Source organism: Scardinius erythrophthalmus, assembly GCF_964197995.2.
Source record: "Scardinius erythrophthalmus genome assembly, chromosome: 9".
NCBI lineage: Eukaryota > Metazoa > Chordata > Actinopteri > Cypriniformes > Leuciscidae > Scardinius > Scardinius erythrophthalmus.
Window position 1 is genome coordinate 20,129,382 of NC_138229.1, and position 288,358 is coordinate 20,417,739.

At 37.9% G+C, this 288,358-nt stretch overlaps 11 protein-coding genes and 2 long non-coding RNA genes across 23 annotated transcripts; 9 read left to right on the forward strand and 4 right to left on the reverse strand.

Annotated features, from left to right (window-relative positions):
* The first annotated feature begins 12,293 nt into the window (after nt 1–12,293).
* Nucleotides 12,294–20,162, forward strand: cUnh5orf22 (chromosome Un C5orf22 homolog). The gene is made up of 9 exons (XM_081373871.1): nt 12,294–12,520; nt 12,723–12,868; nt 14,259–14,408; nt 14,566–14,980; nt 15,219–15,281; nt 16,403–16,524; nt 16,704–16,770; nt 18,037–18,176; nt 19,383–20,162. The coding sequence occupies exons 1-9, from the start codon at nt 12,452–12,454 to the stop codon at nt 19,528–19,530; spliced, it is 1,320 nt and encodes a 439-aa protein (XP_081229997.1). The 5' UTR covers nt 12,294–12,451; the 3' UTR covers nt 19,531–20,162.
* A 16,087-nt stretch (nt 20,163–36,249) lies between these two features.
* On the forward strand, nt 36,250–37,230 carry mc4r (melanocortin 4 receptor; the record flags this gene model as incomplete). The annotated part of the gene is made up of 1 exon (XM_081373781.1): nt 36,250–37,230. The coding sequence occupies one exon, from the start codon at nt 36,250–36,252 to the stop codon at nt 37,228–37,230; it is 981 nt and encodes a 326-aa protein (XP_081229907.1).
* A 14,858-nt stretch (nt 37,231–52,088) lies between these two features.
* Nucleotides 52,089–52,772, forward strand: LOC308696544. Its single transcript, XR_014030832.1, has 2 exons — nt 52,089–52,207; nt 52,454–52,772. It is a non-coding gene; the product is annotated as an uncharacterized lncRNA (long non-coding RNA).
* Nucleotides 52,773–86,173: 33,401 nt separating this feature from the next.
* On the forward strand, nt 86,174–113,890 carry gad3 (glutamate decarboxylase 3). Its single transcript, XM_081375333.1, has 15 exons — nt 86,174–86,232; nt 99,341–99,492; nt 100,170–100,412; nt 100,485–100,575; nt 101,076–101,188; nt 101,305–101,420; nt 101,691–101,770; nt 101,861–101,915; nt 104,237–104,353; nt 104,431–104,495; nt 105,221–105,299; nt 107,656–107,805; nt 113,018–113,125; nt 113,260–113,349; nt 113,473–113,890. Exons 2-15 carry the CDS (start codon nt 99,357–99,359, stop codon nt 113,644–113,646), a joined length of 1,617 nt encoding a protein of 538 aa, XP_081231459.1. The 5' UTR covers nt 86,174–86,232; nt 99,341–99,356; the 3' UTR covers nt 113,647–113,890.
* A 3,934-nt stretch (nt 113,891–117,824) lies between these two features.
* Nucleotides 117,825–119,108, reverse strand: rnf152 (ring finger protein 152). Its single transcript, XM_081375341.1, has one exon. It carries the CDS (start codon nt 118,993–118,995, stop codon nt 118,384–118,386), a length of 612 nt encoding a protein of 203 aa, XP_081231467.1. The 5' UTR covers nt 118,996–119,108; the 3' UTR covers nt 117,825–118,383.
* Nucleotides 119,109–119,197: 89 nt separating this feature from the next.
* LOC308696546 lies at nt 119,198–124,128 on the reverse strand. Its single transcript, XR_014030833.1, has 3 exons — nt 124,022–124,128; nt 119,474–119,569; nt 119,198–119,366 (listed from the first exon to the last, which is right to left on the reverse strand). It is a non-coding gene; the product is annotated as an uncharacterized lncRNA (long non-coding RNA).
* Nucleotides 124,129–125,151: 1,023 nt separating this feature from the next.
* buc (bucky ball) lies at nt 125,152–129,049 on the reverse strand. The gene is made up of 7 exons (XM_081375329.1): nt 128,569–129,049; nt 128,343–128,400; nt 127,866–128,021; nt 126,265–127,767; nt 126,089–126,190; nt 125,840–125,950; nt 125,152–125,754 (listed from the first exon to the last, which is right to left on the reverse strand). Exons 2-7 carry the CDS (start codon nt 128,347–128,349, stop codon nt 125,723–125,725), a joined length of 1,911 nt encoding a protein of 636 aa, XP_081231455.1. The 5' UTR covers nt 128,350–128,400; nt 128,569–129,049; the 3' UTR covers nt 125,152–125,722.
* On the forward strand, nt 128,793–146,747 carry rnf31 (ring finger protein 31). 2 transcript variants are annotated; one of them, XM_081375326.1, is made up of 24 exons: nt 128,793–128,919; nt 129,093–129,130; nt 129,840–130,039; nt 131,941–132,087; nt 132,172–132,327; nt 132,414–132,470; nt 132,933–133,086; nt 133,200–133,359; nt 133,451–133,596; nt 133,768–133,910; nt 135,260–135,511; nt 135,603–135,917; nt 138,016–138,201; nt 138,457–138,663; nt 139,305–139,478; nt 139,618–139,716; nt 139,883–139,972; nt 140,322–140,436; nt 143,088–143,200; nt 143,414–143,524; nt 143,677–143,725; nt 144,184–144,280; nt 145,598–145,760; nt 145,845–146,747. In XM_081375326.1, the coding sequence occupies exons 3-24, from the start codon at nt 129,842–129,844 to the stop codon at nt 145,893–145,895; spliced, it is 3,183 nt and encodes a 1,060-aa protein (XP_081231452.1). In that variant the 5' UTR covers nt 128,793–128,919; nt 129,093–129,130; nt 129,840–129,841; the 3' UTR covers nt 145,896–146,747. The 2 variants fall into 2 exon arrangements, with proteins under 2 accessions (XP_081231452.1, XP_081231451.1); XM_081375325.1 differs by lacking the exon at nt 128,793–128,919 and having other exon boundaries at nt 129,053–129,130.
* A 19,257-nt stretch (nt 146,748–166,004) lies between these two features.
* On the forward strand, nt 166,005–230,977 carry xkr4 (XK related 4). Of its 2 annotated transcripts, none has more exons than XM_081375330.1 (3): nt 166,005–166,744; nt 217,626–217,825; nt 228,066–230,977. In XM_081375330.1, the coding sequence occupies exons 1-3, from the start codon at nt 166,065–166,067 to the stop codon at nt 229,016–229,018; spliced, it is 1,833 nt and encodes a 610-aa protein (XP_081231456.1). In that variant the 5' UTR covers nt 166,005–166,064; the 3' UTR covers nt 229,019–230,977. The 2 variants fall into 2 exon arrangements, with proteins under 2 accessions (XP_081231456.1, XP_081231457.1); XM_081375331.1 differs by having other exon boundaries at nt 166,048–166,744; nt 228,408–229,694.
* A 2,454-nt stretch (nt 230,978–233,431) lies between these two features.
* On the reverse strand, nt 233,432–241,712 carry tmem68 (transmembrane protein 68). 4 transcript variants are annotated; one of them, XM_081375337.1, is made up of 10 exons: nt 241,606–241,712; nt 241,231–241,285; nt 239,306–239,703; nt 238,277–238,444; nt 237,193–237,386; nt 237,058–237,118; nt 236,797–236,936; nt 236,411–236,474; nt 235,019–235,222; nt 234,129–234,648 (listed from the first exon to the last, which is right to left on the reverse strand). In XM_081375337.1, the coding sequence occupies exons 3-9, from the start codon at nt 239,631–239,633 to the stop codon at nt 235,065–235,067; spliced, it is 1,113 nt and encodes a 370-aa protein (XP_081231463.1). In that variant the 5' UTR covers nt 239,634–239,703; nt 241,231–241,285; nt 241,606–241,712; the 3' UTR covers nt 234,129–234,648; nt 235,019–235,064. The 4 variants fall into 4 exon arrangements, 3 of the variants coding, with proteins under 3 accessions (XP_081231464.1, XP_081231462.1, XP_081231463.1); XR_014030831.1 differs by lacking the exon at nt 236,411–236,474 and having other exon boundaries at nt 233,486–234,648; XM_081375336.1 differs by having other exon boundaries at nt 233,486–235,222.
* Nucleotides 241,713–241,763: 51 nt separating this feature from the next.
* tgs1 (trimethylguanosine synthase 1) lies at nt 241,764–263,535 on the forward strand. Of its 2 annotated transcripts, none has more exons than XM_081375328.1 (13): nt 241,764–242,175; nt 242,858–242,916; nt 243,590–243,756; nt 245,093–245,711; nt 248,527–248,662; nt 248,859–248,945; nt 249,037–249,217; nt 253,202–253,550; nt 253,694–253,855; nt 259,560–259,703; nt 261,158–261,374; nt 261,571–261,649; nt 262,649–263,535. In XM_081375328.1, exons 1-13 carry the CDS (start codon nt 242,066–242,068, stop codon nt 262,760–262,762), a joined length of 2,424 nt encoding a protein of 807 aa, XP_081231454.1. In that variant the 5' UTR covers nt 241,764–242,065; the 3' UTR covers nt 262,763–263,535. The 2 variants fall into 2 exon arrangements, with proteins under 2 accessions (XP_081231454.1, XP_081231453.1); XM_081375327.1 differs by having other exon boundaries at nt 241,801–242,175; nt 253,691–253,855.
* A 90-nt stretch (nt 263,536–263,625) lies between these two features.
* Nucleotides 263,626–275,667, forward strand: lyn (LYN proto-oncogene, Src family tyrosine kinase). 4 transcript variants are annotated; one of them, XR_014030829.1, is made up of 14 exons: nt 263,817–263,945; nt 267,502–267,635; nt 267,790–267,841; nt 267,933–268,029; nt 268,111–268,209; nt 268,293–268,396; nt 268,480–268,629; nt 268,853–269,005; nt 270,232–270,414; nt 270,505–270,581; nt 271,635–271,788; nt 272,002–272,133; nt 274,493–275,066; nt 275,378–275,667. XR_014030829.1 is itself a non-coding variant. In XM_081375334.1 (13 exons), exons 1-13 carry the CDS (start codon nt 263,912–263,914, stop codon nt 274,693–274,695), a joined length of 1,572 nt encoding a protein of 523 aa, XP_081231460.1. In that variant the 5' UTR covers nt 263,626–263,911; the 3' UTR covers nt 274,696–275,667. The 4 variants fall into 4 exon arrangements, 2 of the variants coding, with proteins under 2 accessions (XP_081231460.1, XP_081231461.1); XR_014030830.1 differs by having other exon boundaries at nt 267,502–267,578; XM_081375334.1 differs by having other exon boundaries at nt 263,626–263,945; nt 274,493–275,667.
* Nucleotides 275,668–276,122: 455 nt separating this feature from the next.
* urod (uroporphyrinogen decarboxylase) lies at nt 276,123–284,165 on the forward strand. Of its 2 annotated transcripts, none has more exons than XM_081375339.1 (10): nt 276,123–276,289; nt 277,221–277,333; nt 277,413–277,492; nt 277,580–277,642; nt 277,726–277,923; nt 278,025–278,186; nt 278,305–278,442; nt 281,499–281,599; nt 282,790–282,856; nt 283,241–284,165. In XM_081375339.1, the coding sequence occupies exons 1-10, from the start codon at nt 276,267–276,269 to the stop codon at nt 283,403–283,405; spliced, it is 1,110 nt and encodes a 369-aa protein (XP_081231465.1). In that variant the 5' UTR covers nt 276,123–276,266; the 3' UTR covers nt 283,406–284,165. The 2 variants fall into 2 exon arrangements, with proteins under 2 accessions (XP_081231465.1, XP_081231466.1); XM_081375340.1 differs by lacking the exon at nt 276,123–276,289 and adding an exon at nt 276,822–276,853 and having other exon boundaries at nt 276,996–277,333.
* The last annotated feature ends 4,193 nt before the right edge of the window (nt 284,166–288,358 follow it).

A 288,358-nucleotide genomic window follows, 5' to 3' on the forward strand; every position in this document is an offset into this window, starting at 1 on the left:
TTTTAAAACACAGTAAAATCAATAGTTTTTGTCAATGTCAAACCAATTTTGTGATGCTTAAGTGAATTTAAGCATTATTATATACAGTATAAAATGTAGCTTTTCATTTTAAGCTTAAGAAAATGAAAAGGTCATTATAGGCTCTTTAAGAAATAGTTTGCTTAAAGAGTTTCATATTTGTCATAAATTATCGCTATCCTTTTAGTTGAGAGCAAAAGGTTGTATAACATTTAAATATGCAAAAAAAGTATATCAGTTATCCATGATTTAATATCCTATATATATAATATATATATATATATATATATATATATATATATAATTCTGTATTATACATTTTAAGGCCAGATAAGTAGTTTGTTGAGGGTTTGTTTGTAGGGAAGGACTACACGCCTGTGCACATATATTCAAACGTGCATACCTATAGACTGAACTCGTAATACGCATGTGCACTCCATCAGCATTCTCACAGGTTCGCGTTTTTGAAGTTTGCGCAGAAAGAACTTAAGAGTTTTCTGTTAGAATGGTGCCGTGTTAGCGGCCCCTAAGTTAATATCTAATGATCGTTGTGACGGAAGTGAATCAATCAAAACTAACTTTAGCTGGACATTAACTTTATTCTCGAGCTGCTATAAAGCCAAAACAATCTATGTTACTTTAATTTTCTATATTCAATGTAAAGCCGCTTTGGAACAATCTACATTGTTAAAAGTGCTATATAAATAAGGATGACTTGACTTGACTAGCAGCTTTAGCCAATCTTAATAAGGGATAGTTCACACCAAATTGAACATTCTGCCATCATTTACTCACCCTCTATCTATCTAGATAGATAGATAGATAGATAGATAGATAGATAGATAGATAGATAGATAGATAGATAGATAGATAGATAGATAGATAGATAGATAGATAGATAGATAGATAGATAGATAGATAGATAGATAGATAGATAGATCTATCTAACCTTGAGACTGAACTGTACACATACTGCACGAATATAGAGGCAAATTCTGAAACCATAAGAGGAGATTTGGATTGAGTTGGACCACAGCATGTTCTCTCCTTGTGTGGTTGAACCCCCCTCTGTTTGAAGCTCTGTTGGAGAGCTCATTAAAAATATGATGGACACTGTCCTCTGCTGGTGAGACAGTGAAAGTCTGGTTTTATAGCAAATATACTACACTCTGATCCATATGTGTGCTACAAAACCAAACATAAGATCTGCCATATAGCAGCTATAATCATCATGTGCATCATCCGCAAAGCCATTTGGCAAATTAGTGTTACTAATCATGTAGCCTTGGCAAACATGGTGAGTTTTAAAAAAGGCTACAAGCTTGGAGTAAAATTCAGCCCTCAGATACCCTTAACTCTGAGATCAACTTTACGATTGTCAAGTTATGAGTCTGCAACTGACATGCAATAAGTTTGATATATCCACCACCATCAAAGTTCAAAGGATACACACAGAATCTAACATAACAGCTTTATTAAATGCTGAACAGGAGAAGGAGGAAAACGGGCAAAGGAATAGAGATTTAAATGTTCTTGAAATGAAATGGCCAAATCAGACGAATCAGTTAAGAAAACAATAGCTGCCCTCATAAGACTTGTATTTCTGTACTATTACATTCTCATCATCCCTTACTTTACTCTTCTTATTCATTTTAAGATGATTTTTGCATTAAAACTGACTACTAATCTAGCTGTACGTGTTTTTTTATGCATAGTGATGCTGTAAAGGTATCAGTCAATTTTCTCCAAAGCTGAATTTTTTTTGATAGATTACCATCAATAGATTTGTCAATTATGTGTTTAAACATTATAGATTAAGGCAATACGTTGATCTGCAAGGTGGTCCGAGGTGTTTGTGAGGAATAAATGGGAATGAAATATTGGGCAGGCAGCCTCACTCCTCCCTTATTTTCCATAAGTCATCCACCCGCACGACAAAGCGACATCTAATACCGCAAAACAATTTTATGATATCTATTCAATCAAGCATACATCACAATGACATATCAGCCAGTTACATATTTTATACATTCACCACCACTTTTCAGATAGGTGGCATAATCAAACCAAAACAACAGAGCTATTTTTTGACAAAAATCCAACCATCATTTCGATTTTTCCAGCTAAACAGATGGTTTCAGCAAGGATAGATATCAAACTGTCATGTCTTCTAGCAGCTGACTATGGGATTTCCAAATCTCTCTTAACAAAAATATGAAAAGATCCTCTTTTGTAATGGTATAAGATCTTCACATGATAAAGTTGTACAGCTGAATTATTCAGGCTCTCTGGGATGTCTCTGCCCCTGTCTAAGCAGAAACTTGAGTAAGTACAAGCTAATACAGAGAAAGATAGGGAAGAGCACTAATCTTGGCATAAGATTTCCTTTTTAACAACTCTGCACACAATAATACTGCCAAGTCTGCTTCTTTATAGCATCTGAAACACAACATGGATAAAAAATATGCCTATGTTCAGACTATAATTTTTATGTATTATTTTTGTTTTGGGCTTTTCTGTCACTTTTATTCTTATGGATTAGGGATGAAAGACAATGGGCTTAAAATGATGGAGAGAAGAGGAAAATAAACAGTAAATGTTGCAAGCTAGAATCAAACTTGCAGCGTTCACAGCTACAACACATCTCCGACAGCGCCAGCTAATCTCCGTGCTGTTCTTTCTCCTAAAGCAGTGGTACATTATGCACTGAAATACATCAGATCCAATAAGCTAGCTACCTTTAGCCTCCATATGCATTTGGGTGATGGGCTGCAGGAAGACAGATTTGACAGGGCTGCAGGTTACCATAGTGAAACATTCACTAGAATCACTGTGATTACTGTGTCTCGGGAAGAGAAAAAGTGTTGAAGCCCACTTCAAAAATTCTCTTGGACTCAGTTGTGGAGCCCCAGCATTTGAGCACAGTCTTGGTGCTGTCTGTCGCACTCCCTCCAGTCAAACCGCCACCCACTCACCTACACTGGACTCTTTGAAACTTCAGCCAATCAGGATGCCCCAGGAGGCATGTGTCCTCAGTGGTGGCGGATGTGACAGGGGCATTCATGCGATATGGGAAGAGCTGTAAAGCAGAAAATAGACAGAGGGAGAGGGAACGAGAGAGACACAGAATAAAAAAGAGAGGGAGAGATATAGCATAAAAAGAAATAGCAAAAAAAGCAGTTAAAGAAGGGAGAGAGCATGGCTGTGAAAGAGGGAACGAGCAATGAAAAAAGGAGGAAGGAGAAAGGGGGAAGGGATGGGAGATAGACAGAGAGAAAGAATGGGAACATTCTTCCTTCAACACCTCACTGTGTTTCTAAAAATAGAACAAACCTGCAAAGATTCTGGGACCTTCTTGACATTGATAAATTTTCCCTGCTCTTTAAAAGGGCACAATTTGCCCGTGCAGTGGGCCATGATGTAGTCTGCTACTCAAAGCCTATAGAAACAGCCCATTAAAATGTACGAAATCTCGTTCTTTCGTAAAACAAATCAAATGTGCTATGATTAACAGTAAGATCGATGAGACCTACAGAAAACAGAATGCTCATAATGATTGTAAAATATAGCATGGGGGGAGTTTGCAATTACACTGTAAAAAATTTGCTGTAGTTTTGCAGCTGTTTGCCAGTAACTTACTGTAGATTTAAATTTATGTCATTTACTGGCAACAGTTTGTTCAAAGTTAAATGAACATTAAACATTAACAAGTCTTTGTCTTTAAAGAATAAAATTATAAAATAACAATCTAATGCAAAGCATTCTGGGAACCAGAAATCTTCATCAACATTTTTCTGTTTTTTTCCTTCAGATTTTGGTTCCCAGAATGCTTTGCATGAGGATGTTATTTTAGTTTTATTCTGTAAAGATAAAGACTTGTTAATGTTTAATGTTCATTTAATTTTGAACAAATTGTTGCCAGTAAATAACATCAATTTAAATCTACAGTAAGTTACTGGCAAGTAGCTGCCAGTAATACTGTAATTTCTACAGATTTTTCTAACAGTGTACGTTTGAACCCAGCCAGCACGTTTCAATGGCGTTTTCAAACATTTCATTTAATATAAATGTTAAATTATAAGTTAGCACATATTTTCAAATAGACGCAAAACATTAATATGTTCATATGAGGAGGTTACCATAGCAACAGTACACTGCTCCGATGGCAAATCAGTAGTTACAGTGGTAGTTTCTTACTTCATAATAGATTTACAAATCAGACAACGTTTAGGATAGGACCTAAAAAGCTATTTGGGTTGTTCGAGACCATGTGAACAGAATGTGATCGAAAAATAAACAGTGAAGTGCAGTGTTTTTTTTTTTATTAAAAAGGTTTTATATATTACAAATCTGACCAACAACAATAAGCTGATAATTATTTACATGTTATGACTGATAACCGATAAATGGACAATATTTAAATTCTGTAACTTTTGCGTAAAAAAATAAAAAAAATTGCAACCCTTCAATGTAAATTAAAATGTATAAAAAAAAATGCACAAAAAAGTGCATCACAACATTATAATGTATGAAAAATGTATATTCATTTTTTATTTTTTTTATTGAAACGGATTATCAGTGTTTTTAAAAATGATTTTTATGTGAAGGTAAGGAAATGAGAATGCATAATTATATCCAACATTGAACAATACTGATCAATTATAAAATCTATAATATCAGCGATAATCGCTGTAGTTGTGCATCCCTAGTTTTAGAAAGAAAGAAATATGCTTACTATCATCTCATAAACCTCCTTGCACTATTTTGCAATAATGACTCACTTCGAATAGCACATTTCTACAAAAGCATCAGTATATGTTGCATAATGCTACATCTATGCCACTAGGTGTCAGTTTAAGCCTAAAATGAATCAAGCTGTATCAACCAGAGCAACAAAAAAAAGCATTACCAAGTACACCTTCCAACCGTGTTGACCGCCTGTGAAGTCATTATATTATACATTCTTCAGCAGAAGAAGATACAATATACATCGCAAAGTGAAGCCTTTGGCAAGGCAACACAAAACAGCAAGATGATGGAAAACGCCTCAAGAACCAGCTCACATGCAATGTATAGAGAAAGAGAGAGAGATAAGAGAGAATAAGGGAGAGGCCAAGAGAGACAGCTGGAACGAACAGGAAGAGAGCATGGAAATCCATCAGCCCATCATTATTTATTCAGCAGAGCCCTGACAGAGAGTCAGAGCTAATAATCCAGCTGAAGTGAATTGAGCACCGTGTGTCCTAAAGAGCAGCGAGCAGCACTGCACCGCTTCACTCGGCAAATCAGAGTGGCACAGATCATGGTGCTGAGTTGCACTGACTGACTGACTGCACAAAGTTTCCACCTTCTTCTCTCCACCTGCCTCACCTACTGTGAACTTCCAGGCAAAAGTTTGAGAGAAAGCCATATAACCCGAGGAATAATTCAATAAAAGAGCTCTCCACAGCGCCTTCCGCTCCAGTGTGAGCTTTCCACTAACAAACCCTCGGCAGCTGACGTGAACCCAGGGCCAGCAGACGAGCTGCCCCCAGACGTGGGGAGGGATGAGTGGCGGCGAGCCCAGCGTGCAAGACCTACCACCTTCATCATTAGATTGGGTCAAAGCCAAAGGCCTCTGCATTAATCATGGAGGAGATTGAGCACTGCATCTAGCAACACGTGTACGTCGATATATTCCAATGGTGTGAACCCTACAGCATCTCTCACAGCTCCCAATTAGTCGGTTTGGTGCCGTACCATGTGATATATGTTGTACAAGTGCTAACAGCTTACAGTCTAATTAAAGAGTCAAGGCTATGCATCAGCGCTCATCAATAATTTCAATGAGAGCGAAGCTAACTTCCCCAACATGGTAGAGGAGACCAAATGTACATTAGTAACTGAAAGTATTAGAGTATAGGTTACAGCATTTGCAATTAAAAACAAAAACAAGGACAGCATTAAATTACATTTAAAATGTACATTTTTACATTCTAAGCAAAACATTTCAGTGGTATCGTCTGTGTAAAACTTGCGGCCACAATGCTTTGGCGTTTTGGTTGGTTGACAGGGTGTTACTATTGCGAGTTTCTACTGCGTTCTTAGTGACGAACATTTATAACTTAGTATAACATTTATAACTTTTTTTGTTGTTGTTGTTGAGGCAACAGTACACTGCTGTGTACTGTACATTGATGTGTACAATACACTGTACCTTCTGGTGAAATTACAGACTTTTCTCCGGTTGCGTATGCCAGACTTCTTCAGTCATTTAGTCCACTTAAACCCCGCCCCTTTCTTACAATCACAAATCTGCCATTATCCAATCACTACCCTACCTTTTTTCTTTTTCGATAATCTGTTTCCTTTGGATGTGCATAACAATATGAAAGAAAATATCTGTTGCTACTTTTGTTACATAGCTACTTTACGTGTTTGTCAACCAATTGGGATATTTTGGCAGATATTTGGCACAGATTAGTATGTGTCTAAACAGCAAGAACCCAATAGATTATTAATTTTTTGCATACAATCTGATTCCCTTTTTATATGCACTTCTTAATTCAAGACATATTCTTATTGCACAATTTTATGCCATTTTTTTTAATAACCAATGTAACTATATCATTCAAATTTAATTATGTCGGTGCATGTCTAAATCTATGTTATAATATGTAAAGCAACTGTGAAATGTATTTTGCAGCAAGGAGATGGCAAAGACATACCACATTAAAAACAATTAGCATAAACCAATATGTGCACATTGAGTCTTTGATACACTTAAAGGAGAACTCCGGTCAATTTTAACATTGAGCTAATTTTTTTGTAAATTTGGAGTGCTGTCAATACATAGAACAACGACAAAAATCGGTGTTGCCTACACCGTGTTATCCTGTTTTTAAAATTTGCACCCTGTTGACTTCAATGGGGCAAGTTCTAAACCTGCTTCGGTCAAAGTCCACAGTAGTCGATTGTCGAGTTCATGCGCATAGGTTATCACGCGCGTGAACTCGACAATCGACTACTGTGGACTTTGACCGAAAACAGAAAATACAGGTATGAGCGCTGGCTGAATTAACATCATTTTTATTCATATCTTTCACATCTACTGCAGTCAGATTCACCCGTGTTAACTAAAGGAATCACTCACATGGCTGGGCACTTGTAATGACACATCAAGGATGTTAAGAGGCTAAAAGCAGGTTTAAAACTTGCCCCATTGAAGTCAACAGGGTGCAAATTTTAAAAACAGGATAACACGGTGTAGGCAACACCGATTTGTGTCGTTGTTCTCTGTATTGACAGCACTCTAAATTTACAAAAAAATTAAATTGACCGGCGTTCTCCTTTAAGGCAGGTTTTGTGAGCACATATTTGAACATTATGTGAAGGCCATGAGAATTATTTCATTCAACTGCTGTGCAAAATCGAAATACAGCAAAAGAAATGGTATGAGCAACAATCTCCAGTATTTACAGAGGAGAAGAGCAGGAAAAGAACGAGCAAGTTTATTCAAAAACTTCAAGAAGCATTTGAACCATTTTTAACCTCTCCAACTGCATAAATCGCCACCTAAACAACCTACCTATGCAGCTGCAAAGGCTTTACATGAGCAGGTAACTACAGCAGACCACAGGGACACATGCTTTCCCCTCCTGTATTCACTTACGAATAACCGTGCTTTCCTATAATGCATCAGTGAAATTGCTAAGAGTGAAATCTCAGAAGAAGCCTCCCTGGACTTATCTCTGGGTTGATGATGCAATAGGGCCAAGAGACTCGAGCAATGCAGCATTGGTAATTTACTTCAGCACACATCCCTTATCATTCCCCTCCCTGGAAATAAAAGATCACTCGTCAACAAGGCTACATACGTTTAAATTCCCGGGCATTATTAGTTCCAAAGCTCTCAAATGGTACAACAAACAACATTTCCATTACCAAAAGAGAGAAAAGCAGGAAAGCACCTAAGAATATTTCCCCTAAGACACATTCATCCTCTTCAACAATATACCAAGAAAATCCATTAGCCTTATTACTCACTGTCTTTTACTGGGCTGTACCTGCCAATTCCAAGAGCAAACTGCAATGTATTCAGACACACACCTCATGTGCATTTCAGTAATGATCTGCAAGACTTTTGGGTTTGGAAGCATGCAGTCTAGATCATTGCTGAAGCCTTACACAATGCCACTAGTTTAGATTAAAAAAAAATACTTCCTCCAAAACAGGTAAATTGTAAAATTGCCAGTAAGAACTGAAACAGCGTGTCCCTGAACACTTTCTGACAACGTGGTTTATAGTGCACTCATGCCATGAGAGATTGAATTTTATTCATCACAGTAACAAGAACAACCTCTCATATTGTGCGGGTCCTAATAACATGCTTTCGGTGATGAGAGAAAGCTTGTTAATGCTTCAGAATTATGTGTAGTGCTGCATTAATTCAGTCTAAAGCATGACCTTAACCGCAAGCAAGGTGTATCAACATATTAGGAGCATACACTTTCACATAGTGTTTGAAAACACCAATTCTATACTTGTTAGAAAAATATACAGTACAAATCTGGAGACTTTGTGAAAAAGAGGTACAATTTAGCACACCTTTTTTTAAAGATATTACTAAAATGATACTTTTAAAGAATATTTTACTTTAAAATAATAATGTGAACAATGCACTTGATCAATGTTAATGTTAATTGTTAATTGCAATCAATGTTAATTGCAATGAAATGAAAATGTGTTATAATTTAAGTTTATTATAGTTTAGTTTACTAAATGTGATTTCTATTGAAACTTGCATGTCATGTTTTAAAATTTGGGGACTGATTTGTAGTTTGTACCACCAAAGTTGAGTTTTCGTATTTTTCGTATTTCCCAGTCATTTCCTATGTGGGTAATTTTTGACAACGAAGGAGCCAAAGTGCAAACATATCTGAGTCATGTCCATGATTTTGTGTGTGTGTTTGTGTGTGTGTGTGTGTGTTCACATAGCTAATGTGACAAAGTCACCAAGTGTCATCCCATTCCGATGAAGCAAAAAAAAAAAATTTCAAAACGTACAATTTTTCTGTCATTTCTGACCGAAGAGGCCCAGCTGGTTAAGAAATCTATTCTCTTAAAGTACACACGTGGACTTTTATTTCATTTATATTATATTATCTACAAAGAACAGGTTTTTTTTTTTGTTTGTTTTTTAAGTTTTAAAGTACACTACAAGTGCATGTTCAATAAAATGAAGTGCACTTCTTTTTCTCAAGAAAATAATACCTCCAGGTACATTGATTTTGATATTGATTTTAAGCAAACAAATGCTTTCTTTGCACGCATTTGTTAATAAGAGATATTGGTCAATTTCCCATTAAAAAAACCTCATTCACACCACAGTGTTTTGCAATATCTGCTTCCCAAAAATCAGGCATATCAGATGGGAGGAAGCAAAACTGCTTGACATCACCATTAAGTCTAAGATTTACTTACTGGCTTTAAATGTATTCACACATTGATTGCTTCTTGTTTTGTAGCTAAAGCATTTGTAAATTGAATTCCTTTCACTCCTGTAAAAGCAATTTTGTATAGTAGCCTACTCATAAATTATGTAGAAAATCTGAAAATTACTTATGGATTATAGGTGTTTACGCAACAAGATACATCTGTGTTTATTCTGAATGTGCTAATGTTTAATTGCTTAATTGCATATCACTGTCTTTCAAAAAACACTTAAACAAGAGATCAGTCTGGCTGTCAGTCAAGAAACTGTCTGTGGAAAATAAGCAACTGTACATGAAGGGCAATTAACACACAAGTGACCAGGAGACCATCTACGACACCAGCCATTGAGTGAGGCATAAGTCGTGCCTGGAGTCTGCTAGAAGCCATGACAATGATGGGTCCGTTAAAACAATGTAATTGTGACTGTTGTTGTCCTATTGGTTATATTTCTCGTTTTCATTTTCTGTCTTGTATGTACCTCCCAACACCTTTTCTATTTTGGAAATGACCTAATTGGTTCCCAACCCTACAAAGACGTTATGCCTTCCTATAATAAATATGATAAGTCTCACAGTGGAAAGTTATTCTAAATGTTTATCCATGTTTATACTAGATAGAAGATGTGTGTGCTTTCTATTCAGATGGAGAGGTCTGGTTTTGTTGCATCATAGATGGGGTTTTGTTGTGCAGCAGGCTAAAACAAAACCTGAAACTCTTGTAATAAAACTGGCATCTGATGAAACCTGAGTCACGATGATGTTCCTTTAGCATATTCTATTCAAGAGATATGCACTGAATGGCCTCAATTTGACTTGGCATACTTTACTCAAAAACATTTGCATATTTATATTTTCCACAACCCTTTGTTAACTTTATTCAATGCATAGGCCTACTGCACATCCATGTTTATTATTTATTGTAGATATTTCTTTATTTCTCACATTGATCGACTGTGGCTGTTATGACTTCAAAGGCACTCAAAGGCGAATTGTACAGTACAGTGGGATTTGCGAAGAATTGATTTGACTGCCTTGACTGACATGCTCAAGGTGACATGTTTTGGGTTTATAATCTAAATGTTGAATGATTGTGTTATTCAGGGAAGAAAAAACACTTCAGGGGTATAAAATTGAGAGATATACCCAGAACAATATGTGAAAACTCAAGGGAGTGAACTGAATACTTCCTGAAGGCACTATACATTTCATAAATGTTAAACTTCAGCTCAAGGACAGCCAGTTCACTCTTCTGGAGTAAAATTTGCCAATGCAATATTGATATATAACTGACAGACCAATGCAAGAGCTGTCTGTAGATCCGTATAGCGGCTTCTTCGCTTGAGTTTTTGTGACCTGTAGACCTATGCTTTTTTCTTGGCATAGTTTTATTTGGACAACCACATAATAGCAATGGCACTGCTGAATCTCCTCTATTTGTACACTACATGGCTAAGCCTAATTACATATAATAACTCAAAGTGATTTACATTGACTGAGGCATTCAACTCAAAGGTTATTTTAATTAACATGGATGACTGAATATATTGTGAGAAAAGGGTACCCTCAAATGGGTGCATATTAGTAGCTTATATGATACATATTAGTATCTTTTCAGGGTACTGCCCCAGCAACAAGCTGTTGTATACAAATAAAATACTTCTTCATTTTTTCTAATAGTGAAGTTATGCTTGGGTTAATCTCTTTAACAAAACGCTGTTTTTATTTTATCCTCAGTATCCATTACTGCGATGTAAATGAAAAGTGATTTACCTTTGAAAGGTTGAAAGGTTTGAAAGATTGGGGAAGACACCCCCCTTAAGAACAATGTGGATTTACTTTTAAACTTTTACTTTTAATCCTTTAAACATATTTAGATATATGTTTAGCATACAGGATGATGATGCATCAGCCAATGTGTTTGCTAATTTAGTTGTTATACCACAAAATGGAAAATATTAAAAGAGGAGTAAGAAGCCCCCCTACATAAACTTTTACAGAATTAATAAATTGATATAATTCTTATTAATATTTATAGATATGTTTTTTAAGTGTCATTAATGTAGAATATTAGGCTAAATAAACTATAGCATTTAACATTTTATATTGACAATTTAGTTAATAATAATTGAATAACCAATGACAGACAAAGCACAGTAAAAGAGATTCATCTGAAAAGTAAAATTATTCTTTGACTTATATACAGGCATATAAATATTTACTTATTTAATTGGCCATATTTTAATTGAAGATTGTCATAATAGCAACACTATATGCCAATTGAATGATTTCACTCAACTAACCTAGGCTATAGGTTTTAATGAAAGCAAATATGTCTGAAATCAAATCTAGGCTACATATAATTCATGGAAATACTGAATAATAACCTCATTAATTACAATAATTATTCATTATTAACATAACTTTTACTCCACAATTCTAAAAACATTATGTTTCCTCAAATCCATTATTAACAAATAGACACACAAAAAAACACTTTGATATTCAACGAACATAATATGTCATAGATCACTATTTTCCAGAGAACCTCAAAACTGTTTCGACTGACTAAATCTCACAAATGTTGATATTCAGATGAAATGCAAAATTAAAAATTGCGGATAGCCACTGGAAAATATTTCTGATTTACTACAGTATCAACCCCATGCTGTTCCTTACATGTGTTACTTCATTTCCTCTGTGGAACACAGATGTTTGCCATTTTATCGCCACCACATCATTAAAATCAGAAACATTTAATCTGAATAATTCAGCTATATTACCTGTCTCAGGCTGGCTTGTCGTAGGAATTCAAAGATTGCTCGAGTTGTTTCCACCCGGTCGAAAAACAAGGACGCACAGTGCACCACTTGCAGCGGCATATCATAACCCTAATTAATCTTACAAATGCTGTTATAGTTTAAAACAAGACAGGAATTAATAACCACTCTTGGGGGAAAAAAATGAGCACTCCTCCGCAGAAACGCGTGTATCCTAAACTACCTGTGTGGATTGTGGAGGATCATCATGAGGTAGACAGGACATAACTTCAGTCCTTGCTGATTTGGGGCTTTAAGTCTAACTCCAACTAACGTTACTGTAATTTAAATGACTGCATATAAACAATAAAATAAAATAAGACAGAGGTTTTGAATGATATGTCACCTACTAAACGTGTAAAGCAATTATGAAAGACAAAAATAGTTATTGAAATGTAATTTCCACCTGCTTTAGGTTGTACAACACATATATCGTGCCATCGGCTCTAAACATATTCCTATGAAGGACATTAAAATGGTCCATTTGGACTCACATCCTGATCTCCTCATCCCTGTGAATATGCCTGCTGATACGGTGTATGACAAAGAGACTCTGCTTAGGTGAGTTTATAAGGGTATTTCATCAACTTTGGATGCTTTTATAGATCAGAGGGGTTTTGTTTTTAATTAAAACAGATTTAATTATTTTACATTAATCTTGGAAACATTTTACTGAGATCATAATGTATTTTTGCTACTTTTTAATTTGTAAAATACATTGTATGTACAGATTTAGTTTATATATATATATATATATATATATATATATATATAATATTGTCATATATATATATATATATATATATATATATATATATATATATATTTGTGTTATTCATCATTTCCAATCAAGTTATACTTTTGTCGAATTATCCGCCCTCAAAAATGAAAATAAATATTTAATTGATTGTATTATGCTAGCTAGGCATAATGATTTAGCAGGAGAAAGAAGTCATCCATGTTATTCCAAAAACATTTAAAATGTCTTTTTTAACCAGATAATGCTATACGTCATTTGAAATGTGGTGGAAATGGTCTTGAATCATGATCTTTAGAGATATTACAAAGCATTGTTATTTTTGTTTTTATACATTTTTTAATTAGTTTTTATTTTTATATTTTCCATTTAAATTTTCATTTTAGTTAGTTTTAGTATTGTGTTGTGTGTTTTTGTCATTTTTTAGTACATCTATATAGTTTTTATTATCGGAAATGTTGCCTTGGAACTAGAAGAAATAAAATAAATTCACATTTTTTACGTTTATTTTATTTCAAGTAATGAAAATGTTTGTTTATGGTTGTTATTTGAGTTGTTACAAAGTTGACAAATCAGTAGACAATTATTGACAAAAAGTTGACAAATATTGTTGTTTTTATTATAAATGATTTATCGGTTTTTATTATAAATGATTTATCGGTGTACATCATTATGTTTATTTATTTATTTTTTCATTTCATGTGCCCTCATAATCTTTAATCAAAATAACTTCCCCTCCCTCTTGCATCGACTCTTCTTCTCTGATGACTTGTTTACTGGCGCGAGGGCGGGACAACCTGTCACTCACATGAGATCACAGCAGTAGCAAACCACAACGATCCAATCCATTTCCAGTGGACAAAATCAAGTTCCGCCCTACATTGTTTTCTTAGTTAAAATGCTGGATATCTGGTTATGGACTTGGATATGTCACAATAGCGTAGAAAAGACTACCGCAACTTCTGCTTCATGCCAGTGTCTACAAAGCCAAATGTGCTCCTAGTTAAAGAGACACCCATAAATGCCTGTACAAATGAATAAAAAACATGAATACTCCTCCGTCTATCTATTAGAATCAGAGAAACTTTAAAAAGGCAGTTCATGCTGTTGAGACTAAACCCCACTGGTATGTGTTCACATTATTAGTTGCAACAGTGAATATACAAATTGACATGTTTTTGTTTGCTCTTGCAGTGAGCTGAGCATAGAGAATTGGATTATGCCAATGGTCTATGCTGGACACGTATCCCATGTAGCTTGGTTGCATCCGTACTGGGCTCAGCAGATCAAAGAAGGGGAGCACTCCATGTGTGTGGGGAGAGATTCAGCCACGACCACCATCAGGTCAGGTGCAGCAGATCAGCATGTAGCCATGAGATGGCAGCAGACCTTCATTTACTATTAATAAGAATGAGAGACCTCCACGCTGTCAGGAAAAATTGTACTGTTAGAATCGTGTTTAAAAAAAAAACATTCATAAGAAATCTCTTTCTCTTTGCAGGGTGACAAGCAGAGACGATTACTTTTTGAGTGACGCTCTTTACGTTCCGCTGGATCAGCTGGAAAACCCCCAAAAATTACATTTAGATGTCATTCGAGTGGATCCTGCCAACAGTTTGCAGGAAAGAAAGCATAAAGATGGACAAAGCGGTGCTAAAATACCCAAAGCAGCTGTAAAGGAAGACGGTGATGTGCCGTTCAAAAGGGACAGCCCGTGCACTTCCTCTTCTCAACCGCTTGATGGCAGCACAGCATCAGGAGACGTCACTGACACGGTCATGAAGACTGATGAGGGCTCAACCAGCTACATCACTGACAAGCTTTTAGCAGTTATAGAGAAAACTGACCCTTTCATACTTGACATTGACTTGGATTTTTTCTCCTGTAAGAACCCTTTCAAGGAGATGTATACACAGGTAGAGTGAGTCAAGCACACAAACCTTTATAGTCTTCTTTTGTTTTCCCTCAAGCCTTTGAATGCTTTGTTTTGTTTACATTCTCACACCTACACACTGATATAGAAAAAACTTTATAGACAAATGGAAGGTATTGATTCACGGTTTAAATGGAAATGGTTTCTTCATGACTCATATGGAGTCAATATCTTTATATATCTATATTCAATGTCTGTTTTCCACTGTTGTCATCTGACAGGAAGAGTATGACCTTCTTCAAGAGTTATACAGCTTTAGCAGGCCACAGCAGGATCCAAATGAGGTAATGAAGATTCCTAATCAAATGTAGCATAACTAATCACGAGGCATTCATTCAGTCGTGACTCGAGTGGCTTTAGACATTCCTAGACACCTTTAGGGAGTGAAGCTAAATATCTCTTATTTTTAAATATAACTATATATAACTCCTTATTTTTCCTATGTTTTATGTCTCTTGATTTGTTACATTTGTACATATGTCTTTCATTTATTTTTCTTTCCAGCACTTTGGTCCACTTCGGTTGTTAAGTTAATGTTTAATTCAACTTATGTGTTGTAAAAATTGTGTATATATTAGCTGTTACAAATGCTTTTATCAAAATCATTGAGAACTGTTTTATCATTTGTGCTTGAATTGTTGAAATCTTATCACATTTGAATGCTGACAAATACTAGGGAACTGCATCTGTTTTGCATTTTTCTAGTTTAAAACTATTTTAATTGCAAATTATATTATCGCATTACAGTGAGAGAGTAGATTCAGAGGTAAACTTAAATTACTTAGTGTTGTCACAATCACAAATGTACAGTAGGCCTACACTACCATTCAAATGTTTGGGGTTGGTAATATTTTTTTAATGTTTATGAAAGAATTATCTTATGCTTACCAAGACTGCATTTATTTGATAATAAATGCAGTAAAATGCACTGCACTAATATTTTAATATATTTTAAAAACTAAAACATTTTTGTGATGGCAGAGCTGAATTTTTAGCAGTCTTTAGTGTCACATGAAGTCACTCTAATATGCTGATTTTGTGATAGCGTGATACTTTTTTTTTTTCAGAATTCTTTGATGAAAAAAAATCAAAAGAACAGCATTTATTTGAAATAGAAATATTTACTGTCACTTTTGTTCAATTTAGTGTCCAAAATCTTACTGATCCCAAAAAGTAATGTACTTCATTTTGCTTAGTCGCATAGAAATAGTGTAGAATCTTAAACATTTATTTTTCATGCAGGTTTATATCAAGGTATAAATGCTATCCTCTATGTTCAATGTGGTCTCTGGCTTTTGGACCTCATTGTATTATGGCGAATACGGGACAAGAAGGCACATTTTCCAAGGTGGCAAATACAGGTACTTTCAAGGTGGTCTTTACATTTCCATTTGTTGGTTTTCAGGAGGAGCTTTTAGATTGTGTAGAGAGACGCACACACCAGCTCGAAGACCTTGAGGCTGCATTTGCTGACCTGGTGGAGGATGACAGCCAGGAAACTGTTGAACGTTTAGCAGCAAACCCAAGGTATGCATTACTGATCTCATTGAGAATGTAGAGCTGTGCTTTTTGATTGTAGCTCCATATCAGCTCACCATTGGACTCGACTGATTGGTATATGGTCGATGTGTATTTGATCAAGCAGGAGATGACAGCCTCATGCATTGATTTTTTTTTTTTTTTTTTTCACTTTTCTTTCTTTGCAGAATGCAATCTCTAGTCAGACTTGTACACAGCCTTAAGAATCGGACACAGTCACCGGACTATGAAATGGTGAAGAGTGTGTGTGTGTGTATGTGTGTTTTAATCATGTATGAAATGTCTGTAATTCCAGATATCTCAAATAGTTCTTAAGCTTTCAGAGACTACACTGATGTATGTCTAAAAATGGAATTAGTTTCCTCTTTTTTGACCTTTAAGTTCCTCTGGCATAATTGTAACCCAGTTGGCAGATGAGATCCATCTATTTTACTGTAGAGAATGCATGCAGTTTTCAGAAATGTGGCTCATATCCATTCTAGTCACGTTGTTTCTGTTTGGGGTCAAGTTGAAATTGAACAATGTTAAAATAAAATAAATAAATAAAAATAATAAGCTGTCATATGAGACCCCAAACATAAACAATGCAAAATATTTTGATGGAAGATGTTTGAGGTACTGTATATTGTCAAGTGAAACATCTATAAAGCCTCCTTTTCAATTTAAATGACAAGAAAAATATAATATATATAGTTTATGATAAAACCTTAAGAAAAATAAATGTAATTCAAGACATACTTTACTTTCTTAAAACAAGTAAATATCTTAGGTAAATATATCTTGTTTCAAAGATGTTTAGATATTTTTTACGAAAAATGAGATGCACAATACTGATTAAAAAATAATGTTTTGCAGTGATAGGGGAAAAAATGAAGTATCAGCCTGATATTTAATTAAGTATGTTTTTGAGCTATTGACAGGGTTCCTACACAGTTTTATCATACAAGCAGTGTTTTCATGGCAAAGATTTAGTGATCGTTTAGTAATTGTCAGACATAACTGAATGAATTCAAGGCACACATTTTCATTATGCAAAACTGTGAGTCGCTTTTGAACTTCACTGAACGAATGTGCCACTCAAACCAGCAACAAATAAAGGAACAAACAATCATCTCAATCCGACTGTACTTTGCTGTCTGGTGATTGTGCAACATCAAACCGCATTTACAATATAAAAGTGATGTGTCAGAGGTGAATATGTGGATGCAATACAGAGTTTTTGGTTTCTTTTGATCATGGAAGTGCATTCATGTTCATCACTTCAAAAAATATAAATGTTGTATGGACTGTTTTTGTTAAAAATGGTCTAAAAAAGTCTACAGAGGTTCGTAAATTTGAGTCTGGAAACATTTTGAAATGGAAAATGTGTAGGAACCCTGTGTTGAGGGTCCCCAAATAGAACATGAACGATAACAAATTTGTTTCATTTGGTTTGTAGTGCCGAGGCACGTTGTCAGCGCCACAGACTGATATAATTTGTGCCTGTGGTGTTGAATCTAGGTGCATCAAGCAGGCTTGACCTGTGATTTCTCTGAGCTCCCTCACCACATCAGCAGTGAGGAGGAGATCCAGCAAATGATCACGGCCGTGCAGCTCTTCCTGGAAGCTCTGCCCAAGCCCACCATTGTCACTGTATCACGGTACATTAGTCATTAGAGCTCATAGCTGTCTGTTCTGTGTCTCCTTTTGAAAAGTACATTGGGTCCTTTAATCTTTCACTAATGATTTGTAACATCCTCTAGGGTTAACAGCATTTGGTTTTGTTTTTTTCCCCTCAGAGAAGCATCAGAAAATCATATTTCTTGTTTTCTTTTCAGTCTGCATTAATTAGCATTGAAATGTATGATTTGATGAATGTTCTTTGGCCCCAAAGCAGATGCTTGTATCTGTGCAGTTGAGGCAGATGGTGTTATGTGAGACTTGTGTCTCAGTGATCTGTTAGTGTGTTTTTTAATGAGAATAGACTCAACATTACACTCATCAATCACACTCTTATCTCTGTCAGTCAGAGGGAGCTCAACACTTCATGGTCCAATATTTTTCATTATCTTTTAATACCCAGTTCTCTGACTGATGGTGCATCACCATGGCCGACATGCACCATTCTTTTTATTTATTTAGTTCTTTTTTTTGAGTGGCTACTTGTGATGGTCCTAACCATAATGCAAGAGGACCTGTGTTAAAATGATATTAATATATATATATATATTTCAGAACAAAAAAATTTATAATATTTTAATATGTATTTATTATTCACTTCAAAAGTCTGAGGATTTTTAAATGTTTTTGAAAACAGACTTATGCTTACAGAGGCTGCATTTATTTGATCAATATACACTAAAAACTGTAATATTGTAAATTAATATTATTGCGATTTAAAATAACGTTTTCTATTTTAATACATTTTAAAATGTAATTTATTCCTGGTATGCTAAAGCTGAATTTTCAGCATCATTACTCCAGTCTTTAGTGTCACGTGATCCTTCAGAAATCACTGTAATTGTTGAAAACAGTTGAGCTGCTTAATATTTTTGTGGATGCCATGATACTTTTTTCAGGATTCTTTAATGAATAGAAAATTCTAAAGAACATGTATTAATTTTATTATTAATATTATTATTATAAAAGTTTTTAGTGTCCATTTTGATCAATTTAATGTCCTTGATGAATAAAAGTACTAATTTCTTCAACACAAAAAACAAAAACTGGCCAAAACCTTTTGAACAATAGTGTATGTACGTGTATTATTGTTTATATATGTGTGTGTGTGTGCGTGAAATCAGCTGATATAATTTCCATCTTGTAATATACAATAAGATTTAAATGTTTCTTCAATTTCTTGTCAGATCCAGTTTGGATGAGTATTGCCCAGCGGAACAAGTGGATTCCATCCAGAACAGTGTACTGAACATTCTAGAGTCCCTCTTCGGCTGCTTAGACGTTCACAGAGAGTATGAATCAATATCATCAGAGAGCACATCACAGACCCCATGAAGACAACAACAGCTGCGGCACATTCTTTATCAAAGGCTTTTTTGAGATTGGCTGTGTACTCATTGGTATTGTCTGCATCGAGTACATGTGTAATAAGGTTAAGATGTATGGATGCAATAAGGAATGTAAATGAGCTTCCAGCTTGAAAATGGGTTTTTAATTTAAGAGGTTTGTAGTATATATTTGAAGTGCATTGTTTCCTGATATGAGATGGAAGGGTTACATTTGGAATTAAATACCGGGTTATAATTTTTCTGCATTGTCTCAAATTATTTTTTATTTACACTGTGAAGTAAAAACCCTGAGATTGTCATAAGTATTCTATGCTGCAGTCATTCATTGTGTATCCATACTTCAGTTTGGGAATAGCAGAAGCATTGATACAAGACAGCACATTTCCCCTCATCCTGTGTGGCCCCTTGTGCCTCAGCTGTCTTTGTCTGAAGCCTGAGGCGATTACCAATTCATCTGAGCTTTGTATGTGGCACCCTGTGCTTTATTGCTCCACACCTACAGACTTCAGAACTGCCACGAATATGCCTGACCTGACTTTAAATTTCACTGCATGATGAACTGTGCTACTGCTAACAAAGGAATAGTAACCCCATAAATGAAAATTCTGTCATAATTTTCTCATCCTTGTGTCATTCCAAGTTTGCATGGCTTTTTTTTTTCTTCTGTGGAACATATAAGATATTTGTAAAAAGCCTTTGTTTTGTTTTGTTTTCCATAAAATGGAAGTCAGTGGAGTTCAGGGTTGTTTTGGATCCCATTGACTTTAATTGTATGGACAAACACAACAGAAATTTTCTTCAAAATATCTTATAATAGTATAAAGACATTCATACAGGTTTGGAACGACATGAGGGAGAGTTAAAGATAACGATTTTTTTTTTTTTTTTTTTTGTCGAACTATCCTTTTAACTTTCAAAGTTCTATGAAAGTTAATGTATTAGTCTGATAACTTGCCACAGTATATAAGTCATTATACCAGGGTAAATTATCAGACTAATACATTAACTTTCATAGAACTTTGAAAGTTAAAAGGATAATGCAGGATATAGGAGTTTGACATTGTGGTGTTACATAAACTCACAGTCCAGAGGGTGTAAGGAGACATTGGTCACAATTACCAGTCACTTAAAAAGCACCGGCTGATTGGTTGCTCGACTAATCGGTGGAGACAATGGTTCTACAACAGCAATTGGACTGAATCCTGTGAAAAAGATTATTCTACAGTATCCATGTAGTTGCATCTACAGCATCCTCAACACTACATGACAAGAACGCATTATCAACTCACTCTAAAGGCTCAAATTAATTCAATTACATTTTTAGCATGCATTGACTCAGCTGGATTTGTATTCCTAATAAATAGTTTTTAACGCCTACTTGCAAAGATAATCGGGTTGTCTCTCTGAACTGATTTCAGAGTGTGATAAGCATCATCATGCTTGTAACAAATGCTGAACAATGCATCACTTGACATCAGTTAGCAGGTCAATAGCAGGCCGCATCAAAGCTGCTCTGACAATTACTAATATTCTGTGCCATTACTTATACAACATCTGAGTTTAGAGAGGTACATGCATACAAAAAATGCTTTATTCAATTTACTTCGGATGAATACAAGCTTCCATGATGAATTAATATGACCTGCCATTTTAGATGCTCTCAGGAGAGCAACTATGACGCATGCTGGTTTTCTCTACCCACATTAACAGTATTCTCAGACTGAATAATGAGTCCTATCATTGGTCTAAGTAAATGGTTTGCACCGAATAACACAGCAGCTGAATGTCTAAATTGTTTTAACCCTGAACTCAACCCAACACTAGCAAGTTTTTTCCTCTTTTCTGACTTGTGTACCCTACTGGAAACAGCAGTGGTGATCCGTCACAGGTCCTACAGCAATACAGTTAAATGTTGTTGTTTTTGAACTCTTTCTAATGTTCATAATGTTTATATAATGTATAATTATATAAATATTTGATTTATATTCAGAATACTAATCTAAGAGGTCAGCCTAAAGGCAAACCGGCCAATAAGAATATGCAAATGATTCACAGTCATTTGTTTCTTTCAAAAATGTATCTTAAAAAGGCTCAAAAAATGAATAAATAAAACCGCATGTCTCCTGAAAAGGAGCTCTGATAAATAAGGATGTCCAAGATAATGAAAAGGAGAACTACTTAAACAATAGTCCAAAACACAAGTGCCAAATTCTTGAAATTCTTTGTGTTCCTGGTAGTTTCATACATTTAAAAAAAAAAAAAATAATAATAATAATAATGTTTGAAATAAAGCATAATCTTTGCACTTTGAGTACACACAACTTAATTGTTTTTGAATATATATATTATATTTGGAAATATGTTATATTAATATATATATATATATATATATATATATATATATATATATATATATATATATTTTTTTTATTGTTGTTGTTGTTGTTTTTTGTTCTTTTAATGTAGTTTTTTTTTTTACATTTATCATAACATCATGTTCCTGTTTACTTTAATCTGGATAGAATGTGCTTTTTCATTGAAAAGAATAAATACTATACCGTATGTGATTATATTTTAAAACTCAGTGACCTTGACTCATCAGTCCTCTCTCCTTCATGGTTTTCCTGTGTCATGATATATTAAAGTGGCTTCCTGCATGTTATGCCACACTGACATTGATTTGGAGGTCAAATCGTTTTCAAGTATTTATAATATTTTAAAACGATATTGCTTCTCTCTTTTTTTAAGATGATGATTTTTGCATGAAAATGATGAAATTCCAGCTTTTTAAACCTGCTTTTTTTTCTTGTTTGAACTTTTATACAGCACCGACCAAGGCATTTTTTTAATTCAAGCATCTTAAAAATGATCAGACTTTTAATTCAGAAATTGAAAATATGTTCATCATAGAAGTGGTATTCAAGTCATTTTCATTGTCACTAAATGTATTTTTTATCTATTTGAATAATAATAATAATTAAACATTTGTGTGACATCAATTACAAACAATTATCAAATACTTTTACCTGAGGCAGAGCCAACAATAAAATATGCTGCGTCCGAAATCGAATACTTCCCTACTATATAGTAGGAAAAAAGGTACACCAACAATGTAGTCCAATACACATAGTATTTGAAAAACAGTAGGCGAAAAGTATCCGGATTAATACTTTCGCCGAGATTCTGAAGTGTGCATTCGATGGACACTTTACTATCCCATGCCGTGCACATAACAGAGACGCGCACAATCCGCACATACATAACAGAGTCGCGTGATGATGGCTGAGCACCGGATATTCTAGCTAAACAGGCCTTGAAATTGGATGTGGTTAACATCAATGTCCCAATGTGCAAAGCTGAAGGGAAATCTATTATTCAGGAAAAAGTGATTAGGATGTGGCAAGAGCAGTGGGATAGTAATGATACTGGCAGACATCTTTACTGTGTGCAAAGAAATGTGGGAGGGGGTAGATCTAGGGATGGAAATCGGAGGGAAGAGGCAGTGTTGACACGTGGATTGGCCATTCGGGTCTCAATAGATCTTTGTTCCGTATAGGGAAACATCAGACAGGAGTTTGTGATTATTGCGGACAGCCAGAGACAGCTGAACATGTCCTAATAGAGTGTAATAATTACATGGAAGAGCGAAGTTGTTTAACATCAGTCCTATATAAAGAAGGGAAAGCGCTTACTTCAGTTAATCTATTAGGAGATGTATCTAAAAGTGTTAAAAATCAAGTTATGAGGTTTCTCAAAAATACGGGGTTGTTCTACCGAATTTAATATGTACATATTTATATCATAGGTATGCGCATAGGTGAATAATTCCCTCTGACTATTCTCGACGACCACACTCATATCCGGTAGATGGCGGTAAATGCACCTTAAGTTGGTCTGCCAACCGCCAGTTAAACTTAAAAAGAAGAAGAAGAAGAAGATGAAGAAGATGGCTGAGCACCAAATTCGAACGGCACCCTCTTCGTTGAAAGCTAACGTATGGAAAATTGGCAATTTCATTGTGACCTATTTAGTATGTTTTGTATGAGAGCTGCTTTCTGTATTGTTTAGTTTTAACATCAATATGCTGTAAACCGATCTGTTATACGCAGGCCACGTTATAGCCTACTGCCCTGCAATTATGTGCAATGTCAGTCACAAAAAGTTACATTTTGACTGTGCTCTCTGCAGATGTTTATTCACTTTTTTTGTATAAGCTGTTTTTGATTGTGGTATACAGCAAACATTTCAAGTCATAACTCTTTATTATTTAGTTGTGAATTCATAAGAGCGGCTTTGTATGTTAGGCTACTAATTATTCAGAATAAGTCCACAATCATTATGTTTGTATGAGAGCTGCTGGTACATAATTCTATATTTTTGAACGAAAACGGTTTGTGAATTTGCTACAGCAAAATGTTTTTTGTCTGAAGAATTATATTGCTCATTGGAAATAACAGGAGGATGTTGGTTAGAAGTCTATTATTAAATGCTAGAGATTAATTTACTACAAGTACGCTGCTAGTACAGGCACACATTTATTTTCCTGTTGGTTCTTTGCCATGTTGGGACATATGCTGGCAAATGTAACCTTACAGTTGACTTGCCAAATCACTTCTTTTATTAATAAAATTAATATAGGAAGTATTGGAAGTAAGTTCGTTATGGGTCCTCATAAATACTTTGCTTTAAAAGTACAAAGTAGTAAAAAAAACAAAAAAAACAACTTAATAATCGATATCGTATCATAATCGCAATCGAATCGGATCGTGAGGTGCCTAGAGATTCCCACCCATCAATCGTCGACAAGAAGAGCAATTCCACCCCCAAAAAATTAACAATAATTTACTGTTTATAAGCGACAACATGATTATGAAACTTAAAAGGTGAAATTCAGAAAGAAGTGCATTGTGTCCTTTTTGCACAGTATAAATAAATGAAAAAAAAAAAATATTTAAGAACTTTACTGGCTCATAATTTTTTATTAGAGCGTTTGAAAAATGAATGACTTCCAAAATGTATTTGCACCGTACTGAATTTGGCCCCTGTATGTAACATGTGGCCCCTTAATGGCCCCTGTGACAGAAAAATCCTAGAACCGCCACTGGTTCCAGGTGTAGAGCATGTGGCATCATCTTTTGTTTGTGTGATGCAGTGCTGTAGCTTGACATTCTGGGAACTCTGACATGCTTTCTGTTAGCTTAAGCAAAATAAGAATTTGGCCAGGTGGAGATGGTAATCCCACCATTTATTATAAAATAAAAATATTTCTTGGTATTTTTTTCATTAAAGCTGTCTTATTTCTAATCCTTGATGTTTGGAATTCAACAGAGACAAGGAGCCGCATGTGGTGTTCAGTCAATCACAACTTTTTATTGGCTGCCCTGAGCATGGATTGAGTAACTTTTATGAAATAAGTCAGACAATTTAAGCATCTCGCAATCCCCCATCCCCCAAACGCCCACAGCAACAACCTGCACTGGGACCCGAATACCCTAGTTACATCCCTGCTTGGGACCATCTCATAAAGGAGACTATAGCTTAAAAAATTTGATACAGCTAGCATTATACATTACTATTTTTGGGCCATGGCCTAAGTGGCAGAAAAATAGATTGGGTTTTTAATGGAATCATGATGCTTAATTGTACTAATGTTTGTGCTTATTGTACATTAGCTACAGTGGTTTAAGGAAAGAGGATAATCAGATATTTTAAGTACTCGGTAAGAAGCACCTGTACAGTTTATGTTCACTTTGGTCAATAAATAGTCACATTTCATGTGCCCCCCCCCCCCCCCTTAATTTCATTAGCACTTTCCACAGTTGCCAGTGACTTGATTGCTATGTTTTAACGGTTGGTTAAGGTGAGTGCTTTTATTATTTTTATACTCCAGCAAACAGCAGCTCTCATGATGAAAAAGCACATACTATAATCATACAAATATAGCCTGGGTTTTCCCATGCTGCCTTGAGCGCAGCACGATTTTGTTCACGCTGCTAGGCAGCCTGGATACCATGGACCAGATTTTCCCCTCAAAAAGGGAACCAATCACAGAACGGGGAGGGAGCAGCAAGACGCTGAAGACGTCTATGCGACACACCAAAGCAGTTTGTTTACAGTGAGGAAAATAAGTATTTGAACACCCTGCTATTTTGCAAGTTCTCCCACTTAGAAATCATGGAGGGGTCTGAAATTGTCATCGTAGGTGCATGTCCACTGTGAGAGACATAATCTAAAAAAAAAAAAATCCAGAAATCACAATGTATGATTTTTTAACTATTTATTTGTGTGATACAGCTGCAAATAAGTATTTGAACACCTGAGAAAATCAATGTTAATATTTGGTACAGTAGCCTTTGTTTGCAATTACAGAGGTCAAACGTTTCCTGTAGTTTTTCACCAGGTTTGCACACACTGCAGGAGGGATTTTGGCCCACTCCTCCACACAGATCTTCTCTAGATCAGTCAGGTTTCTGGGCTGTCGCTGAGAAACACGGAGTTTGAGCTCCCTCCAAAGATTCTCTATTGGGTTTAGGTCTGGAGACTGGCTAGGCCACGCCAGAACCTTGATATGCTTCTTACAGAGCCACTCCTTGGTTATCCTGGCTGTGTGCTTCGGGTCATTAAGACCCAGCCTCGACCCATCTTCAATGCTCTAACTGAGGGAAGGAGGTTGTTCCCCAAAATCTCGCAATACATGGCCCCGGTCATCCTCTCCTTAATACAGTGCAGTCGCCCTGTCCCATGTGCAGAAAAACACCCCCAAAGCATGATGCTACCAAACCCATGCTTCACAGTAGGGATGGTGTTCTTGGGATGGTACTCATCATTCTTCTTCCTCCAAACACGTTTAGTGGAATTATGACCAAAAAGTTCTATTTTGGTCTCATCTGAGCACATGACTTTCTCCCATGATCATCCAAATGGTCATTGGCAAACTTAAGACGGGCCTTGACATGTGCTGGTTTAAGCAGGGGAACCTTCCGTGCCATGCATGATTTCAAACCATGACGTCTTAGTGTATTACCAACAGTAACCTTGGAAACGGTGGTCCCAGCTCTTTTCAGGTCATTGACCAGCTCCTCCCGTGTAGTTCTGGGCTGATTTCTCACCTTTCTTAGGATCATTGAGACCCCACGAGGTGAGATCTTGCATGGAGCCCCAGGTGCAAAAGGTGACGAAAATCAAACAGGTGCATCTAATTTAGGATAATAAATGGAGTGGAGGTGGACATTTTAAAGGCAGACTAACAGGTCTTTGAGGGTCAGAATTCTAGCTGATAGACAGGTGTTCAAATACTTATTTGCAGCTGTATCATACAAATAAATAGTTAAAAAATCATATATTGTGATATCTGGATTTTTTTTTTTAGATTATGTCTCTCACAGTGGACATGCACCTACGATGACAATTTCAGACCCCTCCATGATTTCCAAGTGGGAGAACTTGCAAAATAGCAGGGTGTTCAAATACTTATTTTCCTCACTGTATATCTATGGATCCAACATGGCATCAGCCGTGAAGTTACCTTTCGATGCAGCCTTAGATAGTGTTCTAAGTAGTTTAGAACGCAGGTTTATTTCCTCTTCTTCCTCGTCGACTTTCTGTCGCTCTACATACGTCATCTGGTATAATTGAAATGATTGGCTATGAGCTACGTACAAGTGCATTTGATAGACATTCGTAGCGCCCAATAAACGGCTCTGGGCATTCGTAAACCACGCCTCAAATACGAGAAAATTAACATGTGGTTCCCAGACCACATCTCAATGAGAAGAGGTCTGACGTATAGTACAAAAATGTCAAATCTACAAATATGTAAAATCTATGTAATAAATTAACGATAATAAATCCTTAATAACTGTGATAACACCCAACAGGGTTTGAATAAAGGTCTGTGTTAGTTACTTTTCATATACCACAACCATTATACCTCCCAGTGAGAACCTGTCAAGGAACTGATCAAAGTATATGCCGTAAAACAGTAAAATAAATGAATGGACTTTTCTGACCAATACAAGGTATAGTATATGACAACAAACCAACCAAGTGCTGTGCATTCAAGTGATTCTGAAACTATACCAACCATAACTAATGGGGTTTGGAATGAGGCTCAGTCCTACAGTAAGTGGGCTGCTGACCAACCAGATAATATCAGCTGGGTAGAGGGAGAGAGAATTGTGCTGGTGCATTATTCAATGGTGAGACCTTTTCCCCTACTATTTCCTTTTGTGAAACACTGTCACTTGTTGCTCTGCAAAAGCACCACAATTTGTGTGGACAATGCATTGAGGCATGACATCTTTTTTGACACCCCCTTTCCATTCATCTGCATAATGAATGACCACAAATAAAATCAAAAACGTCTCATCTCTTCTCTTTGTGATTATAATGAAGTATCATTGTAACAAGGTTCGTTGATAAGGGAAGAAGGAGGAGGGAACCAGTGAATTTTTAACATAAAACTTTCAAAAGTTCACACTTACAAATGATTAGATTTGGCGTGCTGTCCGGGGGAGGGCTCCGAGCTCGGAATGTGGCCCAAACCCAGAGTACTCCCCGTATTTCTAGTTAGGATAGTGACCAGGCGAGTGTGAGGAGACGGGGTGGTGGAGGGGATGCAGAAAAAACTGTCGAGGACTGAAGGTGAGTCGACTACGTATTTATAGGCCTCCTCTCATGCTGATTGGGTAGATCATTTGAACGTGCTCCTCCCGAACTTTGTTAATGAAACACCATTCAATGCAAAAATAAACAAACGCCAAAATGAAAAATTAAAGCGGCAGCCTCTCACAGATGACCGCTGCACCAAAATGAACAAAACGCAAAATAAAGTCGAGGCCTGATCCGTTTATCCTTCTGGAGCTCCTCTGTAAGACTCGAGACCGGTGTGGCGCACAGTGCAGGTGATGCTCATTAGTACTTGTGCCACTAGCCTCGCTCCGTTCCCACGACTCTCAGCCCCGCCTTGCTTGCCACAATCATATTAACTCTTTCCCCACCATTGATGAAATTTTCCATCATTTATGACACAATGCAACCAAACTGGAACGTCCCCCTAAAGTTATACAAGGAACCTTGAACTGCAGCACTTTCATAACCAAAAGAGTACAGTTTAGGAATATCCATAATGTTTTGTAAAGGTTCGGGATTTTCGTCACCTTTAGAGAACTTATAGGGAACATTGCGCAAGATCGCAAGAACATCCCCTCCTGGGATATTTATTTCATATTTGGCAGAATATATTTATTACACGGCGCGAATACTTTTTTTCTAGTCAATCTTGCCATCCAGTTGTCAGAAATTTCCTAATATTCTGCATCATCCATGGCGATGTTGCTGCTTAATTGAAACTGGCACTATATTTTCATGTCTCCTATCACACCAAGGACGACCACCATCTTGTAGATATGTTATATTTAAAGGCAACATGGAATGGAAGTTGCGAGAAAATGTGCATTGTGGGAGGCAGTTTCTGGGTCCCATTGACTTCCATAGTAGGAAAAAAATATACTATGGAAGTCAATGGGACCCAGAAACTGTCTGGTTACTGATATTCTTCTAAAGTACATAGATATGTAAATGTATTTGTAGTATGCTTAGCATAAAATAAATGTAATTCAAATACATTTTAATTTTTCACTAGGGTACATCCCTTTACCTAACCTATTCCGAACTTCAGCATCAATATTGTGATGATTTTTTAAGCCTCTGCCCTCCTTTCAACTACAAAAAGGTTTCTGACTATAATTTGATTATCCTGGTTCATAAAATCAGCGCTGGACAGGACACTGTCCCACCAGACTACTTTCACTGGATTCCTTGTTCATTCCGTTGCGAGGAAACTATTTTGCAAATCGCAATTACGTTCAACACATTCTCATACCTAAGGCGTCACTTTTTGTCACTTTCAACCATGCTTCAATATCTGACGCTCAAAGCACCCTTTAGCGTCCATATGTGACGCTTCGGTTATGGGTAGGTTTAGGCGTCATGTAACTGACGCTTTCGGAAGCGTCAATATCTGACGCTCAAAGCACCCTTTAGCGTCAATATGTGACGCTTCGGTTGGGTAGGTTTAGGTCTGTGGTAGGGTTATGCGTCTCATATGGACGCTAAAGGGTGCTTTGAGCGTCAGATATTGAAGCATGGTTTAAAGTGACGCCTTGGGTATGAGAACGGGTTGTTACGTTACATGCCAACATATAAGCAGTGCTATTACGTTGGTCCTTAACCTAATATAAGCAGTGCTATTACGTTGGACCTCATTGTTAATACGTAGGTATTAAACGTAAACTATTTACGAATATTCCATATCATAAAGATATCTGTATATTTCCCCTTTTACCATTTTATAGATTATAAATGTAATATCCCTTAACCCTACTCCCACACCTAAACATACCCATTTTATAGACAATATTAAAAGGATAAAACGGAATGGACATATGTGTAGGGAAATGGCAGTTTTATTAACATAATAGCATTAAAAGATAGTTTGAGCCACTAATCCTACCCCTACCCCTAAACCTAACAATTTCTTAAAACTACGTAACGTTAGGCTACAATTATAAAGAAAAACAACAGACATACACGTTTAATCACAATTTATTTAGTGAGAAAATGTCAAAACCGGTACCAAAAGTCGTTCACATGACGATGTGTCGAAGTCCTTCTGGCAGATATAATAGTTTTGTATAAGGAAACGTTACAGAGCAGAATTTAAATTATTAATCCATGAAAATGTTAATCCGGTTTCGGTTCGTTGTTCGCTCTGTGAACTTGAAGGCGCGCGCGCTTCTCCATTTCAAAATGTAGTACACCAACTTAAACACGGCATGTCGCAATCTGTGACGAAGCATGCGAGAGCCAATGAGCGTTTGATATCACTGCAGTAAAACATGTCGTAATGATTCGGGCGCGATTTTTGAATTTGAATTCACAACAAGTGCGGGATGCCGGGATTTGACGTTTACGGTCGCTGCTGCTGAGAAATTATGAAGATCACTGGATAAAGGGCTGAATTTGGATCTGTTTCTTGCAAACAACGCATGGATTCTAATGATTTGGATTACACCAAGCTAATAAAATTGATGTCTTTTGTGAATTTATGTTGTGTTTTAGTGTATTATGGGTCTAGGAGAAAACGCCTTTTGTGTCTCACGGTAAATAAACCAAATATTACAAAATGGTTAAACGATTAAAGAAGGCATTTTTAAGGTTTTAAAGTGTATTGTTTAACACCATGTAAGTTAGGCTAATCCTCCGAAACGAGTTTGCAGCAGAAGGCACGAACAGAGCGAAATGTTATTATTTATGAGTAACGTTAAACTGTATTAATTAATGCGACTGGAAATTTAATTGATAAGACAATTGAATGCAATAGAGTCAAAACATTAATGCCACGATTTTAATATAAGTTAAATATACAGCATTGGCTGCTACGTGTGAAAAGAAACCCGCTTTGGATGTAGCCTATTACCGTATGTTCAGGACCAACGTAATAGCACTGCTTATATTAGGTTAAGGACCAACGTAATAGCACTGCTTATATGTTGGCATGTAACGTAATTGCGATTTGCAAAATAGTTTCCTCAGAACGTATTTCATGTGATACAGGGTTGCACCCTTCATCCACTCTGGCCATAAAACATTCTAGCTGAAAAAAAATAGCTGGTAAGATGTAATTCATTTCCTATCAACAATGATTGTTTTTTAAAATGTTACAAAATATGCTGTTAGGTTTTGAGAGTCATTTACAATATAGTTTGCACACAGATCGCAGAGAATATATGTTCATTTTAATGTCAACAAAATCCACTCATAGCCTTAGGACGTTTTTAATAACAGCTCATTTGTCTTTGTCTTTTAATCTGACATGCAGACATTTTTATTTCTTTTCAGCAGTAAGCAGCATGTTATCTGCAGATGACTCATCAGAGTGTGGTCACAAGCATGGATGGTAGATTGAAATGACCATTGGCATAACATAGGCATGTCTTCATGGCATGTAGCTGGGACAATGTCGGAATGTTTTGTCCTCTGAAATTGACCTACCAGAAATAAGTGAGTGCCACCAGAACATCAGCAGCCTCCCAGTGAGGTTGAACCCATTACCCTGTACCACCCAACAGGCAGAGATGCCATCACCACCAGAGTATTTTACTTGGCATTCAATTAAAGCATTAGTAAATCAAATAGTCTTTATTCCTTGTCACATAGTCCTATATGTTCCAATACTGATTTTGTTTTCAGGTTTCTTCCTTTATGACAAACCAGCTTCAGGGTCCTCTTTTATCCTTTAAGAAAAGCTGTTTTCACCTCAAGAAATAATAAATACTTTTTTATTACAATTATTAATTAAAAATCTGAATAGTGTTTAGTAGCAGTGTCGATGCCTCAAGAGAAAGCTATTTTGTACTGGCATGCTTGTGAATATTATGCTCTCTTTATGCTGGTTTTATTTGTGAAATATTTCTTACATTCACAAGTAAACAATTGCTATAGAACATTCCTCTTTTTCTTTTAAACAAAACATTCTATGTGCCGGTTAGTTCAAGGACAGGACATACTGCATACATGGAACTGTGTGTATTACAATTCTCAAGGCTTGCTGAAAATAATCTGCAAGAAGGTGTAGCCACACTCATAACTTAAATGTGGTGGCCACTTTGTAGAACAACCGAAACGAAAAGGGTATGGCCTATGCGTAAACATCATAACTTGTAAGAAACCGTTTTGTAATAATATAATAAAAATGGACAACTATATTTCCAGACAAATTGGGACATTTTGCAAAATGCAATAAAATCAAGAATCTGTGATTTGGTAATTCTCTCAATCCTTTATTTAACTGACAAAACTACAAAGAAAATATTTCCATTTTTTTCACTGACCAACTTAATTGTATAAACCAATTTTGATATTTATGGCTGCAACACTCTTCAAAAGAGTTGGGACAGAGGCAAAATAAAAGTGATATCAAATTAATTTTTTGCCTAAAAAGCTAGTTTTGTAAACCCAGTCATAGATTCATCAAAGATGTATTTTAGTCATTTCCAGTGACGCAGAATTAGTAAAAGTTGACTATATTTATTTAATTTATATGTAATGTTCAAATAGTTTTGAGGCATACATTTGTGGCTACTTGTCCCGTGATATAGACGAGACACTCTTGACCCAGAGAGAAGAGGAAGATTCAAAATTAATTTGATTTTACATTTTGCCCCTCCTTGAACTGCCACCGTCAGTGGGGCTGCCCTCCCATGTGCTCACCACCTGCAGGAGGGACCGTAAGGGGCCGATGCATTGTGGATTGGGCAGCAGTTGAAGGCGGGGGCCTCGACAACCCAATCCCTGGACACGGAAACTAGCTTTAGGGATGTGGAACGTCACCTCGCTGGCGGGTAAGAAGCCTGAGATTGAGCGTGAGGTTGAGAGGTACCGACTAGAGATAGTTGGTTCTGTGTAATGTAATGAACTGTTATCTCAGCAAATTCCGTTCAGTTTGTTCTATTCCTGTTTCTCGTTTTTGCTCATTAAAAAACTGTTTGTATTACCTCTTCACGAAGCAGGATTAGCTGTTGTTTGTGCAGTATTCGTAGTGTCTTTTCCCATGTAGTGATCACAGAAAGGGTCAGTCCCTTTAATCAGGCTCTTCTGACTGTAATTGATTTTCTACGTTTGGACATAAAACTGAATGATCAATAGGCTAAAGAGAGAGGAGTCAACTCTGATTCATGAGCCTCATTAAGCATCCGTAAAATGCAAATGAGGTGTTTTGTTAGATGCTGTCAAACCTGTAAATAAAACAACAGGCAATATTGCATGTACAACAGTTAGTTCTGGTCCTAGAATGTGATTGTTTGAGCTGTGTATATTCAGTTCTGACAGCACTGCGAACCAGCCACAGGGTTAGTTTAACCAAAAATGGACCTTCGTTCATCTTCGGAATACAAACTAAGATATTTTTGATGAAATCCAAGAGCTTTCTGACCCCACATAGCAACGCCATTGCAACTTTCAACAGTCTAGAAGGGTAGTGAAGACATTGTTAAAATAGTCCATGTGAATACAGTGGTTCAACCTTAATGTTATGAAGTAACAAGAATACTTTTTGTGCACAATAAACAACAAAAAAAAATAACGACTTTATTCAAGTCAGGTCTTGCAGGTTTGGAACGACATGAGGGTGAATAATTATTGACAGAAACTTAATTTTTGCATGTGAACTAACCCTTTAATGGGTGAATCATTAAATCATTCAAATAGCCTAACCGATACATTCAAAACACTGATTCATTCAGAAACGAAACAAGTGACTGTCTTTATGAGTGACTCTGAATCATTCATTTAACCAATTCATTCAAAACACTGATTAATTCAGTAACGAAATACCACTCTGTGTTACTTGGAGACGAGTAACACTGCTTTGCTGTTTGTAACTAGATTTAAAGAGAGCTTTTTAATACAGTAAATCATGAGATTTTAATTAATAAGTTATCAAATTATAATTTCTCACCAGAGGTAATTAAATGGATAAGAGATCATACCTTGTTGATCGAAAACAGTGTGTCCGGGTAAGCAATAAGACTTCACAAATAGTTATTAATTCTGTTGGTGTACCCCAAGGTTCAATTTTGGGACCGTTGTTGTTCAGTTTGTACATTAATGACCTGCCGGACGTTTTTACATCTACTGTTAACTCTCAGATGTATGCTGATGATACGGTTATATACAGTATGTGCATGCTTAAAGCAAAAAGCAAGCTGCAGAACAATTATCAGCAGCAATGGTCAATGTCTCTAATTGGTTAAAAAATTCATGTTTTACATCTTAATGTTATAAAACTGTATGTATGTTCTTATCAAAGACTGCAAACAGAGATCCAGATTCGGATGTCATAGTATCAGGAATAAAATTATCAGTAGTCCATGAGCACAAGTATTTAGGCATAATAATAGTCACAACTTACATTTAAAAAACAAGTTAAAAGATTTGGGAATAAAATTAAATTTAATCTGGTTAATTTTAGACACATTAGAAATAATTTAACCTCTGAGGCTTCAAAGTTGTATGTTAATGCCATGATCTTTTCACATATGAATTATTGCCTTATCAGTTGGACACAGACAGGGAGTGGACTACATTACAATCAATAGAAAGACTCTATATGCAGGCTTTGATAATATTGGATAAAAGGTCTAATTTATCATCATTGTAAAATTTTAACTAAATATGATTTTTTAAATTGGGAAAATATGATTAAATTTGTGGATATTTTACTTGTGTATAAACTGTTGCATGGTATGGCCCCATCTCCACTTAATGAGTTTATTAGACAAAATCATAAGCCTAACTCATCTAGTAGAGCCACTACTAGAGGGGATTGAGTGCTTTTGGGCAGTCAGATTTTTCTTATAGAGCTGCACATGACTGGTAAATACCTACACTGTTAGAAAAATCTGTAGAAATTACAGTATTACTGGCAGCTACTTGCCAGTAACTTACTGTAGATTTAAATTTATGTTATTTACTGGCAACAATTTGTTCAAAATTAAATGAACATTAAACATTAACAAGTCTTTATCTTTACAGAATAAAACTAAAATAACATCCTCATGCAAAGCATTCTGGGAACCAAAATCTGAAGGAAAAAAACAGAAAAAGGTTGATGATGATTTCTGGTTCCCAGAATGCTTTGCATTAGATTGTTATTTTATAATTTTATTCTTTAAAGACAAAGACTTGATAATGTTTAATATTCATTTAACTTTGAACAAACTGTTGCCAGTAAATAACATAAATTTAAATCTACAGTAAGTTACTGGCAAACAGCTGCAAAACTACAGCAAATTTTTTACAGTGTACAAAATTAAACAATATTACATCTTTTACTTCTTTTTCTGCATCCATATTACAGTGGTTATTGGATAATCAATCATGTTTTCATAATTTGTTGGTCATGCTTGTTGGAATGTGTTTTTATATGGTTTTATATGTTTTATTTGACCATCAACCTGCCAGGGACTACAGATGAAAAAGTCTGGCACATTTACATTATGGACTTGAGTGCTCATGTTAATTAATTATGTGCGTTGTCCCTTTTAAAATAAATCAATTCAAATTCAAATGTGATATTGCTTAAACACAAACATGCTCACAAGGTAAACTGAATGCTTGTTACTTGAGTCACTTCATTATTTAAACGACATGCCACCAAAATGCTCTAAGAAAACAACCTCTTTAGAGTATTTTATCTGTTAGACAGAGGCAACGGCATTCATACTTGCCTTCACTCATCATTGCTGATTGGTGGAGAAAGCTAGGGGAGGGGCCTACACTCAGCAAGCCAGACCGTGGCTGTGGGAGCAAGAGTATCTCACTCGCCTGCCTGCCAAGTGCTGGGAGCACTCTGGAGACTGAATGCCTCACTCTGAATACTGCATATTGCATGTGTGCACTTCAACAGAGTCAGTGTTTATAGATTCAGTCAGATGTCGCTGTCTCCTATCCTCTAGTTCACTGTCTGCATGTTTTTATCATTATTTTTTATCTGGTGCTCTTATGTAGGAGGCTCTTGCAGCCCTTTGTTGGATGTTTTTGCTGCTTTGGAGGAAGAGTTATCACAGAGGGGAGGTGAGGGATGTTTGTTCACTATCCACTTTCTTTCTTTTGGTCAAACCACTGACCACAGATATTCAGGGAAATGAACACCTCATATCATCATGGAATGCATCATTCATACCGGAATCACAGCCATGGAGCTCTGCCGGTGGGAAAGCCTGGTCAGGGTGAGAGAGGATCAGCCTCAGGATGCTATGAGCAGCTGCTCATCTCCACAGAGGTCTTCCTCGCGCTCGGGCTCGTCAGTCTCCTGGAGAACATTCTGGTGATTGCGGCTATTGTCAAGAACAAGAACCTTCACTCTCCCATGTATTTCTTTATCTGCAGTTTAGCCGTAGCAGACTTGTTGGTCAGTGTCTCCAATGCTTCAGAAACGGTCGTGATAGCGCTCATCACTGGGGGCAACCTGACCAACCGCGAAAGCATTATCAAAAACATGGACAACATTTTTGACTCAATGATCTGCAGCTCGCTGTTAGCCTCCATTTGGAGTTTGTTGGCCATCGCGGTGGACCGCTACATCACGATCTTCTACGCCTTGCGCTACCACAACATCATGACCCAGCGGCGGGCGGGCACCATCATAACCTGCATCTGGACCTTCTGCACGGTCTCCGGAGTGCTCTTCATCGTGTACTCAGAGAGCACCACCGTTCTCATCTGCCTTATCAGCATGTTCTTCACCATGTTGGCACTCATGGCCTCGCTCTACGTCCACATGTTTCTTCTAGCCCGGCTGCACATGAAGCGCATTGCTGCCCTCCCTGGCAATGGCCCTATCTGGCAGGCAGCAAATATGAAGGGGGCCATCACCATCACTATCCTGCTGGGGGTATTCGTAGTATGCTGGGCTCCGTTTTTCTTGCACCTCATCCTCATGATCTCCTGCCCCCGGAACCCCTATTGCATCTGCTTCATGTCTCACTTCAACATGTATCTGATCCTCATTATGTGCAACTCAGTCATAGACCCTCTTATCTATGCCTTCAGGAGCCAAGAGATGAGGAAGACCTTCAAGGAAATCTGCTGCTGCTGGTATGGACTGACCTCTCTGTGTGCGTAAGGTTTTCTGTTCGATGTTAAGATACTGATTGTGAGACGTTGGCTTACAAGATAGCACAAGACAACAAGTGGATGATGCTGAGAATGTAGGAGATCTAATTACACTGCATAGCTGTGCACATTTATTTGATGCCCAGAGAAAGCTGATACTATGGCTGTGCTGACCATAAAAAAAGAAACCTCATAATCCACTAATTTGATGCTAATTTGAATGACTCAAGGATTCGGTACAAATATTTTTAATTAATTTACATATTGTTTTGGTGTTTACATATTGTTTTATATTGTTTGGTGTTTATAGTGTTTACTATATATATATAAACCAGACTCGTTCATTTTATCTGCTGAATAAGACATCAAAAGTGCCAATATTTAAAGCATGAAATTTATGCTGTGTGTTGTGACTCAAGCACATGCACAATGTGCTTGGCAACTGTGATTATGTTCGATTAGCAGGTTGGTACTTTATTATCCAGCCCAAGGACCATTGCAGCTTGATACATGTGTTTCAGACTGCATTTATTTTTATATTTTGTAAGTTAAGATCATTATTTTTTTTGCAATGCCATCTGATTGTGCAATTAAAAAAACATAAAAATGAGCAATTACATGCCTCATCAATTTTCTTGTGGATTTCGCTCATATTACACTGTCTTGGTTTACATTTCCTTTCTTTCCTCTGTGTCAGTGTCATGGAGCTCAAAAGGTAAATCTCCATATCATCTAGTAGATGATTGCCTACAGGGTCTTAGAAGCTATTTATTTTGTTAGTCTTTTTTAAAGGTTAACCTATTGTGCTGCATAGTCTCTCATCTCGTGCAACTAAGAAAGGATTTCTATCTGTTTGCACATTCACATGCTCTCATTTATATCCCTGATTCTCCTCTCTTCCAATAATATTACTTGACCTTTAAATCAAAGCCAAATCCACTGAATGTACTTATGATTATGATTATATTATGATATTCTAAATAAAATATAAATAAAATATTATTATTTCTCTCAGCATGTTGAGGTCTATAGTAGCCTGGATAAAGCCATCATTTGGCATTCCTGTTAGCATAGGCGGAGGGTAAACCAACTCTAGGTTAAGGCTAGATGCGATTCCTCCTTAAAAACACATTTAAATAGAATCTCATGAAATAGTTACGTGTTGCCTATCAACAACCTACACATCACAGCATAAACGCTCTTGTTATTAAAGTGGTTATGTTCGCAAACCACTATGATTTGTACAGGCAAGCATATGCGTGATTTGGCATGGCAGCCAGATTGAATAATAAATAGCCTATTTCCTAATGCAGCAATACATACATTCTCTTCAAATTCTGAATGGATTATCGCCCAGAAAGCGTGCATAAAAGTGCTCGCTTTAGTCTATAATCACCAAGCTGTCACTCATCTTAATTCATCGTGATCTCACAAAGTTCTGCCAATCGATTAAGCTGACTTTACAATGAATAGGCCTATCTTATTTAGCTTACATAATGTCGAATTTTTTTTTGTTACAAGTTACATTATAACGAGAGGATTAGAGTGTGCAGATCTAAGCACTGAACGAAAACTCCAGCATTTTCAGTGGTAAGGGGTTCCAACATAAACACATCTGATTGGCCATTGCATTCAAGAAATCATCAGATATGTTTGTGATTGGCTACATTGCTCAATGCTGCAAAAATACGTTGTAAATAGAAAAACCTATTTATATTAGCTTCAACGCTCTCAATAGCACAATCACCAAATCTGTTTGTTTATCAGTTTATGATGTGAGCATTCGCAAGAGTGAATATAGTCAGAATTCAAAGTTCAGCTTGCACACTGAATTCAACATTCGGTGCTTCAGCAATTACTAATCTTAATATCTCTGATTGGCCATTGCATTCATAAACTCAACAGCGTCGTGTGTGTGATTGGTTATAGTGTGCAACACTGTAAAATGCTAGAAAAGTATGATGCAACATGAGCAGATCTAAATTGAATGCCCCAATCGACACTTATAATTTAATTTTCATTTTAATGGGATGGTTCAGAGTAATTTCAACCTAGGGTCCTTTGCACTATGACCTCGAGCGAAACATCCCCCCCCCCCCCCCCCCCAGAAGCTTTTTTTCCCTTGGTCGAACATGATTAAAGTTAGAGCTTATTTAGAGATATCAGCCGAATGGCTTAGTGCAGGCGCTAACGACTGGGCGTTGTTACACTACATCCTTATGCATCGCTTTCTGCAGGACTTTTACAGGCTTTTCCGAAATCACAGAAGTGACCTTTACGAGATACAACCTTGTATCCATTAGCGCTTCTGGGAGGGTGTTTGTTGAAATTACTCCGAACCATCCCTTTAACTTTATTACTAGATTTAGTTTAAATGTGCAGTTGCATTTTTGGCCAAATATTAATTTACACACACGCTCTGCCTAATGGCTCAGCTGGATTCCTGACCCTCTGTAAATACACAATTTTAATTCTGCCATCTTTGACTATGGACACTTTTTCCTAATTGCCTGTGGTTTTGAGCCAATCACCTAAACTGTATCTCTCTGGAGCCACATTGAAAATGACATGACAAAACCAATTAGCTGATGGCACTACAAGCTGGTGACACCAACCCTTCACTAGTTGTGACATGTCATAATATGTATATATATTTGGAAAATTAGGAAAACAGCATGGCAGTCTGATGGAAACCTATATATCCTATTGTTACAAAGTTCTTTTTTCAGTCTTCAATGAAATGCTGGAAATGAAATGCTTCTCACCCTGCAACACATCTATTCATGTAGACTGGTGTTAAGTTTGTCTTGGTCACACATTAGCATGTGCAATCAATTAATAAAAATGTACTCGTTTTAAAATAAATTTAATAAGATATTGCAATGTCTAAGATATAGTGCTCATTATATGTTTTGTATATGTTACATAACTCATAAAAGTTATTTAGAGACTATACCCTTGACTGTTGCTCCATTACATTTGGTTAAAAAAAAGAAAAACAGATTCATTATCAGGTCACCTCTGAGTAAAATGTATCAGTTTAAGTGTGACACAAAGCCCTTCTTTGAGCTTTCTTTCTCCCGATAGTGATTACAGTCCATTTACATGTATAAGTCTCATTAAATTTCAAGATTGAGTGTATCAGATTGCTGCTTCATAAGTGCCTGAAAAATCATCTCTTTGGTCGCAGTTCACATTTTTATCACTGAATAAAACACCTTCTCTGAACAAGTGACATGATAAATGCTTCTGCAACGTACATGGTAGATTTACACAGCATGAAATGCTTTCTAGGTCTGCATGAAAAGATATATTAAAAAAAAAAATGCAAATTTGTACAATGGAGACAGTTTCATCCTGTACAGGGAAGGAGATACACAAGGGGTTTCTCTATATTTCTGGAATTGATTGAAATTATTTGTGAAAGGCTCCTTTTCTTAGCATTTTAAGCTTGACTTTAGAAGTATAATTTTAGTCATTTATTTGGTAAAGAAAGAAGGAGAAGATCCAGCAATGAGCCTAAGAGCATCATGATTGGTCTTGACGATAAAACCCGCCCTGCACTGACCTGTTGTTATTTTTTTCTTTTTACACTTGCGTGTGTTATTTCTTTCCCAAAATCAAACTCAAATGAAGTTACAAGGTTTTTCACCAGCGGATGTCAGAGTTTGTGTTTTGTCCGTCATTAGAACGGCCATGACTCCCTTTTGAGGCAGTAAGTGCATCGGATTAAGTTTTATCAACTTACAGGTTAAAAAGATTATTGTAGCTATGTGGGTGCTCAGTTTTTCCTGTCGTTTAATACATTTAGGCCAAAATGTTGTGTTATAAAAAATGAAGTGCTTTGCACATGCTGTATTGGCTATGACTTACACACACACACTGTGCTTTGAATAAAGAAAATGCTGTATTTATTCAAAGAACCAGTTTTTTTATTTACCCTTGGCTGGGTTGCACTGCAAACAAGCAGAGACAGTGTCCAAAATGTGGGCACCGGATTTAATTCACGGTTGAGGCGTGTGGAGCTACTGAATGAGGTTTTGCTGACAGTTTAAGGATCCAGTCGAGTTACGAGCTTTAGTCACTCACCATCATGAACAGAGCTGTGGCAGCAGTTATTAAAGGAGAACTCTGGTCAGTTTTTACATTGAGCTCATTTTTTTGTAAATTTGGAGTGCTGTCAATACAGAGAACAACGACAAAAATCGGTGTTGCCTACAACGTGTTATCCTCTTTTAAAAATTTGCACCCTGTTGACTTCAATGGGGCAAGTTTTGAACCTGCTTTTAGCCTCTTAACATCCTTGATGTGTCATTACAAGTGCCCAGCTAATGTGAGTGATTCCTTCAGCGTGAACACGGGTCAATCTGACTGCAGTAGATGTGAAAGATATTAATAAAAATTATGTTATTTCAGCCAGCGCACATACCTGTATTTACCGATCAAGCGTGTGAACTTGACAATCGATTACTATGGACTTCGACCGAAAACAGGAAGTAAATACAGGTATGTGTAAAAGAGGATAATATGGTGTAGGCAACACCAATTTTTGTCGTTGTTCTCTGTACTGACAGCACTCCAAATTGACAAAAAAATTAGCTCAATGTTAAAATTGACCGGAGTTCTCCTTTAAGCTTCCTGGGCTCTACCATCTCTCAGGACCTGAAGTGGGACAATCACATTGACTCCATTGTGAAGAAGGCCCAGCAGTCACTAGCTGAGGAAGTTCAGCTTGCCACAGGCACTGTTGATGTAGTTTTACTCAGCCGTCATTCAGTCTGTCCTCTGCACTTCAATAACTGTCTGGTTTGGCTCAGCTACAAAACCAGACATCAGAACTACAGAGGACGGTTCAGACTGCTAAGAGGATTGTTGGTGCTCCTCTGCCAACCCTCCAAGAACTTTATACATCCAGAGTGAGATAAAGGGCTCAGAAAATCACCCTTGACCCTCACTGGATTTGAACACTGTGCAAAGATCAATATCACTTATATTTATTTGACAATACCCTACTTCTTATTCCATTATTTGTATATAGCACACCTGTACATACAAATTTCTCCTTTTTATTTAAATATATACACGTGTCTTATTCACATATATATATATATTTTTTTTTTTTATACTATCTCTGTACTGTTGTCTCTGTTTACTGGAAGCTTCTTCGGATGTCACTACAACAAAATTGTGTGTGCAAACACATAATAAAGCTCTTTCTGATTATGAATTTGTGATTTGTGAGGCTTTTTGTCTATTTTAAAGCAAATGGCATTGCAAAACCAAAATAAATGCATGCGCTTTTATGCTCAAAGAACCAAACCAGCTCAATAAATGGAGTCACTAAGAGCTATCTGAATACCTGACAAGAGACTCCATTAAAGGAGAACTCCGGTCAATTTTAACATTCTTGATGTGTCATTACAAGTGCCCAGCCATGTGAGTGATTCTTTCAGAGTAAACACGGTGAATCTGACTGCAGTAGATGTGAAAGATATGAATAAAAGTGATGTTAATTCAGCCAGCGCACATACCTGTATTTTCATAGGTAACTAAACCTATGCGTGTGAACTCGACAATCGACTACTGTGGACTTCGACCGAAAACAGGAAGTAAATACAGGTATGTGCGCTGGCTGAATTAACATCACTTTTATTCATATCTTTCACATCTACAGGGCTCTCAAGTTTTACCAAAAGCTTGGAGTGAGATCACATGCGGTAAGGGGAGGAGCCCTAATGAAGCCACGCCCCCATATGTCCCCGCCCCCCAATTTTACCCATTGTTCATAATTAACCAGCCCAAATTGAAATTATAACAATTGGTAAATCTGATAAATGACAGAGCAATTGATCACATCAAATATACTCTTTAATGTTATATTTCAAAATTACAAATAAGTTATACAAAAATTACAAAAATATAACAAATTGCTCCAAACAGTTTGGAAAAACAAATCTTTTTGCATTTTGAATGTCTAGTCAAAATGGTATACCGGTAATTATTTATTGTGTGGTGCATGGGACATTGTGAACAAATGACATATTAGAGTATTATTAAGGTGTGTGTGTGTGTGTGTGTGTGTGTGTGTGTGTGTGTGTACACAAGAGTACACACTCCAGCTTATGAAATGTGTTTTGTGTTTGAAAAATACAAATGCAATGGCAATGATTAATGTATGTTTTGACAGGATATAAAATATTACCCAGAGCACTCTGCTTTAATACATAGCATTAATGTAACTAGAAAGACTATTAATACAGTATAATATAGAATTTAAAATAAAATAAACAAATTTAAATGTATTTAAAATAAAATGAAGAAATACATCTTCATTCCTTCCCATACCCACTAACATTCCCTTAGTTTAAGAAAACGTAAGCTAGCCAAACTGAGCCAAAGCTTCTGGCCTGGTTGCAGAGTAGTTGTAGAGTTTTTAACTGCATTAATAATAATGTAAACGATGGGCTATATATTAAATGTTCTAGCCTAAAAACGTTAGACGAGCTTTCTTCCAACTTACCTTCTCCATTACGACGTGTGTTCGCGCAATGTTGTTGGTTACCTAGTAACGAACGTCCGGTGGCCGAGAATGTTCCGTCAACTTCCGTGTGTTCGCGCATCTGTGTTGCCTTGTAACGAACGCAATACGTGCTGAGATACGTGCTGGCGGCAGGAAACTTCACTTTGTGTGCCTGCGCCTCGTATACAACGTTATATATAAAGCTCGCAGGACAACTTGGTTGGCATTGCCTTTTCAGCGTGAGAAATACACGGTGTGGCGTGTGAGCGTGTGAACTGGTTGAATTGCGTGTGTCTCACGCCCAATGCGTGAGACTTGAGAGCCCTGCATCTACTGCAGTCAGATTCATCGTGTTTACTCTGAAGGAATCATTCACATGGCTGGGCACTTGTAATGACACATCAAGGATGTTAAGAGGCTAAAAGCAGGTTTAAAACTTGCCCCATTGAAGTCAACAGGGTGCAAATTTTAAAAAGAGGGTAACACGGTGTAGGCAACACCGATTTTTGTCGTTGTTCTCTGTATTGACAGCACTCCAAATTTACAAAAAAAATAGCTCAATGTTAAAATTGACCGGAGTTCTCCTTTAAATTCTGCTGAGTATAGAGCATACATCTCCTTAATGGATTGATTTTTACATACATTTTGACTTCTGTGATAACAGCATCATCCATCTGGGCTCAGCCAGAGAATGTCTAATAGGCTCAGCTGAGCTGTTCAGCATGATGACATGCAACCACTGAGCCAACTGACACTATCATTCCATATGCTGATGACTGCGCTGTGACAGAATAACTAATAGTGGTAAAGGCAGATGTGTGTATCAGTTCATTGTTTTATTTAGGCCTAGTTCAATTTATGAATGAAAAAATATATTTTTTAATATATATTATATAAGATTGATCAATGTTTAAAGGACAAGTTTGGTATTTTACACTTAAAGCCCTGTTTTCAGATCGTTTCTGATGAAATAGAACGGTTAAGATTGAAATTTGGACACATGCTGCTGTCCCGAGAATTTTCGGTTTCTGTGGTAGCTCACACAAAAATCGCTGCAAAAGATGCTTTCCAACAGGTGTTTTACCATTCGTTGTAAAACTGTGGACCTATTTTTCCAAACGCCTCACACCCGTACATTCTTCCGTTTGGATAGCGTAGCCTACGATACTGCGACTGCATAAGACTACAGAAAGAATACAAACAACCCCATTTCCGTTTCCGGCGACGGAGTAATACCGTACCTCACAGCACATCCAATATAAGTCAATGGAGTTGGACAAAAACTACGATAAAACCTGTTGGAAAGCATCTTTTGCAGCGATTTTTGTGTGAGCATATCAGTGAACACCCCTGACCACTCGGTGAGTTTCACGTCTTTGTAAACGAAAGTTTAATACGTTTTAGGAAGGATTGTTCCAGTGCACCCATGCAACCATTGTGTAGGTGGGGGGGGGACGGGGGACGGGTGCTACAACAAAACCCAAAAATACTCGGGCCAGCAGCATGTGTCCAAATTTCAATCTTAACCGTTCTATTTCATCAGAAACGATCTGAAAACAGGGCTTTAAGTGTAAAATACCAAACTTGTCCTTTAATCATTTTGACCTAATTAAAAGTATTTTCCTTTTAGTACAGACAAAGAGAACCCAAAATATTAATATCAGATATTATATATTATAAATATAATACATTTAATTAATATTTTGCCTGTTCGCCTTTCTGAGTCCTGAAGCAGTGAGTTTGCAGGACATTTTGTTGTGCATTTTATGTTTATTTTTTCTTGTGTGGACTTTTATGTTTAGTTTGTTTCCGTTTCACGTTTTTAGTTTTGTAGTCTTTTTGTAGTTATTTTGGTTCTCCTTGATTGTTTGCACCTGTTCCTTGTTATTAGTTTATAAGTTGTTTCTCGTATTATTGTTGCTTGTATTCCTCCCCTTCATGTTTCCTGTTTTGTTAATCGAAATACCTGCACTTAGTTCCTCGTCTGCCTGCCTTCCTTGCCTCCTTACAATAATAATTAGGCCAAAGTAATGCAAAACATTCATTGCTCTTTACAACATTTATAATGTAGAATATTATAATATTAGCTTTGGATGGAAACTCCAATTGGAATTAATATTTAAGAGACATTCCGAAGGGGAATGAAAGAAAAAAGGCAAAAACTTATTTAATTATTTTTCTAAACCAAACGAACCATGAAAGTGAGAACCAGTTTCAATTACTCCTGCAAGATAACTAGGCTAATGCCGTATTATGATATTCACAATCACGGTGAGCCGCTGAGGAAAGTCTATTTCTGCCTTACATTATTACTTTGTAGGAAAAGGGAATGGCTGTGAATAAAATGTATCCATTAGGGAGTTTAAACGCTGTGGGAATGGTGTTCTCTGAGATGCTTGCCTGCATCTCATCGGAGTGATATTTAGTGCAGATGAGAACATTCAAATACTGGCACAACACCCCCTTAAACATAATGTCTGACACACCTATGAGATGGAGTTTCCAAATGACATTTAGCCTAGTCTCATGTAGCCTATATACAATTGCTTTACATCACACATTTTAAATGACTTAGTCCTAATATTGGATTTTGATTGACAACCATCATCAGGGCCCTTAAGCCGGGACACACTTAACAACTGTAAGGTCGATTATGAATGTAATTTGATACTTACAGTACAACTGATCATGCCCAAACGTGCTGAGTCGCGTTCAGTCGGTGTTCACAGTTGGTGTTTAAAATTTGCTGCAGTCGTGGAAACAGTCTGTAAGTATGTTCAATTCAGTGTTTCAGCAGGTCGTTAAGTGTGTCCCCGGCATTAAACAACGTTAAGAGATTTGATTCACAGTTTCTCCTTATACACATTCATAAAATGGACTTTAAGCAACTTTATGTTGCTTTGGATAAAAGTGTATGCCAAATGAATACTTATAAATTTTCCAGGCTGGCTGGAGTGTAAATTAATACTGATCAAACTCCATAGGCCTACATTGCATGAATAAAATATTATAGTATGTTTTCCATCATGTCATTTAGCTGATAATTATGCTAACGTGCACTCTCTGAAAGCTTGAAATAGCCTTGATTATTAATGACAGTTATAATCTTTTTGATTACCAACCCAGCACTTGTAAACATTTGAAATTGATAAAACAAATCACGCAGTGCCATTAATCACGGACCACAGCTGTCATTGTGAATGAGATTTTTCCCTGGGCCTGGATGGGGGGAGGGGCCACTATGGGAGGCTCATCCATTAAACATGTCCCAGACTATCACTGTGTGGTTTGAAAAAAGTATTATCTGTAATGAAATTTGGACATACAGTACTACGTCAATCACTGTCATTTGACGTGCAGTCATTTGCATCAATTCACAAATCCTCTGGTGGTGGCCTCACTGCACGCCACAGACTGTCCGCGCACTGCACGTCCGCTTTAGAGTTCCGCCTTTTGCTTTCCGTCAATATTACGTTAATAGGAAAAAATATATATATATATATATTTTTAGAAAATCGATTTTTGACATTTGACATTTTTTACATTTGTGAATTGATTCAGAATCGTCCACGTCCGCATCGCGATGCATCTAAGAATCGATTTTCCCCCCACCCCTAGGGACGGGGGCCAATCAGGGGCCAATCAGATTTCAGCAGGGGCCAGGGCCCCTGTGGCCCCGCCTCTAGAACCGCCCCTGGAACCAAGACAGTTACATCAGAATTCTTATGGCTACAACTTTGCCTTTAACATCCTATTATCCTATCTCACACCTCAGGCTATAGGCAACCAGAGGTCCTCCATTCTAACTGGTGTTTCATACTGAGCACCCAATTACTCTCTCTTCAATCTTCTACAAACTATTAACCTGTCACAGCTCCATTATAAAAGCATACAGGGTCAGCACTCAAGAAATATGTCCAGAACATCATACAATGGTAAATTGAGTACAACCTGACCCTTAGCACAGAGCAACAATATAGAGCATTGTGAACTTCAGGAAGCCACAGAAATCACCTGCAGGGATGCATATTTTTTAGACCTCCACCACAACATGAGCACATTTACTTCCTAATAAGGCTGAAAAAAATCTCATAATAAGAGTGAAATACTTTATTATGCAGAATATTAAAAATATAGACATGGTCAAAACTCTGTGGGCAGTGAGCCTAAGTAGATTGTACAAAATATCAGCATCACCAGGCTTACAACATTTTGCGGAAATGCAGCTCTGTCTGTTTGGTCTTCAAAACCAGACTGACAAAGCTCAACCAATGGGGGGTGCCAGTGAAATTGAAAAGAAAATGAAAACTCAACTTAATCTCATCTTATAAACAACCATCCAAACCTTCAAAAGGTGATTGTACATAAGAGCTTATGTAGAGTAACCTGTTGAAAGTATTCAGTTTAATTAAGTTAAATTAAAACTGAAATTATCTCTTTTTTTGAAAGTCACACAAGATGAGGCGTCACAGATTTTCAAATGAAAAAGAGTTAAATAAGAATATCGTAAAAGAGTGACGGAATAATATATGACATTCTGAAATGACCAAAACATTTAAAGAGTTTATTCTGTTTTATGTTTAATTTTTTTTTTAAATTAAAAGCTACAGGATCAGTACATGCAGTAATTTAATTAGCTTTTCAAATATGTGGCATTTTTTATCAAATATAAGTCAATTATGAAAGATACACTGTTAGAAAAATCTGTAGAAATTACAGTATTACTGGCAGCTACTTGCCAGTAACTTACTGTAGATTTAAATTGATGTTATTTACTGGCAACAATTTGTTCAAAATTAAATGAACATTAAACATTAACAAGTCTTTATCTTTACAGAATAAAACTAAAATAACATCCTCATGCAAAGCATTCTGGGAACCAAAATCTGAAGGAAAAAAACAGAAAAAGGTTGATGAAGATTTCTGGTTCCTAGAATGCTTTGCATTAGATTGTCATTTTATAATTTTATTCTTTAAAGACAAAGACTTGTTAATGTTTAATGTTCATTTAACTTTGAACAAACTGTTGCCAGTAAATAACATCAATTTAAATCTACAGTAAGTTACTGGCAAACAGCTGCAAAACTACAGCAAATTTTTTACAGTGTATAATAGTGTTTTCTCCTCATGGGCTGCATGCAAAAACAAACAAACAGTGCAACCATTTGAGTCTATTTAATGAATTGCTCAAAAACAACAAGTTACTGGTTTCTGGCATATCTTTCACTGAAAAACCTCACCGAATCCTTCAAAGTGGCCTACTGAATCAACATCCAAATTACTGAGTTGCATTGCAACTTGTGCAATCCAATTCACAAACAAATGTCTGTTTATGAGTCGGTTAATTTATGAATACCTTAAAAAGACTCACCATTTCAAGAGTTTCAGTCGACATATTCTTCTGTCAGATCCTTAAATGAACTCACCGAATCCATCAAATGCACACTTAACTTATGTTTTGAAACTGATTACCTGTTTAGTGGGACCTAAAAGTTTGCCAGCTCTGCTATAAGATACTGTAGGCTGAAAGAGCTGTTATAAGAGCTTCTGACTGAGAGACTAGAAGTGGTTGTTTTAAAATATAAAACACTTATGATTATGCAAAATATTAATAAGATATTGAAACACATTTTAATTTCTTAATCTGATCTTAAGCACGTGATCTGATTTTACAAGACACGACCTTATACAAACATCAAGACATTTTTTCAGACATCAAAATATAACTATTCTTCACACCTAACCACATATCTGTGTATGTACCGTTTGCAGAAACCATATCCTGTTAGCCTCACACTTGCCACATGTCACATCTCAAATATGGTTGTGTCCAATAGAGATTCTCCACACTATTTATTTTACTTATAGACCACCCACTCACACAGAACATACCCATGTTCTTGACATCAGAATATCTCAGGATGTATAGTAGAGTAGGAACTTTTATGTATAAAAAAGTATGTATGTATTTTTTCTGAAATTTTATGTATCAAAAAGCACACAAAGTAAAGCTGCTAGAGTGCACACTTATATGTTATATCATTCTGTGGGACATAATATTTTAACAATTTTTTTTATAAGGCTAATTTTAGAGCTTGCATTTAAGTATCCCAAATTCACACAATTTATAATAACAATACAACATTAAATCTGTTAGGGGTTACAGTTTAGGACCCAAGAACCAGATGTTTGAAAGAAGAACCGGAGTTAGAATTATAAAAAAAAAAAAATTTAGTTTTACTGAAGATAGTTTGCAGTTTCATCAGCAGAAGTCAGCTTCAAGACTCACACAGGAGTTCGTAGGCCGCCCCGCTTACAGTTACAAAGATCACAGCAGTTATACCATTTCCAAGGTCTTAGCTATGTCATTGAATGATTCTGACTGGCATAGAAATCGATAAACATTTTCCACACATATACAGATAGACAGAATCATATCTCCATAGATTATGCCGCTGACACTCGGACCCTGAAGTTAGGCACGTCGTGACCTTCCAGGTCGCAATTTTGGGTGGCTGGGCGCCAGCATGTCTCGAACAACAACTCAGTCAATCTCCAACAATGCCAGTGGTTCCTTAACCTGTAAGCAAGAAGACTAACACACACACCGACACACATCTTTTCCAAGGTTGGATTTGGCCAGGCTCTAACTATAAACAGGAGTCTCGTCTCAAAACATCAAGATAACAAGTTCTTTCTCTCAGGATAGGGCACTTTGGTCTAAATGGAAACTATATTTAACTGAGAAATGGTCCCTTAAACTATAGACTTCAATGACCCCTATATGTTTTATCATGTTGAAGACCTTTCTCAAACACAAAACCAGTCCCTATTTCATTTCTGGAAGCTGGGATAAATAGGCAAGCAATGTTACTGCATTCAAATATCAAATACAGACATTAAAGAATACATGAAAATAATATTTCAGTAATCACACTGGTAACTTCTATAACAAAGTAAAATCTCCAGAGAAGTCATTCAACTCGTTTGATATTTAGAAGGAAAAATATTGATTAATACCTTGATTATAATCACTCATTACATATACATTGAAGCAGCAGTGGATTCCAATCCACCCCCTTAAATCATATTTTAAACATTTATGCGTTATGTGACAAAATTACAGATTGTTTGGAAATTATGCACAACAAAAAAAAAGAATTTGCCTTGATTTATTTTTCAATATTTAAATTTTTAATTTCTTCAAATATCAAGACTCTTGTTCCATCTCAAGCTCTTCACTCTCACTTTTGTGTCATTGGTAAAGGAATAAAATAACTTTGGATAAATCTTTACAACAACAGCAAAAAAGTAAAATAAACTGTATGGCAAAATTGCGTGTTGTGGTGGAAGTTATGCCACAACTGTGGCATTGTCAGGTGTATGTCAGTTAGTTTACTTTGCCCTTTAATTTGTTGACACTATATCACAGCTATATTGGAAACACAAATAATTTCAGACCCATTGCTAAAAAAAAAATCTTTGTATCCACACTAATAGTAGCTATTTTGAATCATGACGGTTTGAAGATTCTTTCAGCTCCACTTTAAATCCTGGCAGATGTGATGATTGATTTGGGCTAAAATTGCATGGATTGATGTTCTCTTCCTGGTTCCGTTCTGTCACTGCTCATTAAAGTCATCTATCCCTTTAATCTTAAATCCAGCACAATTAGGTGATTTAAAAAAAAACTTAAATTAGGTTTATTTATATCACTTTACACCATACACATCAATCTAAACTATGATGATAATTGTATAAGGACTAAACCAAGACTTTTTTTCACAGGAATTTGAACATTTCAAAAAAAAACGTTCCCTTTATACGAGAAGTTGTAGCCTTAGAGATAGGAATAATTGTCTTATTGCTACTAGAGATAATACACAATCAAAAAGCAATCTACCATGTAGGTCATGTCTTTCACTCATATATTTTTGTGTCTGCACTATCACTGTAAAAAATTATTCTGTGGCTTAGTAAATATTACAGAAATTTTTAACTTTATTAACTTAATAAAATCTCTGTATATCGTTTACTTGATTGTTTGAGTTAAACATACCAAAATAATTGAGTAAAAATCCAACAGTTAATTTTATCTAAAATTTACAGATATATTTAAGTTTTTTTCAATAAAATAATTTAGTATTTGACTAACCAATTATTTCTTTATAATATACTTAATATATATGTGAAATTTCTATCAAAATATTTGAGAATGTTTAATTAAACTGATCTGTTTCAAGAAACAAAAAAATTACTTAATTCAAATCAATATTATTAATATATTTAACACGCTCTTAAAATTGAGTAAGTTTACTCAATTAAAACAATGCCCCCCCTCCCCCACCCTCTGACGTGACGAAAACTCGACGGTTGGAGTGAGCGTGGCTGTTTGAACTCTCCAGTCAAGAACAACAGCTCTCTTCTCAGCGTCGCAGATTTGGTGCATTTTCACTGTGAAATTCAGGTTGGTGTATGTTTTATTTTATCTATAAAATCATTACTGTGCTTTAAATCATATTTAATGCAAAACAACATAGCCTACAGAGGCGTAATTCGACACCTAAACGAGACGAGAGCCGCGTTTGTCTTTTTGCGTGATTGAAACGCTTTGCATAAACACATGACTGACTTTCATAATGATAATGAATATAATTATTATCATTTGGATGATAAAATGTCCTCAGAACTATCACTTTTTGTTTATTGGCAGGTTATGTCAGTCGCTCGCAGTATATTTCGGCTGTGCCTCAGACAGTGACTGTGAGTGAAATGCAAGACGGCGGTATGAAGTTCAAAGTTCACCCGCAGAGCGCGAGTCTGTCTCCGGCACGAGGACCAGCGCAGATTCGGTGGATATTGGATAACAGAGTGGTTGATTACACTTGAATTTGGCTACCTGAATGTTTAAATATTTCATTTTTACTTGTTAAATAAGTTTAAATGCAGGCAATATTGTATACATGAAAAAACAGTCTAAAATGTGCTGTATTGCTGTACTCATTGAAAATAAAGGCCAATGTAATGTATAATGGTGGTTGTCTGGAGTACTATTTTTACAAAGGTTTAGAGAAAATAAAAAAGTTAATATTACTCATTAATAAAAACAGTTAATATTACTCATAAATATTGTTTTTTTAATGTTTAAATGTTAAATTATTTCTACTCAATTTTATTTGTTAATGTACCAGATGCAGTTACTCAGATTTACTTAATTTTTTTACTTGCATTTACTCAATTCATACAGTATATTTCATTGATTTCACAGCTTTAAAATTTACTCAATTTTTTTGAGTGTAAAAATGTTTCACCAATAAAATTGAGTAAATAATAGTTAAACTTTTTACAGTGTACTGTCCTAAATAAAGGCACAAAAATTATTTCTTAATGAGAAATAATATTTCTATCTTTGCCCAATAAGTGCATACCATGTTTATATCCTTGACAAACCAGAGACAAGGATTTTTTCATTGTCGTAATATGACAGTTGTTTCAGAGCAACATTTTATTTAGAGATAAACTCTGATGGAAGCAACTTTTCCATGACAGTAGTGCTTGTTGGTAAAAATTGGCAGTTTGACTGGTAATTTTTTTTTAGGAAGACAATTACATCTCAAAATAACTGAAAGACCCTAAACCTGTCACGTAATGGCGGCTGTAACGAGCGTGTGACTATATGGAATCAAACAAATAGTCTTTATTATAGATCCACAAGGAAAAATCAGGAGATAAACGGAGAAAACACAAAAATTAAATACAGAGATCGGACCAAGAACTAGAAAACACTTGGGGTATGAAGGTATGTTTACACGACAACGATGTAGCCTACTAAAAACAGACAGATCTGCGAAAATGACTAAAAGGGCTGTATTATATGCATGCCAGGACAGTAGATGGAGATGTCACTTTGTTAAGAAACACCTTGCAAACATATGCATGTGCACCATTTTCACAAATTAACGTTTTTGTTGTTTACATGAAGACGGTGAAAGCGTCGTTTTCAAAACCTTGCACTCTGAAACCCGTTTTCAAAAGTTTGCATTTTCAAGCTCCCAAAACGCCGTTGACGCGTAAATAAACAGCCAAAATGCATAAGTTTTCCGTATTCAGTTGAAAATGGTGTCGTGTAAACATATCCTAAATAACCAGACTAAACAAGGGTAACTAATGAGTTAATTTAATAACAGGTGAACAGAATTTCTCCTTCTCCCCATTCATATCTGTCACAATAATTTTAATTTATGCTTTACCTTTGCATTTTAAATAAACCATACATCTCACATATTTCAACAGGTATTCCAGAAATATAATTATTGTTCAAAGAAACTTCAAAGAGCTGATTGAAGAAAGATTAAGCGATAATTTAGAATTCAAGGGGGTTTCTCCGCTCATAGCTCCTCTGGAAGCTTCCTCACTCTTCGCTCCTCGCCTCCTCGCTGTAGAGAATTGAGATGTCCTTCAAGATGGCTTTCTTTGATTGTTTTCCAGATTACAGGCTAGAGGACAGGGGAGTGAGGAAACTAGGGAAGCATCAATTTGAGCATTGAATTTGATTCAACATATAACAAATAGTAATACACTCAAAATGTAAAAAATTTACAATCTACTCAACTTTACTGCAAAAATAGTGTTCTTTTAATTCAGCTAAGAGGTCACACTGTGACATATCGATCTACTGGTCACGTCTTCATGTGATGCAAATTCGCAGGTCAGAGTTCACAAAACTTGAACTTTGGAATGCCCTGAAATGTGAAACTTTTCGCATGAGCTTGCATTTCCGGTCTGACTTATTCGCATACGTTTGAATGGAAGTCATTGGAACGAAAAGTCCAGTGTGACCACCCCTCAAGGACCCCTGGCCTACTACACATTGGGACACTGATGACTCTTTTTCTGGTGACATGACAACGTCCTCATTGTACAACTTGTACAATTACTGGTGTCATTGTACAACTACTGGTATTTATGAACAAGAGCAGAATTGAAAGGAGCCTCTTAAATCTGAAATTGAAAAGAGCCTCTTAAAGATGCCCGTGAACCGATCATCTCTTCTTTCTAGTTAATTTATAGCATCAAATAAACATGAAAGAACATAAGAAGGAATGTTGTTTTAACCACAGAAAGACATCAGTACACTCCATTTTTCAAGTTCAAATCCTCCAATGTTAATCTACTAACTCTACTGATTGCTTTGTCAGACAAAAATGGCGGATGCCGGATTATGATTGGTCAGATCGCCTGTCAATCAAACTCCCTGTGAAGGGTCAATTAGAGAATTGAGATGTCCTTCAAGATGACTGAGTTCGATCGGTTTCCAGGTCGAGGGCTGGAGGACAGAAGAGCGAGGAAACCAGGAAGCATCAATTTAAGTACTGAGAAGCACCCAATGCTCCCTTACCATAAATTACTTCATATTTCTGAACCGTGAAACATAAAACGCATGAGCCATTTCAATAAATATAATGACACACGATAGAAGATTCAAAAAGACAAACTGTTTTTTTTATTATATGTCAGCATACATGGCTTGACAGTGTGGTAGATTTTTCCCTAAACCTAACTGGGGCGTCTCCAAATCGACATCCAATTGATCTTATTACCTGAGGCGTCTCCAAATCGACAACAATACCTTTATCTGGGGCGTCTTTATACTCTATCTCTTGCGTCTTCAGTCGACAACTGGCCGAGTCTTACTCTAACTAACTTGCTTTCCTAAACTAGCACTAACTTGCTTTCCTAAACTAGCTTACTCCTGCGCAGGAATAATCGACAAACAGACTTCAGCAAATAATGTCCTTCAAATGCTTTAATCACGGCCAGGAGATCTTCCCGGGCAGTTCTCAGGGAATCTCTCCCAAGAAGCAAGGCCGGAGGATCTCAGACAAATTCCATTGAGAATCCCACCAGAAAACACGGATACAACAGTTTTTATAGAATCGAGACAACAAATAAGATTATAGTTACTAACATGTCACCTGGAACTGTCGTCAGTCTGAAGGTCTGGCTACGCGAGACAACCCCTAAGGTAATCTTTTTTTTTGGGGGTAAAGTAACTATTTTTGTTATATATCTTTTGGTGGGGAAGGTATAGTATTTTCTTTCATTTTTGAGGTTGGTTTGACTTGATTTGGCCTCTGCATTTCAGATGTCTGGAGAAATGGTATTTTAATGTTGTCATTTTTAATATTATTGTTACAATATAATACACTTGCTAGTGACTTATATCATGATTAAGATGATTCTAGTTTATCTTTTTTCTTTTTGAATAAAACTATTCATTTAATAAATTGTACAACACGTCTCACGTTTCATTGCACCATCGAATCTGTGTTCCTTGTATTTCTTTGGGTTCAAATCCCAGGGTGGCGTAGTCAGTGTTATCTGGGTTTAATTATACCGAAAATACCGCTTAATCTATAAGAGCTGGTAAGTCCCGCCCCTTCCGTAAAACCCCGCTGGACCTCAAAGTTGAAAAACCGTCAATGCAAGTGAATGGGAGAAAATAATTATTTTCTGGTCCCGTTTGAATTGTGCCATGAATGTGAACATATGTTGTCTGTGAATTTTTTATATAACTTTTCATGTTACGAGTTTGACAGTATATGGTATGATTCTTCGGCTAGCAGTTGTGGAAAAGACATAACGAGAAAGACTACATGTCGCCTATGTGACGTCACCCCATAAAGTTGACTTACCCCTGGTTTTCACCAACTTCAACGATTTTGTCCTCTCCCTAAAAGAAGGCAGTGAAGTGCACCAAAGACACAGCCATGTTTAGCGGGATCTGTGAGCTAGTCCGTGTGCTAGTGTGTGGACGTTTCAAACGCGTCGAGAGTTGTAGTCCACAAAGTGCTCTCACACAAAGTCTAACCGTATCAAACTTCTACCCGCTAAATTGTATCATTCTTTACACGAAAAGTTATAGAAAAAATTCACAGACAACATATGTTCACATTCATGGCACAATTCAATCGGGACCAGAAAATAATTATTTTCTCCCATTCACTTGCATTGACGGTTTTTCAACTTTGAGGTCCAGCGGGGTTGGCCAAGAGGACGTTTGACTGACATATAACGCAACCAATCACATTTAGTTTTGTTCCGAGTCATGTTTAGGGGCGTGCCAATATAATGTCGATGTCCCTACAATAACAGACCGGTGTGCATCTAATAAATTATTCATTCAAGAACAATGGAGCCGCAAACTTAACATACTTTTAAAAATCCAGCGTTTAGTTGATCCTGGTAAGCGCTCATTTGTAAACACAGCGGCTTTCTTCTTCCACGAGGGGTTTTGGCGTCACGGCATTTGTTTTCCAGACGGACCGTTAAAGAACGCGACACACACGTCTCGCGGACATCCTGTAGAATTCAATCAATTCCATGGGCGTGACGTCTGAGGCTGAGACTACCTTAGGGGTGGCAAACTAGCTGGAAGAAATTGTGCTCTCAACCACATAAGCGTGCACAGCAAACAATAGGAAGAGGTGCTCAAACCCTGGTGCACCAAACTCACAGCAATGTCCTTCACCTAGCCTCCCCCTCAGCGCACTCAGCCTTGGCTCAAACTAAAGAAAATGAAGAAATTTGTGGGTCCGGTACAAATACAAAATAACCAAAATCATTCACATAAGAAACAAAAATATAATGTTTGACAGAGTCAGTTGGCACATGAATAACACGTTCTACCTCGCTGGCAAACCCTGAGATTACTCAATGGGAGTGACTGTTAGATGGGCGCACTACAAACTGGTAGATGGACGCACCACTCGGCCCTTACAGCCCAAGTTACTCTAATCAAACCAAACTTCAATACAAAATTAACCAAATGAAAACGATCATAATATAATTTTAAAATAGGAAAAATAACCCAAGTTAAGAAAAACAGCAGTGCGACCTGCAGTTAACCACCACGTGATACGCGGAAGACCTATGAAAATCACGCATATCAAGGTGTTAGCATGCAATCACCAATGTTTCACTAAAAGCTTTCAGTGAGCGCTCGACGCAACTTCCAGGATACGTCACCTGAATGGCTACAGCAACCACTTCAAAATAGAAAGAACACACATCCTATAGACACTTTAAAAGGCACAATATGTAACTTTTTTGCTTTAAAAATAGCAAAAATCACTATATCTATGTTGTTTTTTTTTTTAGTTGTGTACTTACATTATCCCGACTGTTTCCAAAAACTTTCAAACCAGGAGAAATTTGTAATTTAATTCGAAGACATGTCCCGTTTCTTTATTTCCGTTTTGTCGCCGTCAATGGCGTCATATCCGCGTTGTCCCTGGTTTCCGCTCGTGCTGCCATAGCAACCAGAGCTATGAACCAGAGCCCTCTGATAGTAACCAAAGCGACAGACGTGGAGAAATGTGTAGTTCGCAATGTCTATTTGCACGCTGTTGTTGTTGTTTCGTTCAAACATTATGGACCATGGCAAGCAGACTTTGGATAAAAAAGGAGAACTAAAACGAGAATCAATATCAGCGTGGTGTTTTTGAGATGCTGAGAGCTCCCATAGACAGTATATAAACGAGAGCTCCACGTCCGAGACTTCGACCGCTCCTACATGTACTTTATGAAAGAGGTGAGTACATTTACATAAAACTAATCAATGTTATATAGTTCAACAATGATAAAATGTCAGAAAATGATCTGTATGTTATTCTAATGTTGATCTAGCTTACTGCTAGTCTCATACAGACAAACTAACACATTCATTTCAACACACTCAAATGCAGTTTAGTGTGATAGTGTAATGTTAGACCAAGTGAAACAGCGTTGTGTTACTTCACAAGTTTAATTTGTCTAATAAACTGACCTGTGAGTAGTAATTCTGTGTGTAGTTCGGTAGAATGAAATGTCCATATTCCTTTTATATCCACGGGACTCGCGTCGCGTTTGGAGCTGATAGCTGTCTCTTAGCAATCCCAAACTGCTTCATATCACAGTCATGATAAAAACATCGATGTATTCAGTCATCCATAAACATTATTAGATCGGTCGGCTTGACGTTGACGACAAGATCCATAATTCTTAGCAAATGTTGTCATCAATCTACACCTTTGTTATTGTAAATAGGTTAGCGACCCCTAGTGGCGAAAAATGCCATACTGTCTGTTTAAAACATACAAAACCGCGCAAAAGCTCCTCCACCACCTACTTCAACTATAGTGACACTGGAGACCGGAAGAGTGGCGGGCACGACAAAGCCTATGTTCTAGTGCCTCCTGTCAACGCATTTAAATACACAGGCCCTAATTATGCCATATACACATTCCCATATGAGGGTAACCAACGCGAAGGGAAAATCCCATACTACTACACAAGCATACCAGACTGCAAGGCCTGCTGGGATGTGATTACAGAATGCCTGCTTGAGAAAACAAAACTGCTCTTCAACTTGAACTGTGCACTGGAGGAATGATTTTCAATAAACCGACCCCCTGCACTGAAGTGTAACCATTAGACCTAGGAATATAAGTGTGGTGCAGCCTTTTTATGACTACATTAGACTGAATATTACAGAAGGCTAAACCGCAGGCCAGCTCTTACATTTTTGAGCATTCTGGAGCCATATTGCATATATCCAGGGTTCCTGAATCTAATGCCAGCAGCACATAGGCCACATTCAGACAGTAGCATTAGAATACAGTTCTTAGCCCTGTTTTCAGTACATAATTCGGTTACGTTCACAACTCACAACTGTAAACCCCACTCACAACCCATTTTCACAACTGCTGTGACGCAACCATACTAAACAGATAGCTGTCCCATCTGTACCTGATTGCCACTAAGGTTTTTCACACTTAGTTAACCCTGGGTCATTTCTAAAACACGGGTAAATGTATTCCTAGGTTATCTTGCTTTTTGTTTCATTTTATTGTTCATAATTTACCCGGGGTAAACAATTAATCCTAGGAATTCATATGATCCTGTTTCACACTGTTCATTTCTAAGCTACGGGTTACATTTTTATTGGCATATTTGCAGTTTCAGTGTCATTGATTGGATGAACTCAGCACTCAACCTGTTTAAGGCTCTTGCATTCCGCATCTTCATATGCGATTGTGCGTTCAAGTCATGTCGGAAAGATCATATTTAAGAGTTCAACACACATGAATGCCACCACAAAGTCGTAAATGTGAGAAGGATTTTCTTTAAGCCTTGAGTTTACAAGTTGGGGGTGTGTCAGTGAGAAACATGGCTGCCAATTTTTCTAATGACAAGCTATAGGGCTGCACGATTAATCGCAATAAAACCAAACGCGATTTGGCAAAGGCTGCGATTATTTTATGCGCAGCTTGTCAGTGGAGTGCGGCTGATCGGTAGTAAATACTGCTCCATCTGAACGCCAGAGGGCGCTCTCGTGCAAACACGATAAATATGCCCCGCCGCAGAAGTACAATAATGCGCATCATTCCAGGAAATCCCTATCGCTGTAGCTGAATAAACAGAAGATTGAAACGATTTGATTAAACATGACTTATAAAAACACGACTGCCTTATTCTGTGTAAGAAGGCACATCATCTCACAGAAGGATGAGCTCAACTCGTCGTTATGAAGTAAGTTTGGAGTAAATGCATGTTATTAAATGTTGTCTGTTGTTGGACAAGAGATTCATAAATGCTTATGTTTTGGAAAGATGTTTGACGCGTGTTGTTTTTTCAAATGCACGTTATAAGTGACTCAAACTCACAGTGCTTTCAGATGGAGCAGCGTTTACAGAGCCGTACATCAATGACAAGCTGCGCATAAAAAAATAAAATAATCACAGCCTTTGTGATTTTAAAATCACGATAACCCATCTCGATTTAAGTGTGATTACATGTAAATTGTGATTAATCGTGCAGCCCTAATTACTATGGCTGATAATTTTCTTAATCGCAGACTATTTTGGTGCTAGGCCAACTAAGCTTTGGTTACAGAGTAAGCAGATGTTTACTGAGTGAGCTGTACACAGTCCAACATTGTTTTTCGACACCGGAGCAGCTGTAGACAAGAATGTATCATAAGCGATTGAGGTGTTTTGTTGTTGTATTTGCGGTTGGCGCTGGCTTGTTTCTGTCCACGATAATGCTCTCTGGGAGATCTTGATGTTTAGGCAAGAAATGCTGACACTTCTGGTTTGCGTCTGATTTTGGACTTACGCCTCTTAAATCTTGCGCTCGGAGTAAGCAAATTCAAGATGCTGACTTTGAACCAGAGATTGGTTCGTGACCATCTTTCTAAGGATGTGTACTTCCACAACCAGATCATCAAGAGACACAGGAAGTTCCTCAGGTTTGCTTTAGGAACAAAGCTTACCAATACTGCGTTCCTCCATTCGAACGGGCTCTGGCTCCTCATGCGAGTGTATGGACGCACCTCTAGCCCCTTTGTGGCTCCAGGGTGTCTGGATTTTGAATTACCTGGACTGATTTTAGCTCAATCACAGGGTTCAACAGGAGCTCATCGAGACTTGGTACTGGAAAATTGAGGAGTCTAGGATTACGCGTAAACTTTCAAAATGTATTGTATTTTTTAGGCGTGGAGCCGTGGACTTGGATTCTTCCACGATGCAGGCACGTCAAGTCCACGCAGGTTTATGCCGCAGACTGATTGGTCTCATTCAGTTGTGCCTGCTCCACATGAGTCCATTCCAGTGGTGGATCAAGAGCCAATGGGATCTCGCCTCACTGCCACACTCTCTGCAGAGTTGTGATTACACGGTTTTCACGCTTGTGTCATTGGACTAGGTGTAACAGGTATATAAATTATACTGTTAAATGTATGTATTATGTATAATTCACACAAAAGTGCTCATTTACCTATACCTGATATAGCTGCCTGATTGAATTGTGAGTTATTTCCCCCTTTTAATTGTTGTGATGTCATCATAAGCCAACATCATTTCCTGTTCTGTATAGTCCTCCTCCCTTTTGCATGGTTAACTGCATTGAAAAGGTATAGGCTTATCTCTGACTGATAATGGAAGTTTTTTTTCAGCAATAGGATTAAAATCCTTGATGGGTAAATAAATCGTCTGCTCTGTAGTGGAAGAAAAGAAGTGGATACGAGGGGTAATTTCAGGAGTACTTACTTACAGTGGTGTAGCAAGTCAGTCCCAGGCCCATATGCAAAAAAAATTGTACGGGCCCACCCTAACCCTGCAGACGTTCACTGCAGCGCATCAAGAAATTTCATACCAAACAAAAAAAAAACACCCAACAACTTTTCACAACCAGAACGCCTGGCTAAAATAGCCAAGGCTCAGCCAATGTCAATAATAAATTGCTTCATGCCAACACAAACGATCTTGGCACAGCAGCAAATGTGAAAGCACAAAACTACTCACTGTAGTTGCATTCTCCAGGCCTTTCTTTCGGGAAATTCATCCCTGATTTCCTTGGTGTTTAATTCACAACTTTGTGCATATTCTCAATGAAAAAGATAGTTTGTTCTGCGACATGGTGCTCCGCAATTTTTTTTGAAAGTTTTGAAAATACGCACTTCTCTGAAGCAACAGTAACCTCTCACACACGTGACGATGCAGCGTTTGCACGTAGTGCAGCGTCGTTCTACGGCAGCCGCGGGGTGCAACAAATAACAATTTTTTATCATTTTACCCACATATCATAATCAATCATACTTTAATACCCACAGCACGATGTCATAAAGAATTATAATGATCATAATGATCTACAAGAAATTACAGAGAAATTAGAAATTACAGAGAAACAAGAAATTACTGCACATGACATGCATACAAAAAATATATATTTATTGTGGCCACAAATTAAAAATTAATTCTCTCTTTCTATTGGGTGGCGGGCTCCCATTTGCACGTGCATACCCAGACACTATGCCACAGCCTCCTGATGTGTCTGATGAGACAGTAAATGAATGTTACAGCGGCATCTAGCATCTTCAATGCTAGAAGATTGAAATGTGTTAGAAATAAGGAAAGGATGGATAGTTTGGCAGTCATGTTGCAAATTGATGAGGGGAATTTACCAGCTAGAGTATTTCTTGGATATGTGAGGGTGTGACCATATATTTCTCCACCGCTCAGATGCTACAAATGCCAAATGTATGGTCATGTAGCAGGTGTTTGCAGAGGGAAACAAAGATGTACGAGATGCAGTGGAGATCATGAATATGGGAAATTTGGAGTAACTGTAACTGTGGGGAAGAACGCAGTACAGGATGTGGAGGATGTAAAGTCAGGAAAAAGGCAGCAGAAATACAGAATGTCAGGATTATGGAGAGAGTATTGAATGCCGAAGCAAAAAGTTTTTCAAAAAGTTAAGCAAATACAAAATGGAACAATGCGACCAAAAGAGATGGCGTCAAATGTGCTAGGAGAAATGTAGAATCAATGAGAAATTATAGTAGACAAAGTCAAATTTATTGCATTTATGGCAGATGTAATAAACTGTTCAGCCCAAACAGAGAGTAGAACGGAAAGGATAAAAATCATGATTAGGGCAGTCTAAAAATACTTGGAAATTGAGGGATTTACAGTAGATGAGATAAGTGAAATGATCAAAGTGCAAACTACAAACGTGGTGGATCTTAATGCTGTTGACAATTATACAATGGAATGCAAGAAGTTTATTAGCCAATGGGCAAGATTTTAAAAAGTACATTGATGAACTAAATAGTAAACCCAGTGTTGTGTGTATACAAGAATATTGGTTAAAGCCACAATTGAAATTTATATTACAGGAATATAACGTTATACACAGAGATATGGAATTGGAGGTGGGGCAGCAACTTTTATAAGACAAGGAATAAGATTTAGGGACATAGAAGTGAATAAATTGCATGAATCAGTGGTAATAAAAGTCTGGACTGGGACACAAAATATAAAAATAATTAATTATTAAAATCCATGCAACAGGTTGAGTAGAGAAACATTGGAGACAGTTTGAGGAACTGTGGTAAATTAGTGTGGTGTGGATACTTTCACAGCACGATGTGGGGTAGGGTAAATAATGATCATAATAGGAATATTATAGAATATATGCTGGAGTGGAGCAGTTTACTGTGCCTGAAAGATGGAAAAGGATTGATGTAACCCGTGGTCACTATTCTGAAATAGATTTAACGTTAGTATCAGAAGACTTGGAAAGGAAATGTACATGGGAAGTGTTAGAACACAGTACTACAGGAAGTGACCGCTTCCCCATTTGTTGTAAAATAGGATTAGAAGTGGAGCAAATAGGTTAAAAGAAATTCTTAGATGGAGGTTTAAAACTGCTTACTGGGAGAAATTCAAAGAGATGTGTGAAATAAGAATGCTAGAAATGGACGAAACATATGATTATATAGAGGAATATAATGAACAATTAGTTCAAATATTATATAATCTAGTGTTGTGGAAATAATTCTATTCGAAAAGTGAGGAGGAAGGAGACAAATACAAAAACCTTTGAAAAGTCAAAGTATCAAGATCTTTTATTTCTTGCAAGAAATTGGCAGTTCACATACAGAGAATGTCTGTCATGAGAAGAGCAAAGCTACTTCCAGTTGGCATCATTATATACCCTTAACACATCCTGGGTCCGTTGCATCCAGTCTTGTTTACCTTAAAAGGAAACATCTTGGTTCAAGACCCCCCCTGTCTCACATAAATTTATCTAGACAGCACAATACCTACGTCTGCAAAAGTTCCTGTTTTTAAGCTACTTGGTTTTCACACATTCTGCCTATCGCTATTTTGATCGAAGCTGCTCAAATCTACGCACATGCTTTTCACACTTCAAGTACAATAGGTCACTTGAAGTGCACATTGTCTCTTTGTTACTTAGTCTTCTAACCCAGAACATTTTGTTCCCGCAAGCTTGTCTTCACTTATGCATTTCTAAAAACTTGGTTACATATCTTCAATAATGTATTTTTAGCTTATATGATTATATTTCTTTAACTCCTTCACGAGTACAAATACATGTTCAATGTTAAATGTCTTATGTCAAAACCAGTGATACACATCTAAGAGTAAAAGAACACATCTATAAGTGTTAAATGTTAATACAAGTGATACACATGAGTAAAAGGTTCACATCTATAAGTAAAGAACACATCTAAGTAAAATGAACACTTCTAATAGAAAAAACACATCTAAGAGTCAAACACATGTCTAAATGTAAAATTTCCCTTACAATCCACCCCATGTTCATTTTCAAAGAACATACACACTAAATTTGACATTTACTTCTCCATAATCATAGTAATTTACATCAAGTAAATTTTTCCCATGGCTACTTCATTTCTTAGTCAAACGCATGTTCGCTCTCATTCTCATATTCTTCAGTCTCGGGCACTGTGGCATCCGCCTCAGGTTCCCTACGTATCATTGTGACGTACTCTCCTGTAGTTATTCTAACCATCGTGGTAGACACTGTTCTAGCAGTGATTGTAGAGATACAATTTATCAAACATGGGATCATCAAAATCAAAATCAAAATCAAACATGCTATCGGCATAACAGTACTTATTACCCATTTAGTCCACCCCTGGAGGCCAGAAAACCAAGCATCCAGAGAAGATGACATTTCTGGTGGAGTGGCCACAGCCAGTTTCATGTGCTCTATTATGTCTGTTACCTTTTGATAGACGTCAGGCAGATTGAAGCAACAGGAAGTCCCTAACATTTTGCACACGCCCCCTCGCTCTGACGTGAGGATGTCGAGCACGATACGATGTTGTACGACTGCCTGTCTGACGCCTCTAAGTTCATAATTCAGTTGTCCTAAAGCATCTTCAGTTTCGTTAGCTAAGCGTAATACCTGCCAGGCTAAGCCATTTATTTTTAACAAGCTGGCAGCAGTACCTGCCCCACCAAGGAAAGACCATCCGGTCATCGATATTCTACTTGTCCAAGGATTCCAAAGTTTGGTACCTTGAAACATTATCGGTATCTTTTCATCAGCTAAGCTTCTCTTTGATCTCATAGAAGTTTGCTTATAGTCGTCATTTTCTTTATTTACATAAACGTCCGTTCCTATATCTAAAAGTCCTGGATAACAGCACCCCATCCAGTTCTTAGGAAGGGAATGGAAAGCAGTTTGACCGCAGACCCATACTGTTCCAGCTGTAGTTTCTCTTAGATCATCGTCGTTACCTGGACACGCAATAAACACACCATCTGATGTTATACATTTGTTATTATGCATTGTTATCGTAGTTTTGCAATGGGATGTACCTGTCATTACTGCCCCTCTTTGGAACTCTAATTTGCATAAACATACGTCGCCTAATTGCGGTTTTACTGCCCATACATTGTCAAAGTCTTTGGTACTGTGTTCTGATGGATTCTGACACGCAACCCCCTTTCGAGACATTGATTTGTTTTCGTCAGTGTTTACTCCATTCAGTAATTTCCACATAGCACACGGAATTAATCCTTTTAATTCTCCTAGATTAGTTGATCTTAACGGATGAACCCTCCAGGTCCTATCCATTCTCAGACACCACCAACATGATTGATTAATTTCCAAAGCTTGTCGTTGAAGTAAACTTAACATACATGCTCTATTGCCCCCACATTGTATTCTGCTATGTGCAATAGTCGTGTCTTCATGATGCAAATTAAACTGTCTTTCTAATTCAGCATCTTCTTCTTCAGGTATGCTAGAATGAGTTATCAGTTCAGACAAGCTATGGGTTTCCGTTGGTGGATCTACCATTGTAATGTCTATTGGAACATAAGTGTCAGTACCTGCTGTCCACCATGCACAGAAAAATTTTCCTTCCCACTGAGCTGCACCATCATTTCCTGTTGACAGAGTGACTTTCAATTTAATTTTACGGTTTTCAGTGATTTCTTCGAATTCAATAAGACCTGAAATCATCTTTCTGATTTGACTATTAGGTGATTTATAGTCTGCTCTCGTCATTAAACCATCAAGCATAGCATCTTTATTACCCCCGTATACATCTAGCCATTCACATGGTTCTTTACAAAAATACATGGCTTTGCCCCATTTGCTCAAGCTGGTGGGATTATACCCAGGTCCTGCTGCTGAAATAGGATCACATATTATAATCAGTTTACTTTCTTTCCCCTTTGTCATTTGTACCTGTATACTACCATCCTGTGCTAGACCCATGGTCAGACTAGTTAAGAGGATAAGATTTAGTAGCATATTCCCACAATTTACAACCTTGCCAGGCAAGAAAATGTTGTTGTGAAAAAGATATGAGTCCCTTTTCTCTATCTATTGTTGGTCTCAGGGCAGGTCTGGTGGCTATTAATAGACAAGTCACTCCAATGCCCTCACCATCAAAACTCCACAAAGTTCTTGACTCAGTTCTAATGATTCCTAGAATGGCTGAATCGTCTTCAATTAAAGATTCGTCCTCCCTCCAGAGATGATAGTGTTTGAATTGGAAACTTACAGGATGACAAGCCGCACCCTTTAGTTTGTAACCTGTTAGGTACTCGTTGGCTGTATATGGAATTCTTCTTCCGTTGCAGCTACCGCATGAGCTGATGCCTGGGATTCGTCCTCCGTTGCAGCTACCGCATGAGCTGATACCTGGGATTCTTCTTCCGCTGCAGCTACCGCAGGAGCTGGCACTTTCCGACAGTGCGTCCCGTGAATCCACGGAGCCCTCTCCTCGACTTTCACTGCAGTGTGAGTTGTCAGCAAAACTTGAAATGGTCCCTGCCACCGTTTTGCTCTCCAGTGTTTCCGCCTCAGATCCTTTATCAGCACGAAATCACCTGGTCTGATGCTGTGCAGGGCTGTCTCAGCCGGTTCTGGAGCCGCTGCCTGTACCTGTTTTGAGATATCACAGAACACCTTATCCAGTTCAACACAATATTGCAACATGTCATGTTCACAAAGAGTGGTGTCAGGCAGTGGTCTAGGTTTGTGTGGTTCCCAGCCCATGTGAGGTGGACGAGCAAACAGAATCTCGAATGGTGAGAGTTGTGCTCGCCCCCTCTTTCTCATTCTCATATAAGTCAAAGCAATGGGCAGAGCCTTAGGCCATGAGAGCCCTGTCTCATCGCAAATTTTTACCAGCTTGTTTTTCAGAACCTGGTTCTGTCTCTCTACCGCTCCAGCTGATTCTGGATGATAGGAACAAAAGTGTTTCCAGGGTGTACCCAGAAACGCTTCAACTGCTGAAATTGCACTGTTCACAAAATGCGAGCCATTATCACTTGATAATCTCTCAGGAATTCCCCATCGTGGGATTATCTCCTGTAGGAGTAATTTTGCCACCCCTTGTGCATCTGCTTTTGATGTTGGTAAAACTTCAACCCATCCTGAAAAAAGATCTACAGCAACTATGCAGTATTTCTTCTTATCTGATTGTGTCAACTCAATATAATCAAGCATTACATGTGAGAATGGTCTTGGTGGCCTGGGATGCCCCGCCTGTCTCATTGCCTGACCCCTGGCCACATTGTTCGTTCCGCAAATCAGACACCTGCTGCAAAAATCTGCTGCCACTGTGGAAAAACCTTTGGTAAACCAGTTATTTTTCATAATGGAAAACATTCCTGTCTTGGAAGCGTGGTCCAAACCGTGTGTCAGTTTCGCATATGCCTGAAAGAAATGAGAAGGTAAACATGGTTTTTCATTGGGGCCCCACCACTGATTATTTTTATACACACAGCCTGCATCTCTCCATTTTCTCTTGTCATCAGCAGATGCATGCTGCTGCATAGCTTCTATGTCCCCTAGTTCCTCATCCAGCCGTGCTGCTGTGGTTATCTGAACAGGAAGCAGAGCCGCAGCCTTTGCAGCTAAATCAGCTTGTCTGTTTCCTTTAGAAACATCATCACTGCCTGAAGTATGGGCCAGACATTTGCACACTGCCACTTCTTTTGGTAACATCAAAGCATCCAATAATTGACCCACTAGCTGGTGATTCAATATTGGCTTACCGTCCGCTTTCAAAAACTTTCGATGTCTCCACAACGAGCCAAAGTCATGTACAACACCAAAAGCATACCTTGAGTCAGTGTAAATTGTAACACGTTGGCCACTTGCCAATTTGCATGCTGCAGTCAGAGCAACCAATTCAGCAGCTTGTGCAGAAAAATGTGATGGCAGTGGTTGTTGTTCCAGAACCTCAGTTAATGAAACAACTGCATAACCTGCTCTGTTCTTGCCAAAAGCATCTTTGCTGGATGATCCATCCACAAAAAGAATCATATCACTGTTGGGTAAAGCCTCGTCTGTCAAGTCTGGTCTTGGACTACATATCTGTTCCAAAGCTGAAACACAACAGTGTGGTTCTCCGTCTTCCTCTGTGGGGAGCAGATTTGCGGGATTCAAAACATTACATCGTTTTACAGTAATGTTAGGCATTTCTAGCAGCACAAAATTATATCTCAGCCAGCGAGCTGCAGATAAGTGAGAAGTCTTTTGTTCTAACAAAATCAGAGACACAGCATGTGGTACAAGCAGTGTTAAATCACTGAAACCCACAAAATCTCTGGAAGCCATCACAGCTCTCTCCGCTGCCGCCACAGCTCTCAGACAAGCAGGAAGTCCCCTTGCAACTGCGTCTAACCTGGTGGAAAAGTACGCTACAGGTCTCTGTCTCCCAGCATGTTCTTGTAACAAGACAGAAGACATATAACCATCTTTTTCAGCTACTGTCTGCGTAAACTTTTTCTCTGGATTCGGAATTCCGAGGGTAGGAGAACTCTGCAAAGCTTGTTTCATTTCGCAAAAAGCCCTTTCTGCCTCTTCGGTCCATGTCAGTTTGTCAGAGGCTGCCATCTCCTGCCCGTATATTAATGCTGACAGAGGCCCTTCCTTTTCACTGTAGCTAGGAATGAATGTTCTGCAATACGAAGTCATTCCCAAAAACGACATCATTTGCTTTTTCGTGATCGGTTTAGGAATGTTTTGTATTGCAGTGACCCTTTTGTCAGATAATGACTTCCCATTTGCTGTCAACACGTGACCTAAAAAGGTAACTTTGGATTGATTTATAGCTACTTTACTTGGGTTGACCTTGTGGCCCCGTTCTGCCAAGTAGGTTAACAATGTGATTGTAGCCTGCTTACAGACCTGTTCGTTTGGACAGCAAAGTAACAAGTCATCAACATACTGCAACAGAGCCACGCCAGGTGGAAGTATCAAATCTTCTAAACTGCGTTTTAAAGCTTCGTTGAATATTGTTGGACTTTCACAAAAACCCTGACACAATCGTGTAAAGGTGTATGCTTTACCATTGAAATTAAAAGCAAACCAAAATTGTGAGTCAGGATGCACTGGAACGCTGAAAAAAGCATTCGAAATGTCAACAAGTGTGTAACACTTAGTGTCAGCCGGAATTTGAGCGAGGATCGTATAAGCGTTCGGTACGTTTGGAGCGCGAGCCTCCACGGCGTCATTAACCGCTTTAAGATCCTGGACAAATCTATATTCAACAGCTTGATTTGCGTCCCTAATTTTCTTTACCGGAAAAATGGGAGTACGGACAGGTGAGTCCGGACACTCAACAATGACCCCTTTTTCCAACAAAGAATTAAACACTGGCGTAATGCCTTCAATCGCTTCCTTTTTCAATGGATACTGCATTTTCTTTGGTCTGTAATCAGATTTAGGTTTGATTCGAACAGGCTCACAACCTGCAATCAGACCCACATCATACTTATCTTTAGCCCACAGACAACTCGGAACTCCCTCCAACCCCTCAGGGATGATAGGGAGATGCAATAAAGTCAGACCGTCAAAGTTCACTTCCTCCTCCAAGACTGTGACTGATCTCAAACCTCTCAATGTTTTATGACATGGTTGTTTAAACCATCCGGTACTTTCACTTTGGCAGATCATTCTTTGTTGATCTATTATGACCCAGTCGGTCAGTTCATGGCACTTGGTCATGAAGGGACCTGCGTCACGCCATTCAGCCTTCACTGGTTTAGCCAGTGAGATATGAGGCTGTGCATCTTCCACGTCATAAAACATTGCCTGTTTGTCAGTCAGTTTCACCCCCAAAACACACCAGTGGTTTGTCCAATACAAGTAATCTGTCTTTATATTTTCCACCTCAACATTAAACCAACGCTGCTCAAATTCATCATCAGGTTCAATGCTGACATGTGAAGTACAGTGCAGATCTGAGTCATTCATAAAATCAGATGATGACAACACTCTGTCATGAGCCTTTGTGGTCAGACACGTGTTAGAAACTTGCCATTCATAAACAAACATATGGGTTTCCTCTGCTTCTAAATGCAGCATTCTCATGTCAGCCTGAAGCCCCTTAGCAGTACAGTGAACAGAAATACCCAGTTTGCACATTAAATCTCTTCCCATCAGATTAACTGGACATGACTGAGAAATCAGGAAACGGTGCTTGAATTTTCTCTCATTAATTGAACACTCAAACGGCGTTGAGAATGGTTCAACAACCACATGACCAGTAGCACTTCTAGAAGAAGTCATTTTCCCAGAATATGAAATAGGTTGTGTTAATTCTGTTTCTTGAATAATGGAGTTACTCGCGCCTGTATCTAACAAAAATAATAATGTTTTGTCCAAAACATTTACTTCTATCAAAGGTAAGGAATCTTTAGCCCTATAGAAAACATTAGCAAGCACTTCTTCTTTGCAGAGAGCAGAGTCAGAAACGAAAGGAGAATGATACTTATCTGATGGAGAGTCAGGAAACCCGTTGCTCGCACCCCCCTCCTCTCAGTCTGCCTGCCCCGTGTTGAACGCCGCTTGCGGGCAAGTGTCACGCCAATGTCCCTTTTGTCCGCAGATAAAGCAAGTGTCCCGATCTGGACGCTGCTGGTTTTGTGTAAAATGTCTATCTTTTCCACGACCTCGTCCTCTGCCTTTTCCCCCACTACTACTTTGGTTGCGTAGATAGTGGTTTTGCTTGAGATTGTTGTTATGCAGCGCTATCAGAGCTAGAGTAAGATCTTTGTCTTGTTTGGTGATTTTGGCTGTTTTCTGCTTCTTGATGATTGTTTCGTGATGTTTTGCATGTCGTCTGATTTCAACTGTGGAGGCCAGTTGCCATCCAACACAGCTTCTTTCAATTTCTTTTGAAATTTCTCTGTCCATTCCATCCATGAACAAAGTTCTCAAATAGTCATCATAAGGATCAGACCCCATAGCTTCTGCATTCTGGCCTGTTGGTGGTGGTCTTTTTTCGATACCACCATGGCGATCAAAGCACTCTTTCAGCCGAAGAAAATATGCTTCAGTGGTTTCATCTTTCCCTTGAATGCATTGACGAACTTGGTTAATGTCCATCGTGCGTGGAAATACTTTCTGTAAAGCGTTGATGATTCCCTCGACTTTAATTTTATAGTCACCGTTTGTCTGATGGTTGTAGTCGACATGTATCATTCGGGCATCTTCTGGCCAGTGCTCAGACATTTTAGCCATCTGCACTGCTCCATATCTCAAAATCAGTAGTCTCCACAGTTCACCGAGAGTCGGTCTGAATTCTCTGCAGAAAAGAGCTAAATCAGCCCCCAGTTTTGCCCCACCTGCTTCGATGTTTGGCAGGTGTTCAGAAGCTTGCTTCAGTTCCTCTTGGGTCCATGGTCGCATCACCAGAACCGATCCATTTGGTCCCGCCACTTCGAGCATCGGTGCCTGAAAATTCTGGAGACTTTCGTCGTCATCGTCGCTTTCACTCTTTATCTCTGTCTCTGAATCATCAGTCTGATAACGTTGGTTTCGCAGGGTCTGTTGCCGCCTTAACGTGGCTCTGGTCAAATCTTGATCAGCTTTTCTTTTTTGCTGCCTTCGTGAGTGCAAAGTCAATTTTCTCATGTTTGTGCTTAGCAGGTCTTCTAAGTCTTTGTTGCATTTCTGCTGCTTGGCTTCTCTGAACAGTGCACCAGAGCGCGTTGTCGATGCGTCACTTCTTCCTTCCTCTGTTGGAGTGTATTCGGGCGGCGGTGCAGTTGGTGCGCTGGCTTGCACCTCTCCCGCAACTTGAGCAACATCCCCCGGGGCAGGAAAGAGAGCAGGTGGTGGATGTCGAGCCGGATATCCCTCGTCCTCCACCGTCATTCTCGCGTAGTGACCGAAAAAGGGAGAAGAAGAGTCAGCAATAGCACTACAGTCATTTTTAAGATTCAATAGTGCTTTCTTTGAAGCCTCCTGTCTTTCCTCATCAGAGTACAATGGTGCGATAGCCCGACAGACTTGTTTTTGTTGTCTGCGTGTTGCTTCATCCAACCATTTTACTATGATTTCACCACATTTATCATATTGCTCTTTGTCCTTCTTTTTTACAATATGAGTCGCCCAATTTATTTTGGTTTGAGTCAAATGTGACACACTTAAACCCCCGTTAAACCCATATTGACTTATCAAAAACGGCACAAAAGCATGATACCAGGTTCCCATTATTTTATCCATTGCTTTATATGAGCCCTTAGAGAAATTAACCTGTTCCTCCACGCTTTTCGAATTTTCATTACCCATTGGGTTTATCTACAGTATTTATATTTGCGTATTTGAATCTTTTCTCTCACGTGGTCACCACGTTACTTTATTTACTGTGTTAATTCTTCCCCCCAGCGTGGCCACCACGCCTGCCTAAATTCGTCAATTTAGGACTTTCAAAATGCCCACACCCGTCGATGTTAGGTCTTTTTCCCAAACAAGTGCTTTCTTAAAATGTCCGAAAATTACTATCAGGCTTATTTCGAACAGCCCCTTGTTTGGACGCTTGAGAAACCCTCTTTCTCAAACTCTGGCCCTTCTGGGAAAACAATTAACACCTGGCATTTGAGACTATTACTTTCAGGCTTATTCTCAAATCCTTTTGGAAGTTACTTTCAAGCTTATTCCAAAACTCCTGACCCTTTTAGGAAAAATATTCAATACGCAAATAATTTTCTTATATCTTATTTACCACGTAAATAATTTTCTCTCACCGTCTTTTGATGACCTCGTGAGTTCAGTTCTGGGAGTACGTTCACCTCCGTTCGTCGTGATGAGTAGAACAATTCTCTCTCCTTAAACTTGAGGATTTTGAGCCGCAGAGCTGGTCTCTCGGGATGATCAATTCAATTGTCCCTCTATCACGGCGATCGGTTGGTTCACGGTTATCCCATCATCCTCGTCGCCATTTGTTGTGGAAATAATTCTATTCGAAAAGTGAGGAGGAAGGAGACAAATACAAAAACCTTTGAAAAGTCAAAGTATCAAGATCTTTTATTTCTTGCAAGAAATTGGCAGTTCACATACAGAGAATGTCTGTCATGAGAAGAGCAAAGCTACTTCCAGTTGGCATCATTATATACCCTTAACACATCCTGGGTCCGTTGCATCCAGTCTTGTTTACCTTAAAAGGAAACATCTTGGTTCAAGACCCCCCCTGTCTCACATAAATTTATCTAGACAGCACAATACCTACGTCTGCAAAAGTTCCTGTTTTTAAGCTACTTGGTTTTCACACATTCTGCCTATCGCTATTTTGATCGAAGCTGCTCAAATCTACGCACATGCTTTTCACACTTCAAGTACAATAGGTCACTTGAAGTGCACATTGTCTCTTTGTTACTTAGTCTTCTAACCCAGAACATTTTGTTCCCGCAAGCTTGTCTTCACTTATGCATTTCTAAAAACTTGGTTACATATCTTCAATAATGTATTTTTAGCTTATATGATTATATTTCTTTAACTCCTTCACGAGTACAAATACATGTTCAATGTTAAATGTCTTATGTCAAAACCAGTGATACACATCTAAGAGTAAAAGAACACATCTATAAGTGTTAAATGTTAATACAAGTGATACACATGAGTAAAAGGTTCACATCTATAAGTAAAGAACACATCTAAGTAAAATGAACACTTCTAATAGAAAAAACACATCTAAGAGTCAAACACATGTCTAAATGTAAAATTTCCCTTACATCTAGCAAAAGAAGTTATTGGAAAAAAGGAAGGAATGAAAGAAAAGAAAGCAATACCTTGGTGGACAGACAAATGCAGTGATGTCATCCGAATTAGGAACAGGAGGGTCAGAAGGTCTATATCTTTTGATGACCAATTAATTATAAGACAGGGATGTGATTTTTCCGGATTAATCCGGAATTCCGGATTTTCCGACCTGAAAATGTGATTTACGTGAATCATGCAGATCTGTAAAAGAAAAAAAAAAAAATGGGGGGCGGGGGGTAATCTCACAGCCGTCACCATGGTAACCCGGGACGGAACCACATTCGCCGCGAATCGCGGCCACACCGGGCGGCACGTCAACATGGTTACAGATGGCAGAGAGATGCAATCTTTCCCCGCCCAGCGAGTGCTTGAAACCCCCGCTGTCTCGTCCCACTTTTGGTTTGTTTGGCTTCCCATACTTGAAGTGCGTCAGAAACAGAGCGCGCGCGCGATCAGTTGTTGGTAATTTGTTGTGTAGCGTGCGCGACGCCGCATCCAATGTAGACAGCATTGCTTTTTTTTTTTTTGAGGGCGCTTAACACACAGGCTCGTAGAAAAGGGGCCTGGCAGCTCGCGCCAGTTTCTAGACGCGGTGAAAGTTTCCTGATTGTGACGGATGGCCGAATTTACATGACACATTATAAATGAGCATTATAGTCTGCGATAGATACAGTGCCAAAAAGAAGAGGATAAAAGGGGATAAAGACAGAGGTAAAGTGATGTAGTGAATTAACAGTTTATCTAATTGCATAGGAGTAAGATACTATAAATTCATGGCAGTTATTTTTACCTTAAACTTAATGTTAGCAGTTGTTCCGAGTTCTCCATACTGTGTGATTTTGTTACAATCATGTCAGTTTTAAGACACATTTTTTATTATCACTTTTTTATTAATGTTTTACTCTACAGTTGTGCAGTTTTGGGGGGAATACAGTACAGGCCAAAAGTTTGGAAACATTACTATTTTGAAAGAAGTTTCTTCGGCTCATCATGCCTGCATTTATTTGATCAAAAATACAGATTTTTTTTATTTATTGTGATATATTATTACAATTTAAAATAATTGGTTTTCAATTTATTATACTTTAAATTATAATTTATTTCTGTGAAGCAAAGCTGAATTTTCAGGATCATTACTCCAGTCTTCAGCTTGTGACATCCGGTCTATCACATGATCCTTTAGAAATCATTCTAATATTCTGATTTATTATGAGTGTTGGAAACAGTTCTGCTGCCTAAAATATTTGATGAATAAAAGGTTAAAAAGAACTGCATTTATTCATTTATCCAAATATTTCCTATATAAATCTTCTTTACTATCACTTTTTATCAATTTAACACATCCTTGCTGAATAAAAGTATTGATTTATTTCAAAAAAGAAAGAAAAAAATTACTGAACCCAAATTACTGACCAGTAGTGTAGATTGTTGTTACAAAAGATTTCTATTTTTTTATTTTTATTTTAATTTTATAACTTTTTATTCATCAAAGTATCCTAAAAGTATCACAGAATATTAAAAAATATTAAGCAGCAGAACTGTTTCCAACTTTGCTAATGAATCATCATATTAGAATGATTTCTAAAGGACTGGAGAAATGATCCTGAAAATTCAGCTTTGCATCACAGAAAAAAAATGATAATTTAAAGTATAGTCTAAAAAATGGAAATCCAATTATTTTAAATTATTTTAAATTGTTGATGGCGCACTGTTGATGGCGCACTGTTGATGGCGTGGATTAGACACTTGTCATTGTTGTTATAATTATTATTACTACTATTATTATACTATACTATTACTATAGTATAGTAATTACTAGGCGCAGTGGATTAGACGCTTGGCTTTGATTTCCACTGCGACGCATCCACCAAATAAGTTGTCATTTGTCATACTGTACAAAAAAAGTTGCATGTTGCACAACTAGCTGTAAAATAAATTAAAATATATTTTTTGTTCAAATAAGTTGTTATGGGTCTTGCTTTACTATCCGTATAGATCCGCCACCAGTTTGATCGGCAGGGCGGGGGGATGGAGGGGGGGGGGGTTGTTGGGGGTCTTAGTATATTTTCCTGCTTTTTTGTCCTTAGCCAATCACATGCCTGATAAGAGAGCACAAGCGGTTGTAAGGAAAGTTATCCGAGCATGTAAAAGAGATTACTAGAGAAAATTATGTAATAATATTGGAGAAAAAATAGAAGTCAATGAAATAAGGGGTATGATTAGGCAGATGGGAGGGATACAAAAATATAACAAAATACCATTTCTAATAAGCGAAGAAAGACCAATAATAAAGGATACTGAAAAAGCAGAGGTGCTAGCACAAACTTTTGTTAAAGTGCACAGTAAAAGCAATATTTCTGATGAAATGAGAAGATAATAAAACCCTAATAAAAAATAAAACCCTCATATTAAAGCACAAAGAGGTTCCTCTGGTTGTATGCTGGATGTGAAGTTTATACTTGCTGGATTTAGACAGACATCACCAGGAAAAGATGAGATGTAATGATTAAGAATGTCTCAGACGCATCACTAAATGTTATTTTGTCCCTTTTTAATATGGGAGTAAAGTAAACTTCCATCTTCTTGGAAGCATGGAATTATTGTTCCAGTTGCAAAGCCAGGGCAGGATCACTCACAAGCATCCAACTATCAGCCCATTGCTCTAACATCAAATTTATGTAAATTAATGGAACGTATGGTCATGAATAGGCTTGTTCATGTGCTAGAGAGTAAAGGACTAATATCTCATTATCAAAGTGTTTTTTTGGGAAGGGCGAAACACTCTGGATGCAGCTCTTTGTTTGGAAGATGATATCAAAAATGTACAAATAAATAAAAAGGTAATAGTGGGAGTTTTTTTTTTTTTTTTTTACATCAAAAAGGCATACGACATGCTATGGATAGAAGGTTTTTTAATTAAATTAGACAAATTGGGCATTAAGGGCAGAATGTACAATTGGAGTTTTTTTGGCTGACCGAATTATACAAGAGTATAGTTTCTTCTTATTCAAAATGAAATTTAATAGAAAATAGAACACATCAAGGGAGTGTATGCAGCCCAATACTTTTCAACATAATGACTATTGATATTCTCTCAAACTGGAACGGGAATAGGAAGATCGCTGTTTGCTGATGACGGAACATTACGGATGAAAGGACGGAATGTTTCATTTGTAGGGAAAAGCATGCAGACGGCAGTTGAAGTGAAAAGATGGGTGTATAGTGTATAGATCTGCTTCAGCAACGTTATTGAAAAAAGATAGACATTATTCAATTACAAGCCTTGCTAGTATATTGTGGTGCATTTAAAACCGCAGTATCAGCAATTCTAAAGCTAAAAAGATGCTGATGGAGTGTTGGGAACATACTGTAAGTCAAATAATACAAGTTTTGGATGGACTGTACAAAAAGAGGCTGATGATATAAGACTGACAAGAATCGATTTAAGTCCTACAGTGACAAATCCGACAATACCTCCATTCCAATGCCTATGGTTGACCTTAATAGTAGAAATTAATAACAAAAGGGATATGTTCCTAAGAATAAGGTTGTACAAATATACATGGATAAAAATTATAGTCAGGAAATTGAAATATTTACAGATGGATGGACAGACCCTGATTCAGGACATGCAGCAGCTTTAGTATGCATTCCCCATTTTAAAATTAGAATTCCATTTACCATTTATCAGTTTACTCAGCAGAAATAACCCTTCTGATAGGTCTTCATTGGGTGGAGGAAAGTCAGCCATTAAGAACAGTCATTTGCTCAGACTCATACTCTTTTTTAACAAGTTTATTAAGTGTAAGTCTACATCAAGATATATTATATGATATTCTACAAAGCATGTTAAAAATTTGCCATATAAATTACGTATATCATTCCTATGGTACCGGCACATGTTGGGATAGAGGGAAATGAGGAAGCTGATCAAATTGGCAAGAAGGCACTAAAAACACTAACATAGTTATAAACATATTACTAAGTGAAGCAGAAGTGAAAGGAATAATTAGAGGGACTATGATTTTGAAATGCCAGATTTTTTCCCCCAAACCAGTTAAGCGAAAATCACGCCCTGCAGCTGATTCCAAAGATTTCAATGGTCATGTTAATCACAGTACTGATTGCCTACACCAAACAGTGATCCCTAAACCTACCCGACCCGTCACTGTACCCTTAACCAGTGAAATTAGCTGCAGAGCACCTGATAATCTTGTTTAATTATTTGTTGCTTTATTGTAATTTTTGTTGCTTTTATATTTTCACTACAATCATGTGTATGATGCTATTTTACTCGCCTTTGTGATTATTTTTGTCATTTTACCCTTTTTGAGTTATTCTTTTGCCTAAGTATGTGGAAATAAAGAACATGGTGATCACATGTAGCCTACATCATATTAAGTTTATAGAGAGAACAAGGGTAATTCACTCAAAGAGGCTGCTTTTATTTGTGTTAATTATCAGATTTAAAGACCCAGCCAAACTACCGCATGCTGTCCTGTGTCTGTCCTCAAAGTCACAACGCAGATAAAGTTTCATAACTACTGTAGTGTCGCTGGCCGCACATCACGCTGTGCATCCCAAGCCACCGGTTACATAGGCTCCCGTTCCTTTTCAGAGGAGTCCAGCTAGGTGCGTTTGTCGTCGCAAAACTATCACTACGGACACATCCCTTAATGGGCTGGGGGAGTCTATCAAGGATGTCCGACTTTTGGAGATGCTGGCAGTGTTTCTGGCACTCAAACGGTTCTTACCCCATCTGAGGGGGCTATACTGGTCAGGACAGACAACATAACTGGTCTCTACCTGAATCGCGAAGTACGACTGCATTCCTGTGTCTTTTGGGCGCAGACCAAGCAAGAGAAAGAGCATCCTGACTCATGGAAACAAGTGAGTCAGGTGAGTACATCAGCTTAGGAGACAAGGGAGGAAGTTTTGTGTTCTGAAAGTTACAGTACGTTTTTGAACTTTTGAATAATGGACTTTTATCTCAAAGATCAAGAAATATTGAATTTGACAGAAATGCTCAAACTAAAATAAATGTACTTATTTTGTGAACTGCAGTTTGTGCCCTAACATTTTTACTTGGTACTACATTTTAACCTAATTCTAACTTTATTTTAAGTAATAATCTGAAGTAATAGTCACGGAATGGTAAAAATAGTGAAGCGAGGATTCATGTGTGGGAAAGAAGGAATTTTAATAAGTAATCAAAAATAAAACAAAACTACAACAAAAACTCCCCGTAGGGGAAAACAAGACAGGCATCTGGCATAACTGGAAACACAAGGGAACATAGAACAACGAACCAGCCTGTACACAAACACATTACAAACCGGGAGTGTCGGAGCTCTGTCACCAAACCAAGAGACAAACCAGACTCAGAAGTGACAGAACCCTTAGACTACCCCCCCCCCCACCCGACGAGGGACACCAAAACTTGCATTATTTCAACTCATTTTTTTTAAATAATAATTCATTTTTTATTATACTTATAGGCTACATTTATTCTATCTATTCTAATTATAATAGGCTACTTATATTTATGTATTATACTTATTTTTAATTCTTAATAAAAATGACAAAAATACAGCATATTTTGCGAACGCACCTCAACACAACAGCTTTTACGGGTGCTTGTGAAGGCATCAACAGGTAAATGTAGACTACTTTCAATAAATGGTCAGATATATTAGAAAACTTTTAGCTGTGTTGCTATGTGTCATAAGAGTAAGCAACTGAGCAGCTAACACTATATTATAAATCCATCCAATGTGCACCAGGTGCATTTTTGACACAACGCATCACCCAGCATACAAGTTAAAAAAGTCACCGCTCACCATTGCTGCATTCCTGTGCCTTTTGGATGCAGACCAATTAAGAGAAAGAGCATTTTGACTCATGGAAACAAGTCAGACCATAAGTAGGCAGTTTGTTTCTTGATATTGTGAGTTATGATACTACGGAGTATCAGTTTTGTGTTCTGAAAGTTTTTGAACTTTTGAAGAATGGACTTTTATCTCAAAGATGAAGAAATATTGAATTCCCTTTTTAAAAGACAGAAATACTCACACTAAAATAAATGTACTTATTTTGTGAAGTTTGTGCCCTAACATTTTTACTTGGTACATACATTTTAACCTAATTCTAACTTTATTTGAAGTAATAATCTGAAGTAACTGTCACGGAATGGTAAAAATAGTGAAGCGAGGATTCATGTGTGGGAAAGAAGGAATTTTAATAAGTAATCAAAAATAAAACAAAACTATAACAAAAACTCCCTGTAGGGGAAAACAAGACAGGCATCTGGCATAACTGGAAACACAAGGGAACATAGAACAACGAACCAGCCTGTACACAAACACATTACAAACCGGGAGTGTCGGAGCTCTGTCACCAAACCAAGAGACAAAACAGACACCAAACGAGGGACACCAAAACTTGCATTATTTCAACTCATTTAAAAAAAAAAAAAATTCAATTTTTATTATACTTATAGGCTACATTTATTCTAATTATAATAGGCTACTTATTTTTGTGTATTATACTTATTTTTAATTCTTAATAAAAATTACAAAAATACAGCATGTTTTGCGAACGCACCACAACACACAACACAACAGGTTTTTACGGGTGCTTGTGAAGGCATCAACAGGTAAATGTAGACTACTTTCAATAAATGGTCAAATATATTAGAAAACTTTTAGCTGTGTTGCCATGTGTCATAAGAGTAAGCAACTGAGCAGCTAACACTATATTATAAATCCATCCAATGTGCACTAGGTGCATTTTTGACACAACGCGTCACCCAGCATACAAAAGTCACCGCTCACCACTGCTGCATTCCTGTGCCTTTTGGATGCAGACCAATTAAGAGAAAGAGCATTTTGATTCATGGAAACAAGTCAGACCTGAAGTACTAGGCAGTTTGTTTCCTGATATGAGGTATGATTATATTGAGCCAAACCTTGTCCTTAATCCATCTGACATAGAAGACTATGGCATTGACATTGTAGGTGAATATGATAATGACACAGGGGCCATCACAGTTCCAGAAAGCACTTTTAGAATTAGTGTTGCAGATGCTGATAACCTTCATATTAACCTAATAACCTGATAACCTACTTATTTGTTTTTAACTATCTATCATCACACTACACATAATGAGAATTATGGAATACAGACATTATGGAATACAATTATGGAAACTATGGAATACAGCACTAAATGTTTTTAACTATCTACCATCACACTAGACATAATGAGAATTTACACACACGGCACAATAATTCAGTTACAAACTTTAATTTTAAGATGGAATTTTCAAAATCCATTATATACCACATTTTGAACCTTTTTTTACGATTAAAATGAATCCATAAGACAGTAAATATTTTGTACAAGATTTTCAATATTTTGGTTAGGCCTACGCATACTTCTTACCACAATGAAACTTCCTCGGTCTGTGCCTCTTATTTCTATCATACTGTGCAACATATACATTTTCCAGATCTCATGTCTCCCGATACTCTTAAAGGCAAACCAAATAGACACTGTTTTGAAAAAATTGACAGTACTGTTCTGGAATGATTGTTTGTGGCACATCTCAAATAAACAACCATTCTGCTGAATCCACCCATGCAGCCGTGAAGAACAAATCTCCATGCAGTCAGTTTGTGATTAGAGTCAATATGCCTCGAGGAGAAAGAAAAAGGTTTAATTAGACAATTGAAGAAACTGAAGCATATGTAACGTGTAGAAATAGCTCTTTAAGGTAATAATTGCAGGTAATTCTTTCCCCTCCTATAATTTGCAGTTCAATCTACAGTACTACTTGTATAACTGTAAACAACATAATGTTTAGGCAACTTTTATTATTAAACAACAAATCAGTCAGTGATGTTGATAAATGAAATTGAGACAAATACTGGGATGCACTAGCCTGGCTAACGTCAGACCAAGTCTCATTTGAGACTTGGTCTGGGAACCACGTGTTCATTTTCTCGTATTTGAGGCGTGGTTTACGAATGCCCAGAGCCGTTTATTGGGCGCTATGAATGTCTATCAAATGCGCCTGTATGTAGCTCATAGCCAATCGCTTCAATTATACCAGATGACGTATGTAGAGTGACAGAAATTCGACGAGGAAAAAGACGATGGGTCAAAGATTTATTTGTACACGATGGCGTTTAGCGAATATTACCGTTTGTGCAAGATAAACATGAGGGTAGAAGATAACGTCGAGTCTGATGCCATGTTGGATCCATAGATATAAACAAACTGCTTCGGTGTCGTCATCGTCTTGCTGCTCCCTCCCCGTTCTGTGATTGGTTCCCTTTTTCAGGGGAAAATTTGGTCCATGGTGTCCAGACTGCCTAGCAGCGTGAATAAAATCGCGCTGCGAGCAAGGCAGTATTGGGAAACCCAGGCTAGGGATGCACTGCAATAGGAACAATTTAAAAAAATATATTTTCTTACTATTGATTTGTCAGAATCAGTTACAATATTGCATTGTCCAGTTTACATCCCATAAATGATTTGATCCTCCCACATTGTACACTGTTCTTCTTATGAGATGTCCTCTGCAAATCAAAGTTGGGTCCATAAGACGGATCCTCTCTCTAACCCGATGCTTTTAAATCTAAGCCCCCTTCCTCTAATTCTTCCTTAAAATTAAACAAAGAAAATGAAAGTAAAATACATTTCTGGAATATCATTTATAAAAATGTAATTGAAAACAGGTTATTTAAAATATTGTTTAGTTAATTAGAGTGTTTTCTCTACCACTCTGGTTTCACCTAACAAAGTTGAGCAAAGTGAAATCCTTTTTGGAGAGCCATATGCGCAGTTCTCCATGAAGGTAACCTTTGCAAACATTCTTTTGTAAAATGCAAATTGAGTTATGTATGTAAATGCATAAGGATGAAAAGCAGCCATAATAAAAATAGTGAGTATAGGCTTGTTTGAGATGAGCAAAATCTGCGCAGAACCGATCACCGGTGATCAGCGCGAGATGCATGCCGGTTAGAAATGTGTCCAAGTGCGGTCCGCCTTGCTCTGATGTCATGCTGACGTATGTAAAAAATCTCTTGTGAGCGCAAGGCGGACGTGTCGGATTCTGCAGTCGAGCACAGTTGCTCTCCACCGACTGCGCTGATCAAAAGCACGATAGGAAACGACTTGCTTGACGACACAGCTTAATGCTCATTGGTTTAAACAACCATGATGTATTGTTCTCTTTTGTTTGATTTTAAAACTCTGATCTCATGTTTTTATGTGTATAAATAATGTGTATTTGTAAATTATCCCAAACTCTCTGACATTGTGATCTATGGGTTATTTGATTGTTGTCATATTTATACAAATATATATAAAACATGTCTATAATTAAAGTAAAAATGATTGATAAACACGGTCATGAGCTGTGGGTCATGACCGAAAGGACAAGATCCCGGATACAGGTGGCCGAAATGAGCTTTCTCCGCAGGGTGGCAAGAGAGAACTGTCCGTCTTGCCTGTGCTTTTTTTACTCCTCCCCTCACTGCAGCTGCCTACTCTCGCATACATTTCAGGCGAGGCTAGGCGCATCTCAAACAAGCCTTATGTGTTTGTGGTACAGCCGCGGATCAGTTGCGCACTGCAAAGGCAGCATGTGTGAAAACACTATAGCCCATGCTGCACCTGCACCGCATACGCACTGCACACGGAGTATGTGTGAAACGGGCGTTAGGGCTGCGTTTGGGGCTGCGTTTTAGTCCAAAATTGTCATGCCCTTCACTCGCTAACTTCCCTCCGTCTTGTTCACTCAGATGTACGTCGTTGCTTACGTTGCATGAGTGCCCACTACAGGCGGAATATTTGCAATAGGCCTTTTTCACGGAAGTTAGAACGCACATCCGGTTCAGCGTTTGTTGTGTAAAGCGACTTCCGGTCAAAACAACAATGGCTGAAGCAACATTGAGGTGTCACTGTAGCATCCATCATCATCTATCTATCTATCTATCTATCTATCTATCTATCTATCTATCTATCTATCTATCTATCTATCTATCTATCTATCTATCTATCTATCATAACAAGCATCACACAACAAAAATGGCAATAACCTCGTATTTGAGTATAGGGCTCAAAATGAAGTAATTACACTAAAAATACTTTGTTTGCTCTCTAAAAAACAGCTGTCCATTAGCCAGCGTTTTACCAATACATGAAATATTCATATACAGATTAATGTGCAAAGGGACTATTTAATTCAATGAAGTTACCATGGCTGCATCTGTTCCAGGCAAGGTAATGTTCAAGGACTAAACATAGATTTAGCCGACGAGACTGATGGAAGCAACATGGTGAGCTTAATTAAAAGCCATGAAAATAAAAACAAGCTTTCATATATCACTTGCTATTGCCTCTATTCACTTTGCCTAAGCTATTTGCACACCATTTGAAAGACCGAGCTCTGCTGGCCTGCTCTTGCTGAAAGGCTAACTTCCTGTCTTTTTAGACATAAAAAGAAAATAATTAAAAATTGTAGACATACTGTATAGACAAAATTTAATACGACATATGAGTCAAAGACAAAACAAATCTGAAGAGGTTTTACATGTTCCCTCAATACTGTGATACGTTTTAAAAGGTATACACTTCAGTTAAATTCATTTAATGGTGCTTTATAAATAAATTGAATTGAATTGAATTTAAGTTTAAGGGGTTTTACAGTCAAAGAACCAGAACCAGATATGATGAATGAAGAATTATAATAAATTAAATAAAAGATTTACTGAAAATAGTTTGCAGTTTCATCAGCAGAAGTCAGCTTCAAGACTCACACAGGAGTTTGTAGGCTGCCCTGCTTACAGTTACAAAGATCACAGCATTTATACCCTTCACCAAGGTCTAAGCTACATCATTGTTACAGGTTGCAGTTTCTGATTGGCTAAGAAAAAGATAAACATAGTAATTTTCCACACATATACAGATAGATTTAAGCATTTCTCCATCGATTATGCAGCTGACACTTGGACCCTGAAGTTAGGCACGTCGTGACCTTCCAGTTCGCAGATTTGGGTAGCTGGGCGCCAGCATGTCTCGAACAACAACTCAGTCAATCTCCAACAATGCCAGTGGTTCCTTAACCTATAACCAAAAAGACTAACACACACACCGTCACACAGATTTTCCAGGGTTGGATTTGGCCAGGCTCTAACTATAAACAGGAGAGTCCTCTCAAAACATCAAGATAATGCGTTCTTTCTGTCAAGGAGAGCTACACTTTAGTCTAACTGGAAAGTAACCCCTAATTTCCACCAACTGCGGAAACGTCTGCGTTCCGACTCCGACGATCCGCAGCCCTCTGGAGCAGATTCGCAGAGCTTCTATTTTTGCCGGATGCCGGAGAGCTCCACAGCAGTTCAGCACTTAAATCGTGCAGTCATACGTGAATTCGCGAGATCTCGTGCAGGGTCCTTGTGACTTCAGCTGTCAGTCATGGCCACAGCTGTTCCGCAACAAATCCGGACCTGGTGGGTATTGAAGGACGGCGGAGCACGGAGCAGACACGCAGTGGATCCAATCCGCAGCCGTTCCACCGGTGGATGGAAATCCAGGGTAAGGCTTTAGCAAAGAAATGGTCCCTTAACTATTGGCTTTAATGACCCCTAAATGTTTTAACTCGTTGAAGACCTTTCTTAAACACAAAACAAGTCCCTATTTCATTTCTGGAAGCCGGGCTAAATAAGCAAGCACTGTGATTGCATTCAGATATCAAATACAGACATTAATGAATACATGAAAAGAATATTTCAGTAATCACACTGGTAACTTCTATAACAAAGTAAAATCTCCAGAGAAGTCATTCAACTCGTTTGATATTTAGAAGGAAAAATATTGATTAATACCTTGATTATAATCACTCATTACATATACATTGAAGCAGCAGTGGATTCCAATCCACCCCCTTCAGAAGGTATACATGAGCCTAAAAAATACAGCAAAAATGGTGTATTTTGTTAGTTAGGCCTAAATTTTGTCAGTCAGAATTGAGTTTTAAATTTTTATATATAGGAAATATTACTGGTCAAAGAGTTTGTTTTTTCTCCCTGATGTAGCCTACTGTACATGTACAGCATGTCAGAAACAAGCCAGCAGGATTCATAAAGGGGAGAAATTTGGTCTTGCAGAGCAGAGCTACTGTCACTTGATTGCTTCAAGATTTGTCCATCTTCACATAAACCTCCTTTCTGTCAGGACCACTATCATCAAATACGAATATTTAGCATACAGTTTGGATTGGTTCTGTTTTGGGCAGCCTAGCATGGATAAGAGCAGGAAGAGCAGCAATAACCCCCCTTAGCGTAAACAGAACAGAACCAACATGAATGTATTGCACTAGCCGCGGTAAGGGACCTGGATAATGGATAGGGGGCATTGGCCCAAAAAAGGTTGAGAACCACTATAGGTAGACGTGGATTAGCTGAGAGTCAGCTGATGCGAGCTTGACAAACTTGACCTGCCAGAACTAACGCTATGCTTGATTTTTTTTTTTCATGCTTGAGCATCTGTCTGTGTCGAGCCAGTGCAGAGAATGAACACATTCATATCAATTAACAAAAAGAGAGAGAGGTTCTGAAAGTTGATGGCATTTTCATCCTTATGTAATAGCATTGCTTTCACTAGCCGCGTTTCCACTGTCAGGCCAGTGCGAGCCAGGGCTTTAAACGGGCCGTGCTGGGCTAAAGCCTTGGGCCTGTAGCACCGAGCCCAAAATCTGCTGCGTTTCCACTTTCGGGCCAGAAGCTCTGCTGCGCTTCACTAAAACATGGCCGTTACACGCCTCTCTAGAACAACGTCACACAAATCCATCATTTCAACAACAAATGGATGTTATATCAGAAAACTAATCAGAAAGAAATCACTGGAAACAGTGTGATCGCAAAACAAACATGATAAAAATGTTCCCTTTCGAGAGGAAGGCGAGCTTACGCTATGTGAAAATATTGAAGCCAATTTTTTAAAACGCAGTGCAGCTGCACAGCATACACAGATGAGCGACTAGCACGGTCATTGGCTGTGCTGCGGCAACTGCATGAACCTATGGCGAGGTGGCTCAGACGTGCAAACCAATCAGGCCGCTTCGCGCCCCAGCGCGTCAGAGCCCGCCAGAATGGGCATGGCTTATGGCTATATAAGCACTCAGGAACTCAGATTTTATCTCTTTCAGCGAACCCTCCTTCAGGACTCCACTTCGCTGATCTCTAGATAGAAGCCTTCGCCGCCGCCGACAAGCTTTCAGCGGAACAAGCCTTCTGCTTCGCAGCCCACTTTTCTGCTGTGCCATGCGGCGCGCCATATCATTTAATGCCAGTGTGCTCGCCGTCGCATCACACTTTTTCTAAGAGAGCTAAATTTCCGAGGCGTTGCTTCAAATGCCTCGCACCACTTACGCCTCATGCCGAGGCCCTCTCTTCGGCGGGGACCATCACATTCACTGCGCTTCCTGTCTGGGCCGCGACCATGCAGAAGCTGCACTCGCCAAGGGCGGATGCCCTGACTGCGACTCAATGGATCTCCCCACCCTGCGGGCTCAACTGGCTGTTTTCACCGATGACAACCCCGGGCTTCCCGCCTCTCTCCCTTTGCTCGAGCCGCACATAAAGAAGCGCCGTTCACAAAGGATGCCAGAGCGGATGGATGCGAGCTAACACACGCTGGCCTAGTCCTCGCGTGCCTCGCTCTCTCCCAGAGAAACTCCCACGTCGGTCCTGTTTTACAGGCAGACCAGTGCTCCTCTCTGCGAGCAGGGGCATCATCACTACTCCAGCTTGGACTACTGCACATGCCTCCGCTCCAGCGCTGGCTAAAACCCTGAGTACCGGCTCACGTGTGGCAATTTGGCCACTTACAAATCAGAGCGAACCACGGCTGTTTCAAAGCCCTGGCTCCCTGGAAAGCTGGATTATCGCGCTAGCTTATGAGTCTAAGGGCCTTCATTGCCCCTTAGGCGTCAGAGCTCATTCCACGAGAGGTATGGCCTCGTCTTGGGTTTGGTCAATAGGCCTACCTATTGAAGATATCTGTGCGCCGGCCGGATGGGCCTCGCCGTCCACATTTATGAGGTTTTATTACCTGGAAGTTCCCGCTTTGCAATCGAGGGTTCTTTCAATACAAGATGGGTAAGCACAAACCCCTGAGTCTTAGAGCCCGATACATATCCGGTCTTGGTTAAAATCGAACTACAGTTCTCATATACTTTATAAGGGTTTGGCCCTCATTAGGCCCATTCCTTGTTTTTCCCTATACGAAGCCCGTCACAGACTGACTTTTATTGGGTTCATACTTTACCCTTCTATAAGCCTCAGGCATCTTGCCTTCGGTTACTGTACGGAATGAAGTTTAAGCACGCACAGCATTCTGAAAGGGGTTCCCATAGCGTAAGCTAGCCTTACGCAATATGAAAGACCTCTTGAAAGGGAACGTATCAGTTACTTACGTAACCTCGGTTCCCTAAGATGAGGGAATGAGTATTGCGTAACCCGCTGTGCTACTGTGCTTTGATCAGGGGATCGCTTCAGTCGATTAAACCTGAGTTCCTTGGCAAAGAATGGGTGCTTATATAGCCATAAGCCACGCCCATTCTGGCGGGCTCTGACGCACAAGGCATGAAACGGCTTAATTGGTTCCCGCGTCTGAGCCGCCTCGCCATAGGTTTGTGCAGTTGCCGCAGCCCAGCCAATGACCGCACTAGTCGCTCATCTGTGTACAATAAAAAGGGATACATTGATCATAATGAATTCATTTGTGTCAAAATTACACATTCACACAGAAATAAAGTGGTTTATCATTAGGTCTATTTCACAAAAGAAAGAGGACACACTTAAGTTACTTATTCAGTCTAGGCTGTTTCTGTTTATTTGGTAGTTACATCCCAGATATCAAAAATCATCTGGCCCAGATCCGCACAACGGACTCGGGCCGGTGTCTTTTGGCACAACGGGCCAATACCGGCACGGATCCGTTTTTTTCTCATCTGGACCAGAACTGGGCCAGCTCCGGATTCCTTTATGGCGATTTGGCCCAAGTGTGGGCCAGATCTGGTCCAAATCTCTTCTGGATCTGGTCCAGAATCATTCCAGATCAGGGCCAGCTCATTTTGTTGACAGTACACAAACACACTCGCTCTATCTAAGTAGTATACATATCTACTGTAGAATTTCATGAATCTTCTCATTTACATGATCTAATATCTTATGGTCTTATGCCACTGATATTTTTTTTGTTTTTAACACAAAATGCTTAGGCAATAAAAAGTTGAATTACTGTACTTTTTTACACTAAAATACCACCTGATAATCTAGTGTCAGCACTAACTCACAGCCATTACTTCACAGTAAACATGCATTCAAAGAAAAATTATTTGGACAGTAAATTTGACATATTCAAGGGCTTTATCTTTTGATCAATTTTCTATTTATTAAGCATATTAAAACAAATTCACAAAACAATGCAAACAGTGCCACTGTGCATCTTTTCTTTTTATTTTGATATTTTTTGCACAAGTACACACAGTTTATATAAAACACTTAAGTCTCTACTTGACGTTAAAGGGATAGTTCACACAAAAATGTAAATTCTGTAACTAATTACTCACTTTCATGTGATTCCAAACCCAAAAGACTTTCGTTCATCTTCTGAACACAAATTAATTGAGATCTTTTTAATGAAATCTGAGATTTCTTTCCCTCCATTGACAGCTACGCAACTACAAGTTGAACAGTAAAGAAGATTTTTAGCTGAAAATGAGGTCCTTGATGATTCGTATAATGCAAGTCAATAGCTAGAGTCTGTTTGAGAGTCAAAAAAACATATTACAGGCAAAACAAAATTAAAACCTGTGGCTCCTGACGATTTATTGAGGTCGTATGAAGCAAAACAATTGGTCTGTCAAAGAAACTGAACATTATTTACAACATTATTACCTGTAATCCACAGCCTCTGCAAACAGTCCTGTGTCACGGCAGTCTTGTTTTGCCTGTAACATGTTTGTTTTTTTTACTCTCAAAGTGACAGTAGCCATTGAATTGCATTATATGAATCACCAAAGACCACCGTTTCAGCTAAAAATCTTCTTTACTGTTTAACTGAAAAACAGTCACCTATATCTTGGATGGCTTGAAGGTTGAGGGTGAGTAAATTAAGAGCAGATTTTGCACTTTCCCTTTAAACCAGTGATACAATCTCAGAACTTTTCTCAATGTATATTTGAAAGAAAGTTTTTGAATGGGTATTCATGTTGTGTAGTGACATAAGCCTCATGAATGTATTATTTATCCCAAAAAATGTGACATTGATCAAAGAGGCAGCTACAAAGAAAAAACAAACAAAAAATAATGGTAACACTTTACAATAAGTTTCATCAGTTAATGTATTAACTAACATGAATTAACAATGAGCCAAACATTTGTTACAGTATTTATTCATGTTTGTTAATGTTAGTTAATAAAAATCAAGAAAGCTGTTCATTGTTTGTTCATTTTAGTTCACAGCGCATTAACTAATGCTAACAAATCACCTTTGATTTTAAGGTATTAGTAAATGTTGAAATTAATATTAACTAAGATTAATAAATGCTGAAGAAGTACAGTTCATTCTTAGTTCATGTTAACTAAGGTAGTTAACTAATGTTAACCAATGAACCTTATTGTAAAGTGTTCCCAAAATAATTTTATAGAATGAACTGTAAACACATCAAAAACCAATCAGGACAGGTCGGAAAGCCATGGTATTACAAACCACTTCATATGTGCTGTTTAATTCCCATGAGGCATCTGAAAAAGAAAAAAAGACCAAGAAGATTTTAGATATTCATGTAATTGTCGCACTAAATAAAGAATCTGATGGCTGTTCTGCACTGTGCTGTACTTCTTATATCTAAAATGTAAGGCCTCTATGGCTCTTGAACGTTCCTTCCGGCCGCCGTCACGGATCAAAGGTTAAATCAGCGGATGCCGCAAGAACCTATTCCACTATCTGCTGCACTGGTAGAAGACCAGCTACTTACAGCTTTTTTTTTTTTTTTTTTTTTTTCTTACAGCTCCTGTTGAGAAAAAAATATGTGCAAAAAACATCAACCTCCAACTAATAAGCTTCTGAGACCTGATTTATACTGTAGTTCTTCTATAATGTAGATCAGTTAATGGATAAACTAGTAGGCCTATCAATTACTTAAACATTCATTTAAATTGATCAGAATCAGTTATCACATGATCTTTCAGAAATCATTCTAATATGCTGAGTTGGTACTCAGGGAACATTTCTTATTATTATTGCTTAACATTTTTGTGGAAATGGTGGAGAATTTTTTCATGATTCTTTGATAAATAGAAAGTTCAAGTTGAACAGCATGTATTTGCATTTATTAAATTAAGATTATTAAAGCATTTACTAAATAAAAATTCTTTTGTAACATTATAAATGTCATTGACTGTTAATTTCGATCGATTTACCATTAGTTGACAAACTAAAAATTAACTGCACTTCTACATCATTTATTAATCTTTGTTTATGTTAATTTCAACATTTACGTTACTAATTCATTATTAAAATAAAATGTTGTAGGCTGTTTGTTAACCTTAGTTAATGCACTATGAAGTAACATGACCAAACAACGAACAACTGTATTTATATTTACCAACATTAACAAATACAGTGACAAATGTATTGTTCATGGATAGTTCATTGTAATTAATATTAACTACTAATGTTAACAAATGAAACCTTATTATAAAGTGATGGTCTGACTGTGGGAGGCCTTAGCTAAACTAACACTAGCCTATCACTAACATTGCCGCAGTTAAAACTTTAAAAACAGTGAAAATTAATTCGTCAATTACATATCATTACAATCCTCTGGGTCGTCTTCGTGTTAGCATATTCCCTCTGAGAACATAAGAGTTAGGCCTAGCTGACATTACGATTCAATGCCGATCTAAGGAGCAATAAAAACTCCAAAACTTAAGTTTAAATTTGAAGCTAACGAGTACACAATATAATCAATAAGAAATTAATTCATTAATAAAACAGTTTGACCATGTGTGACTTACCTTGGTGAAGTGCTTGAGGTAGGATAGAGACAGAGCGCAACGCGTCATAATCTGAAGACCACGCCCACGCCTCCTTGTCATTTCTTGCTTCTTAACAAAAGACAGAATAATGCCTAAAAGCTGCCATGTGACAAGTGTACAGCAAACAAGCTAAGAAACCCAGAAATAAGTTTTCATAAGCTGTCGACCCCAAAAAACGAGTGTTTGAGGACATAAAAGTGGATAGGCTACAGGCTGGAACGAATGGGTAAATTGTGGGATCCTGACACTCTGTATGCACTAAAAATACACCACATGTGCAGTAAGTAAAACATTTGGTCACTGATGACTCAAATATCCAAATGTCAGTTTTATATATTATATTTCTGTAAGATAAACTATCCTGTGTTGCCGATTACGGTCTCCTCCAGCGGGTGTACGTTAGTTCTCAGAGTAATGAGACACGTGACGCTCTGTCTCAACTGCCTGTATCCACTTTTATGTCCTAAACACTCGTTTTTTGGGGTCGAGAGCTAATAAAAACGTATTTCTGGGTTTTTTAGCTTGTTTGCTGTACACCTTGTCACACAGCAGCTTTTAGGCAGTTTTCTGTCTTTTGTTAGAAGCAAGAAATGACAAGGGGGCAGCCTCTCGCAATGCAAAGTCAATGGAGACGTTTTGATTGTTTTCCCCCCGGGTGTTGGCGTGGCCTAAATACGCTCTGTTTCCCGCGGCCCGCCCATCCGTTAAACCCCAAGTGCAGCCCAAGTGGACCTCTAGGTTGAAAAATCGTCAATGCAAGTGAATGGGAGAAAATAATTATTTTCTGGTCCCGTTTGAATTGTGCCATGAATGTGAACATGTTTTGTGTGATTTTCTTATATAATTTTTCATGTTAAGAGTTTGACAGTATATTGTATGATTATTTGGCTAGCAGTTGTGGAAAAGACATAACTAGAAAGACTACGTGTCGCTTATGTGACGTCACCCCATAACACATTTTCCCTCCACTTGTCAAATCACGGTGCTAATACCATAGATTATATCATATAAAGGCTAGATGTCTCGTCCGCGCTGCTGGCCAATGGAGGTCGACGTCCGCACACGGCGGCCATCTTACGACAGGGTGCTCGCTCACTCGTAACATGGTGCATGTACTTTTAAATAACCATAACTTGCTCAATTTTCTACCGATTTTCAAACGGTTTGGTTTGTTATAAACGTCAGAGATGTAGCTATGAAACTGCATACATATGAAAAATTATACAAATGGACTTCCATATGAAAGAATTATAGCCACGGTAATGACGTTTGTAAGAAACCAAACCGTTTGTAAATCCGTCAAGATTTCACCGAGATAAGAGGATTTGTGTGTATGCTGATCACTCACCTTAAAGGGGGGGTGAAATGCTATTTCATGCATACTGAGTTTTTTACACTGTTAAAGAGTTGGATTCCCATGCTAAACATGGACAAAGTTTCAAAAATTAAATTGTACGTTTGAAGGAGTATTTCTGTGCCAAAAATTGTCCTTCCGGTTTGTCACAAGTTTCGGAAAGTTTTTTTCGAGTATGGGCATGTGTGACGTCAGATGTAACGGAATTTCCTTATATGGGTCCTAAGGGCACTTCTCCGGTAAGATCGCGGGCGCGCGCGCACTCGCAGACCAGAGCAAGAGAGCGAAAGCAGTTCGCCATCAAAGCACCCTGCCCGGCTTTTGGGAAGCCAATATCACCAAAGAAGTGTGTTTTTGGTTGCCAGGGCAAGACAACCCTGCACAGATTCCCAAAGAACCCGGCGTTAAGGCACCAGTGGATGGAGTTTGTTTTTCCTGAGCATAAACGGAGTTGTGTAGACTGTTTGTTCCCTGCATTTTGACGATGATTGTTTTATAAACAAAGCCCAGATCGACGGATTTGCAGATCGTCTAATGCTTAAGGATCGAGCAGTCACAATGATAAAGGTTCGGTGAGTAAAACTGCTTCTATTGTCTCTGTGTGTTGTTACTAGCTCGGCGCGTTAGCACAGCTTTAGCTTCGCCCACACGGCCCGCCTCCAGACGCTCGTTTTTTTCCGGAAAGACTCGGTACACCCTATCTTTCTTTGATAAAAATAATAAAACTAAAGACTTTTTGGAGATATGAAGGATGCAATACTACTCTATAGGTACTCAAGATTAACAGGAGATTGAGTGAAAATGAGCATTTCACCCCCCCTTTAATTCACAGAGCCCTGTAGTAAGATGGCCGCCGGTGATGCCGGAAGTGACTCCGCCTTAAGACATCTAGCCTTTATATGATATCTATGGCTAATACGCTGATTTCACGCAGCCGCCATTTTGAAATCGAAAGTGAGGCTCCGGTGGGAAAAACCCCGGAAGTAAAGATAAACAACAATGCCTTTGGACTACCAACCTGAAGCTGCTGCCGCGATTTACACTTTTGGATGTTAATATCCAATATAGGATATGTATATAGTTAATTCCTGCTTCTTTTTTTACTTTCTGAATTATATAAAAAAAAATATTTTATTTATAAATGAATTTCACTGTAGGCTATATAATCTAAAGTATGAAAGAAATGTACAGTTTAGAATTGACACAACATCATTAAACACAACAATACGCCATCGCATTCGCATCGACTCTCCTGTGATTAAAGGCGACACTTCCGGTTTTCTTCCCACCGGAGCCTCGCTTTCGATTTCAAAATAACGGCTGCGTGAAATCAGCGTATGCTGCGATAATCTATGGAGACAGATCGAGATGCCTGTCCCAGACAGCAGGTGACTGCGAGCCGGATCCAGCCCGGGCCCGGTTTCAGTGGGCGAGAAAAACAGATTCGGGCCGTATCCGTGGAAACGAGAGCGCGAAAAAAAAAATTCTGGAGTTTAAAAGAGGAGGCTGCCACAGTACTCAGTAAGCTGGTAAGTCCCGCCCCTTCCACTAACCCCACTGGACCTCTGAAAAATCGTCAATGCAAGAGAATGTGAGAAAATAATTATTTTCTGGTCCCGTTTGAATTTTGCCATGAATGTGAACATATGTTGTCTGTGAATTTTTAATAGAATTTTTCGTGTGAAGAATGCTACAATTTAGCGGGTAGAAGTTTGATACGGTTAGACTTTGTGTGAGAGCACTTTGTGGACTATAACTCTTCGCTGCCTTCGACAGGTGTTACAATATATTCGGTTCCTGAAATATTTGGTTCCAATGGGTGGAGCTACCATGAATATTTACGAGACCATAGCGTGGGCGGGGCGACAAATACAAGCGAGTGGAACGGAAATTATTAGCGTGAGCGCCTGCTCGTTTTGTTTTATGGATTATTTATTTCAAACAGGTAATAAATTTGAACGAAGTTAATCTTAAACTAGTCGTATATATTTTATAAATAATTCATCGTTTTGTAGCATGTGTTTCAGTAGCCTACTCCGAGTTTACCTGAACTGAACTAAACCTGTAGGAAGCGTTGCAAGACCCACATTAAAGGCATATTTCTCCAAATTTTCCCAGATTAGTTGTTGCTGACATTATAGAACTGTTGGTTTCTCATGAGTGATTGAGATTAGGATTTTTAAAGGTGTGTGATTGCTGTTTAATTAAATATTTACAAATATATTCTTGTGTCTTTATTCTGTCTCCCAAAGTTGTCTGCATATTATTAAAATAGCCTTTAAATTATAGGCTGATAGCTCAAGACGACATAAGAACTTGGAGTTGCATGTTGCATGCTTTGGATGTTGCTTTATACTGACTCAACTGAAAATGTTTTTGATACACAACCTTTACTTTATCAAAGGTTATCATAAATGTTAAGCTTCAGATGCATTAACAGTTGTTTTCTCTAGCAATGCTTTAGAACAGTGGTCAAATTAACTGATAATAATGACTAACCATTAATGATAAAAATTAGGCCTACATCTTATCAGTTTAGTAATGTTATCATTCTAATGTAATCTTTTTGTAAACAAGTGAACAGAAAAAGGCAGGGGTATACCAAAATATTAAGGAAAGGTATATTTACAAATACATATTTGAATAATATAGTAAATATTTTATTAGTCCTGCTGTATTCATTTTGTCCTTGATCCCATTTTTTTCTCTTGTCTAACATTCTTGTTTTTACAGCTGAATATGAATAAAATATGTAATTTTAAGACACTGTATCTTACTATAAAAATAATTTCGAGTTAATGAATGAATGCTTTAAAAAAACATGTTTTTGTTTATCAGTTTTAAACAGTCTAGAATAGATCATATTTAGGTATATATAACTTTATGCATATATATTTATATTATAAAAATTATATGTATTATATATTATATGTATTATATTCTTTAAATGAGAATACTTTTTAATTATATGTCCATATCCCACCACACCAGAGAAACTGAACTCTATGTCTGTGCAATTTACTATTGTACACAGCTTTGGCCAATAAATAATTGGTTCAGTACATATAGTTTGTGAAGCATTCAACATCCAATTAGCTATGGTGTTTTAAAATAATAACGAGTCTCAACCACAATTCATATAAATAAACCTACCCATCTTTGTTGAATTTGTCACTTGGGCTGTCAATATAGATAAGGAAATGTTTAAAACTTTGTATGAATTGAAAAAATCTGGAAAGGTTCCTCATGGTGTTTCTAAAAGAAATTAAAAATATGTCCTTCTTAGAAGGGCACAGAACTTCACAATGAGAGGTGAGTTAAGTAACACCATACTACTTTTCGATGAGGTTTTATACTATATTATACAGTGAGGTTTTTATTTGCCCTATATGCAAACAACCTTAATTTTGTGCATGATATCAATGAAAGAAAATTAGAAATTTAAAAATTAAATTAAATGAATCAATTTGCTAGAGTTTTGTCTCTGTTTTATTACAATTAAGTGCACTTACCTTTGGAATGGTACATTCAAACTACAAATTGCACAAACTGAGTATAAAATTACTTTAGTTGGACCTTGCTATGTATACATCAATACAATTGAAATAATTATCACTTAATTTGACCAATGTTCTAAAGCATTGCTAGAGAAAACAACTGTTAAAGCAACTGAAGCTTAACATTTATGATAACCTTTGACAGTTGTGTATCAAAAAGATTTTCAGTTGAATGTAAAGCAACATTCAAAGCATGCAACAACATGCAACTCCAAGTAGCCTATGTTGTCTTGAGCTATCATCAAGCTATTTCAATAATAGCCTACAGACAACTTTGGGAGACAGAATCAAAACACAAGAATATATATTTGTAAATATTTGTTTAATCATGCAATAATATAGCCTACATTTAAAAAGCTTAATCTCAGTCATTCGTGAGAAACGAACAGTTAGCAGTAGTTTAGGACAAAACGCGATCTGAGGCGCTCACGCTAATAATTTCTGTTCCACTCGCTTGTATATGCCCCGCCCATGCACGCTATGGTCTCGTGAATATTCATAGTAGCTCCACCCATTGGAACCAAATATTTCAGAAACCGAATATATTGTAACACCTGACTCTGAAGAAAGAACAGCCCATTTGGTTTGAATGGTGACATTTGGGTACAAAACACGTGCATAGTCTTTTGCATCACGTATAAATATTTCTACAGTGATCAGAATCCGCATATCGGATCACAAACAGAAGGCATTCAAACATGAAAGTGAGTTTTGAGGTAAATTATTTTAAAAGTCTTTAATGCTGACAGAATCATCCGGCGCTGACTCTCCCGCCTCTGTTCGTAACCACTCCTCAAGCCCGAGCTAGCCCGCTTTGGATAAAGGTATTCGGCGGGCCAGAAAATCATGGTAGTTGGCCCCGAGGAAGCCCCGGCGGCGAGGCTCGATCAAGTCCCGGAAGTGACAGTGGAAACGCGACTGGCCCTGGCACGCACCAGCACGTCCGCTTTTGGCCTGATAGTGGAAACGCGGGGATAGAAAGCCGTGCGCTATGACCTCACCACTGATCTATATAGAATGACAGAGATCAGTGGACCACGCCTATTTTTACTGAAGGTAACAGGTAGTTGATTTTCAACACTGGGGTGGAGGCTGGAGCTTTTTTTTTTTTACTTTCAGCCATTTGGCACAGACTAGATATTAACAGTCAACAACAGTGGATGCCTCAATGAGAAGGTAAACTACATTGACTTGTTGTTCATTATTATATTTTACAAACTTAACTTACAATGTCATTCATACACAGTGCTTTTAATTTCATCATATTCTATATCTGTATAAGTATTTTGTCTTAACATAATCAGTGATTGGTGTTCAAATAAGTGGTTGTTTACTTTGATGTTATCATCATACCAATTCGGTTTTGAATTTTCATTGAAGTGGTATCATGAAATTTCATGAAAGTTTTGTGTGTCAGTGTTGTTATTGTAGAAAAAAACTAAAGCTGAGGTAAACTAAATGTTAGATGAAAACTGAAACTTAAAAAAATGGAATGTTGTCAGTTTACTAAAATAAAATAAGTTGAATTTGATTAACTGAAGTAACAATAATAATATGAAAAATTGACAAAGAACAATATAACTCAAACTTAAACTGAAATATACATCTAAAAACTAATTCAACATGAATAAATAATACAAAATAATAATATGGGTGTTTGAGATGGTGTGCTGATGTGTGTGCAGGTCTCTAGGAAACATTATGGAGTTCACACAAGCTGATAGACGGCATTTAGACAACAGCAAACAGGATACAGGTTCTTTAGAGAAAGCTGATGACGCCCTGAAATATGATAGTCGGCACGCATCCCATGACTTCAGCTGCATCCACAGCAAAGGTACAGCAAACACTCAGATGAAAGGGTGGTGAAATATCTGAGCTTCCCCTTGCATTACAACAATGGTACTAGAAATGATTTTAGAAAAGGAATACAGCCCAGCATTGTTGGATATTTTGTTCTTTTCAGTTTAATACCAAATGTAAAGAATGTGAACTGAAACAAGTTTAAACTTGTTCAAAGCAGGCGCAGTTTGTTCTGTGTGATTTGACATTCAATTATCTATTCAAATATTGTTCCAATGGAGCAAAATTATATAATGTATAACTTTCAATAAGCCGTTTTGGATAAAAGCGTTTGCCACATGAAAAAAAGGTGAATGTAAATATTAATTTAATGTGAGCTTTCAAAAGAGTCATTTTTAATTCTGCTGTGATTACTTCAACAAAGTAAATATTTTTATCCAGTAGAGTGCATTCAAATTATTTCCAATCAGAGCGCTTTTAAATGTGTTTACATTTTCAAATGTAAAATGCAAATTAAACCACAGAACTGTGTTGCAACTGCTCTGGATACAAGCTTCTGTAGAATGTAAATTGCTGGTAGAATGTAAATTGTAACCTCCATACATTGATTGACCAACCTGTTAATGTTCTGCATCTGTTTTCAACTCCATTGTACCTGAAGCACAAATCATCATCATTTGTGAGAATGACGTGTATTTTGTGTTTGCTCAGATCTGCTCCCTGCTGAAGAGGGAGAGGAAGCAACCAAGCACTTCCTGCAGGAGCTGGTAAACATCTTGCTGGCCTACATCAGTAAATCCCTGAAGCGCAGCTCCAAAGTTGTCGATTTTCACTATCCTCACCAGCTTAAGGAAGGTCTGGAGGGATTCAGCCTGGAGCTCCCTGACCAGCCGGATAACCTGGAGCAGCTATTGGTGGACTGCAGAGACACACTGAAATATGGAGTTAAAACAGGTAAGAACAAGCAAAATAACACAGTTGTGTTTAGTGGAAGCTTTTGTTAATGTTGTTTTTTAATGCTGTTAGGCCATCCGAGATTTTTCAACCAGCTGTCAACCGGACTTGACATTATTGGTCTAGCAGGAGAATGGTTGACGTCCACAGCAAATACAAACATGTGAGACTCATTTATTTTCTCATTTAAGTTTAATTTCTTTAACATTCATATTTTAATTATGAAAAGAGAAAATTAATGTAGGAACACTTTGAAATGTAGAAATTTGGTATAGGTATGCAATTTTTGTATTTGACATTCATTTACACAGTTTAGAGATACACTACTGTTCAAAAGTTTGGGGTCAGTAAGATTTTTTAGTTTTTTTAAAGAAATTAATATTTATTCAGCAAGAACACATTCAATTGATCAAAAGTGACAGTAAAGTGTGATCTTGCAGTATTTGTAAGAAAGGAGTGAGTTTTAAGTGGACTAAATGAAGTCATGGCATTTATGACATTTTGATTTAAAAAAACTACATTCATTGAGATATACCGTATTTAAAAAGTGAATTTCCATTTCCATGCTGATTTTTAAGCAAAAATGTTACAGTTCCCACTCTCCTCTATTTCTTCTGCAGTTCATCAGGGCATGTATGAGTCTGAGTTCTTCTCTGCTTACAGGTTCACTTATGAAATATCCCCAGTTTTTATACTCATGGAGGAGGTAGTTCTGAGAAAAATGCATACAATTATTGGATGGCAAAAGGAAGAAGGAGATGGCATCTTTTGTCCTGGTAACAAGCTGAAAGCACAAAAATACATGAAGCATTAATATTGTGTTTTGAAAAATGAAAATGGGAACTATTCAATCATTAGTATTTCATTAAACAGCTAATGGCTTTCTCCGCAGGAGGCACCATGTCCAATCTGTACAGTGTGTTGTTGGCTAGGTTTCATCTCTTTCCGGCAGTGAAGACCCATGGGATGTCTGCGATACCTCGCCTGGCGCTGTTCACCTCTGCGCACGTACATGATCTCATTATTGTTACCTCCACTCTCAGCAGGCGTGCTGTGACAGTTCCACTTACTCAATGAAACACATAGCACAACACATTTCAGCTATTACCTCCTGACCCACTGATTGGGAGGTCAGACGTTACGTGTCACAGCAGTGTTTTAAAAGTCCTGATAGACTGCCGTTAATTCAGATATTTCATGTCTTGTTATGGTAAACCAAAAGGTCAGATCATGTTAGCTGTTTGCCTATGCATGTTTAACATTCGCTTTCCTTATTAGAGTCATTATTCAATCAAGAAGTCCGCAGCAGTTCTCGGCATCGGCTCTGAAAATGTTATAGTCGTCAGATGTGATGAAAGGTAAGATTGGTGGACGGAATCATAAGTTCATAATTTGCAGTGTGTCCTGTTAAACAAGATGAATAAAACGTGCTGGTGTCTCTCTGTGAGGGGGAAGATGATCTCTTCAGAACTGAACTCCAGCATTGATGCAGCAAAGTCTAAGGTTGGTCAAATGAGCTGATATTGAGCTACATATTTAATAATATACAAGTTTGTTTTCGGTCCCCGCCATTTACACGTAACATATCCACATAACATATAACTGGGCATTTTGTCTAAAATGCAGATTACTCAAAATCAATGTCTTATAGGATGCAATATTTCACAGTCTAGATGTAGTAGCCTACTAGATATCAGCTTGTGACTTGGTCCATTTTAGAAATGTGAGATGTGGTTATCCCAGTTAAATTATATGTTTGTAGCATATTAAATTTACCCAAAATAGGCTAGAATCGAAAATCAAACATTAAAAGTTAAAGGTGGTATCAGTGATTTCAGGCCCAAAAATATTTTTATCACATTCATCTAATCTTTCCTAACGATCCGCTAGCTGCCCGCCCCATAAGCATGCCGTCAAAAAAACGCGTCTCTGTAGGCAGCCTAGGCTCTGAGATCTGCACACAAAAACAAATGGTTTGGCCAAACACTCAAAACCAAAACAAATAGTGTTCTAACTAATCACCGACAGGGGGAGGGTGTTGTGAGGTTTTGTGCTCGTGCACGGCTGCACGCGAAGTCAGAGCTGGAGAAAAAGCTGGCTCAAAACCTCACAACACCCTCCCCCTGTCGGTGATTGGTTGGAACACTATTTGTTTTGGTTTTGAGTGTTTGGCTAAACCATTTGTTTTTGTGTGCAGATCTCAGAGCCTAGGCTGCCTACAGAGACGCGTTTTTTTGACGGCATGCTTATGGGGCGGGCAGCTAGCGGATCGTTAGGAAAGATTAGATGAATGTGATAAAAATATGTTTGGGCCTGAAATCACTGATACCACCTTTAAGCTTAAACAATTCTGACCTTCCTCTCTGCTAAACTTATAAAATCACTGTGTATCATATTTAATAGACTGGCGGTCATATAAAACAATATGAATGTATCTCTCCATGTTGCAATTAGTAGTAACTAGGTTACTATGAGATAGTTGCATCACCAACAGATTCATTTGAAAATAAATGCCTGTTCTACCACTTTAAAATAATACAAATACATAAAAATACAAGCTTTACAATATATGCAAAACAACAAATCGTGAGGGTTGGTTATAGACAAAATTTAAAGGGATACTTCAGGTTTTAGCATTAAGCTTTGTATTAGTAGAAAACCTGTAGTATTTTCGAATTACCATGCTTTCCACCCTCATATCCCCCTGAGAGAGAGATTTATGTATTTTTTGTCTGGAAAAAATCCTCCGATGACGCAAAAATCGTCATTTTGGGTCATCGGAGGATTTTCTGGCCAGAGGCTAAAGACTACAGCCAGTAGAAGGAGCTGTTCCGCATGTTTTCAACCCGCCCATAGAGGGTGGGATCTCACTCACAGAATGTACACACAGTGTTAGCTTTGGAAGCTAAGCTAGCAGGCTCTTGTTCTGTGGAGAAAACTGAGTAGTAGTAGAAAGCTGAATAGTAGGGGTTACCATCCTCCTTTTCCCGGACTTGTCCGGCGGGCGAGATCGTTCAAAATGTCCGGGATTCAGCTTTTGCTTTCTGCGGTCGCCATTCATTGTTTACATGCACACCTTTTGTTTCAATCTAACTGAATTCATTCCGATTGGTGAATCTGAATGTAGTGTTTACATGAACGCTAAACAAGTGATCGGTTGATGTGCGTTTTACCATTGCTAAGAAACTTCCCGCTACTCCGTGAGAGATGCGAGACCCGGCGCGTCTCAGTAATCACGCCACCGGCCTCGCGCCGTTCTCCTGCGCATTCAACATAATGAATGGCTACTGTAGAACGCAAAAGCCGAATCCCGGACATTTTGGGCTATCTCGAAATCACGGGCAAACTCGTCACGGAGACTCACTAAGTTAGTAGCCTAACCTTCTTGTTGTTTTCAACTGCGCTCTCTAACTGGTAGGCGTGGCCTCCTAGGGCAGCGAAGCAAGTGCATTCTGGGAGTTGTTGTCTTTCATCCACATAAGCCAAAAATACATTTTCTGGCTTTTCTCAGGCTAGAAAGCTCTGAATTCAAAAATTTCTTCACATTTCTTCTACATAAATGACCTATTTTAAATACACATTCATCTTTCCAGAGGTGAAGTATCCCTTTAAATATAGCTACATTTAAATTGCTGCAGTGCACACATCAACAACAAAAAAAGAAGAAAAAAGGCTATACCCCAATAGCTGTGCATCTTACCTGTGAACTACATGCGAATGTGCTGATATTCAGATTCAGATCTACTCGTTTGGCTTCTTATGAATACCATAAATATTGAATAATTGTGTATATGTCTTTAAAAATCCTTGTATGCTGTCTGTAGGGTCTGGTCCCATTCTATGTCAATGCAACTGCAGGAACCACAGTCTACGGAGCATTTGACCCTCTGAATGAAATAGCAGACATTTGTGAGCGCCATGGCCTATGGATGCATGTGGATGTAAAATGTTTTATTATTATTATAAAGTACATTTTATTAAAAATGATGCAGTGCTTTAATGTTCTCCCTTCATTTAGGCTGCCTGGGGTGGAGGCTTGCTTCTGTCAAACAAACATCGTGTGAAAATGCAAGGAATTGAAAGGTAACCTAAATCAGTAATTTAATTGTATAATGTGTTCCTGTTGCTCAGTGGCACTAGAAACTCCAAGGTCATGGGTTTGATTCACCAGAAAAATTGGTGGCAAAATGTGTACCTTGAGTGCAGCACAAATTGCTTTTTATTAAAGCCTCTGCTAATGTGCTTATTGTTGATGGATGTAAGGTTCCTGTTGACGCGTTACCTGTTTATCAATAAGTTGAAATCTCTAGTTGCTTTTAAATCTTATTGGCTAATGCAAGCATGGTCTCCACCATCTACCTTAAATGTCAGCAGTCGATTCTCTGGACACTTCTTCAACATCCCTCTGTTTCATTTTACTTTAATCAACACAAAGTGCTGCCTTCATTGCCATTCCGTTTGGTGCTCTGCAGGGTGATTCAAGTAATTTCTCTACAATTTTAGCTGCAAAAGGAGTGTGGTGAAAGCACATTGACATTTACTCTGAGACTGTATTAAAGCATATAACCCATGTGTGCTTAAAAACATTTTACTTTCCTTTCTTTTGTACTGATGGTTGGTCAGAACCCGCAATTACAGGATTGCTTCTAGCGTACATCAAACTGATAAAAGTTTCAGTCTAATGGATTCCACCTCCACTTTCACCTCTGTTTCAAAAATAATTTTAGATTTTAAATATGTACTTTAAACTGATGGATTTTTTTTTTAAACATCTAACATCATCATGCTATTCATATCCTTTCAACCAGAGCCCATTCTGTGACCTGGAACCCACACAAGATGATGGGCGTCCCACTGCAATGCTCAGCCATTCTAGTGAAGAGAAAGGTGAGCTGAGATGGACAATTTAATCTATGATGTTAAGCTTAAATAAATAAATAAATAAAGGCCTCTAAGATAAAGAGATATTATACTTATTACTGCTCTGAAGAAGCTGCATAACATAAATGTTTATAACAGCAAGTGTAATGTAAGTTTCACCAGTGTTGTTTTTGTGTCATTGAGATACTATTATAGTTTTTATTAGCATTTTGAATCAGTTTTTATATTTTTTCTGTATTCATTTTAATTTTGTTTTTGTCATTTTTTTATAAAAAAAAAAGTTTTTTAAATGTCTTTATAATTTGTATTAATTCTTTAAATACATTTTTGTTTTAGTCATTTTAGTACATCAAGTTAAACTAAATTAAAATGAGAAATGTTGCCTTGGTATTCAACTGAAATAAAATATATAAGTTTTAGTTATTTTTATTTCAGTTAAAGTTTATTTAATTTGAAGTGATGAAAATGTTTTTTTTATGGTTCAGTTTCAATTTTAGGTAACTAAATGTTGATTGACAAGCTTTACACAACAAGTGTATAGAATTTCCTTAATGTAGCAAGTTGTGGAGGAATTCCAGTGAGTAAAAGAAAGTAATTTCTTTTCTCATAACCAACATAAAACAAACACAACAGTACTATATAAATGCTTTTCACACAAGTAGGCTATGCTTAAACTAAAGGATTTATACTTTCATTAATTTGATATACGCTAGTCCACATATGAAGAAAAACATGCCAATTTACAGACCTGATGCAGACTAATATACACATTGCTGAAGCGGATTTATATTGTCTTGGTCTGGAACGGGGTTTATGCAAGCTAGCATGAAAATAAGCATGATATCTGCCGCGCTGCAGTTCCATTTTTCACCACAGATTTACATAGGGCAAACTCTGAGGCGCGGTGGAACTGGGGAGGGCTCTGGCACCCGTTGCCCTGCTTATTATCATTGTATGCCTGCCAAAGCCATACGCTAAATTTAACGGCTGAATAACGTCTTAAAGTTGGGATAACCTCCAAACTTTCTTAAATCCCCAAAGTTTAGATGTTTAATGCATTTTTTGGGTTGTTTCAAAGACATAACACAAGCTACATACATATTACGGTAACACTTTAGAATACTGTTCCTTCATTAATGAATAACTACACAGGAACAAATGAGTAACGCACTATTATTCAAGTAAATACTATTAGCTTAACAAGTTGAATGTGGTAGTTCATATTAAATAATCAGTAACTACTATTCTTTTCATACATCCCAGAGAACTACAATATACAGGTTCATAATTAACATGAATAATGCATAATTTATAATAAAAGGTAACGGTAACCCACTAGTAATGACACAAGTGTTACTACATCCTTCTTAGGGAACTACTAATTATTTGGATCAGTATTCTAAAGTGAAAAACATGATAACTACCTAATATTGACTGAAGTCTTTGTAAGCTTTTGAGATTTTTGAAAGATTTTGAATAGTAATTCCTTCCGATGGATTTGGCAACACTTTAGTCATTACTAGTGTTTTCCCATGATCTTCACTTTAGAATACTGATTCAAATAATAAGTAGTTCCTTTAAAAAAGATGTAGTAACACTTGAGTCATTATTATCCAACACCTTACAAAACCCTCAAAAACTTACAACTAAAGTCAACATAATTTAGTTAACCAAGCTTTTCACTTTAGAATACTGATCCAAATTATTATTAGTTCCTTAAGAAGGCTGTAGTAACACTTGATTGATTCATTACATTATGAATTATGAACCTGTATATAGTAGTTCTTAGTCTTCAGTGAGCTATGAAAAATAGTAGTTACTGATTAGCTAATAGTGAACTACCATATTCGACTGAGCGCTATTACTTATTAATTTGTTAATCAGAGTTTCTTGATAGTTAATAGTAGTTACTAGAATGTTAATAGTGGGTTACTCATTTGTTCATGTGTAGTAATTCATTGCTGAAAGAACAGTATTCTAAAGTGTTACCCATAGTACTAGTACAAGGTATGTGGACAAGTGCAAAAAGGCTTTGAGTTGTTTTTCAGTCAGAGAGCCTTCAGCAATAATCGCCTTTCAATCAAATAACATCAAAGCCTGTCATTTTTTTAAGAAAATATTTGTGGAATTCTTAAGACTCTTTCTAGAGTTGCCTTAGGAACATTCTTATAAATTTATAATTTTATCTTAAGAATTTCCGTAACTTTTTTTTCTTGGAGTCCTTGTCAAGAACAGAGGGTAGCTTCACTGCTCAGGACAAACCACGGACTCATCCATTATCACCAAAGGCAGCAAACAGTCCTTGATGCTTGAGGAGGTATTGAAAACCAAGGGTTATGTAAAGGTCATGTGTTGTTCTCAGGGCCTCCTGCAGGAGTGTAATCAACTCTGTGCTGAGTATCTCTTCCAACCTGACAAGGCCTATGACGTGACCTATGACACCGGGGACAAAAGCATTCAGTGTGGACGGCATGTGGACATCTTTAAACTGTGGCTCATGTGGAAGGCAAAGGTAACGTTTATGGTAGCTATTACGGCACTATTCAAGACACTGAAAATCTATCACTATTCAAGACACTGAAAATTGTGGGTAATCCATATTTTTATCTCAGAAATGCAGTGTAAGAGAAAAGAAACATCCACATTTTGACCAGGCTTAAAATGGATTCTAAATTTGAGAATTGTGATTCTTAAAGTGATAATTATGCCTAAATGATCTTAAGAGCAATCCAAGTGGAAATAAATTAATTCTAAAAAGTAAGAGGCCTAAAATGAAACCCTGGGGGACACAAGGATGGACTGAGCCAATCTCAGATCTGAAACCACTCATAAAAACAAACTGGCGGTCATAGAGATAAGATCTAAACCAGGTTAAAACAGTCTCAGAAAAACCATAGACGTTTAAGTAAAAGGTTGTGATTGACAGTATCAAAAGTGGTACTAAGATCAAGAAGGATAAGAATGGAGAGAGAACCAGAATCTGAAGCTATTGACAGATCATTGGTGATCTTGACCAAAGCTGTTTCTGTACTATAAAGTTTTCAAAAACCAAACTCAAGGGCCTCAAAGAGATTATTAGCAGTGAGATGTTTGTGCAGCTGCAAAGCCACAACACGTTCTAATTTTTTTGCCAGAAAAGGAAGATTTGATATATCAATAATTGTTTAAACTGTCCAAATCAACATATGCTTTTTTGGAACTGGGATTACAGCAGCAGTTTTCAGTGCTGCTGGCACAATGACAGTGTGCAAAGAGTAATTTATAATGCTGAGAACAGCCAGGCACAAATAGTTAAAACAAGATTTAAATAGGCTAAGCTTGTAGGGAGGGGATCAATTGTGCAAGTGCTGGTTTTCATGTGATACCTTCCTATTCAGCAACTCGGAGTCCATTTGAGGAAAATTAGAGAAAGATGTGCCAGAGTAACTAGGGAAGGCAAGAACATTATTCAACTGTAAAATCTTGTCTTCAAGAGGAGCTGACGAAATCTGTCTGATTAATTGATTTCCATTTACGGAAATGAACAATGTGTGAAGATGATGTACTAGGAAGAGGCAATTCCACGTTAAAAAGGATCGCCAGATGGTCAGAGAGACCAATATCAACAGAGGACAGCTGAGACACAAATGAATTATTTGCGATCACAAGGTCTAAAGCAGGGTTCCTTAAATCCTGGAGAGCCACTGTCCTGCAGAGTTTAGTTATAACCCTAATCAAACACACCTGAACAAGCTAGTCAAGGTCTTCAGAGTTTCCAGAAAATTGCAGGTAGGTGAATTTGATCATGCTTTGAGCTGAACTCTGCAGGACAGTGGTCCTCCAGGGCTGGATTTGAGGAACCCCATAGTCTAAAAAGTATGACCTTTGTTGTGAGTTGAACCACTAATAAACTGTGTAAGATTAAAACAATCAAGAAAAAAGGATAAAAACAAAAGGATTCTCTTAAATTTAAGACACAACATTGACAGCTGGTTAGCAAACTTAAAGGGCACCTATTATGCCCCTTTTTACAAGATGTAATATTGGTCTTGGGTGTCCCCAGAATGCATTTGTGAAGAAAATACCCCACAGTTAATTTATTATAACCATTTGAAAATGTCATTTTTGGGGCCTGTTTTAAAAAGAGCTGTTTTGGTCTATACCACCTTAAATGTAAATGAGCTGCATATCCCCGCCCTGCTGGACCCAGATGATGAAGAGACTCCGGCACAGAATAAACACGAATGAGAATGGACTAAATGTCTCGGAATGGTTATTTGATACATTTATGTACTTACAAAGTTTTAATCGCGTCTCCTTTGCAATTATGGATGTGCAACACACACACACACACACACACACACACACAAACTGTGATAACGTTTGCGCAATTTTTTGAAACTACACACACACACACACACACACACACAAATATTGTGATAACGTTTGCTAAGTACAAACGATTTATTTAATTTTTTTCTTAAGGGGAGGGAGATAGACGTTTATATACTGTCTATGGAGATAGAGCAGACCTTAATTTATTTACATTTGTAATTGCTGCAAAAAAATTATAGCCTACGTGACATAAAACTGTCTGACGTTGTTTGTTGAGACCTCCTATGACGACGACAATAAATAGCTTTAGACACATTTGTTGTTGAACTGGCTGACATCGATTGAAATGACTATTTGCTCAAAAATCATAAAATACACTTACTTCTGGAGGTGACGTTGGATCGCGAACTGTAGGCAACGATCCACACTTGAGGATTAACTTTGACCCTCGTTCACTAAACAGTCAGTCAGAACATGATTCTCGTATTTAGGAAGTTTAAGTGGTGCCTTTTCTTCATAAATAAAATCCATCCGCTGCGTTTTCAGTGGCTCTGATGTCAGTGAAGACTAGTATGTCCATTCTTACATCCCACAACAGAACACCTACACTTCTTATGAGACATTACACACCGGCTGTCGTTGAAACAATGGCGATGGTGTACACAGATCACCGAGGGCGGGGTCTATGCCAAAACCAGATGTCAATCAAATCACGTCGGTGGGGCTTAGCTCAATTCTACGTCACAGTGAGGGAAATCTAGAACAGGGCGTTCTGAGACAGTGCTTATGATTTATTGAGTTAGTAAAAAAACTACTGGGTGGATTTTTATCATTCTAGGGTGGTTTTGCTCACACACTGCCAACACACATTTATGTTCAAACACCATGTAAAAGTGAATTTTGCATAATAGGTGCCCTTTAACAAACTTAGCAAGCTTAATTTGCCTTTTTGTTGGTCTATGTAGCGATAGTTGCTTTAGGGGCAGATAAACTCAACACAAGTCATGATGTAAATGATGTAAACTGTGGTACACACGGAGTGCTGAACAATATTTTTAAGAACAATTTAAAAGAAAACTAAAAGACATAAACCAATAAAAACACAAAATTGATGTTTAAAAAAAGACCATTTGAATTATTAGTCTTTTCAGAGAGACAGGTTTTTTATTTTGGTTTAAAAAGTAGGCTGTTCCACAGTTTAGGGCCGGCTATGGCAAAAGCTACAATCTAGGGACCGTTGAGGATGTCTGATTCGATGACCTTAAACATCTAGCTGGAGTGTTTATACTCAAAAGGTCAGAAAGATAAGAGGGTGGCAGGCCATTTAAAACCTTTTAAAAAAGATAAAAAAAAATGTAACTCCATTCTAAAACAGACTGGTAGCCAGTGCAAATAGAGTAAGACAGGGGTGATATGTTTGTGTTTACAAGTGTCAGACAGAAGTCTAGCAGCTGCATTTTGGACTGTAAGCGATTCATATAAGATTGTCTAATACCTATATACATTGAGTTGCAGTAGTCTAGTCAAGATGAGATGAAAACATGTACAACTCTCAAACTCAGCAAACTTGAAAAAAAGTCTTAAACTTAGCATAGAGTCTTAGCTGAAAAAAAACTTGATTTAACTACTGCATTTACCTGCTTATCAAAAGTCAAAGCAGAATCGAAAACAACATCCACATTTTTGACAGGGCACAATTGCCTCATTTAGATTTAAGACATTTAGGGACAGCCAAGCTTTAATATCTGACTGACAAGCTGTTAAAGCACTCAAACTCTGGTCGTCATTTTGCTTAAAAGGCACATAAATTTGAGTGTCGTCAGCATAACGATGATATGACACTCTGTGTTTATTTAAAAATGGACCCCACTGGGAGCATATATAAAAAAAAGAAAATGGGAGCAAGGATAGATCCTTGGGGAACACCACAAGTCATAACTGATTTGGAGGATGAGCACCCATCCACAAAGACTGAGAAAGTTCTATTATTCAAGGATGAAAAATGATTCCCCCACCTCTACCAGTGAGTCAGGGGAAATCAAACAGCCTATAGCCCACTGGATAAAAAGAAGTACATCGTTTTGTTTGTGCCGTGTTTTGGTTAAAAACAGTAAGTCCAGTTCTCTATCTGTGATATATCCGATAAAAGCAAAGCCTTATTGTTTACTGAACATGCATTAAAGGGATAGTTCACTTTGAAATTAATTTTTGATATGTTTTAGCTTACCTCAAGGGCATCCAAGATGTAGGTGTCTTTGTTTCCGCAGTAGTTTCAATTTGGATATTTTTAGGTCAAACCGTTCTTGTCTGTCAGTCATATAATGCAGGTCGATGGTCACTGTATCAAAACACAAGCACAGAGTCCAAATTAAAACAATTCCCCATCGTCCAAATTAAACAATTCCCCATCGTAAGTACACATTGATGGCCTAAGACACGAAACGAGCGGTTTGTGTGAGAAAACGAACAGTATTTATATCGTTGTTATCTCTTGAAAACAGCACACGTCTAAATGATCTGACGGCGCGGGCGGGTATAGATATATACATAGATGTCGCCTTGGCTACTGCAGTTCATTGGAACGAAACCGTAGCCAAGCGACATCTAGTGTATACATCTATACCCGCCCGCGCCGTCAGATCATTTGGACGTGTGCTGTGTTACAAGAGGTAAAAACGATATAAATACTGTTCATTTTCTCACACAAACCGCTCGTTTCGTGTCTTAGGCCATCAATGTGTACTTACGATGGGGAATTGTTTAATTTGGACGATGGGGAATTGTTTTAATTTGGACTCTGTGCTTGTGTTTTGATACAGTGACCATCGACCTGCATTATATGACTGACAGACAAGAACGGTTTGACCTAAAAATATCCAAATTGAAACTACTGCGGAAAAAAAAGACACCTACATCTTGGATGCCCTTGAGGTAAGCTAAAACATACCAAAATTTATTTTCAAAGTGAACTATCCCTTTAAATAACGCAACATATATTAACCAGGCTCTGGAACACAGCAGAAGGCAGCTCCGATCAGGCAAGCGAAGATGAAGTACTGAGGTCCGCACCAGTTTGAGAGACTCCTTTAGTCTGTCGCAGACTCATAGGGACATAGATGTTAAAATTAGAAGAAAGGCTGGAACTGTGTCCTAAATTTCAATGAATATACCGCCTTTGTCTCAACTGGCCAGCATTTCGAGTTCATATGTTCATAAAAATAATTGAAAAGTAGAAATTGTACCCCAGTTACAGCCAAAAAATATTCAAAACATATTTGTTATGTAGTATTTTATATAATCATATTCTATTATTCTTTTCTGTGATTTAAATATGACAAAAAAAAATGGCAAAAACAGCTCTAAACCTTGACACACAATAATCCAAAAACATTTTTTCTTTTCTTATACAGGGCTCCGAGGGTTTTGAAGCACAGGTCAACCACTGCCTAGAAAATGCAGAGTATCTTTACTACAAGCTGAAGAGAAGGACAGATTTTCAGCTTGTCTTCAAAAGTAAAGTAAGTGCCAAGTTTTTGTTTACTTTCCAAAATTTTAAAGATGGAAATTTCAACAGTTGAATTTCTGCCTAGCCGTTACATACGCATTCTCGACGTCGGTTTATGATTTTATATTTTCTGTATTTTGATTTCAGCCTGAACACAGTAATGTCTGCTTTTGGTATCTCCCAAAACAAGTGCAAAGCATTCCTCCAGGTCCTGAGCGAGACAGAGAACTTCACTTGGTAGGTCAAAAAAAATTAAGCCTTTTTCATTTCTTAATTAACCAGTAAATAAGGAAGACACATTGGTCTTCATTTAGTCATCCCATTATCTGCTTTACAAGCTGACATTGTGAATTCCCACAGGTGGCTCCAAAAATCAAGACAAAGATGATGGAGGAAGGATTCACAATGATTGGCTATCAACCTCTGGAAGACAAAGTGAATTTCTTCCGTTGTGTTTTCTCCAACCCAGCCACCCAGAGGGAGGATGTGGACTTCCTTTTAGACGAAATTGCTCGTCTGGGCTGTGAACTCTAGTTTGTAAAAGACGTCTTTTTTGAAAAATCACTATTTATGGCCTTCTTTCTTCATATATCTGATGCCAGTTGTCATTACAGTCCTGAGTAGAAGCATTTACAGCTTTCTTTTTAATTTATCTTTGAACATTATTAGCAATTATTAATAATTTATCCTTTGTCTAGGTACTATACTAGATCTCTTTTGCCAAATCTTGTAGCTTTTGACTGATGTAGCATCTGAACTAAATTAAAAATGAGATTTGAAAGACATAATAGTGGAGCCACATTGACCAAAGGAAATAGATGATCACTCACTGATTTTCATTAAACCAACATGCCAACCAGAAGCATCCCTTACACAGTATACCGTGACTAAATTGCACCTGCTCTTAATCAAGTTGTACAAATAGTGTGAATTCTGAAGGGAAATTGGAATGACTTGCTGCTGTCAGATCGCTCAATTGTTTTGCAGTCTACTAGTGCCTCCTGCTGGTGGGATCTTCTAATACAAGACTGTACAAGTATTACGTATTCATATTCATGACATTACTTCTAAATATAATTCTTATATTTAATATACACATTATAAAATATATATTGAAATGAATTTTGGTCTCTGTACATCAGAATTTATTTGCAGCTTGTTGGGTTTTATGCTTTGCTCTGTCCTACACGAAAGGAAATTTATGTGAAAGTGATTTTACACATTATTTATTTGTACACCACCTGCTATTCTTGCTCCATTAGTAATACATTTATGTAACATGCAGGTTCCATCGAATTTAGTTGTATTACTGCAGCACAACCTGTTAGCTGGGATTAATTTGTCTTCTAGCCGTAATTTGGGGAGGAGTGGACCCATCTAATATTTCAATTAACTGCCGTAGCATATAAGCAGCCGCTCCCCTTGCTCTGGCATCAGTTGTTTTGGCATCCCTCCACCTCCCCAGCTCCACCAATATAATTTAGGCATCTTGCTACCATACTCATCATCCAAGCATTAGTAGTCCCTCTGGGGCTCGAGCTAAAGCTGCTTCCTCGAGCCCCTCCACTGCGGACAGCAAGCCAAATATACTTAACCTTATTAGCTTAAAGATTATATGGGCAAAGGAACACATGAAATGACACTCAAGACTGAAAATTGGTCAGAACTTATGTTTTTTTTTTTTTTTTACCCTTTTATCCTAAGCTCTTTGTTCTGACAATATTTGTATCCCTATATTTTCCTAATATAAATTTCAAAAGCAGATGACAACATGGTTGTGCAGAGCATAAGAGGATTTCTGGGCACGTGTGACTGCCAAAATGGATTGTGTCAGTGTTGTGTGTTAATGGCCTGTTAAAGGCCCCATTGGATAGGTGATTTACTAAACTTAGAGGAGAAACCGACATGTGGACAACACCATCAATCATGTACAGTGCAGCCTAGTACTCTTGCATGATTTCAGCAAATGCGTGCAGTTCTGTAGCATGTTGACAGATGCAGGCCAAGGTAAATGAGGTGTGCTCCTTTGGAATTGTTAGGCAGAGCTCTAAATATAGTGGCTGCCAAACATATGCCAAAAGTATGTGGAACAACACCACCACACCCATATTTTCTTGGTGAACATTTACTTTCAAAGCACTGGGGATTAATAAAGTGTTGTTCCTGATTTTACTGCAATAACAGCTTCCACTCTTCTACATTTACACATTTATTCATTGAGCAGACGCTTACATTAAAAACAAAGCCCTTCCACGGGATGTACAGGCAAAGTCTTTGTTAAAGTTATATGTAGCCTTTTCACATTTCTGGGTTTGAAATGTGGAAGTGAACTATAGCAGAAATCTTTTAATAGACATACGCATGAAAGCCCATTTCCACGACATTAATAAATCATAATCAGTTTTGGGGGTAACGCATTACAAGTAACGAGTTATGTAATCAGATTACGTTTTTCAAGTAACTAGTAAAGTAACGCATTACAAGAAAACATCTGAGTTACTTTTTTAAGTAACGCTTGTTTTCCATTTATTGACTGACACCTCTCCTGTCCTCATGTTGAGAGAAATCGTGAAGCCAGTAAGTGCGTGTCATTGTGTGCACTGTGAACACTTTCAAAAAAAAAAAAAAAAAGAAACCTGATTCAGTGTTATTCAAAATCAATTTAAAAAAGGTAGGCTAAATGCAATCTCAGAATATTAGGCAAATCTGCAATAATTGAATATATTAAATTACACAAATATTAATGTATTTAATCTCACTTTATTAACCAATGTCTTTGCTGCTGACCTTCGATGATCCACTTCAACCATACTAATAAGCAAAAATGACTATAAATAAACATCATATTATTATTATTTTTCATTTTTTAACATTTTTACTGGCCCTGTCCCAAATGGCACACTTCATATGCACTTTCAGTCTTGTGGACTTAAAATGGCTGCCGCGTGGGCGTGTCAGTTAAGTCCGTGAGACTGTTGTCCTATTTGTCATTTTAAGCCTCGCGAGCGCCCCCTTTGCAGTCGATATGCGCCCTCGATGCGCACTTTTGCCGAGCCCGGACCGCAGCAGACTTCTTCCCGACAGTCAAAGCGGCATTACGTCACGAAAGTGCGCGACCACGAGTGCTTAGGGTGCCATTTGGAATAGGGCCTAATTTGCTCCAACAGTGATCAAGAAAAATCCACTCCTGCATTTGCATGATTTTCTCAAAAAAAGAAAGGAAAAAAAGGAAATAAATATATAGAGAAAGAGAAAGCCAGAATAGAGAAAGATGTCAAATTTACCTTCACTCAGTTGAATTTGAAGCCCTGTTGTAGCAGGGTCATAACACTCAAAGTACAGTGTTATGTGTACATAAAAAAAAAAAATAAAAAAAAACACACACACAAACAATGTTAATTGCTGTGGAATGCTCGTACATAAAATGTTGTTCTAATGTAAATGTTTGTGTAAGGAGATTGCATGGCTATGTGCATGATTTTATGGACCTGTGAGTAAAGGGTGTAGCTGAATCAGCCAAACCTGTTAATTACAATGTTGAGTACTGATGTATGCTTGTCATTCTTAAGATCTTTGGGATCACTCAAATGTGCTGATGTCTTTAATATCAAATGATTTTTTCCATATACCATGCCTATTTATAATCACACTTTACCAATAAGATTACAATTTAAAAGCATTCAAGTGATGGTCTAAAAAGGAATGCAAAATGTATACTATGACCTTGATGAACAACTGATCACTAATAATAATTTGTCTTGTATTATAATCATTTGATTTGTGTGATTTGTCACATAAACTGCAAAAGCATTCATCCACACATTACATCACAATGCGGAATGTTAAAATGCATGAAACTGAAATGTATGCTATTCCAAGAACGATAGATGATCTTTCCCGCAAAACAGCAAAGACGCTGTCATCAATCAAGTGTGATGGGTAGTTGACAGCTTCTGATGCAAATGGTGAGCCGCACCAGGCCAGAGCTCATCACACATTTGGATATCAATGTACAAATGTTATATTTGCATATCTCTGCAGAACACAAAAAGGAAGATTTTTAGAAGAATGATGGTTAACCAAACTATTGACTATTGTATGCAAGACATTTCTCAAAATGTCTTTTACATTTTCGGCAAAAAAAAAAAGTCATACAGGTTTGGAACTCAATGAGGGTGAGTAAAATAATGACAAATTTTCATTTTTGGCTTAACTATCCCTTTAAGTTTCTTAACACTTAAAGCATTTTTGACACTTGAAAGCAAAACTGAAATTATCTCATGCTCACCAAGGCTACATTTCATGATCAACATGATCAAAAATACAGTAAAACCGTAGTATTGTTAAATATTATTAAAATTTACATTAAATAATTTCTATTTGAATGTGTAATTTATTCCTGTGGTGGCAAAGCTGACTTGTCAGCAGCCATTACTCCAGTCTTCAGTGTCACATGATCCTTCAGAAGATTTTCAGGATTCTTTGATGTACAGGGGGAAACAAAAAGTTTTTCTTTATCACTTTTAAATGATTTAACAAAAAAATCATTACTACAGACTCCAAACTTGAACATTATTGTATTTGTGCAGCTTTTTATGCAGCATGTGTTCATGGTTATCATATTAATAGCTTTTAAATGACATAAATAGCACACAAGTCAATATCTGTTATGATTAATAACCAAATCGATCAGAGACTGATTTTTTCAATTATTTAATCAAAAGCAAATTCAAAACCCACAAGTAAAAAAAGTAATACAGTTTGTTACCATTGAAAACACTTGATGTGGTATTTTAAAGAAACTGCTTCAAATGAAACTCACCTTAAAACAAGGACTCAATTTGATACATATACAGCAATGCACATTATTCAAAGGCAGTGCAGCTACATTATTAACATAGTATGCACATTATTTCATTTCTACAATTTAGTGTTGCACAACCTCTACAAAATGCACAACCCCTACTGACTGTCAATAACGCACAACTCTGGTTTAGTAGAAACCAAGTTAAATTCCCTCAGTTACATACAAGACATGCAAATACATGGAGTCAACACTGCTAGATTCTTTAATGACATTTCTGCACATTAATTGAACAAATTCCACAAGAATGAATGAATCAGAGCTTTCATAAACATTTGAAATACCATAGATTACATAGACATTGCCCTTGACCATCTACCATATATAGTTACAATCGTATTTGAAATCACATAAGAGATTTCAAGCCACATTGGTAGGCCCATTTCAATTCTTCTGTTCTATCCTTCTCATCCACAGGAAATAATAGTGAAGCGTTTGGACACACAGGACATGTTATGCAACACGATACCCAGCAGAAAAATCAAAATAAACGCCACAAGTAGCACAGCGCAAACCCCAGTCCATGCTGTGGTTTTTACCTCCTCCTCCATCCCCTCCTCACCCGTGTCATCTCCCAACATGAGGCTCCGCCCATCAGAGACGTTTACTCCCTCAACGCTTTTAGTGCCAAACCGGCATGCGGGTTGTCCAGGTAGCAGTGCCCCGTCTGCGTCCACAGGGACGGGCAGTAGGTAGCAACCGTTGTTGGGTAAGTGTATAAAGATAGGGGTGTGTTCAGAGGAGTGAGAAAGACTGATAATGGAGAGTACTTCCGGGTCATCGGGAAGATGCGAGACTGAAAGGCCGCTGGGGATGTGTGTCACGCAACGACACCAAGGACAGCGGATCTCCCTTTGGCAGAGCCTCATATGGCTCAGACATACAGAGCAGCAGGTATGTTGGCAGTGCAGGAGTTTAGGAAGGCGCCGTTGGCTAAAGTAGTTGAAACAGATTTGGCACTCAAGCCTGGAGCTCTGGGACAAGGTCTCCATTGACCCTAAAACGTGGATGTTAAACATAAAACAAATCTCCTTGGTTGCTTCAATGACAGTATCCTTGGCGATTTGTAATGCCAGTGCACTTCTCCGTCGACCAGTCGGTGTTGATCAGGCCGTCAGCGCTTTAATCCATGTCTGGCTCTGCCTGTGGAAGTGAGACAAGGACGTTGCGTCAAAACAGACTGTCAAGAATTTAATCCAAAGGAACACTTTTGGCACATACACAAGCAGGCAGAGGGGTTAATTTATTATGCGCTAGCTGTGAGCTGGATCTAAACTCTTGTCAGGCTTGACTTAGATGTAGATGTCCTGGATGAGTAAACAAATCAGCAGGGATTAGGACTGTCCACAGTCACCCTGTGCTTAGACACGGATCGTGATGAATGCTGAGGCTAAATTGTATGTGAATTAAAAACAAAACAACTTATTTGGTTAATTATCTGTGATTACTTCTCCGATTATGTGAAATGACTTGATTGCTTCACGGAGTGATTCTTACCATGGGTTTAGTGCAGATCCAACCAGGGATTTAAATCAGTCAATGAGCACAGCTGGAAATGAAGGCAGTCCTTCCCCATCTAATGATGAAATAACTCTGTAAAATAAAGGAAAATACATGATAATGAAAAACAAAAAGAATAGTTATAGTGGTGCAGGAATGACGTATTTTTGTAGGATGACTCGGTTAGAATCACCCTGGTTCCCTCAACAAAAACCCAATAGGATTTTTCCAGTGGCTTTTGGACTATTAACAAAAGCTTATGATTCTTAAGAGCCTGATTATAAACACAACAAGGCTGTGAGTGTGACTAGTGAGTAGATGAGTTTCTGTTTGGCTGAAGTTTAATGTCCCTGACAACCTCTGTAGTCCCATTTAGCCACTTGTTGTCAACCGCCTTTTACAAAACAAGTTAAATCCGACAGACTGTGATTAGCAGTAGGCTGAAACCATAGACTGAATAAAACAGTCCGCATTTCATAATTAGCGTAACATTTACTAACACAGACTATATTGGAAGTATTCGCTTTAATTGTTCACATGTCCTCAAAAATATGTGTAGGTAATAGGCCTGTATAAAACCAGGCACCTCAGCTCCACCCACATCCCGCCTCTTTGCCCATTTCCGGTTATCTGGGAGTGACGCGCAGCCAAAATGGCGGCGACCAGCTCCGCCCACTTTGGCCTTTAAAAATGCTCTTCAGAAACCTATGGGTGACGTCACAGACACTACGTCCATTGTTTTATACAGTCTATGGTTTTGGCCCAAAAAAAAAATCCATCATCCTTGTCCTTGCAGCACTCTATTTAGGGGTCGTACAATTCATCCATTCTTGTAGGGAAAGTGAGGTAATATGTGCCACTTTTGAAGATGTCGTCTAGACCAGGAGAAATTAGAGGTAAATTTTAAATGGGAAGAAAGCATCTATAACATATGACCACAGAATGTCTTCACAAAAAAGTTTAAATACATATATTTGTTTGGTTTTAGTTACTTATGTTTCCTGTTTAATATTTTTGGCTATACATTTTCCATCTAAATACATTTATATTTCATATTATATATCTTTTTTTTGGCATTGGAAGGTTTAAATTAAATACATTTATTTATAAATTTTACTTTTATTTATTTTACTTTGAAAAATATATTTTCTGTAATATGCACTGTTTACAACATATTTAGTATATTTATTATTTGAAATACATATAGCCAGAAATGGATATACTGAATGGATATGGATGGATATATTATTGCTGTATGATTCTTTTTTAATACGTTTGGCATAAATTTAATTTGATCTGTCACTTTTCACATGTGCATCACTCAACCACAGGCAGCTGTGTAATATGAGTAATTTCTAAATGCATAATCATGTCACGTACAGTAAGGGGGTTTCAGACCTCACCCACTGACACATCTAGTACTCCTCCTCCCTTGACTGCTAATCTGTGTCTTTTGTGCTCTTTTGTTCTGCTTTTTTTTTCTATGCTTTATATCCCTCTTACACTGGTATACTCTTTTATTTAATGTTTTATATTTATGATAATATCATGGAATATAAAGTGTCTTTATGTTTGTAAAATGCAATATTATGTGTTCTGTTATCAATATAACCCTGTAATCAGGGTTGTTTCATTGCCATAAAATGTTGTTCAACCCAATGGGCAGCATAATCCACTTAGAGCAAGTGTTTATGTGCACACATAATGAGAGTACACATTTTCACTGGATGAAAAAATTCCCCTTACAAGCAACAGCAAAATGTGACCTAGTTTTGTTGAGCCCGCAGGCAAAATTTCTGAAACCTGCATGACACATGACTATTAGCATGCATGAAGCTGACCAGTGAATGAGAGTTCAAAACCCCTCCGGCACTCTGCTTCCTTCTGACCTTAACCAATTCAGAGCTTAAAAATGTTTCCTGACCTCATCTAAAATTGATTTGAGGGCATTCGTTTCCTTCAGGTACTGTACAGCTAATATGCATTTTAATTGCTTGGCTCAATGCTTGTCACTAAGGGAGGATTATTCAAGGGAATATTCAAGACTGCAGGTGCTACAAATGTCAATCACCTGAGAAATGAATGAACACTTATCAAGTGACTAAGTTAAAGTTAAAAGAATTGTGTCCACATTCTCAGCATTTCACTCCAGACTTCCTTTTGTTACACTTACAGCAATAACATAATGATGTGACCATGGCATACAAAACAAATCAGTTATCGCAGTGTGCTCTTCTCTTTCAAGTTCAAAGGTTTACACCATGCAAGTAATTGCTCATAGAAGTATAATTTCACTCCATCCCTTAAGGGGAAAAATAATTAATAATGCAATTAAGCCTGCTATTGTGGTATGAATGGACGGACGCCCCTGAGGGCCTGTCCATTATTAGGTGCACGTTATCTTGTGACGGAGAAGTGGAAATATTAACTTTCTCTTTGGGATTTCCAGTCAAAACACATTACAGCAATCTGTTTTATGGACTTACACACACAAATACTTTTAATTTACTAATAAATCTAAGGGGCTTAAAACCGTTTTTGCTAAATAAGACCAGTTTAACGTTTGAAGTCATGATTATTTCATGCTCATCAAACTAGTATCATTACAAAATCAGAAAAAAATGTGCATTGCAAACGGAACAAATGTGGACACTTACAAATCCATCTTGCTGTGATGGAGAATTCAAGTGATCCATAGTAATTCAGTTCCCATGAAAACAACTCCAGCTCAATTTCACATTGCATAATTTCCTTCAGCAATGCTGGTATGGCACGCAGGGGAGAAAATGTGCCAATCTATTAAATGTCCTGCGGGCAAATTTACCAAATCAAATGAAATACTTGTGAAGGTGTAACCTTGCGAACATTTCCTAAGAGTTCTCACTTTTGTACTCGCATTAATCTTTGATTGTATGCCGAGCAAGCTTGCTTTCACCTGCCATATTTCCCTACCTAGACTGGAAATATTAGTGGGTTTTTTCTCACTTTTACTTTAAAACAAAAGGAGGATCAAGTGCATTACGAAATACAATGGAATTTATACACTAGATGCACCTCAGGTGATATTATCAAATGTGAAACTGCTTTTCTGATTTCAGCTTTAAGAAACGTGAACCCCATAGTGGAAGCTTCGCTGAGTGTCTCTCGAAAACTAAGACAATGAAACAAGCAAATAACAAACTGTCAGCTGCACGCTACAGCAAAGCATCAACCTGATGGATGCAGCTGAATCAGGGGATTTGTCAGAAAGGGGACAAAGCAAAAAATGAAAAACGACACTTAAAAACTGAGACTATGTGGCATTCTCAAGGACAATGCGCTGATTTGAGCGGGCAGGGAGGGGAGCCATTCATGCATGCTCTTGGCCTTTACTTTTTGATGCCTTTTATTTTCAGGCAACATAGGACATCTGTGGGATATTGGTGTTAAAACTGTGCACTTCCAACATTAACCTGTGTAAACAATGCAGAAATGTGAAACATCCCAAGGTGATACGTAATTTACGCAGCAAAGTCACACAGATTTTCATTTGTGTTTATTTTTGTACTGAAACACACTGGACTTCAACTCATCTGGGTGTGTTTGCGACAAGAATCAGATAAACATTTAACTTTGCACTGAAATGCTGTCTGAACGGGTGTCAAATTAACAGTGACTAAGTACAACGCCGATCATCTATCTACACAAACACACGTTAATAAGAAACCAAACGTATAGAGAAAAGGCCATTTGAATACTGAGTGGATCAAGCAGCGTCTGATAGCAATGCACTAAGATGAGATAACGTAAGATAATATCAGTGGAATTTACTAATCCAGACACAAGGACACAGTAAAGTCAACCAGCCTCTGATATCAACATTTCTGTTAAAGTTAAATGACATAAAAACAGATTATATGAGCCAAAGGTTGGGTTTTTATAGGGATAGCCAAAATATTTTAACATGTTCAGGCATTATCAGGGCATGTCTGTTTTCAAAGACAAATATATTTAGACTAGTTGTCATTGGCTGTCTCTCAAAACCTATAAAGGTGCCTACATAACATTTCTTGGCAGCGTATGTGCCAGAAAGAGTGCCATGGTAGGACGCTCACTTTGTTTTGACACGCAGCCATTGTTGCGTGCCTCTAAACAATCAAAACAAGACTTAAACCGGAACAGAGACAGAAAGCTGCCCGAGATCATTCTGCTACTATGTAAAAGAGAAAGTAAGTTACCTAACGTACAGTACTACACTGATGCATAATACTACAAAATACAAATCTTGCACCTTGTAACGTTACAGAGGACTTGCTTTTAACAGACTTAATACGTGTGCCCTAATGAAGTAACCTTGAGCGAAGTTTATAATACCGCAGATTAAAAAAAAAAATCGTAATGCAGCAAATATGCATCGATGCAAGTAAACAAAGACTGATAGAACATGTCTTGTAAACTCTGTTTAGGAGTTTAAAAAATCTCAGCGCTAAATGTGATGCGAATGCACACATCGAAAGCCAAGTCGTTTTATGTCTGTATCTTTGAAAGGAGGGATGAAAAACTCACCTTCTATTTGGAGATCTTCTTTGATCAATTCTATGCAAACGGTGAACATGGCATGCAGGGCAGACCGTCTCATCTGTCATACTTCCCTCTGCCTTCTTCAAAGGCTGTACTGTAAACGCTCACTGCTACTCCCACAACGCAGCCAATAGCGAGCGACATCTGCGAAGAGAACAGCCAATAAGGAAGCCCTCTAAGAAGATTGCCAGCGCTTGTCGGGTCTGAACAGGTCTGAACACATTTTAGTCGTTTAAGGCGGATTATATTTGTTACAAAACAAATACGTACTTGCCTTGCACGATAAGTAAAACAAACCTTCTAAATCATATAATCCTCAATTTAAATAAACATTAAACAGAAATATTACGATATATACGTTTCCGTGTTTTATGTCTTTATAGCACTGATGTAGGCTAAATCTTGAAAGGACTAAACTACTGTGAACCAGTGAAGATACTAACAATGCTGTTAGTGAAGTAAAAACTTGTGCATTCTTTAGTAGGCTTATTGCATGACAAGTTGTTTATCCATTTCTATACCACTCCTCTGGGCAAAATAAAATTAAATTTAGAGGAAGCCATCAAAACAGACTATTCAAATGTCAAAGCTGTCATTCAAAGTGACATCACGTAGGCTATCGCTTGCAACACTAAAATAATAAAATCAAATGGAGAATGAGTCGTCTGTGTGACATTGGGCTAATATGGTAGGCCTACTTCTGTTTTTTGTAAATATAATTGCCGATGTCACTTTTGTAAATAGAATTATGGTCAGTTAAATTTAAGACAGCCATCATACAGGCAAAACTTTTTTTGGGATATTTGACTAATTTTACCAGCCTTTTAAGGTCCACTTTACTAATCAGTGTCCAACAGATATTCTGGATCTCACAAGCATGTGTGCAAGCACAGACCAAAAAATAAAAAATTAGGGGAGAGGCAGACCATGGCTAAAACTAGTACTAGAGTTCTCATTTCAAAGTTCACCTGCAACTGAGATGCTGGAATCATGACAAGTCCACACTAATGATCTGTCCCCCACATAAATTAAAAACATGGACAACAGCAGCAAACAAATTTAGTGAAGGTTTTTCATAAGGGAGAGAGAGATTAGAACCACTTACGAGACACGGGTCAAGTGCAATGCCAAGACTTTAATGACACAATAACACTGTACAGACAATTGGAGTTTTCTGCATGTCAACATTACACAATGTATAAAAAAATGCCACAGTAATAAAAACAAGACACATCTGGACTAAGAGTGGCCAAACTGCCAAATTGTCCACTTTATTTCATCCTTTTTTTCCCCCCTTGCTTCACCCCTTAAACCAGCTGCATCTCCAGTGTCAACATTTTTTGAAAAGGTCTCAATGGGCCAGTCCTTGACCATGCAAAAATTCAGAGCCCTTACACACCAGACACAATCTACACCTCCCAGACTGAGGCACATGTGAAAGAGGCCTTGTAGGCATGGGTCAAGGCTTGGTCCAGTGAGAGCAGTCTCGGCATAATATTAAGATGAATGCATTGCACCCAAAATGGAAAGTTAACTTGAGCAATGGAAATGCAGCAAGGTGTACATCACTGTCATACTTTTTAGCTACATACAGTCAAGAACAGTGTCCATGTGTACATTCATAGTGAAGTGCATTTTACACAAGTTTAGGGTAATACATTAAGTATTACAGCAGTGCAAAATAGTTTAGTATCGTGTGCCTCTTTTCTTCATAGCACCTGATGGGACAAAGATGTTGCACAAATAAAATAATAAAAAAAGATTCAGAAGCATTTTTTAACTTGATTAAAACCCTAAACTCACCTCTGCCCCTCTGGCAGTAGGTAAATTCGGTCTCATCATAGTCATCATATTCACTTCTTGGCCTTTGCTGATGGATTGTTTTACAAGTCGGCCTTCTCAATGGAGTTCTCCCTTTAGAAGTCAAAGAGAACAGTTTAAAAGAAAGCATTTGACACTTGCAGTAAATAACTTCAGAAAACTTTAGACATCTAGGTATGCATGGTCTCACTCTCAACATTTAAAATATATATATAATATAAAACATCCTACCTTGATCCTGAGGTCCACTAACTTGCCTCCGAGACCTTGGTTTGGCACCACAACTTGCCCAATTCTCTTGGTCAGACACAACACCCTCTCTCCACTGTCGTTCTAAAAATATTTTTTGCATGAGTTGACCACCTTGTGATGGCATTAGAATTTAAAAAAAAAAAAAACACACTTACCAATACAAGGCCTGCACAAGGAACCCTTTTGAATTCTCTTATCGGCTTTAGCCAGAGCACTATACTCCTCACAGCATTCTCCTTTGGGATGCACCCGAGCCTGCTCAAATACATCACAGCTCTCTTGGCCTTCGCACAGCAGCTTCCTGTGTCTGTGTTTGGCACTGTGATGTCCACAAGAAGGTAGCGCGTGCCTACTGCAACACTTCCTCTTGGAAACTCTCGGAGACTCGCAGTTACTCCGCACCTCTCCTTCGATGTCATACTCGCACTCTTGATCAGACACCTCATTCCTCTCAGGATGGATGTGTTCAGCCATCTTACACATTCCTACCTCATCCTGCAAGCTTGACCCGCAGCACGCACAGGTTTTCTGGCAGACCAAGCAAGTTTTTTCCATACTCAAGAGCTCTTTTCGGGAACGAACCGGGACATCACTTTCAGCCAGCCTGCCACCACCCACATACACGTGCCCTGGAACAAGATCCAGATCCTCCACGTCAGTGGAGAACATTTCATCTCTGGAGGAGAGCTCATCTATGGATGGACTCAAGACACTCTGGCGCTCTTGGGTCACCTGAGGGTAGTAGCTGTAGGAATATGCGCTGCCAACTGAGGAGAGATAGTTTTGTGGAGGCAACAGAGCAGATGGAGAATCAAAGTAAACAAGTGGGTCAATCTCTCGTTCAAGACTGAGGCCAGTTGTAGTCTTATTGCAGGGCAGGCGAAGAATTTGATACGGCAGGTCAAAGTCTTCTGAGAACTTTATAAGAGGTTCCATTGCTGCAGCAGCATCAGTTGACACTATATTCTGCAACTGCTCATCACCTGGTTCCTCCAAATCATGGCTCTCTGTTGGATCTGCAGTGCTTTTGACTCCACTACAAAACATATTGCCAGTTGCACTGGTCACAGACTTCCCATTTTGGCAGCATTTTACATCAGCAACACTCTGCTGGTCATCTTCCTCATTGGCATCCTCTTCCTCATGGACAGAGGAACTGTCAAGGGGCAGCACATCTGATAACACGCATTCATCCAGTACACCCTGGCTAGACTCTGCATCATACGCAGAGTCGCTGTAGGTTGTGGGCCTTGTGACTTCACTGACCTGCTCTTCCTTGCCTTCCTGAGAGGTAAGCTCTAATTTAGAGTCGTCGTTTAAACAAGCCAGCTTCTCTCCCTGCACTACATCAGGGGTAGAGGAAACTACCGTGTTAAGCCCCTTGTCACCTTGTTCACAGGCCTTAAGACTCTCAATTTTGTCTATCAGTTTGTTGACTGAATCACTAGGATCTGTTTGGACCTCAGAACAGGCAGTCTCCCTTTGCATCCCAGCATGTTGAACGTGGTGGCGGACGCGCAAATCGTAGGATGCAACGGAGGGATAATGGGGGTTGATTCTTCTGTAATCGATTGGCTGCATGGGTGCATGTGGAACCACATACCCAGGATACTGCATAAACTGATAAGGGGCCATGTAGGGACGGCCATAGTGCAAAGCTAAAACAAAAGAGAGCGAGAGAGAAAAAAAATTAGAGGAAAACAACAAGCAAAGTCTCAAACAGACTGAAAAAAAAAAAAAAAAAAAAAACACTAACCTGGCCCTGGAAAGCCATAGTGGCCATACGGATTCATGGGCCATTGATACATGAAATATGGCTGAGATGGTGGCTGAACATAGAAAAAAGGTCTGGTGTGGTTTACTGGATGGTGAGGTTGCCCAACTCCCATGGATTGTGAAGTGTTGTTTATGCCTAAAAAAAGAAAAGAAAACTATATAGTATATAGATAATTACAGTGTTCCTGTAGCTCATACAGTAGAGAAGAGCATGGAGTTAACAATGCTCCAAGGTCATGACTCATGGGATTGAGTTCTAGGAACTGCATGAACATACAATAATATTGATAATGTCATCATCTGGTTTAAGGTGGGCTCCCATCCTAACCAGCTTAAAAGTACACACAAAAGAAGTCCCCAAAGAGTTTACCAGGACACAACACACAACACACAGCTAAAAAGCAATAAAACAACTTAAAGCTTTTTCACTGGTAAGAAAGAAGTTTGAGAATGTTACCTTCCATTTCTTATGAGGAGACAAAGAAAGACAGCACAGGATACAAAACACCGCAATACTGTAAAAGACATGCCTGACTCAGAACATTCATTAAACGAACAACATCAGAAAAGGGCACAATTAGCCCATCTTAAAATAGACAGGCATAAACAAACAAACCGTTCAAACATAGAATGCTTTCATATTAAGACAAAAACAAAAACAACAACAACAAAAAAAGACTAACCTTAGATGTGACTGTGACAAAGTGGACTTAAATGTGTATACAGCGAGAGCGACTAACTCTGTCGTAATAACTTTGCACTTCAGATTTATAGATTTCATGCCTGTTTCCAGAGATCCACATTAATGCAATCAAATGGCAGCCAGCAGGTGTACCCAATTTGTCATATTCAGCAAAGCACTCACGTCAGTTTTCATTATCATAAGCAGATTAAGCCATGCCTCTACATGTAACATAAAGTAACTATCATATTATTATTACAATGTTGCTCAATTTATCACGTGTCATTTGTTTGGTATTTCAATTAAATTTCACACGACTTTGTTTTCTGTCGACACTTCTTTTTACATTTCGGTAACTCTTCCTCTCAGTCATTCATCCCTCTTTTGTTATCTACTCATTTATCCATTTATAAGAATTGGTTTGTTGATGAAATGTAGTTTGTACGTCCTAACCATATATATATCCTAACAGTCACAGCGCCTCTATGCGGGTAAAGTTATGTGTGTTATGTTTCAATTTTACAGATGAGTGAATGAGAGCGCTGCTGCTCTGTCAATACGCGGTGAGTATGTTAATATTTATCAACAGCTCATAAAATACTTGAGATAGTTGACTTGACTGCACAGAATTAACAGAGACACATCTAGACGTTTCTCTGTAATGTCGCTGACGAGTTTTTGGCGATATTTCCTAAGCGTTAGCCTGCTAGCTTACGACTATTCTGTGGTAGCAGACGCGTTAAACCAAATGTATTTGTTTTATTTGAGTATATAAATAGGTCTGTCATTAAAGGTTATACAAATAACAACTAAGACCGTAAAACATCAGTTTATCCAGAAATGTATATTGGATTTTGAAGAATGGTGTAGCAAACTAGCTTCGGTCGAGTTGTTATGGTTTCACTTTCCATTCACTAACGTAACAGACAGCTAGCGTATTAGCTAACATGATTGAGGTGCAAAAATATCCATACAGGCTATTTGAATGATGTGACAGTCATCCATATCTATAAATTATTAGCATTAACTGTAAATAAACGAGAAAATGACTCCGTATGTTTGACAAGTGAATTGCCAAACGTGTTGTTGACTCTTGTTTATGCTTCAGACATAATAAATCAGTAAGCCACCTTGTCTAATGCCACTAAACTTGAACTGTAAACCCAACTATAATGTAGTTACTTTGTTTCCTAATGCTTTGGCATGAGAAACGATTGTCACAAGTTATTCAGGCCTTGTGTGTTTTAAAGCTTTGTTGACTTTCACTTTTAGCTATGGCGTCTCTCAGTGATCAGCTGGAGGAGGTGAGGGTGAATGCGGAAGGCAGCTTATCTTCTTCAGTTTCTGCCCAGGAGATGAGGGCAGGGGTGGCAGCCATGGCCAACATCCCTCTCCCACCCTCCAGCAAATATCGCTACATAGCTGCTGAAAGCATGCTGACGGTGAACAGTAGTGGAAATAACAGGAATGAGGTGAGAGCTGGTGTAATGATTCATTTTCCTCTGCAATCCAAATAGTGTTTATACAGCAGGAAGCAATTGTTTGACTTTATGAACCGACCTCTTGCAAAACAGGCATTAAATATCAAGGTATAGGTAAATATCTGATTGCCGGTTGCATAAACCTCTACAAGTTAGACATCAATTTTTTTTCTTTACTATTGTTACTTAAAAACGTAGATTAGCTTAATTTGATACCGAAAGGTAAGACTGACTGCCCCTGACTAACTGCTAGTGGGTCATACTAGAACTTAAAAAACTGTCTTAATATAAAGGCTATGTTTATGCAACCGACATATTTTACAGACATATTTAAAGATATGTCAGCGCAAGTTGCTTTCAGTTAAAACAGCTCACACATTCATTTTAGTCTTGGACTAGCTTAGGCCTAAGCCTTGTCTGTGAAACCGGGGTAGCTACTTTTACATCTTACCTCATACTCTTTCACTGGTAAAGCTGAAGATTTTTTGCCCATTTTTTTATTGTACATAAACAAAATATGTTTTATAATTAAATTCGTAAGAGTAAAAAAACAAACAAAAAAAACAGTAGGCTAACGCAAGGTACACAAATAAATGGTGGGGTGTTTCCATTCATCTTCCTGTAAACTAACTTTTATCGTCCCACCAAATTTGCAGGCCTGTTTAATCTCCATAAAATATAATGATGGAAAATATCCACAAAGAAAATCACTTTTAAATACTTAGGCTACTTAAAAAAGTAAGGTTTTGTCTTCATTATGGTTGTGCAAGACTAGTCGATTAAACGATAGCCTTCTGCTGCTAGTCGACTTGAAAATACTATTTTTATTTATTCATTTTTTTGCACATTTAATGTTTTGCTTTATATTTTTCTAAGGCAGTGTTTAAATTACCGCCATGTTGTTACATTTAAAAATTTATAGATTATTTTGAAAAGTGTTTATCTGGAGCAGAAAACTAAATTTCATTTTACCTCAGATTTTGCATGCATTAGTTTTCTCTGTGGCATTCACGGCGTGTTCAGAGAATATAGTGTCAACTCGTTAGATGAGCAATGTGAGGGAGTTTTTTGACAGCCTATACAAAACTTATATCTCATGTCAAACTAGTAATAACTATTAAGCTTGCTTTTAGGCTTTTATACTACCGGTTTTGAGAGACAGCACGGTATGAGATGTGTTTGACTAGTCGGTTGCAAAACTTTTGTTTAAATGTTAATAAAATTAGTTGTTGCACATGCAACAGGTCATACGCTTCATACACTTACATTTAAGGATAAAGAATTTACCCAGAATCAACATTACATTAATGAAAAATTCTGCTTTTTTGTCTTCCAACAACATTCTGATAGTTTGTAGAAATAGTAGGCAGTGACTGAACCTTTGTTTTCAACCACTGTTAAAACTCAAGTGTCATGTTTGGGTTCTGTGAACAGTGGAGTCTGCCTTCTTTTATTTCATTGGTCATCTCAGTTATTTTGACATTGACGAGCGATGTTAGACTGCTTAGGCATACCTGCCTAAACATAGATCTTTTTTTACTTTTTGCCAGTGCAGCAGAATAGAATTTTTTTTTTGTAGGGACAATTTGGCCGTATCTGATTACTGGGGGTAAATGTCTATGGTGGTTACGGCCCTGACCGTATATAGTAGGAATGTTTGGGGCTATTTTGGCAGTGTGAATGACTGACATAAAGCGCATAATAATGCATAGCGCTGGGTAATCTGTCACTGTTTCCTCAGATGTTTCTAAAGATTGGTCCTGTTTCCACTCATTTGTATGCACATAACATTTCTTCCTAGTTCATTTTTACCCACTGTTGTTGTTTCTAGGTTGTAATGTATTCTTGTTCATACTTTTCTGTTTTACATTAATATCTCCTGATCCTTTTAGTCCCTCAGCCTCCTGCAGAAACTTTCCACCGCTCTTAACATCTTGGAGAAGTATGGCTCCAATCTTACCAACCCCAACAGGCCGAAGTACTGGCGTACAGTCAAGTACAACAACCCTGTCTTCAGGACGACCGTAGACTCTATTCAGGTGTCTGGTGGATGAGATTATGAGGCTTTTGGTGTGAACCATACATAATATTTGCAGTAACTATTCTTTATCTTCTTCTTTTAGGGTGGCAGAGCAGTACTTAACCTGTACGGCTACACCAATCAGCAGCATGATGGCTTGAGCTTTCCTGATGATGTTGTCCAGCCAGATGTTGAGAAGGTGGCGTCAGTGACTCTTGAGATCATGTGTCTTCGTATGGAACTGGACATGCTAATCAAGGTCTGAGGCTGTGAAGTAAAAGCATATTATGAATTCATCACAAATGAACGTTAAGCTCACATATAGAGTTTGTTCCTTTTCTGTAGGGCACCCATTCTCATCCAGAGTTTTTTGAAAGACTTATTCCCTCGCTCACTGTGCAGGTAAAGTGTTTTTTTGTTGTTGTTGTTGTTGTTGTTGTTGTTTTTTTCTTTTGAACTTTCTATTCATAAAAGAATCGTGAAAAAAAGCATAGCTGTATCCACAGAAATATTAAGCAGCACAACTGGTTTAAACATTGATTATAATAATAAGAAATGTTTCTTGAGCACCAAATCAGCATATTAGAATGATTTCTTAAGGATCATGTGACACTGAAGGAATAAATTACATTTTAAAATAAATTAAAATAGAAAATAGTTATTTTTATAAACACTTTTACAATATTAATGTTTTACTGTATTTTTTACAATATTAATGTGTTACTGTATTTTTATCCGATAAATGCATCCTTGGTGAGCATTTCAAAAACATCTTGCCACACTTTTAGAGAAAAGTGTTTCTTTTAGATTTCTTAGCTTTTTTGCAGGTCACTTAAATACAGTGTCCATATAATGTCTGTACAGGATGATGATGGAATCAGCACAGATGCAGTTGCAATCTCTCCTAGTGAGAGACCATGGGAAAAACAAACTCCCTCATCTGTGTCTCCTTCTCAGCCTAAATCTCTATTCAGTCCAGCTCTTGCTCTCTCTTCTCTAGTGCCATCTACACAAACAGGTAAAGACATCATGTTTACCAACCCTGGCTTTCCTTTTAATGAATATCTTTTATTGTGAGTGTCCACTTCTATCGTTTCCATTCTACTTCATTGATTTGCAATTGCTTTGCAGAAAACTGTACCATATGTGGCATCTTTCCAGTGTCTGCTCACTGCCCCACCTGCACTCAGCGGCTATGCACAGAATGTGACCGGCTGTATCACTCCCATTCAGGACGGTCCACACACATCAGGATCCCTGTAACTTCCTCAAAAGCCACAAAACGGCACAGGTTAGCAATGAGCAATTTAAGATGTTGAGAGGACATGTTTGTGTAGAGGATTTTGCCAAGCAAATCTGTATGTCTTTATTTTTTTCCTTAGCTCATCACTGTCAACATGGCAGTGTAAATACTGCACTACAGTAAATACGTTGCAGCAGGTTTTGTGTGAAACCTGTGATCGTCCCCGTCTGTCCTCTTCTGCTCCATCTCTACAGGAGGAGCCATCACAGCCTTCTACAATATCTGGTTAGTCTGTGCGGTTTTTTTTTTCTGTCACTTTTTCAAATCTAAATGGACCATCAGTCCTGCTTGACCTTTTGAAACATCAAGGTGGTCATTCAAACTAACAAATAAACTCCTAAATTTGAATATCATTGTGTTAATTCTGGTGTTTTGTGCATTACTTTTGTCAATTAGAGTGGCAGTGTAAAAGCTGCACAGTGGTTAATGCTGGCAGCAGCATTCTTTGCGAGGTGTGTGATCGCCCCCGTCTGGCCACCCGACCTCCTGTCGCGCCCTCACGTCCGACCCCCTCTGCCACAGGACTAATGGACAGCCAGGTGCCAATATTCAGTACATTCCAAATTCCAAAATTTTCTGGTTTCGTTTCAGTACAATAGGGGCTTTCTCGCCTGAGGAAACTTTTTATAGTTCCTAGAACTAATAGCACAAGTACCCACTTTTTGGCGTGTTTGCACCGCACAAACTGGGAACGCTTTTAGTTAGGAATCATGTTGGGGGAACTAAATTAGCTCCTACTTAAGATTAGGGTCCAACCCAGCACAATATGAACTACTAGTGACATAAGTATATGCTGACTGGCTGAACGCATGTGAAACACCAGCACCCGCCATGTACACTCACAGTTTTCAGCCTACATATTTACTCCACGAACTAACTCTACAAACATGGAAAACAGTGATAGATGGACCTCTCAACCTTTATGCTAATGAGAAAATCCAATGTGACTTTGAGGGGACCAGGCAAAACATGATTATGTATTTCTGCTCAGCTAGCAACATTGGGAATTAACCACATGGCAAACGCTAATATTATTTCATATACTGTTTACTTTCTTTGTATAACAGTTCAATCTAATAACATAATAGACAGGACTGTTAAATAGATTGTAAACTAATGAAGATGGAGCATGGTGTGCTCAGGCTCTGGCTTTTTCAGCGGCGTCAAAATAAAGGTCACTTTACAGTTTCTACTGGCGGTGCAAATGCTACCAAGAAAATGGTCCAACTTGGGGAACATTTAGTTCTTGGGAACCGCTCTGTTGGCTAGTGCCTATAACTAAGTTCCTATAATTAGCCGGTGCGAAAGCCCCTATAGTTATTAACACTGCTATATTTTAAAGTTCATCATTTCTGTGCTAATAACATGATCGATGTTGCACAAAGGAATGTAGTTCAGTTTTATTAACTGAGTTTTGTGCCGTTAGTGGTGTAGAACTTAAAACAAGTCACCTTTAAAGGGATAGGTCACCCAAAAATGAAAATTTGGTCATCATTTGCTCACCCTCAAGTTGTTCCAAATCTGTTTGAATTTCTTTCTTCTGCTGAACTCAAAAGAAGATGTTTTGAAGAATGTCGGTAACCAAACAGTTGATGGGCCTCATTGACTTCTATAGTATTTTTGTTCCATACTACTGTATGCTTCCAACTGTTTGGTTACCCATATTCTTCAAAATATCTTCTTTTGTGTTCAGGAGAAGGAAGAAATTCGTACAGGTTTGGAACAAATTGAGGGTGAGTAAATGATGATAGAATTTTAATTTTTGGGTGAACTATCCCTTTAACCTATGCATATTCTGATTTGTCATTGCTAAAGAAATGCAGTTTCTCCTGAGTTTTATCCTGAATACAGGTTCCTGTTTTGACTCCTTTTTTTCTATCTCATTTAGTGGATTTGCCAGTTTTGTACGTACGTCAACCACACACCATCAACTGTATGCGAAATGTGTTGCCTTTCAAAATCAGAACCTGCTCTATCACCCTCTAAGCCCCTCCCACTATCTAAGCCCCTCCCACTCTCACCGGTCAAGGATGTAACACCGCTTTCAGTCGCACCTAAAGTCATGCCTTCTGAGGACCCTGATTTGAAAAGGCAAAGACTGATGAAGGAGGAAGGGCTTAAACTTATTCAGCTTATTCGTGTAAGTCTGATTTTTTTTTTATGTTTTCATTGTAGCCTGGGCATCATCCTCAGAATCTTTCAAGCATTCTTATTGTCTCTGTCCTTCTCAGGAGGGAGAGAAGAAAGGAGTGAGTCCAGAGGAGGTTTATACCAGCATGTATGTGTCAGGAAACAGTAACGTAATGCCATATGACTGGCTGAAGGCAGAGCTACCGCATGTGCTTGATGAGATCTGTGTGATGGCTGCGTCCTGTCAGCAAGAACCCAATGCACAATCAAACTCTTCAGGGGGGAACGATGGGCAGGATGGAGAAAAGAGCAATGCTGTCCCCTTGTCCAGGGCAGAAGCCAAACGGGCCTGGCTGGCAGCAGGGGGCGATAATGAGAAAGCTGTTAGGCAGGCTCTTAGAGACCGCAGAGTTAAAGTGAGTTCTTAACAATCCATCCTTTATATAATAACTTTTATTAACATTTACAACAGTATTAGAATATATAATGCTTAACATTTCATTAGTGAATGTACACTGAAATTGTTAGATTTATATATTTTTTTCTTATCTGACTGACATCAGCTACAGGCCTGTTAAGCATTATATATTTAATTATGTCATATATTTTTTCTTATATTATTACACACACACACACACACACACACACACATATATATTTATATATACACACACATACATACAGTTTTAATCGAAATGATTCAACCCTCATTGCAAATCAGGTTTATTGGCAAAATTTACAGACTTTCAGCTGTTTGCAGTGAACAATTCAAACAAAAGTAATTGAAATGGCTCAACACAACAAACGTTTCAAGTGGTTTCCCCAAATTCAACTGAAAATGCAACTTTTAATGACTTCTGCAGTCTCAAAATGATTGAACCCCTTCATGGCAAGCATCTTTACACCCTTTTGCTGTTATGACCTGCTGCAAACAAGCGAGATATATAACCAGACACCAGCTTCTGGCAGCGTTTCTGAGGAATCTTAGGCCATTCCTCATGAAAAATGGCTGGGTTTTGCTGCAACTGCCGCCTTCAAATCCCACCAGAGATTTTCTATGGGATTCAAGTCAGGTGACTGTGATGGCCACTGTAGAATCTTCCAGGACGACTTCTGCAACCAAGCTTTTGGAATTTGAGGTATGCTTGGGATCATTGTCCTGTTGGAAGGTCCAATGACGCCCAAGCTTCAGCTTCATCACTGACGGCATGACGTTTTTTGCCGATTTCCTGATACTTCATTGAATCAGCCTTCTACACGCTGCAGGTTTCCAGTGCCAGAGGATGTAAAGCAACCCCAGAGCATCACCAAGCTCCCAACATGCTTAACTGTAGGCAGTGTTCTTTCAGCATATGCTTCATTATTCTTCCTCCAGACAAACCGCTGATCCATAGGGCTGAAAAGTTCCTTTAGTTTTGTTTAGCAGAATCCCAAAACTTCTGTGTCTTATATATATAATTTTGAGCACTTTTCTTGTGGTTTTGGGTCAGTAGTGGTGTACGTCTTGGAGTTCTGGTATGCGTTTAGTACTCGCCATACAGTGCAAGCTGAAACCTCAGTGCCTGTTGTCACCAAGTCTTGCTGCAGGTCTTTTGCAGTCACTCGAGGTTTTTTCTCAACCTGCCTTCTCAGAAAACTGGTTGCAGCCATTGATGGCTTCCTTTTTCTGCCCATCCAGGTAGTGTAACCACTGTTCCTTTAACTTTGAATTTGCATGCTATGCTTCCAACAGTGTCTCTAGGAACATTTACTGCATTCACTATCTTTTTGTATCCTGATCCTTGTTTGTGAAGGGTGATGATATCTTCTCTTAACTTTTTGGACCATTCTTTTGACTTATTTCTAAGTCAAATCTTATTGACTTATTTCTGAGCCATATTTCTAACATGCAGTCAAACGTGACACTCAACAAACCTAGCCAGTTCAGATTTTTCATGTGTTCTAGCTCAAACACACCTGGTGCAACTAATGAAGCCCTTGATTAGTTGCATCAGGTGTGCTTGAGACAACACCTGTTTTGCAGATTTGTGCTGTAGTAAGAAATTTTATTCAGGGTGTTGAATAATTTTAAGACTGCAGAAGTCATTAAAAGTTGCTTTTTTTTTTTAAGTTGAATTTGGGGAAACCACTTAACCACTAACACTCACTTGAAGGACATTTTTTAAATCACTAATCATTTAATTACACTGTTAGATGTAAATTATCTTTTATTAGATCTCAAAATGAATATTCATTTTCCATATTGTACATTATAATGTTGTGATGCCTAGTTTATAGTGTTTTATTTTTTTTTTATTTAGACAAAGTAATGTAGAAATTTAATATTATGTAAACTTTCACATAATTAAATTATGTAATTATTTCTGAAATATTTTCATGTTATGGCCAATAAACCTGGCAACATTATTAGCTTATCCGTATAGCCAGAATCGCATAATAGTGTATTTCTAGTAAATATATCTAATAAAAATGTTGTATGCTAAATATGACATTTTGTCTGTTTTTCTTTGTTAGGTAAAAGAGCTTGGCTCTCTGGGATTTAATGATATAACCCGCTGTGAAGAAGCCCTGAGGCAGAGTGGAGGGGATGTGAGGGGGGCTCTCGTCCTGCTGCAGCGCCCTTTACTGGAGCCATTCCATCAGCGCATGTGGAGCGACGAACCAGAGCCCCCCATTGACATCAACCATCCAGATAAACAGGTGACTGGCCTTTTACAATAATGTAAATAATGAATGCTTCACTGAGAGACTGCATTGCTTTCTCACCACTAGATGTGCCAAACAGTTTTTGCAGCTTAATCTGCATAATCTTTTGTGTGATAAATAAATAAATATATATTTATCTTTAATTAATTGCATAATGCTGGCTGCTGAATATATTCAAGGTGGTCATTAGCAAATTGAATGTTATGTTATCAAACATTACTGAAGTTATTTATCCTCTGTCTGTGTAAGCATGTTTGCCGTAGGCTGCTAGCAGTGTTTGAGCTGCCCAGCTGGGGGCGTTGTGAGCTGGTTTTGTCTTTGCTGCGAGACCCTACAGCTACATACACACTGGAGGATGTGGTTCAGGCCGTGCGTGAATCACCTGACCGGGACTTCATACGCCGTGTGCTGAACAAGGAATGCCCTATCTGCCTGTCGGTTTTTCCCCACAGCAAGGTACTATGCATCACCTCAGAATCTTGTATTTTTTACACCAGAGTGTCCTTATCTTATATGTACTCATACTGTTAAAGGGACAGTCCACCCAAAAATGTAAATTCTGTCAATATTTACATATAAGAACATAAAAGAAGATCTTTTGAAGAATGTTGGTAAATAGTTTTGGTTCCTATTGACTTCCATTTTAATTGTTGTCCATACTACTAAAGTCAGTGGGATCCACAACAGTTTGGTTACCAACATTCTTCAAAAGATATTTTATGTTCCACAGAAAAAAGAAAGTCACACAGGTTTAGAACGACATGAGGGTTAGTAAATGATGATAGAATTTTCATTTTTGGGTGGGCTATTCCTTTAAAGGGATAGATCACCTAGAAAGCATCTGATATCAAGTGATCATTTACTCGCCATTTTGCTTTTCCAAACCTGCATAACTTTTATTTCTTTAGTAGAATGCAAAAGAAAACATTTAGAAAAATGACTACCTTTGGACAGTTTATATTGCATGCAGCCCAGTCTTACTGGGTCCTTTTCATAAATGAGCTCTAAATTGAAATGCTGTTGCATTTTTGGCAAATATATGTATATGAAAGCACCTTACATTGAGTCAGGAGTCTATTTTTTGGTGTATTTTTCAGATGCAGTCGCTGACATCCTGCCAGTGCTCTGTGTGCTGTGGATGTTTCAAGCAGCATTTCACCATAGCGGTGAGGGACAAGCACATCAGAGACATGGTGTGTCCTGTCTGCACAGAGCCTGACATCAATGACCCTGAGCACCTTAACAGCTACTTCTCCACTCTGGACATACAGGTACTGCAAAAGAGCAAAAAATAAAGATGGTCAGTTCAGTACTGGGACTTGAGTTGGAACACAGCAGCATATAACTGGGCTTCAAGCTACTCACTGTGATATCTGAAATGATCTTGTGTGTGTGTGCGTGACTGCCCAGCTCAGGGATTGCCTTGAACCAGACGTGTACGATCTCTTCCACAAGAAGCTGACTGAGCAGGCTCTCATCAAGGACCCGAAGTTCCTGTGGTGCAGCCATGTGAGTGACACTGCACTTCCTAACTCTCTCTGAGAGAGCACTCTCACACTCAAATAGCTGTAGTCTCATTCAAGAGCATTTACAGTGATCTGAAAAGAGGTGCATGATGTTAGGAGTCTTTATTTGCATCTAGTGCATCTCTTTTACTCTTATCTCGTTCCCACAGTGCTCATATGGCTTCATCTATGACGGCGATCAACTCAAGGTCACCTGTATGCAGTGCAGGAAAAGCTTCTGCGCTCAATGCAAAAAACCGGTAAGTGTTTTCAGAAAGCAAGAAACAGATCTGCGGTGACCTCGCATGAATATAGGAGATGAGCGTCTGATGCAGTCTAGTGAATCATGAGAGAGTTTGTTTCAGATGAATATGTATGTGTAACAAAAGAAAGTTTCAAAGATTCATTCTGGTGGATCGTTTTATTGAACAGAAAAAAATTCTTAAAAAAAGATTCTCTGACTTCTGTCCCTATGGAGCATTTTAGTTATTTTTTGTTTGTTTTTTTAAATATACATTAAGGTGTATTTTGTGTCACCTTGATTGATATTACTCATTAATTTAAAATGTGAATGGTAATGAGTGTCTTATTCTCGATCGCTCTCTGCAGTGGGAGCCGCAGCACGTGGGCCTCTCGTGTGAGCAGTTCCAGCTGTGGAAGCGAGAGAATGACCCTGAGTACCAGAAGCAGGGTTTGGCCGGATACCTGCGTGACAATGGGATCAGTGAGTCACCTTTAGATCTTCTCTAGAAGCCTAATCCACACCTACCCACTAGGGCTGAACGATACATCGAATTTTCATCGTCATCGCGATATGAACTCGCGCGATGAACACATCGCAACAGACAGCCTGACACGATGAATAACACCTGGTTCAGATTACAAGATTTTTGTGTCTGTTACGATAGTCACGGTGTCAGATTACACGATTTTGACTCCTAAAATCTTGTCGTGTCATGGACAAGAAACATGTCAGGCTACACGTTGCTTTCCGACCAGTAATCGCGTGCCGTCACACGCACACATTCACTCGTAAACATTTACTCGCACACACACACACACACACACACACACACACACACAGACACAGACACTAGGGCTGGGCGATATGGAGCAAAAAATATATCTCGATATATTTTGCTATATCTCGATATACGATATATATCTCGATATCTTTACAGGAAAAATAACCCCCCAAAAACTACTGCAAAAACAAATATGCCAAATACCACAGTCTTTTTTTATTGAAGTGCAAATTGGTAGGCTGTTCATGTAGGAACAAAGTGCTTCTGCAACATAAAAAAAAAAAAAATCCCTGTATACAAAAATAATAATTTAACTGTAAAATAAAGGAAGAAATAATACATATTGCACTATTTTTAATAAACCTGTATAGAAATATCATTACTAATTTTGGCAAATAAAAAAAAAAAATGCCATATATCCCCCAAAAACTGCACAACTGTAGAGTAAAACATTAATTTAAAAAAAGTGATAAAAATGCATCTAAAAATTGACATGATTGTTACAAAATCACACTGTCTGGGGCCGCTGGGGAACTCAGAACAACTGCTAGCATAAAGTTTAAGGTAAAAATAACTGCCATTAAATTATAGTATCTGACTACTATGCAATTAGATAAACTGTTCATTCATTACATCACTTTACCTCTGTCTTTATCCACCTTTATCTTCTTCTCTTCTTTTCGGCAATGTATATAGCAGAATAGGTAACTTAGGCTAATGCTAATTTATAATGTGTCATGTAAATTCGGCCATCCGTCACAATCAGGAAACTTTGAACGTGTCTAGAGCTGGCGCGAGCTGCCAGGCCCGTTTCTAGGGGAGCATGTTAAGTGTGAGTGTGTTAAGCGCCCTCAAACAAAAGCAATGCGGCGAGAGGCGACGCTACACAAAAAAATACCAACAACAACTGATCGCGCGCGCGCGCTGTTTCTGACGCACTTCAAGCACTCGCTGGGCGGGGAAAGATTGATGTGCCTGACTCCGGCTCACTCATTCACTCGCGCGCACACACACACACACACTGTCCCTCGCTCACTCACTCGCGCTAAATCGCGTAATCCAGGCAGGTAATAAACGTTTGACCTATCACTCACGCAAATAACCTATTAAAGCACTAAGACATGGGAACAGTATATTCTATTTTACAATGTCTATTTAAAAAAAAATCAGGAATTGTTGTTAGCTATAGCTGACATTCACATTTGAATATTTATCGCAAGTCATATCGTCATCGCAATATTAAACAATGTTATCGCACATCGCAGCTTTTCCTCATATCGTGCAGCCCTACTACCCACAGCTAATAATTCTGCCCCACTCTGACTACCAGAATTAACCTTAGAAAACATGTTGTCTGCTCATACAGTCTGATTGTTTTGTTAGTGTTTGGTCAATTGGTGAAGCGAAACCAAATCAAATATAGTATTTCTATATTTAAGTATTTCTCACTAGAAGGCATTTTTATTCACACTTTGTGAGAGAGTTACTGATCGCACAATAGTTGTTTGTAGTGTTACATCTCACTGTCTTTCTCTGTTCTATTGAATCGATCCATTGTTCTGGTGTCCTTTTTTTTTCTGTAAATGTATTATCTGTACATCTGTTGGATATAGCAATTTACTGATTAAGTATGATGAAATATAAAAATATAAAGTTCCTATAGGTATAGATTTTCCATCCATCCATCCATATGGGTTTAGAATTGTTGCATTTTTCCAAATAAATAGATTAATATTCACAAATAAATGTAAAGAGATTAATATTTTTTTTTTTATCAAATTCACAAATAAAAAGATTAAGATCCACAAATAAATGTAAAGAGTTTCACATAAAAATATAAAATTCACAAATAAATCAAATGAGATTTGAAAATTTTTTTATTTATTTTTTTACAAATGTTTTATTATTTTACTAACACAACTCTGCCTGGCATTTATTTGTGAACCGCTTTCTGTGCATTTGTAAATCGCTGCACACATTTGTGAATAGCTTCTTGGGCATTTGTAAATCCCCTCACGCATCTGTGGATTTTGAAACGCTTCTAGCGTCGACGTGCAGACCCAAAAAAAAAAAATTATATATATATATATATATATATATATATATACACTGTTTCTGATCCCTTGGATTTACCTGGATTCCTTATAAATTGTTAATATTTTACAGTAGTCAATTTGATGATAATCACGTCAATAGACAAACATAGACTGCTTGACTATGTAAATTATGTTTTCATGTTTTTATCGAATGCAAAATGTAAACATCCACAGTATGGGGTGGAAAAACTCACACAGCCCATTCTTTCTTTTATACAAGGATTTTATCTATTGTTCTTATGTCTGTCTTGTAGCTTGTCCTAACTGTAGGTTCCAGTATGCTCTGGCCAGGGGCGGCTGTATGCACTTCAGTTGTTCCCAGTGCAGGTATCAGTTCTGCAGTGGATGTAACAACCCTTTCCACACAGTGAGTTCCTGTCTGGTCTTGTTGTCCTCGAATTATTTGTGCCTATTTGTATCTCTATGTGCATGTTATACGGCTCTGTACGTGACTGATATTCAGTTTGAAGCCAGCTACGGTTGGGCTAAAAGTAGCAGCCTTCTCCGGAGCACGATTTCTTCTCTCCTTTTTATTCATCCTCTTTTTCTCTCACACTCTTGCTCACTCCTTCTCTGGCAGAAGTGTGCAGTGAACCAGTGTACTGTGACAGGTCTGCATGCCCATCACCCCAGAGACTGCCTCTTCTACCTTCGAGACTGGGAGCCTGCCAGGCTTCAGGCCTTACTGCAGGTACACACTCGCGCTTTAACACAGGCACACACATTTCCTCCTACACATCCACACGCACAGCACTTGTGTGCCAGGATTGGTTGAGAAATATCACTTCACATCTCTATCGTTTTGTTTCGAATACTTGTTTGAACGTCATTTTGTTTCCTCAGAAAAAGGCAGTGAACTACAATACTGAAACTGCAACAGGAGCACAGACTGGTATGTCTTTTAGTATCAGTGCTTTTTTTGTTTAGTTTATTCTGACCATGTGGCCATATTTTAGTCTGACTTATCTCCCCCAGTACTTCTGTGATCTGTTTATCTGTGTCTGTCTCTTCATCTTATTTGTCCGTCTCAGTCTTAAAGTCTAGTTTGCTTCCAATTTCACTCTTTATCTCAACTGCCCAGTGGAACAAAATCGCTTTTACTGTAATGAAAGCATAAAAGCTGAACATCCTAAAGCAATGCACTGTTTTCCCACTAAAACAGCCGTCCAATTACCGCTTCTCAGACCAAGGCTATATTTGTACCATGAAATCGTTGTCAAACACACACATACACCTACTCCTTACAGCTTTATTTCACACTCTGTTCCACTTCTCTTTACTGAAAATATCTCCCTCAAAAACCGCCTTTCCCCCCAAATGCATCCCTGGTTTTTTTTTTTTTTGCGTCAGGTGTGTGTGGAGTGATCGAGCAGAAAGATGAAGGGCCTCGTCCGACTGATTCGCCGTGTGGGGCTCAGACTCAGCCGGGACAGGCAGGACTCTGCGAGTGAGTAACATCGTTGTTACCATTTTGACTGCTCCCTGCACTCTCAAATCTCTCAAACTCATCTCAATTTTTTTTATCAATGGCGTTGTAGGGATTGTAGAGATCGGAAAAAGTACACGAGTACTCAAATTACAGCCCATTGATTTAACTCAACTTGATTGCTTGATTTAACTCTACTCAATTTAATATCTCTCTCTCTCTCTCTCTCTCTCTCTCTCTCTCTCTCTCTCTCTCTCTCTCTCTCTCTCTCTCTCTCTCTCTCTCTCTCTCTCTCTCTCTCTCTCTCTCTCTCTCTCTCTCTCTATATATATATATATATATATATATATATATATATATATATATATATGTATATGTATATGTGTGTGTGTACACTCACAAAAGGGTGTGGATTATTTTTTTACATGTTTTATTCATCATGACCTTCACAAATAAAAACAACTTTTTGAAACATAAATACAATCGCCAGAAGTAAAAAGCTAAAGGTAGGCTATAAACGAAATACAGTACAGTTTCATGCCTATAATGTCACCAACACTAAGCATCTGACAACTCTTTTGACCTTTATTTAATGGGGTTATCGGATGCCCATTTTCCACAAGTTGGTATGATTCTTTCGGGTGTTCATGTAAAGTTTGTAATATACTGGTAATATAATTGTAATTATTTGTTAATAATTGGTTAATAATATAATTTTAACCAATTAAATAATTATATATAATAAAATAATATATATATATATATATATATATATATATATATATATATATATATATATATATATTAATTATGAGTGGGGTATTGCTGATGTATTTTATATTATAGAATAAAATTTGAAAATGTATTTAGCCTGAAACCTGAAGCCTGTTCAAAATACCCATTGTCTTTGTGACAATAGAACCAGAAGGGCAAAAATGCATACTCATTTCTTGGCTTTGGACTTATTCTTGCAGCACACTTTAAGAGACAAGCACCATCACATTTTTAAATACTTGGAAAGTGCAAATGCAAATATGCAATATAGCAAAGATCAAAAGTACAAAATTAGGAAGATCAAATGTGAGCTAAAGATCAAATGTGAGCTGAATTTGTAATCATGTTTGAATTTTGACCACAATATGCTAATATATCTAGTCTTATGTGGGATTGGTGAGACACTGGGAGAAAAAAACAGCAAGATGCGATGGCCAAAGACATCAAATGCTTTAAATATAAATAAAAAAATGGTGAATACAGAAGATGGTGTACTTGACAAGACATTGACACAAATGCCTCTCCCTACTTTTTAGGGGTAAATAAAATTGTGTTGTATTTCAGTAAGCATTATCGAGAGTACCTGGTCAGCCTCATTAATGGCCATTCTATTGACCCCGCCCTCCTTTACTCTCTGGATGAGCTGATCGTGGCCTGCAGGAGATACCATGTGGACGTCACACAGGGGGAAGGAGAAGATGAGAGAGTATACTTTGCCAGACTTAAGGTGGGCTGATGCTGTCCTTTCTTCAGTCTATAAACATTACCTCTTTTTGGTAGTTATCAAACTTTCTTTACCTCACATCTGCAGAAACTCATGGATGACGTGCCTCTGGGTGACAAGGTCCTTCGCAAGAAGTGAAGACGTTTTTACTTTGTTCATTTAACCTGTGCTGACTATTTTACCCACGTGCGCCTGTAGCTCCGCTTTATGATCTGAGCTGAGAGGCTGGCAGAATTTTAAACACAGTGCTTCCCTGTTCTCAATGTGATGTAGTTGCACACATTTGCACAATGCACACTGTTTTTTTTTTTTTTTTCTTAAGGTTTTGTGTTGGGAAATTCTTCATTTTAATCATGTTTTTATTTTAATCACCCTCTAATAGCGTTATAGCTGTAGCTTGATTAAATTATCTATAATTTAAATTGGTTAATAATTATTGGTTAACCAATTAATTTTTTTATATATATATAATGATTGGGGTATTGCTGATGTATTTTATATTGTAGAATAAAATAAAAAAATGTATTTAGCTTGAAACCTGAAACCTGTTCAAAATACCCATTGTAATGCACACACTGTTTTTAGTTTTTTTTTCTTAAGGTTTTGTGATGGGAAATTCTTCATTTTAATCATGTTTTTATTTTTAATTACTCTCTAATAGAGTTATAGCTGTAGCTTGATAATAAAAAAACTGACTAAGACAAAACACTTTGACAGCTATAGTAAAGCCATTTATTGTTTCTGTGAATGCTTACAAACAGGTTTTATTTCATTAAGTACATTTTAAAATTAAACAGACAAAAATCGTAAAACAACAGCATTTTAAATGATTTTATGAGTGAACTTTCTGTTGATTGTACCTCAGGCTCGTCGTTATCAGTTTATTCAACCAAAAACAAAATCTGCACATTGATGGGTGTCAAAAGACGTACAATCATGGGTTTATATGTACATATATATATATGATTAAACATAATTTATAAAATGTTGAATCTAGTGAGTCTTTGTGTTTCAACGAGAGCAAAATAATAATTAATTACCAAAGCAGTAAAACCACCAGTCATGTTGATGTCACTCGATCAGCATCTAAAAGACATGTTCTTCATTCCTATTCCATGCAATTGTGTCACGGTTGTCTCTGAGATCAGAGCCCTTAAAACACATATTTGCTCATCAAGTCTTAAAGCCATTTACAGTGGGGCTGTAGTCAGGGAAACCACTGATCAATTTCTATTTTTATTCTGAGGACATTTGTGCAGCCAGACATTTTTTAATATAATTTTTGATATGCATGATCATGGAAAAGCACTGGCCATTTTAGCAGAAATTAAAGGCACACACAATGAGAAAATCGATGATATTTTTTTAAGAGGTCATTATTCTTGGCAATGAGAATTACATGCACTGTAAAGTTTTATGATGCTGATTGGTCACACATGCAGTGTTTGAATTTTTCCCCTAACTTTACAGTATTTGTTGCCTTAAATCTGCCATCACTTTAAAAATCATGTTACATATGTAATATAATAGTCTGTTTTACTGAGGTTCACCAATGGCAGGTTCTTCACAAGCACACTTAACCTCTCAGCTGTAAAATATTGTATTTCCTATCAGGATATACAACCAGCCACTTATCTCGCCCTAATGAGGGTGAAGCACAAACCGCTTGCAGTTTGCTGCATGACAAGGTAAGATATAATTAATGGACACACACACCTTTGTCTGACAACTATTCTTTTGAGTGTTTTTCTATAACCAAAACCTTGATAGCCATAATCTAAAATGAATCGTAGTCTGTGTGTTTTAGGCTTGTTTTGCCCTATTGCTTTGATTGGCTATGCAGAAAGCATTGACATAGGAAATGCATGATGGGATATGGTGACAGATGAAACCCCATGAAGTGCTGAGGAAAGACTGACACATGGTTTGAGGTAATTGTCTGTGTGAAAGAGGTGAATATTGATAGCAAAGCTTTTAGCATTATCATTCAGAGACATTTTGGTAACACTTTAGAATAAGTTACATTAGTTCATGTTTTTAATGCATTTACTATGGTTAGTTCATGTTAGCTCAGGTATTTAAAATATTAAAACATAAAACATTGTTAGTTCATGGTAACCAATGGAACTTTATTTTAAAGTTTTTTTTTTTTTTTTTTTTGCAAGATTTCTCATGTTTTGATCATTTTAGCTTCGGTACAGAATCAGCCAAAGCAAATAAATGCTGTTATTGTGAGTTAAATGCATGTTAAAATGCAAAGATAAATGCAATCGGTTACAATGCATCACCATTACATCACACTGTCTGCAGCTGAGGCCATAGTTTAGAGTTGTATCCTCCTGAATCAGAACACTCGTAGTGGCTTTTTCCTCCACTATTACGACAGTTGTGGCAATCTGTGATGTGACGCCTAACTTGTTTTGACAGATGGCCTCTCTGGTGCGGGGACCTGTGTCTCTGGGGCTTTTGGGATAGATGAGGTTCAGGTCTTTAGCAGAGGAGGGAAAAGAAAGAAAGAAAGAAAGACAGAAATCTACCCCAGCTCAGCTGTAATTTTGCTGAAGTGTTTCCACATCTCTGACAGCCAGAGCTGCCACTCCTTTAGTGAAATGGAGCTAGTGTAGTGTGCAGTCACAAGATATCTTTATAATGAGCTCTATTGCTTATTTTCTTGTTGCCATTTCATATTCTCATTGATTTGCATATTTCAATATTTACTTCCTTATTGCTTGATTCACTGGTGCGTGTTGTTTCAAATATACTTTTGAGTCTGCTTTTCATGGTCCAGTTGATAAAATCAAGCCCTGCCGGGCCTGCCCTATACTGAATATCCCGTTTCACTTGGAAATATGTCCAATAATGGAAGTAAACTGGGTTGTGATTGCCTTCATGTTGACTAAGGATTCCTGCAAGCTCTTAGTGTAGCGGTGTAGATACTGTATGTGTACTGTATGCCCTCAGTAGACAGATGGGACCAGGAAAGGGGCCCTAGGAAATGGGTTATATAAATCACTAGGATCATTCTGATATGTCTTAAGGCCGCCTTTCTTTTTTAGTTCTCAAATCTGGAGTGAACCATTAAGAGACTTGTACACGATGTACACCAGTGGTGTGCGGTGATGTTTTATCATTTATAAGTCCTCACATTTTTATATATACAGTGAGGAAAATAAGTATTTGAACTCCCTGCTATTTTGCAAGTTCTCCCACTTGGAAATCATGGAGGGGTCTGAAATTGTCATCGTAGGTGCATGTCCACTGTGAGAGACATAATCTAAAAAAAAAAATCCAGAAATCACAATATATGATTTTTTAACTATTTATTTGTATGATACAGCTGCAAATAAGTATTTGAACACCTGTCTATCAGCTAGAATTCTGACCCTCAAAGACCTGTTAGTCTGCCTTTAAAATGTCCACCTCCACTCCATTTATTATCCTAAATTAGATGCACCTGTTTGAGGTCGTTAGCTGCATAAAGACACCTGTCCACCCCATACACTCAGTAAGAATCCAACTACTAACATGGCCAAGACCAAAGAGCTGTCCAAAGACACTAGAGACAAAATTGTACACCTCCACAAGGCTGGAAAGGGCTACGGGGAAACTGCCAAGCAGCTTGGTGAAAAAAGGTCCACTGTTGGAGCAATCATTAGAAAATGGAAGAAGCTAAACATGACTGTCAATCTCCCTCGGACTGGGGCTCCATGCAAGATCTCACCTCGTGGGGTCTCAATGATCCTAAGAAAGGTGAGAAATCAGCCCAGAACTACACGGGAGGAGCTGGTCAATGACCTGAAAAGAGCTGGGACCATCGTTTCCAAGGTTACTGTTGGTAATACACTAAGACGTCATGGTTTGAAATCATGCATGGCACGGAAGGTTCCCCTGCTTAAACCAGCACATGTCAAGGCCCGTCTTAAGTTTGCCAATGACCATTTGGATGATCCAGAGGAGTCATGGGAGAAAGTCATGTGGTCAGATGAGACCAAAATAGAACTTTTTGGTCATAATTCCACTAAACGTGTTTGGAGGAAGAAGAATGATGAGGACCATCCCAAGAACACCATCCCTACTGTGAAGCATGGGGGTGGTAGCATCATGCTTTGGGGGTGTTTTTCTGCACATGGGACAGGGCGACTGCACTGTATTTAGGAGAGGATGACCGGGGCCATGTATTGCGAGATTTTGGGGAACAACCTCCTTCCCTCAGTTAGAGCATTGAAGATGGGTCGAGGCTGGGTCTTCCAACATGACAATGACCCGAAGCACACAGCCAGGATAAACAAGGAGTGGCTCTGTAAGAAGCATATCAAGGTTCTGGCGTGGCCTAGCCAGTCTCCAGACCTAAACCCAATAGAGAATCTTTGGAGGGAGCTCAAACTCCGTGTTTCTCAGCGACAGCCCAGAAACCTGACTGATCTAGAGAAGATCTGTGTGGAGGAGTGGGCCAAAATCCCTCCTGCAGTGTGTGCAAACCTGGTGAAAAACTACAGGAAACGTTTGACCTCTGTAATTGCAAACAAATGCTACTGTACCAAATATTAACATTGATTTTCTCAGGTGTTCAAATACTTATTTGCAGCTGTATCATACAAATAAATAGTTAAAAAATCATACATTGTGATTTCTGGATTTTTTTTTTTTAGATTATGTCTCTCACAGTGGACATGCACCTACGATGACAATTTCAGACCCCTCCATGATTTCTAAGTGGGAGAACTTGCAAAATAGCAGGGTGTTCAAATACTTATTTTCCTCACTGTATATATGTGTGTGTGTGTGTGTGTGTGTGTATGTATGTATGTGTGTGTGTGTGTGTGTGTATATATATATATATATATATATATATATATATATATATATAATATGTGTGTATATATTATATATAAATGTATGTATAAAATGTAATGTCCCTGTTACACTTAATAGTTAACTATTAGTTGACTGCTCGATCCTTAAGCATTAGACGATCTGCAAATCCGTCGATCTGGGCTTTGTTTATAAAACAATCATCGTCGAAATGCAGAAAAAACAAACTCCATCCACGGGTCCCTTAACGCCGGGTTCTTTGGGAATCTGTGCAGGGTTGTCTTGCCCTGGCAACCAAAAACCCAATTGACTTCCCAAAATTGACTTCCCCCAATTGACTTCCCAAAAGCCGAGCAGAGCGTTTTGATGAGGTACTGCTTTCGCTCTCTTCTCTCTCTGGTCTACGAGTGCGCACGCGCCCGCGACCTTCCGTGAGAAGTGCCCTTAGGACCCATATAAGGAAATTCCGCCACATCTGACGTCACACATACCCATACTCAAAAAAAAACTTTCCGAAACTTGTGACAAACCGGAAGGAGTATTTTTGGAACAAAAATACTCCTTCAAACGTACAACTTAATTTTTTAAACTTTGTCCATGTTTAGCATGGGAATCCAACTCTTTAACAGTGTAAAAAACTCAGTATGCATGAAATAGCATTTCACCTCCCCTTTAACATTATTGAATATATACAGTATATATCCACCTGGTGAAGCATCATAAAGCAAGGTTATTTCAACTGCGTTGTGAAACGGAGAGCGTGCGCAAACGATAATTGTTGTGTTTGGCTGTGTTTGATGTTTTGGACAAATTGTGTATTTTCGCTTGTTTCGGAACTATGTTAGCCTAGCCCTAGGTCACTAAAATAGGCTGCAGTGTTCTTTGTAGTGTCCGTGCAGACTTCTGTCAACAAACAGAGTTTGTGAGTGGGGTCAGAACAGCAGGAGCTCTTTAACATGCACTGCACCTCTCACTTGACCTTCATTATCTTGCAAAACCAGAGAGCAGCGAAAAGCAAATGTAGTGGTGGAATGCTGATCAACCAACTGTATCAAAATAAATTGGCACCAGCAGTTAAATTAAAATGACAACATTTAATGCTTCAAAAAAACTTAAGCACCATTTAATATGTGAACTACAAACCTTTGTGATGAACAGATACATCCTGACTTGATTACATTTTATTAGTTGAAAAAATCCCTTCCATTTCAAGCATATCCTAAAGGGGGATATAATATATTTTGACTGAATTCATTATATTGAAATGAGCAACTGGGGCTTCATGCTTGCTGACTTTCTGACTGGCATTATCTACACCGCTTTGACTTTCTAGGCTGCAACTATTATTAAGACACTCACGTCTGTTTTGGAGCTGTGCAGTATTCAAAAGTTGCTGATATCCCACAGGACAATCAAATGCTAGAGAGAGGTAGGACAAGGGGTGAAAGGATACTGTTTGGATAGCATTTGGAAAGCTTTCTGTGATGAAAAACACAGCTTCTGGAAACTGTCCCACTCAACTTGATTGTGGAAGCAAATCTATCACTCCCTAAAGTCAACATGAAACAAAACTTCTCCCTATCACCCTGTTTTCTAAAAGCACATTATTGATCCTATTGTGAACAATTCATCCATGCGTGTTTCAGTTTTTATTCAGTTCATAATTCTTAATCAAAATGTTAGAACTCGATCTTCTGGTGAAATGACTTCTCTTTAGTGACATATGTCGGATGTCTCAATTTAGTCCGCTTAAACCCTGCCTCTTTCTTTCAATGGACTGCAAGCTTGCCCTACATTTTTGTCTTTCTCGATAATCTGTTTCACTCGGATGTATGTCACAATACAGACATTTAATTTTTTGGTCGCTATTCCATTTCATCGCAACTTTAAGATCACTTGAAATCAAAGTTTATTCTGTTTTCTTTCTGATATGCCTGGTCTTAATGTGAATGATTAGCTAATTGGTGGATTTAGTCATCATAATCCTTGATCAAAACAGCAGTTTGCTCGTCTTTTGAAATTTTCTTTTGAAATGTACCGATAACCAAGTAGCTATAATATGAGTTAACGTGCATTTGGTCTAGCTCCATTTTTTAAAAATTCTTTTCACCTTTCAATCAAGCTGTCATGTATGAAATCTAGTCCCACCCTATTTTTTCCACTTTAAATAGGCCTACACATCCAATAGCAGAAGAAAAATAGGCTGAAAACAGAAATTCACATCTGAAGTGGAAGACAAACACAAGCTCCTTTAAAGGTACAGTGGTGCCAAAAAGTATTTGACTACTCAAGCAACAATTAATAAATTTTTGATGTATTTGGATTAAATAACAAAATATCAAAACAAGTGCTATTTATAAGAAATATGGCGCAAGCAGTTTTCAATCAAAATATTTAAACAAAATTAAGTTTGCTACATTTCAAAATATGAAACAAATATGTGACCCTGGATCACAAAACCAGTCTTATGTTGTGGCAATAGCCAACAAAACATTGTATGGGTCAAAATTATAGATTTTTCTTTTACGCCAAAAATCATTAGGATATTAAGTAAAGATCATGTTCCATGAAGATATTTTGTAAATTTCCCACCTTAAATATATAAAACATTTATTTTTGTGAATGGATGCAGCACTATCGCCAATAGAAATGAACAACTTTAAAGGCAATTTTCTCAATATTTCGATTTTTCTGTACCCTCAGATTCCAGATGTTCAAATAGTTGTATCTCAGCCAAATATTGTCCTATCCTAACAAACCATACATCAATGGAAAGATTATGTATTCAGCTTTCAGATGATGTATACATCTCAATTTAAAAAAATTTACCCGTAAGGTTTTGTGGTCCAGGGTCACATATAGGCCTAATGCTTAAAATTAAAAAGTCTCGTCACTTTCTGGTTTGCAAACGTTTCTGAAGAATGTTTATTGTTAATACACATGCTTCTTGATGATTATTCTGCTAGGACTGCTAACTTCACACTCCTATGAAAAATGACACTAATTGGTTAAGACTAATTTAAAAGGTGGCTCAGAAGTTCATTCTGAGAAAAGCTACCATTATTTCTTTGCAGATGCCACTTGGTTTGATATTTTGCACACTATAATCAAAAGTTTGGAGTTGGTGAGATATATATATATATATATATATATATATATATATATATATATATATATATTTATTTATTTTAAAAATAAGACTTTTATTCAGTAAGGAATGCATTTCTATTTCAAATAAATTATGTTCTTTTGAAATTCCTATTTATTAATGAGTACTGAAAAAAAAAAGAACATGGTTTCCACAAATATATTAAGCTGCAAAAACTGTTTTCAATACTGGTAATCATAAGAAATGTTTCTTCATCACCCAATCAGCATATTAATGATTTCTGACAGATCATGTGAAACTGAAGCCTGGAGTAATGATGCTAAAAATTCAGAGTTTGCCATCACAGGAGTTTATATTGTAAAAAAATACAATAAAATACAAAAGCGTATATAGTTATTTTAAATTGTAGCTAGTTCACAAATAGTCACAATATTACTGTTTTTACTGTATTTTTGTATTAAATAAATGGAGCCTTGGTGAGTATAAGGAAACATCACCATTTGTAATTATTTCAGTGTTATTAATATTTGTATTATTATTTATAATATATCATTTTTTTTTTTTCAAATTGTGATGCACTGGTTTCCAGAGAAACCTTGGTTGAAATCACATTCCAGGGGCAGTCAGAGTACCGGCAACATGTGAGAAGTGATTAAAATATAGAAGTGCCTGTACTGCGTGCGTACCGGTGTGTACCGGCCTGTTTTGAGCACTGAGCGTAGCAGGAGTGCACCGAGGATATTTGCAAAAGAAACGGTTAAGTTTGAACTGATGCGTGATTCTCTCCAGGCTTCCTCCTCCTGTTGCCCCACATGAACCCTGCACAAGCTCCCTGGGGCTCTGACCATCCACGCGTATCTGTCCCTTTCCCTCACTCTCTCTCACTGTCACTGCAGGGGACCTTGGCACGAAAAGCCATTTCTCCAATATGCATGTGCTCAAACCATTCCATTAATAATTGGAGCTGTGGGTGCCCATTTTAACAACTGGACGTCTCAGGGTTACCCAGCCTGGTTTCTCTCATGTGAGTGATGCGGGCGCTAGGGCCCTGTAACCTAACAATCTCAGAATCAGAGCGGATGAGCCACTGACTCTATAGAGTGTACTGTGGGGCTTCAGCTCTTCCTGTGCCTTCCAAACACAGATGTGTGGAATATGGACCTGACAATGTGACAATTTCTGTGATTATCTCAGACGCCTGATGTTATGCAGCATAATGACACATAATTTTTCATCAAATTAAGCCGCTGAGTTTGAGTCAAATTATCATTCTCATTACGGTGGCTGTTCACCCATGACAAGGTTTTAAATATAGTGTCTTAAATGGCCCACTAACAAATGTAATTTGCACACATGCTGTACAAGACAATTCTGTTTCAATCATGTGGCTTCTTCTCCTCGCTTTCTGTATTTAGCTATAGATGACGAAATTTCATTTTGAAATGCCATGGCAATTAAGGCTGAGCTAATGAATTGTGCGGTCCCCTGTGCCCAGTTGTGGCTTGACATATTTCCTCCGGTGCACTGACCATGGGTCGCAGCACCATACATCAGCTTGACAGGCTCTCAACATGCACATATTTGTTCCTATACAGCAGCCTCACAAAGTATTTGGACACTTTGACAATGAACCCATGCTTACAAATGCGTGTAATTGCAATTGAAACAATATATCAGTGGCATCTGCAAGCAAATGATATAGACTTTTACTTTTAATTTATTTTGCATTTACTTTGAAGGTGATATTTAGTGGATATCAAGTCATTTTCTATCAAGTTCACATTATGTGCCCTAGAAACAATACTGTATTTTTTCTTACATTTTACATACATTTTAAAATTAAAGTTTTAAATGAAAATGTTATATATATATATTTATATATATATATATATATATATATATATATATATATATATATATATATATAAATAAAATATTATTATTATTATATGTAATATAATCTCATTTTTTATGTTTTGTAGGCTATATAATGTGAAACTTTTTAAAAGCATTTTTTTTGGGAAAATTGATTTTGTGCTTTTTTTTAAATAACACTTGGCTTGATATTTTTTGTCTTCATTTTGGGGCTACTGCACTAATATAAATATCTATCTACATTGAAGATAGATGTTTAATGGCTTTAAACATTAATGGCTGCATTAAACAGTAATATTCAGAAATATTTTTATGATTTAATATATATAGTCTTCAGTGTCACATGATCCATCAGAAATTATTCTAATATGATGATTTGGTGCTTAAATTGTAAAAAGTTCAAAAGAACAGAATTTATTTTAAACAGAACATTGTTATTGACAATTTTGATGCATTTAATGCATCCTTGCTGAATAAAATTAGTTTCAGCAAGGACCCCCCCACCCCACCACCACCACCACACACACAAATCACACACACACACACACTTTTGAACGATATTGTGTATATTTCATTTAGACAGACAAAACATGTGACAGGTGACAGACAAATGATAATTGAAAAAGTAGCATTTGCATGTTGAAAGCGATCCTTATAGTTCTTTATCGTATTTTTCTTGCTCACATTCTCATTCTTATTTCCATAAATTGTTGTCATATGGATGTACCATATGCTGGCATTACTTGCTGAAATATAGCATGATTATTTTTAGGAATGCAAGCGAAAGCGTGATTTACATATTGATGTTTGCGTTTACTCTCTCGGCAGATGCCACGTTTCCAAAGACATTTATGTCTTAGTGCTTATATTTATGTGCACTTTTGCTATAATCCTTTGCTATTAACAACAAAGTGTACAATGCAGTCGCAAACATTACAGTGACAAAGTGGTTGATACAAATCGCATAATGAGGTGAGTCAAATATTTAAGTTGGACCACAAAGTCCCATTAAGAATGGTCACAGGCTATAGGGTTTGATAATGGCTTGTGGACAGTAGAGATCCAGGGTGTTGGCTGCATTATAAGATGGAAATAGCGTCTCTTGAATTTATTCTGGCTGCTGTGGGAACCCAGTGCAGTGAGCTGAGCAAAGGCATAATGTGCAAGAATATGAATTTGGCAGAAGATGGAGAATGGGGTTAAGATTAAGAAAGATATCGAATGGAATTTTTGACAATTACAGATGTAGTAATAAAGCTATTTCATCTCTTCAGAATATATTGATAAAAGTACATAAAGTCATATGAACCACTTTTATGATACTTTGATAGTGCTTTTTTTGTGGCCATTCACATTCATTTTATGTAGTGGCCAGGATATTCTTCAAAATTGTGGGTGGAAATTAGAAAAGAAGAAAGGTACATTTACGTCATTATTTTTTTACTATATAAATCCTGCCTTTTAGTAATCACCCCATCATTACTGCTCCTTTTTATATCCTAGTCATCTGCTGTCCTGTTCCCTTGCCTTCTCCACTAATACCATTTGCACTTATATGCTTTTTAAAAATAATTTATGCTTCTAGTTAAAAATAGCTAACAGCATTTCATTATTTGTATTTGTACTCTGCGTAATGATAAATATTAATCTAATTTAATTTAAAAGGCAAATGTCCAAGGGTCATCTGTGGATTTAGTTTTCCATATTTTCTGTGCTGCATTTAGTTTAGTTAACATTTTGTGGAGGGACTCTCACAGCCATGGGCTGATGTCTGGACAGAGGAATCATGGCAGAGAGCATCAGATATTTTTAGTGGGTGGATGCACACAGTGGTATTGTCTGCAGACAGCATGCGACATAAATGATATTGCCTTCTCGTGGTTCAAACAATAGATTTATGCATTCAACAGAGAATAATGACAGTATAATCAAAACAGTAGTTCACCTTATTTTTTATAATATATATACACTAAACCAAAATGTTCGGGGAAAGTACTTTTTAAAAATAAATGTTTACTTTTATTCAGCAAGGATGCATTAAATTGACAGTAAAAACATTTATAATGTTACTTAAGATTTCTATTTCAAATAAATGCTGTTCTTTTGAAATCTCAATTCATCAAAGAATCCTGAAACAAAACAAAAAAAAAAGCCGCATTGCTGTTTTTAACATTAATAATTATAAGAAATGTTTCTCGAGTACAAAATCAGCATATTAGAATGATATCTGAAGGAAATGTGACTGAAGACTGGAGTAATGATGCTGAAAATTCAGCTTTAACATGACAGTTTATTGCAATTTTACTGCATTTTTTTAATCAAATATATGAGCAGATTTGGTCAGAAATTAGTCAAATGACTTACTAAAAGTCTTACAACCCCAAACTTTCAAATAGTGGCGTATATAAATACATATTGGCAGAATATTTAGGTGAACTCTCCCTTTAAATCCTTTTAAAATCCTATTATGGGACTCATCAAATGTATGATACTGGTACAGCTCAGTAGATTGAATAAGAATAAGAATAAGAACTGATAAGAATGTAAATGTGTACCTTGAAAAAGTCGCTTTGGATAAAAGCATCTGCCAAATGCATAAATAAATGTCAGATTGGCCATGTGATTTGTATTTAGATGTGGTTCTTTTTCTATTGACAGTGGGGCTGTTTAACTCAGTGTAAATATTCTCATGGCAGGGCATATTTGGTTGGCTGAACAAGCCCTAATGTGTCATCCTGTGCTTTACAGTGACTGGGGGGATTTTAACTCGCCTGTCTATGAAGCATGTAGAGGCCAGTGGCCCAGTTTCTGCTTGACAACTCACTGTATAAGAATCTCTTCCATGGCTCTGTCACAATGGGTTGCTGTCTTACTAGAAGCTCATGCACAAAACCTGAGAAATGATGGTGTGTTGCTGAGCAACTACAGGCTGTCATTCATGTCACAGTTGAAGCGTCTACAGAACGTTGCCATATTTGATTGAAATGCAGCATTTCACTCTGTGTGAAACGCTAATGTTAAGCTATACTAGCACGAAGGTTGCAGGTTAACCCACAATAGTTACTGAAACCGCAACTGTGCTTTCATGTTTGCCTACAGCAAATTATCAATGTCTTTAACCCATTTAACCTTTACATTTTTGCTGAACGGTGAATAACAATAAGATCCAAGTGATGTTATTTTCAGAAGAGAATCGCATGCTTCAGAGGACTGCATGCAACAGCCTTTTATGTTTCCACACGGCTTGTTGCAATGATCTCTCTTCTTTTTGTTATACATGTCATGACCGGAAAGATCATGAACCAGAGGTTTTATATGTGCCGTGATGGTTTTGCATGTCTAGCTCTGAAGGGGAGAGCGAGTGTGGATGGATGAAGTCTGTCTGATAATGCTGATGTATGGAACCAAGTGCCACAATACATTCATAAGGCTGAGCTTCTCTGGCATGATTTTCTAGTGCTGTGTAATAATGACAGCCTGTGTAAACATTGCTCAATGTCACAGCTAACTATCTATCTATCTATCTATCTATCTATCTATCTATCTATCTATCTATCTATCTATCTATCTATCTATCTATCTATCTATCTATCTATCTATCTATATATATCTCTATATCTCTATATATCTATCTATATCTCTATATATCTATCTATATATATCTATATTTATTACATGGCTTGGCTGAATTCCAATATAGAATGCGGTCTGTTATTTCTTTATAACAGACCGCTGCGAAGTATAACAGACCGTTGCCATGAAAAACAGCGCGTTGCTATGGACGCGGAACGGACTATTTTCTTTAGCGGAAGCAATACAATCGTTTTTAAATCAATAACCCCTTTTTAAATCAATAATTCGCGGCAAAAAATATTTATTTATTTTGTAGGTAGCCATGTAATAAGCGGGATAATGTATAGTGAGCCGGTTGTTATAGTGAATAACAACCCCTTCAGGCTGATTCAAGATCCCTCCGCTTCGCGTCGGGATCCCGTTCAGCCTGTCGGGGTTGTTATTCACTATAACAACCGGCTCACTATACATTATCCCTTACATATATCTATATACAGTGCCTTGCGAAAGTATTCGGCCCCCTTGAACTTTTCGACCTTTTGCCACATTTCAGGCTTCAAACATAAAGATATAAAACTGTAATTTTTTGTGAAGAATCAACAACAAGTGGGACACAATCATGAAGTGGAACGAAATTTATTGGATATTTCAAACTTTTTTAACAAATAAAAAACTGAAAAATTGGGCGTGCAAAATTATTCGGCCCCCTTAAGTTAATACTTTGTAGCGCCACCTTTTGCTGCGATTACAGCTGTAAGTCGCTTGGGGTATGTCTCTATCAGTTTTGCACATCGAGAGACTGAAATTTTTGCCCATTCCTCCTTGCAAAACAGCTCGAGCTCAGTGAGGTTGGATGGAGAGCGTTTGTGAACAGCAGTTTTCAGTTCTTTCCACAGATTCTCGATTGGATTCAGGTCTGGACTTTGACTTGGCCATTCTAACACCTGGATATGTTTATTTGTGAACCATTCCATTGTAGATTTTGCTTTATGTTTTGGATCATTGTCTTGTTGGAAGACAAATCTCCGTCCCAGTCTCAGGTCTTTTGCAGACTCCATCAGGTTTTCTTCCAGAATGGTCCTGTATTTGGCTCCATCCATCTTTCCATCAATTTTAACCATCTTCCCTGTCCCTGCTGAAGAAAAGCAGGCCCAAACCATGATGCTGCCACCACCATGTTTGACAGTGGGGATGGTGTGTTCAGGGTGATGAGCTGTGTTGCTTTTACGCCAAACATAACGTTTTGCATTGTTGCCAAAAAGTTCGATTTTGGTTTCATCTGACCAGAGCACCTTCTTCCACGTTTGGTGTGTCTCCCAGGTGGCTTGTGGCAAACTTTAAACGACACTTTTTATGGATATCTTTAAGAAATGGCTTTCTTCTTGCCACTCTTCCATAAAGGCCAGATTTGTGCAGTATACGACTGATTGTTGTCCGATGGACAGAGTCTCCCACCTCAGCTGTAGATCTCTGCAGTTCATCCAGAGTGATCATGGGCCTCTTGGCTGCATCTCTGATCAGTATTCTCCTTGTATGAGCTGAAAGTTTAGAGGGACGGCCGGGTCTTGGTAGATTTGCAGTGGTCTGATACTCCTTCCATTTCAATATTATCGCTTGCACAGTGCTCCTTGGGATGTTTAAAGCTTGGGAAATCTTTCTGTATCCAAATCCGGCTTTAAACTTCTCCACAACAGTATCTCGGACCTGCCTGGTGTGTTCTTTGTTCTTCATGATGCTCTCTGTGCTTTAAACGGACCTCTGAGACTATCACAGAGCAGGTGCATTTATACGGAGACTTGATTACACACAGGTGAATTCTATTTATCATCAATAGTCATTTAGGTCATCATTGGATCATTCAGAGATCCTCACTGAACTTCTGAAGAGAGTTTGCTGCACTGAAAGTAAAGGAGCCGAATAATTTTGCACGCCCAATTTTTCAGTTATTTATTTGTTAAAAAAGTTTGAAATATCCAATAAATTTCGTTCCACCTTATGATTGTGTCCCACTTGTTGTTGATTCTTCACAAAAAATTACAGTTTTATATCTTTATGTTTGTAGCCTGAAATGTGGCAAAAGATCGAAAAGTTCAAGGGGGCCGAATACTTTCGCAAGGCACTGTATCTATATATCTATATATCTCTATATATATCTCTATATATATCTCTATATATATATATATATATATATATATATATATACGCTGATGTCATTAAGATTGAATCTTTAAATGGCTGGTTTGAGTATGAAGGGCTGTGGAGCTTGGTACAGTCTTCTCAAGGAAAAGAGCCTGTTCAGATCAATAAGAGAAGACAGCTGTAATTATATTGAGGTAGCGGGGAGGCCGGTCTCCACTGAGCAGAAAACGCTTCTTAATAGCTAACACAGACAGCCTCTGATATTCAGGACCAGCCTAAGCTTGAACCAGCTCAAGCCCACAACTGACAGTGCTGGAGTTAAAATTGTAGTCAGTAATGTACTTCTTATTAAATTCCGACTACTTTTTGATTACTTTTGACCTAACTCTGTAATCACATTGACTTGAATAGGATGATCTTGTACCATATTGATATAAATTTAGATTTATATCAATATTAGATTTATAAGAGAAAGAAAATATATTCCATTATTTGTTTTCAACAACATGATGTGCATTAAATATTACATTATGTCAGGCTTTCCCAGACTGGGGTTCATGAAGGAACTGCAGGGGTTTGTGAATTTAATGAAAAGCTATTAAGTAGGCTATAAGTCATACAAATTTAAAATAACAATCAAAATTATTTACCAAAAAAGATTTTTTTTTTTAAATGTTTAACTGCATGTCATATGACCATTAACCGACATCAGAGAACTGTGAACCATACTGTTTATTATTATTATTATTATTATTTAATTTTATTAATGACCCAACTTGTTAACTTAATATCTCTGGGGTTACTTCAAGTAAATATATTAGAGCTGAGGTTCAGCTGACAAAAAAGTTGGGGAATCCCTGCACTGCATGTAAATATGAAATGATTTTAATGTGTTTAAAAGAAAAAATGGAATACATAGTTAAATGACTCACTGAGTCCAAATAATTCATGTTCATCAGGAGCTGATTAGATAATGTTGAGAAAACGCTTCTTAAAATAGGGTGACCATATTTTAGTTTTCAGAAAACAGGACGGGGGCGTGGTTTGAGGAGGCGTGGCTAAGGGGTGGGGGTGTGGCTGGGGTGAAACCATCAAAAAATACTTGACAAATGCATTCACAACCTTGTTGTGACATAGGCCACAACCTATGTTATTGTACTTTATTACATGGCTTGGCTGAATTCCAATATAGAATGCGGTCTGTTATTTCTTTATAACAGACCGCTGCGAAGTATAACAGACCGTTGCCATGAAAAACAGCGCGTTGCTATGGACGCGGAACGGACTATTTTCTTTAGCGGAAGCAATACAATCGTTTTTAAATCAATAACACCTTTTTAAATCAATAATTCGCGGCAAATTATTTATTTATTTTGTAGGTAGCCATGTAATAAGCGGGATAATGTATAGTGAGCCGGTTGTTATAGTGAATAACAACCCCTTCAGGCTGATTCAAGATCCCTCCGCTTCGCGTCGGAATCCCGTTCAGCCTGTCGGTGTTGTTATTCACTATAACAACCGGCTCACTATACATTATCCCTTACTTAATACATAAAGGAATACATCCTTTCCATTCAATGTTTGGCCCGCAAAAATAGAATACTATTAAAAAAAAAGGTTTAGCTTGTACCTTTTACATGATGACACTATTTCTTTTCATTGCCATAAGCATAGGTTAAAAATCTACTGCTAAAATAAAAAATCTACTACACTATTTAAGTAAAAAAATAAATAATAATAATTCAATCCTCCTGTTGTTCTCTCGTAGCCTATACTTTCTTTATGTGGTCTTCTAGGTCGCTAGCACCTGTATTTGACACTGACACGTGCGTGCCAGCTTTGCTGTTCATGCATTCTGCTTTACACGGATCCCGACCGAAATGAAAACGCAGGAATTTTCTCTGTAAATCATCTGTGAATTTACATTTGGGCTTTTTTTTACGCTGTTAGTTACATCTTACCCTATTTTTTACAGTCTATATGATCTTACCTCGCACTTGACCGCAAACTGAAGCGTCGAGTCACGCTGCTAAAATTCTGTAAACGTAAAGTCCGCCTACTTTGATTTGATTGGTCAATGTCAGAATATTTGAAATGACAAGCAGTGACAGACCAATGATGAGGCTGAGATGAACACACACACACACACACACACACACCTCTGTTTTCTGACGTGCTCTCTGCTTGCCGCTGCGAATCGGATTGAGGAACGCGCTGATTATAACAAGACGGGGCGAAGCCGAAGCCGGTTTCATATGTTTTGTGTGCAAAGGCAAGCGTATATTTAAAGTAGGCCTACACGCTTAATGGCCCAATGAAAAATAATGAAAACCAGGACATTTTCATCACTTTATAAAAAAACAGACAGGACGGCCAGGACAGGACGTGAAAACAGGACATGTCCTGGGAAAACAGGACGGTTGGTCACCCTATCTTAAAAGTGAATGATTTTTGTAAATCCAGTGATCAAACGCTGTGTGGGTCTCAGTTGTCAGTGTCGTGTCTGTGCGTGCAATTTTACAAACCTGGAAGACCTTCTGAACATATAAGCAGTAGACTTCTTTAGAAAGGAAGAAGTAGAATCAATGAATCGGGAATAATGTTGCCATTGTGAGAAGAATGTTTAATCATGTAATCAATAGAAAAGTAACTGTAGTCTGATTTAATAGTATTTTAAAATGTAATCATCTAATTACAAGTACTTTATTTTTGACATTTTACATAATCCAGATTACATCTCAATCATTACTCAGCACTGACAACAGGTGATGGCAGTCTGTGTGTCAGTGGGGCCTGAAATGGACCTGCTAAAACATTGCCCACACGTCACCACAGGCTGCTAACCCCTGCCTGTCTGAAGATGACAGATGGCATCATTTCTGAAGCTCAGGTAACACACAGGCAGAGTGGCTTGGCCATTGAAGGGCCTGGCTGTATTATGCGGAACTAAAAGCTGGTAAAAATATTCAATATTCAAATGTATATTTCCCTCTAACTTTGTTGTTTGCTGTCCTTCTCACTTTGTTGTTTCAAAAGTTTCAGCAGTATTTAAATAAAGTTAGTTTGTAAATTTGTCAAAATGCTCTATCTCGCGAAGTTACGTTGGCCTGACGTAATCTAGTCTATATATATATAATTATATTGTGTATTTAATCTCTGTTGCATCTCTGATGCCATTGCCAGTCTATTATTGAAGTCGATTCACGACAGCCCACTTATGTTGACGGTTTGACGCCATCTGTTCCAGTGCCCAATCCCAAACAGCATGAGAAGTTTAAGACCTGAGGCGTGATTAGATCGTGGCAATCAGTGTTAGAGCTGCTTACGTCAGAGCCTCGCTGATTTATCTTTTCTAACGTATTTTTGTGGGCGATGTACCTCATTAATTCATGTGATCCTTACCTGGCAGCATATGCTGGTGTAATATGCTAATTTTGTCCCCGTTAAACTTGAATCAATACAATATCTTAACACCATTCAGTGTGTGTCACTCATAGTGGCTGTTTTTCAAAGCAGCCACTCGCTTTAAGTGTAACCGGCGAGCAGAGGGCGTGTCGACAATACATCGCCGTACTCAAGGGTGCCAATAAATTCAGTAATGACGCCAGTTAGCCCACCCAGCACAATACGCCTGATGGCACTGGAGCGTCCTTCGTGATATATGGAGCTCAGACGCGACTCGTTGTTTATGGCGGACCTTCTGCATGGCCCACAATGAGACATAATAATGAACTGAGACTGGGAGCTTTCCGTGGTGCTGAACCTCTAACCATTATACGATACGAGAACGCGTTTGTAAGATTTTTTTTTTACAGGTTTATTTAGCCTATGTTCTCTTAGCTGGTGGCAAAAATGCCCATTGTTATTGTTTAGATTTAAATGTGACAATACGGCTTATATTTATTTACCGATAACGCAACGGATTGAGTCTGTCTACTGTGAACGTCGAAGCTGCACGTTATAATAGAACGTTACTAAAACACGGACAAATCATTTGTAATCTCGTTGACTTCAGCAACTGTTACATGGATGGATAACTCGTATCCAACTTTAACGGAAATCCATTGCATTTGTATACAAAATTTAATTATATAATAATAATGATAATTATTATTAATAATAGCCTATTATGTTAGCATTGATACAACTGCATACTATTCTGAAACAAATAGAAACGTCCCCATCTGGGTTTGAAAGGTCAAAAGTATTAAAAAAAATTAACGAATACAATTCACAGAAATATAGAATATTTGTTACTAAAATAATTTTCTTTCAGACGGTTTAGGAATGATAAAGTGTCTGCAGTAGATGTGCAACGCGTGAAAAATAGAAAACCGCCACAACGGACGCTTCCTAGTTTTTATTATAGGAGCTATTTACTTTTTAACGCGCCGCTTGTCTCCGCTCTAGACAGGGTGTTCAATTTTGGGTGGAATTCGAATCGAAACTGCACGATTACAAATGCCATAGCAACCGAGCAGTCACTGTACCGCTGCCGTAGACATAATTTTTTATGCACGAATGTGGAGTTAGCAAAAGGCTGTGCTGCAATAGCTGGATATTGAACACCATGATGTGCGCCTGAAGAAGAGTTGCAAAGCAATGATGTCATAGTTTTAAGTAGGAGCCATGGGAGAGCATATGGTTCGTACCCGCTACCGAAAGGAAGTGTTGCTTTGTTATGAGCAGGCGGCGCTGTAGCTGGCGGAAGAGGAGGTCGCCCAGCCCAGTGTCTCTTCGCCTGGAATAGAGAAGCCGAGGAGAAGACGCGAAAACGGTGGGAAGACAAAGCTGCTACAATGGCCGCGAAATCTGACGGGGTGCTAAAGATGAAAAAGAGCGATGTAGCATTTACGCCTTTGCAGAATTCGGATCACTCGGGTTCGGTTCAAGGGCTCGCTCCGGGATCGCAGCCGGATTCTGGAACCGGAGAGGCGGACTTCGTTAACGGCGAGTCGCGGTGCTGTGGCTCAAATTCGACATGTCTCCGCCTCAGCAGGGAGCAGCAGAAATACACGGTCTGGGACTGCCTGTGGATCCTCGCCGCAGTGACGGTGTATTTCGCGGATGTGGGCACTGATGTTTGGCTTTCTGTCGACTATTACCTCCGCCGCGACTACTGGTGGTTCGGGCTTACGCTGTTTTTTGTGGTGCTCGGCTCGTTCTCAGTGCAGGTCTTCAGTTTCCGATGGTTCGTGCATGATTTTAGCACCGAGGAGAGCTCCGGCGGCGGCGCGGCGAGCTGCTCTCACATGGATGGGAAGCTGCTCAGCTGCTCCGCTTCGCACGGAGACGTTGGAGCCCACCCGTCTACGCCTCAAAGACAGGCGTCCACGGCGAGCAAGAGCAACACCACAAGCAACAGCAGCAACAGTGCTACTGCAGCCCGGAATAGTAAGACACGCACAGCATCCTGTTCCCTCTGTATCTGGCTGTTGCAGTCCGTCATTCACATCTTACAGCTCGGACAAATCTGGAGGTAAGCTATTATTTTCAGTGGCACTTGTGATTTGAAGAGCTGAGGTCGCGTTTTTATTGCTTTCCTCTTAAAAATGCATCACGTATTTTGTTTAGAGCAGCGTGGTTGAATGACACACTCCAAGCATGTTCTTGAGTTTGGACTGGTTGACACGTTAAGGCCTACACACACACACACACACATTGTGTAGGCTGGAGAGCTAATTTATCATCCTGTTTTCACTGTAAAACTCATGCTCATATTCATGGTGGATCATAAAATGCTTGGCATCTATCTTGCAACAGAGCAAGGAAAGTAAGCACTTGTAGTGTTTTATTTTTAGGTGACCTGACTTACACAATGAAAAAAGATTTCTGGATTGAAACGAGCTCGAATGGCTGAAGAGTTCATGAGAATAGTGTAGACGTTCATTGACTCATTCCTTTCAAATCCATTATTAATGTAATTGAGAATAAACCTCATGGAGAACTAAATGCTATTAGTGGGTTATTGATTGCCTTGTATGAAAAGTAGTTGCAAATATTTCCCTGGTGGCATCTTACGGTGCATGAGGTTATTGGCTCACCCATGAAGTTGCATTCTCTTTGCAGGTCAATACATTCATTTGCCCATAGTTGTACTCAATGCTTACATCAGTGACAGAGCTAATGAACGGGATCACAGAAACCTATTCAGTTTCACAGCGTCAGCCCATCAGGGTCTTCGAAGGCTGAATGAGTTCTGATCAGCATGTTCAATAGAGTGATATTCCATGTACTCAAGTCTTTGACCCTGAGGGTTGTATGTGGATGCTGTCCAAACAGCAAAGGATGTGGAATTGCTAAATTGGAATGAGGCCATCAAAGCTATTGTCTAATTTATAATAGTGATTGCAAAGATGAGGTACGTTGTGATCAGCCTTAAAGACACCATTATGAAATCACACGCCGCTGTCATTACTTACAGATGAGGTATTTTCAGAGTAGAATGGATGCAATCTGCTGTCTTACAGCTGGTTTGGTTTGGGCTCCCATATTTGTGTCCAGTCAGCTCTGAGTTTAAAGAATGTTGTTCGGCGGGAGTCGCTATTTGCTAATTAATTAAAAGCTAGTAGTGGGAAAGCTGAATGGAATGAAAAAAACCTTGGCGGGTTATTTTTCTTTTTCTTTTTTTGTGTCATCCTGTTGGTGTCACATTGTTTAGGCTTCTCTCAGAGGGGGAGGATTGTTGAGACATGCGCTGCACGTGGCACTGTGCAAAGGTTCACCAGTCTGGGGACATCTCACAAAGAAAAGCAATTTAAAAAAAGCTCGCTTCACTAATAAAGTTCTTGATAATCAACAAAGGAAATGTGTCAGGCTAAGTGATAGAATTGGAGATTGATTGTGCAAGGTGAAGGTCTAGGCTACATTTAGTTGTCACATATTGATGTAGCCTATATAATATATAATTATGTATTCCCATAGTAGTGTGCAGGAAAAACCCTGTAGGATTGAGAAACCTCTAAACCTCTAACTGTTGTATTGCATAAAAGTATTTTTTTACAAGCACTTACATATGACCTTTAATTCAAAGGAATACACATGCATAAAGAGATTTTAGGTTGACATGATAGATTTTTCAACCATTGTTGCTGAATCATGCCATCCTGTATATCTGAGCTGTTTGACACAGGTTTTTTTCATTGTGGTGCTGCGAAATTAACATTTGAATGTATTGTGAACATGCATTTTTGAGTCTCCACATCACTAAAGCATGGTTATCTGACCGTGCTGAGAAATCTCTACCGATTCACGTTTTTCTCTCTGAGCTCAAAATCATTCGGCACCCATGGTGGAAAAGCACTTTTATACAAAGTCGGACTATTTATTATGCATAAATTTATAGGTTTTTTTTTTTTAATGCTTAAAAGTACAAAACTTACGTAAAAAAGTTTTTATTAACAATAGATTTAATGTCAATTAAAATACTCAACAAGTGAAATATTTTCATTTTTGAACAGAAGTTAGCTATTCTGTTACTTGGCCAGTATTAAAGACTCTGTGTGGTTAATGCACTTTGCTTTGAAAATATTTTTAATTTTTATTGTTTTGAGACTTTAATTTTGTAATTTGCATTTTTTTTTCTCATACATTCTAGACTCTAGAATTTCTTGTTAAGCTGCTAGACTTGTTTTTCCATGGACTAAAATCATGTCTTGAATCCTTGTCTTACATACAGCACTTAAGTAAAGACTAAAATTATCTGAAGGAAGATGCTTAGGCATTTCTGAAGCATGGCAACCTGGCACAGTAACTCTTTATAGGGTTATATACGTAACCCTAAAACGGCTTCTGTCTCTCCATTAAAAATCCAGGGAACCAAAACTTAAAAGATCCAAAAAGGTTATAAAGGTGCCGTAAAATTAAACCATATGAATCAAGCGGAATAAATTCTTAGTCTTGTGAAGAGATATGATGCTTAATATGATGAACAGATTTAATTTAGGCTTTTATTCATATATAAACAAGCATCAGAAACAATTCTGTGTGCTGGGCTAAATGCGCTTGTTGTATGTGCGTACATATGATGGTATTTTTATCACTTCAGAACTCGTGAAGAGCTTGAAATGTGTGAAGAAGTCAAAGCAGCACCAGGAATTCCTCTGTTACACACACAAACGAAGATCTGTACCGAACTGTGATGGGCAACGTATGTCCTATGACGAGAAAAAACTGGTATGCTTTTAGCATTCTGTCCTTTTTAGAGTCATATCTTGTGACATCACATCCTGTTTTTGTTTCGTAAGATGTCTTTGGTCCGTATTGCGTTCATATTTCACTCTTCGCTCTAGAGTTTGTTTGGAAGCAGACCGAGACCCACCTTTTCAGGGCTCTCGCCCCACTTGGTGCACACCAGGGTTCAGATGGCAGCGTTCACACCAAGTCTGGATTAAACTGCTCGAATTCTTATCCATGGAATGCACCACTTCGGGTATTTTGCCAGTGTTGTGCCGAATTCTGACACCTGCCAAATTATTACCTCCCTAGTATTGGTAGGTTTAGGATTAGTTGTGGGGAAGGGGTTAGGGTTAGGCAATCAGGTACTGATTCAACGAGGGGGGTAATAATTTGGCAGGGAATCGAAATTCGGCACAACACCGGTATCGGCACGGGTAAATTGAAATCCAGGATTTTTTAAAATCCAGCACTCGAATATAATCAAGAAATTGTGACAGCCCTAATATGCTTAATATGGATTTGTTTTGTCACCTTTTATAATTTTTTTGATCTTTTACGTTTTTGTTAGCCTACCTGAACTTTCAATGGAGGGACAGAAACCTCTCCGGTTTCATTAAAGATATCTTAATTTGTGTTTTGAAGATTAACAAAAGTCTTATGAGTTTGGAATGACATGAGGTTGAGTAAATGATGGTAACATTTCAATTTTTGGGTGAACTAACCCTTAGGGTGCTTTCATACTTGGTTTGATTACCTGCTCCGAACCCGAGTTCAATTGCTCCCCCCTCCCCCTGCCCCCGCTGGACTGTGTTAACTCGTATTATATTATTTGGGTCCAAACCGCGGTGTGTTTGCATCATTAAAGCAGCAGCTATTTACCCCGTTGCTTGGTAACGACAGCGCAGGAGAAGGCAGAAAAATGCGTAGCGTTGCTCACCTCCCTTTTATATTTTTGTTTTTGAATCATTGGTTTTGTTTCCAAAGCTTCAGTATAACTGCACTTGTGTCTATCTGCTGCGAATGTACTTTTAAATGCTCTGAAGAGTGCTGAAGGCCGACAGATGCCGACCAGCTGTGTGAATTGGCCTTTAGTAGACAAACTAAAGTCAGGAGATATGAATTCCATCTTAAGACCACTGCATATTTATGAAATTCATATCCACACATAAACCACTGTCTTATTCCTTTCAAATGTCTTACAAGTTAATTATTTTTAATTGCAGGTAATTAATTAAGCCCCTTATCATTTTGAAAGCCATTCTGTTTATGTGTTTCTGCATGTGAAGTCTTGCTGATTGTGGTCTACATAATTGCACTGCAAATGAGCAGCATGCACCAAACCACTGTGTGCTTGCCATTTGTTATTGACTACATGCTGTGTATATGCATGTATATGGGTCTGAATAAAGTATGAAGCATTTATGGTCACACAGTAGGAGTCTACTTGGCACTGGGGTTATTAACGTCCCATGCTTTTCCCCTCCATGATGACCATATACTCGTCTGGTAAAGAACATGGGTGCAGGTCACATAGACACTGCACTTCATTGCAGTCGCTCAGCTAATATTTTATTGATGGTAGTATTGATGTAATACAGAAAGTAACCAAAGATGGATAATACCCAGCTAACAGGGAACATGCTCAGCTAACATTCTGGCAAGGGTTTCCTAAAGTTGTGAACAAACATTCTTCCAGTAACATTAATAGAACATTTGTTCAAAGTTTTCTGGTCTTTAATAATGTTTTACATTTACATTTTACATTTAGTCATTTAGCAGACGCTTTTGTCCAAAGCCACTTACAATTTAGGGCTAAGTTAAGCGAGTCATCGTGAAAAGGTAAAAACAACGCAAGAAGTGCTCAAAATACAAAGTTCAGGCATTGTTCACAGTAGCATAAGCCCGACAAGGGAGAATTAAAGGACTCTATTTTTTTTATGAGGTTAAGTGCTCACGGAAGAGATGAGTTTTCAGTTGTCTTTTGAATGTTGCCGGGGATTCTGCATTCCGGATGAGGGTTGGGAGAGCATTCCACCAGCATGGAACCGTGAATGAGAATGTTCTGGAAAGTGATTTTGTGGCTCTCCGTGGTGGAACCATGAGCCGTCGCTCATTGATCAATCGTAGGCTTCTGGTAGGGATGTAGACTCGTAGGAGCGAGTGAAAGTAGAAGGGAGCTGACCCTGTGATAGATCTGTAAGCAAGCGTCAATGCCTTGATCTTGACGCGAGCAGCGAGTGGTAGCCAGTGCAGAGAGATGAACAGAGGAGTGACGTGGGCCCTTTTTGGCTCGTTGAAGACAAGACAAGCTGCGGCGTTCTGGAACATTTGCAGAGGTTTAGTTGCACATGATAAAAGTCCAGCCAGAATAACATTGCAGTAATCAAGCCTAGATATGACCAGGGCCTGGACGAGAACAATAATGTTCTCAAAACAGTATTTATGGAGTGTGTTTTTTTCTGAAATGTTTTAGCTAGACGTTCATCTAACATTTTTTTTTTTTTTTTAAATGTTACTACTTGTTTCAGAAAGCATTCAGAAGTAACATTCCTATAATGTTTGGAGAATGATAAAACGGAATCAATGTTTCCTTAATGTTCTCATAACCAAGAAATAAAACACTTTAAAGCATTTTAAAAACTGGGCATTTTAAACGTTTAGAGAACATTTCAGAAATAATGTGTTCATAACATAATGGGAACATTAGCAAAACATTCTTAAGCCCCTTTCACACAGAGATTCCGGAAAATACACGGATAAAGTGACCCGCGATTTGACCCGGGTTCGTTTGATTTTGGTTCATTCACACTGCCAGTGATTTTCCGGAATCAGAGAGTGCGTTCACACACAAACCGTAAAAATCCCGTAAAGACACGTGACATTGATGTGACTTAATGTCTCATTAGCGTCTTTGCTTATGAGCTGCGATTTCTCTTGAGAGAAACCACGCTTGTACATTTTTTTTTCTCTGATTCGATCATAAACTTGCGCATTACGTACCATTTCACAGCTGGCGAACGATCCCGGCTTCAGCGTCATCACTACGACACGGCATTATTATGGCTTTTGTTCACACAGCGCGCGTTCCGGGACTGAACACCGCAATGTTACTAGGTACCCAACCCGGCATCAATCCCGGTTCGTCTTTGCGTTCACACAGAAGGCATTCTGGCAATTTCCCCGCAATTTGCCGGGATCATTGCGCTGTGTGAAAGGGGCTTTAGTTATCTGGGTAACTGCTTGTGTTATGAAGCCAAGGTGTAAAATGGGGTCCTTATATCAACTGTAAAGAGGCTCCTTTCGAAGCATCAGTTCTCCAGTGAAGCCTAATTTTACCATATTAGGTATGGTAAAAGCCTAAATTACCATAATTAAGTTAAACATGGAGATTTATGCCAATGAGTGTGATTTTATGTATAGCAATGCAAACAAATGGCACAGCTGAACCAGGCCATTGCTATTTAGTTCTATGTCACCCATCCTCCCACCCACACTGTCTGCCACATCTCACTGAGAGAGAGAGTACAGGCAACATGTAGCCTATAATTTAGAAGCAAGGTGGCAGGTATTGGCACGGAGGAACATGCATTAGACCAGTCCAGAATTTACACTTAAGGGTCGAATTAATGAGCCATTACGCTTAAGCATGCAGAACACTGTGCCTAATTTCATAAGTTCTCATTTAAATCTGGTCTTATTTTAAGCCGAGATCCTCTGTGAAGTGTGTTCTCTGAGAGATGTCAACACACCAGTTAGGCGAGTATTAAAGGGATAGTTCACTTTGAAATTAATTTTTGATATGTTTTAGCTTACCTCAAGGGCATCCAAGATGTAGGTGTCTTTGTTTCCGCAGTAGTTTCAATTTTGATATTTTTAGGTCAAACCGTTCTTGTCTGTCAGTCATATAATGCAGGTCGATGGTCACTGTATCAAAACACAAGCACAGAGTCCAAATTAAAACAATTCCCCATCGTCCAAATTAAACAATTCCCCATCGCAAGTACACATTGACGGCCTAAGACACGAAACGAGCGGTTTGTGTGAGAAAACGAACAGTATTTATATCGTTGTTATCTCTTGAAAACAGCACACGTCTAAATGATCTGACGGCGCGGGCGGTATAGATGTATATACATAGATGTCGCCTTGGCTACGCAGTTCATTGGAACGAAACCGTAGCCAAGCGACATCTAGTGTATATATCTATACCCGCCCGCGAGCGGGTATAGATGTATACACTAGATGTCGCCTTTGCTACTACAGTTCATTGGAACGAAACCGTAGCCAAGGCGACATCTATGTATACACTATACCCGCCCGCGCCGTCAGATCATTTGGACGTGTGCTGTGTTACAAGAGGTAAAAACGATATAAATACTGTTCGTTTTCTCACACAAACCGCTCGTTTCGTGTCTTAGGCCGTCAATGTGTACTTGCGATGGGGAATTGTTTAATTTGGACGATGGGGAATTGTTTTAATTTGGACTCTGTGCTTGTGTTTTGATACAGTGACCATCGACCTGCATTATATGACTGACAGACAAGAACGGTTTGACCTAAAAATATCCAAATTGAAACTACTGCGGAAAAAAAGACACCTACATCTTGGATGCCCTTGAGGTAAGCTAAAACATACCAAAATTTATTTTCAAAGTGAACTATCCCTTTAATAATCAGATGTTTTTAATCACATTGCACTTGTCATGAATTACACTTAAAGAAACAGTAAATCAAAATGGAGGGGATATAATAGCACTCATGTCAAACTCAAACACTCAAAACAAAATACGACGAACTAAAGCAAACATAAAAAGCACAAAAAACAGTCTAGTTTGTAGTAGTAGGAACCTACAAGGCAAACATATACTTATCTTTATTGATCGAACCAAGCTTGAGGAGATAAAAGCTTATTATCACTTTTAGTATCACAAAATAAAAAGAAACTTGCAGTATAAAAGTTAAAGCCTCTTTAAGAACAAAGATTACTCCAGGCTGTCTTGAAGCAGCTCTCACATTAGAGGTAAGTGAGATCAGATCTGTGTATAGCTGCTTACAGCTGGGCTATGAACTTCTTGTGAGAATCTAATTTTCATTGAACTGTAAAACACATCTAACAATACAAACATTTTAACAAAGCTCAATTTTATGCCAGTAACAGGAATTCCACTGAGAAACGGGATAATAGAGAATGTGAGGGGGTCATTTCATTCCATCAGCATCAGAGACACCAAACAGCTTAGCAGTTGGTGGTCATATTTTAAGGTTTTAGAGGAGTATGTTGAGACATTATCCAGCAGATAGGCTTTTTGTTGTGGGACAAGATTTAACAAAACCAAACGTGGATAAATAAAGCACATTAGTTTAAGCACATTAGTATTTTCACCCCCCAATTTTTTTTAAGCCAGTTATTAATATCATTAGCTGTAGTGTGTCAGTAGGAAATAGTTTACATTCTCAAACATTCCTTTTTCCATTAATTGTAATAATACGGTGATATTTTTGCATGCACTAGAAGTCTGACAACAGTATGATCCACACAGAGATCTGATCTCCCCATCATCGAGTCTGTCTGTGATTACATGAAGAAACAGAAAAAACTGAGACAGACTAAATCCAGAAGAATTACAGGAACATCACCAAGATGCTTGATTGACTAAATTAAGACCCGGGAGAATAATGTTTACTATTAAAAAAAAACGTAAAAAAAAATATACATATAAGTACGATACACACACTAGTTTGGGGTCGGTTAAAGTCTCTTACCCTCTGTAAGGCTGCATTTATTTGATCAAAACTACAGTAAAATTGGGAATTATTACAATTAAAATAACGGTTTTCTATTTTTTAAAATGTATTTTATTGCTGTTATGCTATTACTGCCATTGCATACAGTGTCACATGATTCTTCTTAAATGCTGATTTGGTGGTCAAGAATCAAAATTTAAAACAGCTGTGCTGCCCAAATACTAAAACCTTGCTTTTTTTTATAGAATTTTTTGTTGAATAGAAAGTTTAAAAGAACAGCATTTATTTCAAATTTAAGAGTATATCTTTGTAAAAAAAAAATCCCTAGTTTGAATTGGCTTGATGCTTCTGTGCAAGCCTGTTGGCTATTATGTCTCCCCCTGTCACTATTGATAAACATTGATGAAATGCTACAGTTGTTGGTTGAGACATTTTAAAGTACTTTGTAGGCTCGTTTTGATATTTTTTTTTCGCCTTTGTAGAGCTGTAAAGAGAGAATCTGTGTCATCTCTCAAGATACATTCTTGCTTTTAATAATCTGAGAAGTGATGAACATTGGAGGGCCCAAATGCTCAGGCTGATGCAAGTAGAGGACAGCATATCTCAGGGTAGAATAAAATAACTGGTTTCTAATTTTTAGATAGTAAATCGTCCAAATGCATCTGCTCGGAGCGCTGGGCATGACAAGTCCCCCCCGGCAGCCATTGTTTGAGTGTGCTGGTGCTGATGACCTGTTTTCTCTGAGCTGGGTGTTTAGAGGTGGAGACATCAGGAGGCATCTCACCAGATGCAGCCCTGCAGTCCAACCTCGCCTGGCATGTCCTCTCTCACACCCACACCCCAACCGCACATTTATAATTAATGTTGAAAAATACAATTATAATTGTGAGCATGGTTAATTTAACTAACAAACAAGTTCAAAATGATTCCATCTGTAATGTATATTTGCAGGACCTGAGTTGAAGCGTTTGTGGACTGATTTTCTAGCTTTCCTCACCTTTCTCTTATCTGAGAAATGGTGACTGGTGGCTGAGGGTGTTAGACTATGTTAATGATTTGTATTTATTTTTATACATGTCATCCAACTCTATGAAAAAAAGCTCAGACTTAATCGTTTTTTCATCAGGAATTGCCATTTGTATTGTGGTAAGGTTGAGTCATTTGGATATGAAGTCTGATATTGCATATATATATATCCCCCTTTTGATTCCTCTAGGTATGCTGTATGATCCAGATTAGATGATAATTGGTCCTCATCATGTGCCTGCAATTTAAACCACCTCTACATGCTTAGGCTTTTATGCCCTCCGTTGTGTTTTAATGCTTATTGACTTGTTTAATTTTGTATTGAATACACTGTTCGTCCCTGATTATTTATGTGGGTGGTAAAGAATTATTGCTGATTGCTAGAATTTTTTTATAAGCTGTGAAATTGCTACACATTCAGACAGAAATGGCAGAGAATGGCACTCTTGAACTGTACTTTTATGAAGGATGTACAGTAGATGACCTCTGTTGAACCCTATAATAATGAAAAAAGCTGTTTGGGGCTCAACACCAGGATGTTAACAGCCTTTGCTTCACTCGAAGCTGAAAATAAGTGAGAAGGTGGAAATGGAGCCCCCTTCAGCAGCCAAAGTCAATAAAGAACAGCTCTGTGCCCTATCATATCCAGATCCTTTGGGATTCGACTTCAGGATGGGTTTCTCTGAAAAATTAGCTTGTGGACGGTGATCAGATGAAGATTAAGATGCTGATAGAAAGTTAAATATTACTCAGTTAACCAATTTGCTTCTCATCGCCTCATTTTTGTCAGGTTACCTGTTGACTCAGCAAAAAGGAACAGTAAACAATGTGTGGGGTGCCGTCACCGTGTTGTGACCAAGACAGCACACCACACACTAAGGTTGCATTTACACTGCAAGTCTTAATGTACAGATCCGATCTTTTGACCATATCAGATTTTTTTGGCCCGCCTGTTTACATTCACTTTAGACAGGCATCCGATATCTGTTAAGCCTACGTTAATTCCCGCCCTAAATCATTGTCAGTGATCGCTTTACTTAGCATGCTTTACTCTGACCGAACGGAAATATACAGGAAAATAACGCAAATTTCTTTATCGACAGCTAGTTAGATCTAGAATTCTGAAGTGAAATAAAGTAGCGCTGTAAGATTACATTTTGAATGAATAGAGATAGGGAGAGAGAGACAGAAAGATAGAGGCCTAATAGTGAAGCTTGTTGGTTTAATTTGCAGCAAAGTTATCACCTCATTTTGAGAAATATAATGTAGCTTTAAGTAGTGACGCTGTTTTATTTATAAAACTCATGGGTTATAGATTAAAAAACAGCTCCTGAATGTTTCTGTGTGTATAAAGTTCCCACCTCAATAAAAAAGCTGCAAGCGCATACAGGCACATCTGATTCATAATACGGCTATAAAAAACAAACGTGTCGCCCTCACCTTGTGGTGGCTTGAAATTCAAGGGGGAATCGTATAGCCTACGTATTTAGACGTATGTCGGATGTTAAAATATCGGATATGTATCTGGCTCAGATCGGAAAAATCGGATCTTGTGCGGATGTTTTTGCTCACACGTGCAACAAATTCCAATCTGTCTCATCTGACTCCAATCTGTGAGTACAAAATGTTTTGTGCCGGTGTAAACGCAGCCTAACAGATTCCATTCACAAACAACCAGAGTCCTGACTGTGAACATGTGAAATGGCAAAATCTCTCATGGTCAAGCGTGACTTTAGAGTAAACAAATGTTTAATTACGATAATAATAGTGTTTGGACTGCTTTACAGAAAATTTGCAGGGAAAAAAGAAAATGGTTTGGATGAAGTCTTGTTATGCTTCCGTCTTCCATCAGCTCGCTTTCTGATTGGGTGTTCTTTCATTCCATGTGACAATCTACAGAGTGACAGTCTAAGCTACGTCATTGCTTACAGGTTGAATGATTCTGATTGGCTAAGAAATTGATAAACATAGTAATGTTCCACACATATACAGATAGACAGAAGCATATCTCCATAGATTATGCCGCTGACATTCGGACTCTGAAGTTAGGCACGTCGTGACCTTCCAGGTCGGGGATTTGGGTTGCTGGGTGCCAGCATGTCCCGAACAACAACTCAGTCAATCTCCAACAATGCCAGTGGTTCCTTAACCTGTAACCAAGAAGACTAACAAACACACCGACACACATCTTTTCCAAGGTTGGATTTGGCCAGGCTCTAACTATAAACAGGAGTCTCATCTCAAAACATCAAGATAACAAGTTCTTTCTCTCAGGATAGGACACTTTAGTCTAAATGGAAAATATAGGCTTTAACAAAGAAATGGTCCCTTAAACTATTGGCTTCAATGACCCCTATGTGTTTTAACATGTTGAAGACCTTTCTCAAACACAAAACCAGTCCCTATTTCATTTCTGGAAGCCGGGATAATTAGGCAAGCACTGTTACTGCATTCAGATATCAAATACAGACATTAAAGAATACATGAAAAGAACATTTCAGTAATTCAGTAACTTCTATAACAAAGTAAAATCTCCAGAGAAGTCATTCAACTCATTTGATATTTAGAAGCAAAAATATTGATTAATACCTTGATTATAATCACTCATTACATATACATTGAAGCAGCAGTGGATTCCAATCCGCTCCCTTCAGTAAATATATTCAACATGTTGGACATTTACGATTAAAGATCGGTGTGTCGGGACCAGTGCCGCTTCTAGCCATTTTGGTGCCCTAAGCATAATTCCTTTATGATGCCCCCCACCCCGACCCCGAGAAAAAAAACGTTTGTTTTTGCCAGTTTAACTTTTTATTACCAAACATATGACCCAATACCAATAACACAATAGCAGTATCACAGTATAAATACAGGGTTCTCAAGTCTCACGCATTGGCCGTGAGACACACGCAATTCAACCAGTTCACACGCTCACACACCACACCGTGTATTTCTCACGCTGAAAAAGCAATGCCAACCAAATTGTCCTGCAAGGTTTATAACGTTGTGTGCGAGGCGCAGGCACACAAAGTTTCCTGCCGCCAGCACGTATCTCACGGCCAGATTGCATTCGTAACTAGGCAACATAGATGCGCGAACACACGGAAGTTGATGGAACATTCTCGGCCACTGTACGTTCTTTACTAGGTAACCAACAACATCGCGCGAACACCCGGTGTAATGCATTGGTCAAAAAAAAAAAGTCAGTGTTAGTTTTTTTCTTTTTCTGACAGACCAGCCCATGAAACACGTAGATCAGCGGCCCATTGGTTCTTTTCTTGATTGACGCCGGGCTGGCTCAATCACAACTTTAAACGAGTGAGCGAGCGTGCAGCAGTGTCAGTGTGTATCTGTCAAAATAGTCAGCGAGATGGAGAAGAAACGCAAGGAATGTGCAGAGAAATAGCGTGAAACAATAGAAACAGGCCCTTAAAGCAGACACTGTAAAATGTGTCAAAATATACAGTATGTTTTCTGACCTTCATCAGCTCCTGTTGCAGATGATGATAGTGAGGAGGACCAGGAGAGAGATGAGAAAGTGTAGAGCCTGCGGTATGCCAATGCAGCTTATAGCTTGTTTTTTGGATTCATCACTGTGGAGTATAGTTCAACTGTATTAATAAATGTCAAATTTTTACTTATTTCATCTGTTAACTCTCACTTGTTCCTATACTCACTCATTACATGGCATTAGTGGTTTTAAGGAATAGGAGTATGCATATATTTAAGGGCGTGCAAAGATGGGTGGTGTTTATGATCATATAGTGGGCCAGTCTGGGCCAAAATGCCCGGGCCGATTTTTTGTCCCAGTCCAGCCCTGCTCTTGTGTACACACACAAACACACACCTTAATACTCTAATATGTAATTTATCACAATGTCCCACCACACAATAAATCATTATACCATTTCGACTAGACACATTCAAAATGCAAAAAGATTTGTTTTTCCAAACTGTTTGGAGCAATTTGTTATATTTTTGTATATTTGTCATTTTGAAATATAACATTAAATAGTATATCTGATGTGATGAATTGCTCTGTCATTTATCAGATTTACCAATTGTTTTAATTTCAATTTGTTCTGGTTAATTATGAACAATGGGTAAAATTGGGGGGGTGGGGACAGGTGGGGGCGGGGCTCCGTTAACCGCATGTGATCTCACTCCAAGCTTTTGATAAAACTTGAGAACCCAGAGGCACGTTCAAGTTCAAAACGGCGCGCAACGTTTTACTACGGTTTCCGGGTTGAACATCATGTTTCCTGGAAACGGCGTGCACCGGTGTGCAACGGGGTTTGAGATACGTTTTCTCTTGTTTGGTGGGTGTGTCAGAACTGCAGTCCAATCAGCAGCAACATGTATATAAAGCACGCGGTATTAAAGTGATCTCGCACAATGGGTTCAAGGAAAGTCATTTACAAATGTGTTCGATGCAGCTCGGTATACGCAACAACTGAGGATATTAGAAGACATGTTTATCGTAAGTTTTATTGTAAACATATAGGATATCAACATAATGATGTAGTTGTTTATATTTTTAGCTTCACTGCAAGTGTACGACATTTGGTAGGCTATAGAAATAAACAATGGTAATTAAGTGCTTTTCCTAAAAATGAGAAAGAAAATACAGGGTATTAAAACAGTATGAACCACAAATAAAGTCAGTATGTGAGGCTAAATAGATGTTTTAGTCTGAATTAGGTAAGATGTGTGCTTCCATTTCAGTTTCAGCAATCCCTTCACTCGATTGGGATGTTCTCTTTTGTTCTGGGTGGCAAGTGCAGTAATCGTAACATCGGGCATATTTTGTAGTATTAAACACATATTTATACCGACTTCATCAGACTGCGAAAATTCTTCACAAAGAACACAAAGAATGGCCTTCTCAGCTGCCATAGTTGCAACTCTTGCGTCATCAGAACAGTGTGTTCAACGCATCACTGTTTCTGTTTAAAAAACGTTGTGCAACGTCTTGTCGGGGCTGAACGCAGCCCTGGTATCAACTTAAGAACACTAAAAAGAGAAAGTAAAATCTTCACAGCTTTGCTGACTTTGTAAACATATGTAGAATAGCCAACACACACTACACATTTGCAAACTTTTCTTCAGTAAACAGAATAGCAAAATAAAATAAAAACTATCAAAATAATCCAGACATGTTTTTCCCAAATTCAATGTCACTTTGAATAAATTACATTTATTAGACAAAATATTCAAACAAAGAATCTCATACGGGAAAAAATTATAAACATTTAAAACTGAAAGCATGGCAGCCAAAGAGTTCTCCCCCTTTATTACTTATTCATCAACTATTTGATAAATCTAATCTAATCTAATAAAAAAGCATAATAGAATGAGGTGCAATAATGCACACAATTAAACAGTACTGTTTGCTTTATATCATTCATAATGACATTTTATATTTTTTATATATTTAACAGGAATTGTTAGCCTACCATGTGCACTGCACTGACTGCTAACGTTAACTGTTACTGAGAAAGTATTAACCACCGTCACGTCAAAATAAACCATAAACTACTGCTCAATATCTAAAGAAAGATAGTAGCCTAAAGAAAGTAACAGCTAGCTGGTGTCAGTTATTTGTAAAAAAGGTAGTGTTTAACAGTAAAATCTCAATTTAGCTTGCACCCAAGTTATAAGTTATTATAATAACATAGTTTGCTAACATTAACGTCAGCAAGTTCGAGGCGCGTTAGCAGCAGCACATTTCCCTTATTTAAAGCCACAGTATAGAATTTTTCTCCACTAGGGGTCGCTAACCTCTTTACAATAACAAAGGCGTAGTTTGATGACGCAACATTTGCTAAGAATTATGGATGTTGTCGTCAACGTCAAGCCGACCGATCTAATAATGATTATGGATGACTGAATACATCGATGTTTTTATCATGACTGTGATATGAAGCAGTTCAGGATTGCTAAGAGACAGCAATCGGCTCCACACGCGACGCGAGCTCCCGCGGATATAAAAGGAATATGGACATTTCATTCTACCGAACTACACGCAAGTGCAGAATTACTACTCACAGGTCAGTTTATTAGACAAATTAAACTTGTGAGGTAACACAGCGCTGTTTCACTTGGTCTAACATTACACTAGCACACTAAACTGCATTTCAATGTGTTGAAATTTATGTGTTAGTTTGTCTGTTTGAGACTAGCAGTAAACTAGATCAACATTAGAATAACATACAGATCAGATTCTAACATTTTATCATTGTTGAACTATGTAAAATTGATTAGTTTTATGTAAATGTGCTCACCTGTTTAATTAAGTACATGTAGGAGCGGTCGAAGTCTCGGACGTGGAGCTCTCGTTTATATACTGTCTATGGGAGCTCTCAAAGTCTGCTTGCCATGGTCCATAATGTTTGAACGAAACAGCAACAGCGTGCAGATAGACATTGCGAACTCCACAGTTGTCTGCGTCTGTCGCTTTGGTTAATCAGAGGGCTCTGCTCATAGCTCTGGTTACCATGGCAGTACGAGCGGAAACCATAGGCGGAAACCAGGGACAACGCGGATATGACGCCATTGACTGCGACATAACGGAAATAAAGACACGGTCCGTGTCTTCGAATTAAAATATTAATTTCTCTGGATTTATAAGTTAATTGGAACTGTCGGGATAATTTAAATACACAACTCTAAAAAATATATAACATAGATATAGTGATTTTTTATATTTTTAAAGCAAAAAAAATACATATTGTGCCTTTAAGAATGATTAAACATGGACTTACCTGCAAGTGATGCATGGGCATCATCTCGCAGTTTCTTCTTTCTTTTCTCAGATTCTAACTCGCTGTCTTTTAGTGGCCATTTCCAAAAAAGTTGCCTACTGTCTGTCTGTCAAACTTCGTCCGCGCGAACGCGTCCTTCGCAAAGGCGCCAGCGCGAACAACCGGCACGGACCATCCAAAGCGGGGGGCGGTACTTTCTAGACTAGAGCAATTAAATTATCTTGTTCCCCCTTTTTTGTTACATATACATGGCTAAAATGTGCCTAATAATATTTCTATAGGCTAATGAAATAATATCGGCATTATAATTTTTTTTTAATTAGGCTATTTTTGGTGCCCCCTCAGCACTTGGTGCCCTACGCACAGCCCGTGATGCGCGTGGTGGGAGCGGCGGCGCTGGTCGGGACACGTTCCTCCGAGTAGATTCATTCACTCTTAACACAGCTCACACCACAGGGAAATCTGATAAGATGATCTGTAGAACCATTAAGATAATCGGGACTTTATCTAGGAATGTCGGAAGGGGAGAGCTGGGTCCAAAATCGGCCCAATTATCTTGTAGTGTGGGTGCTTTTAGATGCTCTCTAGGTGCATGTTTGCATTATAATGCTTTGTTTTGTTTGGCTGAGAGCTGGTGACAAGGGAGCGATCCTTCTAATGTCACAACTACGAGCAAGGCCCGGCGTGGGTTGCCCACCTTGGATGAATATTTAACATTGCGTGCTGTGAGAGACCTGACTGCCACCTCTTGCATTATTTACCACATTCCGGCTTGTCAGGCGGTGCGTCTCCCAAACTACCTCACTGCTTAAAGTGACCGAAAAACACTGACAATGAATCCATCTTACTGTTTAACACCATTTCATCGCCAGTATGAGTAGATATCAGAGCAGCAGCTTTGCAAGAATGACCGGAGATTCACTTGTAGGAAAGGAAATTTATAAATGACCATCCGTGTCTTTAGGTTTCCAGATGTTTCTCCTAAGAAAAGGCCCCATAATCTTGCATGTTTCCTTAGAGTTTCAGATGAGATTGCAACAGTGTGTCTCAGATTTGCCAATATTACAAAGTCTGCAATCAAAAACAGATATGTTTGTTTATAGACAAATATAGACATATCTGGGTTTTCTGTTTAAAATTAAATTTATTTCTGTGATGGCAAAGCCAATATTCCAGTCTGCAATGTCACATGATTCTTCAGAAGTCTTTCTGATATGCTGATTTCTTATCATCAATGTTGAAAACAGTTGTGCTACTTAATATTTTTGTGGAAACCATGATACATTTCCCAGAATTCTTCGATTAATTGAAAGTTCAAAAGAACAACATTCATTTGAAATAGAAACCTAACTTTATAAATGTCTTTACTGTCACTTTTGATCAATTTAATGTGTCCTTGCTGAATAAAAGTATTAATTTCTTTAAAAAACAATTTGTTCTGACCCCAAACATTTGAACAGTATAATAATCTACCATATTTGTGTATTGGGTACATTAGCACGAAATATTATAAAAATGATTAAGAACTCAAATCAAAATGAGTTTTGTGACTTTTAGTCCATGTCTGCTAGATTTGAGGTCATTTTCATGCCATTATATTGATTACATTATTTTTTTTACCTAAATTACACGTTTATTTACATTTAGAAAACCATGCTTGTCAAGCGTCGAGCTGCTGATCTCATGTGTGTCTGTGGAGACAGAAGTGGCAATAGTTTGTGTGATGCAACTGATGATCAGTCCATTGAGCAGCTGCCCAGCTCTCCATGGCCCATCACTCCTCATTTGATCTGTTTCTTGAAATCAAGTGAAAAATATCAGGACACTCACTCCATTAAGCTCTCTTCAGAGAGAGAGAGAGAGAGAGAGAGAGAGAGAGAGAGAGAGAGAGAAGGACTCTCAAGAGCAGGTACAGCTTTTTCACAGGACTGTCACAAGATACAGCAAGGATGCATTAACTTGATCAAAAGTGAAGTGACAGTAGACATTATGTTATAAAAGATTTCTATTTCAAATAAATGTTCTTTTTAACTTTTCTATTCCTCAAAAAATCCTGAAAAAAAAAAAAACACAGTTTACAAAACTATTGACAAGAAATGTTTCTTAAAGGTCCCGTTCTTCGTGATCCCATGTTTCAAACTTTAGTTAGTGTGTAATGTTGTTGTTAGAGTATAAATAATATCTGTAAAATTATAAAGCTCAAAGTTCAATGGCAAGCGAGATATTTTATTTAACAGAAGTTGACTACATCGAACGGCCCGTTTGGACTACATCCCTCTACTTCCTTCTTTAATGACGTCACTAGAACCGTTTTTTGACTAACCTCCGCCCACAGGAATGCTCCCTCAACTCTACCGAAATTCGTTTATGTACTTGCGTTAATAACTTACTGTGTTTACTCAGCTCTTACGGTGATTTTCTTAAGTAAAACTGACGCTTCATCTTTTGTGTGATGTACAATAAACTTTATTAAACTCATCAGTATATGTTTGATCATCATTCAGACAGCAGACTTGTAGGCTATTAATAAATAATGGATACATACAAGCAGATGACAAATACGTTATAATAACCGTAATTAAACTACTAAACTATACCTGTTTCATCTCTATACAGCACTCTGACTCTGTAGGCATTATTGTCCGACTCGAAATGAACACCGTTACTGAGAGTTTCTGATATTATCATCATTCCGTGAGATGAAATTGTCCTGAGAGACTGAGCGCGAGCTCATGAAGCTCCGCCCCCTGTGTCGTCCAGCAGCACCTCATTCGCATTTAAAGGGCACACAGTAAAACAGCGCGTTTTTCTGAGCCCCAAAAAATGACAATTTAAACATGCTGTAAAAAATGATCTGTTGGGTATTTTGAGCTGAAACTTCACATACACACTCTGGGGACATCAGAGACTTGTTTTACATCTTGTGAAAAGGGGCATAATACGGGACCTTTAAGCACAGAATCATCATATTAGAATGATTTCTGAATGATCATGTGACACTGAAGCCTGGAGTTATGATGCTCAAAATTCAGCTTTGCCATCACAGGAGTGAGTTAAAATGTATTAAAATAGAAAATGGTTATTTAAAAAACTGTAATAATATTTAAAAAAATAATTGGTTTCATTGTTTGTTTTATCAGATATATGCAGCCTTGGTGACATCAAATACATCAAAATCTTTTAAGTAAAATTTAAAATGTAAAGCATTTGACTGCACCAATAATGTATATTATACAGTGAGCATCAGTGAGTACAGTAAACATCATGACAAAATATGAAAATGCATTAATATGCTACTATATCCATGTGTTTATAAGGCAGGCTTAACATGCATCATTCAATTTTATACAATAAGTAACAGGAGGTCCCTGCCTCATCTCTCTCTCTCTACCAAGGGATTCTTCGCCTGAAAATAGTTCAATACACGGGTCTAAAATGCTTTAACATGTTTCAGACTGCAGTACCAGCAAAATGTTTCTCAGAGTATGATAGTATATTTAAGTATCAAAGCACAGTTTGTGTATCACACAACAGATGTAAAGCAGCAGAAAATAAAGAATAAATTTATAAAATAAATAATCTGAAGATGCAGAAAAAGAGACTGGGTGGACCTCAGACAATTACTGTTTCCATGGCAATAGACATTGACTTGATGACATGGTGCTTGCTCTCCATTACCTGCGTTAATCTGTTTTGCCAAAACAGTCTGGCTGTCTTGTTTATTTGTTTTGTCAAGAATATAAGTATGTGTCTGTATAGTGCAGAATCAGTTCTGGGAGACGGTCATCACAGTTCTAGTGATGTCGCAATCGCATACTGACTAGTAGGTACTACATTTGGTTTGAAATTTATTTTACGACCGTTAAATTAAGTATGTTTTAAATAGTATGAATATGCGTAGGATGAATGAAATTCGGATGTATAGAGCTGGTAAGTCCCACCCATCCGTAAAACCCCAAGTGGACTTCTAGGTTGAAAAATTGTCAATGCAAGTGAATGGGAGAAAAAAATTATTTTCTGGTCCCGTTTGAATTGTGCCATGAATTGAACATATGTTGTCTGTGAATTTTTTATAGAATTTTTCATGTTACGAGTTTGACAGTATATGGTATGATTCTTCGGCTAGCAGTTGTGGAAAAGACATAACGAGAAAGACTACATGTCGCCTATGTGACGTCACCCCATAAAGTTGACTTACCCGTGGTTTTCACCAACCTCAACGATTTTGTTCTCTCCCTGAAAGAAGGAGGTGAAGTGCACCCAAGCCATGTTTAGCGGGATCCGTGAGCTAGTGTCCGTGTGCGAGTGGTGGTGACGTTTCAAACGCGTCGAAAGCAGCGAGGAGTTGTAGTCCACAAAGTGCTCTCACACAAAGTCTAACCGTATCAAACTTCTACCCGCTAAATTGTAGCATTCTTTACACGAAAAAGTATATAAAAAATTCACAGACAGACAACATATGTTCACATTCATGGCAAAATTCAAACGGGACCAGAAAATAATTATTTTCTCCCATTCACTTGCATTGACGATTTTTCAACCTAGAGGTCCAGTGGGGTTAGCGGAAGGGGCGGGACTTACCAGCTCTATATCCACCATGTCATCACTGTCATGTGACATACTGCATCAGTTGCGTTGCTTTACTGTAAGTAGTAGGTCATCCGGGTACTTTCCACCTACTGTTTCCTAAATACTACTGTATATGAATTTGGACATACTACTTGGCTCAAATACTGTTTTTCACCTATGTAGGGAAGCATATTCGGACACAGGGTAGGTCACAGCAAAACAGGATGCAGAAATGTTTAACTTTTCAAATGACTCAATCCAGAAAATAAGGAAAGAAGCCGTTTTGCGTCTCTCAAATCACCCATCCTTTAATGTGCAAGGAGAAATTTCATTTGAGTCTGTTGCTCTGAAATGGAGAGCTCTTAAATATATTTCCCACACCTCTTGAATCTGCTCCACTTAAAGGATGCCTGCTGTTATAGACTAGTTGCTTGCCATATAGTTTGACTGAGCGGAGTTTCTCCCTCAAGCAGTGAAAGCACGCAGGAGTTCATCACGGCACTGATTTAACGGGTCAAAGCTCTGATTATTATGAATCCCAATACACAGAAAATCACTTTGACCCTTCTGCATATCCTTAATTGCTCTCTAGGTTTTGATTATGCTTTTACCGTCTGATATGGGTCATTTGAGATGTTGTGTCATTGGGCTGCAGGATTCAAAGAGAGGCAGAAATGCGAGTTTGCTTGTGAAATGTGATTCATTTGCAGTGTGCGATGCTCTGCGTGGGTGAACTCGAAATGAGTTCAAGAAAGCGCCCAGGCCGCTTTTATTCATTGAGTGTTCTGTCCCATGCATCTTTTCATATCCACTCACTCATGTGAGGACAGACATTTCATGTAAATATTAGAAAATGTTCATTATACAGTGTGATAGGAAATATGTGGCAATAGGAAATTAAACTTTCATGCCGAAATAATGATTCATAAATTACTTGAATAAATAACTAATTTAAAACCAATTGAAAGCAGCAAAATCCCTCCTGGTGGCTGTAAACATGAAATCTGTTAAACTGAACTGTTTATCATCATCATCATTAACAATAATAATAATTCCAATCCAATCCACAGAAAATCCATAATTGTAATTCTAATCTAATAGTAGGATTAGTATTATACACCGAATATCTGTGACCATATCAAACAGAAATTATGCGTATTGTGCATATAATGGGCTTTCCATAAAACGTGGCTGTCTATTCAGTAGAAACACACAAAAAATGAATTCAGTGATGCATGACTAGACAAAACAGCGAAAAAAGTGCTGTGGCGTTTCTTTTTGCCAAAAACTTCAACACCCATAATGCATTTTTGATCTTTTGGCACCGCTCCTCTGTTGATCCGCAAAATGCAGAAGTTGGATCTATAGTTTTAACAAAAGCCCTGAAGCTGTCACAAGTTCGCCAAATGACGCGTTACAGTATGTCAAGTCAAGTCATCTTCATTTATATAGCGCTTTTAACAATATAGATTGTTTCAAAGCAGCTTTACAGAGTTAAACATATAATTTAAGGTAACAGAGATTGTTTTGGCTTTATAGCGGTTCTTTAATAAAGTTATTTTCCAGCTAAAGTTAGCTTTGTTTGATTCACTTCTGTCGCAACGATCATTTGTTATTAAATTAGGGGCCGCTAAGACGACACCATTCTCTCTACACAGACTTTAAACGCGAACCTGTGAGAAACGCTGATGGCGTTCACATGCGCATCAAGAATTGGTTCTATAGTTATTATGTGCGTTTGAATATATTTGCGCAGGTTTGGAATTCTCTACAACCAAGCCAGTACTGGGCTTTCCTTATAAATTTTGATACAGAATTTTATTTTATTTTATCACTTCGTGGTATGTACGTGAAACTAATTTCCCGAGTGTGTGCACGCACACACTACACACCTGTTAGATTTTGACAGAGAAGCTTTTTTTTCTGTTAAGTACGCATGTTGCACAAATGATTAGTGAATGAGACCCAGTATTTGTGTGGTCACAGAGGTGGACTACACATGTGAATGCTGCTCTACTTCCTGCAGTGGTTCAGTTATCTGTGAGAATTGTGCTCATGGGTCGAAACTGTCATCAGTAAACAATGCAAAGCCTCAATCAAGGCTTTTCCCTCAGAGCTTTTCAAGGCTTAGAGAGGATGCAGCGTTTATTGGTGGCTGAGAAGGCAGGCCGCTACAAACTTGAGCGAGATGAATGCACACAGAGACGAGGATTAAGAAGTGTCTGGGAGGAATGACAAATCCCAGATTTCTCTTTTAGAGCAGAAAGAAGCCGTTAACGCCACTCTTGATGAAGTGTAAATGCAGAACGTGTTCAGCGGCGCAAATCTAAGCGAGCCAGACCCCATTGTAAGTTTGAGTGGCAACGCAAAGTATCTCGGTACGTATGAAATATTTTTATGTTTTTGTCGAAGTATGAAGATGTAGGCTATTCCTGGTTATTCTTGAATTTTCTCATCTCGTATCAGTTATGCAGTGCTTCGGTCTCATTGATGTGCCATATCCACACATTCTCATACTAACCTGTAAAAATAGGAATTAGGTTGTGTATGTGAATTCTTGCAGAAAATGTTTAGTATGTATGACTGTTGGAATGGAATAGTCTAAGAGAAGGTTTTCACTTTGTCTTTACTGAACATGCTGTATTTAAACCAGGGTTGTGTGTTGGAATTAAAAATGCCTTTAAATTCCAATTGATTTGAAATTCAGTATAAAACAGGATGCAGAATTGCAATTCTGAATTTGAATCTAAGGAAGTAAAATTTAAACAAATCTAAGTAATTAATTAAAAAAAGCAAAGTTTGTTATAAATGTTTAATGTTTATGTGAAGGTTTGGTTTGATGGATGAATGCATGGATGATGTTGAGATAAATGGATACTGTGTGTGTGTGTGTGTGTGTGTGTGTGTGTGTATACATATACTGTATATATATATATATATATATATATATATATATATATATAGAGAGAGAGAGAGAGAGAGAGAGAGAGAGAGAGATAGATAGGTGGATATGTTGATGGATAGAATAAAATATAGATATTGATACATAAGGACTGTAGATAGATATGGGTAGATATAGATAGATGTGGATAGACATGGATAGATGTAGATAGAGGTGGATGCATATGGATAAATATGGATAGATAGGTGAAATGCCACCTATTGAACTTTGTATTTAGTTTTTATATTCATATTTTTTATTTTTATAAAGGCCTATTTGTATATTTATATTCATCATATTTCAACTTTTGTGGACCAGGATGGAAGAACATTTCATTTCCTAGAATACATCACCTGTTGAATTTTTTTTGAATCACAATTCAATAAATGTGTCTTCCTCTCATTCCAATTCAAATACCACTTGAACTTGGGATGTGTGCTGCATTGCAGTGCATTCACCTTTGAGAATGTGTGTGTGTGCAGTGAGCTAATTACGTCATTCTTGTCCAGCACAAATCACAACCTGGGCTGGTGTGCAGCTGGAGCCCAGCTGGGAAGTACTGGCAATACAACTGTGTGTGTGTGTGTGTGTGTGTGTGTGTGTGTGTGTGTGTTTGTAGAGCTGTGAGCGTGCCAAGCAGCCCAGGGCCGCCATCACATGATCACGCGTTTATGAATGCGCAAGTCAAGGGTGCTAACTGCTACGCTCTGCAGAATAAATTCACAAAAGTAAAGAAAAGTGTTTTACTGGAAGGTTATGCGCATGAAAAAGATTGCTTCGTCCATCTAAAGGCCATCATGGTGATGTTGCGATTTAATTTTCAAATACTCCATTGACAATGGAACTTAATTTCATGCCTCATTAGGTTTATTTGTAATGAAAAGGAAAGGGAAGTACTGATGATAACTGGGACGGGAACCTCAAGTGCCCTTTGAAGTGGGATCTCTGAGTCACATTTGTTTCGGTGTGGAGACTGACCAGCAGAGAAACCCACCTCACACTAGGACAGACCAGCTGTGAAACCACTCCTGTTCTGAGCTACCTTTATTACAATGCACAGTATGCAGGATAGGGCCAGAAATTATTTTAAAAGTAAAATATTTTATTTGTCAGTAAATGGTGAAATGGAAAGTGAAAGAAGCTCCTTTATTGACTATTTCGGGACAAACTAATTCTTACATTTTATTTGAAGTTAAATTTTTTTTTATCTTTTTATCAGAAATGTCCGAATGCAGTTTGAAACACTTCCGATTAACCTATTTTTTTTGCAAGAAAAAAAAAGATTTATATAGTATATTATTAAACAATTATATGAATAATTAATCAAATATTATACGTATTGTATTAGAAATATTAAATAAAAAATATTAAGTGTTTAAAAAATATTTTGTAAAAAATGAAATATTGGAAACAGTCAAAAAAGGGTCAGTACCACAATTGTGGGACAAAGGGTAAGGAATTTAATGTTTAAAACAACTTTTTATGGAATTTTAATTTTACATAAACACTTCTCACTTCATAAAATCATGAGATTTGTGCTTCTGGTGCTTTAAAGAAAAGTGCCAAATTAATAGAAAGTGCAATTTAAAAAAAAAATGTGATGAGATGTCTTTTATTCAGTAAGTGTTGGTTCTCTATAAAGTTATTTATCTTCTGTTTGGACCCATCATCAGATGTGTTGATCTGAGCTGTCTGTCAGTTGGTTGTTGAGTGGATCAGCGGAGCACTGGGAGACTACGTGAGCTTTGGTGGACAGGACAACATCATCATTCCTGATCAATATCCTAGACAGCTCTTGGACAGTGTAGGGGATGGGGTGCTTTGAGTTAAAGTGGAGGATATTGTTTGTCAGAATTAAAGGGTGTCTGCAGTTTTCAGGAGCAAGGATGGGTGTTTGCATATTTATGTTAATTAATATATTTAAAAAGAAATGCTCCTCAACAGGGGGTAGTTTAGATGTAAGGGCAATTTGGAATTCAAAATGAGGGAAGTTTAAACACCATGCTTCTGATTTTAGATTTTTTTTTGTGTATATATAATTAAAAATGTAATATACATTTCAAAATAAATTAAATCGAAAACAGTTATTTGAAATTGTAATGCTATTTCAAAATATTTTACTGCATTTTTTTATCAAATAAATGCAGCCTGCATGGTTGAGCATAAGAGACTTTTCAAAAACATTACGAAATCTTACCAACCCTAAACGTATGAATGGTAGTAAAATATGTCTAAAACTGCTCTAGCAATTTTCAGTTAGTGACCAATTGTGCTACTGTTCACAACCTGAAGCGAATTTAAGAATTGCTCTAATTTGTGTTCAGCGCACCACTAAGAAGGGTTCAGACAGTGGCGTGCACAGCCCTCCTCAGGGGCTGGGGCGGAAGGACCGAAAAAGGCAAAAAGAGTTCCATGGTTTTTTTTTTTGTTTTGTTTTTATCCAAAAATATTTTTGGCATTCTATGAAAAGACGTTGATACAATTAGCAAAACACATCAAAAATAGGGAAATGATGATAAAATTACTAAATATTATTTACTTTACCAAACAAAAGAGTGAGAATCAATAAGGTAATTATTAGGAATTCATGTTTAGTTTTGTTGATGTTGTAAATTTTATGCATGTATTATATGCATGAAAGTGTTAGCTATCATGAAATCACCAACACTTTACAATAAGGTTTCATTAGTTAAATTTGGTAATGAACTGCACTTCTACAGCATTTATTATTCTTAGTTATTTCAGCATTACTAAAACATTATTAAAATCAAAAGTTGAATTTGTTAACATTAGTTAATGCACTGACTGTGACATAACATGAACAAACAATTAACAGTTGTATTATTATTAACTAAGATTAACAAATAGTTAACAATTGTAAATGTGTGTTGCTCATGGTTTATGTCATGAACAATAAACAGATGAACCTTATTGTAAAGTGTTACTATGAAATCAACAATATAAATTCCTTACAATTTAGAGTTGGGCATGGACTTAAAGGGTACATAACATACACAGTTTCACCTAATCTCATGTTAATCTTGAGTACCTATAGAGTAGTAGTGCATCCTTAATATCTCCAAAAAGTGTTTAGTTTTATTATATTTATAAAAGAAAAATACAGCTGAGCTTTCCGATTCTCTCCGGAAAAAGCCGAGCTCCTGGAGGCGGAGCTATAGAGTCAAGCGGTAGCGCTGATTTCCAGCAAAAGACAGAAATCTGATCCAGTTGTACATGAATGGGGTCTTTTCTCACTGGGACCGCTCCACGTTTTAATAGCAAACGATTTGCAAATCCAGCGTCGACCTGGGCCTTGTTAATAAAACATTCGTCATCGTCACTGAAATGACCAGAACACACAACCGCACTTGCTACACTCCGTTGCTGCCCCGGAAAAACAAACTGCATCCACCGTTCCTGTAACGCCGGGTTCTTTGGAAAGCTGAACACGATAAGCTTTCCCTCACATCCAAATACACACTTTTTTGGAGACATTCTTGAACAAATCCTATGCAGCGCTGGCTGCCGATGATTTCCTGTTGAAGCGCGTTGATGTGCGCGGTCTCGCTCTCCTCTGGTCGACGTGTGCGCGGGCGCGCTTTTCCGAGAGAAATGCTCATATAAGGAGTTCCACTCTCATCTACGTCATTAGATCCACGATCGGAAAAAAAACAGCCGAAACTTGTACCAACCCGGAAGTAAGATTTTCGGCACAGAAATTCTCCGTTATTCGTCCAAAATATATTTTTTAAACTACTGCCCATGTTTAGCATGAGAATCCATCTCTTTAACACTGTAAACAACTCTGAATACATGAAACACCATTGTGCCCCCCCTTTAAGATTTCATTTCACTAGATGTATTTCCCTAATCTAATAACATTTGCTATGGCCTTGGATAAAAACAAATAACATTGTCAGGACTCAGAATGCGGCTAAAATCGAGTTATACTTTTATTATAGTTAAGCATAACTCGCATGTTGCCGCAACTTTTACAGTAGCATGGTAGGATAAATGTAACTTTTCCGTATTAGCTTAACGTTACCTGCTGCTCGTGTAGTTTGAAGACTCGCGGCGAACTGCTGATACGTATCGCTGCAAAGGAAACTCCTCCTACCGCTTCACCTCCACCAAATGCTTCCGCCAAAAAACATTTTTATATAATATTTATTTTGTATTAGCCTATTATTGTTAGTGGCAATGGTGTATAAGTGTATTGTTATTTATTCTAATATTTATAATAATAATTATTATTATTTACAATTATCAGAGAGGGGCACAATACAGTTTGAGACAAAATGTAAAATGTCAAATATTGAGGCATATTTGAATCCCTCCCCCACTGGGTTCAAATATGGGTTGATTGATGAACGGCGGTATGAATAAGTATGGAATAGATGAATTCTGATTAGTGTTTTACTGTGACCTCTTTTTTTTTCATTCTTTATCAGCAGAAATACAGATATGAGGAATAAATAGAGGCAAAGGTTGATTTGTTATTCAGAGGCCTTGTTGCTCCGAGACGATCAAAACAGCGTGATTCATTCGTTCTTGTAAGTGGAGTATTCCTGCGAGTCCTCTTTGGTTTACTTAGAAGAACTATTGTACTGCTATTAAATGAAGGTTAATGAATATACATTTCTATTTAATGTCCCATCTTTGCACTTTTATAGAGGGCTGTTACAGAAAATCAGCAAATTCGGCTCAGAACACCGTAGCTCTAACCCAAGTCAAACTGGCTGTGTAACGTCAGTCGGCTTGAAAATATAGAGCAGGTATCATGCTCTACTGCATAATGACACATAAGACAAGGGAAGCACAAGACATGATCACATGATGGCAAGGAAAACACATGACAAATGGGAAACATGACTATGAGAATTTCAAAATAATGGACATGAAACATGAACATGAAACAAAACCCAAAACTAAATGTGACAGTATTATTACAAATTAAAATAACTGTTTTCTATTTTAATATGTTTATACAATGTAAAAAATTAAATGTATTACTGTGATGACAAAGCGTAATTTTTAGTATCTATTACTCCAGTCTTCAGTGTCACATGATCCTTCAGAAATGCTGATTTGCTGCTTTTAAGAGACATTTTTGTGGAAACTTTCGGTGTCTGTTGGTGTCCGTTCCGGTCTCCTTGCCTGTGTCCGTGCCAATGTGCCGGTCTCCGTTCCGGTGTCCTTGCTGATGTCCGTGTCTGTTCTGGTGTCTGTTCCGGTGTCTGTTCTGGTGTCGGTCCCGGTGTCCGTGCAGTTGTCCTTTCCGGTGTCCGTGCCGGTGTCCGTTCCGGTCTCCGTGTCCTTGCTAGTGTCAGTGTCCGTGTCGGTCTCCGTGCCGGTGTCCGTTTCGGTGTCCGTGCTGATGTCCATGTCTGTTCCAGTGTCCTGTCCGTTGTCCGTTCCAGTGTCCATTCCGGTGTCCGTGCAAGTGTCCGTTCCGGTGTCCGTGTCCATTCCGGTGTCCGTGCAAGTGTCCGTTCTGGTGTCCGTGTCCGTTCCGGTGTCCTTTCCGGTGTCAGTGTCCGTGCAAGTGTCCGTTCCGGTGTCCGTACTCGTTCCGGTGTCCGTGCCGGTGTCTGTGCAGGTGTCCTTTCGGACACTGGTACGGACACCGGAACGGACTCCGGCACGGAATGGACACCGCGGCACCGACACTGGTACGGAAGTATCCTGTATATTTCAGCTGGCATCGACACATCAATATTAATCATTTTGTTAATCGCCTGCTGTTGTTAAGGGCTGTTGAATTCGTTATTCATGGGGCTGTGGCCCAGTATCCTGCGTTTCCTTTGGGGCTGTTAGCTGAGTGTGGTGAAGGTGAATCAGGCAGGATGAGTGAGTCGAGGAGTGCTGTGAGGCCACTGGAACGTGCCTGGATGTTACCACAGGCTGAATGTAATTTTCTAAATCACTCATGTGTACACACACTCACACACATACGCTCAAACACATTCACATTCAGACACACACACACACACACACACACACACACACACACACACACACACACACACACACACACACACACACACACACACACACACTCACTCTGTCTTTCCTGCTCTCTCTCTCTCTCGTTGCATTCTCCTAGTGTTTCCTTCACACAGCCATTTCTCTTAATCAGAATGGGGAATAGGCACTGTTTGAAGGAAATCCATGATTGAGTGTGATGATAAAATATTTTAATTACTTAAGAAAGTAACAGCTGACTTGAAGTTGTTCTCTATGCCATGATATAAAGTCTATCTGCTTACAGTTCATAAAGACAGCACTGTATTGTTGTTTCTCAAATATGGGCAAATTCATTCTTAATTAATCAAGTAATTTCTTTATTGACAGATGGGGAGTGGACTGATTTGATAACATTTCTTCACATAAAGTAGCTAGATAATCAAGTTTTTCAACTCCCATGTCATTGTTACAACTAAATGCAGTGGAGCTTGTAAGCTCCTTCCAAACTTTGCAGTTGGCTGGAATTTATTGATATAGCCAACAGTGATGATGCCATTATAGTATTTGAATAGGATTGGTGGTATCTTTCCTACATATATTTATGTTGTATATATACGTATATTATTATGTTGAAAAATGACTGGTCTTGTATTGCAAGCGTATTTAACTATTTATAACCATTTTTACTGCACAGTGACTGTGTGCTGATTTTTATGTGTAGCCGATTGAAGATAAGACACATGGCGAGTGTGTCTTACCTAAAACATCAACGTTATTCTTTTGCTGTCTTCCATTCACTGGTATTTGTTCCAGGAAATGTAAAAGTAGTTTATTGTTTATGGGCAGTGGTGTGCCGTCAGAGCCAGCAGGGCCTTCTCTGCTGGCCCTGTCAAAATAGAATTTTTTTTTTTCTAAAATTAAATTAATGTGTGTCTGAACATGTCTAAATTAAATTACTGTCTATCAGTACGTTACAATTATATTTCCAGAAAGAATATGGTTATTTTTTGTGAGTCTGAGCTGGATTTTACATATGTCATCTAAACGCCGTGGACCAGCACTAGTAGTATAGCTAGCCTTCCGTTGAAGCTGCCGTTTTCCAATTGATCATAACTTTGACTGACGTGTTTTATCAGCCAATCAAATTGTGATGCGTATGACAGAACGCCCCAGAGGCCCAGCGATGTGTCGACGGCTAGCCCGCGCTGATGTCATCGACATGGGTGGGCAGATACAATACATGTTTGTGTACAATAACAATTTTCAGGAAAAATAACATTACGATGTCCAGAAATAAATTTCATTAGTACATTGGGTCATTTTGGGTACATTTGTCATTCTAGATCTACCAATTTTGTTAATACCGAGAATTTCCACGTGAGTAAATCCATTGATAACTATGCAACTTTAGTGTTCGACGATGGTCCAGTGGTAGAACTTTAGCCAAGTGTGTCATAGGTTCTGGGTTCGAGTCCACACTTGTATAGTTCTTTATTTTTATTTTACCGAATATGTTCATCAGTGGTTGTATATCAAGCAAGGCGTTTGTGTGCATTTTGTTTTGTAAGATTTCAACGAATAGAAAGTCTCCGCAACGGCGCTAGATTGAAGCGCGCATCTGAGTGAAAACTGTGCGCGAGCCACAAGAGAACACTGTATCCGCGCCACTGATAACAGCGGCAACGAGCACTCAGCTTGAACAACACATTTCAGCGCTAGAATGCATCTTATTCAACAAACGAAAATTAATGTCCTGCTAGTTAACCGGAGATGTTTTATTTATTTGTATTACTAACTTACATCCGTGCGCGAGATGTTTCAGCTCAGCTTTTATAATGTACAGTGGTGTACGTGTGCGCTGAGGTTGAAGATCAGCTGTCTCGTCGTTGATGTTACGCAGTGCATACAGTGCATGATTGTATTTTTATTTTTTTTTTGGGGGGGGGGGGGGGGGGGGTAGATCGTTACTGAAGGCCCTGACTGAAACCCCACGGTACGCTACTGTTTATGGGACTTACAGGACAACATTTGTGTGCATCTATGAGTGAGTTTTATGTACAATCAGAGAGAGAGAGAGACCTCTATTTTGAAAGTCTAAACATTTGAACATGTTAAGGAAGTCCTTTTTGAGAGTTTGCAATAAACCTGTCCCTCACCAGTTTCTTTGTGTGGTTTAACCTGAAGGCACGGGCTCTCTGTGCATTTAATGAGGGCTACATTTGCCAGGGAGGGAGCCTACCCAGCAGCCCATGTACTAGGCTGTGTTTGGTCACCGCGTGCCTGTCATATTTTTCTCCATTGTTCTTGCTATCTCTCCTTCATTTGAGAACTGTGGTAACAACGCACTGTCACACTTCTTCTAATGCCACAGGCATGAGCGAATGACATGGTTCTGTGAATCCATGACTTGCTGACTGATCTATTTTAGACCAACTACGTATCAGACAACCAAAAACTCAGCTCACTCAGTTCATTCTCCACCCTCCCAATTAGTTTTTTTGTGAGATTTCAGCTTCTATTTCACAGCATGAATAACTGCTATCATTATTAATCTCATAATTAAAGGATATTATACAGTCATTTTTAAATGTGAGCTCTTGAAAACCAAATCGCATTTGATTGAATTATGTCTGGGGTGTGGGTGTGCGAATAAATTCAAAGGAACTGAATGGTTATTATTATGAATCTATTATGAGTTTAATAATTAAATTCCCGAATTACCACATTGGGCCTGTTGTGAATTCAACCGTACAATTGTTGCTGATATTTATTTATTTATTTTGCTGGCCATGTTACTGTCAGTCATGTACATTTTTCCACCACAATTTTTTTTTGCCGCTGCAGTTTCCCCTCACGAGCTTCTAACTTATGTCCCTGCAGTGACTGGTAAATGCAGGAAAGATGGGCCGTGTCAAGAATTTATTACACAGCAATATTCAGCGTCGGTGAGTATTTATGATGCGGCGTGTGCCAGTGACCTTCTTTTCGTCATAATGCAGCAAAAAGCCAGGCGTAATTGTTGAATAACAAGGTTCAATTGATTTGGAATGAGTCGGTCCCTCTTGGCAACTAGATAGCAGACATTTATCATTGGATGAGCTTTGGGCAGCTGTGTAAGTATATTGAATCCTGGCCTCCTGTCTGCAACGAGCCTCATGGGCCATGTGGATGTTTAGATTTTCAGTCCAAATTTATATCTGCTGCCATGCTGGAGTTTTACCTATGCCCGCCTAAGACATTCTATTATACCTGTTTACAGTCAGTGCCCGCCCTACTGAAGAGACCAGAATTAGCTGGTCGACTGGTTGTGTTGGCATGTGGATCCTGTGTTTTGGATTCTGGTCTCCAGGGTTTATGTTCAAGGTTTGTAAGTTCATCAGATTCATCAGCTAGCTTGCTAGTGAACAACATATTTTTACTGTTCCAACAATAACTAAAGTAGGACTAACCACCATAAACTAGCCTTTTGGAATAGTAGGCTACATTAAATATCATGTATATTTTCATTTAAATATCAAAAAATGACAGTAAAAACACATTTATAATGTTAAATGTTAAATTTCAAATACATTTTCAACAGTGATAATAATAAGAAATGTTTTTGAGCACCAATATAGCCTAATTTCAGAGGGATCATGTGACACTGATGACTGGAGTAATAATGCTGAAAATGTTGCCATCACTGGAATAAATTACATTTTAAAATATATTAAAGTAAGTTCCCCTGTAGTCAATAATTGTATCCCTAAAAACTCATATTTGATCACCAAAATTACATATTTAAAAGTTTTTTCCTTGGAAAAAAAATCTTCACGTCTTAAAATGTAACTGTACACCCTTGCCTCATTTAGTATACATGGTTCTATGAATATGCAAATTAGCCCCGCCTTCACCCATGCCAGCTCAGAGATCCACTCGTTGACGTCTTAATAGTCACACTTTTTGCACAGACATGCACATTCTGGTAGTGTAAGGCGTCATTAGTACGCGTAAAGACGCACAGTTTTACCATGTTAAGACGACAAATTTGAACGTGTTTCTCAACGCGCACATTCTAGCCATGTTAGAACTTGTAATATTTTTTTTAAAGCAGACTTACCTTTATATTTACCCATATATTACCACATCACTAGTTTAGTGTGGCCTTGTTTTACTGATATCTTAAGTGCTAGAGTAAATTAATAAATGTTACATTGTAAATTAAGTAAATGCTATGATCCATATTATACATTATAATTTATCTATATGGGTTATTAAATGTTTGTTTTAAATGATTGGCCTATCATAGTAGGCTATATAACTTACACAGCATATATTTATAACTGAACACACACACACACACACACACACACACACACACACACACAGACACACATAACTTTATTCACTTTCACATAGGCTAATAATGTTTATCTAATTTGGTGTTCAACCCAAAACCTTTTATTATCATATTTTTTTGTCAGAGCTGTTGAGTAAACAAATAAAATAAAATTCAAATTAGACAGCAGGTTAAGCTATGTCCTCAGAACAAGAGTAAAGTGTCTGATTTATCGGTAAAAGCCAATAGCCAACTGGATAGAAACAAATTTAAAATTAATTTTCACTTTGTGAATCACAATTGGTGATAAATGTTTTTAAAGTCCAAAAACTGTAACTGTTTTAAACACAAATGGAGACATGAGTTCTGCTATGACCCTATAGTTTGCTTGTGCTGTTCTGTCTCTGTGTTGTTTACAATAAACATTGTCTTGGATGCTGCTGGCTGATGAGTGCTATAATGAAATTAGTACATTATATTTATAATATGTTTTGATATGTATTACAGTCTCGATATTTACGCTTGTCAGGGACAAGTGGATTTTTTGAAGGGGCAAGTGAAAGAGAGTTTTACTTGCCCGACCGGACAAATAGCTTGATTAAAACGTCAATAACAAACAAATAACTATTCTGCATTAATTTATTGTAAGTGGCGACTGATAGTGAATACAATAGCCTAATATAATATATAATGTAGGCTACTTACGATAACAAGGTTGTGCGTGCCTAATTTGGAAACAAATGAAATATTCAAAATGTGGAGTTTTTATATTTATAACATATGATACAGTTAAGCAACATCACACGACCAAGAGTGCTGAGTACCATCACGATTGAAAATGTGACACTGATTTCATATTACAGTTCAATAAACAAGTAATTAATATTAAGTCACTTGAATTTTAGACACAATATTGGCATTTTTTGTTCTGTTTCAGCAGCGAAAATAGTTCATATTAACTATTGAAAAAAGATCATAGAAGAACCACAGCGCATCTCAAAGGAAAACTCAACCGTGTTTCATTACCGAATGATTCAGTGTTTTGAACAAATCGGTTGAGTCAACGATTCATTGAATTCCTATTCATTTACAACTGCCTCATTCCTGAATGAATCAGCCGTTTGAATGAATCGTTTGAATAAATGACTCAATGGGCCCTATCTTGCACCCAGCGCAATTGACTTTGTACACCGACGCATGCATCATTCCTATTTTGCACCCGCGCACAGCGGACTTTTCCCTCCACAGACGCACGTCGCTAAACTAGGAAATACATTTCCGCTCCCCGGGGCGGTTCAGCGCAAAAAGGAGGCGTGTTCCGACGCAAACGTTTCCTGATGCTATTTTGCAGGTTTAGAAAACAATTGCGTCACTAACCAGGAAAAACTTAGTCTAAAGTCAGTGGCGCTTTGCTGTATGTTATTCATGCTATTTTAAGGGCGCATGCTTGGCCATAATCAATGTAGCGTGTGCACAACGCGCATGCACTTTGATTCTCTCATCTACACAGAAGCAGCAGTTTCCATTTTTGTAGTATGCCTTAATCTAGATAATCATGCATGTCTTTTCTTTTATTCCACAGCTGATGTGTGCATTTTTTTATTGCTTGCATTTAAATAATTTTCTCTTGTTTTGTTTTTTAATTGCAGTCTTTTTCTTGCCTGTTGACTTTTCTACCTTGAGAAAGAACGTTAAACGAACAACTTAAAAGGGCATGACAAATCATGACATAAGACTGACATCACTCACAACAATTCGTGTACACCAGTGGTTGGGAACCTATGGCTCGCGAGCCACATGATTTTGCCAAAGAGCCAGGTGTGGCTAGCGAGCCATAGGTTCCCAACCACTGGTGTTCACGAATCAGTAGATTAAATTACGTGACCATTTCACGAACTGCCGTGAGATTGGGCTGGTCTGACAGGGTGGGGGGCGTGGCATCACGATGGTGGCTCTCCATCGTGATGTTGTTCAGCCATCACCGTCCATCGGCACAACCCTATGGGATAATGCATTAGTTACGTTGTGAGTGATGTCAGTCTTGCGTCATGATTTGTCATGCCCTTTTAAGTTGTTCGTTTAACATTCTTTCTCAAGGTAGAAAAGTCAAGAAAAGCAAGGTCTCTCACCCTTTACCAACAAACGATTAAGACTTTTTTTAAGGTCGAAAAAAATGAAGAAAATGAAGACACATAAACAGAGATCGGCTCTCTGCAGAAAAAGCTGCCAATTACAATTCCCTTGTTGTACAGCCTACCGAAATTAATGAAAAGTTTATGATAATAATAATATTCAAGTCAAAAGTGCGTGTTCAGTGCTGTTCGCGAGTGTCAGGAGTCACCACAGCAATCAATCACTTATGTGTCTGTGGTAAGTTGTAACCTACAGCTCCTGCACTGGGATTCAAGCAGCTGCAGCTTGTTTAAGGTAATGGCGTAAACCATTTTAAGAACAGCAACGAAAATGTAAAAGTAGGCTATATAAACTTTGATATGTCCTTTTATTGAAACGGGTGCTTTGCTGTGCAAAGAGACATTCCGAAACATTTCACCCGCTGGTACTTTCACTTTTGCTGCAGAGACCCTTTATGTCCTGTAAATGTGTCGTATTGATAATCCGCACAGATTTCAGTTGACGATTCTGTTTAAAGTTATTAATAACAAAACATGAATGAACGAGAAAGAAAAGAGTAGGATGTGCTTTATATTGAAAAGAAATATTAAAAGCGCGATAAGTCGCGAAAGAGAGCTGAATTCTACTGACAGGATGCTGTGCGCGCGCTCCGAGCGCAACACGGACAAGCATACTAGCCTTTGTCTTCGGTTGCGCGCCTAAACGGCCAAATAAACACAGAAATATATCAAAATGCCAGTCAAATATATCAACCCCCCCCCGACGACGATATCATCGTCCGTAGCGATGTTTTACTGTAAACATTGTCAACTGCCAATTTAGGGGACATCACCCAACCCTAATCCCTCCTGAACAAATATAACGTCTGATGTTTGCATACGTGCATACCAGTATACCATTACGACTTCCTTGGTGAATAAACATGACGTCTGATGTTTGTATACATACCAACGTACCATCGCGTCACATATGCAAATGTAGTCTCAAATACAACAATTTCATTGGCTGCTGTGTGTGTTGTCGCGTTAGCGCGTACAAACGGTGCGCGTTGACACTGTCAAATTTCACGCATTTCGTTTAAAGATTTTTGTCCCCAATACAACTTTGTTTCGTAGTACAAGATCATTAAAGGTCAGAATTGCGTTGACTCATGTGACTTTTGAATGAAGCCATGCAGTTTGAGAAGCACACAGAACATCAACCACATGGCCTCATCCCATTCTGCTGATATGTGTCCGTTTCTTATATGCCACCAGAACGTGGCATTAGTCCATCTGCCATTGTGTGACAGCATGCTGCCTACACAGTGATACTGATATTACTTTAGAGTGAGTCGGAGTAGAGCAGGCATCCTTCCATGCATCGCCAGCATATTGCTGTGAGTGTAATCTTTCACTTCTATGAGTGATGATGGCTGTTAAATCTTGGATTTATTTTTATTTTATTTTTTTTGTTCCAGCAGATTGCTTTTAAAATACTAGTATACAAAATTGCCTGGCAATAAATCAATAAGCTAAGGAGTTTTTTCCCCCTGAAAGTTGCACTTAGTGTGCATGTTGTGTAAATTGGGACTGGCACAGTGAAGGCATTCACAGTATTATTTTTCATCCTACACTTAGGGGTAAAAAGAAGTTCGAAATACCATTGCAGCGATATACTGTTAGCGAACATCCTGACGCCGCCCACACTGCTTGGAGCGGTGTTTAGATGAAAAAGTAAAATGTGCTGAACAATTTCCTCTCGATAACAAAATGAACACAACAAAAATGCTTTTTATAAATACAATATAGGTAAGTCAAAATCCGGTTGACAACTTATATTAATGTTATATATCATATCGTCCGGCCCTAAAACTTGTATAGTTTTTGTCAGTTTATTTAAAAAGATCCAATTTTGCTTAATATACAATGGTAAATATTTAATTGATGAGTTGTCAATACAATATATAACAATACAATATATATAGGGTATGATTTTACGCCAAAATTCAGCATATTGACACAAAATGATAACTGCAAATCCACCTTTCGCTGTCTGGAGTCCAGTTGTTTCTATGAATTGCAGCAATCCATTTGCTTATCTTTTCTGTAGCTTTCGGTAGTCTGTTAAAATACCTCCGATTTCTTGTGAAATCTATTTTTACAGTCAATCTCAAAGCTCTTTCCCATTTTAGATGTGTTTTGTGTGTTTTTCGCGGCATTCACTCTGAAAACCAATGCTGCCGCTCAGTCTTTTTGCCACTCCAGCTGACAGTGACGTCACACGCATACCCTCTTGGTGCAGGTAGGATGTCACTTTAACATCACACTGGTTCCCTCGACAAAAACCCAATAGGATGTTGCTGAGATCTCTTCTAAAACGTTAAAGGAGGCTGTTGTACGAGTGTTCGATTTTTTATTTATATTTATTTATTTATTTATTTATTTTTTCTCAGGAGACAAGTGTGGGAAGCAGGAGACTCAAGCAAAAGTCTCCATTTGATGTCAATGTACTGTAACCTTATTTATTTCTTTCTAGTGGAAAATGTGCTGCATATGCAATGCTGAGCATTGAAGATACATTTAAAATAGTAACCCTTAATATTCTGAAATGTATAATAAATGCTAGTTTCCGTATTTACAATATTAGGAATATAAAAAATGTATCATGTTTCTTCTAAAATAAAATTGAAGACATCTGAAGACAAAGCTGATACCTAAATGAGACATATAAGAGAATCACCACTTATGGCGCTTTTCCACTACACAGTACCAGCTCGCCTCGCCTCGACTCGCCTTTGTTTGGTTTTCCACTGTGTAAAAGTTGTACCTGTACCTGCTTCCAGGTACTTTTTTTCGTACCACCTCCGGCGAGGTTCTGAGCGAGCTGAGGCGATACTAAAATGTGACGTGTAAACACGGCAGACTGCTGATTGGTCAGAGAGAATCGTCACTTTTCACTGCGTCATCATTGCACGCGCCAGACGGAGTATCCTGAATAAAAAACAGCAAAAACAAAAACAAAAGCATCCAAAAACAGCATACACTCGATTTCCTCCATTGTCCTGTGTGTGTGGGTAGCGGGTGTGTCTTGCGTAGAAGATTAAGTCACGGCAGTTTCCTGCGGCGTCGCTATGACGACCAGGTACTATTGTGGAGGTACTATGTGCAATGGAAAACAGAGCGAAAAGCGAGCCGAGACGAGTCGAGTCGAGTTGAGCTGGTACTGGTAATGAGAAAAGCGCCATTAGTATCCTGAGCTTAGAGAAATCTCTATCAGAGCCATAGCCTTGTGGGCAGTACATCAACATCGAGACACAACTTGCACCTAGGACAGCACTAGTTGGAGTCCCAGCTAAATGTACTTTCCTGCTCCTGTTCTGTTCTCACATTGTTTCCTGTCTCTCCTCCTACTTTTCTGTCCATTAAATGTGAAAAACCCCAATGTCATAAAAAAGAGCAACCTCTGCAAGACAATAAAGAGATGTTTCTCATAGCCCATTCTCATTTTGGACTCCTTTCTCTCAAAACTTTCTCATGTCTCAGTTGTGCCTACTTTTATTTCTCCAAAGGCATTTTTGGAGAAACATCTGAGACATTGTTGATACTTAAATTAGAAATATTTGAGAATCACAGCTAAGTCTCCTGAGCTTAAAATATTCCCATAATGGAGTCTTGATAAAGATTGCAGCAAGACAAGACATGTTTCTTCTACCACATTCTCAGTTTTGACTCCTTGTCTCTCAAATATTTCTCATGTGTCATTTGCGTCTACTTTTATTTCTTCTAAGGATTTTTCAAGACATGTAACAGCTTAAAAAAATCACGAGTGGGGTAATACTGATGTATTTTACGTCAGAGAATAAAAAGTGAAAATTATTTTGAGCTTGTGTTCACCACAAACCTTATTTCAGCCATTTAACCAAAAACTCAAAAAACCCATTGACTTCGGAACAGTGTCTAAATGCTAAAATGCTAACTCTTTTCCGCTGTTTGGCTTACAAAGTGATGTAATACCTGCACCTCTCTATTACGTAAAAGCCTCGGACTAATGGCAGTTCGAAGGTGTTTTTTCGAAATCACTTGAAGTATATAGGGGTCTTAATCCTCCCTTTGGAGTTGGTGGACCTCTGGCGCTCAGCAACGAGATGAAGAGCAGGCTTGTTCCTTTGCATGGCCCATACTGTCTGCAGCTGTCACTCATGCAGTCCCGCTCACCTTCCACTGTAAAAGCAAAGTCCTGTTCCTCACTCATTGCTCCTTCTGTTGCCATTAACAGGGCAAGTTCTTTCAGGCGTGAAAAGTCTGCCTGGAAATGCATGTCACTCAATAACCTCAGCGTATAAACCCAAATCCACTGAAGTTATAGTACGTATAAATTCAATGGATAGAAGAGGATGATTTCATACCATGACGGACCAGTCCCCTGGCCTCCTTTTACACCTTACAATTTCATATAGACCTTTATAATAAAAAATGTATGTTTAGAAGATTATCATCACTTACATTTTTTCTGACTGTTCTGAATGAATTGAGTTTTTACATTTATTTTTGTGATTTATTTTTATCATTATTTATTTTTAAATAAATAGGCTACCAATCAACAATCTATTGAAAAGATTAGAAAAAAAAGTAATTAAAAAAAATATATTTTTTTACTTTAAGTACATTTAAATTACATAAAAAATTGTTTAGGCTAGATACATTGACTTTTTTTTATAAACTACCTATACTTTTACATTCACCCAGTCCTTTTTTTATAATCCCCATGAATCAGAAGCAGTGTCTTAAAATACGCTGTTCCAGATTTCACAGATGTCACAGTAGGGGGAAGCCCTGTCCAAGATTTTCCCTATTAGCATAGATCCCGCCCTTAGTGAGACACACATAGTCCGCCATGTTTATATCCTCGCTTTAGCATCTATTGATATAATGTGTTTGGCACATAAACATTACAAATTTTCTGTTTTTGGATGTACAGTACCAATGAACATAAGAGTCTCCATAGACTCACGAAATCTGAGCCACTGAGGACACAGTAGATGAATATAATTTATGAAGAAAATGTGCCTATAGTTTTAGTAGTAGGTAGTCCTATATGTTTGTGCAAATCGTTTTATGCCAGACTGCTTCGCAAACGGATGCCAGTTAAAATGCTGGATTTGCACAAAGGTTGATTCTGAAATTGGTTGATACCAACTGTTCATGCTCTTACTTCATATCTAAAAGTAAGTATCGGACTTAAAGGTCCCGTTCTTCGTGATCCCATGTTAAAAACTTTAGTTAGTGTGTAATGTTGCTGTTAGAGCATAAATAATATCTGTAAAATTATAAAGCTCAAAGTTCAATGGCAAGCGAAATATTTTATTTAACAGAAGTCGCCTACATCGAACGGCCCGTTTGGACTACATCCCTCTACTTCCTTCTTTAATGACGTCACTAGAACCGTTTTTTGACTAACCTCCGCCCACAGGAATGCTCCCTCAACTCTACCGAAAGTTGTTTATGTACTTGCGCACTTCTTATAACTTACAGTGTTTACTCAGCTCTTACGGTGATTTTCTGAAGTAAAACTGACGCTTCATCTTTTGTGTGATGTACAATAAACTTTATTAAACTCATCAGTATATGTTTGATCATCATTCAGACAGCAGACTTGTAGGCTATTAATAAATAATGAATACATACAAGCAGATGACAAATACGTTATAATAACCGTAATTAAACTACTAAACTATACCTGTTTCATCTCTATACAGCACTCTGACTCTGTAGGCATTATTGTCCGACTCGAAATGAACACCGTTACTGAGAATTTCTGATATTATCATCATTCCGTGAGATGAAATTGTCCTGAGAGACTGAGCGCGAGCTCATGAAGCTCCGCCCCCTGTGTCGTCCAGCAGCAGCTTATTTGCATTTAAAGGGCACACAGTAAAACAGCGCGTTTTTCTGTGCCCCAAAAAATGACAATTTAAACATGCTGTAAAAAATGATCTGTTGGGTATTTTGAGCTGAAACTTCACACACACACTCTGGGGACATCAGAGACTTGTTTTACATCTTGTGAAAAGGGGCATAATACGGGACCTTTAATGTTTTGTGAATGTTTCCAAATAGCGTTTCTGAATGTGCTTGTTAGCATGCTGTTTGGCCAATGTGGCCAAAGATGATTATATAAATTATAACCATAATTAAACAAAATTATACCTGTCCTATCTCCATGCAGCATATATTCTCTGGCTCTGTAGGCATCCTACTACAGTTCCCACATGAGCACCTGTACAACAGTTTATAGATTGTCATAACGGAACATGCTAATCAATAAGTTGAATAAAGTTAACTCCACAACTACTACATAAATTCATCAACTAACCATTCAGAAACATCCTGTTGAAATCTTAAAGTTACTTCTTGAGTCTCTCCATCAGTGTCCGACTCCGGTTCGAACATATGGCTGAACATCGCTACTGACAATTTCTGACATTTTGGCTCTGTGAGATTCTGCAGTTTTCAGAGTATCCGAAACACAAACTGTAAAGGCTCCACCCTCTTTTGGAAAGGGGGCGGGGAGCAGCAGCTCATTTGCATTTAAAGCTACACACACGAAAACGGCTTGTTTTTGCTCACACCCAAATGGGGCAAATTGGACGTTCTATAAGAAATGATCTGTGGGGCATTTTGAGCTGAAACTTAACAGACACATTCTGGGGACACCAGAGACTTACATTACATCCCCTTTTACAAACCTCTGCACATGGCCATCTTTCACGTGTGATCTGAATGTATGTATGAATCATGATTTCCTGAAGCAGTTGTGCTGTTTATGTTACCCACCCCCACCCCTCTGATTGGCATAGTGCTGAGATGCAGGAATAATCCAATCAAGGCAAGAGAATGCACATCAACATCTGTCTAATCCCATTCTGAATGGGGATTAGGTAGATAGCACACTTTGAGCAGCATGCAGTAATATGATGCAGTGGCTGGCCAGACCTCTTGGACCTATGGTTTCAGGTAGACCATCTAAGAATGGGATACATATTGCAGTGATGGAAACAGAGACGATCAGTGGCTTATCCAAACAGTGGCCATATGAGAGGCCTCTCTTAGTTTGGCCTCTAGGGTGAGTGGTGGAAATGCCAGGAGTCTGCGTGTCTGTAAGCGCATGCCTCGTCTGCACCCCACTTATCTGATAAAAAAGCTGGACAGACGCCCACTTTTAAGGTCAGCCGGAAGATCACACTGCGACCCTGCTGCGCTGCACTACTTTTGTCATGGTGGTTTTGCTTTGAATCGATCACTTCTGATATGGTTCCCATGATGACAGAGCCAGACAATATCATCTATAGACTTGATTTGCCATTTTTACTTTATTTATATTTGAATAGTTTCTTTGGGTGAATTGTCCCTTCTTTGAGAGCTTCATAAACACTTGTTTATGTTTATAGTTGAACACTGCATGCTCTCTGTTGGGTTGCCTACGCAATGTAAAGGCAAGGCAGTATCAAGAAAAGGGCCACAGTTTTCATACCGTGAACATCCAACATGACAGATCTAGAACAGGGTTTTCTAACTGTCTTATGTAGCCCCACAGCCACATCAGTAAGACACAGTATGCATTCACTGCAGCCAAACCAGAAATGTGCTCCATACACTGGTTAGTGAATACCATCCTGAATGATCATTAAAGTTATTAAAATGGCCCTTATTACAATAATTCACTAAACACAAATCACTAAATCAATACTGTGGGTGAATAACATACTTGAGCTTCCTCTCAAATGGAAGCAGTTTGGGAAATAGTGTTGGGAAATGGTATAATTTATTTATTCATTCATTTATTTTCACACTTTTTGTAAATTCTTTAAAAAAAATTCTTTTGTTTTATAGATTTATATCTACCGGTAGTTCAGTCATGAAACTCTAGAGGGCTGATTGTTCCTTTACATGCAATCTGCAAGCGATCACATCATTGCTGATTGGCCTCTGCTGATCCTGCTACCAGGGAGATTGCTTGCTCAGCATTCAAATAGTCTGATTCAGTGTTTGCTTTAGGCTAGTCCAGCTGCACAATCATATTTCCTCTAAAACCCTCCACCTCCCATAGCTCCACCTGCCTATATCTGATACGGTATTTATGTATGTATATCTCTTCACGCAGCAGCAGCATGTCTGTGTATCTATTGGCAGCAGCAGTAGCGGCAATAATCAACAGCAGCAGCTCCGTAGAAGATCTAGTCCACCAAGACCAAATACATTAAATGGGTCATGTGTTCGCTATATGCATGGTTGCTTCATGGTTTGCGATAATCTAGCTTGGGCATTTTCTGGTGAACTGTCAACTGTCAAGATGTCAATCGTGGAGCACAGATAAACTCTGATCTCTTCCTCTTTTCTACTAGTTATAGCAAGAAATAAACATGAATGAACATCAGAAGATACTAGTGGTGTGCCCGTACAAAATCAGTTTTTGTGTGTGTTTTTAGTAATTTGGTTTGGTGTGTTTGAGTGCTCATTGTTACAATTACACAGCAAAAGTTCAGTGACATTTTTTTTTGTGCATGGTAGAAAGCAAAGATACTGACATAATGACATACAATAAATATGGAAATTTTAACTAAATGATTGCAAAACAATTTATAATGGTGATATTAGGTGACACGTATTTGGGTATCTGTGTACAGGTAGCAGGAGTTTAGATTAGATGAGATTAGATTTACATTAGTTTTAACTTTGTTGTCATTGTGCAGATTACAATTATAGAGACAATGAAAAGCAGTTAGCGTCTAACCAGAAGTGCAAAAATGCAGAAAAGTGCAATGTGAACAGCATTGACAGGTAGTGCAGTATAAGCCGTATATGACATATAGTGCAGTGTACGAGTGTAGACAGTAGTATACCATTAATGAATTGGTATGGTGTAGAATAAGGATATGGGGATTTGCCGTCACGTTTGGTAAGAGGAGAGTTAACCTCGTTTAAGCCTGCATAGCCTACATGAGCTATCCTGTTGAATAGGCAGGGCAACTATTTAACATAGCATATTCAACATCACATAGTTACAGGCTAACTTCAGCGCGCATGACACAGTAAAAACTTAGCATTGAGACCAGGCTATGCTTGAGCAAACAGTTTGTGAATAGGCTACTACAAATGATGGCCGTGAAAGAGACTGTGAATGTATTGAATAGAATATGTTTAGTTGGTGAATAGCATAGGCTACTATTACACAGTAGCGATAACGTTAAGCACACCAGAATAAAATATAATATTCAGAAGTAAACAGTGTAGCTGACTTATAGATTCAGTTAACATCCACAAATGAATAAGCGCGACGATTCAGGGAGCAGGCTACACAGTGAACTCCGAAAAAGCACTACTTAAGCTCTGCTGCTTTCTTTGACCCTCTCTGTCTCTGGTCCTGCTCTGTACTCACTCAGTGTGCAGTGTGAGAGGGGTGGTGGCCAGCGGCTAGAGCGGCAAAAGCCAATGTGTGCTTCTTGTACCGATGTGTTTAACGATATCTTTTGCATTTCTAATCCAAACAACGTCAAACTTGGCACTGCACTTACTCGTGCCCGTAGCAAGACACCTGTCAAGTTTGAAATTCATCGGACAAATGGTTCGAGAGATATGCGAATAACAGACACATAGACAGACAGAAAGACATTCCTGTAATTTATAGATAGATGTTGAAAGATATAGACCAACTTTCTGAAATGTTTCATGTCTCGTTATCACTCAATCATGTTAAAAAGTAGTGCTGCACGATTAATCGTATCGCAATCGCAATCGCGGTGTCAAGCCCATGCGATTATATGACGCAAAATGCTGCGATTTTATATTAAATAAACAAATTAGCGCTGTTAATGCAATTAACGCAGCATCTGTTAATTTTTGGCATCCTTTGGCTAGTGTTACATGATCCCGCTTATTCATGCAAATGCTTTTAAACCATTCATGCGTGATAAGACAAAAAAGAACGCGCTGTCAGTGAATGTCCTCCTGACACACACAAACACATAAACACGACCCACAGATAGACGCGCGCCAGTATCGTATAGACAGCGTGCCAGTATCAAGTTCTCTTTCGCGGTAGAACGAACAACACACATGTATTCCAAAATGAACGCGCTGCCTGTGATTGTCCTGACTGTGACACACAGAAAGACTCGCGCTAATATTGTGCGTGCGCACAAAACAGCATGCCAGAATACAGTTCTCTTTCGAGCTTGAACGAACAATAACACACGCAATTATGCCAAAATGTTTTTTGTCGAGTATCTCCATAACATAAGAGTAGTCTTATGATGAACGTGAAGAGTTGTGACTCGTGAGAGAATGAGGCGCGTGTGAGATCCGCATCTTTGACAGCAGCGGCTGGTCTTAAAGGGACAGTACACAGTAGCCACTTATTATATCTGTCGCTAAAGTTAATCAAAGAACAAAGGGAACAGAGAAAAACACTCACTGCTCTTGACTAAAGAACTTTTTTCTTTAGGCAGATTATCACTAATCTGTGTGTGCATTTATTTTCCTTGAGAACCAAGCAAGTTGACTCATGAAACCATTTGTTTATTATATTGCATATCGCAATCGCAATATTGACCTCTATTATCGCAATATGACATTTTCCCCAAATCGTGCAGCCCTATTAAAAAGGTTGAAATTTACTTCTGCGTCTGATGTTCATTAAAGCTGTAAGCTGCCTGTCAAGTTGGGCAAAAGAAAGCAATAAAGAAAGAACAGATAGGCAATCACATTTTATAAGGGAACCAACATCAAATAACAATATAGACGTATGAGTGGAGTATCACAGCTTTTAAAACGAAAGAGCAACATATCTTGTGTAGAAAGGGATTGATCCATTTATTTAAGATCCATTTCTTTTGTTGTTGGCCATCAGTGGGGAAAGTGTTTAAACTGATCATATTGAATTTTGCTGAGGAACACTGAGGGACGCAACAGTACTGTTCTCACAATGCTGAAATTTAAACGTTTTACATTTAAACAACGAAATTGATGCTAGGCCTGAATATTTAACTGACCATATTCTGATTATAAACTAAGTATTACACTATTGATACTGTTAAAGCTACATCGGAAAATTGAAGATACCGCCACACCAACAAGTGACTTTTCCCCGGAAGTTTTCCAGTTGGCTTATATTATTGTGGAAGTTCGTAAGGATGTTCCATGCATATTGCGGATTGAGAAAATTTGTTAGTCCAATTTCTAAAGCTCGTATTGAAACCAAGCTCTGAAAATGACTACAAAAGTCTGCATCTGCAGAATCAAATTAACGACTACTTCTGCATCATTGCATCTTTGGCCCCACCCACTGGCGCGTTATTGAGAAGAGTGATCCTGTATCTCTCTCAAAATAGTTGTCATGATTGAAATAAAATTAATTGAAAATATTTTTATTCTTGATTTTTTTTTTTTTTTTACAATTGCTATTTATTATAAATTATTGTAATCATTTGACAGCTCTAATATTTTTAAATTCATAAATTATGGTATAAAATTATTAAAGCAAAATCAAAAAACATTCCAAATACCTCCTTGGACCTGTTATGAATTCAGAGTAATGAATTCAGATGTTGATACAGTTCCTTCTACACATTTATTTTCAAGCACTAAAAGCTAAAGGCAGTATTGCTGTATTATTCTGATACGAGGGAAGTGCTTCACGTTTACCTTAGTGAACATTTTTTAATGTCACTAAGTCAATGTATCCTTTTTCTTTTACTTGTAAACTCATTGCCTCTAAATTGATTGAAGTTGGCAAGTAGTGTACTATAAAATCATGCTTTGCATACAAACGATCAAAGTGAAAACTGTAGCAGAGAGAATCTGGCAGACAGAGTGGGTGGCAGCCACTCTCAAAGAAATCAATGACAAAACATTGCAAACAAGACTATATGGTTTTGGCGATTTGGGGAAACTCTCTTGGTAAAGAAACAGCCAAGATGATGTAGTTTTCTTAACATCCTGTCAATGAATCTCTGGGGGGAGAATAGGTGTGGGTGAATGGAAGTGTGTGTCTGTTCTTGGCTGGATGCCTATCAGGGTCAGAGGGTAAACTACAAGGTAGGGATTGCTGGGGAAAGTGCAGGGATAGGTCACTTGGTCACTAGGCACCACACTAACCCACAGGCCACAATAACTCACCATTCACCAACAATCCATTATTATTAGCAGGTGACAGCGTTTTTAAAAGACCTTTGTGTCGCTTGTACTGTTATGAGTGTGTTTGCTTGCGACAGACTGTCATGTTTAGGCTTTGCTTTCCCTGGAACTTTCTGGTGATTTGTTGCAAAGAGGCCAGTGTTGCCATAGCAATTCCTACAGATTTTCCACCTTTTTTCTAGCCAGACTTTTTGAAAGTGAATTTGTTGAGATTATTGTTGAGTTGGTACCATGAGAAATACACTGAACAAAATTACAAACACAACACTTTTGTTTTTGCCCCCATTTTTCATGAGCTGAACTCAAAGATCTAAGACTTTTTCTATGTACACAAAAGGCTTTTTTCTTTCAAATATTGTTCACAAATCTGTCTAAATCTGTGTTAGTGAGCACTTCTTCTTTGACGAGATAATCCATCCACCTCACAGGTGTGGCAAATCAAGATGCTGATTAGACAGCATGATTATTGCAGCTGGCCACAATAAAAGGCTGGGGACCAAGAACCAGTGAGGGTGGGGACCAAGAACCAGTGAGGGTGGGCCCATGGGAAATCAGAAAATTCAACCGGAAATAAATACTTGTTTAGAAAATATTAGGCACGATTTCAAAAATCTTTGCAATGCCCAGTGCCCTAGATGGTATTAAATGTGGCACTGCATTTATTGGACCACACAGTTTTGTTCTAATAAATAAAAAATAAAAAAAGACTCCTCTTTTCATTCTCAACTCTCAACCCCCCACGACCATCACCTCATGTTGCAGCATGATAATGCACGGCCCCATGTTGCAAGGATCTGTACACAATTCCTGGAAGCTGAAAACATGAAAGCATGTTTGGGATGCTCTGGATCGGCGTATACGACAGCGTGTTCCAGGTCCTGCCAATATCCAGCAACTTCGCACAGCCATTGAAGAGGAGTGGACCAACATTCCACAGGCCACAATCAACAACCTGTTCGACTCTATGAGAAGGAGATGTGTTGCACTGCGTGAGGCAAATGGTGGTCACACCAGTTTTCGGAAAAATCCGCTCATGAAAAATGGGGGCAAAAACAAAAGTGTTGCGTTTATAATTTTGTTCAGTGTAAATTCGATTTCAAAATGTAATGACTTCAGATACTTATTGGTGTTTAAAACAAAGATTTTTACTAAGTATGAGAAATTATTCCAGTGCAGCAAACAAAACCTGTTTTACCTACTGTATTATCTTTAGTTTATTCTATAGGTACACGTGAACTCATGCAACAAATATAGCTGTAGCATTTAGGATATTATGTAATAGTGTTTTGTTTCTTTGTTAAATGGTGAATATCTACAGTGTATACTATTTGAGGATATAAAGTAGAACTGTAAACCTCATCTGTATTACTTGCCTTATCGCAAAGGTGCATATTCAAATTTTTAATTTACATTTGCAGGAAGATTAGAAAGGTAAATATAGATATGATAATTAATTTGAAATACCTCAGTTTTTGCACAGGAATGTTTTTACTTTAATGCAAGCTAGCAAATGAAGAGCTGCCCTTACAAAAAAGAAGTATACTTTAAATTAATTTTATTAAGTATACTTAAAGGTCAAGTATATTTTAAGTATAGTATACTAATATCAATGTACTGGTAGTATACTTGTAAGTGTACTATTTCAATACTACTTGGCCCACTAAATTGGCCCACATTTTAATGTATAAAAGTATACTTTTAAGTAGGTAAATTTCATTTAAAAAGCAACATTTTGAACAAAAAAAGAAAATGGTAATTTTGTCAAAAACTAGATCCAGATCAGATTCAGAGCGATGATCTAAACATATGGAGTAGATCACGTCCATAAACACCCCCAAATCTTCACAGTCATTACCTCTTCATGGGTTTGACATTTCATTAGTTTGGCAGTTTTAATTTATATGCTGTTTAATGTTTGATGGTCGTATTATTTTTACATTTGCGTGAGCAATCTTCTATCACTTGTTTCTGCTTCTTCTGAAAACGTGGATAGCCGGAAAATCAAAAATTAACTTACTCAGAATTAGGAACAAATTTGTTTTTGCCAAATATGCTTTGACTTTTCTGTCAGTATAAGTCAAGTATACTTATATGTATTTCTGAGTACATAAAAAGTAGACTGAAAGTATACTTTCTTATTTTTAGTGAAGAAGTATACACTAATAGCACAAATGAATAAACTTCTTTTTTGAAAGGTCTAACAATGACATAACTTTACAATGAAAGTGTTCAATGAAAATTTTTTGGTTAAATCATAGAGATGTTGTGTTGAGTCCTTAGCTTTGACATTAATGTATTTCATCAGCAGTTCAAAATGGGTCCATCCACTGCATATCTTGTTTACAAAACAAAGCAGGGACCAACATAGCTGGGAACAGTCTGTCTGGTTGTAAGGTCACGGAAAGAAAAGCAGACAAAACATTGAGATATTCTAGCCGAGTGTCTGCAGCGGAAGCAGATTCTGCTCTCTCATTGAGAGTTCAGTGAGAGTTCAGAGAGAAAGAGAGATTTTATATGGGTTTTCTTTCTCTTTCTTTCTTGCACAGGTACTTCCACGCCATCTACCTGGGCATCAGGAGCAGGCAGAGCGGAGAGAATGACCGTTGGAGGTTTTACTGGAGGATGGTGTACGAGTATGCAGACGTCAGCATGCTCCACCTACTGGCCACGTTCTTGGAGAGCGCCCCTCAGCTAGTGCTCCAGCTCTGTATCATCATACAGACTCACAAGCTCCAGGCTGTGCAAGGTAGCACAACACATACACACACACACACACACACACACACACACACACACTTTTGTTTGTTTTACTACATATTAGTGAGGACTTCTTATAGACTTCCATTGTTTTTCTATCAGACCCGACCCCAACCTCTAAACATAACCCTCACAGAAACCTGAGCAAAACACTAGATTTAAATATAAACATAATTTGACGATTTATAAACTCATTTAACTAGTGAGTTCCGGCTGTGTGTTCAACAGGTTTCATTACATTATTGAGGACATTATTGAATAGTGAGGACATTTTGGACTCAAACTTACCGTGCCTTTTAAAAACCCATCCTTTTTGGCTTGGCTGGGAGACCATTTAACCACCTTTACCTGGTTTAAGCTGTCTTTTTCAACAGGGATCCCAGTATGTTATTATTTTATTATTCTGATATATGTCTTTGTAAGGATGAGGGTAGGACAGTACTGTGTAGAGAGAACATCAGGTTTACTGTCATCCTTCACTCTACACATCTCATCCTGTCTGTATAACAGTGATGGATAGGGACAGAGAGTGAGAAAAACTCAACTACCACTGAACCTTAAAGACTGCTGCAGAGGAGAGAAGTGGAGTGCTTTTTCAAGAGCATTGCCAAAGTGGGTTTTTATTAGGGAGAAAGCAAGCTTTCAAAGCAATACTTTTTTTGTTGGTCCCCTTTTGGGGGAAAGCACCATTTTGGGTATTGTGAAAATGAATTAATGGAATTCTGAGAGAATATGTATAATGTTGTTTAGCATTCAACAAAGCACCTTTTGTTCATTGATGTTATAAATCCTGTAGTGTCAGCCACAGTCAATTTACTGACTGTCTGATGCAAGCAGGTCTATAATACCTGGAAAAAGCCATCTACTAAATTTCCCATTCATTTCAATAACAGTTACTCCACTGACATTTGACCCTCTGGAAGAATGTGATTTGAAATCGACCATCTTGCTCATGGGCATGTGAGTTCCAGATAGTTTTTTCCCCCATTATCACCAGGGTCTGGTTTAAAAAAAATCCTTAAGGTAAGAAACCTTTTGAATGAAATATCAATAAGATTTTTTTGAACTTAAGTTTTTTTTTTAACAACCACTGATCTGTAACTGCCATGTGACTGCACACTCTGGAGATGCAGGAAAGTGACGTCCTGACAAGACTAATTGCCTAAAAACTGAACCGGTTTAAGGCCAATCACGCTTAGAATTTTTGATAGAAAAGTAATTACTAAAGCGTTGGCTACTCGGCCAACATTTACCCTATATCATTTACCTTGACCATACCGTATTTATCCCGTATAAGATGTCTTGAAGTGGGGGGCAGGGAAGCTCTTATTAGTCTATATGCTGACAATGTAATATTGTATTGTAAGTTTTGTCCCTGCCGGAGACCTCTGTCCATACGGCAATCTGTTACAATCATTCTTTTTGACCCCTGTGGTCTGATAGAACTTACCACGTCTGGAGGGAAAAGGGTTTAGGTTCCATTCAAAATCTTTATGTTGAGGGGCGGTTTGCATCCTTTAGTCAGTTAAAGGGATAGTTCACCCAAAATTTCTGTACTCTCCATTGACAGCTACACAACTACCACTTAAACGCTTCAAAAAGTTCATAAAGAGATCGTAAAACTAAACCATATGAATTTAGTGGTTTAGTCCAAATTTCCTGAAGAGACTTGATCGCTTTACCTGATGAACAGATTTAATTTAGGCTTTTATTCACATTTAAACATTGATCAGCGAACATAAACAGAAGCTCAACTGAACTTGCATGACGGTCGAGAACAAACCTCTTTTGTTTGTGCGGAAGCTCAAACATAAAACATGAGAATGAATCTCATTGGTTCTCATTGGCTCCGTTTACCACAACTGACGTGTGAGTTGATGAATGTTTATATGTCAGTCCCTCCAGTTTTTCGCGATTCTGCGATCGCTGAATACAACGCAAAATCAACAACATGTCGCATTTTTTTTTGCGATCCTGCATAATTCCTAATTTTAACGCAAAATAATCACAAAAATGAAAAAGACCTCACAAAACATTAAATTATAATCACCCAATTGAAATATCTCTAGTTTAATTAAAGTTTCAATGCATTTTTACGAGGATACAGATGTTGCGGGAAAAGGGGAAACTCCTTTTCCTGGATTTACTGAAGCCTATAATGTAAAACGCATTTTGCAGCTGCAGCTGCAGTGTCTGGCCCACTCATTAGGGACTTTAAGCAACAGCCTCTGGTGGAACGGCAACGGCATTCTGGCGTTGTATTGCGCATGTGCGAATTTAACTTCTACTTTGCGACGTTCTACTGTAACGGTCTACTACGGGAGAACAGCTGATTTGCCGGAGTCGCTACAACGTGAGAGATTAGGTAAATAAATGTTATGTTTTATGGCATATGACATTGTAATTGCATCAGTTTATGATTGTACCATTAGTCTTTTATATAATATGTGTTAAAATGTTTTAAACTTAAGCAAATTTTTTTGTATCTCAATAAATGAATTAATGCCGCGTTGCGCTGTCCTGTTTACGGTTGCTTAGTGATTTTTACGTTCTTGGCTACGGCGGTGTGGCAGCATACTTCCGGTCGCCGTAGCCGTTCCATTCGCAGCTGTTGCTTAAAGTCCCTATTGGCTGTGCTGCGGCAACTGCACATCCAATGGCGCGGGCGCCTCTGACGTGTGCGCCAATGAGCTAGCATCACGCCATTACACATCAGAGCCCGCCAAAGGGGCGCGGCCTTAGCCTATATTATTCTTTTACTGTCTATGATATCATATTAGTCCCCGAAAAACGCTATTTTAGCAGGTTTAACGACTGAAGCGAAAACTTGCCAGGTTACTATAGTGCGGCCGGCTACACAATACTCGTTCCCTACTCTCAGGGAACTGAGGTTACGATAGTACGAGTTACGATTACGATAGGACAAGTGTTTGGTCACGATGCAGGCCTGCTCAGTCAACAGCACCTGATCCAATTCAAAGTTGTTAACCGCTTACATTACACTAAAGCCAGGTTGCATAAAATTTTCCCCTCTGTTTCACCAATGTGTGACAGGTGTAAGGTGGTGGAGGATACGGCTTCCCGTGCTTTCTGGTTTTGCCCTTTTACTGTCAGGATTTTGGTTTAGCATATTTGACTGGTATTCCAAGGCTAACAAACTTCCACCGGATGCTGAACTTGCCATCTTTGGCCTTTTGCAGCACACCTCTTGAGTGATTTCTTCAGTGTTTAGTGTACAATCACTTACAGGGACTACTGTGGCATTATTTGAATTATTTGTAGGTTTTCATACCCGTTTATTATTGTGGTATCATTGATTAATTAAATGGCATTTTAAAACAAACAAAATGAGGTTCTTGGATAAGAAAACGTGGTTTTGCAGAGCCTGACTTTTAGAAGTGAAGATTATCTGTTATCATGTTTCTCATTGCTAGATTGACATTCAGATTACTTCAGATTGACATTGTGGTGACCTTTCAGTCAGCCCACAATAACCAACACTTATAAAAATGGTCATGTTACCGGAGTTGTTTGTAAATGGCTATTCTGTTGATTTGTGCTTCTGAGCTTTGTGGATTGCAGAACCCTGCCTAGCAGTTAAATCTTCAGTGCCTTTATGTGCTGTCTTATGTTCTTCATAATCTTCCTTAAACAAAAGTGCCCAGGGACTGCCATATTTTTCCCCCATCAAGGCTGAAAAAATGATTTATGAAAGCTGAGGTCCTGAGCTCCTAATGCAACAGAGCTGTGAATATCCTTTTGTTTTGAGCGTGAGGATCTGAGCGTCTGCTCCGTGTGACAGTGGGAGCGGGTCTAGAGGCAGTTTTGCTCGTGGTGTTTGGTAGAGCAGAGCGGAGAGCCTTCTGATGCTCTGAACTCTTTCATCTGAGACTTTCCTTTTGAGATTTGTCGCTATTGCGCTTACAAGTCAAAAACAACATTGAACAGTGTAAAAATTTAACCCAACAGAGCAGTCATAATTCAAAAGCTCAATGTCTTCTAAATAGACTAAACAGCTTGGCTACCATTTGATGGCAGTCGACAGAGGCACAGTGGTGAAATGTAGGGCGCATTTGATTTGTGTTTCTCTTACTCAGGCTGTCCCTTGTTCGCTCTACAAATGCATCCTCCATAACCTTACCAGTATCTGTCGCAGTAAAACACGCTGTCAGTCAGTAAGGCTGTATCTTTTCTCACTATTTTCCTTTACGTGGCTTGTCTTTGAACCCCTGCCAGAAATAAAATCTCTACCTGCTCACATAAATGGGCCACTCAGCCTAACCATTTCCTGCAACAGTTCAGCATAAGAAAAAGTCTTGCTCATAACATTTACCCAGTGGACTGGTTTGCTCAAAGCTACAGGAAGCAACTCTTTCTTTTTAATTATTCTTCTTTTTTTTTCTTCTTTTTTTCTGAATGTCATAAACACAAATGTGTCCCCTGTCACACCATTACATTTATTTTCTGTACTGATTATGCATTGATTTTTTTTTTAGTTAGCCTACTTAAGTTATCATTGAAACAACATGAGAATCAACTGTACATTTTAAACAGGGGTTTTCAACAAGGGGTCCTTTACCTGCCTGCATAATTTTATGTATAAAAAAAAAATGTATGACATCATTAATGATTATTTTAATGGCACCAAAGTGTAGAAATACCAATGTAAATACATTGGTATGGTTCTGTATGCATGTTATTGTAGACCAGGCTCAAAATGCAAGTTTATACGATATGTAACAACTCCATCACCATCATATTTGCCTGAAAAACTTTAAAGACCCCTGCCGTAAAACAATGATGCGTTGATTAATGTGTAGCTGTCTATAACTGAGCTTTTTATGTTTTATTTATACACATTGTTAATCTCTGTTAATCTCAAAAGTACCCAGGTCTCATATTTAATGATCTTTGCCAGTGATTCTCTTTCTAATAAATGTTTTTCACTGTAGATGAATTCATATTACTGTACCATACAGTTTCCTCTAGTAGGCTTTACCATCACAGTTCGGAGCAAAAACACATTTTACAGGCAAGTTGTGGCCCAACCATTTGTTTTGATTACATGTCTATTTTAGGGAAGTCAGGTGAAATTGTAACATTTTTATCAAATCTACCTTCCATGTGTGACCCTGGATCACAAAACCAGTCTTATGTTGCACGGGTATATTTGTGGCAATAGCCAACAAAACATTGTATGGGTCAAAATTATAGATTTTTCTTTTATGCCAAACATCATTAGGATATTAAGTAAAGATCATGTTCCATGAAGATATTTTGTAAATTTCCCACCTTAAATATATAAAATATTTCTTTTTTGTGAATGGATACAGTACTATAAAAGCAACGTGCGTTACATTTCAGTTTTTTTTTTTTTATTTAAAGACATCCAATAGCTTTGTGTGAGGAAGATTCCTTTAAAAAATTCTCCTTTTCCCGTGTACACAGATAAAATAACAACATGGAGAGTTTGGAGCGACATGAGGGTGAGCAAATGCTGAAAAATGTTGACAGAATTTTCATTTTTGTAGAAGTAGATATAGAAGATACTGCAGTGATGCTGTGGTTTGCATAACCCTGGTGCTACCACGCACCCTACAAACACACAACACACACTGTCTATGCCCTCCTCCCCTCTCCAAATTACTGCAGCCCTCATGAGCAGGAGCAGCAAGGAGCATTACGTCACCTCTGCCGCTCTCACAGCCTTGCACGCTGGACCGTGGCAGGTTCCGTGGCGACCGTCTCCTCAGGATGCGCTGCACGTGCGCAGGATACAAGGGAGGGAGGGAAGGAGGGAAGGAAGAATACACGCGCCCTCGCTGTCGTTAGAGAGCAACGGAGGCAAGCTGCAGGCCAGATAGCCCACGGAATAAGAATTATAGCCTGGCTTCTGTCAGTTAATTACCCCACTTTGCAAAGTAGTCATTACACCCCCTCAGCTCTCTCTAGCTACTAATGGGCCAGATTTAATCTAAGTGGGTTAAACATGTAAATAAGCTATTGAAAAACTCACACAGTATAAACAAACACTAGATGATAGATGTATAAAGAAACACTAGAAGATAGATAGATAGATAGATAGATAGATAGATAGATAGATAGATAGATAGATAGATAGATAGATAGATAGATAGATAGATAGATAGATAGATAGATAGATAGATAGATAGATAGATAGATAGATAGATAGATAGATAGATAGATATTAAAATGTAATTTATTTCTGTGATGGCAAAGCTGAATTTTCAGCATTATTACTCCAGTCTTCCGTGTCACATGATCCTTCAGAAATCATTCTAATATGCTGATTTTGTGCTCAGGAAACATTTCTTCTTCTTCATATTATTATTAGGGATAGAGCATGTGCCTGAGCCAATCTGGATGTTTACAGCTGAGTTATAGTAAGAAATAGAATCTTTAGGCCTGTAGTCCAAAGAATATTGTAATGTTGATCACTGTAAATGAAATGGTAACTGAATAGTTTATCTTGTCTTGTATGTTGTGTCAGATTCAGCTGTGTAAACACGGCTAATCTGTTCCATTCATAGGAATAATATAATGATTATAATTATCTTTAATTATGAGAAATTATTCACAGTCTGGATGGATCCAAATCTTGGGTCCAGATCTTGACTACAGTCTGCTAATTGGTGACTTGTAAGGCGCTCCGAAGAGGACGTGACCACTACTAGGCACTCGCTCTGGGAGTGTCGACATCACACATTTCTGTGCTTTCATTCGCTGTTTAGATGAGTGAAATAGATGCCCATAAACATTCTCTGTTATGAATGTGCTATCTTATGCTATCAAAAAATATCTTTACACCAATTCACCATACAAAGTGGATGATCAACGGTAGAGTGCCCATAATGTACAGCTCATCTGACTACAGATGGCAGATAAATGCCAACTCTGTCTGTCGCAGTCTTTGACGAACAGTGAACCTGCAGCCTTGGTAAAATGAAAATAATACTCTCCTTTATTTGGACACAAATTAACACATCTTTGCACATTCATCATTTCACATGAGGACTTATTCAATTATTCATGGCCGTGGACCGCAATGGTGTTATCTTAGCAACGTGAGATTCTGCATTTTTACTGATGCCGTTTGAAAGGGACTGATTGGCACTGAAGCTTCCTGTTATCTCAACCTCTCCTCTGCTTGCACTACAACATTATACTGAAGGATGATAAAAAGGACATTATTCTGAAGCCTGTGTCTTGATATGATTTGGGTATGAATATCAACCTGAGAGGTAAAGACGAGAATATTTACACTTGGGTTTCATTTAGACTTGATAAGGGAACTAATAAATTCAAAGTCTGTCTTGGTATCTCAGGAACAGTTTAATGCAGTGAGAATGTCAGATTTATTTGCTTGTTTTTCTGACAAGAGAAATAAACGTTCCAGTATTAATATGTGGGAGCCATATGCTGCCATATGCAACAATATTTTAACTGCTAAACATTTGAATGAATCATAGAGAAACATTCAACAACAATGATCAACTGCATAAAAGTCTTTTTCTAAATGTATATTTGGTTTCCCTTAAAACACTTTAAAACGACTGTTTTCTATATTAATATAATTTAAAATGTAAAACTGTTTCTGCTGCTTAATAATTTTGTGGAAACGGTGATACATTTTTCCAGGGTTGTTTGGTGAATAGAAAGTTCAAAAGAACAGCATTTCTTTGAAATCTAATACATTATAAATGTCTTTACTGTCACCTTTGATCAATTCAGTACATCCTTGCTGATTAAAATGGACCTTTCTTTTAAAAAAAAAAAGAAATCTTACTGACCCCAAACTTATGAACGTTAGTGTATTTTTTTTATTTATCATTTTTGATACATTTTGTTAAGGCAAAGTGCTTTGACAAATCTGAATGAAGTCTAAACTTGAATGTAACACAATTTACTGTGCAATGATTAATTCAGTGAGGAGAGACTGGACAGTGTGTGTAATCTTTGTATTCTGTCTCACTCACTCATACAAGAAAGTGATCACTCCATCAGCTCAAGCGCATAATAACTATGGCAGCCGACTCCAGAACAGAGTGTCACAGCGGTAAAGATGGGCATCACGCACCTCTAGTCACTGCTGGCTGCTTTACTGTACTCCATCTGATGCAGATGTCTTGTAAAGCCTCCTCCATTAAGCACAACCGAGTATTTTGGACAACATGATGGATAACATCTCACTCAATGGGCCAGTGAGTCATAACTGGAAAAATGCTGTTCAGCAGAATTCCAAAGAGGCTGTTTTCCCTGAAGAGGAAAAAAACACAAGTCTCATCAAAATGAACCATGTCTCTTGAGTCACCGTTTATCAGCTTTGATCAGGGCCGGAGCTTGTAAACCTTGGTGTGGTGTGACTCACCAGAGGGTCGAGATTTGTAATCGCAAACAGATTCATTACAGGAGGGCTGCATGTGACACGCACTGGAGCGCGAGCCATTGCCGGACACTTCCATGCGCAAGCTACTCCATTAGCCCACTTCCGACTGTGGATATGTAGTAATGAGATAAATGTATTTGCATGCCTTGGTGAGCACTTCCTATTCTGCGTTTGAAACCAGTGTCCTATTGTATCTGGGTAAGAAGTGCTTCACATGTCAAGATACATTTATAGCTGGTTAACATTAAATACACTGCAGCCCTCAAGGGGATTAATAGCACACTGTAAGGACTGTTTCTTCTGGACACTTTTTTAAAGGGGTGGTTGATTATGATTTCACTTTTTTAACTTCAGTCAGTGTGTATAGTGTTGCTGTTTGAGCATAAACAACATCTGCCTAGTTACAACGCTCAAAGTTCAAAGCAATGTGAGATATTTGCTTTTAAAAAAAATGCTTTTTAAGGACTACAACAAACGGCTGCACAACATTCCTCCCGGGCTTGTGACATCACAAACCCTAACATTTACATAAACCCCTGCCCCCGGGAACGCGATTTATAGATTATCATGACAGAATATGCTAATGACTAGAAGATAGCTACACATAAGCTACATAAATTCATCAACTAACCATTCAGAATTATCCTGTTGCATTCTACATGTTGTCACTTCTTCTTGAGTCTCTCCATCATTGTCTGACTCCAGTTTGAACATAAAAGGCTAAAGGTTTTTGAAATTTTCAGTGCATGTGTGTGTGAGGTAAAAGGATACCAGCTCTTGAAGCTCCATCCCCTTTGCCAGGAGCAGCAGCTCATTTGCATTTAAAGGGACAGGCACAAAAACTATTCGTTTTGGCTCACCCTCAAAAAGTGTCAATTTTAACATCCTATATAAAAATATCTGTGGGGTATTTTGAGCTAAAACTTCACATACACACTCTGGGGACATCAAAGACTTATTTTACATCTTTTACACAAGGGCATTATACCATCCCTTTAAGTAATGAACTCCCAGAAAACACATTAAAATTATCTAGTTTATGTAATTTGTCTACTAACAATATCCAACAGTGTCCAATATAATAGATGTGAAAGTTTTGTCATTTCTGTCCTCTTTTTATTTACTTAATTTAAAAAAGTCATGCACAGTTTACCTTAATTTTCACACCAGTTTTACAGCTAGCATTTTGTCTCCTAAATGTACACACCTGAATGATATTTTGTACTTTTTACATAATTTGACAATTACAGATTGATTAGAAATATTCTGCTCTCAAGTGATATTTACAATTATATTTCTTTGTTTTATTCGCACACGTTTCACTTTTCATCTCAAGCTGATCAGTGTTTCTCTCTCCTTGGTAAACAAGTACACTAACTTTTGATAAAACTTTATTAGTGTAAAGTGTGTTGGTTTGTAAACATATCTTTTACACAGACATTGAAATGATTACTTCACTCATTCTTAAGATTTTTATAGTATATAATATTGTATTTTAAATGTTATATTTCTGAATTTAATAATGGATTTTCATAGTTTAAGACTGAAAATCTGGGCCTGGCACAAGAGTAAAACAATAAAATCTATACAGAAAAATTGAGAAGTGAAAAGACATTATAAAAATGTTATCTGTTACTTTTAATAAAAATCAACACCTGGCATGTGTCAGTGTAAGAAAACACTGAACGATGTCATATTTACTTTACATACTCCACATACATTCTGTGTAGTTCTAAATGTGCTCCTATTTCCTGGGTGGATTGACATGGATACTTAGATTGTGACGTTCAGCCATAACCAATGCTTCTCTCCTTTATTTCAGGGATGACAGCGGCTGCTTCTCTGGTGTCACTAGCCTGGGCTCTGGCCTCCTACCAGAAGGCCTTGCGTGATTCCCGAGATGACAAGAAGCCCGTCAGCTACCTTGCCGTCATCATTCAATTCTGCTGGCACTTCTTTACCATTGCCGCTCGCGTGGTGACCTTCGCTCTCTTCGCCTCTGTGTTTCAGCTCTACTTCGGCATCTTCATTGTGCTGCACTGGTGCATCATGACCTTCTGGATCGTACACTGCGAGACCGAATTCTGCATCACCAAGTGGGAGGAGATTGTCTTTGACATGGTGGTGGGCATCATCTACATCTTCAGCTGGTTTAATGTGAAAGAGGGACGCACCCGCTTCCGCCTCTTCATCTACTACTTCATGATCCTGTGTGAGAACACGGCCCTGAGCGCGCTGTGGTACCTGTATCGCTCACCACCCAGCACGGACGCCTTCGCCGTGCCTGCCCTGTGCGTCATCTTCTCCAGCTTCTTCACCGGCATCGTCTTCATGCTCATGTACTACACTTTCTTTCATCCCAACGGGCCGCGCTTCGGCCGCTCGGCCAGCCTGGTCCAGCTCGAGGACCCCACTGCTACGTTTATGCTGCCCCCTGAGGGTGCCACCAACTCCCTGCGCTCCAACCGCGGAGGCACACTGGCCAGGGACGCTGACCGCGAGGCCAAGTACAGCGAGCGGGACGGCTGCGTGCCTGTCTTTCAGGTGCGGCCCACCGCGCCCTCCACCCCTTCCTCCCGAGCCCCGCGCCTTGAGGAGACGGTCATCAAAATAGACTTGTGCAGGAACCGCTATCCTGCCTGGGAGAGGCATGTGCTGGACAGGAGTATACGTAAAGCCATCCTGGCCATCGACTCGTCTCCGACCCCGCCGCGCCTCCAGTATAAAGACGACACGTTGGTTCAAGAGCGTCTGGAGTACGAGACCACCTTGTAGCCTGCGCTGTGGAAACACACGAACATGAACACATTACCGTCCACTTGAATAAACAGCAGGACTGTGGCAATAACGTTTCTAGCGTACATAGCATCTAGCCATGATGTTGATTGTCATGGACAAACCAATATAGGCACAACATATTTGTGGACGGATGGAATAATCGATCTTTTTTAAGCCGTTCTCTCGTTGCATTTTATTTTTTATTACTTCTGTCTTGTCAGGGAATATCTGGGTTTCTAAAATTCACATTGCACTGGCTGATAGAGACCACTAACCCCTCGCTCCATTCCAAGAGTTGATCGTCCTAGGGCCAACGTCTATAAACTGCGAGAGGACATCCAGAACACTTCACAGGTTGTCTCTTACTGTAACTGCAAAACAAAGGCCTTTCCCTTTGAAACCAAGCATCCAGTGCAAAGAAACGGCCTCAAAACCGGCCGCACTGAAGAAACAGTGGTCCAAATATCAAATTAATGGTACACACATAAAAAAAATGCTGATTAGACTCGAGACGTCCTTGTTTAGGGTGCTGTAACCTATAAGTAGTGTTTCATCAGCAGCTCTGTACAGTACCAGTGCCAAACGCTCCGCTCACACTGACTTCACGCTGAACTGTGGCTTGACCACAAACTGTATATATAATAGGGCAGCATTTCAACCATCTACTTGAATCCTATACAAAGAAAAAAGGCTGAGAAAAGAAAGTATGTGACCATCACAAGAGTCCAAGCCACTTGGGACGACAAAACAGGTAGAACACATGCTCGTTTTCTTCTTTGGGAGACGACAATAGGCCAAGAGAACACTTCCTGGCAGCTCCCTTTGGCGATCTGGCCTCATTCGCCTCACCGCTGTGGGCTGACAAGGATCCGTTTGGTTCACAGTAAAGTGGAGGGCACAGACCACCAAATTCACAGTGTCCGCCAAACTGTATTGGACAGAACCAGGGTGCACTTCATCTTCTAGGTTAAAGATACAGTGTTCTTCAAGGCTGGGTCAGGTTTTGGTGTGTCTGGTTTGTGTGCTGTATCAATACAGAAAAGCCAGTTAAAGGTGGACGTATACACAATAAACGGGGTCAGTTTTCAGTACCTCAATTCATCCGGAAAGTGTACTATTCCAAACTCTGCAAAGCAATCAAGACTTTCTCCATGGGGCTCTTCAATTGCCAACTCACGGTCTACGAATCGAAGTGTCAGGGATAACTAGTCTGTGACAGAGCACAGACTAGCTAATGTGCTCAGAATGACACTCCGGGCCCTACCGTTCAACATCACATCTGCCTAAAAGAGCACTGTATCTTTAAATCTGCCAAAAGCATCCTTTATATATGAAAGTGTTGGAGTTTTAAACTTTCCGTTCAGTTGCAAGTGCTTCTCTGTGTCTTTATGTCGAATATCCAAAGGCATTTATGGAGGCGTGGAGGTGAGGGCAGAAAAAGAAAAAAAGAAAACAAGCACAAAACTTGTCACAGGAAGGAGTCTCAGCACAATGAAGGATTTATTCGGTTGTTGTTACACTTATGATGAGAGACAACTTGAAATTTTACTTCAACAGAAGCTAGATGTGCCTGTTGTGGATAGTTTGAGATTTTGAAAATGTAGGGGGGAAAAATTTTATTTTATGTGTAACATTTTATATACTCCATTTTCTTTTGGTTTTCTTTTGTTTTTGTTGATGGATTTTAAAGGTGTCTAGCAAATTATTTGATTTTCAAGGCGCACATTATTTTGCTTAATGCCATTTTAGTGTGTGGAGATGACTGATATAGGACATTTAGATTTGTTTTGCTTCAGTTGGTCAAATCTGAACTGTAATTTGGGTTTTATTGTAGCTTTGAAAAACACTCCTGAAGTGTTGTAACGTCCCACCATCGGTGGCAACTGAACTGAAAGCGTAGTTGTTTTAGCCCGCAGCGATCTGCACACTTGCAGATGAAGATCCTAATTGTGTTGCAAATAAAAAAAAGAAAATAGAACAGAAAAAAATTATTTAGATGAGATCGTATGAATCTATAACCAGTACCACAGTAAAACGTAGACCTGTATATTTTAGCTATTTTGCAACTTTCCTAACGTCCTTTTTTCTTTTCTTTTTTTAAAAACGTGTCTTATACTTTTATTTCTCTGTGTGATGGATGATGATGATGATGATGCTTTGTCTCTTGGCAAAAATTTTCACAATAGCCCTGTCCCCTGTAGTCAGAGCACAAAAAAACTTGTGTTAGCACACCTATTTAGCAATTTTCACATATAAATTGCTCCACCACCTACACAAGAAGGAAAACGAGTGTTATGTCGCACAGGTCTGTGATATTGCGTATCAATGGTTTTTCAAAATCATTCCACTTTTTTTAGTTTTCCCATAATACCATGATATTTTTTGTTTCAGTGATACCCCAGGCATGCTGCACACTGTGTTTTGGTTTATTTGAATAAGAGGAGCTTAATAACTGCAACACTGGCTGTGTTGGTGGGTTTTGGTGACATTCATCTTTATCCAGCTATTTTACAGGTGTGAGGCCTCGATCATTTTTTTAATGTTGAAATATTACATGAATTTAAAACACTCAGTGCAATGCGTTCAGCATAAGCGGAATGAATCAAGGTCTTTACTCAAAAGACTGCGTGGGACTGATGTTTGGAGATGCTGAATTGACCACACATGCTAGATTAGTAGCAATGATAATACTATCAAAGTCCTGATGAAACGGAAGTAGCTGCTGATTTTTCTTCCGTATTGTGTTTCGAATGTTACGGATTAGTAAAAAAGAAAAAATGTAGGACAGGACTTGGTTCTATACATTGGTTGTTGACTGGATTTTGCACAAGATGAACACAAGCGGGCACAGACCGGATTAAGCAGACTAAATGAGTGGAAAAGTCCAGCATATGTCACCAGAGAGAAGTCTGTTGTTTCAACTGGAAGATCCAGTTATGACATTTTGATCAAAACTTAGTCAAAATAAAAGTAATAAAAAAGAAACATATACATGGATGAATTGTTTACAATAATATCTATAATAACATTGATTTTGAAAATGTCATGCCTTCTTTAATAATAATCTGGCAGTGAGTGTGAATTTGGCCCAACATCAAGAAGCTATTCACGCAGTTTACATTTTAAAGGGGTTTATACGTCCTAGTTTAACATGGGCGTACAGTGCATGAAAACATTTAAGCTAATCATAATGTTACAGAAACGATGTATTTTTGTTTTGCACTTTTATATTTGTGTTTTATCAGTAAACCTGATGTCATAGCCCACCATTTCTTCGCTCTGGAAAGACTTTAATTCATACCTGTAACCTACCTCAAAGCGGTATTTTAAACAGACCACTCTCCAGCTCTGGTTGTTGATGTGGCTGATATGAAGGAATTTATTGCAATGGAGTCCCAGTGGATGAGCGGAGGAGTTGAAGGCTGTTCTGTTTATTACCAGTACATCAGTAGAGCTCAGCTCAAATCTACAGGACTTATTTTACAATTATTCACAGCAGGAAGACATTGAATTCATGCAAGCTGATTCAGTTTTATTTGCCTTAACCGACGCTCGCCTTTTTGTGGATTCATTATTCTTGACATTTTCTGCCTGTTTCTTTTGGTTTAGTTTTAGTCATGCATATGATGCTCCGGTTACTGTCATGCTAGTATAATGACGTCGCATTAGTGTACTTACCGTGCTTATACTGCAAGGAGACACAAAAAGAAAGCAGACTGAGATGAAATAGCATATGCAGACAAACAAAACGTCGACCCAAATTGTCACGGGTCACAGGCCGTACTGTTACACGATTGTGAGCGTTTTTAATTGTAATATCAGTTAGCGAAAACTGAATGACTCGAAGAGCTGAAATGAAGTGGCACTTGCATTTTTTGATTCATCGTAGAAGCTTTCTTTTGTCGAATAAACAAATTGATGATCCTCTCTCACCTGTAGACATAGATGCTTATATAAACTAGAATCCCATAGATGGAGGAAAAAAAGACATTTACATTTAGATAAATGATAATCGGTGGTTATTTATAAAGCACGATATTAGTACAAGCACAGTAATTGAATGAACTTGGTGGTGTTCGGTTCAGCGTTCATATATGATGTAAAGACTTTACTGGTATCTCAGTTACGACGGAAGTTCCATAGTGACTTGCAAAAGGCTATTTAACTGTAAATAAATGTATGCAAATGTACATGTGTAAAAGAACATTCCTTTCTGAGTCCTGATCGTGAAGGGTGTCTATTGACTAGAGATCGGCAGTTACATAATACAGATAAAATAGTGTGGTGTATGTGATGTATTAAATGACATAAAAAAGAGCAAAAAACAAACAAAAAAACTGCTTATTATTGGTCTCTTAAGTTGTATCATGTGATGAAAGTCTGAAGTGCGTAAAATGCATCAAATCTGTTATCTGATTTTATTGTAAATTGAAGAGTAAAAACAAAAAGAACGTTCAATTTTTTGTACATATTGGATTTTTGTAAATTTTTATTTGATTCTAATGCAACACAAAGTACCAAATTCATTTAATAAAGTACACTGTGGTCATTTTATTAGACTTCCTTGCAAACTTCTTTCGGATTTGCAGTTAATGTGTGAATAAGGTCCATTTGAATTTCCAGAATGTCAGCGACTATTTCAAGGTTGGAAGAAAAAGCCATGGTGATGAGTAATGCAGCCTTTTCTGAGACAGTCTGTCACAACAAATGCTTGGTGATTAGTTTGTCTGAATGTATTCTCACAACTCACTCGTATGATTTAAGGTTTCACTCCTTAATTAGAAGAGACTCTTGGAGAGGCTGAAGGAAAATAGTACCATGTATAATGCAATACGAAATCATAAATGATAAGTAAATTATTATTACTTTCCAAGAGGGAGGGGGATTCCATTTTACAATGGAAGCACAAATGGTGCAAGTCAATACCAAACCAGTTTTAGAAATAGCAATGGGGCATTTGCACATCATACACCAAACACCGGATGTGCACAGAGATCATAAGACTGTGTGACGAAGACTATGCTCATGCTGACATTTGATCTTTGTCACACACACACACAATACATTTTCTCCCAGAGGAGCACAAAAGTGCATTAAAACGGTTTTACCAACACTGAATCCATAGGAATATGCAGTTTTATTGTGAATAATAAAATCTCTTATGAAATTATACATTTACTACCATTGATTTCCACACTGATCAGATTTTGATCACTGCTTGAAATATGTCCATAAATTTCAGGAATGTTACAAAAATCTTATTGAATTCTGAAAGCCCTGTATGCTGCCTCTATAAAGTCATTATCAGTTGCATACTTATTTTTATAATCATAATGTTGTATTAAGCTCTGAGAGCAGGGCAAACAGTATCAACTGATGCTTAAATAGACAGCAGCTCACCTCTCACAGTTAATGCAGAGATATTAGATTAAAACGTGTTAAGTATTCAACATTATACAAAATCAAACAAATGTTCAAGCATGTATCTCTCATCATTAAGTGTGCTTATAAAATCCCCCCAAAAAAATCACAGTATCCACAATTTTGAACGAATTCATTCAGAGTTCTCCTGCTCATCCAGTCCTAAATGAATTTGGCTTGCTGTCCTCGAACTCCCTATAATGTTCCTATGTGGGAGAATGAGAGAAACAGAGGAAACGCTCATAATGATTATTGACAGGACTGAATGATCAGGCTACTCCCGAACCTAAATTTATATATATTATTGATTTCCTCTGACAGAATGTTATTTTATTAAAAGGACATACAAATACTAACCAAAGGCTTTGTGGGCAAAGTTTTTGGCAGAGGTCCTTTGATTAAAACCAAAGTGTGCACATTTAAAATAATAATAATAATATTATTCACAAAAAAAAAAAGAAAGTCAAACACACTTCAACATGCACAATACTACATGTAACCAGATATTACAAAGACACACACCATTATTTGATATGCAACATTGATACGTCCACTATATCATCAGTAGTTGCTAACCTCATGGTGTAACAATATCATATAATATCTCCAGTATTCAGTTGAATTATGCTTGAACTTGAAGCATATTTATATGTTCAGTCTGAGAAGGGAAGTGTGCTAATCTTCTTTGCGTTCCCTTTGGAATCGCTCCAAAAGAGCTCGGAGGACGTTTCCAGGTATCTTCTGGTGTTTGTCGATTAATGCTTGAACTGCCTGTTGCACCTGAACAGATGGGTTGGATTGAAGAAAATACACTGAATATGAGATATTTACAAATCAGTAGTTAAAACAAACCCTGACTCAACAGATGCATGAATTGAACATGTGACATCTTTACTGTGAAACTGACAGACGGTATAGGAAAATGATGGATTTAAAAATAAAAACAAAATCTCAGTGTATCTGAGGTTTGCGTGCGTGCGTATCCATTCAAATATTTGGGTATAACGTCGGTACGTCGTTGTTTTTTTACTTTACATTCAACATGGATGAATTTAATAGATCAAAAGTGACACTAAAGACATTTAAAATGTTACAAAAGGTTTCCATTTCAAATAAACGCGGTTCTTTTGAATTTAAGTTATCAAAGAATAATGAAAAAAGTATCTCTGTTTCCAGAAAAGCAGCAAAAACATTTTAATTTTTTTTTTTTTTTTTTTTAAATCAATGTTCTTTCAGCTGCAAAGCAGCCTATCAGAATTATTTCTGAAGGATCGTGAGACACTGAAGACTTTGCTGGTTTCAAACTTTTGAATGGTGGTAAAATGAATAAATAAAACATACATACAATAATAAAAACTAGGGATGCTCTGAATTTTGCAGCCGACATTTGACAGAAAACGGTCCAAATTTTGAAGAAAACCGATTTTGATCATGTTTTGAGGTTCTTATGTTACAACACTGATAAGAAAATCCCTCCAAAAAGTTTCCAGTTTCCATTGGATGAACTTTCAAATGAAGTTGGAAAACACTGCGTCATGATGGTGACGCACGCGATTGGATCCCGGAAGCCAAGTAGCATTTCATGTCACACTCCGTGAGCATTTCCTCAAGATCGACACATGTTATGTGTGTGAGCTCGTTTGAATAGAGACAACCTGCTCTAAATAAAGATGTACTATGGTTTACTAATGTTTTGCGAAGTCACAAAGCAGAACGTGGCACAAAAGCCTCATCTGTATACCGTTTACATGCACGTCGGTGGCAAATTCTTCAGGTTTTATGTCATTAAATTGCAATCGGTTCATGAGATCTAATGACTACCGATCGAGTCCTAGAATGCGGTTATTGGCCGATCGATCGGAGCATCCCTAATAAAAAGGTATAAAACTTTAAAGCCCTGCTTAAACATCTCCTACATCCATTCTGAAAACAAATATTTCATCAAGTTATAAAGAAGGTTGTTATTACCTGATGGTAGCATGTGATGAAATGAGGGGACAGACTCGGCTACTGTTCTTATGAACGAATTTTTCTTAAAAAAACATCATACACCAAACTTTATTCAATCATAGATACCAATCTGAGGTATCCTTTATTATACAAGCATTCTCTCACTTTGCAGACTCTGTACACCTGCAAATGTGATGAATGGTGATCACCACTCAAGGGTGGAACGTGCCCTTAGGGGACGGTGTAAACAAATGGCGCTAATGTATGTTGTGTAGTCAACAATAGGTCAGGACTTGTCGGGACAGTCTAGAGGTTAGAACCTCTTGTAGATTTGCAAAACACCTGCTCAGCAAATTCAACAGAAAGAGTTACAAAAACAAAACTAGAAGTCTAATGAGTCCTACCTTTTCAGCCAGCTCAGCTGCATTGAGTTTAGGGTCGTATGGAATGGGGTCACCCAAGTAGGTGCGAAATTTGACTGGAAATCCTCCATAGATCGGTGCTATCGGCAGACGAAACCTCTCATACACCCATCGGTAAAATCCTGCAGGAATTTTGAGATGAATTGAAGATTGACTCATTTAACCCTTTCATAATGGTACGTAATCTATTTAGAGAACTAATTACAACTGTGAGGCAAATTCAATATTTTCTGTATGACTCACTTAACGTTCCAAGAGAGCGAAATCCCTCCCTCAAGTTTTGAGTAAACATTGGTATAACTGGCTGTAGGGACAAAACAGACTCTTAGTACAACAAAACTGTATAAAAGGAGAAGAATAAGAGGGACAGTCATTTACCACTTTAGAGTCAATGGCCACTTGTGCAAATCCTTTGCGTTTGCCCCAGATCAGAGGGTACGTCTCATCGCTGAACAGGGCCTCCCGTACTCCTCCAGGAGAGATGCCCAGGAGGTGGCCGTTCCGCAGGGCCTTCACACACTCCTCCTGCGGTCCGTGGATCACACTAAACACCTCCAAGAGGAGCTTAAACCCTGCCATGGCCATTACACAGATAATAGAAGCACAATTAATTCTAGTAAAATTGAAAATCTCACAAGAGTGTGTGACCTTGTTGACCACACTGAAGGTAAAATATAGAAAGGACTGACTAACTTCTGTCAGGGCCTTATAGCAATATTTCTATTTAGCAATATTTAGGTTTAAATGAAATTATATGTGTTAAAGGTGCTCTAAGCGATGTCACACGTTTTTTAGGCTGAAACATTTTTTGTCACATACAGCAAACATCTCCTCACTATCCGCTAGCTGCCTGTCCCCTGAACACACTGTAAAAAAACGCGGTCTCTGTAGACAGCCCAACCTCCACAAACGGCAACAAAAACAAACTGGGCCAACCTGGATCACGAAACATAACAAACAGTGTTCCAGCCAATAACCAACAAGAATGATTTGGGGGTGGGGGTTGGGGGGTGCACATGAAGGGGGGTGTGGGAAGTGGAGGAGAGAGAAGCATGAAGAGGGGAGTTAGCTAGAGGAGAGATGTCCTAGACAACGACAACAACAACGACGACAACAACGACGACGACAACAACGACGACTAACGTTAGAATTATATTATCTTGAATTTTGATATGGCCGACACACGACCAAAGAGAGGGGAGGGGGCGGGGTGAGGAGGAGGGAGGGTCGAGCTAGCCTCCGTTTTGTTTGACAATAATTCGAACGTCAACAAGAAGTGACGTCACCCAACGACAAAATGAAAATGTTGCTATTTTAAAAACTAATGGCAGATTAAGTTTCAGGACATGTTTTGTCCCAAAATTCAGTGAATCTTAATGAAATTAGGTTCTGAGTAATGACTCTGTCATGAGCAAAATGAGGCTGACTGATCACTTCATTACAGTATGAAAGTTGTTTTTACCTGGGACCTTGAACAGAAAATGATCAGCCACCGAATGACAAGTTCTTCCCTTCTGAATGATAAGACTTGCCAAGAAATAATAGTAGTCTATAGGAATCGCCCCATGATAGTAGACTATGAGAGCAGGTCCTTCATCTGGAATCTTCTCCAAACCATGGATTTCATAACCTGTTACAAAATGTACACTTAATCAGGGAAAAATGATTCAACATTTTTTTGTGAAGTACGACACATTGCAACACTTGTGTGTCCAAAAGTGATTGTAAAGACATTTATAATGTATAAGATTTCTATTTCAATGATCATGGTTAAGCAGCTCAACGGTTTTCAACACTGTTGATAATGGAATAGAAATGTTTCTTGAGCACAAAAACAGAATATTAGAATGATTTCTGAAGGATCATGTGACACTGAAGACTAGAGTAATTATGCTGAAAATTCAGCTTTGCCATCACAGGAATACATTACATTTTCAAATATATTAAAATAAAAGTTATTTTACATTGTAAAACTATTTTCAGAAGACTTCATTCAAAAACAATTAAAAAATTCTAACCAAGCATTTGAACATTTTTGTTTATTTGTAACCTTTAGAAATATCATGCTCTTTGTAAAATGAAACAGAAGAGATTAAGTTAGTGCAATGAATCCGACAAAACCATTATTTAGATGTTCAGCTTGATAAAGACTGAGCGGGTAACACAATTTAAAATTGCAATTTAATGCCAGGAACATCAGACCATCATTAATTGTGCTGTCAAAGAATCCAACTCTTTAAGGCTGAAAAAAAAAAAAAAAAAACAGCAATAGCCTGAAAACACACATGTAGAATATATCAGATCGTACATTACGTCTTCAGACATCACTTTTTAATTATACTTTATCGATTCCCGTCTATCACTCAAAGATCAGCACAGTAGATGCAAACCATGACCACAATGAAAAATCCCAGACCACAGGGATTAATTTAAACAAGATAACAATCCACATCTCAGTGAATGCAGATAACAAGCCAAATCCATTACATACCGTGCCAAATAGCTCCATGTCCATCCCATAGGGTCGCCAGAGTTTTCCTCGCACCATCCCACAGGTTATTGGAATAAGCTTCCCTCAGCTGGATCTTGCGTTTGTACACATGGAGGAAGAGTATGGATAGATAGAGGAAGATAACTATAAGAAAAGGCAAGATGAAGACCACAGCTAGAGGCGTGAAAACCCAGACCAAATACTCCAAGAAACTGAGGAAGTCCTCGAGCTTCCCGAGCCCTGCCCACTCCTCCCACACATGAACTAAGCAGGAGAGGAAGTTGATGGATCCATTCTCAAACAGGCAGGACTCATTCCCACTGGACATGCTGCTTCACTGTTAGCCTCTCCCAGTGGCAGATGGGCTGAGCAAGGCAACACTCTGCCAAAGGGCAGACCTGGACATGAAAGACACAAATTGTCTGACATTAAGATGGCATTAAAGCTGAAGTGTACATTTTTATGATATTAAATCCCGAGTTTAATATGCAGTCCCCCTTAAAACGTATAAGATCATATAAATATTATAACAAGTGTGTGAATTACAGGGGGTTGGGAGGGGGGTTCTGCCTTGGAACGTGCATCTTGACGTGCGTTGACGTAATTTCCAATGAAACAGGAAGCTAAGGCGGGACATATTGAATGGCTCTTCCTTCTTTTCAAATGCCAATAGCGTTTAGTTTACCTCACAGACTGCAAGTATTACCTGACAGCACCATGGAAGCAAATCAGAGCGCTGATGATACATTGGATTCAATAGTAGAGGTGTGAATAAATTCTAGCCATTTCATTCCTAGTCATGTACAGTTGGGAATTAAAAACGGAATAAAACTTGAAGCAACCGAACACACATCTCCAACCAGTGGCGTAATTTTGTTTTAAAAAGTGGGAGGGACAAATGTGTGGGGTGTGGGGGAGAGGAGGTTGATAGAATGCTAAGATATATGTACAATATGTGTACAATAACAATTTTCAGAAAAAATAACATTACGATGGCCATAAAACAATTTCAATAGTACATTGGGTTCAATTTGCCATTTAATTAAATAGCCTAGTAATATATATTGTTAGTGCCGAGAATTTTCACGTGAATAAATCCAGAGATCCGCAAAATCATCTTGTGTGCTTTCATGGTCTTGTGGCAGAACTTTTGCCAAGTGTGTCAGTCAGATGTTCTGGGTTCTAATCCGCACTTGTATAGTTTTTTATTTCTCATCAACACCGAATATGTTTATCAGTGGTTGTATATCAAGCCGCTTTACATTCTAGAGAGCATTTGATTGGACAGAAGATGTGATGAGAAGCTGAAGTCCACAGTGACGTCATAAAAATCCATGATCCATTTTAGCGGAAGTGAGAGACTGTAAGATTTGAATGCTTATATCTCCTAAATGCAAATTTTGTCATTGGTTTGGAACAGACCAGCTTATTCAAAACCTTAAGCTTAACATATTCATACTAAAAGCTAAAAAAACTTAAACTTTGATTTCAGGGGGCCTTGTCTGTGAAACCGGGGAAATTAATTTAAAACAGTTCAGTTGAATAATAACATTTGCTCTCTTTAATACTGTTAAACTGAATGTACGAAGCAAACTAAAGCTGAAAATATCCACAGCTTAACAAAACTGAAAGTAGAGTTTATCTGTCTATCGCGCGAGAAAGTTGCACTCTCCTTTATTTCACAAGTCCCGGGACTCGACCAATAGCATGAGTTTGGGGCGGGGTTATTTGTTTGTCCAACAAATGGCAAATGGGTGACTGACAAGTAACAATCATCATATTTTCAACGAAGTTTAGTGACAATAGTAGCGTCTAGAATAAACACATCAGCTTTAACTCCCAAGTCAAATTATAGTCATTTGATAGATTTAAAAAACACATTTATTGAAATAAACCATATTTAAAAACAACAACAACTCACGAACCTTCTCCAGTGGAAATATGTTCCTTGGCCAAACATACCAACCTCACATCGGTGCCCTAAAATGAAATGACATTGATAGCCAAGTTATACCTGCTCATTCACACTCTGTCACAGGTGAGACTGCTGTACAAACGTTAACGTCATTTAAAATGTAAATGAACACTGTCAAATGCATGAAAGATAACAAGGAAAGGCGTAATTCTGTTTTACGTTACACTTGAACATTGGATAACGATCATAGATAAACAAACCTTACAACAACCCCAAATTTTGCGTTTTAAAGCTGTCGCCAATAAATGACACTTCTTCTAAATGCCACGAAAAGCGAATGTTTTAGAAAAACCTTTTAAAATAAGAATTTCTCAAATCCACTTACATGATGATAGCTCGATGAAATAGATACTGTTGCCCTCAATAAAATGTTTTCCTTCCTTCTCGACTGAAACACCGGCTCTCTTTACATGTGACACAAACAGGAAACCCATCTCGTCAACGTCCGTTACTGTCCTTTAAAACTTCATAATAAAAGTCCAAGCCCTCATAAAAGCCATTTTAGTATTGTAAATGTGTTGAAAGTCTTTTAACTTGACGGGCAAATTCCAAAACACGAGGGGGGAAATTCGCACAGCGAGTCTTAAACGTGTGTATAAAATTAGATCGAAATTGTAGTGCTTTTAAATCTTCCTCGTTTTAATCCATCAGTATATTTATATATAGCTTCTCGCTGTCGTTTTTATTTGTAATGTCTGTGTAAAATAGCGATTTTAAGGTTTGTGGCAAAGTCTCGGGTAGATTCTATTGACAGGTGTCACTCATGGCTCTATCAGTCTATCATCATGATTAATTACGGCGAGCTGAATGTTGTTCCTCTAGCTGATGTCATCTTCTATCAGGGTGAAGAAAGAGAGATGACAATACATTGCTTGTGCTCCAGAGCTTACGTCAAGTATGTATTTGTGTTGAACAAGATTGCGTTGTGATCAACTGATTTAATGTGTATGCAGTTTTTTAAGTGCGTTCAGAAAGTTAGAAATTTAATGCACCAATGGTCTTATTACCTGCTGAAAATTACTTAGTTGGTCTTAACTGGCCTGAGCAGCAGAAAAGTGCCTACAAATGAGACAACATAACACAGGCTAGACTGGTAGACCAGTTAAAGGAATAGTTCACCCAAAAATGAAAATTCTGTCATCATTTACTCACCCTCAAGTTATTTCAAACCTGTATGAATTTCTTTCTTCTGATGAACACAAAAGAAGATATTTTGAAGAGTGTCAGTAACCAAACAGTTGATGGTCCCCATTGAAAAAAAAAAAAAAAAGTCAATGGGGTCCATCAACTGTTTGGTTGAAGAAATTCATACAGGTTTGGAATAACTTGAGGGTGAGTAAATTATGATGGTATTTTAATTTTTGGGTGAGCTATCCCTTTAAGACCACATACCATGTCAACCTAGTGGTCAGTGTGACACAGTGAGCGTTTTCGGTCACTATCTGTCTGTTTTACTTGGAGCAGATCCATTTTTCAGTTGTTGTCCTAATATGCAGTCCTGCTGAAAAACAATCAAGCATAAGATGGTTGCTTGCCTGTTTACTGTAAAACACATTTTCTCTTATTTTCATCCACAGTGATCGAGAATTGTATCGGTCAGATTTTAAAGCCATTCTGAGTCAGACTGACAATCAAGGTAGGCTACAGTTTTCCTGTTCATTTCTGATTATGGAGAATTATGACCATTTGCATATCGACTAGCTGACATTGAATTTTGCCAATGGTTCTCTACAAAACTTAAGATGTTTTAAAATGAGACAAAACAAGTATTCAAATGAGCTAAAACAATTTAAAGATCCAGATATTTCTTATTTTAATTCACCCCCTCAACAACTGTTCTTCTCTTTGAAGAACCAGGATTTCTGCTGCTTTGGAAAACTGGATTTTATGAGGTAGTCAAATTTCAAACCTGTGAAAAGAGAATCTCATAATCTATCATTCCTATTCTTATATTGAGTCTCATCACCAGGTCGTTACCCTGTATCCTTGATAAATGTTAAATTCAATTTTAACATGATGCAACCTACATTTTTCAAGCCGAGCTCTAAAATATTTTATCTGGTAGGAATTGTGTGTTAAAAAAATATATTTAAACAAAAACTTATCCTCAATCCGTATCCATTTAATTACAAGCTACAGGAAAAGTTATGGTGCCTTTGAAAATTGTTTTTTGACAATGGGGGTCCTTGGAGTCAAAAAGGTTGAGAACCTTGATGGTTTTTCATGATTTTCATCTGCAACATGTTATGGTCAGTTTTTTAGCTTATAATGCTCAAATAACTACACTTTGGGTTTTTTGTTTTGAGTAGATGTTGAAGCTAATGATGGGGAAGAGCTTTTGGAGAATTCTAATCGTTCTGTGGATGAGGAAGAAGAGGAGGAGGAGGAAGAGGTCATTGTTGATGAAGAGACCATGCTTATGGCCAGTTTGGGGCTTCCTGTGGAGTTTGCCAGCTCATCAGAACGGAGGAGAACTGTATGTCTGTTGGATGCATGATGACCTTGATGTTATTGGGAACTATGGCTGTCCATTTATGTGGGAATATTGCCTATTATTATAATATTCATTTAAAAATCCTTGCCCCAAACCCCCCAGCTCCTGTAGTCCTCCATACATTGGGGTCATGATGGTGCACTGACTACTGGCTAGTAGGGCTGTGATGTCCACACTAGTGTCTGCATTGAGCGTGCCCATCAGCCACATAGGGGGTGCTCTTGAGTACATTTTCGTACCATGATTGGGACATTCTACTGTCTTGTGGACTTTAGATATTTATATGCACTACCAGTCAAATGTTCAGAATAATTAAGATTTATCATAACAACAATATAAGTATTTTATTCTCACCAAGACTGCATGCAAAGACTGCATATAAAATACAGTAGAAAGTAATATTATGGAATATTATTACAATTTAAAATATCATATTTTTTTATATATTTTAAAATGTAATTTATTCCTGTGATGGCAAAAACTGGTTACTCCAGTCTTCAGTGTCACATGATCCTTTCATTAAAATCATTCTGATAATGCTGATTTGGTGCTCAATTATTATTGCTGCTCAATTATAAATAATGGTTCTTATTATTATCAATGTTGAAAAACATTTTTTGCTGCTTAATATTTTTGAGGATTTTTTTTTTTTCAGGATTCTTTGATGAATAGAAAGTTCAATGAACAGCATTTATTTGAAATATAAAACTTTTGTAACATTATAAATGTCTTTACTGCTACTTTTGTCTTTAATGTCACTTTAACTTTTGAATGGTAGTGTTTCACGGTTTCCACAAAAAAAAAAAAATGTTTTCAACATTATAATTATAAGAAATATTTCTGAAGCATCAAATCAGCATATTAGAATGATTTCTGAAAGATCATGTGACACTGAAGACTAGAGTAATGATGGTGAAAATTCAACTAAATCCAACTAGGGTTCCGATACACCTGGCATTAATGTGCATTTTGCATTCAAATACTGTGTCTATATTCTTGAACTGGATTGTATTGGTAAATAATGAAAAAAAAAAAAAAAAAAAAAAACGTTAGCATTTACACATTTGTCACACATAGTTCAGTGGTCTGATCATAATGTGTCTCAAGTTTATTTACACCTGGCTTTTAATATATGCACGTGTAAATGTCCAGATGTGAAGGGGGCCTGTGAGTCTTTGGATTATCCTGTGCAGTGAAGCTTCTAGCTTCTCGCTCTTTTTTTGTAAATTGTTATTAAAGAATGTTAAGTTTTACCCCATTTACTTTAGGAAATGACTTGGCTGTGGCCCAAAACTAATGATTTTGTCTCATCTTTTAGGGCCTAGCGAGACTGAAGAACAAAAGAAGCATTAAGCACTTGGAAACCCCCCCAGATTATGCCGACACAGACGAGGACTCTGAGCAGAAACAGCAGTGTGCTGTGAGTGACATCGCTAAGACCCCCGCTGAACAGACGTGTCCCATGTCAGAGGAGGCCTGGCTGAGGTACTGGGAGCAGCACGGGGAGGGTCTGCTGTGGCAGAGCTGGCTGGAAAAACATCCCGAAAATTCCAGCAGTGCAGCGCAGGAATGTTCCCGCTCGGAGGCTGAATGGGACGAGCACTGCCAACGGACATACCAGTACTACTGGGAACAGTTTCACTACTGGGCCGCCCAAGGCTGGACGGTGGACGAGTCCTGTAGCACAACCACTGCTTCTGAGGAATGTCAGGGCAGCCGAGGAGAAACAGAGGAACTCAAGAATCAGACGGAAGAAAGATCGAGGGCAAACGCAATCAGCGTTACACATCTCATAAGCAGCCTGAGCTTATTGACTGAGGAAGTTGACAGCGATGATGGCGACCAGCAGTCTTTGGTCTGTAACTGTGCTGATGAGCCCTGTGATGGTGGAAACCGCAAAAGGTCATCTTCACGTAGAGGCTGCACTGACACTTCTGGTTGGTGCATGTATATTCAAGACCTCTTTGTTTATTAGCTATGGGGACTGTGGCGTTCCCGCAGTGATGCTAAACCCAAATATGTCAAAGCCTTCCTGCTCCATGACCTACTTTCAGCATATTGAATCTAGTGCAGATGTAATATAAGTTAAGATTTATTCTGTCAGTCACAGCATGGGCCCATTGTGTGTGTTCAATTTTCTGCCATTCAGAATGACATAATGACGTATTTTTAAACTCATTAGAAATAAACAACATAGAATAATTGAATGGTTATCAACCACCCCCTAGCATTGACATGCTTAAATTACCATCAAAATAATGGGATAGTCCACCCAAAAATGAAGGTTCTGTCATTTACTAACCCTCATGACTTTATTTCTTCGGTGAAAGAGAGATTTTAAACAATGTTGGTAAACAAACAGTTTTGGTGACTGTTGACTTCTATTGAATGGACAAAAAACACTGAGACATTTCTCAAAATATCTTCTTTAATGTTCCACAGAAGAAAGAAAGTCATACAGGTTTGGAATTACATGAGCATAAATAAAATTACATCATTTAAAGGGATAGTTCACTTTGAAAATAAATTTTGGTATGTTTTAGCTTACCTCAAGGGCATCCAAGATGTAGGTGTCTTTTTTTCCGCAGTAGTTTCAATTTGGATATTTTTAGGTCAAACCGTTCTTGTCTGTCAGTCATATAATGCAGGTCGATGGTCACTGTATCAAAACACAAGCACAGAGTCCAAATTAAAACAATTCCCCATCGTCCAAATTAAACAATTCCCCATCGCAAGTACACATTGACGGCCTAAGACACGAAACGAGCGGTTTGTGTGAGAAAACGAACAGTATTTATATCGTTTTTACCTCTTGTAACACAGCACACGTCCAAATGATCTGACGGCGCGGGCGGGTATAGTGTATACATAGATGTCGCCTTGGCTACGGTTTCGTTCCAATGAACTGTAGTAGCAAAGGCGACATCTAGTGTATACATCTATACCCGCTCGCGGGCGGGTATAGATATATACACTAGATGTCGCTTGGCTACGGTTTCGTTCCAATGAACTGCATAGCCAAGGCGACATCTATGTATATACATCTATACCGCCCGCGCCGTCAGATCATTTAGACGTGTGCTGTTTTCAAGAGATAACAACGATATAAATACTGTTCGTTTTCTCACACAAACCGCTCGTTTCGTGTCTTAGGCCGTCAATGTGTACTTGCGATGGGGAATTGTTTAATTTGGACGATGGGGAATTGTTTTAATTTGGACTCTGTGCTTGTGTTTTGATACAGTGACCATCGACCTGCATTATATGACTGACAGACAAGAACGGTTTGACCTAAAAATATCAAAATTGAAACTACTGCGGAAACAAAGACACCTACATCTTGGATGCCCTTGAGGTAAGCTAAAACATATCAAAAATTAATTTCAAAGTGAACTATCCCTTTAAACAAACTGAATTGTCCCTTTAAGTAGGTGCTCCGATACGTAAATTTTTGCTTATACCGATAACCGATAATTCTTTATATTTGAAAGCCGATAACTGATATATTGGCCGACAATTTTCAATCCAAATTTATATATAATTTTTTAAAAGCCTGATTTAAAGAACAAAAGTCTCACCATTAAAAGCCATGTTCCCAGCACACAATAATAATGTTCTCATTATAATTTTATGTAGCCTATATGACAGTATTGCGCTGCACATGTTGCACTTCAATGTATTTTCCTTTTTTAAGTGATTCCAATTATATGTCAAGCAATTCAAAGCCATCATGGCGAACAGCGCGCATCTCAGCTGAAGGAAATAATCCATTATTTATCTGCTTTAATATATTGGCCAAAATTTCTTATTGGGTCGAGAACAATAACATAAAAAAAAAACATATATCGGCCGATACCGATATGGTGGCCATTATATCGTGCATCACTACCTCTAAGTATCTTTGTATCTTATGCATTTATTCACACATTTTTGCATGTTTTAAAGAGCATATTTAGAGTATAGATTGTGTTGATGAGAGGAAGAAATGGCAAACCTGCATTTTGGTTTCTTGCTGCAATAATAAAATATAAAAATCCAAGTAGAAGAACACTTTTTATCAGCCCTGTAGAGGATCACAAAGATAGAGGTTGTTGTTTTTTTGTTTTTAAATTCTTTTAACTTTTTGTAATCAGATGTATTTCAGATAAAACAAGAGGGCAGGACTGGTTGCATGGGTAAAAAAAAAGTAACAGGGTTGCAAAAGTAAGAGGGGAAAAAACAGAAAGCGTGTATTAGGCAAGTAAAAAAAGCAATTTTGGTGTCATGGTGACTTTTTTTGACTCCAATCTTTTTTTTTTTGGAGTTGGCTTGTTCAATATGCTCTGATGGAAAAACCTGTGATCATGATGTCATCATCACACTGTTGGTATCACCATGATATCAAGCCACAATTCTGTTCACTCGTTTTCCCCAGAGGTCTTTTTTTGCAGCCTAAGCTTGGCTCTGCCTGAATGTTTAATGCATCACATCAAAAGATGTCAGATGTTGAATGAAAGGAGCATGTGACTTTGGCCTATGCATTTTTAATGCCGGTACATGTTAAGAGCGCAGGCTCCCGAGTTGATCACAATGTACTCGCAATCGCTCTAAAAATGGCTCTTGTCATCCTGATTGGCGGGCCATGACTGATGGCATCTAAACAGCAGCCTTTTTTGTACCGCTGGAACGGCTCTTATGCCGTATACATCAGGCAGTATAAGACTATGATAACGTTGCTATTATTAATAGTAAACTGAAAGTGTGTGATTTCAGATGGCAACATGAAACAGACCTCTACGCCATTAAATAATCAGAGGGGACAACCCGTAAAGAACAGATCTAACGACGAGGATCAGAGCGATGATGATGATGAACCTCCAGGGAACAGACGAGCTAAAGTGAAGAGAGCGTAAGCTGCCGATGTGTTATTCAGTACATTGTATTGTATCAGACATTGCATGCTTAATGTTTATGGTTTCATGGTATAGTTCTGGAAAAAAATCTTATTTTGTCATAATTGTTTCACTGATGAAAAAAAAAAAAATAATTAGCATGGATGCATTAAATGATCGTAAATTTAAAGACTTTTGCTGCTCTGTTCACAGTCATGAGCTGGATGCCGAGGAGCTTGCGGAGGTGCCGGTTGAGGAGGCGTGGGATGTTCTCGGCCTGAAACGTAGTGCACAGCCCAAGTAAGAACCCAGACAGAGGCTAGACACGGCTTTACTGCTTTGAAAATAATCAGGGGCTCTGTTAACATCCAAATGCTTTTTGTCTCGGCAGGTTTGACAGCGTTGTGAAGCTGAAACCAGTCCAGGGTCCATACGCGGGCAGGAGGAGTGAGGAGAACAGAAAGCCCCCTGAGGAGAGAAAAAAAGCAGCCTGCAAGATCAACAAGCACATCTTTTTTACTGATGATGGACCACAAACCACAAAGCCAAAGATCAGCAAAGCCCTTCAAAAAGTGAGTCGGCTTTTACTGCATGTGCAATTCATTTTTAAAGACATAATTCACACAAATATTTAGTCTGGAGGAGTTTTGAGGAATGTTCACACTGAGCAAAAGCATATAGGGACCTGGCCAGGACAAATCAAGCTCTAAATATGCCATTTGGTTATTTTATTTCAGTGTTATCACAAAGTTCAAATATGAAGGTGAAGGTGAAAAATTATCATTTTGGCTGAACTATTCCAATATGTTTTGTTTAATCATGCTTTTGTTTTGTCTTAATTTGCCCAGACGGTTGCATCAGGTCAGCCAAAGACAACTTTGGGTTTTAGGGCTGCAGTGAGTAGATTAGATTTAATAGCTCTTGGGATGCAGTATTCTAATAAAAAAATTTTAATTATAAAAGTTGAACAAAATAAATGAAAACAATGGCATTTACCCTTTGTTATTTCTCACTGAAAAAAAAAAATTAAGAGCAATGAATGCAAGGTGATATTAAAATAAAAAAGTTTAAAACAAAAGACAAATTGACTGTTTACATTAATACCTCGCAGAAATGGTATTTTTATTCACATACACAGGCATATTACTTCAAGATACAATACTGTTCAAAAGTTTGGTGTCGTAAGGTTAAGGTTTTTGAAAAGTTTCTTATGTACAACAAGGCTGCATTTATTTAATCAAAAGTAAAGTAAAAACTGTAATATTACATTTCAAAATAACTTTTAATAAATTCTGTCTCAGATGTCACATGATCCTTTAGAAATGGTTCTGCTGAAAAATATTTTTGTGGAAATTGTGATAAATTTTTCATGATTATTTAGTAAATAGAAACATCAGAAGAACAGCATTTATTTGAAAAGGAAATATTTTCTAACGTTATCAACAGTCTTAACAGTCACTTATGATTAATTTAATGCATCCTTGCTAAATAATATATATATATAAAAAAATTCTGACCCCAAACATTAGTGAACACGGTACTACCAATATTACCACAATTTAGAAATCTCTGTCAGATATGTTTTTAGAGACCCTTCTGGTGGATAAAGTTTTCACTTTTTGATATGCAGTTTGTAGTCCTTCATGCTTAGGATTCTCTATACTTCTAGACAGCCAGATGTATGGTCTAGATTTGATTGAATTACTTATAAAATAAATAAATATTAAACAAATAAAATAAAAAATAAAATAAATCAGAAATAAAAACCTCACAGATATCAGAGGTGTTTATGTAGTCTAGCTAATTAACATACATCTCAAAGAAAATAGACCTAAATAATACAAAAAAAAAAAAAAAAACATTAAGCGTAACATTTAACGAATGAATTAAATAATGAAACACTGGTTTATGAAGAGAATTACTGATCAACTGCAGTGAACTTCATTTATTGACTTTCTTGCTGTATTCGCCCACGCCCATTAGCAGATTAGGTAAAACCGCCCCCTCCCGCGAGATTTGCGTCGGGTCCCGCGGTATCCCAATCCCAATGTAGTCCCCTAGTATGGTCCTCAACTGCGGGTACTTCAACTGAACAATGAAATGCGTATGTTTGTGTTGTTCCCTGAGGTTTTATTGACACATGGATTTTGTGGGATTACATGTAAGATTTATCATTCTGGTTGCCTTACTATGGATCAGTGAAGCACAGTGTAAATTGTTCAGAGTTGTGTGTGTGTGTGTGTGTGTGTGAGTGTATGAGAATACAATGGGCAACGAGCCAGAAGCGGTGAGGCTGACACTTTATGCACTCTGCACAAAGCTGCTTCATCTACCCTAACCCCATCCCATCACAGCGCTGTCACGCAGCACCTGCTTACTGCACGCTGTCAGCTCCCGTCAGACACACAGACCGCTCTAACCTCCAGTCTCACCCCTGACACTAACACACACGTTTCCAGCTGTCAAACACACACAGAACAGGTTCAAACGTGGTCACTGGCATGTTGAATATTCAAGAAGAAAAGAGATGAATTGTTTTCTTCAACCAAGTGCATCCTGTCATCTTCTAGATGGACTTTTTCAAGGTGGATCCCCTTCACCCCACTGGATTTTAGCCAGTATAGAGACTAGACCAATTTACTGCAGTGCTCTAGAATTGATTTCTCTGTAGCACAAATTGATCTGGTGGAGGACAAAAACTTTACTGCAATAGACATTATCACCAGTATCTTTGCAGGCTGGATGCCTAAAGGCTTTGTTGGGGCTTCTTTGAGTACATCGAGTCCTGCATTTCTGCTGCCTGATCCCAGACTTTTTCATTTCAAGGAACCAACAGATTGAGTTATGTAGTTATTATTGTAGTGCAAGAATCTCTTTTATTTTAAGCTACTTTGCTGAAAAAAAGCCTTTGGTGGAGATAAATCAGTAAAATAAATACATTTCAAGGACTTTGTGTGGGACTCTGTTCCTGAAATGTACACTACCAAATGTTTTTTAATACTAATACTTTATCAATGCTTTTATTCAGCAAGAACACATTAAAACAAATCAACATGGATGCATTAAATTGATCAAAAGTGACCGTAAAGACTTTTACATTGTTAACTTTTACATTCTATTTCAAATAAATGTTGTTCTTTGGAACTATTGAATATCAAAGTTTCTTGAAAAAAAAAAAAAAAACACTATCGTGGGTCCTGAAAATATTAAGCAGCACAATAGTTTTCAATATTGATAATCAGTGTTGGGGAAAGTTGCTATGAAAAGTAGTGCATTACAATATTGCGTTACTCCCTTAAAAAGTAACTAATAGCATTGCTTAGTTACTTTTTAAGAAAATGAATACGTTACGTTATGTTGCTTTTGCGTTACTTTTTCTCACCTGGGCTGGGCTTGTTTTTTTTTATTACAAAAAGAAAAGAAAAATTCGGCAAATGCAAAAGGCCCTTTCACACCAAAATTGAACTAATAGGGCTGAAGGAAATGTGAATTCATGAGTGTACAGTAGAGGGCGCAGCTCAAACAAATCTTTCATGTGTGCTGCCATTCTGGATACAACAAAGGAATAGGATGCAGAAGAAAGTTCAGCACTTAATTCACCAATAAAAACAAAAAATGTAAAGTCATTTTTGCTTATGGTTTCACTGAATCATCGAAGGTCAGTAGCAGCAAGTACATTGGTCAATAAAGTGAGATTAAATGCATAAAAATATTTCTTTTATTTAACGTATTTAATTATTGGAGGTTCGCGTAGTATTCTGATTTTGCATTTCACTGGTTTTATTCATTTTGAGGAATACTGAATCTTTTGTGCAACTGAGATTAGAAAATGCATGCTCACATTTAGTCTAAACTACAATAACCATCATGTTCACACACAACCCCTCTGCACTTACACACGATTTTTCTCAACATGGGGACAAGAGAGCTCTGTCAATAAATGAGAATTTTTTCAAATTTCTTCTTTGAAAAAGTAACTCAGATATTTGTTGTAAATTTAAAAGTAATGCATTAATTTGCTAGTTACTTGAAAAAGTAATCTGATTAAGTAACTCGAGTTACTTGTAATGTGTTACACCCCCCCAACACTGTTGATAATAATCAGAAATGTTTCTCGAGCACCAAATCGGCATATTAGAAGGATTTCTGAAGTATCATGTGACACTAAAGACTGGAGTAATGATGCTGAAAGTTAAGGTTTGTCATCACAGCTATAAATGACATTTTAAAATATACTACAATGGATAATAGTTTAAATTGTAACAATATTTCACATAATTGTTCTTGATCTAATAAATGGAGCCTTAGTGAGCATAAGAGACTAATAAAAAAGAAAACTAGTGTATATAAACTGCTAAAAACAGTAGTGTATATTTTTCCCAATATTAAAATATAAGATAAACATTTCTGTCTGAATTAGCAATAATATTAATAATAAATATTGTTCAAAAGCCCATTACAGAAAATAGTGGCGTACAACTAGTGATTAGACTGGTGTGAAGTATTTGGGTTTGTTCCTTCCTGTCAAAGCTGTACGTTCACTCATACCCTCACAGGTCCAGAGTTTCCTGCAGAAGGTTCAGACTGACGCTGTCTCTGAGGAGCTGACCCCGGCCTCCATGCCTGAAGCTCCGATCGGGCCATGTGAGAGAGCGGACGAGGGCAGTTTACCTACTCGGAACGAGGAAGAAGCAAACAATGAGATGGATGAAAAAGAGTGTGAGAAGACTCCTGAGCTCAACAGAACATGTGATAAAAGTGAGGAACATCTGCAGAAGATTCAGTGTGCCTTCATGTCAGAGCCAGAAGAAAGACAGGATGATGATTCAGATCCCAGAGGAGAGCTGCATCCCTTAGATGTCCCTGACTTCTTGCTCCCAGATGCTCCTGAGCACACTGAGGGAGGTCAGCATAAATGTGCTCTGATACAAATGAGATAATCACTGGTTGTGCTCCCATAACATACAAGCCAATGATTAACACAGTTAGGCTTCTCATTTGGTGTTCACTGGCAATTTGATATAATCACACTTTTTCTTTCCCAGCAGAGAGTGTGCAGGCCTTTAAAAAGAACAAGAGAAAGAACAGGAAAAGGAGAAAAGATGTGGAGATGCCACCTGAGATTGCAGCAGAACCTGAGCTGGCCAAGTACTGGGCCCAGCGCTACCGTCTGTTTTCCAGGTTCGATGAGGGCATCCAACTTGACCATGGTGAGTCAGCACAAAGCCACCATCTTTATTTTAAGAAAATCATGAATTCATTTAATTTCTTTACATTTACTTTCATTTCATTTCATTTAGCAGACTCTTTTATCCAAAGCGACTTACTAATCATTGCTTCAGCATCGAGGACATTAAGTTATATATTGTGAAAACGTGTTTTTTGATGATGTTTTGTAATTATAATATTCAAATTGTAGCCAAATAATTTTACAACTAAAATGCAGTTAAAATGGTAACACTTTACAATAAGGTTTAATTTGTTAACATTGATGTATTAACGAACATGAACTAACAACGATCAATACATTTCTTACAGTGTTTATTAATCTTTGTTCATGTTAATCAATAAAAATAGAGTCGTACATTGTTTCTTCACGTTAGTTCACATATACAACTTTTGATTTTTAATAATCTATTAGTAAATGCTGAAATTAACAGTAACTTAAATGCTATAGAAGTATTGTTCATCCTTAGATGATGAACTTAAATAATGTTAACTAATGAAACCTTGTTAAGTGTTAAAATCTATCATGTTTTCTACTAAATAAGCAAAGTGAAGAATATTTAATCATTTTCATTAATATGCACCAATATAATAATGCATACAATTATAGAGCATAGAAATAAATGCATAGAACAAACAGCAGTGAGTGCTTATGAGCATATGTTTTTAGCTAAACATATTAATAGATTTTTTTTTAAATTGGCTCGTAGAGATTTTGGCGAACATTTCTGAATTATGATGCAAGCAAATCAACTCATTGAAATGGATTGATTCACAGAAAACGTGATGGTCAAATAAAAAGTGCATAAAAGTCATTATCACACAGTGTATTGAAATTGCCAAAGAAAACTGCAAATATATTATGAATATTCGTTACATGAGCTAGCCATAACTCTTAATTCTCCATTTCACGCCGAAAATGGGATGTTTTGGAGTGAAACAGGACATTCAAAAAAAGAAAAAGAAAAGAATGGAGGGCAAGGTTTTTTTTGTCTTGGAATAACATGTCATGCACCAATGAATCCTTCAAAGTAAGACCTGTGAATTTAAATAACAAATAGAGAGCACGCTGAGAGCTGCGGGACGGAGCAGGATGAGATGTATTTGTGAGGTTGTACAGCTGTAGGTGTGGGCTGACTGACTGAGCTGGCTGTGTCTGCAGTGTGTGTGCTGACGCTAGACACGGAGCCCTCATATCTCCTGCGTCAGACTACAGATAAAGAGAGGGTGCAAGTGAGAGCAAGACAGCAGGCAGCTTTTAGAGCGCTCAGGAGAGCACTCTTTTCTTTCCCCATCTTTGCTCAAATAGAGTGCTCAGCCTCAGAGGAGGACAACCTTTAGCTCTGGTGCTTTACCTGTGTTCTCTTCTCTACTGTTAAAGTGGGTCACTCTCTTAATAGATACAGTATATTAAACTAGGCATAAACCTGCTTGTTAAATGCTTTTCGCTTGTCTGAGTTTGTTTTATATAAGGAACATGCAACAAATAAATTCCTTTATACTCGTTCGAACTGCTAAAGAGATCTCATTTGGTCTTTTTGCCATTTATTATTTGTATAGCTTGAGCATTTAATGTGGCAGGCAACATAATTGCAGCGCATGCTTATAATTTGTCATTTTGAGTTGGTTTGGATGCTAATATAGTTATTGTTAGTTATGTTTTTTGATGTGAACAGGCCTTAATTCATTACACAGCAAAAAATGATATCTTATATGAAGTTATAAATATTCTTTGACAAAAATTCTTGAATTTATTTACTTGAATTTAGTTGAGAAGCAACACTACATACGATATGAAGACTTGTTTTCATAGATTGTATCTTTAATATAAATGTAATTTGTCTTACTTCATTGGCAAAAAAAAAAAAAAAAAACGTTTGTTGTTGTTTATACTTTATACTGCCAGTGCAATAAGACAAAACACGCTTCTGAATTAATTAATTGATTAATCGTGTATTGTAATTCAAAGATGTATTTTCTTGATGTATTATTTGAAGCTTTAATATCTTTGGCAGGGTTGCTTCTCAGGTAATTACATCTTGTTATAAGGATTTTTTTATAAAATAACAATTATTAATTTTCTTTTTTGTAGTGTAGCATTTGCAATTTCATTTTTGTATTAGTTAGCAATGCTTTGGAACCACCTGCATCGTAGGATCACGGCAGTGGCTTTTGCTAAAGTACCACTAACATTTTGTCCAGAAAATGTAAAACATATATTTTTTATATGTTAAAAGATTTGCTCCCTTTCAAGTAAGTCAGTTTCGTTGTTAAATGTAATGGTGCAATGACCATAGTATTGGTGTGGGATTTAGTTTTTAATAGGGCTGATCTTGGGAAAGATGCCTTTTAACATCAGCACCAAAAGTCAAACGGTTTTCCTTCTGGTACCATAAAAGGTCCCGTTATTTGGGATTAGAAAATCCTAACTTTCCACACGGATGCCCTTTGAATTCTCCAAAGTACCATGACTAATGTGTTTTTATACATCTCTCACTTTCAAATCATAACTCTTTCACTAAGCATCTGGAATTCTGTTTGAAAGTGAGATCAGAGCCTCGTATTTATTCACTTATTCATGTCAACAGAGGCAGTAGCCCAAAGACATAATGAGCCTCTTTTCCTTCAGCACTGCCTGATTGGACAGAGGAGAGCGAGAAAGAGAGGTAGATCAAGAGCGTGGGCTGAATTGTGTATCTCCTAAACCTCCAACCAGGCAATGCAGATTCCAAGTCAACATGAACTGGCAAACACAAGCCATTTCACTTCTGCAATGTAAAAAAATGTCCGTGGAGCTATTCTGTGAGACTTAGGTGATGTCAGGCAAAAAGTTTTTCAGAGATGGAGAAAGGTACTACATTTTAATGAAATACTTTTTTTGTTCTGATGAATTGTGCACAATAGGACCAGGAATGTGTGTTCAATTCTGGTTTAATGTTAGGATTTTAAACATTCTATAATTTCTCAGTTGTACTTTTATCTGTTTAATATTTCATACTTTTAATTGTCATTTTTCCCCCATTCAAATTAATGGCATGTCATTCTGTCACTTAGAAAAAAGTCAAACTGCAGTGTACACACTTGATATAGAAAACTTTTTTTTTGCAACACTTTAAATGTAACTCATAACTTACAGTATATACTGTGCCATCACAGGAAAAAAATAATAATTGCAGTTTTTTTATTTAAGTCCCTTAAAGCATGACAATATTCAAAGATCAAAGTAATCAAAAATAATAATCAATAAAATAATGCATTAACTAACATTAACAATCAGCAATAGCTACATTTGTTACAGAAGTTATTATTATGACCGCCGCTAGCGAAAGCGGTCATATAGGGATTGTCAAAGTTTTTTTTCGATTGGTGGGCATGTAGCCCCACTAGACTTTTTGCGGAAAAATTTCGTTTGGTCCCCGGGGGCCACTCCCCCCCCGCGCTGGGCCCCCCCCCCCAAACCCCAAAAAATGCAGTTTTTCCTAAATAACTACCTGAACCGTGGCACCGAGGATGAAGAATTTTTTATGGTATGTTGGTCTTAAGGGCCCACATCAACCTAGCCCATAATCGATTGTCAAAGTTTTTTTTTTTTTTTTTTTTGTCATCTACTGAATTTTTTCGTCAACGATACCAGGGACACCGAAACACCGGGGAACATGAAATTTGGTGGGCATGTAGCCCCACTAGGCTTTTACGGAAAAATTTCGTTTGGTCCCCGGGGGCCACTCCCCCCCGCACTGGGCCCCCCCAAACCCAAAAAATGCAGTTTTTCCTAAATAACTACCTGAACCGTGGCACCGAGGATGAAGAAATTTTTAATGGTATGTTGCTCTTAAGGGCCCACATCAACCTAGCCCATAATCACTCATTTGTGATTTGCGCCCCTCCCATAAAAAATTAAAATGCAATATTATTCTGCTTTAATCGCCCCTATCTTCAGTTGAGATGTTCAGAACTGCACCATATTTCATGTGTATGATTAACTTGACATCCTCTGGGGGTATGCTAAGTTTCGTAGAATTTCATCCATGGGGGGGTATAAAATAAATTCATTTATGTGCACATTTAGTGACTGTACACTCATCGGCCTGTAGATGGTGGTGTTGAGCGAAGGGTTGCTGGTTTAGGATGATACTGTCACTAAGGTTGCCAACTGTCCCGAATTAGACGTCCCGTATTTTGGGCCTAATTTATTTGCCCCGTGCGTGACCTCCCGTGTCCCGTTTTTTGACAAGCTGATAAACCACTGACATGCACCTCTCCAAAAATGGAACAATGTGTCAATTCTATGTGAACCGCAAGCTGTGATTGGTCTGCTAGAACCCCTCCCTCAGGTTTCACATGCTCCCTCCGCATGTGGAATTGCACGTCAACACGGACAACGACGCAGAAGTATAAATGAAAACTGACGCTTAGCCTACAGTGTCGTAGGTCCGATGTAGAAGTATAAATCAGCCTTTAGTGTTGTTTACATCAAAGTGCGCACATGCCTCTTTGATGCAGCATTTTATCCACTAGATGGAAAAATATTCTTAAAATGCATTCTAAAAATCTGAATAATTTGTAATAGATAATTATTCACGGTATTTTTAAAGTACCCACGATAACAATGCATGTTCATTATCATGATATACTGTATTACCAAATATCGGCACGTCTAATTGTGACTTTGAATTACAGTATATGTGAAAGAACATACAATAATCTGTATTAGCATGGTATGTTTAATGTAGGGTTGATCTTTTTCAGATGTAAATGTCACTGCAGTTGTAGAATGACACTAGTGAAAGTATTAGTTTTTTTTTTTTTTATGAGTAAAACACAGTGTTGATTTGTTCCCTATTTGTAATCTTGTAATAGAAAATTAAGGTAGCACTTAAATGTGAGTTCTCTTTACATGAGGGCACCTGTATAGCCGCCCGCTGTCCAGACCTCACACTGTAAACAGGAAACTCCAGACTAGTGATTGTTACTTTAGCAGGTGCTCTATTCTCAGTGGAGAGAAAAATACGAGAGGCGGAAAAACAGAGATGCATTTGTGGAGGCTAAAAGCAGATGGTGTTGGTCTCTACAGAATCAGAAGGGGACATGCTCCGTTTAACTCCACTCTCTCTGAGCTCTCTGACTGCTTCTGCTTCAGCTCAAATGCAACACCTTAAAATGATGAAAATCCAGAGAACCAGATCCAGGAGTCTGATGCTACGTTTTAAAGTGTCACAGCTCTGGTTTGCAAGTATGATGAGTTGTTTAGAGATACAGCAGGAGTGTTTTCTTGAACACATTATATGGTTTTGCACTGCTTCTCTTAGAAATATATGGTTTTCTGGCATCACATGATATAGGGGTGATTGCTGATATTTAAAATTTCATAGATATCAGCTAGATCATCCTTTTGTCAACAGAGGCTCCTCCTAAAATGGAAATAGCTATATATTTAGAGAGGGAGAGACAGTCTTTGACGTAAGCAGAGCCATGCTTCAGGTCTTCAAATAGAAAATGAAAGCTACAGACTCCCTCTGGTGGTAAACAATTCTACCACATTTGCAATAAAAAGGAGCATTTAGGTGCATTTAATTATAATTTGAATAGTATTCTGTTCATATTAATACAATGATGCAAAAAAAAGAATGCATGAACTGATAAAAGCCTTTCATATGTGCATAACATGTGACTGTGTTCTGTCCACAGAGGGCTGGTTCTCAGTGACTCCTGAGAAGATAGCAGAACACATTGCTTTGAGGGTGCAGGACAGCTTCAGCGCGGAGCTCATTATCGATGCCTTCTGTGGTGTGGGTGGCAATGCCATTCAGTTTGCCCTCACTGGGAAAAGAGGTACAGTTGCCTGTCAGACTGCCACAGAACCATGTCAGCACAATCCTACCATGCTAACACCCATATGTTGGTTTCCATTGTCTTGAGAAACCATTTGAAAATCTTTTTTGAGATATGAGATTTATAACACTTTTTGACATCTAAAAATGTGTTTTAAAAACACATTTCCATGGTGCACGGTCTATTAATTTATCAAAAAATACATTGAAAATGCAAAGCACATACACACACACACATATATAATATAATATAATATAATATCATATAATATATTTCTGAATTAAAATTCATTTAGATAATTTAGAATCTTTTGTAATTTGTAATATTCAGTATTTATCAATGTTCACAATATCTTAAAAAACACGCTCACCAACATGGCATTTATTTGATCAAAAATACAATTAAAAACAGTAATGATGTGAAATATTATTATAATTGAAAAATAACTTCTCTATTTTAATTTATTTTAAAATGTAATTTATTCCTGTGATGGCAAAGCTGAACTTCAGCATCATTACTCCAGTCTTCAGTGTCACATGGTTTGGTGCTCAAGAAACATTTCTGATTATTTTCAATGTTGAAAACATTTCCTTTTTTTCCTTTTTTGATGATTGTATACTTGCATGTATTCAAGGTGTTACTTTTAACTTGATGGTTACAGCACATGACACTTTTAGAGTCATTAAATTGAAACTTCTTGAAAATTGTATAATACATTCTTTTTCTCTATTGCGGTCACTTGTTTCCTGAGAAATCGGTGCAAAATATCTGTAATAAAAATAAAAGTTGCTGCAATTGGGGAAGCCAATGTGGCTCTTTTTTCCTCCATCCTAAATGACTTGCTTCTCTGAGCACGCTGACTAAATGCAATAAACTCAGTCATGTTATCTTGCGTTCGGGTTCCTGTTGCGTGGGAACCAATCGTGTGAGACACTTCTCGCAGGGCATTAAACCAAATCATTCTGACGACAGACTTTGGCTCAGGGATTTCAGAATGATCAAACCAACATTTGAGATGTGTGCAAATCAGTCAGCTGGTTAGTCTGTTATCCAATCACATCCACAGTTGAGGCAAAGTAACGTGAGTTGTTTTTTTTTTTTTTTTTTTCGGAAAATGTGTTTCCATCGTAGTTTGTGCATGTCTTCTGACACATTACTACATGTACATACTATAGTAAAACCAGTAAATTATGCATAATTACAAGTAACCTAAACCTAAACCAAACCCTAACCTTAACTCAATAGTGAGTACATTTAATTAATATTACTCAGTACTTATTTGAGTAAGTACAATGTAACTTCATGACCTTAAAATAAAGTGTGACCAAAATGTATCTGCCTCAATTGAGCGCATACGGTTTTTTATGCGATAGGTGGATGGAAACATAGCTACTGACTGTAATACTTTGGCATTTTTGTAAGTGAAATGCTGTTTTTCTCCCTCCGCCATCCAGTGATCGCCATTGACATCGACCCCATACGCCTGGCTCTGGCACAGAACAACGCAGAAGTGTATGGCGTGGCGCACCAGATAGAGTTCCTGCAGGGAGACTTCTTGCAGTTGGCTCCGTGCCTGCGAGCAGACATTGTTTTCCTCAGTCCCCCGTGGGGCGGACCAGAGTACCTCAGTGCTGACGTCTTCAACATCAAGACCATGATGACTCCTGATGGATATCCTTTCAGTCTTACACTCTGTGCTTTTATTCTAGACGGTGCCTCTTTCCTTTCAAATGAGGTTTTCATTCAAGTGGAAAGTTCAAGTTTGTCCTTTTTCACAACACTCTTTGTGATATTAAGTATATACTTTCTAACGTATGTGCTCAAGATGCTTCAAACCACCTGTTTCAACTTCCTTAACCATCTATACATTTGAAATTTTCAGGTTGTCAAAAATGATTTCAGACAATATTGTCTATTTTCTTCCTCGAAATGCGGACATGGAACAGGTAATGGTCATTTATTTACACAAATCCTCCCTTTCTATATTGATGCTAAAAGTTATTTTGTTCACAGTAGAATATGGATTAACTTAACTCTAATACACATCTTAAAATGGTCGTCACATTGGCCACAATGGTTAACAAATTGTTGCTGTTTTGTGGTTGTTCATCTGCATAGCCAGAGCTGTGCTCTGTATCTGTTTTTATCTGTTTTGTGCTCCGTTAAACGTTTGTGACCAATACTCAGATTTCTTTTCTTCTTTTTTTAGCTTTATTAAACATAGAAGTTGCAAGCATGCAACTAAGTAGCACAATACATCAGCCAGCGGTCTTACGTCCTATGTAGTCAAAAAAGTTGGTCACTTGGTTCAACCCTTTTAGCATTTTTATTATTAGTACACATGGCTGCTGTTCTTATTTTTAGTCTTAGACATATTTCTAGTTCCTGTTATCACTTTAGTGTCTCATATCTGTCCAGCAGTACAAAGTCAAAGTGCCAAAGTCCATCAATGACATATTATACTTGCATAATCAGAAATTATTTTGAATTATTTTCACAGAATATGTTTGTTGACTGTATACCTGGGTTAGTTAAGTGCATATGATGTCTGTCAATTGCAGCTGTATCATGGTTTTTGACTTCTCTGAAAGGTCTTGTTGTCTGATGCAGTGTGGTTTGCACCTTTTGAAACCACACTGCTTTCCGGAGTATTCTGTGTCTGACTATCAAATTTCTACACTAATATCTAAAGTAAATACATCATTACCATTTGCCCATCACTGTACTGCTTGTATTGTTGAATACTATGTATTAGTGTGACTTGTGATTAAATTCAAGAACAAGTTTCCCTAAACCAAGGTACTATGATGATAATATACTGATGTGTTCATATTAGAAGCTAGTGACCATGTTGCCTGTGATGGTAACTCACACCTGCTCTGCCTCATTTGTTCTTCCTCTTTCTCTTCATACCCCTCCCTCTTTCTGTCTTTCACTCTGTATAGATCGCATCTCTCGCCGGCCCAGGTGGGAAAGTGGAAGTGGAGCAGAACTTTCTGAACAACAAACTGAAAACAATTACTGCGTACTTTGGCAGCTTAATTAAGTCAAAAACCTAAAACATTTGATTTCCTTTTTCTACTTTTAGTCATTTGTTATCTGTACTTACTTATTGCACTTGAAATGTACATTATCTGCTGTTTGCTGTTTTGTAAAGCCATTGACGATGAATTTTACAGACTAATGTGTACTCATGATGCTGCTAGTTTAATGTTTATTTTAACAGTTTTGTTTTTCCAGCATTGATATTTACCTATTAAAGTTCATTTGATGGAACCATGCACGAAAGTCATAAAATTGCACAGCCTGAAACATCCCATGTTGCATCTATCTATCTATCTATCTATCTATCTATCTATCTATCTATCTATCTATCTATCTGTCTATCTGTCTGTCTGTCTGTCTGTCTGTCTGTCTGTCTGTCTGTCTGTCTGTCAAATCAAATAGAACTTATATAGTGCTGTGAGAGTATTATGAAAATGTGTGCCATATAACAAGAATAATGTATTACTTTTATTGGTCACACTTTATATTAGGTGTCTTTAACTACAATGTACTGACATTAAAATGGTAGGTACTTATAGTGTTCATGTTGTATTGCAAGACACGTTTTCTGCTATTGAGGTGGTATTTGTGGAAGGTTATGGACAGTTATGGTTAAGTTTAAGGGTGGGTTAACAGTAGCCTACTTACAGATGTAATTGCAGAAATGAATTACAGCTCTATAATTGCATGTAGGTGTTTATTATTATTATTTAAGTAGCCTAGAATGTAAAAACGTATAGCCTACAAGTGCATTGTATCAAATGATTAATAAATATGAGTACGTAGCAGACCTAGTTAAAGAAAATTATTAATCGTTCATACATATGCATTTATGATAATTCAACAGGGTTTAAAAAAAACGTCAATTCGAAACGTCACTACCAAATAATAGTATGTTCCTACCACTTTCGCGAGTTGTTTCCAATAGCTGCAGAACCTACATTTGGCAAACTTAATGTCACTGCGGTTTTATGCAAACAAATAAAACAGAACTCTGATCAACAGGGTGAATACTGTACACCAGGAAGTTGAAAGAGCAGTAAAAACAGCAGGCGTCCAGTCTCGGGTTCCTCATTCTGTGTTTGTGTGTGCGTGTGTCGCTTCAATGAGAGTCAGAGAGCGCGCACTCGACAGGCATTTCTCTCAGAAACTATTCCCAGTTAATGCGAGTTAACCTCTTTTTCGGACATTTGACAGGTAGGTGGACCCTTCTTTCTTATCTTCTCTACTTTTGTAAATACTTTTTTTTAAATCTGTACTGATGTTACAGTGAATTTGTAATTTAACGGTTTAACCCAGTGCATGTATCGGTGTTTGCCTGTCTTCTTAGTGAAAAATATTTAATCGGTATTTCTTTTTGGTAGGGTTTTTTAATGAGATAATAATTTAGTGGTGTGTAATTGTGTTTGATGGAAACTCGGCTACAAAAAATATTAAAAAGCCGGTCAGCCTAAATAATTTTCTGGAGTAACGTTAGGCTAATAAACTGGCTGTAAAATCTGGATAATCATTAACTCGTGGATTTTAAATGATCACTTTCATCTCTCAGAGAGAGTTTTAGAAATATTATTTTGGCCAGTCATCACGCACATTACAAATCACATTTCCCATAGAAAAGAGAAATCACAAATTAATTCAAAGTCGTTCTGAAGTGTCTCATATAAATAACATAAAACATTCCAATCTCACGTTTCCTATACATTTTCAGACAAGATCTCAAAATGTTCTCAGATTTTCTGAGATATCAAGGCCTGTGATCAAAAAATTGATTTGAAAATGAACTAAAACGTTCATTAAATCTAAGATCAAGTCATCTCTCATTTGAATCCATTTTTATTTCCCTTAAGGAATGTGAGGGAATACATCAGAGAAATAATGTCAGCATTAAAATTACATTAGTAACTCAATATAATTTTATATCCTCGAAATATTGATTTAATTTAGTTTGTGTCTTGCTTAAAAATAACATGCAAAACATGAACTTTATGTTAAGGTTGGCGTCCTTCTGATGGCATGCTTCCCATGTTATTTTTAGATAAAGATTTTGAGTTTTTACACCATGACACTTGACCTGAGTTGTTGCAGAGACACCCTTTTCAATATTTTTTTTTTTTTTCTCAGAAATCAGGCCTACTGACTTACTGTCCCTCCCCCAGCCTCTCAAATGTCTGTATCTGCAGGCTACTAAAACTAGAGTTAAATAGCCTGTATTAAGTTGCATCATTCAACAAGTCAATCTCAAGGTGCATATAGCGTTCAGACAGGCTGTAGACTGAAACTCAGAAGTAGTTGAGAGTTCTTTTGTGTGTCTCTGTCTTTCCTGTGTTACTGAACGCCCTAGAGAAGCTGGTCAGAGGAGGAAGTGTGCAGCCCCAGTGGCCTGCTTGCTCACGCATTAATCTAGCATTATATCCTTGTTACTAGTTTCCTGCTGACATCTAAAAATACTGGAGTCCAGGACAGGAACATATGCAGTTTCATCCGAGTGTTGTGTAGCCATTTAACCAAGTTTAACAAGAAGTTTCACCTTCAGGACAATGGAGGGCACTTTTTCCCCGGTTTCTTCCTTATTACTTACAGTATATCACATCGATTGTAATATGTACAAAACAATATCTGTTGCTTTGAGAGATATAGAAATCTCTGTTTTGGACTTTGCTTTGCTACATTATAGGTGCTCAGACAGTATTGACTAAGATTTTCTTTTGGCTACTTTGGGCACTGAATTGGTCAAAAGGAAACAGTGTTAAACATTTCCTGAAATACCAAAGGTTGGAAATAATTACCAAACAATCTTGTCAGAATTTCCCAGAGGGAGGGCAATGCTGGGTCAAACTATGGGATCTGATGAAATAAGGTTCTTTTTTAAAATTACGCAGCCATTTGCCTCCTTTCCTAAGAGTTCATTGTATATTTTTATTTGTTGTTTGAATTGTAGCCTGGTAAATAGAAAAAGGAGATGAAGTTATTCAGCGTTTACTGCTTATTGACCTGAAGTGGATTGCCTAAGAGATTCACAGTAGATGCATTTCCTCCTGATAATCCTGTTGCCGTTGCTTTGGTGAAGCTGACACCCATTTGTTATGACATCCACAACAACCCTGATTTTGATAGAGAATGTTTACCTCTCCCCAATATTCTAAGCTGTGAGAATAAGGAAAGGACATCTATTCCGTGGGAAATACCTTGGTTTCTTCCCTATGAATCGCTAACCTTGAAAAGCCTCTGAAGCATCTTGGTTGATGATTTATATTAAACAGGACATTGCTTGGAACTGTAATGTTTGCTATAATGTGTTCACCTGACCTTCTGTTGGATTTTGCAAGCTGCAAGTGTTCTTTTTAACACGTTGAAGAGGGCGTGTTATTATTTGCTGTAGGCTATATGATATCTGGCTGTCTTTTACTGAGTGATTTGATACTTCTCATGTCCTACGTGGATGAGCACACATCACTGTTTTAAATGCAAAATAAAGGAGTTCTCCATGACTTAATTTTATTCATCATGGGATACAGCATTTGAAACAAAATTCTGAAATAAGTTATATTCTACTTCCCATGTGTATAACCAAAATGTGACCCTGGATCACAAAACCAGTCTTATGTTGCACGGGTATATTTTTGGCAATAGCCAACAAAACATTGTATGGGTCAAAATGATAGATTTTTCTTTTATGCCAAAAATCATTAGGATAAGTAAAGGTTATGTTCCATGAAGATATTTTGCCAATAGAAATGGACAACTTTAAAGGAGATTTTCTCAATATTTCGATTTTTCTGTACCCTCAGATTCCAGATTTTCAAATAGTTGTATCTCGGCTAAATATTGTCCTATCCTAACAAACCATACATCAATGGAAAGATTATGTATTCAGCTTTCAGATGATGTAGAAATCTCAATAAATAAATAAAAAGACCCATAAGACTGGTTTTGTGGTCAAGGGTCACAAATAACCATTCATTCTCAAGTAATAAATGTGTATATTAACAATTAAACAAAGATAAAAACTAAGATGCTGCGGTCATCTGGATTGGAAAAAAACTTTGTGTAAATACAATGCCATAAATGATATAATATTTAAAATACATTTAATAAATGTTCAAATATTCAATCAATGTTTTAATGTAATAGTATAATGATTTCATTTTGTGTCAAATAGCATAAATATATAAAAAAAAATTGTTTAAATCGGTTCTACTTATCAATCGTCTAATACTAATTAGATAATCTTCTGTATCATATCTGGCATTGAAAAATCAATATCATTTATACCTGTGTTGATGGAAATAATCGTGGTGTGGAATCTCCTCTCCGTCAGTTCTCAATATGAAGACCTATTCAAAGTCGATTCAAGTTTAATTATCCTTAATTAATGAAACAATGACATCTATAGTAATACGAGTGTTAAACTTGTTGATCTCCCCCCGGTTTCACAGACACGGCTTAAGCCTAGTCTCAGACTAAAATGAATGTTTGAGCTGTTTCAACTGAAAGCAACTTGCACTGAAATATCTTCAAATATGTCAGTGCCATTGTTTTGTCTCCAGATGCACACTAGTAATGTTTGTTTCTAAGGCACGTTTATAAAAGCTACTTGAATGCCGTGATTGAACTAAGGCCTGTCTGTGAAACCGGGCCGTAATGTAATGCAGTATTTTGATGTGAAGCGTTTCATGAACTTTGTTTGTTTTGATTTAATTCCAAATTCGCTTCATGTTTTATGATATGACAGTGGTTAATCTTTTCCTTGCAGGAAACATGGGTTGTAAAAAATCCAAGTTGGATGGTGACCAAAATGGAGGTGTGATTGAAGGGAACAAACACCAGCCAGTACGTACTGACCAAACTGTATATGTGAGAGATCCAACCTCCTATAAGCCTCATATAGTAAGTAGTGAGCTAGATGAGGGGAACACATTCAGTCTTGTCAAGTTAAAATCAACCTTGATGTTTTGACCTTAGATTCCGAAGAGAAGGGTTTCTGATACTTTGAAAACATTTCCATGGTTATCTCATGAATGAGAAATGTTTTATTTCGCAGAATAATCAGACTTCCGGCCTCCTGCCTGGTCAGGTGTTCGAAAAAATGGAAAGTAGGTCTGACGATCTTTGTTCCACATTCTGCGTCCTTCTATAGCTTTGAACTGTTTTTGTAAAATTGCTTTTATTTAATTTTTTATACAGAAAAGGAAAAACTAGTCATCACTTTGTATCCATATGAAGCCATTCATGATGACGATCTGGGCTTTAAAAAAGGAGAAAAGTTAGAGATCCTTGAAGAGTGGGTGAATGCCGTCATCATTCTTTCTCTACTCTTATTTTTCTTTGCCCGTTATCATGAAATGTGTTTTTTTTTTCTCAGGCATGGAGAGTGGTGGAAGGCAAAGTCTTTGACCACACGAAAGGAAGGATTCATTCCCTCAAACTATGTTGCAGAAGCAGACACAATGGAGACAGAAGAGTGAGGGCTTCTCAATACAATGATTTATAAACAAAACAAGACACATTTTTTCTAACGAACATTTCTTTTGACGCACAATTTAGATGGTTCTTCAGAGAAATCACAAGGAAGGATGCAGAGAGACAGTTGTTGGCACCCGCTAACAAACCTGGATCTTACCTAATACGGGAGAGTGAAACCTCAAAAGGTGTGCACTGTTTAGTATTTGCTCCGTTTTTTTTTTTGTGGAAATATAAAATTGTGGTGTAACATATTCATTGTTGTGAACAGGAAGTTATTCACTGTCAATCAGAGATGTGGATGCTCAAGGGCAGGATGTTGTTAAACATTATAAGATCAGATCTCTGGATAATGGCGGCTACTACATATCTCCAAAAATCACATTCAAAGACATCAACAGCATGATAAAACATTACCACAGTAAGTTATATGTATACACAGAATCAGTTCAAGGTTTGGGGTCAGTAAGATGTTTATTATTCAAATAAATGCTGTTCTTTTGAACTTTCTATTTTTCAAAGAATCAGAAACATTTTAGTAGCACAACATTAATATGAAATGTTTCTTGAGCAGCAAATCAGCACATTAGAATGAATATATATATATATATATTATGTACACTCTTTACCTAATCTTGTCACAGAACAATCAGACGGATTATGTCGAAAACTAGAGAGATCATGTGAGAAGCCCAAAGCACAGAAACCTTGGGACAAAGATGCCTGGGAAATCTCTAAAGAATCCATAAAGATGGTGAAGAAGCTCGGAGCCGGGCAGTTTGGAGAGGTGTGGATGGGTGAGTTAAGGAAAATAATCCCTCCAGCTTGACAATGCTTTACGAAAATATCTGGAAGTCACAAACATACATTTAATCATGGAGGGTTGCTCTCTTTATGGTCTTGTTATTCAAATTCTCTCCGTTTCTAAGCTCCCCCAAGTGTGTGATTTAAAAAAAAACACAGTTTAATGTGCTCTTCAGTGGGCTTAGAAGTGACATCCTTCTGTGTTTGTATCGATTAATCAACCTAAAAGATCTTCTTTGAACATGTGTAGGCTTACTGTTATTATCTAATTCTTTGAGGCATAAAAGCTTTGACGACACGCATTCAAATCTCGAGTCTTCCTGCTGTGACTTCTGGCGGGCATGAATGGCTCCCTTATAGCTCAGACTGATAGTACACAGAGACCCGGCACAGACGAGACTCTTATCAGTCAGATCTGAGGAGGAAACTGCTATGCAGTTGACGCAGGATTTGCATTTGGATTTCGTTATTATTCATGTGCCTCTTTCCAATGTAGCCGACATGATGAATTGCAGGAAGCGGTCTTAGCAAATATACAAATGGCTCTCGACTGCCCGTGGCCAAGATGTTTCCTTAGCCGCCCCTGTGACCTTGTTGGCACAGCGTTGCCAGACCTTTGACACACTATAAGTCTGTATGATGACAGAAGCACTCAACGGAAAGACTTCCTAGTACTGTTCGGTGTTCCCCTACTTTGTAATGTCTCAGCTAAATTTTAGACCAACTATTGGATTTGAACTGCTCAAATGCACATTTGGGCATTAAATGTCCAGTAGATATTAGTATGCAAACCACTTCAAAGGTGTGGAAGTCGTCTGTGTTGTTAAACGGGAAATGGCATTTAAGTGGAACAAGAATAACAATACAAGTTCAGAGTTGTGCAACATATCTGAATTCTTTTTACTTCTCTGTGGCCAGTAATCGTCCTTCACTCTGTGGAGCTGTCATCACTTCTGAGAAATGTAGTTTATGGATAGCTGTGCGTTACGTAAGTGAGAAAATTGGTGAGAAAATGTGAGGATTTGGAGTCAGTTCCTAAAAAAGACTGACTAACAATTCCTACATCAACACTGATTCTCACTAGGTTTCGTGTTTGTCAGCTTTTAGTTCACTGTTTTGTAGTTGGACTGCAACTGTGTGTGGCATTCGAACAGGAAGATCTTTATTGACCACAGAGGAATATCATGCATGTTTATTTATGGTTTCATTTTGTTTGCAGCCTACTACAATAACAGCACAAAAGTGGCAGTGAAAACGCTGAAGCCGGGCACAATGTCAGTGGAAGCCTTCTTAGAGGAGGCCAACCTGATGAAAACGTTACAGCACGACAGACTCGTGCGCCTCTATGCTGTCGTCACCAAAATTGAGCCCATCTACATCATCACTGAGTTCATGGCGAACGGTACTGAAATACATACTCTTCTGATAATTCAAATGAGAGAATATGCCTTGATATGAGAGTTATAGCAAATGTTTGTTTCCTCTTCTTCAGGAAGTTTATTGGATTTCTTGAAAAGTCAAGCTGGCTGCAAAGTACAGTTACCAAAGCTAATCGATTTTTCTGCTCAGGTAAACATATTTGTTCAAGACATAAATCAGCCTGCTCTTCTCTTAGCCCTCCATTTCTGTATTTCTGGAGTAACTTTTGAGGGTTTTGCGTCATGGGGCTGATTAAACTTTTTCCATTAGTTGAAGAAAAAGAGGAACTGATTCTCTTGTCTGTCAGTATTTAAAAACAAAGAATACGTATTCATTTTCTCAGATATGAAACATCTCATTAGATCCACAAATTCAAGTTTAAGTATACATTTCTATTATTATGAGGCAACGAGAATAATACTAAGGTAACTTTTATCAATCAATTGGACGAATGAAAAAATATGACAGGTTAAAGCATCATAGAATTCATACAGTATTTACAGTCATAACTACTGATTCAAAGAATGATCCATGTAATCTAAGAAGAAAATGTGTTTTCATTAGAAGTCTTTAGGACTTCAGGATTAATTTGAGTCTTACTTCTGGTAAAACAGCAGCAAATAGCAAAAGTGAACATCCTGTTTCAGAGAGTGAAAGAGGATGCTGATGGAGAAGTGAGAACATCTTTTTCCCTGTGTTAAAGCAACTATTACTTGGTTAAAATTAACTGAGAAAACTACACCCAATTCTAAAGTGGAAAAACCCAACAACTGCTCATTTACTGTTAAACTCTACTAACCTAAATGCCGCATTATGTACACACATACATATGCATACACGATTGTTCAAAAGTTTGGGGTTGTAAAATTCTAGATGTTTTTGAAAAAATGTCTCTTATGCTCACCAAGCTGCATTTATTCATATCATAACAGTAAAACAGTAATATTGTGAAATATTATTACAATCACAAATAACTGTGCTCTGTTAATATATCTTAAAATGTTATTTATTCCTGTGATGGCAAAGCTGAATTTTTAGTCTTCAGCGTCGCGTGATACTTCAGAAATCATTCTAATATGCTGTCACTTTCGATCAAATGAATGCATCCTTGCTGAATAAAAGTATTAATTTTTTTTTTTTTTAAATCGGACTGACCATAAACTCCGGAAGATAGCATATGTCTGCTTGTGTGTGTCTCTGCAGATAGCTGAAGGTATGGCCTACATTGAGAAGAAGAATTATATCCACCGTGACCTGAGAGCAGCTAATGTGCTGGTTTCAGAAAGCCTTTTGTGCAAAATAGCTGATTTTGGTCTGGCCAGAGTAATTGAGGATGACCAATACACAGCCAGAGAAGGTGAGTGTGACACCTGTCAGAGGTTTAACAGCATACTGGATGGACAGGTCATTTTCTACAGCATTACTATGTCAGACGCCACTCCAGGCCGTGCTTGTTTTAGTCTGTTATGCATACTGATATTGTGATGGTTTCCCTGCGCCAGTGGTGGAATCAGAGGAGCTGACTGATACGTGTGAATTTGAGGATGTGTTCTGTCTCTCTTTAATTCAGGAGCAAAATTTCCTATCAAATGGACGGCACCTGAGGCCATCAACTACGGATCTTTTACCATCAAATCGGATATGTGGTCCTTTGGGGTTCTTCTGTATGAAATTATAACATATGGGAAAATTCCTTATCCAGGTAATTTAATTGTGTTAATGGCTCCCTGATTACATTTGAGTGTAATGCCAGCTATCAGCATAACTCCAGGAGAGAGCTGCAGTGGAGTAATGGCGACCAAACTAAATCTTTTGTCAGGACTTTGTCGCCATCTACTTGTCATATTGTGTTAGATACGTTTAAGTATTGCAGTTTTTGTCAATTTGATACATCTGAAAGGTGGATTGATTGTTTCTGTGCGGCTAATGTTACTAAATGTAACTGCAAAAATAATGATCGGTTTCCTGAACACTCATTGGTTAAACAAACTCACACCATTGGTTGAGCCATGTAGCTATGTTGGACGGGTCACGTGTTAAACTTAATATTGTTTCGCTAAATTAAGGTAAGACACTACAGGGAAAACTGTTGTTGTTCATGCACTGGTCAATTTTAAGATTTTGATCCATTTTGCTTCCACAATGTCTTCCTTCAGACTAGTGGAAATATTTTATTATACTTGATCTATTTGCATCTGTAGAATTTAATTACAATACATATCTTTAAAGGCACTTTTCTGAAAATGAGTGTTTTCTCATGCACTAAGCCAGAAATTTAGTGTAATTTTGACATGCAGTATTTTCTGATTGTATCCCCTATGTAAAAACCTTCAACTCTAATATGTCAACAAAAGGAAACAAGAATTTTGAACCTGGCTTCTTCCAATGCTCAGATTTCTTTTCTGGAAATGTATGCAAATTAGTGATTATTTAATTAGATAATGCCTCATTTGCATATTTAAACATAAAAATTCAGAAAACTTGTAATACAAAACAATTGTCTTGTACTGTGACTAATCACCTAGGGAAGTATGGTGATATTTATAAGTTACAATTTTACCATTTTCACCTGTGGTGTCTTGCCTAAAAGTGTAACTTTGCCGATTTTCCACCCGCGCTTTGTATTGCTACAATGTTGGTATTATATGTAAATGAACAATGTTTACTCATTCTCCACTCGTTGACTACAAACCGAACGGAACTCACTCCCGCTAAACATTTACCCTTTGAATTCTTGCACCTGGGAACGATACAAATCGACACCATAATGACTAACAGTTCGCTAAGAAGTATTTTCTACTAAAGCAAGGTGGTACTTAACTCTGGTAAGAGTATCTAAAACAGACTGGTGGACAGAGTTTCCAGGTTTGCATAACAAAACCCGCCCCAAAAAATCTTGTTCCAGTGTAGTGCTGAATTCTGTGACGCTACTAGGTGCTGTATTGCACTAATCTGACCTACTCCTAATCCCAATCCTAATCCTAACCCTTCTGTCACTACAGGGCCTACTGTCCAGATAGCGTACATATCAGGGTGTAATGATTTCACTGTAGGCAACTTTGATAAAACCCAAGTGCAGTATTTGAATGACTAGACTAGACTAGACTAGACTAGACTAGACTAGACTAGACTAGACTAGACTAGACTAGACTAGACTAGACTAGACATGAAACTCACCGACAATGGTTACAGGGACAATACTAGACAAAGTAACAAGGCAGACATGAGGTCTTAAAAACACAAGGACTGATGAGTAAACAAGACACACCTGTGACCAATCAAGACAGTGAACTACATAAGCACATGGGAAGCACATGACATGATCACATGAGAAGAAGGGAATCACATGACAAAGGGGAGCACATGGCAAACCAGGAAACATGAAAACAAAAGGTTACCAACGTTTACATGGGCAACATCTGGGTTACACACAGCAAGCCATAACTCGTAACACTAAAACCGGCTTGATGTGTGAAGCCCGGACATGCATGCTATTGCCAGTCACACTCAGGTTGTGTCATCGCCGTCATTCCATGCGATATGTGAGTCAGAAGAATGTAGGAGATGTGGGCCACAACTGAGCCAGATGTCATTTGCTGGGTAGGGTCACAGAATTCGGCACAACACCGAATGGTCTTAAACCCACAGACTAGAAAAACAACCTGCAGCAACAGTGTAAAAGTAATCCAATTCAGTGGGAAAACTGCGGACTTGGCAACACTGCTGGTGGGAGTGGCCTTGGACAGCAACATGATTATGGGTGTTGAAGTTTTCTTACCTATTTGGCAAAAGGGAAGACGATAGCCTTTTTCTCTGTTTTCTCTTGTCAGGTAGCACAGATAAAAAATTTAAATAAAATAAAATTACCTTTCAACTGCATTGGCAGCCAAGTTTTATTGAAAGCCCGTTTTGCCAGCGGTGAAAGACCCCTTTAAACATAAAAAAATAAAAATAAATTCTTTCTGAAAAGTAAACACAATAAATGAGACTCTGTTTCAGTTTCTTTCTCTTCTTTATCTGTCCACTTACCCTTGCACTTCCTTCTTTTTTCTTTGCTTCAGGCATGAGTAACAGTGAAGTCATGAACTCTGTCCAGAGAGGATACCGGATGCCCCGGCCTGAAAACTGTCCTGCTGAACTTTACGAGATCATGAACTCGTGCTGGAAGAGTAAATCCGATGACCGGCCCACGTTTGACTATATTCAGAGTGTACTAGATGACTTCTACACAGCCACTGAGGGCCAGTACCAACAGCAGCCATGAGGATGCGAAATCATCCATCGTATTTTTGTACTGTTTCAAGATGATCAAAAGATTTGTGATTTATCTATGAATCAATGTACTAATATGTAACTAATAATTGCATCTGCTTACTTATATGTAAGCAAGGTTAAGATTTTCTATCTCTGCTTCAAATTGAAGTTTTAACTGCCTATTTGCAACTTTTGCTCTTCACATTCACATTTCCATGGCTACATTTCAATTTATAAATAATTTTATATTTCAAAGTAACCTATCAAAGTTTTATAGTTATTTTTACACACCACAACATCTCTTATTTTAAAAACTAGGGGTTTGAAAACTAGAATCTGGGTTTCTATGGGTTATGCAAACAAATTAAGAGAAAATAAAATGTTTACAAAAAATATATTTGTAGGGGCGTCCAAGACAGTTAAAGCCGTAAAGCTGCATTGGAAGGATATTTACTGTGAAAGGAGCTATACCAATACATTTTAATTCAATTAAAATTCAAGTTACATACACATAACAGTACAGTAATGATATAAATGATCATAAAATGAATGTTGCAAAACACATTTTTATGTCTCACATGTGTTTGAAATTGGTATAAATAATTTATACATGAAATTATGCAGCTACCTTTATGACTCTATTTTAGTAATAACTCTATTTTCCTTTGCAAAGGAAGCATTAATATTTGGAGGTCCTTACAATTATGATCAAATGAAATCCATGCACTGTAAACCACTGTAAAGGTGATAATGAGCATGGCATTCTCTCTCTCTCTCTCTCTCTTTCTTTTTTTAATAACAATATTGAAAATGTTACAATAATGAACAGTGGCAGAAGGCAATATTTTATCATAAATTTGTAATTAAACCTATACAATGCCCTGCCTTTGATTAGCTAAGAATTAAATGCTTTGTACATTTAAAATATTCTGTACATTATCTAGAAACCTAATAAAGTGAATATGTTGTGATTAGTAATGCAGTTCTAGATTGTAAAGAGTTCTGGGTCATAAAATACAATGCTGCTGAAAACTAAGGATATTACCTTGAAAAAAAGTGTACAGTAGGCTTTTACTGTTTTAAGACTCTGATAGGCATCCTCTTTAAAGGGAAAGTTCACCCAAAAATACAAATTATATCATGATTTACTCACCCTTATGTTGTCCCAAATCTGTATGAGTTTCTGTTGAACACAAAATAAGATATTTTGAAGATTGTTGGTAACCAAACAGTTGATGGTAGCCATTGACGTCCATATAGGAAAAATAATTACTATGGAAGTCGGTGGCTACTGTCAATTGTGTGGTTACCAACATTCTTCCTAATTTTTGTTCAACAGAACAAAGAAACTCATATAGGTTTGGAACCGCATAGGGGTGAGTAAATCATGATTAACTATTCATTTAAGTCGCGTCCCCTTTTAAGTCCTGCCTACTTATGGTCAGATGATGATTTCAAGATGGCCGCGCCCTTCAGTTTGGAGGCGTGACGTTATTCATCCCGTTACAACACTGTCTTACGGTAAAACTGCTTGTCACGTATGAGGAATTCCACTGAAGCTCTTCGTTGAAGCCGGTAATAATGGACAAGGACAGTCTGATTCTGTAAGTTAATGATGAATGAATGCTGATTGGAGTAGTTGGATGATTACTCTATATGTATTGTTATAGGGCCAGAGCTCAGTGACATGATAAAATAACATTTAAGTTAAGAATTATTTACAACCGTCCTGTTACAAAAGCAGAAGACGTTTTTACAGGGCGTCAAGAAGTAGCCTAACGTTAGCTACTGTCAGAGAAGTTGCATGTTAAGCAGTTTCGTTTTGAAAACATGTTTTCTTGATATGTGGAAAATCTGTACAGTTCAAAGTGTCAAACATTAAAGTAAAAGTAACCAATAATAATGGCACTCCGAAATGTCGTTCTTTAAATCACAATAGAGGGATAATAAAGTGAATAATGCTCAAACAGCATTTTGTCAGTATTGAATATGCAATAATTAATAGTTATAGAGGGTATTGTTATCAAATCATTAATATTTAATGAATTATTTTGTTCATTCAACCTCTACTGTCTTCTTTATGTTATTAGTTTATGAAGTTATTATTATCACACTGTTACTTTCTATTGATCAAAGATACAAAAACATGAAGCAGCAACTATGTAAAGGTAGGCTATTTAATGTCCCTTTTGACCAATTTAATGTGCCCTTGCTGAATTAAAGTATTAATTTCTTCAAAATGTTTAAGAGTAGTGTATATATGCATGACTATGTGGATGACAGGATGACAGGGTGTGTTTTGTGCAGCAGAAATGCTTATCAGTCTGTGAAGAATAAGGAAACCGTTAGGCCCCTGATCTCAGAAGCCCTTATCTACTCTGTTCACTTGCTGCTTAAAACATCTGTGAAACCTGATCATCAGGACCTGAGGGAGGGGACTCAAACGATACATGAATTCAGATTTGAAGATTTGAAGAAAAGTAATGTTGTGAATTAAATATTGACATATTTTGTTTTTGCTGTTTTCCATCCCAGCCCCAAAAGCTTTCCAGAGCTTAAGAACGACACATTCCTAAGAGCTGCGCGAGGAGAGGAGATTGAGCACATTCCAGTGTGGTGTATGAGACAGGCTGGCCGCTATCTGCCAGGTATGTATCAGTCTCCAGTGCTACATGCTGTCATTTCTCATGAAGTTATTCTTTTCATCCTTTATTATCTGTTTTACAGAGTTCAGGGAATTTAGGGCAGGGAAAGATTTCTTTGAGACATGCCGCTCCCCTGAAGATTGCTGTGAGCTTACACTACAGGTTAACACCACTGAGCACCTTCTCACCTTCTTCCTTCTAATATTTGTAGCATATTTAGTTTTAACACTCTCAATTATCTGTTTTCAGCCACTCCGACGATTCCCATTTGATGCTGCTATCATCTTCTCTGACATCTTGGTGGTCCCTCAGGTCATTGACACATAATTTGACCTCTAACTTACCAAATTAACATTGTGTGCATGTCTTTTCATATTTGAAATGTGTATGAGCAGGCCATGGGAATGGAGGTTCAGATGAGTCCAGGAAAAGGCCCCACATTCCCAGAACCACTGAAGGAGCCTGAAGATCTGCAGAGACTGAAGACTAAAGTGGACGTGTCGTCTGAACTCGACTACGTTTTTAAAGCCATCACACTGACGCGACACAAAATAGAGGGAAAAGTTCCTCTCATTGGCTTCACTGGAGCTCCGGTGAGAAAAACAAGCACCGATCCTCACATAACTAGAGATACTGCTTTAAAAAGAACACAATGGCCTCAATCGTCATCTGTTCTGTCTTTTATGAACGCCAGTGGACTCTAATGTCCTACATGATTGAAGGAGGAGGCTCTGTGACACACTCGAAGGCTAAACGCTGGCTCTACAGGTACCCAGAGGCCAGCCACAAACTACTGAGCCAGCTAACAGATGTCATCGTGGAGTATCTTCTTGGGCAGGTGAAAGCTGGAGCTCAGGTGAGAGAAAGAGTGAGATGATGTGAAGGAGGGTAGCCATTTAAAATTCTGTAGCACTGTTTTGTTTTTACAGACAGAATGTATTTTAAACAGTTGTCACTAAATGTCTTTCTTTTAGGCTCTGCAGGTTTTCGAGTCCCATACTGGTTGTTTGGGCCCAGTGGAGTTTAAAGAGTTTTCTCTGCCATATCTGAGAGACATTGCTCGCCGTGTTAAGGACAAGATCAAAGAATCTGGTTTAGACAATGTGCCCATGGTGAGTAGAGTTTATCTTTTGAGCTTATGCACTGTATTTAGTTTTTTACTAAGATTTGTTTTTTATTAACTTTTATTTGAACATTTGTTACCTTTATTAACGTTCATTTTTTTACCGTCTTTCTCCACTCTTGCAAATATTTTAGTAACACATAATAACTTTTAATTAATAAGTAGCTGATGTCTTTCAAAAAACATCCCAAGAAGTTAGTACCATGAGAATTGCTGCAATGCCATTTTTTCGAGCAAAATTAATAGTGAAAGAAGAAGGTATTATTATTTAAATTTTAAGAAAATATTATATTATATTATTATAAAATAACAGTGGTTAATGTTCATTTGAATTGTTACATACCATAAAATTTTTGTTTTTGAAAGAAGTATCTTAGAATGTTCACACAGAATGTGTTTTTCCTATTAAAAATGCAAGACGCAGTTCAGTGGAACAAAAAAGGTCTAGAGATGCGTTTTTTAAAAAAAGTTGAACTTTTAACTCGAGCCCCGTGTTTTTAGAATGCCTCATCATGCGTGAGATGCTGCAAAAGACGCGAGCGCACGGCAAAGATTGAAAAAGAACGTAAATACTCGACTGGACCATAGTAGCACAGTCAAATGTGTTTTTCCATTCCACTGGGCCATTTTTCTCATTGTTTTTAAATGTAAACGCGCTAGACAGACTTATTTTACCGTTGCGCTCGCGTCTTTTGCAACATCTCGTGCATGACACTTAAAGGTGCATTGTGTAACATTTAGGAGGATCTTTTGGCAGAAATCTATTTTTTACAGTCTATGGCAGAAATACAATATCATATACATAACTATGTTTTCAGTAGTGTATAAAGGCCTTACTTAATTAACCATTATGTTTTTATTACCTAAGGGTACGTTTACACGACAACGATGTGCTTAAAACCGAGAGAGTTTCCGCTTACAGACGACACCATTGTCAAAACGATCCCCATTCACACAGATTCGCGAAAACGACTAAAAACCCTGTATTCTGTGGCCAGGCCATTAGATAGTGATGAAACACTAAAGACTGAACACATTATACGCATATGCATGATGTTATCATCTTCAGAGATTGTGTTTTTGTTGTTTACACGGAGACCGTATTCAAAAACTTGCACTTTGAAACCCGTTTTTAAAAGCTTGCGTTTTCAGGCACCCAAAACCGCGTTGTCATGTAAACGAAACAGCCAAAACGCATAAAAAGTTTTAGGTTTTTAGTTGAAAGCGGTGTCGTGTAAACAGCCCCTTAAGAATGAGCCATTTCTATCTCCATACACCGCGGGTCCCCTTACATTGAAATGCACTGACATGTTTCTACAGTAGCCCTAAACGGACAAACGCATTTAGTCACTATGTTGTTCTTTGTGCAAAGAAGCTAGCTAAAGTCAGCAAATAAAACACTGACACAATGATGAACAAGTAACAATAATATTCGCAATAACATATCGATTTACTGAATAATTAAGTAAAGCTAATTTCTTAATTTATCTTTGTAAAGAAACCAGATTGCTTAACTGGCTACTCTCTGCTGTCTCAGTCGCAGAGCCGGCCCTCCCTATAAGCGAACTAAGCGACTGCTTAGGGCCCCGCCGCCACCACTAGGGGGCCCCCAAACTATGGTCCGACCGTGACCTGTAACTCAACGTACATTCACATCACATGTTAATGCAGCGATAGAGTTAATTACGGGACACGCAATCTAAATTGTGTTTGATTGTGCAAATACTGTCAAATACACACAGGGTTTACATATAGTTGGTTATGTCTAAAGTAAAAGTGATCAGTTGCATCTGTCACTTTGTTAGAAGCGGGACGGCAGCCTATAGTATACATGGATAGTTAAAGGGATAGATCACCCAAAAATGAAAATTCTGTCATTATTTACTCACTCTCCATCTATCAATTTCTTTCTTCTGCTGAGCACAAAATAGGATATTTTGAAGAATGTGGGTAACCAAACAGTTGCTGGTCCCCATTGACTTCCATATAGGAAAAAAAAAATACTATGGAAATCAATGGGGTCCATCAACTGTTTGTTTACACATATTCGTCAAAATATCTTCTTTTGTGTTCAGCAGAAGAAAGAAATTGATACATGGAGAGTGAGTAAATAATGACAGAATTTTCATAATGTTAATACATTTATTATTGTTATCTTGTTACAAGTCCATATGATCTGTTCATTTTATGTCTTATTTAAGTATTTAATTTAATATTGTCCATTTTGTAATTATTTTTTTATATATATATTATAAGATACTGTTTATATAAAGGTTTTTTTTTTTTTTTTTTTTTTTTTACCAAAAGCAATTAAAGTGGTTAACTAGTTTACAGTAAATGCATTGGTTGCTGGTTTATTTAGTACACCGCATTGAGTATACCACTTAGTACTGTAAGACTTTGAATATTGAAGTGCAAATTTAGACCTGGCCACTCTTGTTTTACTACTGTTACAATTTGAAACCGTAGAAGGGTAAAAACATGCCTGGCAGATATCGAAGCAGCACAGCTACAACTAATAAAATTGATAATGGGAGTGTTTTGTAGTCTGTGAATAATCAAGCACAGACAATAGTCAGTCATAATGGTGGCACTATGGGCCCCCAAATAAAATTCTACTTAGGGCCGCATAAAGGTTTGGGCGACAACATATTTTCCTGTCGGCCACCGTAACTTCTCTTAGTTGCAATTCGCAACCTCACCACTAGATGCCGCTAAATATTACACTGTGCACCTTTAAGTAAACTAAAAGCAATTTAAAATGTATAAAATCACATAATGTTTATATATTTTAGAGTTTATATTCGTGTTTGAATGAATATTAAAATGATGTGTTAAGTGTTGTAATGTTATTATATAGTGCTAAAATTTTCTTTTTGAGCATGAGTATGCAGAGACTAATCCACACTTGTAATAACATCATTTGCCACTAGTTGTCAGTATCAGGTCAGGTTTTGTTAGTGGTCACAAAGAGTCCCAAAGAGAGTCTTCTTTCATGATCCATTGCACCCTCTGTAACTTCTGTCTTTTCTGTTTCATTTGCAGATTGTTTTTGCTAAAGATGGTCATTATGGACTTGAGGACCTCTCTGAGTCTGGTTATGAAGTCGTGGGTCTCGACTGGACCATAGATCCGTGTTCAGCACGGTCAGTCACAGAGATGTGATGTTTTCTGATTTCTGATTCAGAAGTGTTCAGACTCTTAAGCAGTTCTCGCTTCCAGATCCTATACTGTAATTTTGTTCCTTCATGGTTCCTTCAGCACTGAAACTTTTTTTTTTTTTTTTGGGCCTCTTCTCAGACAGATTTGCTTCAGATTGATGGCAATTTATTTGGTGACAATCTTTTTTCTTTTTTAGTTCTAAAGAACCAAAAGGAAAATGTCTTATAATGGCCCATTATAAGACATTTTCCTTTTTGTTTCTACAACTTTAAAAAAAGATTGTCTTTCCCTATATGTATTCACACCATCCATCCATTGTTTTTATAAGAATAAATAAGAACAAGATACCCTCCAGTCTTACAACATGATGCCACTACCACCTTCACAATGGAGCTGTGGGCAGTGTTATTAACATTTCACTGAGTTTTGGCTAAAAGCTTTTGGTCTTCATAAAACATCTAGCCATGAAACATTTTTCCACCTTGCAAATTAATCTGTAATGGTTTTGGCCAAACTCCAAAAAAGTGCATCCAAACACATGATGTTTTTTTTTTCTTTTGGATAAAGAGCTCTTTACTCTTTAATGTTGAAATTTTCTTGTCTTGTTTTTTATATGAGTTGTTTTATGCTTCATATGTAGAGGTCAGTTGTAAGACAGTTGTGTCCTCATTACATTTGCATTAGGTGTTTTTATCCGTATAAACTGAACACTTCAGTTTCTACACTTGTAGAAATAGAATCACAGCCAACCAGATGTCAGCATAGGATTTCTAATCTAGTCAAATTAAAGGCTTTGGTAGAGTCTGAATACTTATGCAGGACAAGCAACCTATTCTCTGTTATTGCTGTTTCAATACATTTTAAAATAATAGTACAGTCGCCTACAAATGGAATTATCTTAAACAAATCAAAACTGATCAAAGAATTCATTTTCCACAAAAGTATTACGCAGCACAACTGTTTTCAACTGTTAATAATATGAAATATTTCTTGAGCACCAAACCAGCATATTAGAATGATTTCTGAAGGATCATGTGACACTGAAGACTGAAGTAATGACTACTAAAAATACATATTTGCCATCATAGTAATGAATTCTTTCAAAACCCCAAAAAGTATTTTCAACCGCAAACATTTGAATGGTAGTGTATATAATCTTGTTTGTGTTTCTCAGTGTCAGGACTGGAGGAAAAGTTAGTCTGCAAGGCAACATGGATCCCTGCGCTCTATATTCCACAAAGGTGAGGACATGAACTTCGGAAAAAAACACAAAAGTCTAGGCTATATAGTGCTTTGTGTTTGAAAAGCAATGCTTCAGTTCTGGTTAGAGAGGCCATTTTGTTTTTACAAATTGAGGCCCTGCTAGAAATATGAGCCTTAAGAACAGCTGTTTTCCACACAGAGCCATCTCTGGCTTTCATTGCTCATTCATTACAAGCATGGTTTTCATAGCATTGTCTTGACGCCTCCCAATTATAAAAAAAAAAAATTCCCACCATCATTTCAGAAGTTATAGGGGTGTGACTGCCCAGCCTACTTGAAAAACATTAGCTCAAAGATTTTGACAGAGGATAAATTCTTTTGTATGATATCCAACCTAAACACTTCTCTTTATGTGTGATCAGGAGCGCATATCAGAGATCGTAAAGAGGATGTTGGAGGGCTTTGGCACCAAGGGCTACATCGCTAATCTGGGTCATGGCCTGTACCCTGATATGGATCCAGAAAATGTGGGCGCGTTCGTGGAGGCCGTACACACCCACTCTCGCCAGCTCCTCAACCGCAAATAAGACGTTACTCTCCTATCAGAACACCTGAAGCCGATGAGAAACAACAACTGTTGGAGTTAAACGCTCACTGTAGCATCAGATGTGTTCTAGGATGAATCTCACAAAACCTGTCAAAAAAATCCATTTGTATTTTACTCTAAATAATACAGCAATACCATAGTGTGCATTTTTTTTGCAGTAAAACGAATCTTCAAGACAATGTAAAACTTCAAGCATTACAGTTTTGGGGATAAAATATGCCTAGCTGTCATGAAAATAATGTCACAATGCAAAATATCTTAATTTTACTGAAATGTAGGCTTCGTTTTCTTTATGCAAAATCGTAATTTTTTTTTTTTTTCTAATGATTTTGTGGTGAAGTGTGTCCCAGATATTTCTTGACAGAGATTCGCATAAAAGGCTGGGCTTGACTCATTTCAATTATTATGTAGGCCGTCTTTCTATTTTACCTACATTTTATAATAGCTCCACACCAATCCATCCAATCTTTAATATAATTTTTTAGCTAGATTAATGTGTTTTCATCAGAGCCGATGCACTGTACACTGGAGAATGTGGAATAAGTGAAGGAGGATGGAATGTGATTATGTCTGAAGTGCTGTATAGGTTTGTTTTTAATGCAGTGCCATAGTAACATCTGGGCTGAGACCGTCTTCACTGGAATAGTGACTGACACTAATGAACCACTAAGAATGTGTGTACATTTCAATGGATGTTTTATATGAAGCGAAATAAAGAGTAATCCTCCTTTTAAGACAAACATCCCTCAGGGGAATTTCTCTGAGCTGAATGTCACATACCTAAATCATATGATTTTCTATTCCCTTTGTTTTGCAGGAGTGTTTCGGTGAGGGGTTTACCCCCTTGATCTATGATTACTGTCTCTCTTACTGCCTTTCGCATTTAGTAATAGAAATGTTAATCCCAGAGGATGTAATACCAAATGACGAATAAGCACAAATCCTTAAATCCAGTTGTTTTTGTTTTTGAGAAGGTGGGAGTGGGATTCCCCAGCAACACATCACATGACGTGTCGTACGCAAGATGTTTTTGAAGAACCCTGAACTTCAAAACAAGGATTTATTGGAATTAAACATGTTTTCAATCATGTTAGTGCTTTCTGAACCCCATTTGTGTGTACGAAAATGCATCATTTTGATACAGGATTTCAAATCCGTTATTTGTTAGCATAGCAAAAATGATTTCTAATTCATTTTCGGTCAAAGTTGTTTACTGTCTGTTTTAAAAGCGACCACAGACTGTAAATTGAAACAACATGATGGATGTTGTCCCACACTCGCTTACGGTGATTTAGTTAGAAATGGTGGCAGCTGCACCACTGGTGTGCGTTGTTGTCAATGCAGGATAAGTCTGGCCTTGATTGTGTGTTAGGTGCTGTAAGCCCTGCTGAAAGAAGAAACGTCCTGTAATCAATTTGCTGATTAGTGTTGTTGGATTTTTAAGCCCCTGCCGGCTCGCCACTAGTGTGTCCATGGAGCACAGCTGTGATTGGGGGGGGGGGGGGCTGGGCCCGTTTCCTAGTGAGGCACAAGAACATACACACACGTGCACACACTTATTCTGTGATACCTCAAGGGGCTCCTGGCATTATTTTTAATTGCAACAATGAATCTATTAAAAAAAAAAGCTGAATTCCTCAAGGGCTCCTTTAAGGTGCCACAGGGGGGATGAAAGTGGGGGTTTGGGCTCAATTTCTCAGCAAATCAGCAGGCCTGAAAATCCAATATGTTCCTGAAGACAGCAGGCTGTACATCATTTGTCAGGTCCTTGATCTATCACTGCTTTATCAGATGGGAGGGTTTTGGGGGGCTTGGTTCAAGATTGATTTGAAATTTTGGGGAAGAGAGATAGAGGTCTTCAAGTTGGTGTCAGCTCGGTGGAGTCACATCTTGTAAAATCGATTGGTTATTCTCACCATTCAGCATGTATGCTCATTAATATTTCGTTTTTTCTTTGGGTTAGATTTAGTGTTGCGGTGGAGTTTGGCCTTTGCTGGGGTTGGAGGTGGGGGCGGGTTAGGCGATTGTCAGCTCCGGTCTCTCTTGAGACTGCTGGCCTGGCACTGCTGTCAAATATGACTATAGAATTAGATACTGAATTTAATACCGCAGATGGAAGTATTAAAGACTTTTGATTGGACATACCTCCACTCCGGTATTGCAGGATCATACTACTCGTACGCAGACGTGAGCCCGCCCACACGCTTTTCTGATTGGTTGTGCTCTGTGATTGTTTTGTCACTTTTTGTAGCTAGAACACATTGTGTCCAGTAAGGACACAGTGTCCAGAATAAGGTTGGGTCTGTAAACGGTTAATGCAATAGCTGACATAGAATAACAACAAACAATCCTTTGCTTTTGGTTAATGTTAATTTCTAAATATATAAATGCACGTTAATAAAGAATTTAAGTAACTTGCATCTTAAGTTAAAGTAAGAAGTAAAAGCACAAACTTATGCACTTCTCTGAGCCATGTATCGTAATGGCGCTTTGTTCCCCCGTGAATCTAGCCTGGCTAACGTCAGACCTCTTCTCATTGAGACGTGGTCTGGGAACCACATGTTCATTTTCTCGTATTTGAGGCGTGGTTTACGAATGCCCAGAGCCGTTTATTGGGCGCTACGAATGTCTATCAAATGCGCCTGTACGTAGATCATAGCCAATCGTTTCAATTATACCAGATGACGTATGTAGAGCGACAGAAATTCGACGAGGACGAAGACGAAATAAACTTGCGTTCTAAACTACTTAGAACACTATCTAAGGCTGCATCGAAAGGTAACTTCACGTCTAATGCCATGTTGGATCCATAGATATAAACAAACTGCTTCGGTGTGTCGCATAGACGTCGTCACGTCTTGCTACTCCCTCCCCGTTCTGTGATTGGTTCCCTTTTTGAGGGGAAATCTGGTCCATGGTGTCCAGGCTGCCTAGCAGCGTGAATAAAATCGTACTACGCTCAAGGCAGCATGAGGAAACCCAGGCTACCATGAATCAGTGATTTGAGCAAATTGCTTGAGCGAATGATTCAATGACTCGCTAAAAAAGATTTGTTGCCACCGACCGGTGTATAAAATTGTTACTGAAAAATCACACCACTATCACACAGACTGACAGTCTGTATGTAATGTGCAAACAAAGAAGTGGAGTGATACAATCGGTGAAAAGTCGGACTATACATTAGCGTTCAAAATGTTCTTCCATAATCCACTCCAGCTCTCCATTCCCGCTTAACCCACACCACCTCCCACCTAAAAAAAAAAGTCCCAAGCTGCCCCACCCCTCCTCACCCAGTCTTCCGACACCCCAATTACAGAGGGATTCTGGGAAAATCAGAGCAGCAGAACAAAGCTCTGCAAATCAGCTCCCTGAAGAACACAATATGTGATTACGCTGACAGCAGAACCTGCCATGCAGGGTGCAAAGGACAAAGCTTCCTCTCACTGCACAAACCTGCCCAGAAGCACAACAGTTCTCAGAGTTGCCTGACAGGCTTGTGTGCTCCATGACTGCGTTTAGACGTCCTCTTTCTGATGATGGGTTGGGTTCTAATTAAAGAAAAGCCTCTATAACATTGTTACATGTACAAACAATGCTTGTTTTCCCCCACCAATCCCAACACCTACTCCTCGCTCCAAATATGACAGCCTCAGCCTGCGCTGGAAGCTCAGAACAAGGTGGGAAAGCCAATTACTTGTCTCTTTTTCCTGGCGTGTCACTTCTGTTAAATCATTGAGCTGAGGAAATGCCTTCTCTTTGCAGCGTGTCTAACAGAGCCAAACCCATCCATATTTCAGCCAGTAGCACAGCCATGCTTGACAAACACTTACTCAGTGGTCCTCACAGGAGCAGAGCGCTGCATCGGGTCCAAGACACAATGAAGAGCAGCAGCTGTGGGGGACCCTGATGGATGGTACAGTTTGTATAAGCAGGCCCAAAGAGCATTGTTCCTGTCGACTGCATCTCTAACACAGTCAATCACTCTGACACGAGGTTTTCCTGCAGTTTATTGTGGTTTTAGTCACAGAGTTTCTAAAGAGGGCTGGAGATATCGTCTGGACATCATGTGTCGAGGCATCAAGAATTTTTTTTTACAACTGCAGTGATTTTTCTGTGCGTTAAAGACCTCATGAGATTCGTGTTAGCATACAGACTAACGTACACACCTAACCTAAAAAGTTGACAGAGTAAACAAAAGCTTTTGTAAGCATTTAGTCTTTCTCTTCTGGATAAAAAAATTGTCCCCTTCACATGATTTGAGGTCAGTAAGATTACGAAATTATAAGGTCTCAAGGCTGCATTTAATTGATAAATAAAACTGAAATATTTAAAATGTTTTCTATTTTAATACAATTTAAAATGTAATTTATTCCCATGATGGCAAAGCTGAATTTTCAGCATCACGTGATCCTTCAGAAATCATTTTAATGTGCATATTTGCTGCTCAAGAAACATTTCTTATTAGCAATGTTGAAAATAGCACTGCTGCGTAATCTCCTTTGTGGAAACTTTCAAGATTCCTTAAAGTTCAAAAGAACAGCATTGATTTGAATTTGGTTGTAAGAAGTTAAATGCCTTTACTGTCACTTTTACTTTCTTTTCAAACCATCGGTTGAGCACGAATGCAGTGGCTTTGGTCATCTTTAGATAACAAATGGACCCTTTTCACATTTCCGGGTTTATTAGAAGGGGAAGGCGTCATAATTGGGTAAAATTCTATAGTGGTGAATGGGAGACAACAGCAAACATAATTTTTGTATTCCTATTTGCTCCAATATCAAAAATTAAGAATCCATGAATCCATTTTTTTTTGGAAAATATGCAATGATTTGCAATGTTGATTACTGGAAATGCGTCACCACAGTCTATGAAGAAGGTCCGTCACAATATATTTGCAGTCCTGGTATCAGTAAATGTTACTATTGCAAGAGTT

Bases quoted from the DNA above. Each gene is read 5' to 3' on its own strand.
- cUnh5orf22 (XM_081373871.1), top strand. From the start codon at position 12,452: ATGAGCACTCCTCCGCAGAAACGCGTGTATCCTAAACTACCTGTGTGG. The intron at 14,409-14,565 runs GTCAGGTGCAGC...TTCTCTTTGCAG, and splicing joins TCAGCCACGACCACCATCAG to GGTGACAAGCAGAGACGATT. The intron at 14,981-15,218 runs GTAGAGTGAGTC...GTCATCTGACAG, and splicing joins TCAAGGAGATGTATACACAG to GAAGAGTATGACCTTCTTCA.
- gad3 (XM_081375333.1), top strand. From the start codon at position 99,357: ATGGAGTTCACACAAGCTGATAGACGGCATTTAGACAACAGCAAACAG. The intron at 100,413-100,484 runs GTAAGAACAAGC...TAATGCTGTTAG, and splicing joins GAAATATGGAGTTAAAACAG to GCCATCCGAGATTTTTCAAC. The intron at 100,576-101,075 runs GTGAGACTCATT...CTCTGCTTACAG, and splicing joins TCCACAGCAAATACAAACAT to GTTCACTTATGAAATATCCC.
- rnf152 (XM_081375341.1), bottom strand. From the start codon at position 118,995: ATGTTTAACATCCACGTTTTAGGGTCAATGGAGACCTTGTCCCAGAGC.
- buc (XM_081375329.1), bottom strand. The intron at 126,191-126,264 runs GTAAGTGTGTTT...AAATATTTTTAG, and splicing joins CTTGTGCAGGCCTTGTATTG to AACGACAGTGGAGAGAGGGT. The intron at 125,755-125,839 runs GTGAGTTTAGGG...TTGTCCCATCAG, and splicing joins CTACTGCCAGAGGGGCAGAG to GTGCTATGAAGAAAAGAGGC.
- rnf31 (XM_081375326.1), top strand. From the start codon at position 129,842: ATGGCGTCTCTCAGTGATCAGCTGGAGGAGGTGAGGGTGAATGCGGAA. The intron at 140,437-143,087 runs GTGAGTCACCTT...TCTGTCTTGTAG, and splicing joins CCTGCGTGACAATGGGATCA to CTTGTCCTAACTGTAGGTTC. The intron at 143,201-143,413 runs GTGAGTTCCTGT...CTTCTCTGGCAG, and splicing joins GTAACAACCCTTTCCACACA to AAGTGTGCAGTGAACCAGTG.
- xkr4 (XM_081375330.1), top strand. From the start codon at position 166,065: ATGGCCGCGAAATCTGACGGGGTGCTAAAGATGAAAAAGAGCGATGTA. The intron at 166,745-217,625 runs GTAAGCTATTAT...TTTCTTGCACAG, and splicing joins CAGCTCGGACAAATCTGGAG to GTACTTCCACGCCATCTACC. The intron at 217,826-228,065 runs GTAGCACAACAC...CCTTTATTTCAG, and splicing joins CAAGCTCCAGGCTGTGCAAG to GGATGACAGCGGCTGCTTCT.
- tmem68 (XM_081375336.1), bottom strand. From the start codon at position 239,633: ATGTCCAGTGGGAATGAGTCCTGCCTGTTTGAGAATGGATCCATCAAC. The intron at 237,387-238,276 runs GTAAAAACAACT...TGGCCATGGCAG, and splicing joins TTTTCTGTTCAAGGTCCCAG to GGTTTAAGCTCCTCTTGGAG. The intron at 236,475-236,796 runs GTAGGACTCATT...TGTTTTTTTAAG, and splicing joins CAGCTGAGCTGGCTGAAAAG to AAAAATTCGTTCATAAGAAC.
- tgs1 (XM_081375327.1), top strand. From the start codon at position 242,066: ATGATTAATTACGGCGAGCTGAATGTTGTTCCTCTAGCTGATGTCATC. The intron at 242,917-243,589 runs GTAGGCTACAGT...TGTTTTGAGTAG, and splicing joins GAGTCAGACTGACAATCAAG to ATGTTGAAGCTAATGATGGG. The intron at 261,375-261,570 runs ATATCCTTTCAG...AACCATCTATAC, and splicing joins ACCATGATGACTCCTGATGG to ATTTGAAATTTTCAGGTTGT.
- lyn (XM_081375334.1), top strand. From the start codon at position 263,912: ATGCGAGTTAACCTCTTTTTCGGACATTTGACAG. The intron at 267,636-267,789 runs GTAAGTAGTGAG...TTTATTTCGCAG, and splicing joins CCTCCTATAAGCCTCATATA to AATAATCAGACTTCCGGCCT. The intron at 271,789-272,001 runs GTGAGTGTGACA...TCTTTAATTCAG, and splicing joins CCAATACACAGCCAGAGAAG to GAGCAAAATTTCCTATCAAA.
- urod (XM_081375339.1), top strand. From the start codon at position 276,267: ATGGACAAGGACAGTCTGATTCT. The intron at 276,290-277,220 runs GTAAGTTAATGA...TTTCCATCCCAG, and splicing joins GACAAGGACAGTCTGATTCT to CCCCAAAAGCTTTCCAGAGC. The intron at 278,443-281,498 runs GTGAGTAGAGTT...TTTCATTTGCAG, and splicing joins GTTTAGACAATGTGCCCATG to ATTGTTTTTGCTAAAGATGG.